This window comes from Microtus pennsylvanicus, chromosome 3 (assembly GCF_037038515.1).
Source record: "Microtus pennsylvanicus isolate mMicPen1 chromosome 3, mMicPen1.hap1, whole genome shotgun sequence".
Lineage (NCBI taxonomy): Eukaryota > Metazoa > Chordata > Mammalia > Rodentia > Cricetidae > Microtus > Microtus pennsylvanicus.
Genome location: NC_134581.1, coordinates 32,154,523 through 32,402,500, shown reverse-complemented (window position 1 = coordinate 32,402,500; position 247,978 = coordinate 32,154,523). Strand labels below are relative to the sequence as shown.

The window sequence follows — 247,978 nt, the reverse complement described above, 5'->3', positions numbered from 1 at the left end:
GCTGTCTCCTGATGCCTAGGCCTGTGACTTTTCTCTCAGTCCAGTTCCTTTCCGTAGGTACCACCTCCACCTGTCTTCGCCAGCCCCTGGAGCAATGCCGGGCGTCAGAGGTGGGGATGGGGAGCGTACAAAGACTTGAACGTCCTTCAGCACTCCGCCTGCCAGCTTTGGTCTCATTTTCTCACCTCCACCTGCCTGTGCTGCCCCCTACCGTGATACTTCTGAACTGCAGGAACCGAAAGTTTGAGTGTCCTCCAGAGCTCCGGCGAGGTTCTCACCATTTCCTGAGAAAAGTGGCCCTAAAGCAATGCCTCTCCACGGAAGCTCCTACATAGTTATGAATTCAGTTGAGTTATAGGGTCAGGAGAGAGAAATCTTACATCTTCATCCACTGGCAAATCTGTGTCCCCATGGCCCCTGGCTGACTTCCCCAGTCTTTGGAAGAAGGCGTAGACTAGACCCAGAGCCATCAGGGATGGCACATGACAACTTCTTCCTGAGCACTCGCTGTGTGCCAGAAGAATCTTCAGTGCTTTCTCTTTCAGATTCCAGAGCTAGTCTATGAAGCAGATTCTAGCACTTCCCATGTCATACATGGGTAAACCAAGGTACATGGATGTTTGCTCATGGTTACATAGACGCCTAGGGACAGAGATGACTGGACCGTCCTAAACTGCAGAACAACCAGGAGGCATGCCAGCATATTGCTGAACAGACTCTTGAAACATACATCACGTGAGGGTCTGGTACTTATCAAAAGAAATGTTTGTAGAGATCAAAGCCAAACAACCCCAACAGAGCTTTGAAAATTGTGCCTTTGGTGTAAAGAAAGCAAAGCTGCAGAGGGGGAAGTGGCCACAGCAGGGTGGTGGAAGTGGCCACGGCAGGGCGATGGCTGGCAGCCCGGTTCCCTGCCAGGCCAAGCCACAGCACTGATCCCAGGGGGTTCATCTGACGCCCACATCTGGGCCTCGGATAGTTTTGTTTTGTTTTTTTTTCTTCATTTTCTTCTGAAGCTTGGCTGGAGGCTTTAGAGTTAGGGAGGAGAAAGGAGCCATGACCCACAGCAATAGGGTGACGCCACCGTGGTTTGCCTAGGACTTTCTCAGTTTTAGCACTGAGTGTGTGAGATGCTGAGAAACCTCTCAGTGCCAGAAAAACTAGGTGACTGGGCACCCTGCACCAGAGGCTAGGAAGTTACCATCCTGCTAGGACTCTGCTGGACTGGTGGAGGCAGGTTGGAACATTCACTGCTTGCATGATCTAGTGCTCGTCTCTAGACCTTAATGTTGACATCGCCGAGACAAGGCCACTGGCTTCAGAGATCATACATTCCATGGTTTATGAGTCCATGTCTTGCTGACCTAATTAAGGGCAGTTTTGGTCCCCTGCCTATGTTGCTGCCTCCACAGGGGAAGTGCTGAAAATTCATTTGGGACAACTAGATCCCTGCAGAAGTGACCTCATAAAGACACCAACACACACACACACACACACACACACACACACACACACACATTTCTCAGCTCATGAAACGTGTCACTTGGGAGATCCATGTCAACAGCAGAAGGGCCCCTCCCCAGCCCCCACCCCAGAGAACCGAGAGCTGGTTGGCAGCTCCCTGTTGACTTGACATCTTAATCAGGAAAGGAAGAGCAGAGACAGAATGTGGAAAGGTCAGAAGACACAGCCACACACATTTCCGTTTTCATGAGGAACCTTGGATGCTGCTTCAGGCCCAACAGTGCTGTGGAGGGGGCTACGAACAAATCAGATTGGACTAACAGAAGCTTCTACTCAATGAAGGAAGGTGAGCCTGCCCCCGAGAGACAGAACCACTCAGTACCCGAGGGGAAAACAACTCCTAACCCCAGATGTGGGGGAAGTTCAGATGAACGACAGCTGGCCAGCACGGGCTGGAAACTCATTTTTCAGTCAGACCTCTGAGTGTTTCATTTACTGGTTTATTTTTGAGGCAGGGTTTCACGTTTCTCAGGCTGACCTTGAAGTTGCTATGAGTCAACGATGGGGCTCACAAGCGTCCACCATCACGCCCTTTTATGCAGTGCTGGGGTCAAAACCAGAGCTTCAAACATGCTAGGCAAACACTCTAGCCACTGAGCTATACCCACAGTCTCTCTCAGGGAGCAAGACATGCTTGGAGAGGCAGGAAAGAGGGAAGGGATTCTAAAATGTAGAGGCAGGGGATGGCCTGCAGGACAGAATAGGCAAGAGGTCGTGGAGGCACAAGACATGCCCATTCTAGCAGGATGTGGGTCTGGCACTCCAGGGAGATATAGCAGCATGAGTGGACATGTTTGGGGTACACGGCAGGAGAGGGCTGGCTAGGAAGACTGTAGTCACACAGAGGCATGGGAGAAGCGAAGTATTCTGGGCTTTGTCCTGCAAGGTCTCGGTTATCAAGCAGCCAAACAGGGTGTAATAGATTAAATAAAAATGCTGCGGATCCCCGAGGGGCTCAGAGGCAGAAATGCTGCACGTCCCCAAGCGGCGGTAGTGGGCAGCTGGTCCCGAGAGCAGCCAGTCCCAGGTAGGGATGGTGCAGTTCCCAAGCTGGCCTTGAATTCACAAGAGGTCGTCTGCCACTGCCTCCCGAATGCTGGCATTAAAAGCATACACCACCATGCCTCTGCCTTCCAAGTGCTGTGATTAAAGGTGCGTGCTCCCACTGCCTGGCATAAACTCTTATTTCTGATTTAAGAGCTGGCAGCTCCTAGACATATCAAATGTTCAGTTGGGAGGGAAGCCTTGATCTTAGGTCTTAAGGTAGGTCCTAACTCAGAGGATGGGTTGCAGAAAGATAAAGAAGTTTGGTTGGAACATGAATTTCATTGGCAGGTCTTTCAGTAGATTTTGGTCTAGCCCTCTTGAGTTTCCCGAAGGGACATGTGTTGAAAATGCACAGGAATGGAGGTTCTGTTTTCGTATAAGAAGCAAGCCTTTCCTACCACAGGAAGGACTGAAGTTAGCTGTCCTCAGATGCACTTGGGGAGCAGGGGTGATACCTACTGCTGAGGCACACATTGTGCAGATAGATGCGAACTTATGCTCCACATGTTCCATATCAGCTCCAAGGTCTCCAGGTTAAAAGGGATTGCTGAAGTCAGTCACTCTACGCCAGTGGTTCTCAGCCTTCCTCAATGGCTAATGTGGCCCTTCAATACAGTTCCTCGTGTTGTGGTGACCCCCAACTATAAAGTTATTTTTGTTGTTACTTCATAACTATAATGTTTGCTAGTATTACGAATCGTAATGTAAATAGCTGTTTTCCGATGGTGACCCTGTGAAAGAGTCCTTTGACCCCTAAAGGGGTCATGACCCATAGGTTGAGGACCACTGTTCTACATCCTGCCAGATGCATTAATTTAACCTTCAGCAATGCGTGTGACCAATCAGTCCCTGCTAGAATACATACTAGGACAGGAAACTTCCTTCCTCATGAGCCCCAGGTGTAGGAAATCCGGAAAGATCTTGCATAGTGCCATAGCTAGGGGCTGAAACCTGTTACTACCTGTCCCAGTTCCTGTTACCTGTGGCTTACTAAGCCACTGGTGCTCCACTCAGCCTGGAGACAAGATGACCAGTTCACCCCATTCTCCAAGCTGCAAGGCATCAAGACCTTTGATTGCCTTCATGGCTTCCTTTTCTGCAGCATTTAGCATGCTCAGGAATAGTGCTGATACTGTTTGGGATCAGCCATGCCTCAGGGATCTGGAGGAGATGAAAGGCAAACCGCCTTTAAAGATAACAGGGTCAAAATACAGTGTACAAAAAAATGTAATTTAAAAAAAGATTAAAAATTCTGAAATCGGGGATGGAGAGGTGGTTCAGAGGTTAAGCACACTGGCTGCTCTTCCAGAGGTCCTGAGTTCAATCCCCAGCAACCACATGATGGCTCATAACCATCTGTAATAAGATCTGGTACCTTCTTCCGGTATGGAGGCATACATGCAGGAGGAACATTGTATACATAATAAATAAATCTTAAAGAGCAAAGCAAACAAACAAGAAAAAACTCTGAAATCTTCAGCCATTCACAGGGCTTCTTGAGCCCATGGGTCCTCAACTCTAGTCTCTTAAATAGGACTCAGACCTCCCCTTTTGCAGCTCCTTTGCGAAATTAAAGGGAATAGAGTAGGAGGCAGGACTATGAAGGCAGTGAGTGAGCTCAGAGTTTCCAGAGGCTGTACCAGGAATTGATAGGGCCACACATGCAAGTTCCCTTGGTTATCTCATCCTCACTGCTCTCTGTAGGGGGTCAGGAAAGAAGGAATTCACCCTGCCTCACACAGAAGGCAGGAGGCAAAAACCCATTTTAAGTTATCTCCACCAACTAGCCATTCACATTTCTCCAAGAGACCCTAGAATACTGGTTCTGAAGTCACCCAACCCCAAATGGCCCGATCTGCTGAGCGCTCTGATAATAGCAAGCATCTGGTAGGTCTTATTGCATTTCTGGCTTAGGCCTAGTTGGAGAACAACGGTACTGGGACTCAGTTGTCAGAGTCAACTTACAGGTTTCAGGGATTCCCTGGACTCACACACAATTCTCTCTGGCCCTGGCAAAAGTCGGGCATAGCAGGCAGTAGCTCTAGGAAAACCAGGCAGAAGGAGACAAGAAAGAGGTGGGCCTGTACTGGCAAGTAGCTTCAGTCTCACGGCTTGCCATTTAGTTGGTGAACACCGGCTTCTGGTCTGCCCCAGACCCTTGGTTAAGCGGGTAGCAGAGCACAGGGCCAGCGGCCAGCACAGAGTGATTCTGAATGGATCAGGGCAGGGCGCTTGACTGCCAGCAAGGAGGTCTAACAGCAGCCCTGAGCAGGTTTCAAGCAGGGCCAGAGGCAGCAGGAAGGCAATTGTCATCGTTTGCAGGTGACAGTATCTTTTGGCCAACCATTTGGGAACACCATTGTGGGAGCATAACAGATACAAAGGCCCACTCCCCACTTTAGTCAATGGTGCTGTGCCCAGAATAAGCTAGCTGTGCTTGGCCTGGGTTTGGTGCACAAGTCACCATACAATAGCGAATCACGTTCACTGTGCCGGCACGCGTGTTGAGTACAACGATTCTAAGCAAAACCTTGTAAACGGATCTTCGGAAGGACCTGCTGAAGACTAGAAGGGCGGCATCAGTGTGAACTGCAGGCTGGTGGCTGCCAGGTTGAGTAGGAAATAATTGAGCGGCGAGTGGCATCGCTGCTACTGGACTGCACCAGCCCGTGGCCCACTAGCCGAACAATGCAGAGGGTCTTCTAGGTCCTAGCGGTCAGCATCAGAACTACTAGGGCCTGCTACTCCTTCTAGGCTCTCTGAACTGCAGGGACTCCAGGTGCAAAGACAGCTGACAAGAGGAAGTAGCCTCCCATCCCCCAATATCTTCTAGCCCGCAGCATGTTAGTATGATCCTAAGGTTGCCTTTGGCGGATATCATCGTCATTGGGATTCTGTTGCTGCCTGCTGGGGAGCGGTAACAAAATGAGTAGAGTCTGTATTACTTTGCCCCAGCTCATTTCAGGAGTTGGAAAGCGGCTCCCCTGCCCGCTGCGCACATAAGGACCACTCCAAGTGCCTTCAAGTGTGTCTCTGTCAGCTGATTCTTCGCTCCTTATGGTGCTGGGAACTGGGAAGCTTCTGCCGGTGAATTTGGGACCCTGAAAACCAGGCAGAGCAAACATTTGCGAGGCATGGCATGTTCAGCCTCGTTTAGATTGGCGTATTCCCAAGCAGCTGATCGGGAAGGGTCAAGGAATTCTGTCTCTGAAGGCAGAAACCCTTCCATCTTCATGACGGGTCTGAGAACCACAAAGATGGAGGGTAGCTGTTCAAGTTCAGGCTCAAGGGACTGGCAAGACCCTCTGCCTTCCAACTTTGCTTTCTTGTTCCTGCCTTTACCTCTGTTTCCCAGTCTAGATAGATACTCCTCTTCCTCTTCCCTAGCCATGGCACCTCCCACCATACTCTCCTTTTATTCCATTCTCCAAATATCTGTGAACAGGGGCAGTCTCGGAAGGAGACATCGGACAGTTCTAAGACTTCCTTCTAACTTCCACACCAGTCCCATTCCTGGCTTGATTCACACTGACTGGTCCTACTGACCCTCAAGTGAGCAGCTCAAGCATTTCCTATCCCCAGGAGATCTGTTGGAGCTCTCTACTGAGAGGGCCTTCCTCCAGTTTACCCGAGGACTGACTTTTCTACTTCAACTCTGTGATCAAAAGTCTCCCTTGACCTTTCAACTACGTCACCTAACCATGAGTGTGATGTAATTTCCATCCATTCATGCGCACACAGTATAGTTGGTAACCATAGCCCTCACTTCTAACTGTAGCCCCTGGTTGTGCTTCTGCCTTTCAGTATCTACTCCAAATGTGTGGAACTCATCAGGTCACGGTGTGTAGCAGATCATTCTTCCTCATCACTGTGTCATTTCCCTCTTCCTCGTTTCCTTCTTCTCAGAGTGCTTGGGAATCGAACCTAAAGCCTCACACATACTAGGCAAATGCTCCTCCGCGGAGCCACATCTCCAGCCCTCATCCTGTGGTTTTTGTTATGACGCTCATCACAGAATCTGTGCATGGATTGGTATGTTTATTCTGCCTGTCCCCACTGGAACGTTAGACCCACAAAAGCAGGCCCTGCGTTCATCTGGTGCTCAGCGAGGAAGTGGTGGTGAAGGCCCGCAGGCTGTTCTACACATGACATTTGACGGCATTGTGACGGAGACAGTCCTAGTTGGCTGTGGTTGCCAACTTGCCCACCCTAGAGTCACCTGGGAAGAGGGACTAGCAATTAAAGAAAAATAGCCTCCCTGAAATTGGCCCATGATCATGTCTCTGAGGCATTTTCGTAATTGCTAATTATTGATGTAGAAGGGTCCAGTTCTTTGTGGAAGGTACCATCCCTAGGTAGGTGGGCCTGGACTGTACAAGAAAAGTAGCTAAGCAAGGCAGGGGAAGTGAGCCAGGAAGCAGCATCCTCATGGGTCCTGGTTCCATCTACCTTAAGTTCCTGCCTTTGTTTCCCTCAATGACGAACTAATCTGTAGATCCAAATAAACCCTTTCTCCTTGGAGTTGCGTTTGGTCATGGTGTTTATCATGGTAACAGAAGCAAACTGGGTAGAAATTGGTACCAGGAAATGGGGTGTAATGTACATGTAGGTTGTTCTGAGGTTGGATTGTGTAAGTGTTTGGAGCTTGGGGGGGGGAGGGAAAGCTATTAATTGCTCAGGGTTTTAAGGGTTGTTCTGTGTGGACCTGGAAAAAAATGTTGAGAGACTGTGAAGTTTGAAAGTTCCTCAAAGAATCCACCAGGGCCATTTATGTCATATTTTGGATTAAGTACCCACGGAAGTGAAACCTTTGCTTCAATGGGATGATAGACACTGGTTAGCTGAGGCCGAAATATCAGCTGTAATTAATAAGAGACCAGCATCATTCATTCGTGTGAAATCTTCTGGGAAGTGTGCTTTCCCAGGATCAACACACAGAAGCTATGTTCCAATGTGTATGTGCGGTGGTGGTGGTGGGGTTGCGTATCAAAATGGCAGAAGAACATGGCAAATAATGTATGAGTACCATATGGTACTGGTTTTGAAGGCTGAACGGGTCATAGAATGAAGCTGGGGCTTGGCACTCTGAAACAGGGTCAGAGCCTCCTTGAGGAGTCCCAGGAGAGGCCATTGCTGAAGGTGCAGCTTCAGGTATAGAAGAGATTTCTAGGAGACTAGAACAACCACCAAGGAGAGTGGTGGGTGCAGTGTAGAGCCCTCTTGAGCCTAGGAGACAAGCTGTGTGTGCTGTGGCTAGCAGATCTGGACAGGTTAGGTTGCCCAAGCCCTTTGAAGCCCAGAAGTTCATGAGTGAGTCTTGGAAGCCAGACACTCATGTAGTTACACCAAGGGATTTTGGTTTTGCTTTTCTCTGTAATTGTGTCCTGATTTTCCCCTCTTGGAATAAGAAAGTATATAATTCGTTTTTTTCCCCTCCATTTTACAGTAGCCCACAGCTAAGAGACCTTGAATTATTTTTAAAAGATTTTTATTATTTTAAGTTATATGTAAGTATGCCTGCCTACACATGAATGTGGGTGCCCTTGAAGACCAGAGGAGACCTTGGATTCCCTTAGAGCTGGAGTTTAGATTGTTATAAGCCACCTGGCCTGGATGCTGGGAACTGAACTTGGATCCTCTGGAAGGGCAGCAACTACTCTTAACCACTGAGACATTTCTCTGGCCCTGAGACTTTGGACTTTTTACATCATTGAAAGTTCTTAAAGACTATGGAACTTTTAAAGTTGTGTTGCATTTTGCATTATTATATTAACAGGGAATTTGGGGAATAAGCAAGAAAGGAAAGGTTATGGTGTAAAGACATGTGTGTGTGTCAAAGTGGATAAAGGTGAAATGTCATAGTTAGCTTCAACTGCCAATTTGACACAATCTAGAGTCCCCTGGGAACAGGGAACCTCAGCTGAAGTATTACCACGATCTGATTGGTTTGTGGCTATGTCTGGGAAGCATTTTCTTAATTGCTAATTGATGGGGGCGGGGAGGGGGGCTAGTCTCCCACTAGGCAGGTGGTCCTGCACTGTGTAAGAGAAGTAGCTAAGGAAGCTACCGGACGAGTCAGTAAGCAACATCCCTTAGTTTTGGCTTCAATCTCCTGCCTTTAATTTCCTCGATTACTCTTTTTGGTGATCTCGAAGCCAAATAAATAAGCAAATAAATCCTCTCCTCCCTCAGGTTACTTTTGGTTGGGGTGCTTATGTCAGCAATGGAGGAGGAAACCAGGACAGAGATCAAGCTGGGCCAGCCGCATTCTTAGCCTCAGGACTTGACAGATCGTAGAGAGCTCAGCAGGCGGTACTGGGATGGAGGCCAACTGGAAGAGTTTGGGGCTGGGCAGTGAAGATGTGTCCTGCACCACTTGTGGGTGAATCCTGGCTGTGAAGACAGAGGCTCTGGCTGGGACCCAGGAAGGTAGACTCACTAGCTAGGGCACTGGACCTCACAAGGGCAGATGAGCCAAGGGATGTCATGGAGATAGTTGTTGGAGCCAAGGAAGGGGACAGCACTGAGGCTATCTAAAGTGCTGAGGGGCTTTAATGGAAGGCTGCCCCTCTCCCCAAGCAACGCATCCACAATACGCTAGGCTGCTCAGAATCACCATCTTTTCCAACACTCAGGGACACACAGTGAGCAGAGAATGTGATCCCCATGGACACGGGGAAACTGAGGCTCAGATAGTGTGCTTAGTGAGGATATAGCCCACTAGTACAACATTTCCTTAGTGTACTGAAAGGGCTTTGGGTTCAGGGGAGACAGAGACAGGCAGGGGCCAGGGAGGAGAGAGAACAAACAGGGATGTGCTAGTTCCCCTAGGGAGTCTGAATCTGACTACTGATCTCCCAAAGCTGAACAAGGGGATTCACCTAAGAGGAGGTGGCTAATGATGGAAAAGGGATGCAGGCTTTTTTGTTTTATTTTTATTATTATCGCGCATGTGTGAATGTGTGTGTGTGAGGGGCATGTAAGGACAACAGTCTATCACTAAGCCATATCCCCAGCACAACCATTTTGCTTTAAATCTTTGCTTTTATTATTACACACCATAGAGCATTCCCACAAATAGCTCTGTGTACATCACGCAGCCAGTGCTGGGCTTTCCCTTGGGGATAATCTCTCCACTGTGAGATTACAAATGACTGTGTCAAAGGGCAGTAAGTTCTTTTGGGTTCATTCTGCATACCCCCGCCCCCTGTCCCTACTCTCCATTCCCTGTCCCAGTCTGGGCCTGTTCCTTGCTTTGCTGACCTTGAATGATTACAGACATCATCAAGACAGCATTTCCCAGAAGCCCTGAAGAACTCAAGGGTTGAAAGGCAAAGGACAGTAGGCCAAGGCCATGGTGGAGAAGCTGGACTGGCTCAGGGGCTGTCTTCAGAGTGCACCCTGTCTTCCTGAAGAGCAGTGTTGTAAGCGTGTGTGTGTGTGTGTGTGTGTGTGTGTGTGTGTGTGTGTGATGCTTTTCAGCTGATATGTCTCAAAGACTCAGACTGTTATTTTCCTGTTTAACTTTTTAATTTTTTTTGAAGACAGGGTTTCTCTGTGTAGCTTTGGAGCCTGTCTTAGCACTTGCTCTGTAGACCAGGCTGGCCTTGAACTCGCAGAGATCTACCTGCCTCTGATTCCCAAGGGCTGGGATTAAAGTGTGTGCCACTACCACCTGCTTCTATTTAACTTTCCTTATATAAAATAATACAAAAAAGAGTTACATTGAAATCTTTTTTTTCTTTTAAAAATATGTCCATGTCTTTAAGTCACACACACATATACATTATACATATATACTATATATGTGTGTGTATATGTACATGGGAGAGATGGTTCAATGGGTAATACCATTTTTGCAGAGGACTTGGGCTCGGTTCTCAGCACCCACATGGTGACTCAAAACTACCCATAACTCTACTTCCAAGGGATCCAATGCCTTCTTCTGACCTCTGTGGGCACCAGGCCAAACACTCATGTACATCACATAACCAAAAATGTATTTAAATAATATACTATATAAATTCCATGTGGGTGCTTATACATGGGTACATGTTCATGTGTGTAGGTATTCATGGAGATCCGAGGTTGGCTAGCTGTAAGGATCTTCCTGTCTCCTACCCCTACCCCGGTGCTGCAATCATAGTCATATGCCAGCATGCCTGGCTTTTCGTGTTGGTGATGGAAATCTGAACCCCATGTTTGCACAGCAAATACTCTGCAGGTTGAGCCATCTCTCCAGTCCATATTTTTTTTTCATAATAATTTATTTAACTTTATTTTATGTGATTTGGTGTGAAGGTATCTGATCCCCAGAAACTGGAGTTACAGACAGTTGTTAGCTGTCATGTGGGTGCTGGGAATAAACCCGGGTCCTCTAGAAGAACAGCCAGTGCTCTTAACTGCTGAGCCATCTTTCCAGCCCCCCCTCCCCCTTTTTTTTCCGAGACAGTGTTTCTCCGTAGCTTTGGAGCCTGTCCTGGAACTAGCTCTTGTAGACCAGGCTGAACTCACAGAGATTCGCCTGCCTCTGCCTCCCAAGTGCTGGGATTAAAGGCGTGCACCACCAATGCCCAGTCCCAGTCCATATTTTTAAATCATGTGTGTGTGTGTGTGTGTGTGTGTGTGTGTGTGTGAGTGAGTGAGTGTGTGTGTGTACAGGAGCATGTGCATATGTGTGTGGAGGCCAGAGGACAACCTTAGGAGTCATCCTTAGGAATGCAATTCACTTCTTTTGAGAAAGGGTTTCTCATTGTCCTGGAACTCACCAATTAGGCTAGAATAGCTGGCCAGAAAGCCCTTAGGATCCCTCTCTGCCTCTTCAGTGATGGGATTAAAAGTGCTTGTAATCAAATGGGATGCTGGGGCTCTAGTTTAGGTCCTCATGTTTGTGAGGCAACCACATGATTGACTGAGTCATCTCCCCAGCCCCTTGGTGTTTTGAGATAGAGGTTCATGTAGTGGAGGCTGGTCCTGAAAATCTGATCCTGCTGTCCTGGGATTATAGGTGTGTGTGACTATACATAGCTCACTCTGCTTCTGTTAACCATGAATATGTATTATTTTATGTAATTCAAGTTAAATAGCAGCAGCAGCAGCAGCAGCAGCAGCAGCAGCAGCAGAAGAAGAAGAAGAAGAAGAAGAAGAAGAAGAAGAAGAAGAAGAAGAAGAAGAAGAAGAAGAAAACTTTTGCAAGCTAGATACAACAGAAAAACTCCCTGACTGTTTGGCTTTGCATTCTTTCATTTCTGGCAAGAATATACATTTCTCAAATGTTTCTGCACCATCTGTGTTTTCTCAAAGCTCTCTAGCCAAAGAATAGGGTAATGGCTGTGACCCTTTGACCTGCAGGTTGTGAGCTCTACCTTTAAGGTCCAGCCCTGCTGTTTATTAACAACTGACCAAATGACAATGCTTGTCTTTTTTCATTTATAGAGCAGAGGTAGTAACAGCCTCCCTCATAGAGGTAGACAATCCCCGTGAAGAATCAGTCTTTTCATAAGCACACAAGTGACCTTGAAGGACTGAAGAACACTTCGATTAGACCTGGAGTAGCTAGAATGCGTGGACACAGAGGAACTCCGGGGCTGACAGGTTAAATAGCAGGAGTATGCTGCCCTAGTCTTTCACCAGGACTGCTACCCACAGAGTGCTCCAGCAGGCAAAACCCTAGATATTGAGGTTGGTGTGGTAGTATGTTCCTTTAATCCCAGAACTTGGGAGGCAGAGGCAGGCAGATCTCTGTGAGTTCAAGACCACCCTGGTCTGAAAAGCAAGTTCCAGATCACCTATGGCTATATAGAGAGACCTGTCTAAAAACTAAACAAAATAAAACAAAATCCAAGATAACAGAGCTTCCCTGTAAGTCTCCCCAGACTGAATTCTAACTATAAATGATTGTTTTCAGCAAACCACTGTGATTATATAGTTCCAACACTAAATTATTTTAAATATTTTAATTTTTATTTTATGTGTACGAATGCTTGCCTGCTTGTATGTGTACTATATGCATTCAGTGCTCACATAGGCCAGAGGAGGGTGTCAGATTCCCTGGAACTGGAGTACAGAACAGTTGTAAGGGGCCATATGGGGTCTGGTTAACTGGAAGAGCTTCCAAGTGCTCTTAACTGCTGAGCCATCTCTCCACCCTCTCAACTTGGTCTTAATGGAAACAATAACTCTGCTTTTGTGATTTGGGCTTACTTACTTAATTGAGTTTCATAATTATGATAATAAGAACCATTGTAGAAGCCAGTTTGGGAACAAATCAGGGAACTCTTAGAAAGTCTGCAATTCTTTTGGTGGGAAAGGAATGTAGAGGGTTTAGATTCCACTGCTTAAAGTGTTCACCGATCAACCCCAGATTTGAGCAAACACAGATTCCTTGTTTTTTTAAACAGATTTTTATTCCGTAGATTTTGAGAGGACCTAAGAACCATCTTGTATTTACAAAGCTATTAGGTGATGTCCCAAGACCAAGACCAAATGACCACTCTTTCTATAGCCAGAGTGTCTCCTTCTAGGACTGGCAAGTCAGCACACTGTGGATACTGGACCAGATATTTTACCAGGAGTATGGTGAACGTATGGTGAATGGGGTTGCCAGGGCATCTCGAACTAAAAGCAGGAAACAGAGAGAGTGAACTCACACGGTGTGAAATCTCAAAGCCTGCCCCCAGACACACACTTGCTCCATCATGGTTGTACCCCCTAAGCCGCCCACACAGGGCCACATACTGGGGGCCAAACATTCAAATGCCTGGACTATGAAGGACATCTAATTAAACTATCACCACCCACCATGCTCAGCTAAGCAGACCTGGGTCTTGAACAAAACCACAACCTAAATTTTCCATGCATTCACTATTCTATGGAGTTCATTTGAGAAAATACTGCTCATGAATCCAGCTCAGGAAAGCAGCTAGGATAGGCCAGGTCTTTGGAGTCTTTTCTCTATGATAATAAGGTATTACCATTGGTCATTCTAATGGTTCCCACTTAACCCTTTGTGGACTTCTTTATAGACTTCAAGTAATCTCCATTTCTTTTGTTTTTTGAAATACCCCCGAGGAGCTCTGACTTCCTGTTCTAATCTGCACTGGTGGTCCCCTCAGCTGGAATCCTTGAACTTCCCTTGATTATTATAATAGAAACTAATTCTACCTTATGTTGTGTTGGACCATCCATTTCCTTTCCTTTTCCTTTCTTTTTCTTTTTCCTTTCTGGGTTTTTGAGACAGGATTTCTTTGTGTAGCCTTGGTTATCCTAGAACCCGTCTGGCCTCAAACTCTTGGAGATCCGCCTGCCTTTGCCTCTAGAGTTAAAGGCGTGCCCCACGGCCAGCTGGTTCATTCATTTAACTTTTTAAATCTTACTTCTTCGTTTTGGTAGAGTTCATGACCCCTTCGGTTTCTGGGAAGGGGTGCAGAGAAAACGAATGCTTTGAGATCTTTTGTGCCTTAAAATGACCTTATGCCACATTCCCACACTTGACTGAAGAATTAGGAGCCGGAAAACCACTGCTTCTCAAATTTGGAAGGCATTCTTTTTTTTTTTTTGTTGAGTTTACATTTGTGTCATGGATGGAGTGAACTCTAGGGCCATTCTAATTACACTTTCCTTCCCTTTCTGAAAACTCTGAGAAAAAAATTTCTCTAACAGTAAGAAAATCCATGAGCTTCTCCCTACAGATTTTACTGTTTATTTCATCTTTAAAATATTCTTCCTCGAGCTGGGTGGTGGTGGCGCAAGCCTTTAATCCCAGCACTCGGGAGGCAGAGGCTGGCTGATCTCTGGGAGTTTGAGGCCAGCCTGGTCTAGTTCCGGGACAGGCACCAAAGCTACAGAGAAACCCTGTCTCCAAAACAAAACAAAACAAAACAACAAAAAAATATTCTTCCTCATCCCAGATTATAAAAGCAACTCCATCTGAAATGTTCGGAACAGTAATTTCATAAGCAGTCTCATGCTATGTTTATTCATTTAAGCCCCAGTGCAGGCAGTACAAATGAGGATTTGTTAGATAGATGATAGAGCGAAATGACTTAGTGATTAAAAGAAAGAAAAAGAAAAATGGCCTATGCAATCCATTTATCCAGTCCTTTCTTACAAGCAATGACTGTGGCTTTCCAATGTCAAAACAAGCACTGTCATTATAAAAATTAATACAATACACAAGACAATTGTTTCAAGGTTCTTTTACCAATGATTTATCCGTAACACTAAATAGTACAATAGAAAAGCGTAAAATGCTTTCAAACCATTTCCAGACATGAGCCCGTGGAACATCCATTGCTGAAACAATGGCATAAAAATGAAGAAAAACATAGCTTAAAACAGAAAAGTCGTTAAGGCAATAACTATCCTGGGGGACTAGGGGCAGTCAAAGTCTCAAAGACAGTCATGTCTGTACTGGTGTAGGCTCTGCAGGCAGGGTGTGCAGTCTCCCATCTGACCTATGGTTTTTCTCTCAGACAGTGTTCTGAGATCCTACTGGGTGGCAGTCCACCAGATACAGCTCCCAGCTTCTGAGAGTTCATTGGCCAGAGGCGAGGACAATATTTGACTGCATGATAGCCATTACTAAAGATTCCTTTGAAAGCCAGCATGGCTCTTAGCGATTGACACCTACACCATCAATCAAGACATTGCTTGATTCCTAGCGAAGGACAAGTGATCCACCTCCCGCACACCTTGCTGTCCGACAAAGTGAAAGGCTTTAAAAGGCAAACCCTTCAAGAAATAGATCTCCAAATGGCAGATCAGTGGTGGAAGCCTGAAGGGTAGCGGTGTGGAGTGGTTGGGATCTGGACACTGGGATTAGGTCAGTCCACTCTTTGAGACCAACAAAGATGGACATGAGACAAAGGACCCAGCCTCTCCATGTGCCACTCCACCTCTAAGCCAAGGATAATAGTATCTACTTTATATTGAGAGGAATATTACTCGTAACGCTGCATGGAAGACACATGCAGGCACTTACTCATCATTCTTGGTGTCCAAGTGGCAACTGAAAGGCAGACCCCAGTCTCCAGCCTTTGTCCTCTCAGCTGACTGATGGCTTCAACATCTCAATGTGCACAGTAAGATAAGGCCCTGTCATTGGCATGGCCATTTACAGTAAAGCAGGCCATCCTTCTAGTCTGCAGTGGTAAGTGGGGCTGCTGCCCTAGCATCGGAAGGCTGCAGCCCTCTACAGGGTGGGAATAGATTGAGAACATATGTGTCTCCAGGACTTCCAGAACAATGGCTAATTAGGCCCAAGGTAGCAGCTCATATCCTGTCCCAGGCCAGTCATCCTAAGCAATTCTAAGGCCAACTCTTACACATGTTCCTCTCCTGTCAGGGGCTTTTTTTGGGATGTCTTTGTTCAGCAATTGGAACTGAACCAACATTTCCAATGATTTTGCAAATTTCCAACAACAACATGCTATCTTAAATTTATCAATACCTGTCTACCAAAGCTAGAAATGCATACAACCAGGGCTGAAGAAATGGCCCAGCAGTTAAGGGTATTGGCTGTGCCTGGAGGTTGTGGCCTTTAATCCCAGCATTCAGTAGGCAGAGGCAGGCAGATCTCTGTGAGATAGAGGCCAGCCTGGTCTATAAGAGCTAGTTTCAGGGTTTCAGGACAGGCCTCAAAGCTACAGAGAAACCCCGTCTCAAGTATATATATTGACTGCTATCTATAACTCCAGTTCCAGGGGATCAAATGTCCTATTCTGGCCTCTGTGGGCACTGTAAGCATGGTACAGAGACACACACGCAAGTAAAACACCCATACACATAAAACAAAAAGAAATTCAATAAGGAAAAAATGCATATGACCTATCTGACCATGACTGCATATGCCTGTAATTCCAGCATTCAGGAAGCAGAGACAGGAGTTCGAGGTCAGTGTTGGCTACATATAGAGTTCGTAGCTAGCCTGGTTTACATAAGATCCTGTCTCAAAACACACACACACACACGCACACGCACACACACTCAAGCACGCACACACACACTTCACATATTCTTACCAGCAATTCTAGATCAAGCACTTCACCATACACAAGCGCTCAGGTGAGTGTACAGTCACCACAACAGGTGGGAAGCAACCCAAGTACTCACCACTAGGAGGCAGGACTAGGGCATATACCCATATTGGCATGTCAATCATGCAACATTTATCTGCTTATTGAAAATCTCTCTTTAATACACACTATAAGTCAGCCATTGTTCTAGGTACTTAGCCATTATCGTTGTGAACAATGATAGTTTGTTATCATGGAGCTTAGTCTGGTAAGCATGAGGAAAGTTGCAAAACTGCTCAAATGTTGCAGCAGTCCTTAAGTAAGGAAACCAAACAATCTCTAAGTCACACACACACACACACACACACACACACACACACACACACCCTGCTAAGGATTGAACCTGGGCTCTCATGCATGCCAGATAAGCATTCTACTACTGAACGACAAGCCTCCCCAGACCAAAAACCTATATTATCAAAGACAAGCCAGGTGGTAGTTGTGCACGCCTTTAATCCCAGTACTTGGGAGGCAGAGGCAGGTGGATCTCTGTGAGTTTGAGGGCAACCTGGTCTACAGAGTGAGTTCCCAGACAGCCAGAGCTACACAGAGAAACCTTGTCTTGAAAAAATAAAAAAAAACAACCAACCAAACAAACAAACAAATGTCAGAGTGCGTATAGTGGCATACACCTTGAATCCTAGCACTCTGAGGAAGAGGCAGGAGGATCTCAGCTGAACTATGGAGTGAGACCCTATCACAGCAACAACGCCAGACAGACAGTGTGTATAAAATGTATCTTTGGACTTGAATAGAATTTTTTCTGGAAGGAGTAATGTGAAACTAAACTAATGATGCCCCTGGAAAAAGGCGGTGAAGGGTCACTTTAAGAAGAGAAGAATTGCTTTTTAGAATTAAGGATTTATTTTTTAAATTATGTTGATATATTTCTGGTCTCCAGACCTGTTGAGACCAACTATCGTATCACCCAGGAACTGGAGTTACAGAAACCAAGCTCAGGTCCTCTGGAAAAGTGGGAATTGCTCCTAACTGTGGGACCATCATCTCTGCAGCCCCAACAGTTTTTTTTCAGTATGTGTAAAGTTTGAAATTTCTTCTGTCTTATCTCAAGAGATTTCTTGTCTTATCACAAAATACAAAATGAAATGTAAAACTCTGCCAGTTGCCTCCAAACATTCTCTTTAACCTGGAGACCAGGATTTCTCAACCTTGATTCTTTAGACATTTGGAACTGGATCATTTTTGTTGCTGCTGACTGTCATTCAACAGCACCCCTGGCCTCTACCACTAGATGCCAGTAACGCCACTCCTTGGTTTTGGCAACCAAAAATGTCTTCCGACATTGTAAAGTTTCCATGGAGTCAAAAGCACCTCTAGCAAAGGACAGCTGCTTTAGAAGAGCTGGGGAGCCTGGGAGTGGGGATTACTGTCCTATTAGACAGGTAAGAAAATGAAGGCTCAAAGAGGCTACGTTGTTCTGTTTGTGTGTTTCGCTTTTTATTGTTATCTTTTTCAGGTATTATTTTATTCTCTTATTTATTTGTTTGCCTTTTCTTTTTGAGGGTGTGATGGTGGTGTGTGTGTGTGTTGCATGAATGTTTGTACACTCTTGCTTTTGCGTGCATATTTGGAGGCCCAGAGGTTGACGTTAGATGTCAGACTCTATTGCTCTCCCCCTTACGTTTTTGAGGCAGGGTCTCTTAGTGATGTAGAAGCTTGTCATTTTGGCTAGATGGACTGGCCAGTAAGTATCTGCCTAGCTTCGTCTCCCCCCATCCGGTACTAAGGCTAGGGAAAAACACCACCACATGACTTGATGTGTGTGTTAGGGATCCAAACTTAGGCCTCATGTTTGTGCAGCAAACAGTTTATTCTCTGAGTCATCTTGCCAGTCTTTTTTTTTTTTTTCCGAGCAGGGTCTCTTGTATCTCAAGTTAGCCTAGAACTTGCTGTGTAGCTAGCTATCCAAGGATGACCTTGAACTTCCAATTCTTCTGCTTCTGTCTCCCAAGTGCAGGCATTACAGACTGTATCAGTTACTTTTCTGCTGCTATGATAAAAACACCGTGACCTAAACAACTTATAGAAGGGAGAAATTATTTCGGCTATGATTCCAGAGGGATAAGAGTCCATCGTGGCAGGGAGGCATAGCAGCAACGGTGAGCAATGGCATGATGAGGAAGTGAAGAGAGAGTGAACTGGAACTGGGGTGAGGCTGTATACTCTCATATGTCCCCAGTGACGTGCTTTCTCCAAGCTACACCTCCTAAATCTACCAACACAGGGCCACCAACCGGAAAACAGGTGTTCAAATATCTGAGCCTATGGGGGACATTTCTCATTCAATCCGCCACATTCCACTCCTTGGCCCTGTGGTCTCATGGTTACATAATGCAAATGTACTTAGTTCAGCTACAAAGTTCTCATAGTCTTCAACATTTTTTTAAAACCCCGTTTAAAAGTACAAAGTCTTATTTGAGACTCAGAGCAATCTCTTAATTGTAACCCCTTGTAAAATCAAAAAGCAAATTACATACCTCTAACAAACAGTGGCAAAACTGTATATTACCCTTCCAAAAGGAAGGAATCAGGGCATAATGAGGAAATACTGACCAAAGCAAGACCAAAACTGAGCCTGGAACTCTCTCAATCATATAGCTCTATGTCCCTGTACCAGGGCTTAGATGGTTCTGCCCCTCCTGGCCTCTGAGACCCCTCATGAAGGGCTCTACCACACACTGTCTGGCCTCAGCAGGGTCTAAAACCACAGAGGAAGAATCCACAACCCCTTCACTCTTATGTCCTTTACGTTTCTAAAGACAGCACCATGTGAGCCAAGCCAAGCTCAGTTGCAAGCATAGGGTGAACTCTGACCCTTTTGGATCACGTTAACACCAGTTTTTTTTTTCTTCTTCTTATTCAGCTGTTTTCTAGAAGCAGAAAACACCCCAGACTTTTCAGAAGCTTAGCTGTGTGGGATCTTCCCCCTGAGGATACTTTCATTTGTTTTAGTGGAAAGCAGACCGCTCCTTAACGACACTAATCCTTTCAATAACCACAGCCTCTTCCAGCGTGTATCTTGGCTGTAACATTAAGCTTCCCAGTGTTCTTTTTCTTTCAAAACTGTACAATTATATTTCTTTCTGCCCCATTGCTCTTTTTCATTGCAAATCTGCATAAACATTATCATTTAAAAGAACACAACATAGACCCAACATTATATAGCCTTCAAATTTCCTCCAAAGAAATTAGTCCATTGCTTTTAAACTTAATCCCAGGCAAGTTCTCAAGACATTGGCAGAAGGCTTTCAGATTCTTTGCCACAAAAGCACAGGAATAGCTTCTGAATAGCCCTTTGAACTCTGCTTTTAGCATCCAACCACTTTTAAATCTGAGATTTCAAAGTCTTCCACATTTCTCCCAAAAGCAACATGGTCAGATTTTTCACGGCAATAGTCTTCTTTCTGGTAGTATCTTCCCATTTAGTTACTTTCCGCTGCTGTGAACACAACTTATAGTAGGAAGAGTTTAACTGGTCTTTGACTCCAGAGGGATCAAGTTCATCATGGCAGGGAAGCATAACAGCAAGTGGCAGACGTGACGCAGAAGCAGGAAGCTGAGCAATCACATGTTTAAGTGCAATGTCTGTCCCCAAGGACACAACCCTTCCAGGAAAGCCATAACTCATAAACATTCCCAAACAACGTCACCAAATGGGGTTGAACTCTCAAAATGCCTGAACGGGGGGATGAGCTCATTCAAACCACCGCACAAGCATGTGCCATCCCATTCAGTTTACTGATGCATAATTTTAAATACATAGTGCTCCACTGTAATTTTCTACCTTATAACAATCTAGCAATATACAAATTTCTGTACAGAAGCAGGATAAATAGGTTTCTTTTGCAACTTGATCAATCATTGATAATGCTTTAGCAATACCAAGCCGTTTTAAAGGCATTGGGCTAGCCAACACACCAATCATTTAAGAGAACAAACAAAACCACCCCCTTTAAGACTTGAAGCAGGGGTTGGGGAGATGGTTCAGCTGGTTAAACACTTGTCGCACAAGCCCAAAATCCCAAGATCTGTTCTCAGAACCCACAGTGAAGGAGAATACCAATCCACAGAAATCGTCCTCCGACTTGACTTTGACATGCTGCAGCAGCATGCGGTACCCACCTGCAGCAGGAAGCTGAGAGATCACATCCTCAACCGCAATCATGAACTGAAGGAGGGCAGGGGAAGACGGAGAGCGTGGGAGTATTAGCAAACGGGGAGTGGGGGGAGATTATGAACCCTTAGACTATGAACACTTAGTCCCCAGGGATGTGCTTCCTCCAGTAAGGCCACACTGCCTAACCTTCCCAAAACAGTGCTACCAACTGGGGACTAAGTGTTCAAATGCCCAAGCCTGTAGATACACAACATACACAGAATAACAACAAAAAATAAATTAAACTAGAAAGAATTAAAGGGAAATTTACTAAATAGATACATGGAGTCTGAACAATGCATCGAGCATGTTAGATGATCAAGTCTCTTGCTTTGTTCTGATATCCACTTTGCCCTCCAACACCTGGAGGTGTTGGCTCAGCTTGCTTTTCCGGTTGGATTATCACTCGTCATTAGGGCATGACTCAGACTTCTCATTCTTTTGCATTCCATTGTGCCCAGTGTAGTTCCCAAGGAGGTTTACAATGAAGGCACTCAGCAAGATATGGACTGAGAACAGTCTAGGAGCTGGGACACAGAGGGAAACAGGAGGGTACTATTGACATCCAAGGACTTTGAAAAGAAATACAAACTTTAGGGGGCTGGAGAGATGGTTCAATGGTTAAGACCACGGGCTGCTCTTTCAGAGGTATCAGGTTCAATTCCCAGTACCCACATGATGGCTCATAACCACCTATAACTCTAGTTCCAGGGGATCTGACTCTCTCTGGCGTCTGTGGGCACCAGGTACCCCATTAATGCGTAGACATACATGCAGACAAAACACCCAGACACATAAAATAAGAATGAAACAAACAAAGACAACAGACACAAACTTCAATGCGGCATTTCCTCCAATCCTCTAATATGTTATTGGCCTTGAAGGCTGTCCAAAGAAATAAGGGAGGCAGGTTATGTTGGCCAGGAAAGGCTCTGCTATGTCGGTGCAAGGATCACAAAGAACAAGTAGTAAAGTCAGCCTTAAGCGCTCAGTGGTGGGACTGGCAGGTCCCTACCAGGTGGTGGCAGGTTAGTGTGATTGGTGCCATGATAAGGTATCCTGGAGCCCTAAAAGGGGTTCTAAAAACTTTCAGGAAAAGATGACATAAAAGCTAGGCCCAAAGGTTTGACAAGTTGGTGCCCATCTTTTTCCTCTCATGCAGGTGGCTCTGTCTAGTCACTGTGATACGCAGATCGAATGGATATGTTGTCCTGACAGCTTTCCACGACCGACTCGTAGAAAATAACAGACCTCTGCTTTCACACGGTGTATTCTCTTCAATGTGCTTCTCAGGGGCGGATTCTATATTTCCCTATGTGCTTGTCGGTGTGGCCTTCTTCAGAGCCCTAGACGCCTCCATTTTTCACAGCTACATCCCCTGGTCCTGCAGTGAAACCTAGCGCTCACTAGCTGGCGTCAACAGCTTCCTAAGGAAAGGGCATGTCCAGGATGTAGTGGCTTACCAAAGTAGAGATCTCTAGCATTGACGCTTGTGTAGGGATCGACCATGAGGAGAACAAATATAAACGACCCCTCTGGAGAAGCTTGAGAAGAGGGCGGACAAGCAGGTAGGAGCTACAGGGGATACCTGTCCACAGAGGGGCACGTCAGTGTCTTTATCAGGAGCAGAGTGTTTTAGACTGAGAGGCGGGAGCTCTTGGAAACCACGGACAGAGGAGGATTTCTGGACTGAATCCCTTGGGGAAGAAGGAGGGAGAGGGTCACAGAGGCTCAGGGAAATCGCTGTCTTCCAACACTGCAAAGTGTCTACATGTCCTGAGGAAGAGAAAGCCATTGAATGGCAGTTATAGGCACCTTTGAACAGGGTGGGAGGTGTTCAGGAAGATGGAGTAGCCTTAGTTGTTTTGCCACTGAAGAACAAAACTGGCAGATGTCAGAGGTGGCAAGAGAGATGAAAGGTGGAGCCAGAAGAGGCCAGAGGGGAGGGAGAAGGAAGACGACAAGGGGCTAGAGGGGAAAACAAAACAAAAAACAGTGCAGAAGGTTAAAGAACAGCAGGATTCTCTTCTGCGGAGTTCAGCCCTAAAGGATGGCACTGCCTCTTGTGGTCCCAAGACCTGGAGGAACTGAAGCAGTCACTGAATATGACTGTGGATGGTACTACACAGGCCCCCTGGGGGTCAAGAGAGCTGCTGTGTGGAGAGATAGACGTGAGCTCTTAGGCATGTGAGAGACTGCAAATGAGCTGTGTGGACCCTTGTGTGCTGTGGTGGGCTACCCAAAGAGTGACCAAGGGAGAAGCAGAACCAAGGAGCTGCAGCTGCGCCGACCTTTGTGTACTGTGGTGGGCTACACAAAGTGGCCAAGGGAGAATAGGACCACACAAGTCCATCACTCTCAGGGAAGAACCAGGCACAGTGAAGGCAGTAAAGTAAAGGTATGTGTGTGTGTGTGTGTGTGTGTGTGTGTGTGTGTGTGTGTGTGTGTGTGGTGTGTTCTCCCGAGTCGCTCCTGGAAGTATATAGGCTAAGAGGGATGCAGGAGCCAGAGCCACGGTGGGGACCACCAAAGACAGAAGGCAGGCATTTGAGATGGTCTGGTTTTTGGGATATGAGGTAGGGCTGGCTGGCCTCCCGGCTCCTAGGGCCCCTTCTGAAAGTCTGGGGGTACTATCTTGGCCCACTAGAGTCTTCAGGCTATTGGCTGAACTCCGTGCTGATTCTAGGGGAACAGACATGGGAAAGCGTCTGGAGACAAGGCATCAGAGGACTCTAGACCTTGAGTGGGAAACTGTTGTCCGGTCTAGGAGGGCCTAGGAGGGCCTAGGCTTCTCTCTTGAGTCGACTTTGGACCCAAATCTAGAACCCCCAGGCCCTGCTTCCTCGCTGTGCAATCTTGATCCCTTGGGAGGTTTCCAGGTTCTCTTTTCAGAAGGCCTGCTTATCCTGGGAAGCACACCCAAGACCGTCTCCTGAAGCACAGATTAGTGACAAGGCAGAAACCTCAGTAACTCCAGATTCTCTCGGGGACCTCAGAGGGTACAAGCAGCCTGGGCTCGCTCCACCACCAGGGGACGCCTGCAGCCCTGTGGGAGGTCGGGAGCCTAAGTTGGTGGGCGCGGTCCCCAGCTCGGCCTTGCAAGAGGTGGCCCGCCCGCAGGGCTCAGAGGCCCGGCGGGGGCGGGGCGAGGTCGGCGGGGGCGGGGGTAGGAGCTTGACGGGCGGGGCGGGGGTGGGCGCCCTGCTCCCCCTCCCTCCTTCCTTTTCTTTCTTTCTTTCTCCACTTCTCGCTCTCTTTCTTTGCCTGGGCAGCTGGCCGAGGGGGCGGTCCTAGCAGTCTTTGTTGCCGGAGGAGCGAGTGCAGCTGCCCGCCGGCCAGAGTTGGGACCTGGACCTTGGAAGCTGCATGCGGCCGGGCATATCCTGAGTGGGACCCCGGCCCCGGCTGGGACGCAAACGCGACAGACGAAGGCGTGAGCTAGGGGTCGTCCGGCGGCCATCCAACTCTGGCCATGTACCGTGGTACGAGTCTCCTCTTGATCCTGTGCGCTCTGGTGTCCGACGTCCCGGGACCTGCATCAGGTGGGTGGCTGAGCCTCTGGGACCCGCCTGACCCTGTCACCCTCCCCACATCCCCAGCCGCTACTCTGTGCACCCTGCCACCCTGCGCGAGACGGGTTCCACCTGGGGTTAGGAACGGGCCAGGGTCGGGTAGACACGTGAGCGAAGCTGTACCCACCGGGGAGCCATCCCTCAGAACTCGACTCAGTTGTGTCCGGGACTTTCCCCTGGAGTGAGCTTGCACTCGTTGGACTCCCGCTGCCCAGCCGCGCATGCAGCGTTGCTGCGCGCACCTCTCCGTAGAGAGCGCTCATCTGACGGGACTGGACGGATCCTGAGGGACTTTGCTTCTCGCCCTCTCCTTTGGGTGACTCTTCTGGAAAGCAAGCTGGCCGGGACGCTGTCGGGGATCACGCCAGGTCGCAGGTTTACTGGGGTGCGCCGCTGCGCCTCCCAACTTGGAGGCGCAGGGGTCCTAGCCTCCGCCGCCCTTGCATTTCCTGCCTCCCCCTCCCCCAAGTGTTGAAGGCACTAGGAGGAGAATGGGGAGCCGGAGCTTCTTCCTCCGCCCTGGGTTAACTCTCCCAGCCCCGCCCGACCGGCCGGCCTCAGACGAGCCTCTGGCTAGCGTCCAGGTTCTTGTTTGGCGGCGACCTGCGTCGTAGCACGCTTCTGGAGAGTCCGGAGCTGCCCGCCTGGGAATATGAGAGTCAGGGATGTGGGAGACCCCAGGCTATTTATTTATTTATTTATTTATTTATTTATTTATTTATTTATTAAGAAAACTCCAAGTCGACTGGGGACTGGTCAGGTATTAGGAAATATATCTGCAGGTAAGGGATTCAAGGATATTGCCGGCAAGGATGGACTGGAAGGATGGAAGAACCCTGGGTGGGTTGGACCAATATGGAGCGCGCAGGAGTGACTTCGAGGAAAATCTGCCCAGGGCGGGATTAGGCTACTTGCCTTCCTAGTGAAGATACTGTAGCTGTGGTCACGAATGTCAGTAACATTTAAACCACTGAACAGAATGGCTGAGGAGAGCAGGCAGGGTGTGTAGGGTGCGTGTGTGTGTGTGTGTGTGTGTGTGTGTGTGTGTATAAAGACATTTAGTGAGCACCTACTAGGACCTAGCCTTACTCATTCTTCTTTTCCATCATCTCTTATTAAACCTGAAAGGAAGCCGACTCCTCGTCTATGAGAAAACAGGTTCAAAGACTAGTGTGATCTGCTGGTGAGCGCAGTGGAAAGAGAGAGCAGAAACAGGCCCTGTGCCTGGACCCTTGGGAAGTGTGTGTGGTCGGGGAGAGGTGCGCCTTTAAGGATTTTTATGAGTATGGAAATACTGAAAATCAGTTGCTTATTACTGGCAGTAAGTGCTGTATTGTCATTATTTTTATTACTCTGCTAGACAAACTCCATAGGATTCTGTGAGGCTTTGATGACTTGCTATTTGGACTTGTTGCCTGGGGTACCAGCAGGCCATCCACCCTCCCTTTACTAAACTGGGGACACCACCAAGGCAGAGTGTGCCTCTGGAATCCCTCTAGATAGGCAGTGTGGGACCCTCCTGTTTCCGCTCTCAGGATTTCTGACTCTGTCTGTGAACATTTTTGTCTTTTTTTTTCTTTCTAAATCTGAATTCTTGCCACTGAATGGTACCTCAAAGAGCATGTCCTAGGCTCACTTTTAGAAAAATGCGTACTATTATTTTTTTCTCATGGACCCCAGGGTTGCCAGGCTGTATTTCCCTCTGCATTGCTGTGTGAGCCCTATCTATATGAGCTGGCTGTGCTGCAGGTCATTTGGAGGGCTGGATCGTAATTTAGGTTCTTGATAGGGAGGTGAGGGTTAGCACAAGGTTGGCATTTCTCTGGCAGAGAGACTCTGAAGTGAGAGCTGTCACCTACCAGTGATATGAAGAGTTTTTAATCACAGGAGTGTGTGTGGTGTGGCAGGTGCTTAGTCCTAATGAGACAGACCTTCTGACCTGGCAGGACACTTGGCCACGAGCCACTGGCATCCTGCTGGCTGGTGCCAGCTGCTATTCCAAGGGAATTTCAGCTCTGATGCTCTGCTCCAGTGTAGGTCCAGGTCGGTGAGTGCATTTGAACCTGAATTATCGTTTATTGCCACTAGGTGCTGATGGTTTCAGCCACCAAAAGACCCTGGAAGCTACCAGGGTCTTCCGGTTGGCATTACTGAAAACTACTTATCTTTTCATTCACCATGCTTATCTTTTGATACTGTTTAAGGCTGGGGAGATGGCTCAGTTCATAAGATGCATGCTGAGCATGCTTGAGGACCCGAGGTTTTCGATAGCAGTCTCTGACGAAGATTTCTTTATCACAACCAATCCCAGTATATGCAAGGGGCATCTCCTTCCCATGCTTGGACGTTCTCTATACTGTGTCAGGGTAGGTGTGCCCATAGAATGGAGGTGGGACTGTGAATGCCTTGTGCCAACCTCTCTATTTTGAGGGTAGGGTAGTGCTTTTTGCATTTCCCTGGGTTTTTGTTTTTGTTTTCTTTTTGGTTTTCGAGACAGGGTTTCTCTGTGGTTTTGGAGCCTGTCCTGGAACTAGCTCTTGTAGACCAGGCTGGTCTCGAACTCACAGAGATCCGCCTGCCTCTGCCTCCCGAGTGCTGGGATTAAAGGCGTGTGCCACCACCGCCCGGCTTCCCTGGGTTTTGGATCACCAAATGATTCCAAACAGTTAGCCGAGGGCACTGTGGCTACACCAGGCATTGTGAACCCAGCATTTCATAAGAGAAATGCACAAACAAGGCTGGTGGAGAGATGTAGAGATATATTTGTTTATAAACAGTTTGTTCTCAGCCTGTTTATTGTTTTTCCCAGTTTGGTTAGAGATGAAGTTTTTTACTGAATGAAGGAAAATACACACACGATGCAAACCAGCAGCCTATCTATACTCAGCCTGAGTGTTGGGAACAATAGTCAGTCATGGGGACAGTGACAGATGGGGAACACGAGCCCTCTAAGACGGACTTGCTGCTTTCCTCCAGCCACTTTTGATAGGTAGGAATTTAGATCTGATATGTGTAGATGACAAGACTTCAAGGAAGGCTAGGATTGAAACGTTTGTGTAAGGATCATATAATTCTTTTTTTTTTTTTTTTTTTTTTTTTTTTTTTTTTTTGGTTTTTCGAGACAGGGTTGGATCATATAATTCTTAAACACTGGAAATTGACTTAACTCTTTTTTCAATATCTGTGCCGATAAATAGAAACAGGCCTGCAGTTTATGGTCAGGAGATAGTAGTCTCAAATACCTTTATTAGGATGCCAAGGTTGTAAGCATGCCAGCTCCTACAACGACCCAGCGAGAATCCCTGGGAAGGTATGAAGCCATAGCATATGCATCTTAGGACCCCAGAGCCCAAGACCTACAGAATAGCAGTCAGTGGGCTAGGTCCCAGGTGCCTATAGCTTTTCAAAGCTCTGTAGGTACTGCTGATGGTCAGTTAGCCAAGATCACTCTCAGTGGGAGATTTCTACACTTCCTTCAAAGTCCAGTTCCCTGAGGATCTTGCTAAAAAAAATGAAGCTTCCTCATCCTCTTTCTTGGAGATGCTGATTCAGTGTGTCTGGGATGGGGCCTGGGAATTTGTTTTTAAGAAAGTCTTGTCCAGGAAGTCTGGGAACTCTTTGCACTTGCTCCCCACCCCCTGAAGTTCATTGATTGGAAAGCCTTGCTCAGAGCTGCTACACAATCTTTCCCAGCTCACTTGTCCCATGACTCTGAGAAGCCACTTGCTGGCAGGGCAGGGTCTTGAGCAGAGGCACACCATTGGCATGTGAGGGGCACGCTGCGTGAGTTCTGGCAACAGATGGAGGGAGGATCTGGTTCTGTAACATGGCCACAGTCAAGCCTCTGAGTAGGCGTAGCCTTCCAACTTGGCAGGTGGCAGCAAAGAGAGCTCAGGATCTCTCTGCAGGATACTTGAACCAGAATATTTCTGTGGGCCTGTGAGGTCACTGCTGTGAACAGCCAGATATTTAAGGAGTAGCACCTGGACTGGATGAAACCTCGGTGAATCAGAGCAGTAAATTTTCTGGGTGTGCCTGGAGTCTAGGCCCTTCATAGAGGGGAGGGGCCGGAGGACAAGCGCAGAGGACCCAGAGGACCAAGGTAGGCAGGTTTGCACAAGAGAGTTTTTTGTTGTTGTTTTGAGAGTCTAAAATAACCCAGTCTGACCTCAAGCTCCCCGAGTACTTAGGGATGACCTTGGATTTCTGATCCTCGCCCCTCCCCTTCCTGAATGCTGGGATCTGTGTGCGCCACCAGGACAAGGTTTTGGCAAAGTTGGCGATTGCACTCAGGGCTTCCTACGTATGCTCCTCCTCAGTCTACCATCCAAGCCGTCTCCTCAGCCCACCGAGTTTTCTTCTGAAGTCTAGTTATTAACTTCTAGGAGACTTATCTAATCAAATTTCTCCATAGTGATGGCGGAGGAACAGGCAGATCACTGAGAGCATAGAGTGATGTTACTGAAGAGAAGCCATTTGGGAAATGGGGTCAAGTCTCAATTCTCTTGCTCTCAGTGTGCGGCTTTAGCCCACTTTTCTGCTCTGAGCTCTTGTTTGCTTCCTTACCTGAAAGTTCTTGGTATGTCAGGGCTAGAGTCTTCAGCCCAAGGGACCCCTAATCCCAGGAAGCTATGAACCTGGATTGGAAAATATTACACCTACAGATTTTATAACATCAAGTGATATTTGGCACTTTCTTTAATTATGAATATGGCCAACACATTTAACTTATGGAGTATGAGTATTTAATTAAGAACATTACCAGTGGATCTCAATATTAGCACATGTGTGTGGAGGCCTTGGGTGTCATCTTTAGGAATGCCATTCACCTCCACTGAGACACTGTTTATCATTTACTTTAGCTAGGTGGGCTGGCCAGCAAGACCCAGGGATCCTCCTGTTTCCACCTCTCCAGTGCTGGGATTACAAGTGTGCATCACCTGGCCTGGGTTTTTATGTGGGTTCTGGGGGTTGAACTCATGTTTGCAGGGCAGGCACTTTACTGACTGGGCTACCTTCCTCAGCTCCACAGTAGTTTAGTTGGGTGGTGGTGGCTTATGCCTTTAATCCCAGCACCTAGAAAGCAGAGACAAGGGGATCTCTGAGTTTGAGGCCATTTGGTCTGCAAAGTGAGTTCCAGGACAGTCAGGGCTGTTACATAGAGGAAGCCCTGTCTCAAAAGGCAAAACAAAACATCAACAAAAGATTTATTTTATTTTGCATGTATTAAGTGTATGTATGTGTATTACACGTGTGTAGGAGTTGAGGAGGCCAGAAAAGGGTGTTGGATCCCCTGGAACTGGAGTTACAGGTAGTTGTGAGCTACTATGTGGGCTCTGGGAACTGAACCCAGGTCCTCTGCAATAGCAGTATAGGCTCTTAACTGCAGAATCTTCTCTCCAGTCTCACAAATAGATTTCTTTTTTTTTTTTTTTTTTTTTTTGGTTTTTCTAGACAGGGTTTCTCTGTAGCTTTAGAGCCTGTCCTGGAACTAGCTCTTGTAGACCAGGCTGGCCTCAAACTCACAGAGATCCACCTGCCTCTGCCTCCTGAGTGCTGGGATTAAAGGCATGCACCACCACTGCCCGGCTCCACAAATCGGTTTCTTGTCTCACTGATGCAGATGCTTTGAAATAAGCCTTGATGCTCATTGCTGCTTCAAGTCACTATAGTTGCTAACACCATGGTTAGACCTTGCTTAATGAACCAATAAATGACCATGGAATTCTGTGCTCTACTTTCTAGGTTCTTTTGATAGCTGTGTCTCCCTCCCTACAGTAGACTTCCTTGGTCTTCCTTGTATCTTAGGCATTTACAAATGTTTTTCTGAGAAGGGATGCCTGAGAAACAAACAAACAAGCTAATAAGCAATATGAAGAATCTTTTTTCTCTCTGGGCAATGTAAGGGGACAGTGATAGAGAGAGAGATATTTTTAAACCCCGAGGGCTTGAGCTGAGTGAGGTCTTTTGACATGGACTCTTTTCAAGACAGAGAGTCAAGGGTGTTCCACTGAGACAGGAGTAGAAAGGCACCAGATAGCCCCATCTAGGTGGCCGTCCTCCCCATCCCAGGAGGCCAGCAGACACTCGTGTACCCCACAGGCAGCTGAAGACACATTTTCTAATCCATGAGGCTGGTAACAATCCTAACAATGTCTGCTGAGTCCAGTGGGTCAGACACTGCTGTGTGTAGGGTGGTTCAGTACGTTCAGCCCTCAGAAGAGTCCCTGTAAGTTCTATTGTTATTCTGTTCTACACATTCATTCAACAAATATTTCCTAAAAAACAATGAAGTTCCAAACACTTCTAGCCCTTAAAAAAAGATTCCTCAGCAAACAATATAAAGATGCATACTTTGCTAGAAGTGATGACATTGGAAGGAGAGAGAGAACAAAAGGACGGATAAAAAAATGTTAAGTGATGGGGTGTATCATTGCTGTGGGGAAAATAAAGCAGGGAAGGCAGACAGAGAAACCCAGTGAGTCATAATATTAAAATAAAATGGCCAAGAGAGGCCTCACAGAGAGACGTTTGAGCAAGGACTTGAAGGAGGCTGTCTTGTGTGAACCATGTTAGAAACAGACACAATGAAAGAGATGACATCAACTTTCTTGGCCGTAATCCACCGAGTGTTCCATATTTCCCTTGGTATTCATGGTCATCAGCAAACAGGTTTGCTCTATGTGGGGTGGACATGTACTTGTTAATGTATGTGTGTATGGTTGTCTGTGTATTTGTGCATGTGGAGGTCACAGGTAGATATTGTCTTTCTTCGGTTGCTTTCCACCCTAAAAGACTGAGTGAGATTTTCACTGAACTTAAAGCTCATTGATACACCTAGTCTGGCTGGTCAGTGACTTTCAGGGACCTGTCTTCATACCCCTTTCCTCAGAGTTGGGGTTACGGGTGTCTGCTACTGCACCCACCTTCATATGTGGGTTCTGGGGATCCAAACCGAAGTTGACACTTTTGTGCAGTGGTTTCCTTACCAACTTAGCCTTCTCTCCAGCCTGCAAGAAACAGGTTATTTTATTCTTGTTATTTCTTTAAAAATATGTAGGGGTGTGTGTGTGTGTGTGTGTGTGTGTGATGTATGTACATGACCAGAGGTCAGAGGACAACCTCGGGTGTCATCTTAAGGATTGCTGTCCACCTCCTTTGAGGTGGGGTCTCTTGTTGTTGGCGTGGACCTCATGATTAGGCTAGGTCAGGAAGCCTGTTTGCCTGTCTGCCTGCAGTTCTGGGATTACAAGGACATGCAACCACACTTGGTTTTTTTAAATCTTAGTTTTGGAAATTGAACTTGGGTCCTCTTGCTTGCACGGTAAACACTTTACCAATGGAGCCATTCCTCCCAGGCCCTATTCTCATCTCAACTACCATATTAACTCTCTGCTGGCACATTGTACTTCACACAAAAATGTATACATGTCATAGAATACCTTAAAGAGGCAGCCGCCTTTAAAGCAGGACCAGGTAAGTTTCATGAACGGCAAGACTACTAGCCACAGAGCTGTTCAGACCTCAGAGTTAGGAAATGCAGGTCAAGGTGGCAGCGGTTTTGAGTGTCAGTTTGAATGTGCCATATGTCCCTGATAGAAAACAAACAGACAACAAACAAACTTTTTGAACTGAAGCCCCAGGACAGGTGAAGATCCTTCATCATGGCAGTTTTCCTAGGCTCATGACCTACGTGGTGGTTGGTCAGTGTGCCTACTACATCTTAGTCTTAGGGCTCCTTTAAAGTTCCAGTGAGAAGGATCCACCTGATCTGACAAGCTCCCAGGTCTGCTGTTTCTGGCATCATTTTGGTATAGTCACGTGCTTCTTTCTTTATTGGCACAAATAAGTTAGTTATCAGCTAGTCCTCAAGCTGTGCTGGCAACAGCAATTGCTCACTTGTATAAACAGGAGGTAGAGTCAGTCTATCTTGACATTTGTACTCAAAATGGTGTGAGTCTTGGTGAAGACTGTTGGGCTAACGAAGACCAGGTTTGGCAGTTACTATTCTGACAACACAGTGTTGTAAGGAGGCTGCTTGTTCGTTTCCCGGATGCCCAGACTCCTGAAATAACCACACAGAAACTGTATTAATTAAATCACTGCCTGGCCAATTAGTTAAGCATGTTGCTATCTAGCTCTTACATCTAGAATTAACCCATCTCCATTATTTTATATTTTACCATGAGGCTCGTGGCCTACCAGCAAGGTTGCAGCATGTCTGTCTCTGGTGGTGGCTCCATGAGTTGTCCCTGACTCCGCCTTCCTTCCCCCAGCATTCAGTTTAGTTTTCCCTGCCTACCTAAGTTCTGCCCTGCTATAGGTCCAAAGCAGTTTCTTTATTCATTAATGGTAATCACAGCACACAGAGAGGACTTACACATCAATACAGTACTTCAGAGCAGAGGTGAAAAATGATGGTAGAAGGCAGAAGGAAGACTATTCAGACACAGAGAACAAACAAAATCCTGAGGTGGGGACACATCTGGCCTGCTGAGGGACATCAAGGGACTGGGCAGTTCAGTAGAGGGAAGCAAGGAGTGGTTGAAGAAGGTCTCCTTGATGAGGGCCTTGTGCGCCACAGCGGTAACGTTATATTTTGTTTTAAGTGAGACGGGAGTAGCCACGGTAACAAGAGCGGAGTGAGATCATGAGTCCTTCTGGTTGCTGTATTGAAAATGAGTTGACAGAGTGCTCCCGAGGTGTAAGCAGGGAGAGAGATGGATTACCACAGGAAGCTGGGCAGTAGTGGTGCATGCCTTTAATCCTAGCACTCGTGAGGCAGAGACAGTTAGATCTCTGTGAGTTCAAGGCCAGCTTCGTCTACAAACTGAGTTTCAGAACAACCAGGACTGTTACACAAAGAAACTCTGTCTCCAAAACAAAACAGAAAATAAAAAGTTACTGTAAGAATTCAGGTGGGGAAACTGAGGAACTGGGTGATGAAATAGCAAAGCTGGTAAAAAGCATGGAAAGGGGTTTGGTTTTGCTCTTCTGAGACAGGGTGCTGTTGTGTAGTGGGGACTGCCCTCCTATTTCCTATGTGGTCTCAGTCTCCTGAAACCCCTCAATGCTGGGACTACAAGCCTGCCTCATCAGGTTTAGCCGTGGTAGGGATTTAAGTCTAAGCATTTTGACCCCAGCTGCCATTTCTTAGCTGCCCCCTTCTCTAGTCTCTGGTGATCATCTAATATAGTGGTTCTCAGTCTGTGAGTTACAGCTCCTTTGGGGTTGAAGACAGGGGTTGCCTAAGACCGTTGAGAAACATAGATACTTACATTATGATTCATAACAGCAGCAAAATTACAGTTACGAAGTAGCAATGAAAATAATTTTGTGGTTGGGGGTCACCACCACATGAGGACCTGTATTCAAGGGTTGCAGCATTAGGAAGGCTGAGAACCACTGTTCTAGAACTTTGAGTCTGCTTCGGACCTGAATGTTGCTTTCTCTCTGCAGGTCTCATAACCGAGGGCCGGTCGGCTTTGGATATTGTGCACCCCGTACGAGTGGATGCTGGGGGCTCCTTTCTGTCCTATGAGCTCTGGCCACGGGTGCTGCGTAAGCGAGATGTGTCTGCCACCCAGGCCTCGTCTGCTTTCTATCAGCTGCAGTACCAAGGGCGGGAGCTGCTCTTCAACTTGACCACCAACCCTTATCTCCTGGCACCCGGCTTTGTGAGCGAGATCCGGCGTCGCAGCAGCCTAGGCCATATGCACATCAGAACCCGTGCCCCCACCTGCCACTTGCTTGGTGATGTGCAGGACCCTGAGCTGGAAGGTGGCTTTGCAGCCATCAGCGCCTGTGATGGCCTAGTGAGTTCTCTGGGATGCCTGTGGGGAAGGCCCGGGATTGGCGTGACATTGACTCTGCCTGGTGGCTTCGGTCAACATATCTTTCCTTTGCTAGCTTCTGTGTTCATGAAGGAGACAGAAATGACAGTGCAGACCTTCTTGTTCTGAAGGGCAGAAAGCTTGAAGTGAGTCAGATACCTGTTGGCCTTGGTTTTTGCCAAGGTTTGGACCCACTTCTTGAACTTCTGAAAATGTCCTGGGTAGGATAGAAGCTACCCAGAGACCCCCATATGGAAGACAGATTGCAGAGGTCAAGTAAACACTGGGTGCTTACTTCTTGGGGGGGGGGTCTGAAGACTCACTTAGGTACCCCTTGCCTTTACTTGGAGCCCAGACCAGAGGTCTCCTGCAATCCCTCTCTTCTCCCTTTGTCAGCCTCTAAGACAGTTTTGCCGCTGCTACAGCCCTAATTGCCTGTGAGATTCCACTACCAGGGGCTAAAGCAGCTTCCACTCCAGGCAGTGTTCATCTGCTTTTTGTAACTTCAAGCGCCCTAGTGTGTCTAGCAGGAGTGCAGGTGTGCACACACAGTCTTCCACGGCTTTCAAAGGGCTCTCGGGCAGAATGGCTCAGGTGAAAACTATGGGACCAGCAACAAGTGGCATGCACTATTGGGCTGCCTAGGCCTGAGAGCCCTCTCTGTGCAGTAATGTATTCTGCTTTAGGAGCCCATGCCTGCTTCTCAGGTGTAGTTCCTCTCATTGAGCCTGCATGGAGGCTGAGCAGAGATCACTTTCCCATTCTATAAATTAAGAAACAGGCTCTGAGAGGACCTTGTGCTGGTCACTAAATCCCAATCATTCAGGGAGGTTGATTCAAAACCCCATCTCTAGTCCCTAAAGCAGATGTACTTTCTAGTACTCTGTGTGACCCAAGGGGTCTAATTGGTGCTAGTGGGAACGTCTTAAGGAGGTGACACCTTCTCTCTTGGAGTCCCACGCTTGCTCCAGAGATGGTGGGCTGCCTGGATGCTTCCCGTAACCCTCTATTCTCTGAACTCTATGCCAGGCAGATGTACCCAAAGCGCTCTTGCCAGCTTTACTTCTCTGGCCAGCTATGAACCCATGAAGCAGGATATCTTGGTGGTCATGGCAACTGGGTGACTTGGGTATGACAGAGCTGCCTTTGGAGTGATTCATCGCCTCAGGGAGACTGAAGAGGTTGATGAGAAGCAATGGCCAGCTGGGAGGGGGCATGGTGGCTGGAGAAAACTGGCTGGCAAAGGAGATGCAAAGCATCCCGAGGGCCTGGCCACGGGCCACCCGACTCAGGAGGGCTGTCTGGGACTGTGTAAGACGTCATCTTGTCAGATTCTGATGCAGATCTCTTTCTCCCTTCTAATGGTGGTGAAGCAGAATCCTTGGAGATGTTTCAAGAGACTTTTAGTAAGGGCCAGAGCTTTGCTTTGAAGTCTTTGGCTGTGTAGAATGGCGAGGAAAGAATTAGCAATAGACCAGCAGGAGGGAGCCGCCCTGTGTGGCTGTGGTGGGTTCAGATTGGGGAGGTGGGGCCCAGCTGAGTAGGGCAGGCCTCTGGAGTCTGTGGAAAGGCAACCAGGTACCAGCCCTCCTGTGACCCTGGTGCGTCTTCCCCAGAGAGGTGTGTTCCAGCTCTCCAATGAGGACTACTTCATTGAGCCTCTGCCTGGAGTTCCAGCTCAGACTGGACATGCCCAGCCTCACGTGGTATACAAGCACCAAGTCCCTGAACAGCGGGGCCAGCAGGATCACTCAAGGGCTCCAGGCACCTGTGGAGTACAAGGTATGTACCTCCCTATGGAGCTGTGGCTAGGGATGATCTTCAGATACACGTCCTTTCTAGAAGCCTCTCTTAATACCCTCATGGCCAGATTCCTTGGGCTAGAGGCATGTAGCATTCAAACCGACATTCTATGAGCCTTGGATGTCTCATTGACTTGTGGTATGGGCTTGACAGGTCCCCTGGAGTGTCCTTCCTGTTGCTACTCACCTCCTCTTCCTCCGCTCTCTCTACATATTGCTTAGGGTGTTTCTGACTCCATCAATCATTCCTCCTCAGCTGGCTGGGCTGTCCATAGCCAATCCCAGCAGGGATACTGGTGAGGAGCCTCCTGCCCCTCTTTCCTGCTTCTACTCTAGACTAACTAACCTGTGTTATTAGGGCCTTCTAGCTCAGTACCTGGGGGATCTCACCCACTTCATCTCTGCCCATCAGTGTCCCCAGAGCTGGAGCATCGGCGAGAGCGTTGGGAACAGCGGCGGCAGAAGAGGAGGCAGCAGCGATCAATCAGCAAAGAGAAGTGGGTGGAGACCCTGGTGGTGGCGGATGCAAAGATGGTAGAATACCATGGGCAACCGCAAGTGGAGAGCTATGTGCTGACGATCATGAACATGGTGAGGTCGCTATAGTTGCTACAAGGGAGGGGGGTGGCAAAGGAGGGGGCATTGAATTGGGACACAGAAGTAGATATGGGTAGGAATGCTGACAAGCTGGCTTCTAGATATTGGATCAGGTTCCAAGCGTGAAGGAGGTTTCCAGGCTCCAAGACTAGAGAGAAGACTGGGCCACCGCAGCCCTGTGCCTGCCCAAGAGCACATGGTCTGGTTGGTTTACATGCTCTGCCCAGGACAAACCCGTTCCTGCTTTATGTCAGGATCTGTGCTAAGTGCTGGGGACAGACACACCTCACCAGAATAGCTCCACCCAAGACATATTCATGCCTTAGGGATGGGACTGTCTGCTTAGTTTTAGAGTGTCTTAGCTTAACTGGTGACCTTGGGCAGCTCTGTGAGCTGCGGAGGGTAGGAACACCTCGTAGGCTGGACAAACTGCTCTTGACTCCACCTGACAGTTGAGATGACAGAGACTTTGGGGTGCATGGGCTTAGCAAGTCAAAGTGAGGCGAGACAGGTAGGCAAGGCAGTCTAGGGTCTCCAAAGGGCCACCCGGTGGGCACTGTGGCTGATCTATCCACTCCTGTGGGGACCATAGAGTCAGAACCTCCTTCCTAGATCTCTCCTTGAGGGGCTACCAGGCTGATCCTTGTGGCTTCCCAGGAGAAAAGATCTCCATACAGCTCTGTCTGTCCCCAAGGCCAGGGTTTGCTTGCTGCCACCATAGAGGAAGTGCCTCTGAGGTCAGCTAGGATATATGGCTGTGAAGTCAGGGCTCAAAAGAAGGGGCTGCAGGCATGGCTGGTGTCCACCTGCTAACATCACAGTCCCACTGTGTGAATCCTCGTGAGCGAGTGTAGTTCTGAGGTAACCTTTCCTGATTTGGGTACCGTCATCAGCTCCTTGTTCTTTAGGGATCAAAGGCTTCTGAGGCCTTTTGCTTCAGGGGCCTCATTCAAGCCTCATTTGCTGAACCTGGTCTGCCCAGGGAGGTGGCCACTGATCTGTCACTGCTGGGTGGGGGCGGTGTGAGTGCAGGGGTGGAGAAGTTCAGGTGTATAGATGTGCAGGTGTGGAGACATGCAGGTGTGGAGTCGGGCAGGTGTGGAGACATGCAGGTGTGGAGTCGGGCAGGTGTGGAGATGTGCAGGTGTGGAGTCGGGCAGGTGTGGAGACGTGCAGGTGTGGAGATGTGCAGGTGTGGAGTTGGGCAGGTGTGGAGAAGGGCATGTGTGGAGTCGGGCAGGTGTGGAGACGTGCAGGTGTGGAGATGTGCAGGTGTGGAGTTGGGCAGGTGTGGAGAAGGGCATGTGTGGAGATGTGCAGGTATGGAGAAGGGCATGTGTGGAGACGGGCATGTGTGGAAATGTGCAGGTGTGGAGTCGGGCAGGTGTGGAGAAGGGCATGTGTGGAGACGTGCAGGTGTGGAGACGTGCAGGTGTGGAGATGTGCAGGTGTGGAGACGTGCAGGTGTGGAGATGTGCAGGTGTGGAGTCAGGCAGGTGTGGAGACGGGCATGTGTGGAGACGTTTAGGTGTGGAGACGTGCAGGTGTGGAGACGTTTAGGTGTGGAGATGTGCAGGTGTGGAGATGTGCAGGTGTGGGGATGAGCAGGTGTGGAGATGTGCAGGTATGGAGACGGGTAGGCACATATGTATATATAACTGCAGTAATGTGAGCTGTTGGTGTGCCCCTGAGAGCGATCTTGTGTGTGATCAGATGTGCATGCTTCCTGGGTGGCTGGGGTGGGTACTGGGTTCCATATCCTATCCTGGTTGTGGTCTGATTCCCCTCTCGCACCCTTTTGCATAGGTGGCTGGCCTGTTTCACGACCCCAGCATTGGGAACCCCATTCATATCACCATCGTGCGCCTCATCCTGCTGGAAGATGAGGAGGTGAGAAGTTATATAGTCCTAAGCTGTCCCCAGCAATGGTCTGAGCTCTCCTGCCCTACATGGAAGGACAAGCATAGGCCTCCTTGACCTTGATAGTAACCTGACACCTCTGGCCCTTGAGACACTTTTTCTCAGGTCACAGAGGCTGGGGACCCTCGTTGCTCTGCCCCTTAGATCTCTGACTCCTGTCTTGGTGTGGAGGCCAGTTGGGCTTGTCCCTCAGAGCTCAGTATGAGGCATGAGCCACCACTCTTTCTGTCTCCAGAAGGACTTAAAGATCACGCACCATGCAGACAACACTCTGAGGAGCTTCTGCAAATGGCAGAAGAGCATCAACACGAAGGGGGACGCTCACCCGCAGCACCATGATACTGCCATCCTGCTCACCAGGTACCTACCAAACCAGGAAGGGTGGAGGGCCTTAGGGTTGAGGAATCTCGTGTTATTGTCATAATCTATACAGAGACACCTTGTAGCCACCCAAACTCCCCATAGTAATGCCTTGCCCAGTGAAATTTAGATAACACAGGTAGGAAGTGGACAGATGTGTTCAGGACGCATCAGTTCTACATGCATGTGCGTGTGTGTGTGTGTGTGTGTGCATGTGTGTGAATGGTGTATGGTATGTGTGTATATGCTGCATGTATGTGATATATATGTGTGTGTGCGTTTGTGTGTGTGGAGTATGTGTGGTGTGTACGGTATGTGTAGAGTGCGTGTGTAGTGTTATTCTGTTGTGTAAGTTGGTGGCCAAGGGTCCATTTACAGAGCACTGGCTTTCAAAGTCACTCTTACGCTGCTTGCTTTCAATCGCAGTTCCCTCCCTCTCTCCTACATTCTGGGGCTCTATTTTATTTTATTTTTCCCAACTTTTAAAATTTATTTATTTGTGTGTGTATGCATGTTTGTGCACATGCATGCCACGGCACATGTATGTAGAATTCAGAGGGCAACTTGTAGCCGTTGTTTCTCACCTTCCATGATGTAGATTCCAGGGACCTAAGGCAGGACATCAGGGTGGCCACAAGTGCCCGTACGAGCTATCTCTTTGGCTCAGAGCCTGTGCTGTGTATTCCACCTGGAGTTACCGTTCCTCTACTGGGCTCCAGTAGCTGGAGTGGTACCAATGTAGTTAGTTCTAGATACACATCCTTTCCAGGTCCCAGTGTGTTGGAAAGGTTGTGTGTGAGCAAAGTACCTGCTTCTAACATGGCCATTGTGGGTCCAACGTCAGAGTGATGAGAAGTGACACCCTCTCTCCCCAGACCTGGGGTGGCCCGGGGTTGCCCCGCCCTCTTGGCAGTAGACTAAGCCAGCCTGTGATCAACTCTTTCTTTGCAGGAAGGATTTGTGTGCAGCCATGAACCACCCCTGTGAAACCCTGGGCCTGTCTCACGTGGCTGGCATGTGCCATCCTTATCTCAGCTGTAGTGTCAGTGAGGACACTGGCCTGCCCCTGGCCTTCACCGTGGCCCACGAGCTAGGACACAGGTAACTCAACTGTCCCCACTGCCAGTTAGGAGTGGCAACTTTACCTTTCTACTTTTGGGCACCAGCCAGGAAGGATCATGGGTCACAAAACCCTAGGGAACAATAGTGTCTGTGATGGCAGTCTTAACCACAAAGCCCCGGCACTGTCCCTGTTTTCCTCAACAAGACTGCCCTTCCGTAAGCAGGAGAGAGGCATGCTGGAGCATCACTGAGACCCAGCTGCAGTGTGTCATGGGAGAGGAGTGAGGATGGCTGGTCAGGGTACGGAGCCTTGGCCACCTCCGTTATTGCCCTTGGTGCTGGCATCTTTGATTCTTATCACTCTGCTTCCATGCCATGTCCTTTCTGGGCTTCCGTGTGTCCCCATAGACAGAGGGGGCTGGATGTAGTAATGTCACCTGTCTGTGACTCCCGTGTAGCGTGGCCTGGACCTTTTGCCGCCTGTGCTAGGGTTGGTTAGCTTGTGAATCAGCTTCATGGCAGGTTCCCAGAGAGCTCTATAAGTAAGAGGATCTGGGCTGCGTGACAGCCATGCCTGTGCTAGGGTTGGTTAGCTTGTGAATCGGCTTCATGGCAGGTTCCCAGAGAGCTCTATAAGTAAGAGGATCTGGGCTGCGTGACGGCCATGCCTGTGCTGGTGGCCCCAGTCCTTCTTTCTTGGCTGTGTTACGCTGGTTAGTTCCTTGGCCTCTCTGAGGCTCTCTGGGGTGATGAGGGCTAAGTGAGTTAGTAGTTGGCACAGTTCCTGGTTCCCAGCTGGTGCTCAGGAATGTTTTCTTGGTCCCTTCCTAGGGATGGTTTCTTGAGACCTTCCTGGGAGGTGGTAGCACAAATATCTTAACTCAAGTTCACAGCCGGAAGTCATCTTGGGGTCAGGGAGGATGCAGGGCCACAATAGACTCCCATCTGTATCTCCTGGATTGCCGTTTTTGGCTTGCTCTGGGAGCAAGGATGGGGTTCTGAGGGTCTCAGAAAGTCATTTCAGGCCCAGCCTGGTACACGTAGAGGGAAAACCCAGGGAACACACTGTTGTTCCCATGTTGTGCATCAGAGGGTGTGTGACTACCTCAAGGCCACACAGTCAGTGCATGGCAGAGCTAGCCCTGGGAATTGGGACTGTACCCCTTGCAGGCCTCCACGGGAAGGAGGCCTGGTGGCCTCCTGCTGCTCACCTGCCCCTGGGGCCTGTGCTCTCACGCAGTTTTGGCATTCAGCATGACGGCACCGGCAATGACTGTGAGTCCATTGGGAAACGGCCTTTCATCATGTCTCCACAGCTCCTGTATGACGGAGGCATCCCGCTCACCTGGTCCCGCTGCAGCCGCCAGTACATCACCAGGTTCCTCGAGTAAGTCCTTCCCTGGGCCTGGTGGCCGGGCCCTGTCTGTGCTGTCATTGTTCCATGGTGGGGATGCAAGGCCAGGTCGCGGTAAACGGGGGCCTCAAGGGTCCCCTTGGGCAGTGCACCTGTGTGTGCAGCTGTGCTGTGCCTTAGAGGATGAGCAGGAGGAGAATTGCTCCAGAGCAGGGAGGGGTAACCACTGCAGACAGGGAGGGCTGTTTCTCTATGGAGTCAGGAAGATGCTGGCAGCTGAGGCTGGCCAGTGGGGATACTGGAGGATGGGTGGCCAGCTTCACAGCTCAGTGAGAACAGGCAAAGAGGAGCAAATATAGAAGGCTTTTTTTTTCTTCAGTTTCTTACGTTGTTGAGCTATTTTGTATTCCTACTTAATATTCTAAATAAGAAAGAAGTTTAAATCTAAACTTTTTTATGCTTATTTGTTTACTGGGGTCAGAGGACAAGTTGTGGGCATGGGTTTTCTAGATTCATCTTGTATGTTCTGGGGTTCTAACGCAGGCTGTCAGACAAGTGTCTTTACCTGCTGAGCCATCTTACTGGCCCTAAATTCTTTCTTTCCCCCTTTCCTCTTCCTCCTCTTGTTTTTAAAGTTAAGGCTCCTCTCTTTCTCCCCCTCTTCTCTCTTTCGAGACAGGGTTTTCTCTGTGTAGCTCTGACTGTCCTGGAACCCAGGCTGGCCTCGAACTCACAGAGATCCGTCTGCTTCTGCCTCCTGAGTGCTGGAATTAAAGGTGTGTGCTACCACCACCTAGCTCACACTCTTTTTAAAAATTATCAGTGTGTATATTTGTGTGTGTGTATGCATGCACGTGCACGTGTGTGTGTGTGTGTGTATGTGTACGCGCATGCATGTACTATGGTGTGTAAACGCAGGTCAGAGGACAGCTGTGTGTAGTCAGTTCTCTCCTTGCACCTTTCCACGAGTTCTGGGTGTCCAGTTCAGGCTGGCAGGTCTGCATGGCAAGCCACTTAACCTGCTGAACCACCTCGCCGGGCCCCTGCCCAACTTCTCGGCACATATCCTACCATTCACTTTCATTGTGTACAGGCCAGGTATTGTGGTACTGCTCTTCAATCCCAGGGCCTCAAACATGGCCAGGCTTGTTCTTGGAAGCTTTGCTACATGTCCATCCCCTGGTGCCAGTTTTATTTTAAGGGCCAATGCCAGCTTTTAACACGCAGTGTGTCTACAGCTGCATGGCCTTTCTGAGTGATCTTCGCTTGGCAGTGGAAATAGTGAATGAAACTATCCCCACTGCTGAAACCGCTCGGTTGCTTTCTGAATTGTTTCCGCAACATGCGTATTCTTTCCCGATGGTCCACCGTCTGCTTATTGACAAGAAACAACCCCCAAAAAAGACGGCTCGCTGTGGGTCCTATCTTGTCTGTTTCTCTTGAGTCATCATTGTCTGCACAGTCATTGGCCGAGGCAGGGATGTAACCTGAGTGAGAAGGGACAGGGGAGCTCCTTAGTTGATTCTTTTTCCGGGACCAGTGCTTCTTCCTTCTTCAGAAGCAAGATTGGGTTTGACTGACAGTACAGCCCCTAGAGCTGTCCATGCCCCTCTCTCGGTTGTAGGCATGGCCCTCTTATCTGCATGGATTTGCTTTCCCTTTTAGTGGGCTTCCAGACACGCAGTGGGGTCTATCAGGATTCTGTGCTCACGAAGAAGTGTGAATGCTACGTACAAAGAGGGTGACAAAGAACACTGGACTCAGACACTGTGTATCTCTCACGCACATGCTCCTGTGTCTTTCCAGAACTTACTTACAGAGCTGAGGTTCAAAGACATGGAAAAATTTACGATGTCAACAGTAGAATGCTAAGTGGCCTATTCCTTTCTCTCGAGACAACTGCTTTCAACCCTAAATCATGCAGCTTCTTTCCCTAGCTCAAGGGTTCCCTAACATCTCCAAACAGTGCCCATGGGGGACAGTTCACATTCAAACCATAGCAAGAACATATTAAATGTTTTCATTATTATGGCTTTGTGCTTATCTTTTTTCTGAATCAAGTATTATAGCAAGATAAAATTTTATTTTCAAGATGAAATTTTTCAAATAAAAATTTTTAAGATTATTTTATGTATCTAAGGGTTTGTCTGCATGTGTATCTGTGTATCATGTGTGGCCTGCTGACTGTGGAGATCGGAAGGCATTGGAGCTGCTGGGGCTGCAGTTACAGATGGTTGTGAGGAACTGAACCCAGGCCCTCTGGAAGAGCAACCAGTGCTTTTAACCACAATGTCATCTCTCTAGCACCTAGCTAACACGTTTTTTAAATTTGCCTGGTTTTCTCTCATCTCTTGGCCTTCCACATCTAATGATGCCTCTTTCTAGAATGTGACTTTTTGGAAGCTTATTCCTGTCACTCTATCTATCTATCTATCTATCTATCTATCTATCTATCTATCTATCTATCTATCTATCTATCTATCTTCCAGATCTGTAACCTCTCCACCTGTCTTAGTTAGGGTTTCTAATACTGTGACAAAACACCATGACCAAAAAGCAAGTTGGGGAGGAAAGTGTTTATTTGGCTTCTACTTCCTCATTGCTGCCCATCACTGAAGGAAGTCAGGACAGGATCTCGGACAGGGCAGGAACCTGGAGGCAGGAGTTGATGCAGAAGCCATGGAGAAGTCCTGCTTACTGGCTTGCTTCCCCTGGCTTGCTCAGCCCACTTTCTTATGGAATCCAGGATCACCAGTCCACGGATGGCACCATCTACCATTGGCTGGGCTCTTCCCATTGGTCATTAATTGAAAAAATGCCTTACAACTGGATCTCATGGAGGCCTTTCCTCAACTGAGGCTCCTCCTTTCTGACGGTTCTAGCTCGTGCCAAGTTGATACACAAAACCAGCCAGTGCACCACCACCAGCTTCTCTGGAGACTGGATACTTTCCTAAGTTTTCCCTGAAGTTGTCATAGAGAGGCTTCCCGTTTCCTGAATCCCATGCTACTTTCTGAGGGATTATCTTTTGTTGTTGTTTTGATATGGCACACCATCAAGAATCTTTCCAAAGTGGGCACATTGAGGTAAACTGTCTGTCTGAACCTGTTTTTACTCTTCCTTAACACAAGTTTGGTAGTGTGATTTGGTACTCAGTCACCCTTGGAATGTAGAAGGCATTTTTCCCATTGTCTACCAGTTTCCAACATTGCTGTTGAGACGCCCCATATCATCCCTTTCCTGACAGCTTTGAATGTGACCTTTTAAATAGTCTGGAAGTTTTTAGGAATCTGTTTCTTCTTTTATGGCAACTTTAAAATTCATAACTATGTGCCTTGGTCTCCTTTTATTTTGGGGAAATTCATTGGGTTGTATTCATTTAGAAACTCATGTTTTTCAGTTACTGGAAATGTTCTTGTATTATTTATTTTTGATAATCTATTTTTTCTTTCTGGGACACTTTTAGTATTGAGTTGATCTTCCCTTAATTTTTAGGCCTTTTCTATCTTTTTTCTTTTCAGAGAGGTTTTGCTTTGTCTTTCATATATTTCTTCTGTCAAAGATTATGTTTGTTTGTTTAGAGATGAATGCCTCATGCAGCCCAAGCTAGCCTCGAACTTGCTATCGAGCCAAAGTTGACTTTGAACTTCTGCTCCTCCTGCCTTCATCCACTAAGTGCTGGTATTATACATGTGTGTCCCCACCCTTGGCCCTGGTAAAATGTTGACATTTTGTTTATTGTACTTTTTATTCCCTTAGCTTTAATCTCTAAATGCTTGGTTTTTTTTTAAATTTTTATTGAGCTCTATATTTTTCTCTGCTCCCCTCCCTGCATCTCTTCTCCTCTTCAACCCTCCCCCAAGGTCCACATGCTCCCAATTTACTCAGGAGAGCTTGTCTCTTTCTACTACCCATGTAGATTAGATCTATGTATGTCTCTCTTAGGGTCCTCATTGTTGTCTAGGTTCTCTGGGATTGTGGTATGTAGTCTGGCTTTCTTTGCTTAAGTTTAAAAACCACCTATGAGTGAGTACATGTGATAATTGTCTTTCTGTGTCTGAGTTACCACACTCAAAATAATGTTTTCTAGCTCCATCCATTTTCCTGCAAAATTCAAGATGTCATTATTTTTTTCTGCTGTGTAGTATTCCATTGTGTAAATGTACCACATTGTCCTTATCCATTCTTCGATTGAGGGGGCATTTAGGTTGTTTCCAGGTTCTGACTATGACAAACAAAGCTGCTATGAACATAGCTGAGCACATGTCCTTGTGGCACAATTGAGCATCTTTTGAATATATACCCAAAAGTGGTATTACTGGGTTTTGAGGAAGGTTGTTTCCTAATTTTCTGAGAAATTGTCACAATGACATCCAAAGGGGCTGTATCAGCTTGCATTCTCACCAGCAATACAGAAGGGTTCCCCTTACCCCACAACCTCTCCAGCATAAGTTGTCATCAGTGTTTTTGATCTTGGCCATTCTTACAGGTGTAAGATGCAATTTCAGAGTTGTTTTGATTTGCATTTCTCTGATGATAAGGATGTTGAACATTTCCTTAAGTGTCTTTCAGCCATTTTAGATTCCTCTGTTGAGAGTTCTCTGTTTAGATCTGTACTCCATTTTTTAAAATTGGATTATTTGTTCTATTGATGACCAATTTTTTGAATTCTTCGTATATTTTGGAGATCAGACCTCTGTCTGATGTGGGGTTAGTCAAGATCTTTTCCCAATCTGTAGGCTGTCGTTTTGTCTTGTTGACCCTGTCCTTTGCTTTACAGAAGCTTTTCAGTTTCAGGAGGTCCCATTTATTAATTGTTTCTCTCAGTGTCTGTGCTACTGGGGTTATATTTAGGAAGTGGTCTCCTGTGCCAATGCATTCAAGTGTATGTCCCACTTTCTCCTATAAGGGTCAGTGTGCTGGCTTTATGTTGAGGTCTTTGATCCATTTGGACTTGAGTTTTGTTCATGGTGATAGATATGGGTCTATTTTCATTCTACATGTTGATATCCAGTTATGCTAGCACCATTTGTTAAATATGCTTTCTTTTTTTCCATTTGATTTTTTTTTTTGCTTCTTTGTCAAAAATCAGGTGTTCGAAGATGTGTGGATTAATATCCGGGTCTCCAATTCAGTTCTATTGGTCCTCCTGTCTGTTCTTATGCTAATACCAGGCTATTTTCAGTACTGTAGCTCTGTAGCAGAGTTTGAAGTCAGGGATTGTGATGCCTCCAGAAGTTCTTTTATTGTCAGGATTGTTTTGGCTATTCTGAGTCTTTTGCTTTTCCATATGAAGTTGAGTACTGTTCTTTCGAGGTCTTTGCAGAATTTTGCTGGGATTTTGATGGGCATTGCATTGAATCTGTAGATTGTTTTTGGTAAGATTGCCATTTTTACTATGTTAATTCTCCCTCCCCAAGAGCATGGGAGATCTTTCCTCTTTCTGGTGTCTTCTTCAATTTCTTTCTTCAAAGATTTAAAGTTCTTGTCATACAAGTCTTCCACTTGTTTGGTTAGAGTTACTCCGAGATATTTTATGCTATTTGTGGCTATTGTGAAGAGCGATGTTTCTCTGATTTCTTTTCCAGCCCTTTTATCATTTGTGTACACGAGGGCTGCTGATTTTTTTTGAGTTAATCTTGTAATCTGCTACGTTACTGAAAGTGTTTGTGAGTTGTAGAAGTTCCTTGGTAGAATTTTTGGGATCACTTATGTAAACTATCATATCATTAACAAACAGTGTGAGTTTGACTTCTTCTTTTCCGATTTGTATTCCCTTGATCTCCTTTTGGTGTCTTATTGCTCCAGGTGGGATTTCAAGAACTACACTGAATAGATATGGAGAGAGTGGACAACCTTGTCTTGTCCCTGATTTCAGTGGAATCACTGGGAGTTTCTCTTCATTTAGTTTAATGTTGACTGTTGGCTTGCTGTATATTGCCTTAATTATGTTTAGGTATGTTCCTTGTATCCCTGCTTTCTCCATGACCTTTATCATAAAGTGATGTTGTATTTTGTCAAAAGCTTTTTCAGCATCTAATGAGATGATCATGTGGTTTTTATTTTTCAGTTTGTTTATTTGGTGGATTATGTTGACAGATTTTCGTATGTTGAACCATCCCTGCATCTCTGGGATGAAGCCGACTTGACCATTGTGGATGATGGTTCTGATGTATTCTTGGATTTGTAAATACTTGCTTTTTTTTTTAAGTTGTCCTACTTCATTAAGTGTGTTGTCTGCTCTTTCTGAGGTTCAGATTTACATGAATTTATAAAATCTTTTCTTCTTCTTCTTCTTCTTCTTCTTCTTCTTCTTCTTCTTCTTCTTCTTCTTCTTCTTCTTCTTCTTCTTCTTCTCTCCTCTTCCTCCTCCTCCTCTCCCTCTTCTACTTCTTTCTTCTCGTCTTCTTCTATTTTTTTAGAGACAGGGTTTTGTAGTCAGATTTTTCTTTGAGCCTCCAGGTCACAAATAATGACACAGAGACTTATTATTAATTATGAAAACTCGGTCTTAGCTTTTATAACTTAATTAACCTGCTTTTATTAATCTATATTTTACCATATGGCTTTTTATCTTTCTTTTATTCTGTATTTTCCAACTTCCTGCATCTCCATGGTATCTCCTGCCTGCCTCAATTCATCTCCTCTTCCCTTCTCTCCCTGGAAGTCGTGCTTATCTCTCCTGCCTAACTATTGACTGTTGAGCTTTTTGTTACACCAATCACAGCAATATACCTTCACATAGTGCACAAATATCTTACAACATTTTCCCCTTTTGCCTAAATAAAAAGGAAAGGTTTTCACTGTAATACGGTAAAATTATATACAATAAAAACAATTATCAAGTAACAATTACATTTACAATGTCCAGTTCATTTGAATTTGACAAATTCAGAGAAATTACTCTTATTCTGATGAGTCCAAAGTTTTATACCTAATTTACTTTCTATTATAGCTTTTATTACCAACTCAAAATTACCTTTTTAGACCTCAAAACATTTTCTTAGATAGACAATTTAAACTTTTATGTGTCTCAACTTTATATACTTTATACCTCTTTTGTGAGTTTCTTTTCTGAATTTGGCTACAAGGAAAACTGTAACTATAACTATCTCATCTTCAACTCTATCATAGAACTAAGAAAGATATAATGAGTAAACAGGAAGTACAGAGAAAACAACTTCCAAAACTATAGAAATGACAGAAGCAGCTGGCTGGCTGGACAGTCACATAAGGTTCCTCTGCAAGGCTGAGATATCCGTCTTCAGCCTATGGGCTTAGAATATCTGACAGACTTTTCTGTAAAGCAGGAATTTTGAAGACCTTGTTTTGGCAAAGTTAAACAACTGCCTTCTTTTGTGTACTACTTGTCCAATTTGGACAGCATACTGTCAGCAGTAGAGGCAAGGGCAGTTTCTTGCCTAGTGATTAACTTTGACACAATAAAAGCAACCTCCATACAGAGTTACTTTGATGCCCATCATCTTCTCTAAAGTAGATCGGTCCTGCTAGATTCAGATATGTCTTATAGTCATGAAAAACCTTATGTTATTAAAACATCTTAAATGCTATATTCTGTAGGTCTCTGAAGTGTTTGAAGACCACCTATCTATGTAAAATATATCTCTGATTGACCTTGAAAACATATCTAAAATGACTACAACTTTGATTATTATAGATGACTAACTACTAACCAGCTTTCAAGCCTAGAACTTTACATTACATTTTTAAATGAGCTGCACAGGTATAGTGCCTTAAACAAGAATAGAAACATATATGCAGTATTACAAAAATAGCCTTAAATTTGTATCAATATACAAAAATACATTAATAAGAATAGAAACATACATAGAGTATGTTCTAGCAAAAATAACCTTAAATTTGTATCAGTATGCAAAAATCCATACCAATGTCAAATATTTGAGATTAATAGTTGCTTTTTAGGTACAAATGGATTCAAAATCTATTCTTTTATCCTATCATTCCTATGTCATGTTTCCTGTGGAAACAAAGTTATGACCTCTCCCTCAATGGAACATGTTTTCTGGCTTCCATTTGAAGTTAAAATATTCTTAAAATATATAGGTTGGCTTAACTTAGCAGTTTCCATAATCTAATGTCTCTCAGCAGCTATTGTTTTTTATACATCAGCATTTAAAAAAATTCAAAGTCAACAAAACAACATACTGGATTCAGGTACCCTGTGTATTTCCCATCTTTACATGCCATATTTTTATATTACTTTACTCTCTCTTTAAAGACTTTATTATTTTTAAACTAGTTTTTCTATGACTGTCTATACCCATTTTCTGTTCTTTCTTCAGCATCTAATCACATTTTTAAACACATTGTGCCTTTTTTAGAGATTTTCTGCATCTGGACTTGGCTTTACTAAGCACCTGCAGCATTCTCTGACTTCATGAGACGCATCTTAAACTGCTATGTCAGCTGCTGCACAACTTAGCTTGGTGCATGGCACTGGTGCACAGGTGCATGTGCTGGCAGCTGACCCCAGCCCTCTTCGAGGCAGTGAGAGCGGAGCCTCATGCCTTTGGGCCTTGGCTTGGTGCAGGTCTATTTGCCCCAGCTCCATTAGGCTTCTACTTAGTCTCCTGCCACTGACTGAGTAGTGTGTTGCCCACTGCTCATAAACCCCATTCAAGTGCTCAGAGCAGGGCCTCTTAAAAGAGCCCTGCCTGTGTACACTGCCAGCACCCAGCCTAGTCAGAACTCCACCTCCCCCCGCTTTCTCAGGCCCTATGTGGATTTGTATGCTCCGAGTTGGGCACTAAATGTAGTCAGATTTTTCTTTAGGCTGTCAGCTCACAAATAACAACACAGAGACTTATTATTAATTATGAAAGCTTGATCATAGCTTAGGCTTGCCCCACTAGCTCTTAAAACTTAACCTGCTTTTATCAATCTACATTTTGCCATGTGGCTCTTTGCTTTTTCTTTTATTTTGTATATCTGACTTCCAGTGTCTCCATGGCGTCTCCTGTGCACCTCAATCCATCTCCTCTTCCTTTCTCTTCCTGGAAGTCCCGCCTATACCTCCTGCTTAGCTGTTGGCTGCTCCGCTTTTTATTACACACCAATCACAGCAATACACCTTCGTACAGTGTACATATATCTCACAACAGGGGGTCTCTGTGTAAACCTGGCTGTCTTAAAATTCATTCTATAGACTAGGCTGTTCTTGAATTCAGAGATCCTCCTGCCTCTGCTTCTCGAGTGCTAGGATTTAAAAAAGGTGCAAACCACCACTGCCTGGCCTGAAATCTTTACTTTGTTTTCTGTTTGTTTGTTTGTTTTAAAGATTGATTTTATTTATATTTTTGTGTCTCTATGTATGCACACAAGAGTTTAGTACCTGCAGAGGCCACGAGAGGCCACTGAATTTTTCTGGCACTAGAGTTAGAAGCTGCTGTGAGCCATGTGATATGGGTACTGGGAACTGAATTCTGATCCTCTGCAAGAGCAGTAAGTGCTCTTAACTGATAAGCCATCTCTGCAGGGCCTGGTTTATTCTTTCTAAACATATTTCTTTCATGTTAAAGCTTTTCTTAAAATGTGTTTGTATGTTTTCTATAGATAAGAAGAAACAGCTGTCTACTGGGAGATCTGTAGCCTTGGCTATAGCTTTCTGAGTCACTGATGAAGGGCTTATTGGGATTCAGCTTTTTTTTTTTTTTTGAGGGGGAGCAATTATCCTTAAATGCCAGAAACTGAGGTTATGTTTCTGAGTGACTTAAGACACCCAGAGAAGACTCTAGTCTCCTGGGAGCGTCTCACATCCGTCTGCTGGCATCCAAAAGGGCAGGACTTACTGGTGTCTCAGCCTTTACTGTGCAGAATATTAGTGGTCCTTTCTCCATAGGTTCCTTTGCTGTGAGCCTTTGCCTGTGACTGGGATTCCTAGACCAGGTCCTGCTGGGTCTCTTTTCTTCTGGGCAGGGTGATGCCAATCCCCTGGCTACACAGGGTTGGCATGGAAACCTTCCAATTTGCTCTGTACTCAGCTCTACTGGCCCCCAGACATCTGAGGGTCCCTGAGATCTAGAGTCCTGAATCGTCTAGGGATCTGTTTCTCCATTGTGTCTCCTTGCGGCTTTAGCTCTCAGCTTCTGCCGCTTTACCAAGTCAGCTACTGGTCGGCCATCTGCTTTGCAGCTTCCAGAAGTTCTCTTGCCATCGTTCATTTGTTGTCATCATGTCCTCTTACCCTCTGCCCGGGTGGAGTTATGCTTTGTTTACCCCTCAAATGTCAGTGTAGAAGGGCTTCAGCCGAGAGCTGAAGAGCTGTGCCTGCTTGCTCAGTGTGCTGTGGTTCTCTGGAAGTCCCTTCCCTATGGTGTTAGACTGCTGCATGCCTAGGGCGTCTGGGTTGCTGAGAGCATGGACACAGGTCTCTCCTGGAAGAGGGATTTGGATGAGGGGGTGACAACTGGAAACTGAAGAGTTCAGTTCAGTGGTTAAAACCTGGCCTCTGGCCCAGGCTCCTCGTGTTGGCAGATGAGTTCCATTAGCCCTTAAGCCTCCAAAAATGGGGATCATGATGGACAGGCTTAGTGTTTGCTGTAAGGATTAACTGAGAAAGCAAGAGGCACAGTTAGTACGGTGCCTACCACATAGTACACAGTCAGTATGTGGCCACGGTTGCTATTACTCTTTCTACAGTGGTTAACCAAGTGGTTGACCTGTGGATTTGAACCAGAGAAGCCGCCTGGGTTGGGGAGGAGGTGAACTTCCCAGAGAGGGCAGAGGAAATCAGAAGAGTGGGTACCCTGAAACACCCACGGGGCTTGTTCCCAGCTGCCCCACCCAGAGTGCCACCCAGCAGCCTGGCTCAGGGACAGATAACTGAACAGGCAAGTCTCTGTGTTCCTTTAGCGGCTGGAATGTATGAGAGCCTTGGCTGGGGGCCTGGGCTCAGGGTAGGAGGAGAGGCAGAGAGCCCGAGCCTGAGGTTTGCCTTGCAGATGGAACTGGCCTCCACCACCTGAGGGTGCTCAGGAGGGAGAGTCACCCTTCCCAGGTCAGGCCACACCTCTCTGCTCCATCTGTGAGCCAGCAGTCAAGGGGTGCAAAGCCCAGGATAAGGGGAAAGCAGAGGAACCCTCCACAGCAGGCAGAGTGGCTGCTCCATCTCCCACCACTAGCTCCTTGCTGGGGTGGGACAGGAGACAGTCTCTGCCCAAACAGGGTGGGGATCCTCTGAACGAGTGGGTGCTGGATGGGTGGAGCAGCAGTCTTTCCATAACTTGGGGACTCTCAGCATCATGTACAGACCACCCACTATCCCTATATGGCCACGCCCCTCAGCTCCCAGCGAATATGTTTCCTGAGCTGCTTTACTGAGACGTGGCTTCCCCTCGCTGGGCCCACAAGGACACGTGTAATAGAGCCCAGGGCCACATATAGAACCTGTCTGCAGACGCTCACCCTTACAAAGATGAAGGCATAATAACTCAAAGTGAGGAGGGGGTGGCAGCAGTCCTTGGTGAGTTGGGGGGGCGTGTAAGAAGGTGTAGAGGGACAGAGACATCTTTTGGAGGTAGGGACACACTCTCAGGGCTTTTAGAGCTGACACTGAAGTCGGGTAGGAGAGGAAGCTGAGCATAGGGAAAACCTGGCAAAGGAAGAACCTAGGAACCTGACGGGGTGAAGGATCAGGGGATGGTCTGCAGCAGGGAGGGATCAGGGGCATCTGCAGCTAATCCAAGATAGCTGACCTCAAGAACTCCAGGAGTCTCTCTGGGCTGATAAGTGCTTATGTATAGTGGAGAGGTTGCAGCATCCATGCGTCTCTCCCGTTCAAGCAAGGATTCACCCCGGCCCCGAGACAGTGTTTCATGGTGTAACAGCCCTGGCTGTCCTGGAACAAGCTCTTGTAGACCACACTGGCCTCGAACTCACAGAGACCTGCCTGCCTCTGCCTCCTGAGTGCTGGGATTAAAGGCGTGTGCCACCACCGCCTGGCTGTTCATGCCTGTTCTTGAAGTCAGGGTTTTGCAGAGTGGGGATCAGGCCTGGGGGGGTGTGGGGTTCTTCATCTCTTTTCCAACAACCTCCTGTACAGAGACCCTGTGACCAGAAACCAGGGCCAGAGAGGGAAATTGGCACACAGGCAGTCAGCTCTTCCCAATATCAAGGTGACAGTAAGACTTCCTACTGGAGTCACCCCAAGTCTACTCTGACCCTTTGTGGAGTGGCCCTGCCATAATTAGCACAAGAAAGAGCCCCTAGGGGATGGCTGATGGGTGTGGGGACCTTGGTATGTGTCCAGCTGTTTGAGGAGCTTGGCTGTGAGCCAGCCAGAGGAAGGAAAGGCTGCCCGTGGCTTTTCCTAAGCAGACACTGCTCTGGGATACCTTGGGGCCTCCTACACTTGAGGATGTGAAGGTCGAGAGAGGCTAGGTAGTAGTCCAAGGTCATATAATATCCACAAGAGGAAGGGAAGGCCAGCTGCTTCTGTGACTTTGCAAGCAGACACTGCGGTGGATGCTTCTACAGCTTTGGATTGGTCCCTTAGACATGAGGCTGTGACAGTTCAGAGAGGATTGGGGGTAAACTGAGGCAACATAACATCCTCAGCCAAATTGAGAGGTAGGCTGCTATATCTCTAGCTGTCTAGCATCAAGCCCATAGGTGCCCCACCCCCTAGCAAGTTGGCAAGTTGGCATAGTGTCACAAGGGACTAGTGTCTCTTCTTCCTCCCTCTGTTAGATTCTACTTTGTTTTTTTTTTCCTGGGACTTCTGCCTGCTCCAACCAGACTCATGTTCATCCTGGCTCCCTGGCCTGGTACCTTCTGTCCTCAAGTCAACCTGGCTTCGGGTTGTACTGATCTCCCACTGACTGGACCTGTGTCCCATGGATTCTGCCTCCTATTATTTCCAACTAAGTCCTTTCTGTCTCGTCACCTAGTTGCCTATATTTGTAGCTCAAATCTCCTTGGACTCTAGGCCCTGGACCCTCCTCCCATCCCTAAGGGACCAAAATGAGCCCTTGGGGGCTGGCAGCACATTCCTACTCTCCTGCTTCCAGACAACCTCATAGAACATTTGGTGGTTGTGTGGACTAGGGATGTCCCTGTTGCCTCCCTGCTCCCTGCCTGCTGCTGCTGCCGCCACCGCCGCTGCCGCTGCTGCATGGCCACCTTTCTAGGCACCACATCTGAAGGAGCGTGTGATGCACATGGGCTGTGCCTGTTCATATTGTCCCATTCTCTTGTCACTGCCCTGGAATGCTTGCTAGAGGAAGGCAGGAAGAAACAGGGAGTAAGGAGCAGGGGGCAGGCCCTCGGGTCAGGGTGGGAGGTGGCCGGGCAGCTGTTCCCCCAGAGGCCTTTTGTTTTATCAGCTGTGGTGTGATGGTTTCCAGAGCTTGGCCCAATCCAGCCTGGCCCCAGGCTCCCAGCAGGGGTAGAGGCCGCAGGAGCTAAGAGCATAGCCACTTGAGGGCTTGGTGGACCTGACCTTTGGAAGAAGGGTGCCAGAGTGTCTGTGGCGGGCCAGTGGCTTGTGCCAAGGCCTGCAATAGGGGTGGGGTATTTGTTAGCTGGCTGGAGCTCCAGGCAACTGAGAGAAGCCTACAGGACTGCCTTGCGAGGCTGGGGCCACATGATGGGCTGGCCAGGCGGAAGACTGTCGTTTTCCCGCTGTTTCCACAAGTCCCACCAGCTCTGCTCTTCCAACCAGGCCTCTCTCATGGGTCTCAGGCTGCCCTCGTGCCCTGAGGGACCTCACTTTACCCTTCCATCCCATTTTCTGCAGCCGTGGGTGGGGCCTGTGCTTGGATGACTCTCCAGCCAAAGACGTCATTGACTTCCCCTCGGTGCTGCCCGGTGTCCTGTATGATGTGAACCACCAGTGCCGCCTTCAGTATGGGGCTTACTCAGTCTTCTGTGAGGACATGGATGTGAGTAAGGGTGTGGGAGTCACAGGCGATGGCCCTCACCAGCCTGAGAGCGACAGGTTCTGAGAACCTCTGCCTGGCTTGGGCTGGACTCTCAACGGACATGGTGATAGCTAATGTGACCTTCGGCAGAACCTGGGGTGGGGTTGTCTCAGGCCCAGGTCTGGATTCTGTATCAACCCCCAGGGGACTTTGGACAAGACCCCTACCCCTCTGGATTTGACTTAGAAGAGAAAAAAAAATCTGCCCTTTAGAGTCCAACAGAGAGTCTTGTAAAGATATGACAGACGCTTCTACCTTGAGTGTTTGAGGAGGTGTAGCGGGGGCTGGAAGAAGGGGCCAGCTGGAGACCGAGCTCAGCTCCAACCCAGCCTGGAGGATAGCCCCTCCCAAGGGCCCCATGATATGATGTGGTTGAGGGGAGGGGCAAGAGGAGGAGCAGACAGTGGACCCTCGCACTTGCACACTCACTTGGTGTACTGCCCCTATGGAAAGTGTCCAGGGGGCTCTAGGGGGAAAATAGGGGCAGACTGGGTGGTCTCACTGGGGAGAGGATGAGGGTGATGCACATGTCTGTTTGCAGAACGTCTGCCACACACTGTGGTGCTCTGTGGGGACCACCTGTCACTCCAAGCTGGATGCAGCCGTGGATGGCACGAGATGTGGGAAGAACAAGGTAGGTGGGAAACCTCGACCCTGACTGAATGCGGGGTGGGGGAGGGCTGTCTGTTCTCTACCATGCCACACCGGACTTCCCTGGGGTTGACTTTAGCTTCTGCTCTTAGTATTCATTTTGCTTCAGCATGGTGTCTGGGCTGTGGGTGACCATAAAGGCTGTCTTGCACCTTCCATCCTCCCGCCTCTGCGACTGTCTTGCTTGCTTTGTTCTCACTCGGATGAGGATGACTGAGAGGTGTCGGGGTTGGGTTGCTCTGCCTCCATCTGTCTCAGTAGTGGTGTCTCAGTGGAGAGTGCGTCCCTGAGGGCTTCCAGCCTGAGGCGGTGGACGGTGGCTGGTCCGGCTGGAGTGCCTGGTCTGTCTGCTCGAGGAGCTGTGGCGTGGGTGTACGGAGTGCTGAACGACAGTGCACACAACCTGTGTGAGTGCGGGGCCCAGGCTGGGATAAAGGACCTGAGCGGAGCGGATTGTGGAGACTGCCTGTGTTCCAGCGTGCAGCTCTCAAAAGTATCCTTAGAAGGGCCGAGTCCAGTGTCTAAGTCACCACCGGCCACTTCCAGAGAGAGTTCTGGAAGCATTCCCCCAGAGCTGACACCGTTGCAGTCAGGGGAGTGCTCTCCAGAGCCTGGGGAGATGAACTAGAGACCTTGCAGCACAGGCAGGGACTGTGGGGAGGTCGGGGCAGAGGTGAATGCTTAGCAACGGGGTCCTGGAATGCTCAGGGTTCAGGCCCTCCACCCTCACACAAGGGCATCCTTTTCCATTGCTCCTCTAGGCCTCAGTGTGCTCGACTCTAATGGGATGCTAGCAGAGTCCTAGTTAACTTGCCATGGGATAAAGTCAGGCCACATGGGTGAGGCACTGAGTTCTCCCAGTGCTCTGGGAAATGCCCAGCACCAGCTTCTTCAGACCCCTGAGGAGACAGGCAGCAGTTGGGCAGCCCTGCTGGGGTGGCTGTGGCCTGGGGTGAGCGCCCTTAAGGGGGCTGTAGAGACTCCATGAAACAAGGGGTTGTCTGGCTCTTGGACAAACTTCTTTGCCTGTCTCCCAAGGAGGTAGAATTCACAGGCAATTCCATCTCAGGACTGGTGCTTCACCAGGCTGGGGGTCTGTACCCCTCTGCATGTCTCCTCCTCCAGCTCAGCCTGGCTGAGATGGGGTGCATGTGAGATGCCAAGCCAAGGCAGTGTCTCACCTGGGTGGGGCCTGGAGGCTTCCTTCGAGCTGGCTCAGGGTGCTGTCCCCACGACAGGCTGGCCCATTAGCTCACCACGTGTTCCAGCTCTCAGCATCCCCCTTAGAGGCAGTCCAACTCCATTCTAGAGATGAGGAAACTGAGGCCTGCAGGATGGCGAGCATTTGCCCATGATCATGCAGCAGGTCTGGCCGAACCTAGGCTTCTTGCTGCCACTCTTCCGTAGAGCCTTGGAAACAGGATGGAGGTGTATGGGTCAGAGAGTGGCTCGAGGGTAGGGCAGCATAGCGGAAGACAGCAGGGGACTCTGGGTGCGGAGGATACAGATGTTGCTTGGCATAGGGTACTGGTGGCATGCTCACACCCTGATGGCTCTCCTCGTAGGCCTAAGCACAGAGGCAAGTACTGTGTGGGGGAGAGGAAGCGGTTCCGACTCTGCAACCTGCCAGCCTGTCCTGCTGGCCGCCCCTCTTTCCGCCATACCCAGTGTAGCCAGTTTGATGCCATGCTCTACAAGGGCCAACTGCATACATGGGTGCCTGTGGTCAATGATGGTGAGTCCTGCTACCCATGTAGACACTGAGGCCAGGGATGGGGGACATGGGGCCCCGTGATATAGGCCCACGTATTGAGGTCCAGATATCACCCTCAGCCCTTGTCTGCTCCCTGCTATTGTTTGGGGTAGCTGTTCATTCCCAGCTCCTCGGTCTGCAACTCTGCAGATAGTTCTCAGTCCCGTCAGATGCCCTTGGCCTTACTACTCAAGCACATTATGGAGGATGAAGGGAATTTTCCTGATGGCCTCTGTAGTGCCTGCTCTTTTGCTTTTGCTCCACGAGTCCTCTGCTTGTCCCCTTAGAGAACCCCTGTGAGCTGCACTGCCGGCCCTCCAAACACTCCAGTACAGAGAAGCTGAGGGATGCCGTGGTGGATGGCACCCCTTGCTACCAAGGCCGGGTCAGTCGTGACATCTGCATCAACGGCATCTGCAAGGTGCGTAGGATAGCAAGAGACTCTCCTAGACTCACTGGCGGGCAAGGGATCCACCTCTAGGTCTTTCCTGGCTTCCTCCAGGCTGCAGGCCCCTGTCCACTGACTCTAAGACAAAGCCTCTGTGCCCCGCTGTCTCTGGCATTGGACATCCCACAGTTGGCTCTAGATTCTCAGCCACTACCATCGTATTACTTTGTCTCCACCAACTGCCTATTGCTCATCCCAGCCCTCCTGCCTATACAACCCCAGCCATGAAACCAGAGCTTGGACGAGTGTAGGCCCCCGCCTCCTCTCTGATAGGAAGGAGCTGACAAGGTGGTACTGGTGGTGTGCCAGGCTCTGGGCCTGCAGAAAGTGCTGTTTGGCAATAGCTCTTCTGGTTTCTAGTACTGGCTGCTCTTCTATGCCCAGGGCCCCAGCACCTTCCTTACCCTGCTTCTCACCTTTCAAGCTACTGTGTTAAAGGCATGGATTTAGAGGAGGCCTAGGAAAGAGGTGCTAATCCAGTGTCTTTGAAACTGAATCCTATTTCTGGAAAATTCCACCATGTGCTAGGAGCCATGCTTATCTGAAGCCTTCTATGAAAGCCTTTTGTGTCATGTGATGCTCTCAACACTCTTGTAAGGCATGGACTGATGTCCCTTCTTCATCAGGGGAAGAGTAGCTCATGTGTGACAGGGACACTGGCTATGATGAGACTGGACCCCAGTCAACGGCTCTTAACCTCCACCTAGGGCCTCCCTACTGAACCCTGGTGGATACCCAGAGGAGGCTGGCAGCCGGCACAAAGGGCCTCTCCTCTCTGTTACAGAACGTGGGCTGCGACTTTGAGATCGACTCTGGCGCTGTGGAGGACCACTGTGGTGTATGCCAGGGCAATGGCTCCACTTGCCACACCGTGAGCAGAACCTTCGAGGAGGCTGAGGGCCTGGGTACGGTTGGGACTGCTGGACTGCGGATGTGTGCCTGCCATCTTAGTCTCTGCCTAGACTAGACGTGACTGGTGGCGGTCTCCTTGTCTGGCCAGGATCCTCCCGGAAGTCAGTGAGACCCTGTCCCAAGTGAGACCTGTCCTAGTGGGTCCTTCTATTCTAAGGACTGGGTGATCTGTCATCTCTTCAGAGAGCTGCTGTCTTCTGACCCTTCAGAGACCTTCCCAGGGCTGTGCCTCAACTTTGGGGTCTTAGTTACATAGGGCTTTAGTACCAACCGTGTGCTCAACTGTGGGGGACACCTCGGGGAAGAGCTCACGGGGTGACAGAATCTTCGCTGTGATGAAAGCAGTAGGCTGTGTACTTCAGGGAGAGAAGGAAACACCCATAGGAGGTGGATGATGATGGATTCAGGAGGCTGGGTGAGGAGAACCCCAGCTAGAGCCTGTGGACTGTGAGGCTATGACGCTGGGCTCCACAGCTTGCATTTCTTTCCCTCAGTGCTTCATCTCCCCCTCTGTAAAATGGGAATGGCAACATTGCCTGCTACAGCATGGGGTAGTGCTGCGTAGACCCAAGCGTAGTGTTCCATAACTACAAAAGAGAAGTCAGGTTGACTGGAGAAAAGGAGAAGGGCCCAAGCATTTTGGCTTTCCATGATGGGAGAGATTATAGACAAGGCTGTGAAAAAGACTAGTTCAGTCTTCCAGGAGAGTGACGCTGGGCCATGGGTCAGCGGGGAAAGATCTGTGGACCCTTTCTGAGGCCTCGGTGACTCAGAGTAGATGTAATACCTGCCCTGTGTGGGGACTTAGAATCCCGAGCTGATGATAGGGTCTTTGGCTTCATCAGCATAGACAAAAGGAAGCAAGAAGGTGGCGGGGGTCGCGGGGGAGGTAACAACTGACTGCTTGTCCCGGAACCCAAACGCTGTCCAACCCTTGCCAACAGGGTACGTGGATATAGGGCTGATCCCAGCCGGAGCCCGAGAGATCCTCATTGAGGAGGTAGCTGAGGCTGCCAACTTCCTGGCCCTGCGGAGTGAGGACCCAGATAAGTACTTCCTCAATGGTGGCTGGACCATCCAATGGAATGGGGACTATCAGGTGGCGGGCACTACCTTCACCTATGCGCGCACAGGCAACTGGGAGAACCTCACGTCCCCTGGCCCCACCAGTGAGCCTGTTTGGATCCAGGTACCTGCCTCTCAAGGCCAGGATGGGAGGACTAAAACGGGGTGGTCCGCCAGGTAGGATATACGGGGAAACCTTAGGGCTGTCATAGGCTATGGTTCTGGGTTGGGCTCAGCTGATGGGGTCTCTGAACCTCTGTCTCAGTTTTCCCATCTCTAGAGTAGGTCTCCAATACAGCTCAGTTTACAGAGGTGGCTGGGGACGACCCTAGGTGCAGGTGCTGGGCAGATGAGGAAGGGCCCCTGGGCTCATAAACACCCCCCCAATTGATTGTTCCAGCTGCTGTTCCAAGAGAGCAATCCTGGGGTACACTACAAGTATACCATCCACAGGGACAGCCATGATGAAGTCCAGTTACCTGAGTTCTCTTGGCACTACGGGCCCTGGAGCAAGTGCACCGTCACTTGTGGCACAGGTGAGACTCACACCTGATGAACCCTTCAAGCTTATGTGTGATCACATGTAACACTCACCCCAGGGCTTTGAAGTGGGTCTTGTTATTTATTTCCAGTTTATAGAGCTGAAAGTCTTAAGCCAAGAAGCAGTGGTGTGGGCCACCTAGCCCCGCTGTCCCCTTTATTGCCTCCAAGTGTAGGGTGTCATGGAGGGAAGCCTGGGAGGGCACTGAGGTCAAGGAGGCCTGTCTTCACCCCGACAGAGGCAGCAGAACCCTGTTCTGTGAGGGTCTGGACAGAGAGGGTGTGTTTACGTCCTTTGGGATACCCTGGTGCCAGGCCCAGGCTGAATCGCCATGGCTTCCAGGTGTGCAGAGACAGAGCTTGTATTGCATGGAGAGGCAGGCGGGACTTGTGGATGAGGAACACTGCGAACATCTCAATCGGCCCGATGACCGCCAGAGGAAATGCAGTGAGGAGCCCTGTCCTGCCAGGTAAGCATGCTGTCCTCCACCAGACTTCTAATTCCTAGGCGTCCTGCTCTTTCCTCTGCATCGGGACCCTGGTACCGCTGGGGAAGAGAGCAAGTAGCTTGTGGCCTCTTCTCCCCAAGTCAGAGGCATCAATCCATGGACCTGGCTTGACCCTTGAGTGTCCTTGGGCAGCCAGTGCCAGCCTAGATGTTCTTGGTCACTCCTCTTTGTGTCACGGGTTATCTTGTCCAGGTCCCTGGGGGTGACGGTGGTGGTAGTGAAGAGGGCTCCGCTACTGGGTTTCAGGGGTGGAGCACCAACTTGGGGTTTGGCTCTTGGGGATTATTCTCCATTCAGCCCTGTCTGCACCCCGATGGCCTGAAGCCATGCTGTGGCCACCTTTGCTCATGATAGGGGCTAATATCACACTATCATCACTGTGTGCTCCTTGCCAGGTGGTGGGCAGGGGAGTGGCAGCTGTGTTCCAGATCCTGCGGACTTGGAGGTCTCTCTCGCCGGACCGTGCTCTGCATACGCAGTGTAGGGCTGGATGAGCAGCGAGCCCTGGAACCACTGGCCTGTGCGCATCTTCCTCGTCCCTTGGCAGAAACCCCATGCAACCATCATGTACCCTGTCCTTCCACCTGGGGTGTGGGCAACTGGTCTCAGGTAAGCGTACGGAGGAAAGGGAACCCTGGTCTGGTACCACCATTACCTCAGAAAACCTGTACAGAATCCTTTCTGCTTGTTACCTGGGGTGGGAGGGAGCCTGGAGCTTTCCCGGGACAACACCGTTTACAAAGCCGTGGGGACCAGGAATTCCCTGGCATGTTGACTATCATCTTGAACCTTAAAAGCATGGCCACAAAGGGCTGGCTGAGACCTCTGTCACTATGATACCATCAGTAGACAGGTTCTGCCACCATGCCCCGGGTTTTCCCAGAAGCCCCATCCTCTTTTGCAGTGCTCTGTGACCTGCGGAGCTGGCATTCGGCAGCGGAGTGTCCTCTGCATCAATGATACCTATGTTCCCTGCCATGAAGCTGAGCGACCGGTGACTGAGGTCACCTGTCTTCTGCCTCCCTGCCCACGCCCCATGTACATGACGGGCACAGATGGCTCCGGCAGTGGCTCCTCCAGCCCTGAGCTCTTCAATGAGGTTGACTTCATCCCACACCGGCCGGCCCCACGCCCTTCACCGGCATCCTCACCCAAGCCAGTGAGCATCAGCAATGCTATTGATGAGGAGGACCTGGAACTGGATCCGCCCGGGCCTGTGTTCGTGGATGACTTCTATTACGACTACAATTTTATTAACTTCCACGAAGACCTGTCTTATGGATCCTTTGAAGAACCCCATCCAGACCCAGTTGATGCAGAGGGTTGGACAGCATCATCCTACATCAGATCCACTGAACCCACCTCAGATGCTCCAGTGCCTACTGCAGGGACTCCTGGAGTTAAGGAAGAGGGGGTTCTGGGAGCTTGGTCCCCTAGCCCTTCACTCAGCCAGGCTAGCCATTCTCCACCTGTATTCTTAGAGCTGACCCCTGTGAACCCCTTGGCCAATTTCTTATCCGAGGAAGATATTCCCATGGAAGTCCCTGAAGTTGGGCTCCCCAGCTTGCCCTGGCCCCCTGCTTCAGCTGATGGCATGGTGACACCCGTTGCCCCTGGAAACCCTGATGAGTTACTAGTGAGAGAAGACAGGCAGGACCAGTCACCCACTCCGTGGTCTAATAGGAACAAGGTTTCCAAAGATGAGGATACCTTGGGCCATACATCACCAGCTCTGCCCCATAGTCCTACCTCCACACAGCCCTCTTCATCCTACATCAGCACCAATCAAGCATCTCCTGGTCCTGATACGGTGGAAGAGTGGACAGAAGGGCCTGTGGCCTGGGACCCCATGACAGAGGGTGACCTGAAGCCTGTGCATGGTGAGCAGTGGCCCACTGTGGAGGTGGCTCCTCCTCTTCTTCCTTCCCTGGCCACTGTACCAAGCATCTGGGACAGGGACAGTCCCATGGAGCCAGGGACTCCTACCTTTTCAGCCCCAGAACTGGGCTCACAGAACTCAAAAACTCTGGCATTGCCGGGAACTTCCCTTTGGACAGCACCAACTGATCTAAGTAGCCCAGGACCAGGCCAGCCACAGCCCCCTAACCCTGAAGGGACCCCGAGCTCTGTGCTGCTGCCTAGACCAGTTCAGGAGACTTACACTAACAGTAGCAAGGACCCTGAGGTCTGGCCTTTGCAGCCCAGCCCAGTGGAGGATGTGTTCCCTACAGATCCGCTGCCTGCCAAGAATGCCACTTGGCAAGTGGGCAACTGGAGCCAGGTGAGTTGTGTGGTACCAGGGATGGTGGGGAGTTTGAGCAGGACCCTGGGACTCAGTTTTAAGCAGAGAAAGACCTAGCCGTGTTCATCTCGCCTCCCTTGGAGAATAGTATATGGTTCCTGGGATGAACTCACTGACGGCCATGGTGGGCTGAGGTTCCACGAAGCAGAAAGAGTATTATTCCAACTGTCGTGTAGCCTTGAGGCTAGTCCGTCCCACTGAACCTCAGTTTCCCAACTGTGAAGTGGAAGCGGAGTGAGGGGCCCCATCTGCTTGAGTTTTGAGTCCTTAGCGGGTCATTCCTAGGCCACATGGAGGGCTTCAGAAACATCAGTAACTATGAATTCAGTGCAGCTGGGAGGAGTGTCCTTATACTAACCCGTCTGCACAGGAAATGGAGATCGGAAGGCCTCTTTCCATGGCTTTCAGACCCAGCACTGCCTAGGTTAGCTCCTCCAGAGGCTTCACCCTCCCTTGTTAGCGATCCCGTAATGTTCTGAGTTGTATGGAAAAAAGACGACCTGTGCCCCTTCTCTAGATTGTCATTGGAAGAGATCTTGTGGGGGAGATTTACTCATTTAGCTGCTTGAATTAGGGCCCAGAGTTCCCTGGTGAGGGAGAAGCCACAGAATGGCAGGATAGGTAGTGGGGCCTACAGGGCTCACCGGAGCAGGGCTAGGTCACTGCAGGTGACATTGGACTTTTGAATCTCCTTGGGTTGTGGGGCTGGCAGGGTGAGGGTCTGCTGGGCTTACAGACGTCCTCTGTGGCCCACAGTGTTCCACCACTTGTGGTCTGGGCGCCACCTGGAGGCTGGTGCGCTGCAGCTCTGGCCGCGATGAGGACTGCCTCCCTTCTAGCCGGCCCCAGCCAGCCCGCCATTGTCACCTGAGGCCCTGTGCTGCCTGGCGCACGGGTAACTGGAGTAAGGTGAGTGAGGAGGGAGCCTTGAGTCTCATGGCTTTCAGTCAGAGACCAGCAGGGCAGGGTGGGCGCCTGTCTGTCCTCATCTCTCTGGGAGCCCAGTTCATGCTGCCGTCCTTCATCTGCATCCCCACCACACGCCGGCCATTGGACTTCTTTTTCACCAGCTCACCCTAATTCCCTCTGTCCTGTCCCCTGGGGCTGTCACCTAGTGTCGCAGTCTTCTGGGGGCTCTTTGGCCCAGACTGGAAGGTCTAACCCTGCTGTACCATAAACTTCACTGGGTCATATTGCGTGCATGGGTTTAGAATGTGTCTACATGTGTGCTCCTTGGTCTGCAGTGCTCCCGCAACTGTGGCGGAGGCTCCTCCACAAGGGATGTCCAGTGTGTGGACACACGGGACCTCCGGCCACTGCGGCCCTTCCACTGCCAGCCTGGGCCTACGAAGCCACCCACCCGACAGCTCTGTGGGACCCAGCCCTGCCTCAGCTGGTACACCTCTTCCTGGAGAGAGGTGAGACCTGGGCCTGGGGGTAGGGACTAGGGACCCCCTCAGGCCTTGGCTCTACCTAATGCTTCCTTGTTCCTCCAGTGTTCCGAGGCCTGTGGTGGTGGTGAACAGCAGCGTCTGGTGACATGCCCAGAGCCAGGTCTCTGTGAGGAGTCGCTGAGACCCAACAGCACCAGGCCCTGCAACACCCACCCCTGCACACAGTGGGTGGTGGGGCCTTGGGGTCAGGTGAGCAGGATTCCTTGGCAGTTCGCCCCTGGTCCTTAGGCTTTGAAGGATGAGTGGTCGGGTGTGTGTTGTGTGCTGGTCTCTCTGGGGTCATTAAATATGCAGGAGTGACCAGATGAAGTCCTTGTACTGTGCCAGGGAAAATCAGATAGAGGGAAAAAGGCTGTGTGTGGAATCCTCTGAGGAGGAGACTTCAGACTGATACCTAAAGGAATGAGCGAAGATGAAGAGAGGGATGAAGACTAGCAAGTGCTGAGCCCTGAGGCAGGAATGAAGAGGGGTACTCAGCAGATGGCACAAAGACAAGGGCGGCAGGAGGGGAGCGGAGCGGCCTCCACAGGCCTGTTGGAAGCTGATTGGCTCAGGAACCTCAGTGATTCCTCCATCTACTGGTTGCTGAATGACTGGGCAGAGCTTTTTTTTCTTCACCTTTCAAATGGGGGCAGCATAGAGGAGGGATGGAAGATTAGGGGAAGAACACGGAGCCTGTGTGGTGTCAGCATAGATGAAACCTGAGGACAGTCTGACTCAGGGTGGGAACGCTGGCTGAGCCCCTCTGCCTCTCCCTCTGCTGCTCGTGGCTCGCAGCACATCTTCTGTGTCTTCCGGGCACTGTGGTCTCACCCCAGTGTCTGCCTTCTCTGTGCAAGGTGCGTTTTGCATTCCTTCTTACTCTCGTCTTGCCCTCGCTGCCAGGGCAGATGCCTCCCGTGACAGCGGGGTCAGAGATGGCTTCCTGGAGAGGGTGGTACTGTGCAGTGCTAGCCGGTCACTGACCGTGATGGCTGGTGCTGGGGACATTCTGTCCTCTCTCCTGTGCAGTGCTCGGCCCCCTGTGGTGGTGGTGTTCAGCGGCGCCTGGTCAAATGCGTGAACACTCAGACGGGTTTGGCAGAGGAAGACAATGACCAGTGTGGCCATGAGGCCTGGCCTGAGAGCTCACGGCCATGTGCCACTGAGGACTGTGAGCTGGTTGAGCCACCACGTGAGTGTCTCCCTACCCCTGGGGATGGTGGGGCAGGGGAAGAAGGGTGGCTGGGAATTAGAGAATCATCCAGATGTCAGTCCCAGAACAGCTGCTGTTCTATTTACAGTTCCCTCAAACCACATGGTCACCTTAACTGGGAGGCCACAGGGCACTAAGGTTCAAAACTGGGAATCAGCCAAGGGGAATCCCAGCCACTCAGGCATTCTGCAGGCAGCTTCTGTAGCCTTGGGGGAGCGGAAGGAGCCCCCTGCTCTCTCAGTTGTGACAAGCTTTTCCCCCTTGGGGTCTTAGTCCCCAGAGTGAGGCAAGGATGCCCTTGGGCTCTGGGCGCTGCCATTCCTAGGAGGATCACAGCCTGCAGTGAGCAGCAGGGCCACAGGAAGGACTCCTTCCCAGGGTCCTGCCGCCACTGCGCCTATGGGCTTCCTAGCCAGCTGCGCCACTGTGGAGCAAAGGCCTGAGCCAGAGGTGGCTCTGGAAATCACCTCCTTCCTGAGGCTCCAGATGTCCCCAGCCGTCCTGAACACAGAAAACAATGTGGCCCCTGAGTCATATCTGGGAACCCGTTCACCAGCCATGTAGTCTTGGGCTCTATTTTTCTATTTGGATTGTCATTTCCTCACACAGCCCTTATTCTAGTACAGTGGGGTCTGAGGATTAAGGGCTCAGTACGGCTAGTGCCCCTGCTTAGCACAGGCTAGACCACTTTACCCTCCTCCCGTTCAGCAGTCATTACTGTCCACCACTGCAAAGGCAGGGAAGTCTGAGGCCACCTCTGATAGTTGAGGGAACGCAGGAGCTTGGCACTTACCTACTGGGTTGCAGGACCTGTTACCAGGATAGTTTGTGGGTGTCAGCCCCAATCTGCCTCCCCCTGCTCTGCACAGCCTTCACTACCAGCAGCTGGCTCCTGGGGGTACTGGCTCAGGACCAGAGCGGCTGCTGCTGTACCATTCTGCCCTGAATCCCATTGCCTCAAGGTGCCGAGAAAATGCCAACCTGGGTTTCCCAAGACATTCCCGCTTGTCTTGCTCTCCTTGCTTCCCCGCATCTACCTGAACCAATGAGACACTTCTGCACGGCTAAGCTGAGTGCTGTACCACAGTGCTTGCCCTCAGGACTGATGGTGCCCCAGCGAAGGGAGCCCATCAGGGAAGACTCTTGGACCCCAAGCCCCTGGAGCTTCCAGGATGTTTTGATGACTTGTACAGTTGTGGGACAGGACATTTGGAAATCCTGGAAACTCTAGGGTGTGTGATCACCATGGCCAAGCCGCCGGCACGCCTAGTTAGTTATGTGGCCTTCCCTGTGGAGGTGGGGCGTGCCACCAAGAGGAAACCTTCACCCGGTGGTTAGGCCTGCCCGAGGTCACCCAGGGGAACTGCTGTGCAGGCGGACAGAGTTTGGAGTTGCTGCCAAAAAGATAGGGCAGAGGAGTCTTTTTGCTGCCTTGTGCCCTCTGCCACACCTGGAGATGCCGTAGCCTAGGGCTCCAGGTTGCCCGCCTGTTCCTCCTCCCCAGGGAGTCTGCGGAAGTAAGTGGGGTCTCAGGCAGCTGCTGCTTCAGCAGCAACCACAACAGAGCAGTAGCACTGGGAGGGAGGCCAACGGTCTGGAAGCAAGCCATTTCCCCAAATAGCTTTCCCAGGAGAGCCAGCCAGGCATTAGCCGCTGACAGTCAGGGCTTGGAGAGTCACCCTCTCCTGTGCTGTGTCACCAGGGGCCTGCACCCAGCCGCAGGTGCCTTTGTGGTCCTGGCCAGGCCCAGTTTTCTGAGCCATAACCCAGTGAAACGGGTGAGGATGAAGGGGGCCCACATGGGCCTGGGGGCGGGGCGGCATGGTGCAGTGGTGGCCGCAGAGGCACATGGGACTTAAGGTGGCAGGGATGTGGAGGGGATGCAGACTGACGCAAGTGTGGGAGGTAAAGTTGTGGGCTCGGTCCTGTCAGGTACCATGACTGAACAAGGATGGAAAGTGCTGGAAGGCTTGCAGCCCTGCTGGGTAGGCTCTTGGGCATCTCATGGCCTCCTGAGGTGGTCAAGGATGGGGTCTCAGAATCTTCCAGAAAGTTAAGTCAACGGTGTCAGTAGTTCAAGGGCAGATGAGTCAGGGACAACAGCTAAGGACTTGGGGTTCTGATTCTGGGGTCCTCCTTCAGAAACGGGGTCTCTTCCTGGCTCCGAAGTCTTCTTAAGAATACTGAGTGAGGTAAGGGGTCTTTCAATCCAATTACTGGATGATGAAGTGTGGTTCTCGGTGCCACGCCCACTGATTCTAACCATCCTACGGCATCTCTTCTTATCTCTTCCCGTTCCTAGGTTGTGAACGGGATCGCCTGTCTTTCAGTTTCTGTGAGACACTGCGCCTGCTGGGCCGCTGCCAGCTACCCACCATCCGCGCTCAATGCTGCCGTTCATGCCCCCCGCTCAGCCGTGGTGTCCCTTCCGGAGGTCACCAGCGGGTGGCTAGACGCTGAACAGAGGCCTGGCCTCCACCAATACACACACAAACTGACCCATGACACACAGACCTCAGTGCCCCACCACAGGCTGCGGTGGAGCCCTGCTCCTCGTGCCCTAATGGTGCTAACCCCATCCCTGTGCAATGGCAGGCTGGGGACCTCTCTTCCTCTCAGAAAAGGTATTTTTTTATTCTGTTTGCACATTTGTTACTGTTTTACATAAATGAGTATCTACCCTTTCAAAGCAGCTTGGCCTTGTCTTGGGTTTGGAGACTCTCCAATATGACCCCCTACCTACCTACCTATCAAATGGCTATGACCCTGTTCCTTGTTAAGGCCTGGAGAGACAGCAGCGTCTCTGTTCCTGTGGGGGCAGATCAGCATGGGCAGCACCGAGGCCACACACAGATGCCTGATGCAGACATGGAAGATCCTGAAGTGGGTAGAGATGGCTTCGAGGGAAGGCGTATCTACAGAGGGTTACACAGCGGGAATGGGAAGGTCTTTGCAGGGGGTTCAGGTTGGCAGCGGCCTAGGGAATCCTGTTCACTTTCCCACTCATTCCACACCCCTGCCCGCTACCTTCCATTAGGGGTGGAACCACAGGCCCTCATGCAACTGAGGCTGTCTTGTCTCCCACAGGGGCTCCCTGTGGCATGACAGTAGGCACATGTGATCTGCTACGTGGGAGCAGCTGGGCATGCAGGTACTTTGAAGGTTCTGTTTTATTCTTCCTTCTGGCTGTGAGTCATCCTTTGGATGTCTTGTGGAAGGTATTATGCCCCTCCTCCAAGTCTGAAGCCTGAGGTTCTAGAGGACGACACTGGTCACGGTTTATTCTCCAGAGTGAGGTGTATATGGAAACATAAAGGAATCTGATCACTGAGAATGTGGGTACACTGGAAGTCACTTCTTGAGACTGGGAAATGGGATCAGAGGATGGAGCCAGTCAGCACTGTGCCTGTCCCAGGATGTGCTCTACCTAGGAGTGGGGAGGGTGGATCAGGGGCTGTTGTTCTCAGGAGTAGAGGTTTTTGTCTAGCTCCAGGTTCCCTATTCTCACACCATCTCATCAAACATTAGCAGGTGATGTTCACAGTGGAAGGAAGTGACTAGGAGGTATAGGCACAGTATAGCTCCGGAGCACTTACCTCTTCTGAGCTCGAGGCAGGCCTATATGTGGCTTGGTCAAGTACAGACAGTTGATCAGGTTACTCAGAAAAGCAAGTCACTGGTTGCGTGTGTGCATCCAAACACTTCCATGCTCAGGGTGGAGAAGCATTGGGTTTGCTTCCTGTCTATGTCTGCAGCTGCCCTGTGGGCCCCAAAAGGCCCTGGAGACCCATGCTCTGAGTAATGGCTTCCTACAACTTTGCCCAATCCACTCCCCATGGCAGCTCCTCACTAAGATAGGAACAGAGCCGTTTCCTTGCTCCAGACCCACACACATCAGGGACTGGCACTGTGGCAGAGACCTAGAGTTCCTGACCCAGCTTTGGCCTTGCTGAATAAATCCATGTCTCCCTAAGAGTAGCAGTTTACCAGGTCCAGGCCTACACTGAGGAGCCCTGCCCCCACCTCCCGTGTGGAAAGACATTTGGTCCTAATCATTCTTGTTTTTCCAGAGATGGCTGGGGGAGTCCCCAGTGGCAGCTGGGCCTGAGCTGTCTGCCCAGACAGGAGGCAAACAAACGATGACTCAGGCTGGGCACGCACAGCTGGTACAGGAGGGTACCTGTCTCCCAAGGGGAGAGGTGGGGTGGCAAGGACTGTTCCAGACGCAGGCAGCATCTCACTTTATGGCTTTGACCTCTGCCCTCAGCCCTTGGTCACAGTTCAGCCATGACACTCAGGCCTACCAGTGCTGAGAAAGGCATCCTGTTCCTCCTATCCCAGTGGAACACAAGACTCAGCAGGCTGGCAGACTGGATGCCAACCCCGCAACGCACACCCCATGCTCCAAGACCATGCAGAGGCTTCCATCACAAATGACTACAGCTACCTTTCCAGGCAGGATGTAATACAAATTAGTTTATTTCTCCCTTTATGAGCCTAACATTTAACTCAAAGATGAGCATAAAAGCTGCTGTGATACAAAAGGACAGTCGCTTGATGGTGTGCCCTCAAGTCCTCCAGCTGCCCACAGAAGAACCTCAGGCACTGGGCTTGCATCCAGCCTCTATCTTCAAGGACTTCCCTGAACAGGCCCACCCAGAGGTGGGTGGATCAGGAAGACAGCACTGCACAGAGAGTGACAGATAACAAAACCCGACTGGGTGCCTAACTGCCTGTATCCACAGGGCACAGCTGACACCAGAGACTACCTGGGTGAGCAGAAGTGAGGAATGGACAGGGCTAAGGGGAGAAGGTGGAACAGGAGGGAACTGCAGTTTGGGATGTTCAGGTCGATATAAATACATACAAGGGAGCCGTGCACACAAAATAGAACTTGTTATATAAAAGTCTTACAGAATCTAGAAAAACCTTAATAAAATAGTCTATAAAAATATAAAATGTAGTGAAAATATAAAAGTATTAACAGTTGAACTATTGGTAAATCCCACCAGAGGGGGCTCTGAGGGCAGGGAGCTCCCTGCACCATGGCACGTGCATTTGGACCCATATGCTGGAGGCTATGCTTTGGGTTTCTCAGCCCAAAAGGTTCACCAGGAAGGAGCCACGTGTTGCATGCTGGGTAAAGGTTAAAATGAACGGCACCACGAGGCAGCTGCTGATGTTAGGGGTACCTGGCTGGTGGCTGGTTTAAGTCTGGAACCTCAGGGCACTGGAGGGTAAAGAGAGGTCTCAGTGATGAGGGAATGGGAGGTGATGACTCCAATCACTGGCTTTATGCCTCTGTGAGGAGCCTGTGTCATTCTGTCCCCAAACTGGAATGAAGGCAACCATGCCCTCTCAGCTCTGCAGGGAGGAGAGTCTGAGACCTTTTGAGACTTTACCTGGCCACTGAAACTGCTTGGAAAACTAATGCTGTCTCTCAGGGGATGGTAGAAGAGCATACTGGGGATTTTTTTCCCTTTTGCATTGCTGGGATGAAACCCAGGCCATGCCAGGTCACATATTCTACCACTAAGCCACGTCTCCAGAATCACCAGATACTTTTAAGATGCCTCTACTGGGCACACACTGCTAAAAGAGAATTTATGTCAAATACATATTTGGACTGACTGCTTTCAGTGGGGAACTGACATGGCAACTGAGATCAGGCATCTGGAGCTGAGCCACGGGGCTCCAACCCCACCCTACTGCACCTCCTTAGCAGCTGTCCCCAAGGCTGACAGCCATCATTTCATAGGGGGTGGGCTTTCTTCCAGCATTTGGTTTCAGGGAGGCCCCGAGAATAGCAGTGAGACCATTGTCCAATTCAGACAGCTCCCTGAAGAAGCCAGGCCTCAAACCACCATCCTAAAGTCACAATGATGACACTTCATACCTGAAATGAGACAAAGGCTATTGACTAAATATAGAGACCAGCTCCTTTTACACGGTAATAAAAAAAGCAACTTTTAGAGAAGCTGAGCACAGTCTAGATGCTGGAAAAGCGACTCAGCCATTCAAGTGCTAAAAAGTAGATAGCAAAAACAGGAAAACCAGTCATGGAAAAAGCACTTCTTACAACTGCCTTGCTCCAGTTCTCAGTCTCACTGTTTATACTAGCTAAGGATTGTTTCCTATTTGTTTTCCAGGTAGTGTAAGATAGTCCATTTAAGGCTGTTTCCCTTGTGTTCCAATAATACTGTGTTAGAAAATGCTTTCTCATGACAGCCACCCATCAGGGATGCTTAGGGTTGAGCAAAAATAACCTCCCTTGTTCAGACCCTTTCTAAGCTTCAAGAAGGAAGTGTTCCAAGTCCCCAGAATATGCTATGCCAGAGGCCACAGTGACCCCAGCTCCCTGCTGGGGACAAGGATGATCCAGGCAACATAAAGAGCTCATCACTCTTGTCCTCAGGCAAAGATGCTTCCGGGGCTAGGAGGCTGGCAGTCAGCCTCACTCCCCACCCAGTCGCTGGACATGATATCAGAGCCTTGGCCACTGCCATAAACAGGAGTCCGCAAGCCACAGCTCTGCCACATCTGAAAGTTTTTCCCATATTCCTTCACACAGAGGTGGGCCTACTACAAGGTTCATTTGGAACCCCAATCCAGTCACACTTAGAGAATGGCACCTCCAAGTCATCCACAGCTAGAAGAGATTTCCACAGCAGCTGCTGGAGGTGTGTCAATCCCCTGCAAGTCAGGATAGAGCAACGCTGGCAAAGCAGCTGGCGATGAGAACGGTGGGGCTAGCTGCAGGGTAGGGTGAGTGCTACAGGCTATGTATGAGAGCAAAGGCTAGTCCAGAAGGGGCTGTGGCTGGCAGTGTGAAGCCACCAGCAGAGGGCTCCCACGCCCTCTAGGAAGGCTGCTTCTGAATAAGAGTTGTGCTTGGTTTTTTAAGAGGTCCCTCTCCTTATGATGATCTTTTCCCCTGGAAGCAGCCACGCTGAAGCCCTGTAGGCATTTCTCCACAGTGCTGTCCAGGAATAAAAAGAAAGAGCACAGAGAGACGTGGAGCATAGTAAATTTTGCAGGGTGAAGCACTCACACAACTGGAAGATGCTGTAAACAGGCCCTTGGGAACAGTCAACTGGCGAGTCACCAGTCGGGCAGCAAGCATGGCGGTGATATATGTGACTGAATGCTGTGGTGTAGAAATGGCTGTAAAGCCATCAGACCTCTGCTCCCAAATGAGAGATGAGAAAGTGCAGCTTAGTTTTGGACATCTGCCCAGCAGATACCCAGAGGCCACAGACGTTACATTCTGGCAGCTGAATGAACAGAGACATGCCTGGAGTTCTCTTTGCTACTTTTGGTTATAAAGGCAAGAAGAGCAGCATCCTAGGGTGGAGGTCCATTCAAGTGTCTTCCTCTTCATCGCTAACCAGCTCGCCTTTGTCAGGGCTAGTGTCCCGCTCACGCAGGAAATCCTCTCGGATGGCCTCCAGCTCTGTCAGCTCCAGCCGGACCTTCTCCAAGTGGTAGGCTCGCCGGTTCCGAATCTGGCGCAGGGGGAAGGGGTTCAGATCCCCAAAGGAGATGCTGATTAGCTTCCTGGTGGGACAAAGGGCAGAGGCATCAGGAGAGCACTGACTGGAGACCAGGAAAGGGAGCAAGAGACATGTACCATGCAGAGAGTCCGACGGGGGAATGCCATCCTGGGAGCCCAGGCCTATCTTATGCAGAGAGGCAAGAAGGTGCAGTGGCTAAGGGGACGACCCTAAACTCAGAATTGTTTTTGGCCTGATTCTTCATCTGCACACTGGGAATAAGAGAGGTGTCAGCCCATATGGTTCCCACATGGAGGCACTAATACCTGGTGCTCACCTGGAGGCAGCAGGTATCAATGAGTATGACTCTTCAGGGCCAGTGTTAGGCAGGGCATATTAAGTGCTTAGGAAAATTGTCCTGACACCAATGGATTAGGAATGATAATGACATCAGACCCTGTCTACAGTGTGACACAGTTCAAAGAGGCACAGACAGTTTGTCAAGGAACCATCTAAAAACATGTCTTAAGTTTGTTACGTTAGCCACTGGTCAGTGTTTACTGAAGACAGAGCTAAGGACCATCTGGATGCCTGGCTTTGCTCTCCAGCACTCATGGGTCAGGCGCACTGCTTTGACTCTGCCAGACGTATGGCATGGCTTTGCTTCCTGACAGCAGGGGCTCATTCCCTTGTTGGCCATGGGCCCTATAAACTTGCAGCAATAGCATGTTGCCAGGACTTCCCCCGTTTCAAACCATTTGTTCTTCTATTCTTTAGCTGTGTGAGCTACAGTTAGCATAGGTATACAGAGGATATGCAAGGCACCAAGATTTTTCCTTTTTAAATTTAACCACCTTCTCTGGCAAGGGAGTGAAAAGGCTAGACTGGCCGGCTCTCTACACAGGCCAAGTTCCCCATGTGTTTTAGGACAGGCAATCACCAGAGGTTAAGGCAGACCTAACCATGCCCAGCTCTGTGATCTGGCTGGGGAGCATCACTGAGACTGGGAGCCAGGAGCCCACCACTGTCCTTCCTCTTAGGCAAACTACAGGTACCATAAACCAGAACATTCATTCTTTACTATAGAAAGCGGAAAAGGGGTTGCTAAATTATTAATTTACTCCTCTAGCTGGAAAGATCCAACTGTGGCAGGGCCCAGGCTGCAGTCCTAAGGAACTCAGATACTGCCCTTGAATGCTCAGCCTCTCATGGACTCCAAAAGTCCTGCCACAGACACCAACCAGTCCCATCTTGCATCATCCAAAGTCTCCTGAATGCACCTGGTGATCGAAGTCCCTGTCCCTCTTTGTAATACCTATCAACTCTGCAAAACGGCCTCTCCTCAGACCACCAACATGGGCAGCTCCTTAAAATACTGGACCTTCAGTGTGGAGGTGGAGTCAAGGCACCTGCGGTCTCAGCAGCCTTGCTGGGGGTGGGGAGGTGCAGGAGCAGGGGCCAGAGGCCACTGGAACTGAGGCACACATTGAGAGCTTAGTCCAGTGACCTTGCCTTTATACAGCAAAGGGAAACTGTTCAAGAGCCATTCACAAGGTGGCGCTGTAGGATCAGACAAGATGGGAGTGCCCAGTTCTATCTATGGTGACAGGAAGTAGAGGGGGATTCATGTCCAGGCAGTCCTGACATTCCCCTTAAGACTGTTGGGGTGAGGCAGAATCTGTCTCTGGAACCAAAATACTCTCAACAGTGTCAGCTGTCATGTGGGAATTCATTGATCATTCTTAATCTTGACCAACGTGAGATGAACAAAATCCTCATTCTGAACTTTTCACCCATCTTTCACAGCAAGCACTCTCAGACACCCTTCCCACTGGGCACAAATCGGGTTATTTTTAGTGTTAGTACTACGCCTGAAACTATCTTCTCCAAAGAGACATCCTAAAGACAGAGACGACCTCCCAGAGGCCTGGTGTGGCTTCTGCCAACCACCCCAGCTGCCAGAGCAAACACCAATTGTGGCCTAGGAAAATGGCAGCCCAAACAGGAAATAACTATGTGGCTTGAGGTGTGTGTGTGTGTGTGTGTGTGTGTGTGTGTGTGTGTGTAGGGAAATTATTCATGAATATTCCAGCTGTCCACACTAGAAACCTAGGGTCCTTCCAAGTTCAAATCCCGAGTGTCTTCAATCTGTCCCACTTTTCTCCACCTCTCAGGACTCCTTTTTCCAGACTACTGCCTCCTTTCCTGGTCCTTCCAATCACAGTCTACTCTCCTGGGGCCAGTCCTGCCCCGATGAGGGCCAGTCCTGCCTCGATCTTCTCCTGCCTTTAGTAACTTTCTAATATGTCTAGAATGAAGCTCAAAGTCCCAAGCATAGCCTACAAGAGCCAGGTTAGGCTGTAGCCATGAGCCCCAGCACCCTGGCACGAGCTGAGTGGCCCCTCCCACTGTCTCTAAGTACACTTGTTCCCACATCTGTGCTGGAAGCACAACTCTTGCTATTTCCCCCTAGCCTTGTTCTCTTCCAGCCTGGCTTCATCACTACACGGTCCAAGGGAGGATTCCTCCGCTGGGAGCTGTTTTTATCTACCATCCCATTCCTGGACAGATTCTGCCCTATCACAGAGACAGAAATGCTTTAGGCATGGAACCACTGCTTTTGGTTACTGGGATTTATTTACTGAATAAAGAACAAAGCCATATTCATCCCTATCTCCCCGACTGACACAGCCCTTCTCATTTCTCTGGAGAGCTCTGAGTCTGAGGACTCCTGACGACTCACCTGGCATCAAGGATGGTCCGAGTGAAGTAACGGAGATATTTGAATATGGACATGGAATCTTGCAGTTTCAGGATCTCCTCTTCCTTGTATTTAAAAAGTGCCAGGGCGAAACGGAAAATAACCTACGGGAAAGCCAGGGAAACTGTAACTGAAGACACACATGATAGGAGTCCAGGCATGAGACTGGGGGCAGGAGCTAGGGGCAGGAGCTAGGGGCAGGAGCTAGGGGCAGGAGCTAGGGGCAGGAGCTAGGGGCAGGAGCTAGGGGCAGGAGCTAGGGGCAGGAGCTAGGGGCAGGAGCTAGGGGCAGGAGCTAGGGGCAGGCTGGAGCAAGTATCCCAAGGGCCCTGCCCTCAGGCAGACACCTGAATTCAGGGGTGACTTCCAGGATTGGACAAAGCCCTTAGGTACAGAAAAACAAATACTTGTGGTTTCCAACAGTTCAGCCCAATTCAGAAACAAAACATTCCTAAGAGTGAGGAGCCCTCTGTGGAATCCTTGTGCCTTTGGCTAACCTTTGCATTCGGCAAAGAATACTAACCTAGGAGCCAGTTTTCCCTAAGATCAAAACCCAGGCTTTTTTGACTGAAAAAGTGAAGCTGCAACTCCAGAGGCAGGCACAGTCTTGGCTCAGGGGTCTGATTGACTCTTCAATGCAGTGAAATAATCAGTCGATTCCACTGATTTGTTTTTGGGGTACTCTGAGCCAGGCTGGGGAGAATTGAACTGGTGGTCTTACAAGTCTAGGCAGCTTTGGAACAAACTGCTTTTCCACATCTAAGAGTCCCGACTAGCCTACGCCAGCCTACACTGTATTGAACTTAGAAAGTGATATTTACAGGGTCAAATTGTTCATGATTCTCTTCAGATGCTCATTTATAGCCCAAGAGGAACAGTGTTGATGATCCTAGCTGAGAATTCTTCATATTAATGAAGAATCTATGCTGGACACTGACTCTCCATACGGGATAATACACACACCTATACCTTGGGAGTGTATAGCCCTGGCTATCCAGGAACTTGCTCTGTAGATCAGGTTAGCCTCTAACTCACAGAGACCCAGCTGCCTCTGCCTCCTGAGTGCTGGGATTAAAGGCGTGTGCCACCACCACTCAGTCCTCATAAGGCCCCTTTGAGGGGCAACCTGGTGCTACCCCAACACTACTGGTGGACTAACCTTGGATCCTGCAATTCTCGGCTAAATCTATAATGCACATGCCTTTGTGTGGAAAGATGAAAGTCACAGGAGAGCTGGGTGCATCTTGTTCTGAAGTTGCAAGAGATTGAAATCAATCAAAGCGGCCACCATCAGGGGCTGCTATGTACATTTCTGACTCCTGTACAAGGGAATGCCATCATGTTACAACATGATGTAGCAAGGTCCTGTATGTGCTGGTACAGAACTAGCTCCAAGAAACAGCATCCTTTAGACAGGCTTAAGAAACACGAACGAGAATATAAAAATTGAGAAGAAAACAACAGAAAATTGGGAAAGAGATTGCTTTCCTACTATATATCCTTAGTTATGTTTCGCTTTTATTTTTACTTAATCAAAATTATTTATTTATTTGGTGTGTGTTTATGTGTGTGGGCACATGCTTGTGTCTAGAGGTCGGAGGAAAACTTGTAGAAGGTGGCTCTCTCCTGCCACCACGTAATTCCAGGAATTACACTCAGGCTGTGAGGTTGTTGTGCTATCCCATCAGCCTTTTATCTATGTTTGGTGTATTGTGGAGTGATGTGTGGGGTGAGAGGAAGATGGAATGAACCCAGAGGCCTCATATGAGCAAAGCTAGTGCTGGAGCACTGAACTACCGAGCGTTTTGCTAGTTATTCTGAGACAGGATGTCCCTACGAGTGACTGTGCTCAGCTTCACACTGAGGTTTTTGATGGATGAGCAGTAACTGCTGTTTCCCAAGGCTTGCAGGAGCAATCACACTGGGATCTTTGGGGCTGTGGTAACTTCCTAAGTTCCAGGTGAACCAGCCATTAATAACATGGTCAAGCATATATAACTGGAGAGAGTACACTCACCTTTGGTCCCTCATAAAGGAAAGAGTCCCATATTTTAAAAAGGACATCGCTGACAACACTGTCCACAAATACCACCAGGAACCAGTTGAAGGTGATGAGGGTGTAGTCCACTTTGTACTGTTCAAAGTGGGTGTGCAACCGAGGCAGCTTCTCACTCATGAGGTCTCTGAACACGCGCTGATCTACCTGGAGAGGGAACAGAGGTGAGAAAGATCTGGGCTCTGCAAACCAGAACAGCTGCTCCACCTGAGAACAGATCGTGGAACCCATGGGGACATTCAACAACACAGCTGTTTCAGATGTTCACGGGAACGCACAGAGCCAGGCTGCTCTGTGGTCCGGGCAGCTGAGCACAAAAGCTGCAGGGCCCTACATGGCACTCTCCTCAGGGGATGGGGAGAAAGGAGCAGTCTGTAGCCTAAAAACAGCTCCCATACTCAACATCTCAGCTGAATACAGGCAGTCTTAGATGGGTGCATGAGAAAAGGTGAGTCACTGAACAAGAAATACACCGTGACTATCCACATCCATGCAATGAACATGCTTAACATGGCAGGGTGGGTAGAAAGAACATCAGCATCAAAATCAAAGGTATAGGGCTGGAGAGATGGCTCAGCGGTTAAGAGCATTGCGTGCTCTACCAAAGGTCCTGAGTTCAATTCCCAGCAACCACATGGTGGCTCACAACCATCTGTAATGAGGTCTGGTGCCCTCTTCTGGCCTTCAGGCATACACGCAGAAAGAATATTGTATACATAATAAATAAATAAATATTTTTAAAAAAAACAAAATCAAAGGTATAAACTGCTAAAATGAACATAATTTTCTGGAATAATATAAAAACAAAAGTGCACATAAAAAGCTGTAGAGCCCACCTCACCTTTCACCCATGTCTGCCTGCCCTGTCAAACCTCAATATTCTCAAAACCAGTTCAAAAGCTGCCAAACTATCCCACACTCCCACAAGTTGCCTAAGAGGTCAAGCTGGGGCTGATGTACATTCAGCAGGAAGCATTGCTCCCCTGCCCCAGGAGCACCATTCTTGACAGTCAGATCACACACTTTATCCTTCAACAATCAAACAATGACAAATTTGCCAGCACTTCTAGACCCTGGCATGGAAGAAGCTGGAAAGTAACAAGACTGATGGGCATCTGAGTATGAGACCAAGTGATGACACAGGATTTGTTCTGTCTGGGTGGGGGTCAGCAGAAGACGTCTGTAAGTGCAGGACAGCCATCCGACACTGAAGTGGGAGGAAAACGTGTACACATCTCTTCTTCCAACAGGATGGCAGACTGTGCCTACTTGAGGCTGTCCAGGGGTTGGCAGAAGGCTGGGCATCAAGCAGGCTGCCAGGAAATGCTTGCTGAGGCCTCTGTTTTAGCCTTCCTCCACTGAGCACTGGAGGACATGGGATAAGTATGTCATTCATCGGTGTCTGCAGTGCCTGGTGAGGTCCTGGCACACAACATGCAAGGACGGCAAGAAAGGGAAACCTGGCCAGCAGTTGGGTCACAGCAGCAGCAGGCAGCGGGCTCGGGGCTCTGGACTCTGGCCAGCACTGGCACTGATGGCACACTCACTTGAAGAGCAGCCTTACACATAATAGTTGGGGATGCTGTAGAGAAATGTGTTACAGACATCTGAGAGAAGAAAAGGCACCGATATCAGGGAAAACAGCATCTGAGGACACCCCACCCAGAGTGGTAGGGACAGCAATGCTTCATCTTTTCTATTTCAAACACTGGGGCACCCGAGGCTCTAAATTTGAGCTGACAGGACTGTTTTCAGGTGCTCTGATTACACAAGCACTAGCCGCTCATTTTTAAAACCCCACCTGACTGATACTACTGCCTCATCCCCTTGTCCATGTCCTAGTTCACAAACTCATGTTGAGGGAAACAGCTCACAGGTAATCAGCAGGTGAAGGGACTGCAAGGCGAACAGGCAAGCTTCTCTGGTGTCCATGACATCAGTGCATCTGGGACAGGGACCTGGACTTGCAGCTGTGGGAAGGTCGGAGCTCAGCTTCTCACCAACTTCCAGCGGCAATGTGGAAGGAGCGCATAAGCTTAGGCGTGGGGCTACAAGGACCAAGTCCAGCCCTCAGCTCAGTCCCACAGCAACTGCACCTTTTTTGTTTCTATTTATCCATTTATTTTTTTATTTTAAATATTCATTTTTTGGGGGTGTGTACATGTACATGGTATGGAAATGAGAACATGAAGGAATTTGTTCTCTCCTTTCACCATGTAGGTTCTAGAGATTAAACTTAGATCATCAAGCTTGGTGAAAATTTACACAGTGAGCCATCTTGTTGGCCCAAGGGAATTAACTGGCCTGCCTAGTTCAATGTCTTTGACTTTCCTTTTCTCCTGAGCCTAATGGGGGACAATAAGGTTGCTACATGGTATGACTTGACAGGGAAACTGCTAGTAATAAGGTCAGGCTCACTAAATACATATCTTTGGATGGTGCTGGACATCCTAAGATAACAGAGGTGTGGTCTGGATGGTACCACTGATTAGCTGGAGAATGAGGAGAATGAGCAGGCAGGCAAGAGTTAATCCAGCTGGGTAACAGCCATCGTGGGGTGGCGTGAACTGAAGCACCCCTACAACTGCCCTGGGAATGCAGGATGGCAGTGTAAAAGGGAGGGTGTATGCTGCGACTTCTAGATGCAGGGGTGTGTTCTTGAAGGAAAGCAAGGACGGGCTGTGTCAACAGGCATGCCAGGCTTGCGTGAACCTGGAGAGGCAGCTGTGGAGCAGCCATAGCTATGGTTGAGACAGGAAGAGCCGGAGAACAAGGTAGCCAGGAAACAGAGAAAACGGCCAGGACAGCAGAGAAATCGGGGCGCACTAGGGTAGTTCTGGTCCCCAGAGAAGTGCCCAAGGCAAGACCAGGTGGAGACAGATGATCTGGCCTCTTCCAGGCCATGTCACCCTCCTCTGGCCTCTGATGTCATCATCCAGGTGTGAAGGGAACGCGTACCAGATCCTCTGATGGAGGAGGTCACTGACAATCCTACTGCAGCTCTTTAAACTAGGGTATGCAGGGTAGGGCACCTTTAACAGTTAAGGCTCCTCCAGCTTCCTCAGCAGTCCTTTGCCCCCCACATCTCCTCCAGCCTGGTCCCTGCGTCCTGGAAGAACTGATTAAACATACCAGCATCTCTCCCGCCCCCATATCTTTGGTCTATGACAGACCGCCAGGGAGGGTGGTCTCTCTGAGGTGATCAGAGAGTGGAAGGAGCTGACCCATCCACTCAGATCGCCCCCACAGGGTTGACTTGGGTCAGACGACAACTGGAGTCCTAGAAGCCAGTGACCAAGGCATAGTATTTAGAAGTACCTGGGACCCCAACAGAGTCTTTGTGTAATAGTCTCGAGGCATGAAGACTTCCACGATGGTAACAAGACACCAGAAAGCATCTTCCTGTTCCAGGTAAAGGAGGGCCACTGCCACCAACCTATGGGCAGACAGGGACAAGGTCAGTGCAGGCTCCTGTTTCTGCCTTCACCAAGATGTCTGCCCAAGCCGTTTTCTCTAAGGGCCAGTGCGATTTCTACTTCTCTAATGAAGGATAAATGAGGATTTCTGTGTAAGTGATGGATCCTCCAAAACTTGAAGAGAAAAGCCACATTTCCTCTGATTCTGTCATTTGGATTTTGTTCAAAGTTGAAATTATTTCCCAATGAAATCGCCTCCCTGTGATCCATCAGCCTTGTGTAAAACATGCTTCACTTGGGCTGAAGAGATGGCTCAGCCATTGAAGGTCAGATCCACAAACAAAACATGTTTCAGTCTAATATTCTGCTAAAGCAGCTAATTCTTTGAGTTCACTGCTTAAAATGTTTTGATCAGTCCTTTTATTTTTAAAAAATAATGTGAATGTAACAGAGTATGAGGTAGACTAAGACTCTGATTTCACCCACTATCCAGCTCTCTGGAGGGAGGAAGGCATGGCACAGAATCCCTAAGAGGGGCCCTTGGAGCTGCAGGAGGTGTGCACATGGGGCAGGAAGGAGCTCCCACACACCAACTGAAGTGCCACTCATAATGGAAGCCTGGCTCCGCCCATTTGTCCACTGTCATAGTCAAGAGGCTGCTGATAAAACATGACTGATCCAAGTTTCTGAGCAGGCTAGAGCAGGGGGAATCACAAGCTGAGGGTCATGTCTGGGCAAGTCGGCAAGACCCTGTCTCAAAATTTCAAATAAAAGTGTGTATGAGGAGAGGGTGCTGGGGATGCAGTTCAGTGGCAGAGCACTGGCCTGGCATGCCTCAGGCCTGGGATCCAATCCCCACACCACAAAACAAGGGTGGGGGATAAGGCTATACCAGAAAGAGGCAGAAGTGAGGAAAGGTCCCTCTCCACTAAGCTGAAATCCAGTAACTTCTGTCCCAAACAAAGTCTAAATGTGTCACTCACAGGAAAAATGCCCTTGTTCAGAATTTGATCTTTTCTTTTTCTTTGATAAAACTGAAAGAAATCAGCAAATCTCAAATTAAAAAACAGGACCTGAGTGGGCGGCACTGGGATGGAGAGCGGGGAGGCGAGAGCTGGAGGACAGTTACAGAGAAAAGTTCCCACGCGCAAACACAGCCAGCCAGGCCCAGCTCCCGGGACTCCAGGAGCCATCTGCAAGTCCCAACAGAACTGTCAGGACAGCACTTAGCTGAGGCTGAGCACGGTTAGCACAAGTTGGGCACGAGCTAGGGTTCTCACACTGAAGTACTAGGTTCTCAGGAGCCAGGGGCACGTACCAAGAGTTCCAAGGAAAAAAATCTACCCCCACCCACCAATTAAGACTCAGAGCTTTAACAGGGCGGGGTGGGGGCTCGCCAGTGCTCCCAGTTCACTGAGGATCACAGAACTGGTTCCAGGAAAGCACTGCAAGTCTTCCGTGGGGCCCTGGCCTCAGGGGTTTCAGACTCAGTGTGGTGTGAGCTGTGGCTTTAAGTAAAACCAGGGCTGCTTTAGGCAGGTTTTAATTTTGAAATGGAGACTAAGAGAAGCTGAGGTGTCTCTAACCTCCCAAGGGCAGAGAGAAGTACCCTGTCCTGTTGACTGAAGTCATGGGTTCCTGGTAGCCACTGGGTTTCAGCTGGGGTTTGAGTGAGCGGTAGTCCAGCTTTACGCCTCCCCTCCCATAATACTCACATGCAGACTCAGACAGCTTACCAGGAGGTCAGGGGCAAAGAAGCCTCTGAGCCGCCAGACTAAACACCAGCATCCAAAACTCAAGCACATGCACTGCTTAGGGGAGAACTTCTCAAGCACACACAAAGATCTTCATTCTCATTCTTTTCTCCCTCCCATTTGAGGCAGGGTCTCACTATGTAGCCTTTACTGGCCTAGAGCTTAGTATATAGACCAGGCTAGCCTCAAACTCACAGGGATCTACTTCTGCCTCCCAAGTGCTGGCATTAAAGGAGTGTTACATGTGCAGTTTATCTTTCTGACGAGCTCGGAAGGGAACCCAAACTGCAGTGACAGCAGAGAGACGACACAGGGTAAGACGAGACACTTCGTAAGACGCTGTCCCAGCACCCAGGGCCTGGTGCTGAGGGGGAGTTTGGTGGGCAGCAGACCCTGGTACCCACAAAGCCTTGTCCTGGCCCAACATGCAGCTCAGGGTGACAGCCTGGATCACTACTAAAAGGTGAGAGGCCCTCTGTGTTCTGTGCTTATGGAAACGCGGAAAACAGCCAAGAACTGTAAGAGGTTCTACTCAATGGCTACAAAGCAAAACAAACAGAGATGAATGTGAGAGAGATCTGTGGGAGGAAACAGGGATGGAGGGGACGGGAGAGTACTGAATGACAGCAGTCAGGATGGACTACGTACACAAGTAAAATTGGTAAGAAAAAAATCTAATTGAAAAAAAAAAGGCAAGCAAGTTTACGCCCTGTAAGGGCTGAGTTCTAATTAGCAGAAAAAGCCATTCAGGATCCTGAACAAACAAATGACACAAGCTTCTACTCCATCAATTATCAAATAATGCATATTTTTATGATTAAAACTGAAGTGTGAAGAGAAAAGCAAAGAAGAAAAAAAAAATGAGACTCCAAGATGCTCATCACATGACTTCTGTGCTTACCAATCCTGGTGCTGGGACTGAACCAGGGTCTCACTTAGGCCAAGGACACACAATATCACTGAGCCACATCCCAGGCAGCTTTTTACTCCTTAGACTTTCCAAAGCAGAACCTGCCTGAGTTACTCTAGAACTGTGTTGTGGGATATCTGTACACTGTGTGAAGAAGATATATTGCTGTGCTTGGTGTAATACAAAACTGAGTGACCAATAGCTAGGCAGGAGAGAGAGGCAACACTTCCAGGGAGAGAAAGGAAGAGGAGGAGGAATCTAGGCACGTGGATTATACCAGAGAGATGTCAATGAGACTCCGAAGAAGCTGGACATACAGTACAGAACAGAGTAACGTGAGCCACATGGCAGAACATAGATTAATAGAAACAGGTTAATTTGAGTTATAAGAGTTAGTTGGAGACAAGCCTAAGCTAAAGGCTAAACTTTCATAATTAATATTAAGTCTCCGGGTCATTATCTGTGGGCTGGCAATTCAAAGACAGTCGTCAAGAAAGCCTGCTACAGAGCTGGAGGTACTGCAACATGAAAACCTGCTGTCATCTGGGATCCTTCCCCCACAGAATACAGGCTTTTCTTAGCTGGGAGGAGAGGGAGCTGCCAGGTAGTGCCTGGTGCCTGGAGGTTTTCTAAACCACAGGAGACAGTAGTCTGACACCCACCTGTTGAGGCCTTGGCAGTAGCCAATATCTGGATTTCGCCAGGAGAAGGCGAGCAGGACACTGCGCAGCTTCTGGATGCCCTCTGATGTGGGGCTGGAGTAATGTTTATTGTTGGGCAGAGTCCGCAGCAGGTCCAGCTCGATCTGCTTGGAGGCCGGATTCTGTTTCTCCAGTGCCTTCTGGAGCAAGCTCTGGAAGTAGCCGGGCTCCATGCTGTCCTTGAATTTCCTGGTGTGGCGGTCAACACACCACTTCCATACCTTGGAGCGGTGCTCGTGTGGAATGCCTGCTCGGATCAGGTTCTTCAGCTCCGGAGAACATACCATCTCCCTGTTCATTGTGCTTGCAAAATAGTTTTCCCACTTGACCCCAGTGGAAACTTCCTGATTTTCTGTGAGGTACAGAGTCTTCAGGTCCAATGCTCGGACCTTGGCGACCAACTTCTCTTCCTCGTCGTCATCAGGGACAGTCCTAAACCCGTAGATATCAAACTCGCTGTGGACAAATAACAAGAGGGACAGTAGAAACGTCATGGTCTTGGCAAACAGTGCACTGAAACAGGAGACATTTCAGTCCATCAAGCATACAAGCGTCTGGATAAGCAGGGCCAGGACAACGTACCTCTGCACAGAAAAGGTCTAATGAGATCAACTCTCCATTCATACAGGGAAAGAAATCACTGTCAGATGGGTTAAAACTCCCATAAAACCAGATAAAACCCATAAAAGCAGATAAAACTGGAAGGAAATACAAGCACTATTACCAAGCAAGACTGACCTAGGTGGGGCAGAGGGGTGTATACGGCCGATCTCAGTGTTCAGGGGGCTGGAGAGGGAGGATTCTAAGTTCAAGACAAGTCTGGGTGTAGCTAGAAAGACACCGTCTCAGATAAAGGACCAAAGAAAATGAAAAAAAGGAGGCCCAATTATGTGGCTATGTCAATGTACATGTCTCTGCCTTCATACACCCGGAACAACTTCATGCTTCAAAAGGTTTTGTTTTAATAAAAAAAGTAACTTGTGATGTTTGCCAGCCTAGACTCAAGTGCTCCTCCTGTCTCAGCTTTCCAAGTAGCTGGGATCACAGGTGTGTGCTACCATACCTACCCACAAGGCATCATTTTCAAAGGTGAAAAGACACGAAGAGGGTATACTTGTAAGATGTTGGGTACGAATATTAATTAAGGCTTTGGCGGACAGAATATGGCCCCACAGATGTCAACATCCTACTCCTGAAATCTGTGACAACGTTCAAGGAGAAGATGGTGGCAGATGGTCCTCATGTTACAGAATTAAGACAAGGACATTGTCTGCGTTACCAAGAGACCCAATAGCCACATGAACCCTTCAAAGAGAAAAAGGGAAAGCTGAAGAACAGATCAGAGGAAAAGAACAGAAGAGGCAGGAGGGACGGGTACCTTTGCAGGAACTGGGTCAGCCGCTGACCCTTTAAAGAAGGAAGGGGCCATGAGCCATGGGATGCAGGGCTCGCTTTCTATCTACCAGGAACCGTATCTACCAACATTTTTAATGATGGAAATGAACTGTTCCCCAGAAGATCCAAAAGGAGCCAGTCCTTGATTAAATTGTAATTTCAATCAGTAAGACCTTATGTTACCTTCTGACCCATGAACTTTATGACAGCAATGTTGCTGCTGGGTCTGTGATTAGTTGTGGCAGTATCGGAATCTAGTACAAAGCTTCTGACATAATGCTTAGGAACTTTGGAAATCAAATCTAGTGCAGTTGAAGGCGTGCACTTCTTCCACATTAGGAATCGCGTTCCTTTTCTCTGTTCTGGATATACTCTTGCTGGGCACACAGAACATAGACCATGGTGTCTGTAATTACGGAAACTAAAAGGGTCTTAAGTGCCCTTCATGAAGGGAAGCAATAATGCCTCTGTGGTCTGTTTATCTAGTGTAGTTCCTCAAAGCAGGGAAGGATGGAAAAAACTCCTAAATGCACACGGGAAGAACACAACACACCTTCAGAACAGTTCCCAGAGGTCACCAACAACTATGAACGACGCAACCACATGTGATGTGGAGGAAGCAGGCTTGAATGTGAGGTTCTGGCTGCCTGGCCTGGGGTTTCATCCATGTATCACAGGGTATCACTAGTATATGCTATACCACCTCCTAACTCAGTCACCTCATAAAGTGAGGCAAAGCCCACCTGCACTGAGCATTTAATACAATTCTGTATGTGAGCACTTAGCAGTTCCTGTGCACGGCACACTGGTACAGAAAAGTGTGTTGTAACAATGGTGCTGCTCATATTCTTAAAGTTTACTTCTGTCATTTGAATAGCAGTCAATGCTGGTAGGTTCTGTTAGCTTGGGGAGGGCCAGGCATGTCAAAGGGCTTCATCTCAGGCTGGAGGAAAGGCAGTGAGGAGACCACTGAGCAAGGCCCAGAGACAGTGCTGTGTCTGAGTGACAGAGGCAGAAGGGAGGGTACACCAGGTGAGTCTGCAGCTTCCTAGTCCCAACACTCTGAGACTTGTCAGAAAATATACTGTATATGAGCTTTTAATCCAAGATCCGTCATATACTTCTAAGTCCTATGACCCTCACCCCTGCAAAAACAGTGCAGTATTTTACATGTATGTGTCTTAGTGCATCTTAGGGTGGGTCCATGGTTTGTTTCAGATCCTATGTGGGTCTTAGGCCGCTCAGTCGTTGTAGAAACAGCCTCCCCATACAGGGAAAACAGCTTCCCTTCACTGGCCCTTTGCTTTCGGTTCCCCTCGGATGGGATGCATGTGTGTCAGGAAAAGGTTCCCACTCCTTAGGAAACTGGCCCCGGCAGAAGAAGGTATGTATCGGAGGTGTGGCCTCTTTGACATGGTTTTGGAAGAAACAGATGTGGACTGATTTCAGCTCCCCCACTTATCTCTGAGGGGGAATGATGATATATGTCTCACTGGCCTGACAGCAGCTGTCACAGGCATCAGATCAGACACAGTGTAAGTGCCCCGTGAGTGTCTACTGCTGTGGAGAGGGAACTTTAGAAAGCGGTGGACTTTCCGACAGAATCAAACACATTTACCTGACCAGATGAGGCTTAATGAACGCTTGCTCTGGCTGTTCTTGGCTCTCAACCTGCAGAGCATCCTCCAACAACTGGGCTATGACATCCCTGGTAGGCCCCTGTTCTTCTGAGCAAACTGGTGTCTTCATTTCTTGAAGCAGTATCAAGTACTTACTTTCTACCTGGCAGAGCTTGGCTTCCAGGCTAGAATACTGCAGAGAATAGAAGGTTAGGTAAGGTGTTACCCCCACCCAGAGAAAAACCCAGGAAAAGCAAGCTTTGGTAACTTAGCCAACAATGAGCTCAAGCCAGCATGCCCAGTAGATGAGGACGTGAGCCCGCTGCAGACCACAGCACAGGTGAAAGGCTAGTCATGCCACAGACCTTCTTAGGGCTGAAACAGCCTGCTACGCTGCCCTCTTCTTCCTAAGGGTTTTGACGCAGAGGGAGTGCCGACAAGCACGGGTACCAGTCTTCAACATGGTTAGAGTGAGCAACAAAACTTGTCGTGTGCCAATTACTGAGGTCAAGTCTAATCCTAGTTGGTTACGTGGGCCATGAATCCCCCTACCCCATGTATACCAACTTTGTTAGGACATCATGTCCAGGCAGGACTAGTTCCCATTTGCTACCTGATCAGAAAAATCAACTTCACCCTGGCAAATATTCAGGAATACAGTTTAGAAATATGCTCAGAAGGCTGTTGAAAAGATAGCACACACACACCACAGCTGTGGAGAAGTGTCAGGGGTTTGTACCTCACCAGCACACAGCTGGAAAGCCCTCTGCCGCCATAGTCATGGTTGACTCTCAAACCAACCCTGCTGGATCTATGGAGATGGTAATATTCTCACCATTCCTGCTTCACAGATGTGAAACTAAATCTCAACAGCATAAATGAAAAGCTAGACAATCTTAATTTGGGAGAACCCCAAATTGCACTTCATTTTCACCTTAGAAAATTCCTTAAAAATGTATGAAGATCACATGTGCACATGTGAGAGTATTTGTTATCCAAAACGAAAATGTACTGGACACACTTAACATATATTTTGACACCAGCAGCCATGTTTTTCCCAATGTGGTGGCTAGGTAGGTTCTAAAGCACATCCACTTAAATACAGTTTCTGGTGTAGGAGTTCATTCTGTTTGTGTTGATTTCATTGGATAATGAATAAAGAAACTGCTTTGGCCTAGTTGATAGGACAAAAACTTAGATAGGCAGAGTAGACAGAACTGAATGCTGGGAAGAAGGGCAGAGTGGCAGACGCCATGGATCTCCTGCCTGAGACAGATGCTGGTTAGAATCTTGTCGGTAAGCCACAGTCACGTGGTGATACACAGATTAACAGAAATGGGTTAAATTAAAATGTAAGAATTAGCCAATAAGAAGTTAGAGCTTATGGGCCAGCCAGTGTTTAAATGAATATAGTTTCTGTGTGATTATTTTGGGTGTAAGATAGCCAGGCAGCTGGGACAACAAGCAGTCCCCTCCTCCCGTTACAAGTTTTCTCTCTCTCACCAAGTGGTAAAATGTGTCTATCCTGACTTACCTTTGCCATCAGATCCCTCTCTCTCCTTTCTGCATTTCTTCGTAGAGCGGAGAGTTCCAAAATTTCCTTATTTAGAAATTTATTTTGGGTTTTGTACCCTTGCAGACTATCCTGTAGGGGGAAAAATATTTATCAGTTCGTGAGGATTGCATGTTGGTTAATTATCCTACCTAATTAGCATATCCGAGTCCTGCTAAGTGAGAGCAAGTTCTAAAAGAGAACTGAAGAAGTCTGAAGCTGTGTTCTGATGAATATTCCGGCCATTGCTGCAGCAGAAGGAGGTGGGAACTGCTGTTGCAATGAAGCAGATGAACAAAACATTTACTCAGCAGTAGAGATTTCAGGAGAAATAAGCAGGATGTATTTTCTAAATTCATTCATACTCATTAAGTTGGTGATGAGAAAAAAAAAAGCAAAATTTAACATTCCTTTCAACCAGAGAAATTGAACATATTCTTTGTAGGTTCTTGTTTTTACTCATATAGCTTCTATTTTAAAATGGCTATAAAAAATGCAGAAAAGCCCTTAATTAAAAACGGCATGTAATGATAAATGCTACAATCTACAAAGCATCAGGGACTCTGGAGAACATTGCAAAGTTTCAAAGCTGGGGAAGAGCTGAAGGAAAAGCACAACAGGGCAGAGGTGGAGCTCAGTGGTAAAGCTCTCCTTTCCAGCACAACCAACTCCACAAATTACAAGAACAAAACGGGCCCTCTAGTGGGTGCCCACCTATTCACTTCTGTGACATTTATTTTGTATTTGAGAGAACATAGCTAGTTGGAGACAAGGTTGTTTTGTAAAGACAGGGTCTCTCTACTATAGATCCTTGGCTGTCCTGGACGTATCTATGTATGAGTATGAAGTCAGAATTCTGGCCCTGCTTCTGCCTTCCATGGTCACAAGGTTTGTTTGCCCTGCTCCACTTGAAGTGCAGCTGTGGGTGGGCGGGGAAGAGCTCTCACGCAAAGTCTCTGGAAGTAAGGTTTACTGATTCCTTTAGATGTTCCTCATGGCAAACTAAGGAAGCTTCTAAATAAAGATGAATCAGCAGCATCTTGAAGACTGTGGTTTCAAAAGACTACTTATAAATTCCATCTTTTGCCACCACAGCCTCATCTGCCCCTGACCATTTCTAAACAGTCCTCCACACCCCGCCCCCCCAGTCTCTCGATAGACTGTTCTATGAGATGCAGAGGAACTGGAAAGGTGCCCCTGGTGCCCCTGATTTGCTGGCACTCATGGAACACGTGCTATGGGTCACAGAACTCTGGGCAAGGCACATGAGCTTCTTGATCTCACTTAGACCTCTCGAGCCCCAGGAGCCATTCTTGACATTATTTCCCAGACAGACCCAGGCCAGGGAGGCTATGCATTCGCTGAATGCTGTGCTGGGAAGTCAGTTTCTAAGCTCGGAGGGCCAGGCTGAGTGCTTGAGTCTCCTCACCTGCAACCCAACCCTTGCACAGTACTGACATTGCCCCAGCAACCCAAGTACGTAAGTGAAAATGTCAGGCCCCAAAGAAGGTTAATGTGTCCTTTTCTAGCTCAAATGATGACATTTTCTCCTCTCTCATGGCATCTTAAAAATACTGTATTTGGAAACAATGAATAAACACATCATTAAAGGCAGTTCAGTTAACAGGAGGTTGGTTGGAAAGAAGTTAAAGATACTGAACGGTGAGGAGAAAGACTAAATGACAGGTATTTGGTCTCTGCTGGCTGTGTAGTTTGTCTTTAGTATAAATTTGTGCTCCAGTCTCAGTAAATTCTCACTATTTACCATCAGAATACTTTTTTTTTTTTTGATTTTTCGAGACAGGGTTTCTCTGTGGTTTTGGAGCCTGTCCTGGAACTAGCTCTTGTAGACCAGGCTGGTCTCGAACTCACAGAGATCTGCCTGCCTCTGCCTCCCAAGTGCTGGGATTAAAGGCGTGCGCCACCACCGCCCGGCTACCATCAGAATACTTTGTTGAGAATGTTGATATAACAATAACATCTGGCAGTAAACACTCCGCAAGGTGTCCAGTCCAGATGTGGACCACTTCCTTCAGCCCTCGTAACACCCCAGGGGTAGCACTGTTTGACAGATGAGGCCTAGACCTGAGGTCACTGCCAGAGTCAGAGTTCACTGTGGAAGGATGACTGAGCTCTGAGCAAGCCGCCTACACTCTTCTGGGAGCGCTGCATCTCACTGTAGTACAGGCTCAGGCAGAGCCAAGGCCAGCAACATGAGGTCCTGACCTAGGCAGGCTGTCTCTGCCTGCTAAGAAGCTTCCCCACTAAGCCTCACCATGTAGACTCTGGAGCCACAGCTTTAAAGCTGTTGAGAAATGTTGAGGAAAAAGATCCTTATGACTCATCAAAAGTCACCCCAGCTACAAAAGGACACAGGAGAGACAGTCCATGTTGGATGAGGTAAGTTAAGAGTCTCAAAGGTTCGGTGGTTATAGCAGCTACGTGGCCCATTCTCACACCCTGGCTTAGCTCCCTGGGAAAACGTGTGCCATATACTTCTCTTCTGCCAAGAACAAAAAACACCGTCTGGAAAACCCACATTACAAATGCAGACACTAAGTGTATCACTACTGTGGGGATGTGTAGGAAGGAACAAAACATTTACGGTTGAGCATATAAACAAAACTGACTTCTACAGGCAACACTAAGACTGCTTGTAAAAAGAAAAATGAAACAGAAACAAAAAACAGCTAAGCACAGCAGCTCACACCTGGTAATTTCAGCACCCTGGACATGGAGACAAAAATAACTTGAGTTTGAGGCAAACCTGGGCTACAGTGAGTTCTGGGTCAGTCTGAGCTACAGTATCCAACCTTGTCTTATAAATATAAAAATAAAATAATAAAGGCTGTTTTATAGTTGATATAATAAGAAGTGTTTTGGTTCCTCATTAATAATCCTGTTGGGAGCTGTGGCCAGGGCTTAGCCAGTCAAGTGTCTGCTGCACATGCAGGAGGACCTATATTTGGGTTTCTGACACCACATAAAAGCCGGTGTGATGGTGCTTCTATAACCCTAGTGCAGTGAGCATGGAGAAAGGATTGCTGGGGCTTCCAGGCCAACTGGTTCAGACTTTGTCTCTAAAAAAGAAGGTGGGGAGGTATGGAGGGAGAATATCAACATGTAGCCTCTACATGTGAGCGCCCTGGGCATGTGGACCTGCAAATACATGTGCATCTGTGCACATACACACACCAAAAATAAACCATGTTGGTCTTTCGAGTATCCGAAGGGAGTTGTCACTAAAACAGACCACCCACACGCTGCCGCTGTCTCAGTGTTCCTAACTCGGAAGTCCCCAGCCTGCCCAGCACTTGCTCAGCTCACTGCTGGCCAATGGAAGGCGCTGGAAGCCATGCCACTCACACTCTAACTATCTCAACAGTAATACACCTGGCCCTTCAAGGAGAAACTCCATTTGAAACTCAAACACCCAGAGTCAGTTTTTTTTGCAAGAAGACAATGGCTGTGTGAAAACATGGGCTAGGAGTCACAGACCTACTGGGGGTCTGCTGGAGTCAGATCTATCTAATGCTCCTTGTCCCAGGGGATGTTTGTCTACCTAAAACTTCTCCAGCAGAGTCTCAGGAGTTGCTGACAGCAAAGATGTGCTGGTCTTCTCTACAGCCTTCCTCATAAGTGCCCAAACTGTTCAGCTCTCTGCTCTGGACCTGCAGGATTCTCAACAGGTATACGATACAGGCTGCTCTGCTTTCCAAAGGGGGAGTACTCCCCCTCCTTCAACTGCTGCTTATCACCCCAGTTCCCTTCTGTTCAGGAGCCACCCTCTCATCCTGGGCCATCTCAGAAGGCGGCACTGGGAAGACAGCTCTGTCCTCCCTTCCAAGAGCAGGACTTCTCATGTTAGGCACTGACCCTTGTCCGAGCAGGCTCCTTTTCCCACTTTCCCAGCTGGCCCTACTCTGACTACCGGGACAATATTCCTGCCCAGGCCTGTGGGAAGCTGTGCAAATTAAGTCTGTGTTTGCATTCATGTAACAGAAGAGGAAACTGACAACCTCCATATGTTCCAGGGTACACTGAAGTCTTGAGAGGGGAATAAATAAGAGGGGAGGGGTGTTTCAGCTACTCCTAAGTCAGGGACAGGAGGAGCTGAAAGGGTTCCAGGCAGGCAATAGCAGCAATGGCAACAGTGCTGGAAGGGCTTCCAAGGAGTTCTTTAAATTGACTGCAAAGCCTGTTTCTGTGCCCCACCCCCAGCTCTGCTCCCTTACCAGACTAGCTCACTAACAATAGTACCTCTAGGGATCAAAACTGATGGAGCTAACGAAGTTTGGGATCTCTGTCCAAAAAGCCAGCCCACACCCTGCCCTTACTTTTAGCCTGTCCAGCTCCAGCTGGTCTCTGCTGGCTGGGGTGGCCAAAGGAGAGCTGGGCCCCATGGTGGGCGAAGTCACGCTGCCCTCACACTCGCTGAGCTTGATGATGACCTCGTCCTTGGCCTGGATGGTCTCCATCAGCATCCCCAGGCGCTCGTTGAGCTCGCCCACCTTGCTCTTCAGCGTCCTCACTTCCTGCTGGAGACTCTCCTTCTCCAGGCCGTACCTCTCCAGCTGGCCGCTGAGGCCCAGGATCTGCTCGTCCTTTTGGTGGAGAAGCTCCAGAGTGTCCCTGGGGACCCCCTGGCTGATTTGGTGGCTCGTAAAATACTTGTCATATTGGGATGACCGGACTGTCTGCTGGAGCAGCCGAATAAGCTCCTAGGAACCAAGATGATGAGATGAAGGGTACGAGAATCAGGGAGAAAAACAGGAATCATAACCATGTTACATAAGTAACCACTGGAATTTGAGGAAATGAGGAAACAAACTTTGTTGGAAACATTTTAATACCAAACTTCCTCTTGAAAGATCTCAAAAATAGAGAGGAAAGAAATTTAGTCCACAAATACGGTCTGAAGAGAACAATAATAGGAAGCTGGAAATAATGGACGTGCTGGCTGTAATTAGCAATGGTTCCTGGCACATATTTATCAGTACTAAGGGATCTGTGAAGTACTGTCGGGTGGCACATGCCTGTAATTCCTGTGCTGGAGGAGGATCAATTGTTCCATAGCCTACACCGTGTGATGCTGTCTCAAAAATAAATAGACGTGTGTGTGTGGAGGGGGGGTAGCTAGAAAGATGACTTAGCAGTTAAGAGCATATGATGTTCTTGCAGAGGTTCTGAGCTTGGCTCCCAGAACCAACATTGGGAGGCTCACTGGATTTGACACCCTTTTTGGATCTCCAAGGGTGCCTGCATTCACATACCCACACACATAATTAAAAATAAGATAAAACAGGGTGTGTGTGGGGGGGAAATCCAGGCTCTAAGAATCACTGAACTGTCCAGCAATTAGGTAGAATGTCTGACCAGCTTAGAAAAGTTATACTGTCTGACAGGACGTGGAAACTTCAGACCTCTAGGCTGAGGAACTGGGTGTGGTGCAGACAGCAGCACCCTGCAACCTTCCTTTCCGTCCACATAGTCTAGGGTCTTGAATTAACGATGGGCACAGCTCAGGGCACAGGATGGAGGCTGCATCAGGGAAGGGCCCCTGGGGAGGGCAGGTGAAGGGACACAAAACTCAAGAGACAGTTACCTTCTGACTCGACAGGTCCTTCTTGAGCTGCTCCAGCTCCTCCTGTTGGCTTTGAATCTGCAGCTGCATCTCAGAGACGGGCTTAGCGAGGCTTCCACCACCCGGTGACGTTCCCTCGATCAGATGATCACCGCTGCTGTGGCGATTTTTGTATGACCCAATTATGTCTCTCAAGGGGCGCTTTCCTTTGTAAGGGTGCCGCCCCAACTCGAAGGGGAATCCCGAACTAGTGACTCCTATGTTAAAAAAAAAAAAAGTTTTTGAGCAAGTCAAACCTTCTTCTGGTATCCTTACAGACTGCCCTCTGAGGGGCTGTGGACTTATCAGCCTATGAAGAAAGCAGAGCAGCGGATGTCACTTTGTCCCACCTCATTCTAGAGGTAAAGCCAGCGGAGTTTCAGACCACTCTTTACAGAAGACTACTACATGGGCACTTTCCAGAAAGATGAGGTACACTAGGAAACTCTTGGCTTCTTACTTTTACTCATTTGTTTTTGGCTAAAACCAAAAACAAAAGAAATGTTTTTAAAAAGTATAGATACAAAAAAAATAAAAAAAAATAAAAAGTACAGATACATTTTTAAAGTGTGATTTTACATATTAAATGTTCCAAGTAAATGTTTTTATGAATGGCTTCAAATGCATCCTGAGGAATGCAAACAGGAGACACAAAAGCACCGCGGAGTTTCGATTATTTGAAGCTATGAGAGACAAAGGCATCTGCGCTGTTAGAAGCACACAGTGGCCCTGCAGTAGGTCAGGCAGAGACTGGGAGGGGCAACAGCATCAGGCACCTCGGTAGTACTGGATACCTGCTGTGCCTGGTTTCATGAAAAACAGAGGCGCATGCTTCTGACTTGGGGACTGTTCAGACTAGCATGTCTTCCCAAGTCTTCTTAGTGATGAAAACTGGGGTTTACCGGGAAGTCTTCCAGACAGCGGTACTCCAGCCCTTCTAGCTTTTCTGTTTCTTGACCACATGATGCCTTAGGCCCGAAATGATGGGTTCAATTGGTCATAGACTAAGATCTCTACAACTGTGAGCCAAAATAAACCTTTTCCTCTACATACTTGACCTCAGGCATTTGTTACAGTAGTGGGACTAAGACTAATTTAACCAGTTCTTCAGAATCTATGATACTATGTGTGTGTGTGTGTGTTTCTGAGACAGAGTCTTGCTACATGGCCCAGGCTGCCCTCAAATGTGCAATCCTCCTGCATCAGTCTCCCAGGTCTTAGAACTACAGGTATATGACATAATACCTGGCTTAATAAACACAAAGTTTCTTCAGTCAGCACTTCTGTGATGCACAGAAACATGACAGCTATTCTATCTCCTGGAAAAGGTTTGCAGCCACCGGGCTGGATGGACATTTATCCCTTGTAGCACTTTACAAACCTTTAGGAATTACTGCCCCCACCCCTGGCCATAACACTTCATGCTTCCAGGAACTCTGGCAGCCAAGTGTCTGTTATGTCCCCAGAGGTGACAAATGGCAGAACAGAGAGCAACAGAGCACAGGTGCATTCTCTACCTTTGCTCCCCTCAGGCATTTGCTTCTTCCTCTCCTCCTGTATCAGGGACTCCTCTAGGTCCTTAGGAGGTGGGTCTAAAAGTTCCCACTCTTCATTGGTGTAAAACACGGTTCTGCGACTCTCACTATGTCCTCTCCCAGGACGGAAAGATGACATTGAATTTCTATTTAAAAACAAGAAAAGACAAAACAAATACAACTGTATATAAGATTTCTAAAAATGAAGATTCGATAATACTGAATGTTTTTGAGAATATAGAAAACAAGAAAATACACATTGCTAGGAAGTACACACTGATCTAGTGTCATGGAAAGCAAGAGAGACTGGAAAAGAGTCTTTCTTTCTTTCTTTCTTTCTTTCTTTCTTTCTTTCTTTCTTTCTTTCTTTCTTTCTTTCTTTCTTTCTCAAAACAACAATAACAACAACAAAACCCCTTTACTTAAAAGTCACACATCAAAATTAACCAGATCCAAGTCTATCCATCTCATTGAATTTCTGTACAGTTAGATTAGCTATTCTCAAATCGTGGAGCTTCACACTGGATTTTATACTTTCACCAACAAATATATTTTTATGAGAACTGCCTTTTTAAAGATGGTAGCATTTCCTAAATGAAATTCCTGTGCACAAATACAGGGAGACACTAAAGCATCCACGGCTTTATGTTAGCCACTCCTTACACTTCAACACGGATATAAAAAAGTTCAAGGAGGAAAATGTGGTTATAAAAAGTGGTTATATATAGGAAACTTGAACCTTACCTCATACCACACATACAAATTAATACAAAATATATGATAGACAGGTTGTTGTGGCTCACTTTGGAGACTGAGACAGAAGGATCCTAAGTTCCAGGTCAGTCTGAGCTATATAGTGAGATTCTGTCTCAAAACAAAAACAAAAACACCCCACCCCCCAAACCCAATAAAAAAGTCCCCTAAAGGATCTAAATATAAAAAACTAAACACAAAACTTCTAGAAGAAAAGGAGAAAAGTACTTTTCACACATATTAACGTGTTTTTTCTTTTCTGTATGCATGTGCACATATATCTTTGTATGTATGCAAGGCCAAAGGTCAACTCCAGTTGTCTTTCTCAATCACTTTCCAGTTCATTTTTTGAGGCAGAGTTTCTCTCTGAACCTGAGGCTCCCAGCTCCCCAGTGCTGGGACTACAGGTAACATCTGGCTTTTACACGGGACTGGGGGTCCAAACTCAGGTCAAGTTTATTTCCTGACTAAGCCATCTCTGTAATCCCAAGTGGGACAGATTTTCTAAAGAGCACTCAGAAAGCACAATCTAAAAGATAAAAGGAGAAAAATCAAGTTTATTAAAACTTTTCCCCTTTGAAAAGTATTTGTCAATATATACCTGACAAAAGGCTCATATCCAGAACATTTAAGAACTCTTAAAGCTCAATAAGATGGATAAACAATTCAATTTAAAAATGATCAAGAGTCGAGAAAAGCAAATTGAAAAAGAGAAAAGAAAAATACAGGCAGTTTCCTAACTTGTAAAGTTAAACTTAAGATTTTCTTTAAAACTTAATGATGGTTCCAAAGCAATACACATGTGAACCACACTTTGCAGACGAATTTTCCTGGGCTAGTGATATGCAGTAAGACACTCTCGAGCCGGGAGTGGCTTCCAGTGAGCCGCACGAGCTTAAGGGTGCACAACAGGTACTCTACAGAATGCGTGCAGCTATGCCACAGTGTCTGCTGGGCCTTTTCAACTGTTAGACGTACTAGGACATAACCCTACCATGTAACCCATCCTTAGCCAAGGAGCCTCTGCCTAAGAATGGCTAGTAAGTGCTGAAAAAGAAAACACCAGTGGTTAAGGGCACTTGTTGCTCCTGTAGATGACCCTGATTTGGTTCCCAACACACACAGGGCAGCTCAACTCTTAGTTCCAGGGCATACAACCACTTTTGGCCTCCACAGGCACTAGGCATGCATATGGCACACAAACATACATGTAGGCAACACACACACACACACAATAATCTAAAAGATATTTTTTAAAAAGCATTTAAAAAAGTATATGATAAAAAAGTTATCATATACTAGTTTAAAAAAGGGTCACACCCACAACAGCTAAAGTTAAGAGCAACAGTAATTCCCAGTGTTCAGGAGGATGTGCGGCAACCGGGACTGGCCTTGTAGTGTTGGTGGGAGTGTGAACCACAGTCACTTTGAAGGGCGATGTCAAGTAAACGAATGTAACAGGCTATAATGGCCCGAAAGAGTTCACTTATTTTAAATTCTTTTTTTTTTTTTTTTTTTTGGTTTTTCGAGACAGGGTTTCTCTGTGGTTTTGGAGCCTGTCCTAGAACTAGCTCTTGTAGACCAGGCTGGTCTCGAACTCACAGAGATCCGCCTGCCTCTGCCTCCCGAGTGCTGGGATTAAAGGCGTGCGCCACCACTGCTGGCTTGTTTTAAATTCTTAAGAAGGACAGCTACAGGGAAAGAGAGCAGCTTGGAGGTTGCTTGCGGCCATGGTTAGGGGAGGGCTCATGAGGAAACACACTTTTTCCCTCCTACAACCGCCATCTGAGACAGGGTCTCATTGTACAGCCCCACCCGGCACAGAACTGGATAGATAGACCATGCTGGCTTCAAACTTACTGAGGTTTGCTTGCCTCTGCCCCCAACATGCTGGGATTGCGGGCATGTGCCCTGAAACGCAGCTATAAATTTTGAGGTGTGATTTTTAACATGTGCCAGCCTATACTCCTAAAATAAGTGAGACTACAGGTAAACCACACTGCAATATGGCTGCTCAACAAGGACAACCTGTTCACCACCGGTGTTGCCCCAGGTAGACTACAGGCGGGAAGCGGAAGCTGATTCCATCTCTAGTCTGAGCTACACGGATGACCCTCTTGCACAAAGAGCTATGTCTCAATACTTTAGTGTTGGTGCGTGTTGTGCAGTTGTGTTTCCCTGTGCACGCATGTGGAGGCCAGATGCCAGTATCAAGTATCTCTCCCTATTGCTCTCTACTTCTTTAATTTTGCTTTAGTTTGGGGCTAGAGAGCTAGCACGGTAGATAAGAACACTGGCTGTTTTTCCAGAGGACCTGGGTTCAATGCCCAGCAAGCACTCACATGGTAGCTCACAACTGCCCATAACTGCAGTTCCAGGAGATATAAATCCCTCTTCTGGTCTCCATGGGCACTGGGCATGCATGTGGCACACAGGCATACATGTACACAAAATATTCATCCTCATAATAAGCTATTTATTTCCGGGGCAGGCATGTGCACCACAGTACATGTGCAGAGGAGGACAGTTTTCCAGACCTCAGGAAAGAGGCTTGGTGGTGAACACTTTTCCTGGCTTGGCCCTCTCACCAGCCTTCCCACTTTATTTCTGACACAAGTCTCCTGAGCTGGACCTCACTATCTTATCTAGACTGGTTGGCCCCAAGCTTTCTGGAGCTCCTCCCCAGTACTGGGGTGACAGATGAGGACCCAATGAGTGGTTTTTACAGGGGACTGGGGATCCCAAATCAGGTCCTCATGCGTGAGCTGCAAGCATTTTTTCATTGAGCCACCGAGTCCCTTAATATTTGTGTTTTTAAAAGCATGATTTACCCCTTTTATTTGAATTTCACTAAAGTAATTTAAAAATTTAGAAGAACACAAAGAAATTATAAAGTACATGTAGGTTATCATACTGCTAGGAAAAGATGTGAAGGTATCACTTTATACACACACACAGCTTTACCCTAAAACCTGGTGACTACACCTGTCTAACACCTGAAGGACTGAGACCAGATGGAAGTACACAGGGTAAGCATGTTGCACGTTACTCAAGCTTAATCTCTCCTGGTGCCTGGCTCTGGACATGCTGGAGCTCTGTTAATCCCCAGGGGAACCTAATGATCACGCTGCTGTCATGGTCAACTCTGGCTTCACAACACTCCAGAACTGTACAGAAAATGATTTCAAAATAGTTGCTCTGGAAGAAAAGGAAGTCTCACAAATGCTTTCCCTACCCCTGCACAGCCCCTGCACCTGTGATCCTGCCCCAACATTCTGTGACATTCTCCAGGCCAGAACTCCTTGTTCCTACTCTCCTACATGTTTCAGGAGGTAAAAAATCTCCTTGCCATTTGCCACAGCTTCAAAATGTGCTCCTGTTCTTTCTTGAAGAATGGCGTGTGCAGCAGCGAGCTGAGGCGCAACTGGAGCCCTGTCTGCCGCTCTCGTTCTTCAAGCCAACCCCGAAAGGAGAAATGAGAGCAGAGAAGACCCAAACTCAGCCTGTGCAGGAAGAAAGGCAGTTTCAATAACTAACTTCATGTCCTCTGCTCCCCCCACCAGAGTTTGTTTCCAGGCTGTCGCAAACCCCTGCCGCTGAGGGATAGCTCTGGAGTGCTGCGACAACTGCCAAGGCTTGGGTAAAGGGGAAATGAGACTGGCTTCAAAGTGAAGTCTCTTTCAGCTCAAGTACTTTTAGCCACACTCTGGGTGAGTGCGTTCTTGGCAGAATCCAAATCTTTATTGTGCAACACACTGTGCCACACTTTCCCAAACAAATAAATATAATTTAAAGTTATTCAAATAACACAGTAACTATGTACTCAATACTCACTGTAATCTCGACGAGCAAGTGGGCTTTAGAAGTTGAGAGAAGGGTTTGGAATGGCCCATCAAATCTCTCCTGAGCCTACAGTTCACATGCTGCCTGCACACCACTTTTTCAGTGGTGAAAGGTGGGCTAAGGTAGAGGGTCTGGGTACTTAAAGAAGGCTGGGGGCAGAAAGGAAGCAGGCTACCCAAGGGGCAGTACTCAGCTCTTTTCCCTCAGACCGTTTTCAGAAAACAAAACAGGAGGTATCCTCTCACTGGAGATGACTCAGCATTTTTTCCTCTGAACTGATGAGCAGATACCCACAATTAGGAAACAGGTTAAACAAAGGGCACACCCACACCCCAGAAGAGCTACTGAGTGAGGCCATCCAGACCATACAGTGCTCAACCCCGGAATCCTGGATCTGTCACCCACGCTCCATCACTGCCAAGCCTCTCACTCTGCAGGGAAGAGCACTGGAGTAGTGGACCTCGTGACTGGGATGTCACAGAGGGGAAACGTCAGAACATGAAGGCACTGAAAGAGTGTGTACTGCAGGGTCTCTTTCAACAGGCAGAGAGAATTCCAGAGCGCTTCCACCTATGACTCTATTTCTAGTAGCTACTTCTAGAATGTGGATTGAGAAAGGCCTCTGTTTTAGCTCCAAGCCCCTCAGCAGGAACAGGCCTCTTTCTTTGTAAGCATGTATGCCTTTCACTGTCAAGTTAGAAACGCAGGACTGAGAAAGGACAGGCTGAATGCAGCTGGTGGGTGGCAACATGCAAGCCAGGCGGCTCTGGGCTCATCTAGGCCAGAGCTTGGGGTCCAAGGTCTGAGTATTTCAGAGAAGATTGAGGGCCCAGGCTGTGCTTCCTACCACTTGTCCCACCGACCCCTATCACAATACCCGTATTCCAATGGGAGATGGAGAAGTGCTGGGGAGGGGAGAGAAAGCAGGAACCAGTGGAAAATGCCAACGTGATGGATAAATAATGCCCACTGCCCACAAGGGCCACATCTGAATCTCAGGAAAGCAACTCTGTTGTGATTACAGGAAGGCTCTTGAGTTGGGGAGGTCATGCTGGGTAATCTGAGGCACCGAGAGCAGAAAGAGTTGACTCAGGCTACTGAGAACTTGACTCTTGGAACAAGTGGGTCCATCAGGCCCAGCAGAAGATACCAACTGTTCCTTCTTATATAGCCCCCAGCTCTAATTAAAATTAGGAAATTTGGGCTAACTGCTTGATGGCCTTGGATAAGGCAGGGACTGACATTCTCTGGGGTCTGTTTTCCTATACTGCGTCAGATACCATTCCAGCCATGGCTAAGGTCTTCGTGTCTGCAAAGCACAACCATGACTTCTCTAAAGCTGTAGCAGTCCTGTAATGAACGGGCCTCCGGAAGAGCACGGTTCCAATCAAGAGGGGAAGGACTGCTGGCGAGGAGGGCTAGCTAGGTGCAAACAATGCTATGTCCTAGGAAGCTTGTAGGAAAGACTGGGCATCGACAAGGCAGCATACACAGCCTGCCCTTCTTCAGCCCCATCCCCGTGCTTCTCCAAGAAGGCCTGGTTCTGCAAACACCCGTGAGGCAGCAACATGACTACAACCCTCACTTTCTTGGCAAAGACTGAGCTACGCCTTAAAACAAGGAAAACATAAGCAAGTACCACATAGCCACAGACATAAATGACTTCCCCAAATGCACCAGATATCTGGGCACTGGTTTGGGCTGGGGTGATCTTCTCTTTGAAATGGGGCTCTGAAAGAGATGAGTCACCAGGCAAAGCCGTAAATGGCAAAACCAGTGGATTCCTAGGAATCTGAGTCACATAGACAAGTGACATTGTCACCAGGCTTGAAGGGTCATGAGGAAAAGAGAAACAAAGGGCCCAGGACACAGCCAGCAGCAGAATCAGTAGAAGACTCAGCAGAGACAACCTTGAAAGGTAAGCACACCTTCCCAGCAGGCTCCGACTTCCCATGCATTGGGGGGGAAGGTGTTCTCCACCTGACATGAAGGGAAGGCCCACACTGTTTATGGCCTCAAAGACTGAGAGCAGTATCTGTAGCACTGTATCCTCTAGCCAGACCTGGCTGAGCACTACCAACCAGCCAGATTCTACGAGGCCGTGATTATTCATACAGAACACCTGGAATTTCTTACGTGGGTCAAGCTCCGTTACCTGATGGATGGGATAGGTCAAATGAGAAAGCCATTAAAGCAGGGAACTAAGTAAAGTAACTACACCTACAACAGAGGTGCCTATACAGGAGTGAGTAAGAGGATTCGCCTGCCAGGGCTACTGGCTGCAGTCTGCCCTGCCTGGATAATCCACACTTGTAAGATGTCACCCGACTTTTCCAATTCTGTTTCTCTGCTGCTGCTGCTCTTAATGGAATAAAGAATACACTTACAATGTAGGCCTAGATTACAGGCTTTTGCAAGTTTTTCTTCTTGATTCCTCAAAACCATGCCATCCACATTGTCTCAACAATATTTTAGTGGCATAATAACCTTTATCAATTTTCTTCCTAAGCATCTAACTTTCAATAGAAAAAAATATATTTTAAGAGATTATTAAGTGATTCAATCACACAATACAAGATTAGGTACAATGAACATCAGGGTAGTATGAAGAAAAATGTTCCTCAGATATTTAAATACTTGGCCCCTAGCTAGTGGAACTCTTTGGGAAGGATTAGGAGGTGATGTGGGAGTGTCATATATCAATCTGTTGATTTCATTGGCTAACAATAAAGAAACTGCTAGGCCCATTGGATAGGCCCACCCTTAGGTGGGTGGAGTAAACAGAACAGAACGCTGGGAGGAAGAGGAAGTGAGGTCAGACTCCACAGCTCTCCTCTCCGGAGCAGACGCCTTCAGAGAGACGCCATGCTACCTGCTCCAGGGAAGACGCACGCTATGAAGCTCCAACCCAGGATGGACTTAGGCTAGAATCTTCCCGGTAAGCGCACCTAGGGGCGCTACACAGATGATTAGAAATGGGCCAGAGCAGTGTTTAAAAGAATACAGTGTCCGTGTAATTATTTGGGGCATAAGCTAGCCGAGCCAGGCGGCCTGGTGGCGGGGACACAGCCCCGCCGCTCCATATTACTACAAATGACGCCCAGACGTGTGGCTAACTAAACCCACTTAAAAAACCTGAGAAGGCTTAAAAATAAGGGAGAGAGCATTTAACACAGATTTTTGCTGTTTGTTGGTGGCGTGCTGTAGAAAGATTTCCTGATTCAGCAACAGCAGCAGAAAAAAAGCTGCGTTATTTTAAAGTGTGGCTTCCTGGGGCTGTGCCGCCAGTGCAAACTCTGGCTTTATGTTTGTGTTCCCGCTTGGGATCGGAAGGAGAGTGCTCTGAGACCGTGCGATGACTCAGAGCTCCCCGCCTGCTCCTGGGAAGAAGGCAGAATCAGGCTTAGGCAGGCGGAAGAGCATGGCGGATTCCTGCTGCCATACAGAGACGTGTTTTCAGACTGCGTAGTGCTCTGTGTGTCAGATTTGGATGTTACTTGGATGAAAAGAATTTCTGTGCTGCACGCTCAGTCTCAGAATTAAAGTGCTGAGTGCCGCTCCTACCTGGTAGCCCCAAGAGGCTTCCTGACTCAGCTTCAGCTGCAAAACCCTGCAGCTCATTAAGAGGTCCTGCCACGAAACACTTAAACGGTGTTGACGAAAAGCTGAACGCATGCTTTTCGGTTTTCAGCCGTAGCAGGAAAAAAGCTGCGCTGTTTAAAAATGCCAGCTTTCTGGGCCATCCTGCCAGGGAAAACTCTGACTGTCTGAGGCAGGAGGGCCGGCTACCGAGAGAGGACTTGAGTGTTGTCTGTTGTAGCTTGCTGGCTGGCAGGGACCTTGAATGCCATAGAGGTGTGGCTATAAACATGGCTGCAGCCTGTATATCCGCCATGAGGCTGGAAAGCTAAGGAATGGACTGGATCTAGCTGGCAAAGCCACGCCTTTAGTCCTACTGATATTATTTGGTAAATTAAAGACTCACGTGGTCAGAAAAAGAGAGATATACAGTAAAGAGAGATTCAAAGACAGAGAAAACTTCTGAATGGTTTAAAGTGTGTTAAAAATATATGCAAGCTGAAAGTTGAAGTTCTTAATTAAAGCAAAAAACAAAAAAAGGAAGAGAGTTGTTGTGTGTACACACCTTTAATCCCAACACTTGGGAGGCAGAGGGAGATAGACCTCTGTGACTTCAAGGTGTGGTAGCACACGCCTTTAATCCCAGTGCCTAGAAGGCAGAGACGAACAGATCTCTGTGAGTTCAAGGTGTGGTAGCACATGCCTTTAATCCCAATGCCTGGGAGGCAGAGACAGGCGGATCTCTGAGAGTTCAAAGACAGCCTGGTCTACAGGGTTATTCCAGGTCAAAGATATGCGCTCAAAAAAAAAAAACAAAAACTTAATCTAGGAATGTCTCAGATTAGATTCTTAAGCGCCTAATGATTTAAAGCCGCAAATCAAAAGTGCTCCTGGATAGTAAAAAATTGCAGATTCACAATAGGACAGATTCAGACCACTAAATGAGTCACACTGTTGGATGAATATACGTTGGCTTGGGAGAGAGAAGAAAAAGAATATAGAGAATAAAGTTAATGGTTTAAAAAGAAAAAAGTAAAAGTAAAGTCTTTAAAGAGACAGAGTACAGATAGTTATAGATATAAATAAAAATAAGCCGCGTAAAGATGGAAAATTCACAGAGAGTCTGGATTATGTACATTGTGTTTTCTTTAAAATTTTTGACTGTGAAGGAGCTAAGTACAAAGAGACATTTTATTATATGGGCTGCCAAGTGGAACCAGAACAGATATCATGAGGGTATGATTTCAGAATTTGGGTCTAAGGATATGATGCTTTGGAAAGGAGTTTCTTATTTTGTTTTCACAGAGGATGAGACTCTATGGATTTCTTCTATTCCGATTTGGTATGATGGACCACGTCCTCCTGAAGGGTTGCTGTGAACATCTTCAGAAAATTGCCTTGCTCAACTGCCAACTGAGATAAACCTGGCACACAGGTTACACCCTAAAATCATTAACGACGCCCCCATTCAGCAGGAAGCAGTTTGGAGAGAAAAAACTGCGCCCATGTTCCCAAAATATTGTTTATAAATGTTCTTTTACATTTAAAGGGGGAAATGATATAGGTATGAATAATTTGCATTGATAGAGATTTAAGGTCAATTTTGTTATATGTATAAGTGTTTCTGATGTAACTTTTACTTGATAACTGTTTTGTTATATGTAATTTTGCTATGTTAAGGTTAAAGCCTTCCTTTTTTTTGTTTAAACAGAAAAAGGGGAAGTGATGTGGGAGTGTCATATATCAATCTGTTGATTTCATTGGCTAACAATAAAGAAACTGCTAGGCCCATTGGATAGGCCCACCCTTAGGTGGGTGGAGTAAACAGAACAGAACGCTGGGAGGAAGAGGAAGTGAGGTCAGACTCCACAGCTCTCCTCTCCGGAGCAGACGCCTTCAGAGAGACGCCATGCTACCTGCTCCAGGGAAGACGCACGCTATGAAGCTCCAACCCAGGATGGACTTAGGCTAGAATCTTCCCGGTAAGCGCACCTAGGGGCGCTACACAGATGATTAGAAATGGGCCAGAGCAGTGTTTAAAAGAATACAGTGTCCGTGTAATTATTTGGGGCATAAGCTAGCCGAGCCAGGCGGCCTGGTGGCGGGGACACAGCCCCGCCGCTCCATATTACTACAAGGAGGTATGGTCTTGTTGGAAGAGGTGTGTCACTAGGGGTGGGCTTTGAAGTTTCAAAAGCCCAGGTCATTCCCACTTAGTACCCCTGCTTCCTACTTGGAGACAGGGGTGCAAGCTCCTAGCTACTGCTTAGTGCCATGTGTGCCTGCCTGCTGGCCTGCTTCTGCTATGATGGGGACTCTGCAACTATGAGCCCCAAACCAAACATTTATAAGTTGCCTTGACCATGGTACTCTGTCACCACAACTGAACAGTAACTAAAACAGCATCAGCTATTAGACTCCGGCAAATCTGAACCTCAGTGTGGAAGCAGAGCATGGGCCCTCAGGTATTGTAGAAAAGTGTGGAATTTAAACTCTCAGCTCACCAGGTGATTCCAATGGAGGGCCCCAGCTGAACTAATGAACACAATGAAGCTACACACAAGTCATCTTCAAACCCTGACCACAATACGAGTTTGAATCCACTACAAAAATAGAACCTTTGAGCCATTCATTTTGGGGAAAAATAGCTTTACTATTTCTAAGGTCATTAAGTTTTCTCCAGGTTGGGGTTGTAGCTGAGAGGGCATGAGCTTGCTTAGCATGTCCCAATCCCTGGAACTATAAAGGTTCTCCATTCACCCAGGTCATTTTGTTTTAACCTCCTACAGCATGCCCACAAGCTAAAAGAAAAGAAAAAACACAAGCACTTGAGCTCTGTCTGAGCATCCTCTTCTGCAGAGAGCAGTCGTCACAAGACCCAACATGACGACATTCACTTTCCTTCAAACTGAGTCCCAGGCTCTGTTCCATGTTGCTTGTTCGTATTAACTTATCATCATCCAGTCCATCCCATGAGGTATACAAGCTTACTTACAAATGAGAAACACAGGCACAGAATGGTAAGCAACTTGCGTGAGACAGTCGATTATGAAGCGGCACAGCTGAGAATTCTCTCAAGGAGTCTGCCTCTTACAGCATGCAACGCTACAACAGCATAGCTGGCATTGCTCCTGTTGACACTAACTCCAAACTTGCTTTAAGAGTTGTCACATACAAAAGTGACATATATTCTCTTTTCTGGGCTCATGCACAGAACACAAACCTTCCTACTAACTCTCATTTCTAACTTAAGCCAGTCTCCTAAGAATCTGTGTCCACCAAACGTATTGCTGCCAACATACATGAACTGTCTCCATACAATACATACAACTCACTAATAAAAAGCCAATAGTATTTTAGACAGGCAAAGGATCTGTTATGTTGAACAGATCCAACACAGAAGGATGCACAAATGGCCCCATGGGAAAAGACGCTGCTGGTCATCATTGACATGCAAACCAATTCCACAGTAAGACACCAGTCGATTCACGCTAGTGGGATGGCGAGGGTCACACAGATGACACTGGGGCTGTGGAGAGTGCTTGCAGGCCTGCGGGGACCGTCTTGATTACGCTAATCAAGGTGGGAAGAGCCGCTTGGGTCCTGGACTACGTGTGAGGAGAAAGGGGGCTGAGCGCGACATGCATTCCTTCCTCCCTGCTCTTGCCTGGATTTGCCTCGCTGTTCCAGGTCCTTGCCACCTTAACTTTCGCACACCTGTAGAGCACACCCGGAACTGTAAGCCGGATAAATAAGTCACTTTGTCAGAGTGCCTTATCACAGTGACAGGAAACAAAACTAGGGCAATATACATGGACAGTATTTAGCCAGGAAAGAAAGTGAGATATTTAAACATTACTACCTTGATAAATCTTGACAACATTATGCTAAGTGCAGAAAGCCACATAAAGGGCTCATATTGTGCAATCCCACTTACATGAAAGGTTCAGAGCAAACAAATCCACACAGTCAGAAGCAGATTAGTGGTTGCCTGCGACTGAAGGTGGAGAGGGGCAAAGAAGGCAAGAGAGGCAGGAAAGGATTGCACAACTTCTGAGGGTGATGAAAACATTCTAAAACTGAGTCCGGCTCACCCATGCCTATAATCCCTGACCTGAGAAACTGAGACAGCAGGGCAGCTGCAAGTTCAAGACTAGCCTGGCTAAACAAACAAACAAACCAAACAGTAACAACAACAAAATGTTCTATAATTGATTATATAACTCTGGATGTATGAAAACCCACAAAATACTATATTGTAAATGGATAAATTATATATAATTTCAACAAGGCCTTCCTTTAATTGTTTTTATTGGGCTATATATTTTTCTCCACTCCCCCCTGCACCTTCTACTATGGTCCCCATATTCCAAATTTACTCAGGAGATCTCAACAAAGCCTTTCTTAAAAACAAACAAAAACACACGTCCATTCTTACTGGCCCATGCACCGACAGAGCACAGAACTCTGGGCCAGTCCTGAGATTTGGGAACAGGGTGAAGTGGGAGGGGCAAAAAACCCAGCCCTGCATCTAGAAGCCTTGTCAGCTCAGACCACCCCACTCCCCCCTTCAGCTAGTTTCAGTCTCTGTAAAATGTCAGCCATTTGATCTACCAGACATAGTCAAGCAATCAGATGAAACCACGTGATGACTCTTGGCATGGTACCAGAAACACAGCAGGCATACTGTTTAAGAAAATGACCTATGTGTGAAAGTGCTGCAAAGCACAAAGACCCTTCATACATGTAAAGTGGCTTTATGATGTCACATATAAACATATAACCCACATTATAACTCATTATCAAAGGAAACCCATCTTCAATAGCATATGCTACTTCCCAAAGACTCACTTGAGCTCATTACCCCACTGCTTCAGAGAGTAAAAGTTAATGGAATTCGGAAGCCCTGGGGCTGGCTGGCGAGCAGCTCGGTCTCCCACCAGCTCTCCAGGGGCAGCTTCCACCGCGAGCACAGTTCTGGCTTTTTCCGCAGAAGGATTTGGGTGCTGGGAAATTATATCTGAAAGAAAGGTAAACAATTGTCAGTTACCCCAAACTTTCCCAGGAAACCTGTCATCCCACATAAAACACTGATTTGCCATACTACATAAGAATATCAGCCATATGTTAACAGCACATTTTGATGCATGCTATATAAAATCATGGTCTGTGGGTGGCTTTTGTGCTGGTGTGCTATCTTCTAAAGTAGAGCCATGCTTCTCATAGTAAGGTGATGATGTGTTTCAAGGCTACCAAAATTAACTGTTGGTTCAGGGAGAGAGAAAAGGCACAATACCCCTCTAGTCTTATAGATCAGTAACGACATGACAGGATCCACTCACCTGTATTGATAAGGAACAATTTCCAGGATCAAACTGCTATTTGAAAATAGGAAAGCAAAGATCAGCTTTGTACACTCTATTTACTCTGTTTCTTCTAGGGAAACAGAGAGATTACAGATATGAACATGTTTTCCAAACCGCAAACTGTGACAGTGAAAAAGTAAGTTTTATCACAGAACAGGATCTCAGCAAACTCAAAGGCAAAAGCAACGACACCCAAACATGGTTCAAGTTCAAAACTTTTCTTTAAAATGTAAGCTTTGAGAATTGGAGAGTTGGCTCAGGGATAAAGAACACTGACTGCTCTTGTAGAGGGGATCTAAGTTCAGTTTCCTTGCACCTACGTGGCAGTTTACTAGTCTGTAATTCCAGTTTCAGGAGATGTGATGCCCTCTTCTGGCCTCTACAGGTACTGTGGTCATGTGGAATACTTACAAACATGCCACACCACACACACACACACACACACACACACACACACACACACACACACACACCACACACACCACACACACACCACACACACACCACACACACACACAGCCAAACACTCATACATACAAATAAAATAATTTAAAAAATGTAACTTCTGGAGATGTTGCAGCTTGAAATAATATGATGCTCAAGATTTATTTGGAAATAACAATATTTATAGCTTAAATAATATCTGCTTCAAGCAACATGTTAATTGTTTCAAAATTAGAAAAACAGGTAAGGGTAGGAAATAAAAATGTCATAAAGTAATAAAAATAGTAACTCAAGTCATCTAATAAACAGGAAGGTAACACTGTTACTTGTTTTACACCCTGATTAAAGAAATAATCCTAACAAGCCAAACATCTTGTATTCTTCCCAGTGGCAACATCTGAGAATAACGAATGTTTGTGAACAGAACTTCATGCTATTTCATTATAACCAACTCGGTCTACATGTCTTTTTAACAGTGTTCACAATATTACTATGAAAACACAGGTTGACTAGAACTGATAACTACTGACAGCCAAGAAGAAAATCAGTTTCTAATAGGACCAGCACTGCCCAGGGCTGCTTAGGACTGGTCTCCACAAAAAGCTGGCCAAGAAAACAGGGCCCAAGAATCCTGGGCAGCGACTGCCCCTGGAGACGGATGTCCTGGTTGGGAATGTCTTCTCAGAGGCTCTCACTTTGTAGGCAGCTCACTGACTTGACTGTTGTCAGTGTCAGTGGGAAAGGCTCCAGAATGCCCTGTAAAAGAGCCTCGAGGGTGACAGGAACAGGGGCTGCTGTTGGCAGAACAACACACAGCTTATATATATATACGCTGTCATGTCTTAAGCACCAAGTGCTGAGGGAATAGCACCCATGATACTGAGCTGCTACTCCAAAGGAAAACTCTTTAAGGAAGGTCAGCATGGCCAGCTCCCAGTCACCAGAGGATACATGGAGTTCTGGTGGCCAGACCCTTGCTCTGGGTCTTAGGGTTCCAGGAGATGCCTGGGGACTGATGGCGGGGGAGGAGGAAAAGCGCAGTGGCTGCTCTCTTCACTTAGATGTTGGGGTTCCCCTTAAGATTTCATTTGGAAAGGGGATCTAATAAGCAAAATAAAAAAGTTCAGGTACCACGAATTCAGGCCACTCTCTAGCTACTGTGTCACGACACTAAATGCCCGAGCCAGGCATAAAAGAGTCACCTGTTTTTGGCTAAAAAGCAAAGAAGACATTGGTCAGCACCCGACAGTCAAAATATAGCAGGCACTTACCACCTGTTAGTACTAGCGTTAGTCCACGGGCACACAGGGATGGAAGGTCTACTCTTTACTTCAGAAAAGTCAGAGCTGTTCTATAGACTTCCTGAAGGCAGGCCTCTCACAGACCCAACTTGAGTAAGAGCATGGTCGTTCTAAGCCTAACCAGGAAACAAGCAACCAGCTGTATCCACAGCTACGCTCAGCAGGTGCAGTTCTTTTTCCTGTGTGGGCTGGCAGCGAGGTCGTGAGGCCCCGCAGGAGCAAGCGCTATCACACTCTCGGATGTGGCAAGGTACCTATTACCATGAAAACCAAGGGCTTGCGGCAAACCCCTGCCTACTCAAGGACTTTAGAGGAGCTGGAGGGTGCAGGGGCAGAAAAGGTCTACAGGGAGACCATGGAAGGCCATGCTGCAGAAATGATTTCTAGTGGGGTCTTGTGTAGAAATGATACTTAAAAAGTCATCACTGTCTGAAAAAGAAGCGGCTTCCTGGCTGGGTATGCTTGCTTATTTATTTATTTGCTTATTAAATTTTACATGTTTGAGCATTTTGCCTACATATATATGTTTACCATGTACAGGCCTGATACCCATGGAGGTCAGAAAAGGGTGCCAGAACCCTTGGAACTGGAGTTATGAATGGTTGTGGATTGCCATGTGGGTGTTGAGAAAATAACTCAGCAAGTGATCTTAACTGTTGAGCCACCTCTCCAGCCCTGAGTATATTTTTACAGCGACTGCAGCTTCAATTTACTTTTGCTTGTTTTTTGTTTGGTTTTTAAAAACACTTCACCCAAAGTATAGCTGCTGGGTTCTCTTTAGTACGTGCCCTGACAGCTGCATTCAGGAAGCCTCTAGAAGGAGAGCATGGGACATGCCCTAACATTAGTATACAGGGAGCCTAGGGAGAAACAGGGGGCTGGGAGCTGCTCGGAGCATGGCGCATGTTCTTTGTCTGGCAACTGCAGTGGGAAGAGAAAATCTGCCTGGAGGGTGTCTTCCATTCTTTTTAGGCATTTAGTGATAAACCTTGGAGAGCTGGACTACAGTACACTTCCTCGGGCCCTATTCTATGGCAACCCCTAGATTTCATTCCCTGCAATGTCCCAGTTTCCTGCCACAGCTCTCCCACAAAAGTGCTGATGCTCACCTGACCAGCCTGTGAGTCTGTTCCCTCCCTTCCTGCTCTCACCTTGCGAGAAACTTCTGCAGACAGCAAAGTGCATGCATGTCCCAGGGAATCCTCACGGAGAAGATGGCCATTTTCCCCACACCAGTGTGGGGGTAGGGACAGGAACTGGCAACTCCACAGTAGGTGGGGGAGGACAGGATGTGCTGAATGAGGACTATGGGCTTGTGAGGCCAGCACTCCACCACGAAGCTACAATCCCAGTCCAGATTGGGGAGGAGTACGCGGTCAGGATCAGGGACACCTTCATGAAGCTGTAGTTCCCATAGAGACGCAAAAAGTCAGGGTTCTGAGAGCCCCTGGGGAGGACCAGCCTATGTGCCGAAGTTAAAGCTGACCCATCTGCTCATAATTCCCACCAACAACACAGCCTGAAGCCTGGGGCTCTGTCTGATTCACTAAAAGCAAATAACACCGAGCGGCAGAGGGGTGCAGGTAACATGACCGGCCGAATGGCTAACGACAGTAAGTTGCTGTGAGGCGAGAATGGCTTCCTGTGGGCTGAGGAAATGACGCAGGAGGTGACAGAGGTTTCCACAGTTCTCAATGGACTGACACTCATGCTTTCTCCTGACTTTCCTCTTCCTGCCATTTCCTGGTAAGTTCCCTATAGTGATATTTATGTTTTAATAAATAAAAGCTTGCCTGAATATCAGAAGGACAAAGCTAAGTCACAAGAGGTTAGGCAATGTGCCACACACCTTTAATCCCAGGATTTGGGAGACAGAGGCAGTTCAAGGCCACCCTGGGTTACACAAGAACAAGGCAGAAAGAGATCCAGGTGGTGGTGGCTCACATATTTAATCCCAGTACTAGGGAGTCAGGTGCCTTTAATCCCAGCACTAGGGGGGAATATATGATGGGAGGAGACAATGCTCAGGGCTCAGTCTGCAGTCGCCCAGCCTTGGTAGAAGTGAGACTTCTCTAGTGGCTTGGCTGTTTTGCTTTTCTGGTCTTCAGCTTGAACCCCAATATCTGTCTCTGGGTTTTTATTAATTGTGCTACAGTTCTCTGAATTAGTAGGGGTGCACCAGACTCAGCTTTCTTCTCTCCTCCCCATCCATCCCTGATCTTCAGCAGTCTCAGGCCCAGCTGCCCTTTATAGTAGTACAACACCTCTGTCTTCACTTGTACAGACTCAAACCCAGAGCCTGGTTCAGGACGCCTCCATGGGCCCAGACCCTGGCCAGCTGTGCACAGCCTCTTTTCAGACCCCTCTCCTGGGTTTCCAGAGGCCCCTCCACACAGAGCTGAATTTTCACTCCATATCTCCCCTACAGCCTGACTTCCAAAGAACCTGGCTCTGAGAACGTCTCATTTCCCAGAAGGAGTTGCTGAGATGTGCTGAATCACAGTGATACACGCCTCTCAGAAACAGCACTGCTATGACCATGGCTCATACGGGGAAACTGCAGGGTATTTTGTAGTATTTCACAAACAGGGTAATACAGACACACAACTGTGATCACTGCATAGGGCCATGGCATTAGAAGACAACATGTGACTATTGTGTGCTCCACCCACAGGCCTCCTTGCAGCCTAAAGGCCTGGTGCAGTGGTTCTCAACCTGTGAGTCACGATCCTGCATTCAGATATTTACATTACAGATCATAATAGAAGGAAACTAGTTATGAAGTACCAATGAACATGACTTTAGGGGGGTCGCCACAACACGCAGCATTAGGAAGGTTGAGAACCACTGGTCTAGAGGAACCCCTGCCCACACTCACACAGACCTGCAGAAGGTGTGACAGTTACAGGAGGTGATGTCTTCTGCAGAGGAGGAAATGTGGTCGCCTCAAGCTGTTTTCACAACACAATTTTCTTAAGAAATACCAACCATGTGGAGGCACTCAGCACATTGAAACCGCGAGTCAGAGATAAGAGTCACCTGGCCCTGAAGTAAGATGTGGGGCTGGGAAGGAGAGAGGGCAGAGCAGGGTGAGGAATACCTCCATTGCCTGACGCTCAGGAAGTCTCACCAAGAGCAGGGTCCTGATGCCTCTGCTCTTTCTCTTAAGGTCTGTGGAGAATGCAGTGAACGAGTGGACTGGACATCTCCTTAAATCTGGATGCAGTGCTGTGCATTCTCAAGCACTATGGAAACCTGCAGGCAGACTCTTGGTTCCTAACGACCATGAAGATCTCTACATGTAGACAGTTGATTTTATCTTTCCAAAGCAATAATTCGAAGCTAGGTCCTTATCCAACTTACTCTGGCAGACAATGGGTGGGGGTGGTGTCTAAGGCCCACCTCAGAAGCCAGGCTGTGAAGAGATGACAGAGAACACATAGAGGAAGAAGATCACCCCCCTTTCTAATACCTGACTGAAAAACTGAACAACCACACAAGAAACAAAAGTCTCTTTCGCCAAAGACAAGAAACACAGAAACAGAGGCAATTATGGGACAGAGCCAGTTCCCGACCAACTGTCCACGCTGCTTTCCGAGAGTCTGTGCGTCTTAGGATACACTCAGCTGAACTACTTGGCTCTCCTTATTTCCTTCTAACCATCTGATGTAGCCACGAGGAATGGCCACGTGAGAGTCACTGCTAATGAGAAGTGGAAGGTCTCTGTGAAAGCGTCCTCCTGTGATATGAGTGCCACCCCAGAGACAGTGAGCATGAGTCAGGAACTCAGTCCTATGCATGGGACAGTTAGACATGGCCGAGGAGTCAGCTCCAGCACCGAACTGTCCATAAGTGAGAAAAAGAAATAACGTTCTTGTTAATCCAGTTTCCTGTTAAATGCAGTGAAACATAATCCTCACCCATTTGAAGTCACATTACCAGGGGTACGTGTGTGAGCATGCCTGTGTGTGCAGGTACAGAATATCTCTACCCTCAGCCATGTGTTTTCCCTTCCAATCCCTGTGATGTGGAGAGTGGACAAATTTCATTTCCACGGCACAGTGTACACTCTTGCAGTCATGGGTAAGTGACCTGTTCAGAGCCTGATGACCAGAAAGCTTCCAGACAGGACCGCCTTCCAAGATAAATACTTAGCTCTGCGTGCGAAGTGTCAGTTCCGTCTATGTTTTCCCACAGTGGCTTTAGGTGCCTGGAGAATCATGATGGATGGACACTCAAGACCACAAAGTGTTCAGCTGGGGGAGGTGACTAGACAGCAAGAGGACAAGTTTTATGTTTCCTGGAAACCAGTGCTATGAAAAAGTCATCTAGTCAAGCTAGAGTTAGCAGAGTTAGCCACAGCTGATGACAGAAAATTAAAGGACATTGTCATATAACCACAAAATGTATCTTTTAACTAGTTTTTCCTTCTGATGATGAAACTAAAGGGCCTGGAATGCAGTTCTCTTTAAAATTTATGTGTATATGTCCATGTGCGTATATGCCATGTATGTACAGGTGCTCACAGGGACCAGAAATGGGCACTGGACCCTCTGGAACTGCGGTTACAAGCAGTTGTGAGCCGACCAACGTGGGTGCTGTTGTGAACCAAACTGAAGTCATCTGAAAGAGCAACAAGCATTCTCACCACCAAGCCATCCCTCCAGTCCCTGGTCTTCTTGGCTTTCTACTTGAGAATGTTTCACTTTCTGGATAGCTACGATTTTGAAAATGGCTCAGTGGTTCAAGGTTTCAATATTTGTTCTTCCTTATATTTCCTATCTAGAATTTAGAAGACATTTAAGGTTATTTCTATACAGATAATTTTCAAAACTCCACTGTGCTTTAGATTAAAAAAAAAACACCTCAATTTTTAAGGCCAACCAGCAAGCTCTCCCAGTCTGTTCCAGGTCTGGGTGGCCTCCGGGCGTGGCTTTGCTGGCTCCTGCAGCCCTACTGAACTGTGACAATGCGGAAGGACCCTTCTCTGGCTCTTTCCTCTCCCTTTCTGTCTCTTTACTGACGGAGTCCCTGGCCATCTGTCCTTAGAGAGGCCCCGATAAGCCCAATGCTGAGCTCAGCCCAGCAAGGGCCCAAGCTGCCCTGTACTTCTCCCATTTGAACTTCTCGCTTTTCTCTACACAAACACTCTAGCTTACAGAACACTTGAGGACGAGACTGGGGCCCACCTCAGGCACTTGCTGGATGAGCAAACAGCACGGCACAAACTCTAATTCCCATAGCTAGAGTACACAAACCAGAGGGGTACCAAATGAGACCTGGAGACGGCCACTCTGGCCCTTCAACCTCACCACTCGGGTTTGCAAGGAGCAGGACAGCCATGACAGGGAACTCAAGACTAGGTACAACCTCTTTGCCCTCCTTTCAGCTACACATCTAAGTCCTTGCTGGAGAGGAGTGATCTGTGTCCCCAGAGTGGAGGCAAGGGAGTCTGTTCAGTGCCAAAGGCATAAGCCACTAGCATGGAGGCTGCCCATGCCCCTACAGTTTCTTCCCAGTGTCCCGAGAGACCTTGAATATGATATAGAGCTTCTGTCTTGGAAAAGACATTAACAGTGACTTCCAAATACCTGTCTACAGGTTGAGAGCAGAGGCAGGAGGATTAGGAGTTCAAGGTCATTCTCAGCTACAGAGTGAGTTTGAAGCCAGCTTGGGCTACATGAGACCCTGTTTCAGAAAAAAAAAGAAACAAAACAAAAAGATAAAGATGCAGCTCAGTTGGCAGAATGCTTGCCCACCACACCCCAGGTCCCCATAAATAAACACAGTGGTACAAGCACATAGTTGAGGGGGGAGGATAGGAGTTCAAGGCTAGCCTAGATTACAGAGCCTGCCTCAAAACAATGAAAATAAAAATTAACTTATTAATCAAACCAAACTAAGCCTCAGGCAACAGGAAGTCCTTTCTAAACTAGAGAGGGGCATGCACTTGAGCATAAAGAATTCCCTTCTCCTCCCAGAAGAACCAGACAAAGACTCCCAGGAAATCATCCACAGATACAAACACAGGCAGTATCAGGTAGGGATCCTCTGACTCGTATGGACAGTTGTTGAAAAATGCCCAACCAGGAAAAGCACGGCAGGAAAATCCTAGTCTAACAGCTGCTGAGTGCCCAGAACTCAGATGCCACTGCCCTTGCTCTGCCTAGCAGAGGGTCCTATTTACTTTCCAGAGTGCAGACCACAGCTCTTCACAGAAATGCTAGAACAAACCCTGTACTGGTTTTAATTGTCATGTGCATTCCTTTGTAGTGTTAGTACAGGCCAGGCATGGTGTCATACACCTTTAACTCCAGAACCAGAGGCAGACGTAGGTGATCTCTTGATCTAAATAGTGAGTTCCAGGCTAACCAAGGCTACATAGTGAGACCTTATCTCAGTAAGAAAGCCTAACTAAGAATGCTACCGCAGAGCTGGCAAGATAGCTCAGTGGGTCAACATGCTTGTTGCTGAGGTTCATGACCTGATTTGGATCCATCTCCAAGAACCACATGGTAGAGAGAGAAGTGACACCTGAAAATTGTCCTCTGACCTCCACACGCTCACTGTAGTACATACAGGTGCATGCACACACGTATATACACACACACACATGTAAATATAATTTTTAAATTGTTAGTATAATGCCCTGGCCATTTTAGAGTTCACTTTAGAGCTCCAGGCTTGTTCTAACAAGCTAACAAAGGGAGCCACAAGAAACGGTCTCACATTATAGCCTTCAGAGGGGGAGAGGCAGGTTTGTAAGATGATCTACAAATAACTGTCCCATTCTTTCTAGAGGGCTCAATACAATCAACAATCACGAGAAGATCATGGGGCTTAAGTTTTGCTTTTCAAGTACAAAATTACACCCCCTCTAGGGTGCAAATGACCAGGACAAACTAGGACCTATGAAAATGCCATGAATCTGAAATAAAATCAAATCAGTGCTTGGCTTTCAAGGCCTTCCTAAGAAATACTAGAAAACAACCAGTGGAATGCGGTTACTTTCTTGGCACATTCGAAATGCAATGTGTCAGGAAGTTGGTCCAAGCATGAATACTTAGGTTAGTAGACTTCCGTCTTTAGTTATAGTAGACGTTAGGCTAGCCTTGGAGCCAGATCAGAAGGTATATGCTGTGGGTCATGATTTCAGTTATACACAGGTGTTGCCCCTCCACCATCTCTATAATATGCTTGGCACCCAGGCCAGCACTAGCTTGAAAATGGCTCTCTCACCTGGCATGGTAGACTGCAGTCCATTCATAAGGGATTATCATTATTTTCATTCTGAATACACTTCCACTCATGCTAATTTGAAATGCTGTGTCAAATGGCTACTCTGAAAGAACACATGGAGCCCCCCCTCACCCCGTCTTACCTGTGTTATCTCTGGCTACCAGGCCCTTAGGAAAATCTCCAGGAGTTGGGGAAGTCCTGCTGTCCCATTTCACCATGTCAAGGCTATTGCAATATTCCCATCTTTTCTGTTGAAGCTCCTGTAGCCAGTAAGTCATGAGCTCGCGATTAGGAGCCTAGAATGAGGGAAGGGAAACCTTGTTATAGCCACGAGTAACATAAAGACCTAAAAAGCATCTGTGTACTAACTGCACATATGGAAGAGAACAGCATTAAGAAGAGAGCAACTTGGTTGTCCAGGAGAACACTATGGTAAAGCCTTACTGCTGGAAAACTAACCACACACTTCAGATACAGAACACAGAGAAACAAACTGAACTGAGCGCAAGCATCCTTCCTGCTAATTAGCTTTTAGATTGCTAGGCTAGGCTGCTAGGGGAGAAAAGCCAACTGCAGTATTACAGATGTGAACCCCGAGAGGTACAACACCAACCACAATATGCGGACTGCTGCAAGGTTGGCAAGGTTATGATGGGAGGAACTGTAGAGGTTTGAAAGAAACCAAAGGAGTGGCATTATTAGGAGGTGTGGCTTTGTTGGAGTGGGTGTGGCCTTGTTGGAAGATGTAAGTTACAGTGGAGGCAGGCTTTGGGATCTCGTATATGCTCAAGCAACACTCAGTGTCTCAGACCACTTCCTGTTGCCTGTATGTAATTCTACAGCATCATGTCTGCCTGAATGCCACCATACTCCCAGCCACCATGTCACACCATGATGATAATGGACTAAACCTCTGAAATTATAAGCTGGTACCTCAATTAAATGCTTTCCTTTATAAGTGCTGCCATGGTCATGATGTGTCTTTACTGCAATAGAAACTCTAAGACAGTAACCAAACACTTTTTGTTAGGATTTGAGGCCTGCTCCATAAGAGGAAAGCCATGCCTAGTACTATAAACCTAGTCAAGAGCCTCTGGCAGAGGCAGGCACAGGCTCTAGAAAGGAACCTTCTACTATTGTTTTGCCTGAAGCCCTAAGTTTGAACCCACATAAAGTGGAAAGAGAGAAGCAATTTCCATAATTTGTTCTCTGACTTCCACATTGCACCACTGCACAGTGTGCTCTCACAAGCACCAAGAATTCACAGATGCACAACAGCACTTTAGATACACAGATACAGACAGACAGACAGACAGGCAGAGGAAGACCTCAGTCAGTCACAGACGAGCAGCTCTTGCTTCATGACTGATCTGAACAAACAGCAATTCTAATGAAAGATTTTAGCCTAATGGATAAGAAATCGTTTTTAAGTCTAAGTTTAGAGAATGATGAGATAAAACAGTTTCCTCCAACATTTTTGGGAAGGACGGGCCCTGTTCTTTTACTCTAAACCTATTTGCTAAAAATTCACCTCAAGAAACCCAATTTAAGTATAAGTATGGATGGTATACTTATGGATGGTGTGTTTGCCAAACAACAAGTCACATTAACTCTGCCACCATCCAGGAGTATAAAGAGAAAACTGCACACTGTAAACCAGATGTTACACTCATTAAGATGGGTGTTAGTCACTTACTCAGTTTTTGAAACAGGGCTCTCTATGTAGCTCAGGTTGGTGTTGAACTTACTATGACCACAGTACCTCAGTCTCCTAAATTCTGAAATTACAGGTATGCTCACTGTACTCAGTTTAGAATGCAATGTTTTATCTTGTAGTATGGTATACTGACAAAGGTATAATGCAACTACAACTTTCATAAACTGTGGTGGACACACACAGTTCCTTATGAAGTCACACGTACAGTCATGGGGTGACACTACCGCCTCACTTCTCATACACGCCCAGGAGGAGTAAGAACTATGGTCACACAAAAGCTTGTATGTGAACATTCATAGAGCTTTATTCACAGCTGCTAAAAACTGTCAGCAAGCCAAAATATACACCATCTGGTGGATGGACAAACAGACTGTGGCATATCCACACAACAAAAGGGACAAACTATTGAGTCAGAAAACATATGACTATCATAAGCATACTGCCAAGTGGAAGAAGCCACATCACAAAGGTAACATATGTCTCCAAACAATCAAAAAGGGCAAACTTACAAGGACATAAGCAAACCCCAAATGTGGGGTTTCTAGGCTTGAGGGTGAAATGGGAATTGACAAAAAGAGGCAAAACTAGAGAAACAGGGATGATGGAATTATCCCTATTATAACCATTATGGCAGTCATGATTCTATGCACTGATCCAAACCCATAGAACTGTATACCCAAAGAGTGGATTTCATTCTGTAACATAAGTACCTTAAAAAAAAAAAGAAAAAGAAAAGATCAATCAAGAGCTGAGGGGATGGATCAGTGGGTAAAAGTTCTTACTTCATTAACATGAGGACCTGAGTTCAAAACTCTAGAACCCATGTAAAAAGCCAGGAATAGTCATTTATAACTGCCTGTAACCCTAGCGGCATGACAGTAGGGACAGGAAACCAGGAGGGCTTGCTGGCTACTAGTCTAGTTCAGAAAGAGACCTGTCTTCTCAAGTGAATCGGTTGGAGTGCAATAGAGAAGGACAGTCAATGTCCTCCTCTGGTACATGTACAAGCATGTGACCCACATACACCATAGACGTGAATATACTACACATTACACATATATATGTGCACATACAATGAACCAAGGTACAAGGGACCCAAACTATGAGCCACTGCAAATAGACAATGTTGGTCACAAAGCTCCAGGCTGACCCCTTGCAAGAATAAAAATGCTATGCCACCACGGTGGGAACTTTGCTGGCATACAACATGGGGTGAAAACTTCGGACACAGGGAATGCATGCCTGAAAGCACATAACAGGTCTAGATGCCAAACTGCTGCTATCCAGACCAATCTGCGGCATTAAGACTCTAGTCTGGGCTCTTCCGTGCTAACATCTGCATACCTGGCCCAAGGTAAAGAAAACCGTGTATACAGATCTCTGAGATTTATGGAAAATGCTTTCAACTATCAGCCAATCACTCAATTTATCCACTCATTCAACAGCTTTTACTGAGTACCTGTTAGCTGTTGGGACCTGGCCCATTAGGAAGAAAACAAATCAATGTTTTCACTAGAGGTTGAGAGCTATGAAAAAGGGCCCAGGCAACAGCTCTGCAGAAGGACCCCTAGGCAAGCAGCAATGTAAAGTGAGGGGAAAGAAAGTCAAAGATTAGGACAAATCACGTGAGGGCTTGAGAGCTTCAGAATACATTGCCTTAAAGAGTTCTGACTAATACCATGACCAAAGGCAACGTGGGAGGAAAGAACTTTCAGCTTACATTTTCTGATCACAGCCCATCACTGAAGAAAGACAGGGCAGGAACCTAGAGGCAGGGATGAAGCAGAGGCCATGGAGGGGTACTGCTTACTACTGGCTTTCTCAGTCAGCTTTCTTAAAGAACTTGGGACCACCACACTAGGGGTGGGACTGTCCACAGAGGGCTGGAGCCTCTCACATTAATCGTCAATCAATAAAATGCACCACAAGCTTTCCCACTGGCCAGTCGAGCAGGGAATTGTCTTTCTAGTTTTATCAGGTTGATGCACACAGACTACTAGCTAGCCCAGCAGCAGCCTACTGCCTCTCTTCTCCAGTTCACCCAAACTCTAAGATGTCAGTTTCTGCAGCATTTACTGCAGTGTCAGAGAGCAGGAGACGTACTAGGTGACGGAACAAATGAACAACAAAGCCAGAGGTGCCCTAGAAACTTAGTCTCAAAGGGAATACTTACATCATCCTGAAGGACAAGGGAGAAGAAGGGACACCAGGCGGAGGGGCATCTGCAAAAGCCTACAGGCAGGGCAGCAGAGGTAGCAGACAGGAGAGGCACTTCAATAGGGGCCAGGCCAGGCCAACAACTCGCCACTCACTCATCCCTCACTCGTTCACTTCTCATTCATTCACAGAGTTCTTTGCTGTGGAATAATCCTTCTGTACACTGTGACTATATATTAATCTCACTGGTTAATAGAGAACTGTCTGGCCAGCAGCCAGGCAGGAAGTACAGATGGGACAACCAAACTAAGGATGCTGGGATGAAGAAGGGTGGCGTCAGAGAATGAGTAGTCAGAAAGATAAAGAGTAAGCAAGAAGGTCCAAATCAGGAGCAGAAGGAGAGAGAGCATGAGCAAGGAACTCAGGACCGCGAGGGCTGCACCCACACACTGAGACAATGGGGATGTTCTATCAGGAACTCACCAAGGCCAGCTGGCCTGGGTCTGAAAAAGCATGGGATAAAACCGGACTTGCTGAACATAGCGGACAATGAGGACTACTGAGAACTCAAGAACAATGGCAGTGGGTTTTTGATCCTACTGCACGTACTGGCTTTGTGGGAGCCTAGGCAGTTTGGATGCTCACCTTACTAGACCTGGATGGAGGTGGGTGGTCCTTGGACTTCCCACAGGGCAGAGAACCCTGATTGCTCTTCGGGCTGATGAGGGAGGGGGACTTGATTGGGGGAGGGGGAGGGAAATGGGAAGCGGTGGCAGGGAGGAGGCAGAAATCTTTAATAAATAAATTTAAAAAAAAAGAGTAAGCAAGACATGCTGGAGAAATAAAGACATGAGCCTTGGGGCAGGACATAGTTAATTTAAGTTGTAAGAGTTAGTTAGAAATAAGCCTGAGCTATTGGATGAGCATTTATAAGTAATATTGTGCCTCAGTGTGATTACTTGGTAGTGGCTAGTAGGAAAGAAACATGCACCAATACTTCCTAGAGAAGTGGAACATGGAACTTAGCAGAAGCAATGGCAACATTAGTCAACACATTGCTGGTGAAATTGGGGGTATGTGTGCTAGAGAATAATCTTGGGGAGGAGAAAGAAATCAATTCGTCAGACCAGAGCTGACACCAGTTGAAGCAGAGCCTAGGGTCTAAGTGGCAAGCTGGTTGCATGCTGGATGGTGAGAGCTGGGCCTCACCATGGGACAAAACCAAGAAAACACAAGCATCTTTATGGGAGACAGAAAGGAGCCACAGAGCAAGTCAGCTATTAGGAGACTAAACTGTGGCCAGAGTCAGAGCCTAAAGCCCCCTAGTCCTTTCCCCTCAGGAACTAGAAGGGAAGAGACTTGCCTAGGTCACACAGTGAGGCAAGCACAGTGTCAGCTCTAAGACCCCATGTCACTCCAACTGATAGGCATGACTTAGGGGTTGTGGTAGTTTGAACACAATTGGCTTCTATAAGGGAATGGAACTATTAGGAGGTATGGCTTTGTTAGCCGTAGTATATCCCTACAGAAGTGGGCTTTGAGGTCTCAGATATGCTTAAGTCATGCTCAGAGTCTGAGACCACTTCCTGTTGACTGCTTGTCAAGAAGTAAGAACCCTTCGCTTCTTCTACAGCACCATGTCTGCCTGCATGCTGTCTTGCTTCCTGCCATGATGTTAATGGACTAAACCACTGAACTGTAAGCCATCTATTAAATGCTTTCCTTTTAAAGAGTTGCCATGGTCATGGAGTCTCTTCACAGCAACAAAAACCCTAACTAAGACAGGATATATGGAGAGTGACCCAGTCCTCCTACTGCTCCCTGACTGCCCACCCCTCTATGACTACCCTGGCTCTGGAGAGGCCCAGGACAGAGAAGTACCTCAGGTCAGGGACAGGGCAGACACCGCCTGATGTCCCTCCTCCAGCCTGCACTCCTACTGTGACTGGATCTGGCCTTAGATGCACTAGCTGCTCAGCACACTTGGGATTACACCTGCTGATAGGGACTCTTCACTGACCTCTGTAGAATTCCCATGGGAAATCTGCTTTTCCTCAAGAAAACCTTTTCTTCAGTCTCTGAAGAGTAAATCTAACTAGGAACAATCAGAAACACACTGGTCATCGCTCACTGAAGTCCTGGGGCAAAAGACCTTTACATTCCTTTGTGCTTGGCTTATTATCAGGTCGCAGAAATCTGGCCAATCAAGCGTAAAAACTACCTTGAGGCAGTGATTATCAAGGGTTTGTTGACTTTTTAAAAGAAATGTAGAAATCAGGGCCAGGGAGATGGTTCAAGGGTAAAGGGTGTGCTGTGTAAGCAAGAGGAGAGGGTTTGGGTCTCCAGAACCCACGTAAAATCCATGTAAAGAGCGTGGCAGCTGCTGTAATCCCAGCACTCGGGAGGCAGAGAGACAGAATCCTTTGCCAGAGAAGGCTGGCTCGCCAGACTCTCTGGAACCTGTGAGTTCAGGGCTCAGTGAGACATTCTGCCTCAATAAACAAAACAGAGTGATCAAGGAAGACAACCAGAGTGGATGTGATGTGAGAGACAAGGCAGATGAGGACTGTGTAGGCCCAACTGTCACATGGGAGCCAACTAATGCCTAAGAGCTGTGATAGAAAATTCCCGTTCTGAGGACAGAGCTTGGCATTTAGTGGAGGAGGAACTGCTCCTGACAGCTGCCTACCAAGTGCTGTGTGATGCTCCAGCTGTGCCTAGGCCACTACAGCATCGAATCCTGGAGCCACTCACGCATGGATGAGTCAGGCCCTGGCCCTTTCTTCTCTTGTACCCCAAGGGCTGCTCTCTCTCCAACCTAGCTGGCTTCCAATGCAGTGCTCAAAATAATAGTACACCAAGTCATTTAACCCCAAGGTTGTTGGTTTCATCAGAAATTTCTTTTTTTAATTAAAAACAAAAAGGGAAGTTTCAAAAGAATTTACTGGCCATTTTACATGCTGGCAGTCCAAATATAATGTATGTTGTATGAAACAGAAACTTATTGATCCTTTTGCCTGTCTTAGACTTTTATATCTGTAACTGCAAACCTTTTCGGCAGACCTTTTAAGGGCCCGCCACAGCAGGAAACATTACTGGGGAGTTTGGTGGTGATTTAGCAGCAAAGCCAGAGAGCTGGGTTTCACCAACTAGCACAGTCTCCATTATGACTGCCTCACCTCAGTTGTTCACTCCCTGGGACTCCAGCCCTCCAGTCCAGAATGTTCATCTATCAAAACTCAGTACAGAGACTGGGGAGATGGCTCTTTGGGAAAGTACTTGCTTTTTAAGTATGACGGCCTGCATTTGATCCCCAGAAGCCACATTACAAAAGAGAGGAAGGAAAAGAAAAAGGGGGAAGCAGCAGCAGCAGCAACAGGGCAACAGGGCAGCATGTTTGTAATCCCAGTGCTGGGGAGGCAGAGCAAAGAGATCCCTGAGGCTTGCCAGTCTACCCTACTTCAGGCCAAGGAGAAACCTGGTGTCAAAAACCAACACACACACACACACACACACACACACACACACACACACACACACACACACACACACACCTACAAAACCAAACAAACAAGCAAACAGGCCGGGCAGTGGTGGTGTTGGTGCACACCTTTAATCCCAGCACTTGGGAGGCAGAGGCAGGCGGATCTCTGTGAGTTCAAGGCCAGCCTGGTCTACAAGAGCTAGTTCCAGGACAGGCTCCAAAACCACAGAGAAACCCTGTCTCGAAAAACCAAAAAAAAAAAAAAAAAAAACAAGCAAACAAAAAGAAAAGGTGGAAAGTACCCAAGAACAACAGCCAATATTGGCCTCTGTATGAATACACACACATACACCTCTGAAGATATGGTGCCAATGTCTGTTTCTCTGCCCCCCCATACATACATACTCACACTCATTCAGTACATTTAGAAACCATAATACTTCTCTGAGTCATGACCCCATTCCTAGGAATTGATCCTAAGCACAGCCAAACAGGAAAAGGGGACAATGGCATGTGCATTAGAGATTGACAAGGACCACACCCTAGCAGTCAGCAAGGGACACAGGTCTTAAGGAGACCCCTTGATTCCTGTTGCCAAGTCACTCGGAAGGCAAATATTTTCTTCAACGCAGCAAATAACGAGGCACATGTTCATCACAGCCAACATAAAATGCTCAGCTGGTTGGAGGTAAGACAAAAGACAGATTTTTTTTTGCATATTAATTCACTGTCTTCTCAGATTGTTGACTTTCTAAATAAAGCAGTTTTAAAAATTAAAAGAAAAAGAAAATCCAGCTATATAACTGAGACATCCTTCATTCTATGGTCAGAAAAAAAAAACAACAAAAAACTAGTCCAAATTCAAAGCATGACAAAGAGATTATAAAATTCATCTTAAGTTCAGTCTGAAACAATGGTCCTACCATAGTAAAGCATGTTATAAAGCCATAATAATTAAAGCAAGAGTATATACTACTAGCAAATCAAAATACATGATTAAGTATGTAAAAGAGTACCTAAGTAACATTTCAAATCAAGCCATTGGACAAAGAATTAACTATTGAATGACGGCAGTGATAATCAAACATCTGGAAAGAAATAAAATCACCATGAATTATGACCTACATGAGAAACCTGTCACAGTGAAGACTTACCTCAAATTTGATTTAAGATTGAATAAACTGAATACAAGTCGTTAGATGAACGATAGTGAACATGACAAATTAAGGAATGGCATAAATCCCACTGTTACAAGAAAATGTCTACATAACTAAGATCGTCCCATTCTGCCTCTTGAGGCAAGAGATACTAAGATTTCTACTGCATTTTTAAGGACATGAAGGAATGGTTGGGCTTACAGAGCCACGTAGCAGGGCAGAAATTCATGGGGAAGGGTTTGGCAGAAATCTTGGACAGCAAACAGTGAGGTCGGATCCTGGAGCAGGATCCTGCCCAGATGGGAACTGTGGTGCAGGGCCTAAGAAAAACAAGCCACTCCTTTAGGACTGAGCCCTGAAATGACAGCTAGAAGGACAGATTTCAAATGACAAGCCACTAGCTGCTTCTCCCCCGCAACAACTCTAGGGGGCCGGCTCCAGGCTGACAGTTACAGGGTTAAGTCTCCCCCCCCAGCAACATGGAAGAAATGTCCTCACATTTCTGTTTTCTTGGAACAGAAAGTCTTTCTAAAGCTACACTGTAAACAAGCAAAGAAAATGTCTATGTGACTAAAATACTAGAAATAAAATGAAAAGCAATGAGAAACCGTGAAGAAGCCTGAAGATCTTCCACGTCTGAGCCTGGGATCTAGATGTGGAGTCTAGGCTATCACAGCTCTGCGGGGAATCTGCAGGGCAGGACCTAGAAAAGACCTCGTTCTTCTGTATTTTTATAAAAGTACATTTTAATCCCCTCTCCTTGGGATAGGGTCTCACTGTGTAGCCCTAGCAGTCCCAAAACTCTCTACATAGGCCAGCCTGGACTCAAACTTAGAGATCCACTTACCTCCCAAGTGCTTAGCCTAAAAGGACATTTTAGACTTTAGTCTTTTTAAGATGTATTTTGTGTTGCATGTGTCTGGTGCCTGTAGAGGTCAGAAGAAGGAGTCAGATCCCCCGGAACTGGAGTCACATGGTTATGAGCTGCCATGTGTGTGCTGGGAACCAAACCCAGTTCTCTGTGAAAGCCACAAGTGCTCTTAGCCACCAAGCTATCTCTCTGTACCCAAATTTAGACTTTAATGCCAAGTAAGAACTACAACACACGCATAACTCCTGTGAAGAATTTGGAAAACAAAGAAAATAGAGTGAACATCACCACATCACTGGAAGTGATACCTCCCAAAACCTTGATGTACTTATTTCTCAATATTTTTCTACCCACAAATATATCATCATTTTTCTTCAAAAAACTGAAATGAAGTATAGGCTCTCCAGGCAGCCATATTTGCATGCTAGTATGTGACCCCTATCAAACAATTATTAGGCACTGAACTTTTGTCCACAAAGTCATTTCACCCTCACAATATTCTCCTCAAACAGAGCCATCTGCCTACACATGGCGCCTAAGCATCTGAGCTCACATCTCTGCTCTTCCACCTGATAGCCAGGTGAGGCAAGCACCTCATTTACCCAAGCCTTGGATGCGCCTTCGGGAAATGGACGTCACACCAGGATGCTGCTCCAGGCTGGTGGTCTAAGCTGACAGGTGCTATACTCAGTTTCTAAGGCGTTGTGCTTACCTAGCTCTCACGGCGGCCAGCTTCATGGTCAAGTCTGCATGCCCTACCCCTGAAGGAGGACTAGAGTATGCCCAAGACAAATGCCTTTCTCAGTACCTCAGCAGGAAACAGAAGTTCCTCTACGGCTTTTCCCGAATGCTGAAAGGCTGATGACCTCACATAACACTGCAGATGAATCTAAAACTCCACGAGGTGCTGGAGTCAGGGGCACACCAGAGGCCATGCATGCTCGTGCTCAGCAGTGTGCAGGGCCTCAATTCTGAGCACCAGTGTGGTCCCCTAAGACTATCACCCAGTCCATAATGCGCTGTCACTGGATGTTCACACCAATTCTACTCTAAGACTATCAACCAGTCCATAATGCGCTGTCACTGGATGTTCACACCAATTCTACTCTAAGGACAGTGTTCAGAAGTAAAAAGCAGCAGGGATGTCGTTAAGAGTGCTCGCTGTTCTTATAGAAGACATGAGTTCGATCCCAAGTGGCAGCACAAAGTCATTCATAACTCCAGCTCTAGGGAATCCAACATCCTCTTCTGACATCTGAGGGCACCAGGCATGTATGTGGTACACAGATATACAAGCAGGCAAAATACTCATACTCATAAAATAAAGTAAAGAAATGTTTAAAAATAAAACTGGAAGAAACGGGAAGCAGTAAGCAGTCATGAGGCCACATTTAAACAGACACAGAGAAGATACAGCAGCTTCCAGGCAGAGCAGGCCCACCAGGTCTGCTGTTCTTGGACTGATGCCCTGACCAAGCTCTCAAACTCATTCTATCCAGGCCTCTGCAGCAGGCCCTCTGACTGGACAGCTATCCCTAGTCTTTGCTCTCCAAATCCTCTTCTGACCCCTAGTCAATGAAGTTATACCCACCCCATGTCTAAAACCCTTAAATGTTTTCAAATGCCAAGTCATCTAGCTGAGTATAGGGCCCACAGTGCCACCCTCCACAGAACAACGACTTTCTTCTCACACAGAAGAACAAGGCCAGTTCTGCTGCTTTACACGCCTCCCCCTCAACTACCTCCAGAGTTATATAGTTATCCATTTATGAGGCCATTCATATTCCTGCAGAGCTCACAGTAACACAGGAGCCCACGGATAGGAGAACACACATCCAGACGGGTTAAGTTTGCATACCCCATAAGAAGCTGCATAAACCACATGGAAGGTTTTACCCACAGTTCTTAAAAGCTGTTCATCCATCCATCCATCCATCCATCCATCCATCCATCCATCCCTACCTACCTACCTACCTACCTATCATCTATCTATCTATCTATCTATCTATCTATCTATCTATCTATCTATCTATCTATCTATCTTCAGCTTTTTGAGATAGAGTTTCTCTGTGTAACGGCTCTGACTGTCCTGGAACTCGCCTTGTAGTAGATCAGGCTGACCTTGAAGTCAGAGGAATCTGCCTGCTTCTACCTCTGGAGTGCTGGGATTAAAGGGTGTGCCACCATCACCCAGCTCAATTCTTAAACTTAAGAAAGGATATACTTATTTCTAAGGAATATCTAAGGTACTTTGCCCATAAGCAATAAAAATTGTACGTAGTCTGATAATATAAAACAAAGTTCAGGTGGAGGGCAGACTACAACCCAAATCTAACAAACTTCAGTTTCCAATTTTCCTTTTGAGTGTTTCAAAATCATGCATGAGTCTAGAGACAATCTCAAAGGATTATACTTCATACTAATGGAAAAATGTGTGTTTTTCCTTTGGAAGATTTTTTGAAATCTTCTATTTGAGCCCAATTGAGTGGCCAAGGACCTCCTGCTCCCCAGAAGACAGGGTACAATTTCACAAACTCCATGCAACTAGGGAACATGGTAAACTCTCATTCACCGAGTCTTTAAATTGCTAATTAAAATGGGCATTTTCATATACCTTATAAAAATACCACCAGAACTCCAACCCAATTCCTTTCTGAGGTCTGGATGGTTCCTGTGCTTTTCACCTGGTGGGTGGCCAGTGTGCTGCCATCTCTCTCTAGCACTGGTGAGCGCTGCCATCTCTAGCACTGGTGAGCGCTGCCATCTCTCTCTAGCACTGGTGAGCGCTGCCATCTCTAGCACTGGTGAGCGCTGCCATCTCTAGCACTGGTGAGCACTGCCATCTCTAGCACTGGTGAGGGCTGCCTTCTCTCTCTAGCACTGGTGAGGGCTGCCATCTCTAGCACTGGTGAGCGCTGCCATCTCTATCTAGCACTGGTGAGCACTGCCATCTCTAGCACTTGAGCAGTTCACTTTTAAAAGCAAACACATGTGCTCGCTTGGGCAGCACATTTACTGAAACTGGACGGACACAGAGATTAGTATGGACCTGTGAAAGGATGACTAAGTCAATTTGTGCGGTATTCCATATTTTACAAAAAAAAAAATCCTGAGCGAAAAAGCCACTTCTTAATTCCACAACAGATGGCAGCCAGGTGTAGAGGCCAATACCGGTTATCCCAACATTCGGCCAAACTGCTGGGAGTCTGAGGCCAATGTGGACTACACAATGGGTTTCAGGCCAGCCTGGGCTGCAGTGGGGCCCTGCGTGAGAAGGAGAGGCCAAGTGCTGGTGATGGACTTTGAATAAGGCCCATGAAGATCAGAGAAGATCTAGAAAGTACAAAGGCATGGGAGCAGCAGACACGACTGGCCTGTGAGGGACTGACTGAACCGCAGTCTCTCAACCTAGACTGGCCACACAGACAAGGTTCATCAGGATGCAGGCAAGAAGGACAAGGCCACTCTCTGGGCCTGCTCTTCCTCTCAGGAAATGGCGAAGTCTGCTAAATGCTTTCTGTTTTAGAGAATGGGAACATTGGAGGCCTTCAAGTGACCAAAGAGCTACATTCCAATGGCTCTGCCACTGCGAAGTCAGCAAGGACAAATAAGAACTCTGGCCTCAGTCAGGAGCCTGCCAGACAGCTCTGCACCAATACTCCCTCCTCCTAGAGCATAGAAACCCAGAATGCAAAGTTAATTGAGGCTACAAACCACAGAGTGCGAACCTGAGAGTAAAGGGCTCGCACTCCACTGGTTTCCACCCACACAGTTGTTATTTCTGTTCTGCTGTCAGAGAGTAGGCGACTTAAGGTCCATCCCCGGAACTCACACAGTAGGAGAGTACCGACTCTCCAAAGCTTTCCTGTGACCTCTACGCATGCATCATGGCCACCATCAAACAGTACCAACAAGAACAGTCACTCATGACCCAGGGAGCAGAGGGGAGAGGAAAGGGCAGGGATGCCCACTGGAAATGTAGGCTCTTGAAGCCCACAGTGGCCCACTGAGATGGCAGCATCTCCAGAGCAGGAACCCTACCACTGCACTCCGACAGTACCCAGTCTTCTCCTACGCAGCCTCTTCCAGAACCACTGTTCTGAGGAAGCCACATTTCTTCAAAGGACAGGAAAAGTCTTGCTAGTTTGTTACCTCTGGAACAGCATCCACGTGAGGGCTGGGTGAATGATAAAGTTCCCTACTGAAGGGAACTCTATGGCCAAAGGCGGCCTTCCTTGGGTGAGTACTATACAATGAAGGCCCTGAGAGGAATGAGGATGGAGACACCACTGCTTCTGTTTCCTTCTGGAAATTTATAATCTATGCTGTCCATGTTCAAACTTCATGCAATTAAATGTCTTCAACTTCATGCCTTTAATCCTAGCACTTGGGAGGCAGATGGAGGCAGATCTCTGTGAGTTCGAGGACAGCCTGTTCTACAGAGCTAGTTCCAGGACAGCTAGGGCTGTCACACAGAGAAACCCTGTCTTGAAATCACACCCCCTCAAAAAATGTCTTCAAATTATGCACAACATAAAATAGTTACATGTACAATTGTGTGTCTATGTAAAACCATGATAGCATAGGATGCTTTTCAATAATGAACATGAACAGACACATGGAACACGTATTATCTAACAGCCTGACTATGTGTCTGGAGATGATTTTAGTTCTAAGCCTAATAGTGGGAATCAATTTCTTCAATGTGTTATATGCAGGGGAAGGTCAGGCTGATCTCTGGGGGCCTTTCTAGTTCTCACTTTGGGGTAATGGGCAGAACACCAACAACAAAAAATGACTTCCTCCAGATCACAGAACAATTAATTTAAACGACAGTGCCCTGATCACACTCCAGTAACAGGACGATCTCCCAGGGGCCAGAGGTGATAGTCGACTCCAGCTGGATACCCATCATGGCCTTGCCCTACAAGGCCAGCTGGGTAAGTGACTGCTGCAGTCACATTTAAAAAGTCAGCTCACCTCCCCTATAAGCAGTCTTCCTGAACACCAGAGAGCTGGAAAGGGAAATAAAACTGGGCTGGCTGCCTAGAAGTAATTCCTTTAATCCAAGATCAACACCCTGATAAGACTGGCCTGCTCTCCTCCAGCCAAGGAACACTCAGCCGCAGGGCTGGCTTGGGGCAGTCTGCTGGAAGAAAGGCTGCTCTTCCCAGTGGACTGGCCCAAGACAGCAGAGGAAGAAGCAGCCAACAGATCCACCTCCCCAAACCTCTTTCCCCTAGTTCCAATTCTCCACACAATCTCAGCAAAAGTTGACCAAAATGCAGGGTGAAAACCTATTAAAAAGTGCAGATTCTCGTTTTCCTGGGGACATTTCTACAAATTCTCTTTCTGGGAACAATCCTGCAGGCCCAAAAGGTACTAAGTCTTTGAGTAGCTCTGCAATTATACCAGAGCCGAATTCCCCTGGTTGCTCCTCTTCTTCAGGGATTTTTCTTGATGAAATGAGACACAGGCTGGGGGAATGGCTCAGCGTTAGGTAAGCGCTTGCTGTGCAAGCACAAGGATTCCAGTTTAGATCCTAGAACACGAGTAAAGCCAGCTGTGACATGTACGCCTGCAACCCTGGTGCTGGGAAACAGACTCGGGCAGATCCCAGGGATTCTCCTCATCTACCATGGAGAAACGCCAGAGCTCCATGCAAACATTTGGTATTTACCTCCCAGAACTGGCATACGCAGAAAACTAAGGCCTCTTTCCAATGTTCTTGCAATTCTTGGATCGTAATAGTTGCAAATTACTTTTAAAACTCTAACACTATATTTTCTTAAATCAACAGAAAGTTCTCACTGATATATTTGCATCAAGATGCGCAACACTGGGACTGAAGAGATGGCTCAGTGGTTAAGAGCACAGGCTGCTCTTCCAGAGGACTTGAGTTTAGTTCCCAGTACTCACATGACAGCTCACAATCAACTGAACCTCTATTCTAGGGGATCTGGTACTCTCTTCTGGCCTTAGCAGGCACACACGTGGTGCAAATACATAAATGCAGGCAAAATAGTCATACACATAAATATATTTAAAAATGGTGCACAATGCTTAGAACATGATAATGTATACAAGAACATTTGCTAAATAAATGTCCACTACAAACTTCCGTTTGCCATGGAAGTAAAAGCATATCACCTACCATCACACCCATACCCACTCTCTACAGGAGAAGCTGAGGGCTCGGTGCAGTCCTTTAGATAACAAACATAGCCTGGACATCATCTACAGAGTGCCTGGCACCCCTAAAAAGCATTAGAAACACAGTGACAACTACGCAGGAACCTCTTGTACTCCTGCAGGACTCAGTATAGGTGTTTCCAAAACTAGGAGAGGATCTGATATCATTAGGGGTAAACCATCTGAATCTCCAATCCACCCAGAGCTTCTTGTGCTTATAATTAGGTCACAAACACTGTGGTCTCCCCGGGGCCCTCTCAGCTTCTTGCCCTCTGATGGCCTCATACATACCAGTCCCAGGACACGAGCTAAACTGAGTACCTTTGGTAGAGGGGATTTACAGAAAACTGGCTAGATGGATTGCCATTTCCCAGCTCCCATTCCCATACTGTAGTGTAGGCTAAGAAAGCAAAGCAAACTCAGCAGAGTCCTAGCCTATGAGGATTTAGGGAAGATCCCACTCGGATGTCTCTGGATAGCAGAATCCCAAATTCTTAATCAAAATCTCTTTCCCTCTCCCAGTCTGGAAGTAATTTCTACAACAGCAGGGTCCTTTTCTCTCCTTTTTGGAGAAAGAGAGTTACCATTTACATTCTGCTGACTAGAGATAGGAAGGCCGCAACCAGTAGCTGATCATTAAATCCTTCAACCAAGAGACCTACCTGTCTTCCCCTCAGATCCTTGGCCAGGTGGGAAGTCAGTACTAAGTACACTTGGTGCTTGTCTTAGTTAATTTTCTATTTTATAATTACTGTAACAAAATGTCACGACTGAGGCAACTTAAAAAAGAAAGCATTTAATTTAGGGCTCAGGGTTCCAGAAGGCAGGAGAGTCCATGAGCATGAGGGAGGGAGCATGGTAGCAGACAGGCAGGCATGGCACTGGAGCAGTAACTGAGAGCTTACGTGCTGCGCTAACAATCATGATGCGGCGAGCTAACTGGGAACGGCACAGGCTTTTGAAATCCCAAAGCTCACTCCCAGTTACACACCTCCTCCAACAAGGCCACACATCCTCAACCTTTCCAAACAGTTCCACCAACTGGGGATCAAGCATTCAAATATATGAGCCTATGGGGGACACACTCATGCCAACTACCGCAGCGCCCCCTCTGTGTCTCAGAAAACAGTTATGTTGGAAGGGGAAATGAATTGATAGTGTACACAGAAGGAAAACAAGGACCCAGTTAGTGAAGGTGGCCTTCAGGAATGTCCCGGGAGGGGAAATTTGGAGGCCATGGTAGAACAGGTCCTTCAAAGCCATCGTAACAGGTAGCAACACTCCTAGCCATGCCAATACAAAGATACTCCAACTTTGCATTTATCTACTTAAAAAAATTACATTTTCTATATTAGCATATATTTATTGTATCATAAAAACAACGGGCTTTATTATGACATTTCATACATATAGAACATGAATTCCCATCATCCTACTCCTTTTTGTCCCCCTCCGCGATTCCCTTCCTCTTCCCAAGCAGTTCCTTTTCTACTTCCATGTTTCACATGCAGCTTTCTCTCAAGACACACACACACACACACACACACACACACACACACACACAATCTTTTCATTCTGGATTCCACAGGAAAGAGAACCATACACTTGGCATGGTATTCTCTATTAACCCATTTTCCTGCAAATGACATAATTTAGTTCTTCATGACTGAACAACCCCTGCTCCCCAGTCTGTGACACATTTTCTTTATGCATTCATGCACTTAACACTTTATTTTATAATAATGACAGTAATGCCCCAGGTCCTGTCCAAACACTTCCCAAAGTTAACTTATCTGACCTTCAGTGACAGTTTATGAAGTCACTATCTTGCTCAACAGCACACAGCAAGCAGGTGAGGCAGGAATTCACCCAGAGGAGGCCTGACTCCAGGGCCCAAGCTCTTAACAGATTCCTTATCCTAGGAGTATTCCCCAACAACAAAACAACTAAGTCCAAGCATCCTATGGCTGGCAGTGGTCAGGGAAACTCACTTATCCAGCAGGTGGAAGCTGCCTTTCCTCCAATTATCCTGGGGAATTAAAGAACAAACTGAACTGAACCTAGAACATAGGTTTCCTAATGCTTGATCTATTTTACTCTCCCCTTCTGCAACAAGGCTTGTTACAAAGTCGGACTATAGCAACTTTAAATCATCAGAAAAGGTCCCATCAGGCTACTGGCAACAGAAGAGGAACAGACAGGCTTTGGTAGGTAGTACTGTCATCTTCCTGGCTTGAGAGGTATTTGGGTGTTGACACAAGGCTACCTTATTATCCAGAAATACCCTTCTGGATAATACCCTGTATCCCCAGGCTCCACCATGTTTACAGATTGTGGCAGGAGGAGGAATCAAAAGAGAAGGCCATTTCACAGGCGCAAAGGGACTACTGCATATGGTGAGATTCAGCAAACGGCCCCCAAGGACTAGGATGTGCCTGGCTCCATCTCCAACTTCAGTTGCTTCTCAGGCACTCAAGAAATACTTTCGTCTTTGCTGTTGTTATGCCTGTGGGCATGGACTCATGTCTACCTTTTTGGAATAAAGAATTCCTTCAAGGGAAGCTCCATGCTGGAAATAGTACACCAATTCTGAAGGAACCAAGAATGTGCTTTCTCATGAGAATGGAATCTTCATACATCACACATCTCCCTGCTCCCAGTACTGTCCTGCCTTCCCCTCTCCACTCGGATCCATCAAGCAGGCTTTGAAGAATCGAATTCCCTTGTCATTAAGAGACAAACGGGGCTTAGTTGGTAGACGCTACCACTTGGAAGAGGGTGACACAGGAGCAGCCTGGGCTACATGAAACCCTGTCTCAAGTTAAAGAACGAGGGAGTAAGGTGAGTTAAAGTGGGATTGTTTTGAAATAATGTAGCGGGGGATGGTTAGTAAACTCTGCCAGTGAGGTCCAGGAAGAAGGCATCGTCTGCAAAACAGAGTGAGTTCTCAGCAGAGCACATCTGCTGATACCTTGGACTTGACTTCCCAGCCTCTAGAACCATGAGCAATCCATTTCCGGTATTTATAAGCTGTGCAGTCTATGGATATTGTTGCAGCTGTCCAAATGGATTAAGACAACCAGATGGTGTCCCCTTATTCAGTGACTTCTTCAGCTCTTAGACACAAAGACCAAAATCTTGCCATAAACCCAAGGACCACTGTACAGGTTCAAGTTAAGGAGACATGGCTGGGTCTTAGTATGGCCCTGTACTGGCCCTGTACTACGTGAGTCCTCCTACCCAAGGACCAGCTGCTGTTTATTTTTGCATTGCCTAAGAGCAACAAGCTTAACATTTTAAATGGTTGGGAAAAATCAGAAGAGAAGTCTTTTGTGACATAAGATTATTTGAAATTCAAATTTGGGAACCCACCTATACCTGGCAAATGATTCTTTTTGGACTACTACAGCAGGATACAGTAGTGACAGAGATGGCGTGGCCAGTGCAACCTCAAGTATTTATTATATGGCCCTTTCCATAAAAAGTGGCTCTGCTGGAACAGGGTTCTTAGAGTACAAACCACGAGCAAGCAGCACTCCACATACAGGATCGACAGCAAACTCTTACCTCTGGGGAAGGCTGAATCAAAACCTTCTTTTGGCTTCCTGATGCCTGTGAAATGAACTGATGGCAGCCACTTTCATGTAGTGGCAAAATGTTGTTTTTTTGTTGTTGTTTTTATAACATCTATACATTTTAGAGTTCTAGATAATCACTTCTAAAGGGCCAGAGGTCATACTAAAATCATGCTTCTGGTGATGACTTCCTATTCTTTCATTTAATGAAGGTCTGTTTGGGTTCCTTGTCTTAATGTAGGTACCAGAAAAAAAAAAAATCATACACTGGGGCTGCAGAGATGGCTCAGTGTGTGCTGTGCAATTCTCAGCACCCACATAAAAAAGTGGGTACGGATGTATGTCTGCAACCTATGTGTGCCCATGCACGCATGCTGGGGTAGGATGGGGTGGCACAGAAAGGCACATCCTACAAACTTACTGGCTAGCCTCAGTGAGCAGCCCTCTCTCAAGGGAACAGGCAGACTGCAACAAAGGAAGATGTTCAATGTCCTCTGCCTGCTGCTTGCATAATCACTCACACTCACGTGCATTCACACGTATACACCACACATAATCACTCACACGCATGTGCCATTCACACATATACACCACACATATCAAGGATGATGATGACGATGACAATGATGTCACAGACTGAGTGGCTTAAACAGAAACTTATTCTTCACAGTTCTGAATGCCAAGACATCCAAAATCAAGATGCTGGCCAATGTAGTTCCTGGCAAAAGCCCGTGAATCTGAGATCTGGCACTACCTGGTTCTAACACACAATGAGTTCTCACTAAATGCTTGAGGAAGGGAACGTTTATGCTATGACCTCTCTCTGGAATCTGTACTTATGGAGCTTATTCTCATTCATGCAGGTCCCACCTTCCAAATCCATGACACTCTTGAGTCAGGGCTTCAGCACAGAGACTTTGAGAGACAGTGACTATTCACTCAGTCTACAGCACACCTACTTTATGCCAGGTAGAGTTCTGAGAAGTCCTCAGAGAGCTAGACTGGGCACCGCATGGCAGAGACTCCCCAGGGCAAGGAGTGTGTGAGAGGCCGTGGGGCGGAAAGCAACTGTATCAGGAACCTGAGCAGGTATACTCGCCTTTAAGGAACTGACTGCCCGAGAAACCATAACAAATCTATGAAAAGCCAGGCTCCCACAACTTAAGATTTAAATAATGCTTCAAGACCCTACACAGAAGCCTTAGTGCAGAACAGCTTAGCAGAGCCACTCACCAAGGAAGGCTGGTTTACCACATCTATTCCGTGTTGTGCACACTATCATTATCCACACTGACAAATGTTTTGTCGTTAAGCTGAAAGCCGCTCGACACGAGGGAATGGGCCTTTCCCCACAAAATAGGGTTAAGAATAGGGATGCATGAAACGGCAGAGGCCAGACGACCCCATGGCCTCTTTCCTGGGACAGTAGTAACTAGTCAGGATGGGATACATACACAGCATGTTCATTCCGGCTCCTTCCTGACTCTTGATAGAAAGTCCTTGTCCTTCCTTTCTGCTGTCTGGCATTAATAAAGCTTTCCGAAGTCTCAGAAAAAAAAAAAAAAGAATAGGGATGCATAGTTGTTCAGTTACGTGTGATTTGGAAACCAACAGGCAACAGACATGTTCATGTGAGTACCACATGCCTCCAAGAGAGGGGGAGGGGAATTCATTTGCAGCCACTCTGATGATGTATCTTGCTCCAAGAACTGCGGAGCATGGGTCATTCAAACTTTACCCACATTCAGTCACATGCTTTCTTATCCCCAAGTACCAGCTCAATCCAGAAATAACTCCATGCCTCTGGTCCCAGGGAAGTTGGGAAAGAAGCCTCCAGCAGCACATCGTATACACTGCACAGGAAGCATCTCCCTCCTCCAGGCCTTTGCAGCCGTTTCCAAATGTCTACTCAACACAATGCACATCCATCCTAGTAAAACCAGGCAGGACAATGTTCCCGGACATAAAAGCACTGACCGAAAAGCAGCGAAGGGGAAAAGGCCCCTACACCTTACCTAATCCAAAACAAACAGTACCAGAGTCTGGAGAGAGAGATTTGCCAAAACAGATAACGCAACTGGGACACTCCCTGTTTCCAGAGACTCTGCTCTCAGACAGTCTGAGTCCAGCCGTGTGATCTCAGGCAAATCACAGCCCCTTCTTGGGCCTCTTTCCCCTCATCTGTAAAATAGGGCTCTGGACCAGATCCCTGACTTTAAGAACTGAGGAGTTTACCAAGAAATTCCAGTATCAGCTTTCATTAAGACTTAAGCAGTAAGGCATTCTGAAAACCCCGACAAAGCCACAGCTTCTCCCTAGAAGACTGAAAAGACACTTAAAATAAGAAACACATGATAATAAGCGAATCACTGATTCTCTCCTCTTTTTAACCCATTCCTTTTCAGAAGAAATGGCATCTACACAGTTATTCCTGAACTGAAACAGATATAAATCCTCTCCAGCTCTTTGGAAGCCAGGGTCTCCCCTGCGGGCAGCCCTTGAGAGGAAGCATCCACGCTCAAGGGAATCAGATCTCGTGAGAAGAAGATGACTGCTACTTTCCAGTCTCCCACTGCAACCACTTTATTCCAAAAGCTCAAAAGGGGTTACTGTGCTGTGTGTGTGTGTGTGTGTGTACATGTACATATACAAAACTGTCTAGCCCGAGGCCTGGAGAAATGGTTCAGTGGTTAAAAGCATTTGCTGCTCTTGCAAGAGGACCTGAGTTCAGTTCCCAGCAACTATGTGGTGCTTCCCAACTGTAACTCTGCCTCCAGGAGATCTGATTAATTTTTCAGGTCTCCATGGGCACAGCACACACATGACACACATAAATGTAGGCATAAAATAAAAATAAGTTAAAAAATCATGCGTGAATATTCATGAAGTCTGCGAAATTGTGAAAGAGAATCAGGTGGGTCAGTAACTCATGCAAAGGTGTATCCTTCCCCCACCTTTTTAAAAAATGCAAAACAAGAGAGTCGCAGGGACCAAAGAGATAGCTAATCACTTATGGGCACTTGCTCTTACAGAGGACCCTGGTTCGGTTCCCAGCACCCACATGGCAGTTCACACCCATAAGTAACTCCAGTTTTCACATATCCTCCTCAGGTCCCTGCAAGGAACCAGGCACATATCCATACACTCACACATGTAAAAAAAAAAAAAAAGGTTTAACTCTGAGCTGGGTGTTGTGGTACATACCCTTAATCTCAGCTTCCAAGAGGCACAGGCAGCTGAATCTCTGTGAGTTTAAGGCCAGTCAGGGCTACAAAAGGGTAAGCAGAACAATAGAACAAACCCTGATATAGCTATGACCTAGGCTAAGATGAAGAACACTGCAAAACAGAAGTAGATGCCCCAGGATATCCATCCCCTTCCACAATCCTCTTCCTATCAGTTATCTACCACCCTGAAGCCAGGGCTTGTCACTTCAACATAGCTTCCCAACCCCCCTGCGGGGCACAGCATAGATCCTCTCGGGACATAATACTTCTACAAACTTAATCGTCACATAAAAGGTATCAGTCTTGAAACTTTTTATTTCTTGCTCAGTTTTGTGTTTGCGACAGGCACACAGAGCGACACACACAACTCTAATTCCTCTGTATTCACTACCCAGAACATGCCACTATATGAATATAATGACTATATCACAGGGTTGATTAAAGATAGTGCCGCATGTTCTATATGTCCTCCAGGCAGGGCTTACAATGTACCGGCCTCTTTCCATGTTTTCTAGAGCCCCCACAGCCACTCAAGGAGCAAAGTAAAATTCACATGACATCAAAGCAGGAAGTAGAAAGAGAGGGATCAAATGTGTCCAACACACATGATGGATGACTCAGGCTGCAAGTTCAAATCCATCCAAGGTCTAAAGCCGTACTCCTAACATTAGACACTGGAACTGCACTTAGGCAGATACTGCCATTATTTAGATGTTTTCAAAGTGAAAGAGCTGGTGGGGAGAGGATTCTAAAGTTATCTGAGAAAATCTGAAACAGGAAGCTCAGTTTTCTTTCTTAACAAACAATTCCACCGGAAATTCACCAGTGTCCACATGTACACAGAGGACAAGCGCTGGCCTCTGACAAAAGTCCCTGTGGACACTCTGGAGTCAGTCCTAAGTTCACACAGACACTAAGTTACCTCAAGCTGAACTGCAGGCCTGCCTGGCTTCCTTCAGAGAAACATTTTATGCACCTTCCCAAGAGAGTGGAGAGAGGGGCCCAGGAGACCCTGGGGATCAGACCCTGCTGAGGAGACAAGAACCAGCTCCAGGGAGCAGCTCCAGCTGCTGCACGCTCTGCAGATCTCAGCAACAGTTGCCTGCTCACCAGGCCACTCAGCTCTCCACTTGGCCAGCTTCGAGAGAGCTGCTGCTTCAAGCCCAGCCCTGCTGCTCTGGAGAAAGCCCAGCTTGCAATACGGAAGAGAAGCCAGAAAGAGAGGGTGGAGACTCAGGGAATCAAGCGGGGAGCATGGGCTAGAAGGGGGGGGGGGGGCAGCTCTAGGCCGGGGCCCAAACCCTGGGTGCTCTCATCAGGGCAATCCCTAGGAAATGTTAAGGTCCTGGTCTCTAGAACTCTCAGCAACAGGGAACGCTGCCCCAGGACTGGTGACTATTATCAAGCCTCTAACGCTCAATCTCTGTGGGGAAGCCTAAGAAAGATCCCCCCATAAGCTGAAGTAACCCCTCCCACCTTTCCCTGCCAAAATAAGAAGCAAGAGGCATTGCCGGAGTGAGCAGGGCTGGGGCATCCCCGACCTCTCTGGAGGGGGCTGTGGTAAATTATCTCTGCGGGCCCTGCCATCACTTGCCTTTGGCTAGAGCACTAACATTTACAGAGCACTTTAGAGTGGAAATCACTTAATCCCAGAACCCCTATGAGACCGCTATTACCGCTGTTCCCACTTTACAGGGCAGGCAGCTAAAGCCCAAAGGGCATGACCAAGGTCACAGGCAGACCTGTAAAAGGCAGGGGTGAAGGGTGGAAGCCTACAACTGTGGGAGGGATACCACTGGACGGGGAGGGTGGGCACGGGAAGGAACCGAGGGCATAGAAGGAGATAAAGGGTCAAAGTGTCAAAGACCTGACTGAATAATCCCCCAAGCCTGCCCCAGCCTCAACGTTTAAGCACAGGTAAAGAGCAAAAGATAAGAATGAGGAAAGAATCAGAGTGGACAGAGGCGAAGGGAGGTTTGGGCAGGATAGGAGGAGGCCATTGGGGCAAGGAAGGAAGGAAGGTGGAGAGGGAAATCTGCAGGCGGAACACGAGTGGGCACCGGGGCGCGATTGTCCCACCTTGAGCACCGTGACTGCACCAGCGCTGTGCACCTGGAAGTGCGTGGGCGGCTCGGCTCCGGGCTCCGCAGCCTCATCCCGGCCCTGGTAGCTGAAGCAGGCGTCGGCGATGTCCAGGTGGCCTAGCGGCAGAGCGTCCTGCGGGCTCTTGAAGTAGTAGAGGTAGCAGCGACGCGAGTCAAACACGAACCAGCGGCTGCGGTAGCCGCGCAGCGGGCCCTTGCCCGAGAGCTTCTGCAGGTAGCCGCACAGCCGCGAGGGTTCCCGCCCCGCCACCGCCCCGGCCTCCGAGCCGGTTACCGGCACCGTTTCCTCGCCGCCACCACCACCGCCCTCCTCCGCGTGTGCCCCGGCCCCCGGCATGCCCCGCCGACGGCGCCCGCGCCCCGCGCCTCCGGGCCGCCGCCGCAGCGCCCACCTCCCCGCGCCGCGCCCTCCGCAGGGCCGCGGCGCGCTGAGCAGCCTGGGACTTGTAGTCCCGCCCCCGCCGCGCCCCCGCTGCGTGGGGAGGAGAAGAGGTTCCCTAGCGACCCGGGATTGCTCAACCCGAGTTTCGTCTCATCTTGGAGGCGCCAAGGTTCTCCCTATCCCGGGAAACAAAGTTCTGTTTCTTTATGCGAGCGTGGGTTCCGCTAGAGGGTTTTTCAAAACCTGTGGTGGGTCCACTTAACACTGCCCGGAATTCTAAATAAGCTTTAAATTTAAAATCTTTGCCCAGCCAGTAGTCATAGATGATAGTTAGAGAGCCTGTTGCCTGGTAGAGAGTGGGTGCTCGGTAAATATTTGTAGAGTTTGTGAATGGAAGCCAAAGTTTTTACTGCCTCTCCACATCCTGGTTTGTTCACTGAATAAAATATTTATGGAGGGCGTTTTGTGTAGGATTCAAATGCTGGCAGACTCAGCAGTGACAAGCCAATGACTTCCTGGCCTCATGTTATATTCTAATAAAGCAGAACAACAATGCACACATTTTAAAAAGCAGATACATAGAACAACTGCTTTGCTGTGTGAGTGTTGTTATGACCTGCAAATGATGATTGTTGCTTAAGATAATACCACTGTGCTGGTTAGTGTTTTGTTGACTTGACACAAGTTTCAATCCTTAGGGGAAAAGAAATATTAATTGAGAAAATGCTTCCATAGGACTGGCCCATAGACAAGTATGTGGGGCGTTTTCTTGGTTGATGATTGTGGGAGGTATGACCACTGTGACAACCCTGGGCAGGTGGTCCTGGACTGCACAAGAAAGCAGGCTGGGGAAACCAGGAAGAGCAAGTCACGAGAGGCAAACCGTGAGGAGCGTGGTCCTCCGTGGCCGCTGCTTCAGTTCCTGCTTCCAGATTCCTGCCCCAAGTTTCTGCTCTGACTTCCCTCCGTGGTGGATTATAATCTGTAAAGTGAAATAAGCCCTTTCCTTTCCAAGCCGCTTCTGGTCATGGTGCTTTATTAACTAAAATGTCACTTACCAGTGATGGGTGGGAATGCAGGATTGAGACAGTTTCTCACTGTGTGACCTTGGCTGGTATTCGCCTGGAGATCTTCCTGCCTCCACCTCCAAAGTGCAGGAATTACAGGAGTGTGCCACTCCACCCAACTTCCCAGTACTTCCTGTATTAAGTCATTTCAACCCTCATTAACAACCTCACAAGGTATTCATTTTATTTTATGTGCTTTGATGTTTTGCCTGCGTGCATGTTTTTGTGAGGGTGTCGGGCCACCTAGAATGGGAGTTACAGGCAGATGTGAGCCACTAAGTGGGTGCTGGGAATTGAACCTGGGTCCTCCAGAAGAGCAGTCAGTGCTTCTAACTGCAGAACCCTCTCTCCAGCTCCATGCCCACCACCACCTTCTCATATTTTACACACACGTGCCCTCTCTCTCTAGTATACACGCACATGTGCACACACACACACACACACACACACACACACACACACACACACACATCCTATTTAGAGCCTGGACCAGGCTATTAACCTCTTTTTGCCTCAGTCTTTTATTTACTGCCATTGCTATTATTGTTTTTACTGTGCCATTAGCCTTGCTTCTTCTTCAGTAAGCAGATTCTGAGAGGAAAATCTGTCAGACTGGCCTACATGTACAGTAGTCAAGAGACCTCGGCGCTTTGTGCCAGCTGGGCTTCCCTGGGGAGAAGGAGTGAGGGGAACCAAGTTCAGTTTGAGCCTCACTCTGTGTATATGAGAGCCTGTGACTAACTGGCTTGCGGAGAAGGCAGTCAGGATGGGGTGTGACTTTGAAATGCTATGGAAAAGAGAAGACCTGGGCAAAGCCGATCTGTTCAGCTGAGGTGTGAGAAACAGAAGGATACAGCCCACCTCAGCTCAGTCAGTGGGCTGCAAGAAAGTGGGGTCAGAGGACAGAGTCAAGTTTTGTAGATAGCACTGGGAAATAGATGTCTGGTAAAAATAAAGATGCCATCCTTCTTGGTCAGAGGGAGAGAGCCTCCGCCTTGGGAGAAAGTCTGGGCAGGCAGACTGGAGCAGGTAGATGGACAATACTGGACAAGAGATCGCTGGAGCAAGTAGATGGTACTGGACAAGGGATCCCAAGCTGATCCTGGCCTTACTCTGCTGCATCTGAGTTCCCTGAACACTCACATTGGATGAGAGGGGGACCCACTGCAGTGCTGCAGGGCCCTGCCTTCTTCCTTTGGAGACCACACCTTATGTCATAGTAAGCAAACTGAAATGCTCTCTTGTCCCACAGTAAATAACAACAGAATTTGTATATAAAAGTGTTCAAAGATTGGGGTCGGAGAGTTTGCTTAGAACAGCGGTTCTCTGTCGTGAACCATGTTTTTGGGGAGACTTCTGCTGTGATCCTAGCCGCGGTGGATTTGTATGTTCCAGGATAGGGGCATGAGGATCAGAAACAATTGGTAGGAGGAATAGAAATAAGAAAGGAACACAGAGGCAAAGGATAGCAACAGGAAGGTTGCTGAATTATGAGTTCTGAGTTCACCCATGTTTAATTTCCATACACTTTTATATTCCAATATAAAAGGGGGAAGAAGGCAAAAGACTGCTTCAACATGACACAAAAACAACCAGAACAGTTACTTGCCTTAATATTTGAGATATCAAGCCATTAACTTTTGAGAAAAGTATTTGCTGTCTGGAGCAGTGAACATACCCTAGACCTAACCTCCTGCAGGTATCCACTCCCTAAGTCAAACCTCCTATTTCAAAAGAAGGAGCAGAAGTATGCTTGAATCCTGTGACCTCTGGTCAGGGTGGAGTCAATCTGCGGGACGTCTTAAGGTCCTAAACAGCAAGTAACCACACCCTAGGCCAGGATATCTTGTTTTGTAGCCACACCTGTTGTTAACAACTTTGAAAGAGCAAAACTAAGCTCAAACTCTCTGGCTTTCAGACAAGGTGGAATAGGCTCACGTTTTTGGGTCCTGACAGCTCCCAACCTTCCTAATGCTAAGATCCTTTAAAATAGTTCTTCATGTTGTGGTGATCTCCAACCATAAAACATTTTGTTGCTACTTCATAACTGTAATTTTGCTACTGTTATGAATTGTAATGTAAATATTCTATATGCATGATATCTGATATGTGATGCATGTGAAAGGGTTTGTAGACCCCCCAAAGGGGTTTTGACCTATAGGTTGAGAACCACTGACTTACTGATTAAGAGTACTTGCTGCTATTACAGAAGTCCTGAGTTTGATTCCCAGCACCCACATGGCTCACAACCATCTGTAACTTCAGCTTCAGGGGATATGACCCCCCCTCCACACACACACACTCTGTAAGTATGCATGTACATGGTTCACTGTAATCGGAGGTTTTTCTCCCACCTGCCAGTTCCTGAATAACCACTCAGAAGCTTAATATTACTTATAAATGCTAGGCTGATGGCTCAGGCTTATTATTAGCTAGCTCTTACATTTACATTAACCTGTAATTTTTATCTCTGCTTTGCCACATGATTTGTGTTTGTGGGTTGCTGCCTCATCTTTTAAAAGTATTGCTTCCTTGGCACCTTGTTGGCATCTCTCAGATTCTGCCCTTCTTCTGTATCTCTGCTTGGATGTTCCACCTGACTCTATCCTGCCTTGCCATAGGCCAAAGTAGCTTTATTTATCAATCAATGAGAGCAACACATATTCACAGTGTACAGAAAGATCATTCCACAGCAGTTCTCATAGATACACCCAGGAAAACATTCATACACATAAATAAAAAAATTTAAGTCATATGATGCATCCATAATTGTGCTCTTGATATTATTTAATGATGAGTTGTTCATTTTAATTTCCTTTTTAATTTTTAAAAAGAGATTTGTTTATTTCATTTTATGTGTATGAGCGTTTTGCTTGCATGCATGTATATGTACCATATGTGTGCCTGGTGCCTGTGGAAGTCAGAAGAGGGTTGAATCTTCTGGAGATGGAGTTACAAATGGTTGTGAGCCACCATATGGGTGCTGGAACAGAATCCTAGTTTTCTGCAAGAGCATCAACTTCTATTAACCATTGATCTATCTTTCCAGTCCCTGGCTATAAGTTCCTGAGAATTAACAAATCTACATGGCAATTCTGGCCAATTGGAAAAAAAAAGTCTACAGGGTCTTTTCCAGGGTATGAGTATGTTTATGATTCCTAGCAAGTGGACATAATGTTATACTTTATAGATATTTAAGAAAATGCTTCTTAATTTTGATTTTGTTCTACTTTGTAGATTTCAAAGTCAATACATTCCTGTTTTATTTCTGTAGGGCAGAGCAGGTTCTATGAAGTCCAGGTTATCCTAGAATTTACACTTTTACCTCTGCATCTCAAGTGCTTTAATCATAGACACCTTACCAACACACAGAGCTGCAATTTTTCTTATACAACAGTTATTTCACTGGTTTCTCAAAAGCCAGCATACCTGAACACTGAACCTATAGTCTCTAAAGGATAAACCCCTGCCTGGCTCTGGCCAACCCCAAAATGTGGCTCTTTCTGGAGTCTGAAACCACAGGCCTGAGATTCCCCAGTGACAAAGTAAAGCACCATCTTGGTAGGGATCCATAGAAAGTCTGGTTCTCCCTGAGTCTTGGGAGGTGTCCAAGCCTTTGTAATCAACTCCAAATTCAAGTTGACCTCTACCTATTTGCTAAGGCTACTCTAGGATGTGGCTGATTTCATGATTTCTTGTCTCCTCTAGGATACTAGTTTTATTTCATCCCTGCACTGCCTTTTACCTTCAGTTTGGATACTTTTTTACAGTTTATGCAGAGTGCAACCAAACAAATGTAGCTTCAGCCTCTCATCTGTGCCATGTGAGCCTCTGCTCTGGCCAGCTTCTTGTAACCCAGTGACCAGGAGGAAGTGGCCGCCCAGAAGGAAGTAGCCACTGCTTACCGAAAAGAGGAAATTTGGGAAATGAACTTACTCACACAAGGCTAGTTCCTGGGCAAACCCCAGAGAACAAATATCCAGGGGTTCATCCCCAGTCAGTCTTTCCAGCAAAGGGACAGTGTGCCCAGAGTCCCTGGGCAAAGCCCAGAGAACAAACATCCAGGGGTTCATCCCCAGTCAGTCTTTCCAGCAAAGGCACAGCGTGCCCAAAGGCTCTAGGGAAGCCTCAAAGCACATACAGCCTTTGCACCTATCGGATTGCAGGGAGCCTGAGCTGGCCAAGATGTTCACCTGCAACGGAGAGGAGTTTTTAGTCATGTATACGTCTCCTGCACAGGACCCTAGTTTCATGTGTATAACAAGTCCTCTGAATAAGACCCCAGTTCCCATCTGTATAGCAAGTCCCCTGCATAGGACCCCAGTTCCCACCGATCTCCTAGAAATGGATGAGTGAATATTCTTCCAGGCCTTACTCTGCCTGCTCTGCAACCTAGCATTGGCAGGAGGCCTAGCTGGGGGTAGAGGATAGGTGGGTGTGGTCGCCCTTCTGCAACTCCCCAGTTCAGTTCAAGTCTTTGTGCTTAAGGTCTTTTTTTTTTTGATTTTCGAGTCAGGGTTTCTCTGTAGCTTTTGGTTCCTGTCCTGGAACTAGCTCTTGTAGACCAGGGTGGCCTCGAACTCACAGAGATCTGCCTGCCTCTGCCTCCCGAGTGCTGGGATTAAAGGCGTGCACCACCACTGCACGGCTGTGCTTAAGGTCTTATTGGTTTCCGGTGGCCTTGCTGCCCACTGGTTGGGACGACCCTGACTACTCTGTGGTAACATGCTGGCACCTTCCCTGTGTCCTGCTTGGGAGGAGGTCATCCTTACTTTCATCCCACCAGAGCCACAATTAAGGCCTATGTTCTTGAAGCAGAAAGAGACAGAGATGGCTTAGCTTGATAGCTGGGGCACAGTATGAGGAAACTGTCCTGGTGAGGAGGGGTCAGAAGTAGGGGAGGAGGCTGGGAGATCGGAAGGGTGGTAGGGTGTGAGGAAGAAGGCCATTTTGAGTGTAATGGCTCCTTGGCTGCAATAAGTGACTTCCTAAGCTTTCCACACTGTCTGCGTTGTTCTAAAGGAGCATCCTACAAGATGCCTATCGTCCAACTAGGAGGTTGGTAGAGAAACTGAGAAAGATGGGTGGAGGGCGGTGCCAAAATAAAAGAAGGCATCTCCTGGTGCTTTGGCTTCCTCATCTGAATGGACTGAGGAGAGTGAATTCAGTGGCCTTCTGGAGCTGTCCTAAAGTTACCTGAGTCAATGAATGCAAACATGGGCAGGTCCCTGACACCCAGTTAAAAGTCAACACAGTGGCTAAGATATTCCACAAATCTTTCCAGTCCCTGTTCTGTGCCTCTGGCTGGGGTGGGGCAGCTCCAGTGCTGGCTCTGGGCCTGTTCCCTGTTGTAAGACACCACAGCGTGTAGGAACTTCTGGGGGAGGGCTCCGAGCACTTCATTCTGCTCTCCAAAGGGTCTTGTTTTCCCTAGAAAACCAGTAGGCAAATCTCTATACCCGTGGTTCTCTTTCTGAAGGAGGAGGCATCGGATGACCCTACTTCCTACGGCTGGGGAACCAAGTTGTGGTAGGCAGAGGCCTGCAAGTCCTTGGAGCTGATGAGGATGGAAGTTGACCATTACCCCAACACCTAGTGAAGAAGATTTCTACAGGAGGTAGGAAGAGACATGCAATCTAGAGAGCAGGGAAGATGGACCCTGGAGTAGGGGGCAATAGCACTGCAGCAGCAGAAGCCCTAGGTTCTGTTCATTCATCACTTTGTCCCCAGGGTTTAGCACCATGTCCTTACTGTCTTCACCACATCCCTCCCTGTCCCCGCACCACTCAGCCAACCCTGATCTCCAATTCTCTAGGTTCAAACCCAGCGCATCGTGAATGCTCAGCGAGCGCTCAGCACTGAGTTTACTCTCAGACCCTTCCTTCCCTTCTCACACAAGATTAAGGAGTGGGCACCCTCTGTGTCCACGTGGGGAGGAGGGAACATTGAACCGAAAGCTTGAAGAGATCTGCTGTGCTGGTGGAGGAAGTACAGGCATCTCTGGGTTCAAAAAGAGTCCATGGAAGGACTTTAAGAGAATGTGCTTATGTAAGCAAAGTAACAGGACCAGACCCCAGTAGGCCAGAGTTGCTAAAAAGGAGCTCAGACAAGACCTTGAAGAAGCTGAATGCTGGAGTGGAGGGGGGAAATGTTTGTAAATTTGGCTTCTATTTTGCAATTCAACTAGTTGGAGGAAACATTAATTGCTTCATTACATTTTAAAAGTACTTCCAACTGGGTGTGGTAGTACCTGCTTTAATTCCAGCACTGGAGAGGGGTAGGCAGGCAGATCTCTGTAAGTTCAAGGCCAGCCTAGTCAATGTAGAGAGGTCTGCATTAACTAAACCTTAACTCAACACAACAACAAATAGATAGATGAAGGTACTTCAGAATCTTAAGTCAGGTTGGGGTGGGGTGGGGTCAAAGCAATGAGAGGTTGTTTGGTATAAGAACAGTGAGGGGGCTGGGGTGATTCTATGTCTTTAGTAGGCCATTTCTAGTACCGAGTCCCAGTTTACCTGTTTCATAATGAGAACTGGTGAACAGTGATATTAAATGTGTACCTGCTATAAAGACAGTGGAAAATCTCATGTGTTGATATTTCACACACTTGGCACATGATCAGAGCATAAAACTTCACAATACCAGCTGATAAGGTTGCTGGGCCAAGACGGCTGCAAGTCCAAGGGAAGCCTGGGCTACATAGTGAAACTTTCACCCCGGAAAACAAACAATTAAAAGCAATTAGAAATTTACTGGGGGGGCCTCTTTTTTCTCAGCAATGAAGTGAAGGGAAGAGTGTCCCAGCCAGAGTAAGAGGAGCAGCGACTCAGGGGCCCCCACTCTGTAATCTGCCAGATGTACCAGCCTACCTTCCTGGGCCCTTTGGCAGCTACCTGGCCTCCAAGAAGCTGTCAAACAGGTTTCTTCAAAGTCTGATCCTTGGCCCTTCTTTTCCTAATGAGTCCTAATCAGATCCTAAATGCCCATCCTTTCTTTAGCTGTGGTAAACAGATTGTTCTGTTAGAAGATCACGATTTCCTTCTTGCACGTGATCTAGCGAAGCTGGGGCTCCCTATAGAGACATTCATGTGGGTGCTTTGACGGAGGAATCAGGGAAGCTCTTTCTGAGGGAGGTTTCCCTTCTTCTAGGTGGTCAGGAGCCCACAGACCCAGAGCAGGCAGAATGATAGCTTCATGGGTCAGGTGGGGCTGATGGCGACCTTAAGATGACGAAGGTCCAAGGCTCTCTGGCTGTTGTAGTTCTCCTCTCACCGCACATCACTACAGTCATTCTTCAGTATCCCCAGGGCATCTTTGAGTATCAAAAAGCCTTGGATGCTCAATTCCACCATATGCAATACAAATATATATATAGTATACATGTCTATATATACATATACTATTTGCATATAGCCTACACATACCATCTCAGATCATATTCATTTATTTTAAATCATCTCTACTTACAATACTTTTGTTTTCGAGACAAGGTCTCATCTAGCTAAGGCTGGCCTTGAACTCCTGATCCTCCTGCCTCCACCTCTCATGTGCTGAGGCATGGGGTATGGTGGCAGAGACAGGCAGAAGTCTGGAGCTCAATGGCCATCTAGAATAGCCAAAACAGCGATCTTTAAATTCACTGAGAGACTCTGCCTCAAAAACTAAGGTAGATAGACCTGGATGGAGGTGGGTGGTCCTTGGACTTCCCACAGGTCAGGGAACCCTGATTGCTCTTCAGGCTGGGCTTGATCGGGGGGAGGGGGAGGGAAATGGGAGGCGGTGGTGGGGAGGAGGCAGAAATCTTTAATAAATAAATAAATAAAAACAAAAAAAAACTAAGGTAGACAGTGTTAAGAAAGACACCAAATATGGATCTTTGGCCTCTACAGGCACATACGGGGTTAAGCAAACTAGTACACACATCTGTACTCACACAAGTGTGCTTCTTTTCCCTGTTTGTTTTAAATTTTTTGAAAGGGTTATTTTTATGATTTTGCTTTTGGAATGACTTGGCTTTGAGGTAGCCATTGGATTTGTAATTGGCAAGGATTTCCTGGCTATCTTTCTCCATATTTAAGGATTCCTTAAAGGTAAGACATTCTTGCCTTTGAGCCATTTCACATGTGAGGAAGCTCTTTTTTTTTTTTTTTTTTTTTCGAGACAGGGTTTCTCCGTGGCTTTGGAGTCTGTCCTGGAACTAGCTCTGTAGACCAGGCTGGTCTTGAACTCACAGAGATCCGCCTGCCTCTGCTTCCCGAGTGCTGGGATTAAAGGCGTGCGCCACCACCGCCCGGCGAGGAAGCTCTTAGGACTACTGGATGAAGCTGATGCAACTGTTCTCTGTCCTGACATTGACATACATTTACTCACTGTGATTCTATCCTTTTTGTTCTTTGGGGTTTTAGAGACAGTGCTCTTTTTGCTTTGTTTTCCAAGGTTTTAGACTTTTATAGGGGTTCTCAGAAAAGCAATGTAAATTATGAAGTTCAAGAAGTTTCGGAGAAGAATATTAGTAAATGGTCTAGAGACTGTTGTGATATTTTAGCAAAGAATGTGACTGCTTTCTGTTCTTGTTTAAAACATCTACTGGAAGAAGTTTGAGTTAATGGCGTTGGTAGAGGAGATTTAAAGGCAGCCTTTCATTGACTCTGTTGTGTGGCTATTAGCAGATCTGTAACGGAAAAGGAGCACGCTGAGAAAGGAAAAATACAAAATTTACAGTTTTAGGAGCAAAGAAACTTCAGGAAGTGTAATGGAGCTAAGTCCATTGCTCAAGGAGATGATAGTTTTAAAGAAAAGCTTGAGGCTAAATGGAATAAAGGGAGTGGTGACCTTAGGGCATGACCCCGCCCAGTTAAGCTTCCAACACGGGGAAAGGAATTTAAAAAAACCACAACCAACAGAATGCTGCTGAGAATTTATTTGAATGGGGGGGGGGGGGATCAAGTTACAGCTTGGCAATAGATTTTTTTTTCTAATATAAACAAATCCTGGGTTATTTGGAATCCTAGGTTTTTAAAGTTATTGTTAGCCATTACTGTACCAGTGGAGCCAAGATTGCTCCAACTGTTCCTAACCCTACGCTTATTGTGAAGGGTATAAGGAGGGGAATTGCACATTTTTCCCTGAAAATGAAGACTGGAAGGGCCTGGGTCCGTGAGTACATGTGTTCTCTCTTTACTAGGCCATCATAAACATACATCAATGGGAACAGGGATACCTAGATACAGAATTTTGGGGAGGGATTCACCTGCCAATAGGTAAGCAAGGGTGCAATGTTGAACAAGGACAGTTAAAAGAAATCCCACACTAGCTCAGAATTGAGAACAATAAAGGGTTATTTATTTAGGGATAGACTCACAGATCACAATCCTTTGGAACAGGGAACATCAACAGAATCTCACAGCTGGAAAAGAGTCCAGACACACTTTACAATGGCATAAATAATATAAGAGGCCCGCCCAAGCGGGCAGGTAACTTAAAGGCTACTGGTGTCAGGAATTCCTACAGCACCTCCCCCTTTTGTTTGAATAAGAGAGTTCTAAGCCTAATACAAAATTACATCAATAAGAACAAATATATCAAGCAAGAAATGTGATAAATGTTTCAATAATTATTTTATCCTAATGAGTTTAAGTCTTGCATAATAAATAACTTGGCCAAGTCATGAGAGAAAAGTAACTACAACTATCTAGTCTTCAACCCCATCCAAGATCCAAGAAGGGAAATAATATTACTTGAGTATGCAGGAAGTGCAATCAAGCAACTTCTAAAAATGTACAACAAATGACAGAGACAACTGGCTACCTGGGCAATCACCCAAAGTCTCATTTTCAATGTTGGAGCAACCAACTTTGGCTAAGGCCTAGAGTAACTGACAGACCATTTTCAGAGACAAGAAATTTTTCAAAACTGTCTTATCCTGTCTTGGCAAGATTTGACAGTCTTTTTTCTTGTATCCTGCTTGTCCCATCTGGACATCATGCATTTTGTCATTGGTCGATGCATGGGCAGTTCCTTGCCCAAAGGCCAGTTTTGCCAAGAAGAAAACAAGCTCCAAGTGGAGTGTCTTCAGTACGCAACATTCTCTTGGGAATAGATTGGTGCTGCCAGGAGCAATCGCATCTCACTTCAATAGAGTCCTAAGTTATTTAAATACCACATTCTACAGTTCTTTGAAGTGGCTGAAGATTACCTATCTATGCAGAATATAATCTCTTTGTATCTAAAGAACCTGATTAGTCTACTATGACAAACGTAGATGACTATTGATCTATAATTCTTAATACCTACATAACTTAAAGACTAAGACTTCATATTAGAATATATACAATGAACAACTGTGTAGCAAATGAAGACAATAACCTCAAAATGTAAACAATGTATAAGTATCTTGATCAGAGGTAGAAATGTACATTGCAATATGATAAATATATCCTAAAATTCTATCAATATACAAAATGTTTTAAGCAGAGGTAGAACCATGCATGCATATAATATGACAAAATAACTTTGCCTAGGTATACAAGTATTATAAATGAAAATAGGAACATATTCAATATAATTTAAGTTTGTTTCGATATACAAGAATCTATACCAATGTAAATTGCCTATAAATAATAGCTCACAACTATTCACTCTATTACTTACTATTATTATTAGTGTGAGTAAGCTCACACTAATCTATTATCCCATCCAATTTCCCCCTTTTTTTTCCCAAAGAGATCCCTGAGCCTACATAATTTCCCCACAACCTTCAACCCTCAACCCTATATCAATTATAATCAACCTCTAAATGATGTCCCTAACCCTGAGAACAAACTTTGTTGGGAGAGGGGACATCGTCTTCTAGAATTACTTCCAGCTGTCATGAGGGTGATGTTCTTTCTATGTGATTCTGTGAAAGTAAAATGATGGTTAAGTTCCAAGATTACTGTTTGGTATAATTGCAAATAGTCTCTGAGTATTCGGTAAGGTTTTTCTGAAGTTCCTATTTGGAGTTCTAGCCAGAACATTGTAAGAAAGTGTACCATTTCAGCTTACCAAGTTGAAACCATCTTAAGCAGCTGGTACCCAAAACAGGTCTTTAGTAGCGTTATCAGCATCATGACGTCATATCAACCAGGTGGAGTTGTTGTGGAGCCCATCTTTTTCCTGGAAACTTCAAAGATTACTGCAGGAAAATTTATTGTTTATTGTAGAAAACTTACACATTATTTATATAGACATATACAGACATATATATTCAATGAAAGGTATGATAGAGACAAAAATAGCTATGAAGAAAAGTAAATTTTTTTCTAAATTCTTTCTTCTTTCTGTCCCATATCAGATGGCTCTTGACATGAGACAGAAACTTTGAATTTTTCTTTTAGCAACATGCTTGGATTTAGAGGACAGATCCATTGTCCAACTCCAAAGCCAGCTCTATATATTCATAAATATATATATTTAAATGTATATGTTTTGATCACCTGTCCTTACAAGTCATAGTCCTTTTTCTTGATGATCCTTATTGGATAGTTAATTTTCTTTCTGTCAGCATCCAAACATCCAGGGTCTCTTTGAATAGGAAGTGCAAAACAAAAGACCCTTCTATTGATTAAAATGACAGAGACTTACCACTACCTGGACGATTACCACAGGCTCTTCCTTGGCAATCTCGGTAATCTCCATGGAGGCAGAGTGATTTTAGTTTCCACTGGTCACACAGGATAGCATCAACTCTCTGACCACCACACAGGGCAGCATCAGCCTTCTGCTGCCAGACCCAAAAAGATCTGAGAGACTTTCTTTTTTTTCTTATTTATTTATTTATACTTAAAAATTTCCACCTCCTCTTCTCCTCTCATTTCCCTTCTCTTCTCTCCCTCCCCTCCCTTTCTCATCCGTGAGGAATTTGAGAGACTGGCCTACCTAGGCGAGATAAAGGAGGGCAGTCAATTCTCCAGTTTCCTGCTTGGCCACAATCTCGGTGGAGTTCTGGAGATTGGTGAGGCGTGGGGCAATGGTTTAGCATTACCACACTCCGGGTGGAGTCATCTTCTGTGAAGGAGACTGTAGGGCTACCACCAGAAGGTAGAATTTTTATCATATCTCATGACATCAAATATTTTTTAAGTTATATTTTTAATAAAAAGATCCAAATAGGGATGCTGGTCCCTGGGTGACTGTGACTGTCAGGTTGGCATCTAAACCTGCCCAGAGGCCAGAAGCCCTCAGCTAGGAGGTGACCTGGGATGATTTCTAAAGACAGCTTCTTTTCTGGAGTTTTCCTATTTGGTTCTGCTCTGGCAGCATTTCTGTCTTGGCCCCTTTAAACAGATGTCTTAAGCCTACATCTGGGTCCTGAGCTGGTGTATCCTATTAGTTTGTGTTTGTATCTGACTGTAGCACTCTATTTAAAGTAAAAACTAGAACTGGAAAAATTACTAGAAGAATCTTTGCAAATGTCAAATCACTGATGTTTGAAAACTCAATGAACTTTGAGAACATTCAAGGAAAAACATTTTGGTTTAACCCATGACATTATTCTGAGATAAAGTTGATATCCAGAAGACCAGTTACTTAGCCATTTTTATGAAAAGAGTAAAGAGTTATTGAACACAGTAAACAAAATCTTATTTATATTACCTTGGTTGAGGAACAAAAATTATTAATTTTTTAATCATCATAGCCTATTTAGTGTTATTTTCCATACACACACACACACACACACACACACACACACACACACACACACACACATATATATATATGCCTTGTTTTATGGTTTTTGTCCTCATCTGTTTTTCTTATTCTCAGGACAGGAATCACCACACAAAAATTCATCCCAATCCAAACTATCTTGGAGACCTGCTGTTATTTAAAAGCATTCATTTCTTTTAAAACAAGAAGTTGTACATAAGCAGGGCACAATAGCTGTTCATCTTTCAAAGGTACCAACTGCCTTACCTTTAGAATGTTTAACTGACAAACCTGTCTGTGTGAATAATAGCGTTTGACATCAGAAAAATTACAGGACTATTGGTATAGGAGCACCAAATGTTCAACATATTAAGGAATCGACCAGTCTTTGGAATTCTCCTGTATTTGTCATTAAAAAGAAAGCTGGAAAATGAAGAATGTTAACAGATTTGAAAGCCATCAATAAAGTAATTCAGCTGATGGGCTCTCTACAGCCTGGAATTCCCCTGCCTTCTCTATAACCTAAAGGATGGTCTATTACAGTGATTGATTTAAAAGACCGTTTCTTCGCTATACCTTTACAAGAAGAGGGTAGAGAAAAGTTTGTCTTCATGGTGCCTACCTATAGTAATTCATGATCTGTCAAAAGATATCAGTGGAAAGTTCTTCCACAAGGAATGTTAAACAGCGCCACCCTGTGCCAATTTTTTGTATAACAGCTATTGAAAATAATTCATAAACAGTTTTCTCAATCTATAATTTACCATTATATGGATGATATCTTACTAGATGATTCAAATATAGATACCTTAGAGAAAATTTTTGAAGAGGTAAAGAAAATTTTGCCTTGTTGGGGATTTCAAATTGTTCCTGAAAAAATATAGAAAGAAGAGTCTATTCATTACATAAGATATAGATTTACAAAAAGTTGAACCTCAAAAGGTACGAATCAGGAGAGATCAATTGCAGACTCTAAGTGACTTTCAAAAATTGCTGGGTGATATTAGCTGGCTGTGACCCACAATTGGATTTACAACTCAAGAACTAAGTAATTTATTTCAAACCTTACAAGATGATAAAGACTTAAATAGTCCAAGAAAATTATCAGTTGGAGCTGAGAGAGAATTAGATTTGGTAGAAAAGAAATTACAGGATGCACATGTGGATTATTTGGATCTAGAACTTGATCATATTCTAGTGCTTTATCTTCTATGCATTTCCCTACAGGGATTCTAAGGCAGAGAGAAGATAATATCTTAAAATTGATATTTTTTACTACACAAACAGAAAAAAATTAAAGAGCTATGTAGAAAATGTTTTTGAGTTGATTCTAAAAGGAAAATTGAGGCTTCATCAATTAGCAGAAATGAATCCAACAGAAACTATAGTACCTTTTACTAACGCTGAATTTTATTCTTTATGGGCAAAAAATGAACATTGGCAAAGAGCTTTCAGTAATCTTTTGGGAGTGATTAGCAACAAATATCCTATACGCAGGAGAATTCAGTTTATAAAGAGAACTAACTGGATTGTACAGGGAGAATCAATTTCTGGAGCCCCTACATTCTATACTGATGCAAACAAATCAGGAAAGACAGGTTATAAATCAGGACGTTTAAGTAAAGTGGCTCAAAGCCCTTATGATTGTCTTAAAAAATCAGAATTATTTGTTATTCTCATGATATTACTAGATTTTCTAGAACCTCTTAGTAGAGTTACTGACTCTCAGTATGCAGGAAGAGTTGTTTTACAAATTGACACTGTTGAATTTATTCCAGATGATTCAGAATTGACTTTATTATTTATTCAATTACAATAAATAATCAGAAATAGAAATCATCCCTTGTATATAACACATATCAGAACCCATACTGGTATACCAGTTCCTCTAGCCCAAGGTAAAGATGAAATTGATCAGCTATTGGTAGGAAATGTGCTAGAAGCCTCAGAGTTTCATAAGAAGCACCATGTTAATAACAAGGGTTTGAAAAAAGACTTTTCCATCACTTGGCAACAAGCCAAGGAAATTCCCTACTTGTTCTTTGTATAACCAAACTCCACTACCTTCAGGAAATAACACAAAAAATACTCAAAGAAATGAAATTTGACAAATGGATATGTTTAATTTTGCAGAGTTTAGAAAATTAAAATATGTACACCACAGTATAGATACATATTCAGGATTTCAGTAGGCAATTGCTTTGAGTTCTGAAAAGGCTGATTCTGTAATTTCATGTTTGTTAGAAGTTATGGTCATCATGGGGATACCTGTACAAATTAATACTGACAATGCTCCAGTGTAATGTCTCTAGTAAAATTAAACAGTTTTTTTGCATATTATAACATAAGCATATTACAAGTTTTTCACACAATCCTACATGGCAGGCAATTATAGAAAGATTAATTATATTAATGCTTCATTTTGTACAGGGTGAGAGATAGGGATCTAGTTTCATTGTTTTGTATATGGATATAATTTTCCAGCACCATCAGTTGAAGAGGGTCTTTTCTCTAATGCTTGTTTTTTTAGCATATTTATTAAAAAATCAGAAGACAAGGATGACTATTCTCTCCATACTTATTAAATATAATATCCAAAGTCTTTGGTAGAGCAATAAGAAGCTTATGGAGATCAAAGGAATATAAAGAGGAAAGGAAGAAGCTGAAGTATCCTTATTTGCACATGTTATGGTTTCATATGTAAAAGACTCTATGAAGACTCTACCAAGAAAGTTTTACAGCTGATATTTCAGCAAAGTAATAGGATACAAAATTAATACATAAACATCAGTAGCTGCCCTACATGCAAATGAAAAACATAGTGGAAAGGAATCAGAACTCTAGAATTGACAGAGACATCTCACTGCCTGGACAGTCACCCACAGTTCTTCTATAATGTTGGGGCATCCAATCTTCAGCCTACAGGCCCACAGTATCTGACAAACTTATCCATGAAGCAGGAAATTTGAAGATCTGTTCTGTCTTGTAATGGCAAAGTCCACCAATTGCTTTATTCTGTATCCTGCAGAATGTTTGGCAGACTCTTTCATGAAACAGGAACCCTGAAGGACTGTCTCATCTTCTATAGGCAACTTCAGCAGCCATTTCTCTGTGGGTCCTGCATGTCCAGTTCATACAGCATAACATCAAGCAGTCCAAGGACAAGCAATTTCTTGCCCAAATAGTTAGAAATCTTCATAAGGAGCCTTTTTGTGCCCATCTTCCTCTTGAAGTAGATTGGTGCTGCCAGGAGTAGAGGTGCCTCATTATCATGGAAAGTCTTAAGTTAATAACTTACACATTTTAAATGCAACTTCTGTAGGTTTTTGAAAGGTTTCAAGGTTATTTATCTAACTGAAATATATCTTTATATGTCTAGAAAACTTAACAAGCATGACTATAAGTTTGACTATTATGGATGATTATCTATTAACCTGTATTTCTTAATTATATATTACAGTTTTAATATAATGAGTGGCACAAACACAATACTATAATTAAAAGCAGAAATATACATATAACAAAATTAATCTAAAATTTGTATTAATAAACTAGGATCCATAACAATGCAAATCTCTATAGTATATTTCTCTTTAAATGTAAACAAATGTTTATAGATAATATTTGGGAATATGGACATTGTTCTCTCCAAACTGCTTCCTGGTTTTGGGTGGGTGAAGTAATTTTTGGGGGTGTTCATAGTGACCTTTTAGGGGATCTTGGTCCATCAAACCACAGTAGTCTGGAAGGAATCCATAAGTTTTCATCTTCTGTGGAAACCAAAAATGAACCTCTTTTCCAAAGCAAAATATCCTTAGACCCATATTTTGAAGTCAAGATATCTTTAGGATGTATATGTTAGTTTAGCTTAGCAGTCTGTACAATGAGCTGTTTCTCTGTACTTAGCTTCTTTACAGTCAAAATATTCAAAGAAAACACAATAAAATATATATATATATATACATATATATACATACATACATATTCCAGACTCTGTGTATTTTCCATAGCTTATTTTTCTTTACTTTTTTATTATTGATATTTATTGAACTCTAAATTTTTCTCTGCTCCCTTCCTTGCCTCTCCCCTCCCCCTTCATTCCTCCTCCAAGGTCCCCATGCTCCCAATTTACTCAGAGAGCTTGTCTTTTTCTACTTTTTACTTCCCAGGTAGATTAGATCTATGTAAGTCTCTCTTAGTATCTGCATTGTTGTCTAAGTTCTCTGGGATTGTGGTTTGTAGGCTGGCTTTCTTTGCTTCATGTTTAAAACCCAGCTATGAGTGAGTACATGTGATAATTGTCTTTTTGTGTCTGGGTTATCTCACTCAAAATGATGTTTTCTAGCTCCATCCATTTTCCTGCAAAATTCAAGATGTCATTTTTTTTTCTGCTGCATAGTATTCCATTGTGTAAATGTACCACATGTTCCTTATCCATTCTTTGGTCGAGGGGCATTTAGGTTGTTTCCAGGTTCTGGCTGTGACAAACAAATCTGCTATGAACAGACTTGAGCACATGTCTTTGTGGCACAATTAAGCCTCCTTTGGATATATACCCAAAGGTGTTATTACTGAGTCTTGAGGAAGGTTGTTTCCTAATTTTCTGAGAAATCATGACACTGACATCCAAAGGGGTTGTACCAGCTTGCATTCCCACCAGCAATGGAGAAGTGTTCCCAAGCATAAGTTGTCATCAGTGTTTTTTTTTTTAATATTCATCAGTGTTTTTGATCTTGGTCATTCTTACAGGTGTAAGATGGAATCTCAGAGTTGTTTTGATTTGCATTTCTCTGATGACTAAGAATCAATGAACATTTCTTTAAGAATAATGAACATTTTCTTAAGTGTCTTTCAGCCATTTTAGTTTCCTCTGTTGACAGTTCTCTGTTTAGGTCTTTACTCCATTTTTAAAAATAAGATTATGTGTTTTTTTTGGTGTCCAATTTTTTGAGTTCTTTATATATTTTGGAGATCAGACCTCTGCCTGATATGGAATTAGCGAAGATCTTTCTATTCTGTAGGCTGTCACTTTCTTTTGTTGATTGTGTACTTAGCTTCACAGAAGCTTTTCAGTTTCAGAAGGTCCCATTTATTGTTTCTCTCAGTGTCTGTGCTGCTGGGGTTCTATTTAGGAAGTGGTTCCCTGTGCCAATGTGTTCAAGTGTACTTCCCACTTTCTCTTCTGTAAGGTTCAGTGTGGCTGGCTTTATGTTGAGGTCTTTGGTTTGGATTTGAGTTTTGTGCATGATGATAGATATGGGTCTATTTTCATTTTTCTACATGTTGATATCCAGTTATGCCAGCACCACTTGTTAAATATGATTTCTTTTTTTCCATTTGATATTTTTTGCTTCTTTGTCAAAAATCAGGTGTTCAAAGATGTGTGAATTGATATCTGGGTCTTCTATTCGGTTCCATTTGATATCCTGTCTGTTCTTATGCCAATACCAGGCTGTTTTCAGTACTGTAGCTCTGTAGTAGAGTTTGAAGTCAGGGATTGTGATGCCTCCAGAAGTTCTTTTATTGTACAGGATTTTTTTTTCTCTCCTGGGTTTTTTGTTTTTCCATATGAAGTTGAGTACTGTTCTTCTGAGGACTTTGAAGAATTTTGCTTGGCATTGCATTGAATCTGTAGATTGCTTTTGGTAAGACTGCCATTTTTACTATGTTAATTCTGCCTACCCAAGAGCATGGGAGATCTTTCCACTTTCTGGTGTCTTCTTCAATTTCTTTCTTTAAAGATTTGACGTTCTTGTCATAATTTTATTTATTTTGTATATGTGCATCCATGCCATAAAATGTATGTGTAGGACAGAGGATGGCTCAGGGGATTTAGTCCTCTTCTTTCACTGTGTGATTTTGGGCATCAAAATCAAAACATGAAGCTTGGCAGCTGGCACCTTAACCTGTTGAGCCATCTTGTCTTCCCTCTAGGTGCTCCTAAGTATTTTTATTTCAATTTCATCATGAAAGTCAAATATTTGGGTATTTGATGATTCTATTTTTCTCAAGAAAATGACCTTCTTTTAGAGATTTATTTTATTGGTCTATATTTTATTTACCTTTATAGCTTTTAGTATGATTCCTTCAACTTCTACATAATTTTTTTTATCACTTTTTACCATCCATCCGTCATCTATCTATCTATCTATCTATCTATCTATCTATCTATCTATCTATCTATCTATCTATCTATCTATCTATCGTCTCTCACCTATCTTCTAACCACATACTATCTATATTTGCATATATATGTATATAAATATCTATAGTCTATCTTTTTAATTATAAAATCTTATTATGAAAGTCTGGATCTTTAACAGACTCTTAAGGCTTTTAATGAAAAAGATCCTAATTCACAGATCCTAATCCTTGCTCTGTAAATCCTTGTTTCTCTGACATTTTTATTCATTTGTTTATATAAATATGTTTTTCCTACCATTTGCAAGGTTTAATGTTCCATTTTGTGTTGGATGCACATGTTTGTTAGATTCCATGGTAGTTGTCAATGCGTAAAAGTATACAGTTTGTCTGAAAAGAATTGAGTCTTCACCTTTCAGCTTAAGAAAAAAAAATTAAAAACAGAGAAACACTAGAAGGGTCATCAGTGTCCACAGCCTGGTATAGAATTGTTACTTTTGGTCTGAGTTAGACAACTGACAAGAGGTAAAGGCATGAAAAAAATGTGTGAATAAAATAGGGAGACATTCTTAGTTTATTGGTCCAAATCCTGGAAGTCAACGAGGATGCTCATGCCACCCTCAGAAACCCCAATCCCATCAAGATAATCAATAAAGGAGCCAATGTAAAGGTGTTAATTGGCGGAGGTAACTTAACAAAATCTGTTTAAAATTTCCTGTGTAAGAATTGACACAAATTCAATGATCATTCCTTGTGGCTGCCTTTAATGATGTTTGATTAAAATATTAATTGGTTAAGTCACACTGGGTTTATTTCTTAAATAATAAAACCCCAAACAAACTAAGCCATTTTTAAATAGAAAAGCCATCTGTTTAATTATTTTATATCTCTTAGTAGAAGTTGATTTTTGCAGTGATTTAGATACTGCTTGTAGTAATGGAACTACTTCATATGTTATTGTTTTTTAAAACTATTTCTTTGTTCCTATTCATAGAAAATTCCAATACCATAATGTTTTAAAAGATATAACTAAAGATTTTAATCTTAAGCTGTAACTAGGTAGAAGAAACATTTCTGTTTTGTATTTTTATTGTTTTAGCAACATTTATGACAGAACCAATTTATTGTAAATGTAAAAATCACCAACACTTTTTAGATCCCCTCAACAACTGTTGTTATAGAATGGCTATTTCTTATCTATTTGAGACTTGTTTAAATTTTCCTAGTTCATAAATGAATTAAACTTATGATCCTTGAACTTTTCAGCTCTTTCTCTAGAAGACAATTTACATAAATTACAGAATTTAATGGTTTTGATTGTCTATGAATCACCAATTAGACTTTCAATATTTTCCAAGCAGTTATTTTTCTGAAAAAAAAAAAGGGTGGGGGTTGCCCAAGACAGTGGATCCTAAATGCAAACTCCCAAAGAGAACAGGCAATCTTATACTCCATATCTAGAGAAGATAGATATGAACTGAAAACTAGAAGCCAAACACTGAAAAACATTTCATTGACAAATGTCACAGTTTAAAAACATAGTACCCATATGCCTTTGTATTTCACTAATTGAGATTTGATGTCTATGTCCTGTCCCTCTTTGGAATTTGAGCTTTGATACTGCTTGCCCAATGGAGCATACAACAAATTGTCATTAATCCAGATTCTAGAAATTTAGAAAATCTTGTACTTCTGGTTCTGTGGCTTTGAGTATTCATCTTTGTAGCCCTGAGGTGCAACATAAGAAATCTACACACGTCTGCTGTGGAGAAGTAAGCACAGAGGGAGGGGTTGGTGTTCTGTATAGTGTTAAGGTGAACATAGGCTAAATCCTGAGTGATGGCTAGCATGACATCAAACACCATACCTATGAATAAAGGAGACCTTGAGCTGAGCCCAGCCTCCCACTTTCAGGCCGATGATACAAGTTCAAGAGAAAATATGCTTCACTATGATCTATTCTTTTTTTTAAAGATTTTATTTATATTATGTATAGAAAGTCTGCCTCCATGTATGCCTGCAGGCCAGAGGGCGCCAGATCTTATTATAGATGGTTGTGAGCCACCATGTGGTTGCTCAGAATTGAACTCAGGTCCTCTGGAAGAACAGTCAGTGCTCTTAACCACTGAGCCATCTCTCCAGCCCTATGATCTATTCTTGTCATATGCTTGAAACACAATTCAGTAAATCCAGTGAAATGGTCAGACATGTAGCAAGAATCTGATCTAACAGAGGAAGTGATGCACAAGAGCCCCAGAGAGGGAGAATGGTTGGAGCCTACACTGGACCTCTTTGACGCTTTGCTGAGAATAGCTTTGGGCTATAATGCATAGCCTTACTTTAGAACAGATGCTGTAGTTGATCTTCTTTTTCCTTAAATAAAGGTAGATTTTTAAACACAGTGATTAAACCCTGTGCGTCTACTTCCTGTCTTTTTAGACTTCACTAGGCTTAATAGTTATATCTATAAAATGATTATAACTTGACACAAAATTTATACAACTATATTTATTTTTGATGTGTGCATAAGGATATGACAGAAAAAAATAATTCTTCTAAAACTAGTGATATTTGAGAACATATGATTAACCTTAATTGGAGAAGTAGAGGGACACTTAGACAGTAAATAATTTTAATGGAAGCTATGTAAATCCTTTTTTTTCTTTTTTAATTTATTTATTTATTAAAGATTTCTTTTTTAAAATTATTTATTTATTAAAGATTTCTGTCTCTTCCCCGCCGCCGCCTCCCATTTCCTTCCCCCTCCCCCAATTAGGTACCCCCCCCCCATCAGCCCGAAGAGCAATCAGGGTTACCTGCCCTGTGGGAAGTCCAAGGAACCCCCACCTCCATCCAGGTCTAGTAAGTTGAGCATCCAAACTGCCTAGGCTCCCACAAAGCCAGTACGTGCAGTAGGATCAGAAACCCATTGCCATTGTTCTTGAGTTCTCAGTAGTCCTCATTGTCCGCTATATTCAGAGAGTCCTGTTTTATCCCAGGCTTTTTCAGCCCCAGGCCAGCTGGCCTTGGTGAGTTCCCAATAGAACATCCCCATTGTCTCAGTGTGTGGGTGCACCCCTTGCGGTCCTGAGTTCCTTGCTTGTGCTCTCTCTCCTTCTGCTCCTGATTTGGACCTTGAGATTTATGTCCGGTGCTCCAGCTATGTAAATCCTTAGAAGAAGAGATGAAATAGCTTGTCACCGTCTGTTGCTCATCACTTATACTATCTGTTCTTGAATTAGAATCGGCCTTCTTTGTAGAAAAACTTCCTTCAGAGTTTATGACAACTGAGCTGTTTTCCCAGCATGTACCTTTACATTTTTGTGCTGACTTGACATAGTCACAGGTAGGTACACACACATATATGTTAGCTATCCTTTTCACTAGTGTGACAAACCCCTGAGAAAATTCACCTAATGATGAAAATTTTATTTTGGTTTATGGTTTCAGATCACTGTCAGCTAGTTCCATTGTTTTGGGACTGAGGTTAGAAGAACACCGTGATGGAGATGGTGTGATGGGCAAGGCTGCTCACCTTAGGGGACGAGAGAGGGGACAGGGAAAGATGAAGACAAAGTGCCACCTTCAAAGGCATGCTCACAGTGACATATTTACTTTATCCAGTACCACCAATGGCCCATCACCTATGAATTCCTCAAAGGATTGATTCACTCATGAAATCAGTGCCCTTATGATACAATGATCTTTTGGTAATGTCACTTATTTGAGAGCAAGTGTTCAACAGTTAAACTTCTGGCTTATTCACAGCTAAACACTTCATATCAAACACGACATCATTAGTCTCTTTATTGGTTAACTTCCTGCATTTCATATGCCTTCCTAAGGAGACTTCTACTCTTTCTTATTCTTTTTTTTAAAAAAAGATTTATTTATTATGTATACAACATTCCTTCCATGTATGCTCGCATGCCAGAAGAGGGCACCAGATCTCATTAGAGATAGTGGTGAATCACCATGTGGTTGCTGGAAATTGAACTCAGGACCTTTGGAAGAGCAGTCAGTGTTTTTAACCTCTGAGCCATCTCTCCAGCCCCTCTTTCTTATTCTTGAAATCCATTGTGGCTATGATTAGGACCAAAAGTTGAAAAGGCTGTTGCTGTGGGAGCTCCTTCAGTTCCTTCAGCTCCTTCAGCCAATATCCTTTAAGAGACTGTGCCCAAGCGTGAAGATAAATACAGAAGAACAAATTGAAAAAACGAATGTACATTTAATATACTGCGTGGCCCTAGGGAAGAACCACAAGCTCACTGTAGGAATGCGTGTGCATGTGTGTGTTTATGTGTGTGTGTGAGAGAGAGAACCTAAAAATACATATTGCTGTAATATCAAACTTGCTCCATTGTTAGGAAATTTCCTACTAAAGTCTAACATTTTATACAAAGTCTTCTAGATGTGATCAATGAAACAGTGTAAAAGAATTAAAATATATGCTATTTCTCATGAGCATTACAGTTTGTTTTCTTTTTCTTTTCTTTTCTTTTCTTTTTTTTGGTTTTTCGAGACAGGGTTTCTCCGTGGCTTTGGTGCCTGTCCTGGAACTAGCTCTGTATACCAGGCTGGTCTCGAACTCACAGAGATCCGCCTGCCTCTGCCTCCTGAGTGCTGGGATTAAAGGCATGCGCCACCATCGCCCAGCTTACAGTTTGTTTTCTAAGTGTCTTAGTTTTTTTCTTTTTCTTTTCTACGAAGAGACATCATGACCCCAGTAAGTCTTATAAAGAAAACATTTAATTGGTGTGATTTTGCTTACAGTTTCAGAGGTTTGGTCCATTATCGTCATGATGGAGAGCCTGGTGGCATGCAGTCATATTTGATGCTGGAGCTAGGAGTCCTACATCTTGACCAGAAGACAGCAGGAAGTCAATTGAGACACTAGGTGATATTCTGAGCACAGGAAGCTTTGAAGCTTGGCTCCACAGTGTCACACAAGGCCATACCCACCCCAACAAAGCCACACTCCCTTATAGTGCCATTCCCATTGAGATTATGGGAGCCAATTATATTTGAACTGCCATGTTGTAGGATATTTGTATACTGTGTGAAGATGTGTTATTGTGATTAGCTTAATAAAAAGCTGAACAGTCAATAGGTAGGCAGAATAGGTTAGGTGGGACTTCTGGGCAGACTGAGAAAGACAGGGGATGAATCTAGGTGCGGGGCATTTGCTAGCAAGACATGAGAGAGTTGGATGTACACAATGGAGGAGAGGTAAAGAGCCAGGTGACAGAATGTAGATTAACATAAATGGATTAATTCAAGTTATAAAAGCTAGTTGGAAAAAAGCCTAAGTTAAGGCTAAGCTTTCATAATTAATAGTAAATCTTTGTGTCAGTATTTGGGTTGTCTAAAGAAAGTTCTACCAGAAAGACTAGCTACACTACCACACTGGATATCAGGATGAAATGTAATCTAAAGTGATACAAACTACTTGCAGATTGAGGACGGAAATAACACACTGTGTAACTTTCCAAGTTCCTGCTTAAGAGAATTTAAACATTATAAGATAGGAAGTCTTTGAGCTTGGGTTCTGAATAACTTCAGTAAGCCTTAGCTGCCAACTTACTCTTCTCTACTGTAGTCTGAGCAATAATACATTTTCATGTTAAGCTGTAGGCAGAGTTTTCCTGTCTCAGCTACTTGCTCCCAAATAACCAATAGCTGCTTCCCAAAAAACTGATGTGGAGACTTAATATAAATTATAAATGCTTGGCCAATAGCTCAGGCTCATTATTAACTGGCTCTTACAACTTAATCCATTTCTCTTAATCTGTGTGCTGCTCTGAGGCTCATGGTTTTTACCTCTATTCCATTTTATGTGCCCGACTCATTATCTGTCTAGCTGGTGACCCCTCTGTCCTTCCTCATTCTCAGTTTGTCTTTCCCACCTAACTTTACCCTGTTCAGCTATTGGCCAGTCAGCTTGTTTATTAAACCAAACATAGTGGCATATATTCACACAATGTACAGAAGGATTATTATTCAGCATTAAGCCATTGGTGGATGTCTGTTACTGCAGCAAACCTTATTTAAATAAGCTCATGGGCTCTTCCTGTCTTAAATGTGAGCTTCTGAGATATTCTACTGTGAATGTATTATATGAGCAATAACTGATTGATTGACTCATAAAAAAATCTTTTTTCAAAAAATTTACAAGTTTTCCTTTCTACTTATGAATTTGAAATATTCTTATATTTCAACCACCTTAATGTTCTTTAACAAGAAAATATTACCCCAAATTATTTTAAAGTTTATATGAACTATTTATCTACACACATTTCTCTCTATCTCTATATTTAAAGAATCATAATTTCTTGATTTTCTTTCAATGATGTGGCTATGATGCTTTCGATCATTGACCTATATCAGTGGTTGCACAATTACAAAAGGAACGCAAACAACGACAATTTTGAAATGCATTACAATGCCAAGGTTTATATGCTCTCATTAAGCATTAATTGGTAGTTGATGGCTATTGCTATTTTTATCACCATTAGTTCATAGCGGTATAATTAGTAATGCTAAGTACAGGAACCACATTAATAGCGTTACTAATTGTAAATCTGGAGATAGAAGCACAACATGACTGGTTAATTTCTAGGCAATATCTCATGATAATTAGCTAAAAGTATTTGTGTTGAACTAGAAAAGTAAATAATTTAAACTTTCCTACAGTTTTCCTCTGTGTGTGTATATGTGATCCTTTAATGTCTAGATTATGTTATACCATCTGATATTAACATGTTTTCTTTTACATTCCATATAGTGTATGGTAAGCAATGATTCATTTATTTCTTTCAGAAAAAAATGTGAACTCACTTTAAAATAAATTCTATTATTCTACTTCCAAACTTCTAAAAGAATCCATCTGAAATTATGTGCTTCCTTTACTATATCATAATTGGTTCTCAGTGTTTTATGAACAACCCCCTGAACATCTTTTAGAAGCCCACTGTCATTCTTAATTTCTTTAGCAGCAATCTGGCCAACTTAAGAAACCTTTTTGACTAACGTGTCATAATAATACAATTAAGGATAAAATAATCTTAAACTGCAATAAATAAAACATGTGAACATTCTGTATGTTACATTTATGTTTGACGTGCTAATTTCTTTTTGCAGCGGTATTATATGACTGTTAATAGTCTATAGGAAAAATAAAAACATGGAATGTTTGTTTTGTTGTCTCACATGTCTACTAAAGGACAGACTTTAAATTATAATTTGCTAAATTTTGCTTTCTTTGGTTTACAGAGGAATTTTGGTGAAGTACGTGTTAAGCATAAGAACAATAAAACAAAAAGAAGTCATATATAAAACTTTGCGTGGTGGTGTAAGAGCTTACAAAGCAGATTTAATTTTATATCTACTCTTCTACTCGTTTTCATTTAACCTGTGGAGCTCTTTAGAGACAATATTGAAATGGTACCACTTCAGGCAGGTATTTATGCTTGCTTCCGAGCTCCTAACGAATGAGTTTACATCTGAAAACACCAGTTTTCCTCTCTAGACTTGGTTTTCTTTATTCTTTTCATACCTGATTGTCACCATATATGTTTTCCTACCTTATTGGTAAGGAAATGGCCAGCTTAATGATTTTAGCTTGTTAAAACTAAGAAACTCAATATATTCTATGTCTTAGCAGTTTGGCAAAATCAGTAAAAATGAGCTAAACTTGTTTAGAATGTTAATAACTTTGCATTGTTTTTGTTTGGTGGTGCAACAGTTAAGAAAAAGAAAGACACGTGGTAACAATCCTGAAAGAGTTTATTTTCCTTATTGACATTCAAGGTTCTTATGAGTACCAGTTTTATCATTCTTCCTTGAGTGGCTAATTCTTAACAAGTGTCTTGTTTACCTGTCAAAATGTGCAGGGCTCTTCTCGCTGCAATTAATGATTGCACCGTCTCTTTCAGCAGGTAACGCCTCAGCTGATGGGCTTCTTCTATTGTCTTTAAAAGTTACATATATAAATTATAAGACACAAAAGCGTATGATGATTATTTTACACCAGATTAACCCACTAATATATGGTGTGCTTAAAGAACTGGCATGAACAAGCTGTTCGCTATATTGTGGGTAGTATTAGCTTATTCCAGTATTACTTTTTCAAAAACAGAATATGAAGGTGACTCTTGTTCAATCAAACAAGAAAAGACATTCAAAGACAAAATTAATCAAAAAAGATAAGATAATCAAAAGATTATATTGTTATTTTATCCTTTTTGTGATGGCTAACTAATGGTTTCTTTATTTCTATTAAGTACTCACTTTAAATGTGAAAACTGTAGTTGGCTACAACTAATTATCCCTGACCCAAGAAACACTGGCACTCAAAACGGTATAATGTTTAGAACTTTGACAGTCATAACAGTGTGAAGCAGATACGTGTGGGGCTGCCGAACTTTGCCCAGCCTGAGAACCCTGTATCCTGTTCCCTAGACCTTTTTGTTACCTGCCAGCAGATGTCCCTATAAGGCAATAGTATCTTGCAGTTAGAGTAGCTGGTTATGAAAATCAGAAGCTGAATCACTGAAATCACTCATCGTACTTCCATAGATTAATGGGGTTAAACCCACTAGGCACGTCACAAGGTTTCCAAAGGTTGCTAAAGTGCAGTTTACCGTAAAGTAGTTTACTTCTGAAAACCAAATAGAACGACATTCAGTTTGTTCTTAAATTTGTTTCCTACATCTATCAGCAATAAATCCCCTCTACAACAAAATAAAACTCTCAGTTTAGTGTGTGTGATCAGTTCTTTTTCTCATTTTTTTAGCTTCTTGAGAATTTCATACAATGCACTGTGATTATATCCACTCCTTTCCACAATTCCTGCCAGATCCACACCTATTGTCTATCCACCTAACTCTGTGTCCTCTTTTATCCCGTTTTCTTTTTTATTTACTCATCTTTTTATAGTATCAGAAATTAGACTCAGGACATATGCTTGCTAAGCAAGCACTCTACCACTGAGTCAAATTCCACCCCTAATCCCTGCCTAAAATCCATCAAGTAGAGTTTGTGCTATCCCTAAATTTTTGGATTTGTGGCCCTCAGTGGAATCCTACTAGGGTAATACACCTTTAAAGAAACAAAACAAAAACCAGCCAACCAAGCAAAACTTCCTCTTTTCCAGAAGTTGTCAATAGCCCATAGCCCCTGAGTCAGAGGTGAGACTGTGCCTTCTCTCTGTTGGAGCTATGCCTGGCCTGAGTCTACATAGTTTCTATGCATCCTGTCTCCATGACTATCAATTCATAATGAAATCAATTAATTCCGCTTTTGCTTGGCTCACAGGCTTTCCTGATATTTTGCATGAACTTCCTCTGATTTGCTCATCTTTCATTTTCTTTTTGTTTTTCCCTGATTTTTTCCTTTAGTGTCTCTGGAAGAACTGCAGGTGAAGACACAGAGGTTTCTAAGGAGTCAGGCTCCGGCCTATTCTGAGCTCAGTGTTTTCCTAGCATGAAGCCAGCCTGTGGCATCACCGGTGGCTTGTGTTCAACAGTCCATCTTTGGAAATAAAGATTGTAGCATTCCTCATCAAAGAACTGTTCAGTATTGTGCATCTCACCTGCTTTAATGACTGCGTAAGAACCAAAGCATGCTGCTCTTTAATTTATTTTAAGCAAATGCAAAGTGTTTCTCCTTAAAATAATCTGTATTCTCCTGGTAGGTTAAACAGGGTTTTGTTTCTTTTTAATTAAAATGGCAAAGCTTCCCACATTCTTATTTAATTTAATTCTCAGAATAGCCTGGTAAGTAGGAAGCTTCCAGTTCTGCAAGCGAGAAGATGCAGGTACAGTGAGGTAGATAGTAGATGATAAAGTCACACAGATAGCAAGTAAGGGGTCATGCTTACATCCTGGTATACTGATATCCAGGGGCCAATCTCAGATCCACTCTGGTGCTCATCTCCTGTATCAAAACATATTAGATAAAATTTCATAGCAGTGAAATAGAAATTGTTACATTGGCAGCATTTAGATTACATTCGACTTTACAGTGGTAAGCTGGTGTGTGTCACAGGTACCATGTGCACATTATTTAACTTAGAGTCGTAGTATTTAACATGTATTTCAGTAACAAATGTTCAAAACCCTTCCCTGTGTGTACATGACAGAGAGATGGGGGGTGGGAGGGAGGGAGGGAGGGAGGGAGGGCTTTTTGTTTTCTCTTTGGGCTGATACACTTGAATTTTAGCCTGAGAAATTTTCAATGTATAAAAGTCTGGTACCTTTGGTAGTATACTTCAAACATCAGCGCAGGCACATGGTGAGGGCAAAAGATGATTTTTTTCTATTTTTTTCTTTCTTTCTTTAAAATAAAAACTGTACTTTCCATTTAAAGTGTCAGAGTTTAGTTAGGAATACACTGTAGTGTTATAATAACAAAAATTTCCAATCCCAGCTCTCTATAAAACTACCTAAAGAAATGCCACTTTATTATGAAATAGTTGTTTTCATTATAATATATCCTCAGTGAAACTAGATGAAGCAAGACCATGCTAGCTTTCCCTAAAACCTCCTGTCTGTTACTATGAGAAGAACATCTGCTTAAAAGTACTTAGGGCTAGCTGAGCAGTGGTGGCACACGCCTTTAATCCCATCACTTGGGAGGCAGAGGCAGGGGGATCTCCGTGAGTTTGAGGCCAGCCTGGTCTACAAGAGCTAGTTCCAGGACAGGCTCCAAAGCTACAGAGAAACCCTGTCTCGAAAAACAACAACAACACAACACAACACAAAACAAAGCAATACTTAGGGCTGTGAAGGTTTCATTCATCAGGGCAGCTTACAGTTTATAAGTGCAATAATGTATTTGCTATCTTAGGAAAATATTTTGACAAAGGATCCTCAAACCCTGCATAATATATATATATATACATACACACGCACATATATGTTATATGTCATATAGAACACATATATGATATATACGATATATACATATATACATAAATTCCTCCAAACCTAAAATCTCTATTTAGAGATGGTTGTACATATTTTGGGGAAATTAGCTACTAACTGTTTCACAAGGCAGGAGAAAATGCGAATTTTCACTTCTTTCGTTGTATGTATTATATAAATTTTGCATTAATAAATGAGTAAATTAGGAGTATCTTGCCACAGAGATGGTTACAATTCCCTTGGTTGTTTGAAGATATAAAATGAAATCTGAGGCGATATCATAATTTAAAAAGTATGATCAATATTTTTAATGGCCAAGGTGTAAAGATGAGTTATATTTCCTAGATAACATGAAAATTTAAATTATAAAGGGTAAAGTTTCCAGAAAGAGATGCCACTGGAGAAGAAAATGTTTTATTTCTCCACCCATGGCTAAAATCTTGGTTGAGAACCCTATAATAAAATATACATTAACAAGGAAAAACAAAGATAAATGCATTAATGTAAATTTTATACAACACAGGAGCCCTCAAATTAAATACCAAAAGGGAGAAAAGATGTAATTTTTGTGTTTTAATTTGTTTTGAAATTATAATTATAACATTTCTCCCTTTCTGTTCCTCCCTCCAAACCCTTCTGTATACCCCTCCTTCATCTCTTTCAAATTCGTGGCCTCTTTTTTTTTTATAATTAAATTTATTTATTTATTTATTTATTTATTTATTTATTTATTTATTTATTTATTTATTTATGCCCCTCCCACCTTCTCCAACTCCAACCCCCATCCTTTCTTCAGAGAGGATAAGGCCTCTCCTGAGAAGTCATTTAAGTCTGTCCCATCACTTCTTTGAGGCAGGACCAAGCCCTCCCTCTGCCTCCCACCTCCTACCCCGATCCCGTGTCATGACCTCTTTTTTTAAAATTAACTTTGCTTAGGTTTCTGAACAAATGATGTGTTTTCTTATGTGGTAACAGACAAGAAACTCCTTGGAAGAGTCTCAGACTGTTCTCAATATTTCTCAGTGGCATTTATTATCGGGTGTAGGACAGGACACTTGTCACATGAAGACCTTAACAGAAAAAATTCAGAGAAGGCTCTCCCTAGGCCTTTAGGCCTGCTCCAGAGAGGAGGATGGGAGAAAGATGAGAGGATTTTTCTTGTCTCTAGGGTTTCCTCAGTTTCTAGAGTATGATATCTATATCTATATCTATATTTATATATACACACACATATATATATTGTGGGGGGAACATCTTCCCATATTATATCATCAGTATGTTTATGAATTGTATGCATAAGAAAGTTAATATTTGACAAAAGGGAGTTGTTTAACAAATGATGCCAATAAATTGCCATCTGTCTAGAAAAAAAAGGTCTTTGTCCTATACAAGTAACAAAGATGAACACAAACTCTTAAAGGGATCTTGATAAAATTATTTACAATATAGGAGAAAATTTTTTGTCAAGGCAGATGATACAGACGTGTATACAATAGACTTATTTCATGGAACTAAATCTTGGCCAGATATCTTTTGCAAGTTAGTAAATAACTAACATAATTTTGTTAGAAAAAAACATAGAAACTGCATTTTGTGGAACAAATTAATTTTATCCATAGTAATATAGACATGGATGTAACATATAATAAGAAAAGCAATTTGATAGAGAATGAACAATAACTAGGTCAGTGTGACCCCCAAAACTTGTTACGTGGCCTAAAATGCCTACTATCAAAGGCATAAACTCTGAATTAGCAATGGCATAGCACTTTTTTTGCTACCAACATGTTAATGATTAAAACAGCTGTTGAAGCCGGGAGTACAGAGGTGAGAGGGCCTTGGTGACCTGCAGTTGACAATGTGAACAGTTCCATACTTCTTGGATAGCAATATGAAATACAGCTTGACTTTAAGACCGTGTGCATTTCCTGTGATTCCTGATGGGCTCTTCCATAGAAATAGAAAATTCTTTCATAGAAATAAAAACACTAGCAAGGAAAACTGCATCTCCCACATGGATAATTGTTACTACATCAGAAAACGTGGTGCAAATAATATAAAACTGATACATCAGAGAATGCATCTTGGAGGTTTTTGCACCTGATGCTATTAAGTGAGAAAAGCAGGATGGAGAAATGCCAGCTCCACATGACGCGGTATTTGCAAAAGAAGGACACACCATCCTTTGCTGGTAAATGAACAGTAGTGTTCACGGTTCTTTGTGTTCCATCTTGCAATATGAAAAAGGGAAATATAGACAATACCCACTAAATTGCTAACAAGAAAGATGGTTCCCTAGGGAGAATATGAAAGAGAAGTATATAAAAAACTTTCGCCTCAAAAGCCAACAATATACTCTGAAAGCTGGGTCTGGTGGATTGCAAGTTCCAGGCCAGCATGGGTTAGATAAAAAGACTGGGGGAAAAAGATGAAGTATGTCCCTGTATGAACTAATCATTCTTCATCCTTGTCATTAGGAGGAAGAAAGCTAAGAACTCAGCCAGTTTTTTGCTTGTTTATTATGTCTTCATATGATAGCAAATGCCACATATTGCTTGTGGGGAGTTTGTTCTATTTTCTTGTATTTTCTGTTTTCTTCTACTCTTACAGATAGTTCCCCTTTTGTTGTTTTGCAAGACAGTATCTCAAGTATCCCAGGCTGACTTTCAAAATGTATAACAGGAGAAATAACTTGAACACAAGCCCCCTAAAAACAAATTATAGAGCAGAAATAACCTAGGCCCCGAGTTCAGATGTATTGCGGGGCAAAGCCCTTTTCAGTTATTATTTGAATGACTTTGGACAATATTTCTTGCCGTTAGCTTATTCATCTACAGAATGGGAAGAAACAAAACTGCTTGGGATGGACTGTTAGAGAGCTATTAAATTAAATTAATTTACTTCACTTTTTCTTGATTCTGTGTGGTTTTCATATTATGCATCTCGATCCCACTCATTTCAACCTTGCTTCACATTCACCCTCGGCCCTCCAGCCTCCTCCTCAAGATAAAACAAAATAAAACGTAAGAGGAAAGAGAGAAAAAGAAGAGAAAATCTCATCATGGAAGCTGAAGTGTGACTAGTGAGTCACACAGTATACCCTTTAGTCTATACATCTTACTTGTAAGTGTTCATTGCAATGAGTCAGCTCTCATGCCCTTAGGGCCAGCTCTACTGAGTTGCTGAGGGTGAGGTGCAGGGGCCTTTCTGTTGAGTGCTTTAGTTGGCGAGAAGGAGGGCCAGGTAGAGACCTATTTTATAATGTGTGCAGCCATCTTGTTTGGCACCAGGTGAGACTGATATATTGCTTCCATGCTCAGAATGCTCGGCAGAAGCTAGAGTTAGATCCATGGAGCACTGAATTTAATGGACATTTTTTTCGAAGTGGAATGCACCGTGGAGATTATGCATAATTAGTTGCCTTCATTCCCTGTAATACCAAGGTGCAATAAATAATCCTGGAGTTGTCTGCGTGGGATTCGGGTTTGCACAGTGGGATCTCGCCTTGCCTTGGCTGACTTGCAGGCTATTTGGAATTGTGTTTATGTATTATACGAACAAAGCATGCTTTTAGATACAATAACTTGTTCTCCGTAAAGGAAGAATTTATGAAGTCTTATGGTTTTCATTTCATGAAAAGTGGATGTAATTTTTTTTTTAGATTATTCAGCTAAGATTTTAGGTGGCTTTTCCCTAATAGAATTTTCCTGATATGTATTGGTTTCACTTCTTAGAAAATAGGTTTACTTATATACTAAATCCACCCAGGCAAGCTGGAGAACTGGCTATGTAAGAATCAGCAAATAATTGAGTATTGTTGGTATTTTTATATAGAAAATTCAACACTACAGAATTTTATATAGTCACTTTTGAAAGAGAACATTCATATTGGCTTAAACTATAAAAGGTAAAATTTGAGGACACTAAAAGCCTTATTCTGAAGTTTAACTTCTTTGAATTCTAGAAGCCTGTTAGAATTTTTACTTATGTAGCTCATCAGATTTTAACTTATTCTAATATATCAACATTTTAAACCACAATTTATTGACTAAACATCTTTTTTTACTCTCTGCTTTCCACTTATAAAAAATGGTAGCCACTTGTGATTACTTCAAAAGAATTTTACTAATAATCATCTAGTCTTTTAAATCAGTTCATACGACAGTCTTTTCTTTTTACACTACTGATTATAATTTCCCTCCTCAATTACCAATCTCATTTGAAAAAGTACATTCATATTTTCTTACTAACCTCCATTGTCTTAAAATCTTTAAGCAACCCTGTAAAGCAATACTTATTGGACCAAAGAACTGGATGGTGTGAAATAAAAAAAAAACAATAACGTTTTGTGTCAGAACTAACTCTGGCATATCATGAAGTTGGTCTTTATTTCTTTTTGTCATTTTAATACTGTTGGTAAAAAACAAACAAACAGACAAACAAACAAAAAAACCCCTTTACCTGCGATGGATAGCCCCATGTGTGTAAGGCAGAGTGATGAGCTGAGATCATGGCCAATTCAGCATTTGGTACTGCATATGCAGAGCCCTGGATTACACACACTCATTTCTGTTCATCAAGCACTTGAGAGGTTTTTCATTTTTTCTAAATCTCTTCCATGTTTTATTTTAAAAAACTGTGCTAAAACTCAACTTACAGAATCCAAGTTCATGATTATTCTATTTTTGCATCTTCATAAGTTTCTTTATAGGTTGTTTCCCCATTTACACAAGGGATTAATTTCTTGTCATTTAAAAATACAGCAAAAAGTTATAAATGCAAATTATCACCCATTTTCTACCTCCATTTTTATTAGATTACTTGCTTACTAAATGAGCAGAAAAAGATGATTGCAAAGAACAAGATGAGAGAGAAGTAGTTTCTGTTTGATTGGTTATTTCATTTTCATATCAGCAGCATATTCTTTATATCTCTTTTGGCTCATTTTTGCTTTGGGAAGGACTATGGTCCAAGGATGCTCTTCATGAGAAAGGCGCTCTCATAAGCTACTTCATCCCCAAAGGTTCTCACTCACAGTGGTGATTATGATAGTCTGAATGAGAGTGACTCCCATAGGTTCATATATTTGAACTGTTTGGGAAGGATTAAGAGGCATGGTCTTGTTGGAGGAGTTGTGTCATTGTGGTTGGCTTTAAGGTTTCAAAAGCCTATGCCATTCCTGGTTAGCGCCCTTTCTCCCTTTGCCTAGTGCTTCTGGGTCAGATTGATGCTCTCAGCTACTTCTTCAGCATCATGCCTGCCTGCCTGCTGTCATGCTCCCTACCATGATGGTCATGGACTCTGTCTCTGAAGTCAGCCCCCAATTAAATGCTTTCTACAGGTTGCCTTGGTCATGGTGTCTTTTCACAGCAATAGGACAGCAACTATGGCAGTGTAACATTGAGGATTATGTTTAAACATGAGCTTGGTAGCAAACAGATTTGGACTAGTGTAGAGTTTGTATAGGTATATCTTTTTCCTATCTGTCGTCCAAGGTGACATTTCAAAGGGTGATGATTTTTATGGTTCAGTATGCATCTCTAGATGAGGACACAAAACTGGATCAACATGTGGCAGTAATTAATGGTAAATATTTTTCTTGTTTTAAAGTACTAAGGTTATTTCTTGAGAGCGCTCACCATCACACTCTATCTTTTGTGATACAGGTTTTTCTTTTTTTGTTTTTGTTTTTTTATTTTGCTTTGTTTTGTTTTTTGAGACACGGTTTCTCTGTAGCTTTGGAGCCTGTCCTGGAACTAGTTCTTGTAGATCAGGCTGGCCTCAAAGTTACAGAGATCCACTTGCCTTTGCCTCATTAGTACTGGGATTAAAGGTGTGCTCCACCACCGGCCAGTGTAATGCAGGTTCTTAATTAACAGTAAGTATAACATTGAATTTTTCAAGTTGATAATTCAAATCTTGTATCTCATTCTGGCTCAGTTTACTGAGACTGTCTATTCCTTTCTTCCTAAATGGACTCTATTTCTAGTTAATCTGATCTCTTTGTTTCTCTATCTAATTCATTTAGATCCTCCCTTTCTCAACCTCTCTCTTCTCTCCCCCCCCTTTTTTAAATCTTGTTCTTTATTGTGTTTTTTGAGACTGATCCTAAGTCAATGATATCAGTATTTCTGCCTCAGCCTCCCTGGTGTCAATATTACAGAGTTACTTCTGATCCTGGGTTCCCAGCAGATTTTCCCTTCCCATTTAAATTATTTGTTTCCATGGGGGAAAACTTAATCTTAATTTTTAATCAAGTTTTATTTTTAATACTCTAAGGGCCACAAATTTTGAAGTAATGGCAACTTCTAGAATTAAGTGAACTCAAAGGAACTATTCATGCTACTTAATGTGTATCTCCAAGTGTCTGTCTCAGTATATCGTTATACCTGTCCCTGCCCCTCAGAAAGCAGTTATTATTCTGTTCTATAATAGGGTTTCAAAATTACCTCAATCTTTTATAACTCTTCACTAGGAAATGAAGTGCTCATTCTTTTATCTCAAAGTATCAGTAAATAATTCCTACACAAACGCTAATGCTAGCTAAAGACATGTAATTAGCATTATATATGTGATATATTTTAATATTTACAATTTTAATACTGTGTATTTAACTGGATTGCAGCTTTTTATAGTATGCTAAAGCACCCATACCTCTATCAACAATTTCTAAATTATACGTACAATGTTATTGCTTTAGGAACCAAGTCTATTTCCTTCAGAATTTTTCTCTAATTTTAGCCATCCAACACTTTTATACTTGTATTTGTAGATATTAACTTTTTCATGTTTTTTTTTGAAACAGGGCTTCTCCGTGTATCCTTGGCTGCCCCAGAACTTTCTCTGTAGATCAGCCTGGCCTCGAACTCACAGAGTTCCACCTGACTCTGCCTCCAAAATTCTGGGATTAAAGGTGTGTGCCATTACCATCTGACTGATATTAATATTTTTAATGTTTTCTATGTGCAAACACAATCTTAATCTTATAGTATTTGTGTTAAAGGTATCCAATTTATTTTCTTAACTGAAATAAAAGGGAAATTTTATAAGCAAGCTATACTGATAAAATGCATAATCTATGAAATAATTTGAAGACTATTGTTTCATAATCCCCTTACATTAAGTTATATCATTTTATATAGCTTAGTTTTAATTTATATGTATATTTGCATTAGGAAGAGAGACAGAGAGAAAATACACAGAGCTTCTATTTTTTGCTCCAGTTCTTTTGCTACTTTAAGTGTTTCTAATATTTCTTTATGATTATTAATTTCTATTGAAAAGTTTAGAGGTTTTCTTAAATATTGTTGTTGTCTCATTTGTAACTTTTGTTAAATTACTAAAACTGATTTACTTTAGAGTTCTCAAATATTTATTTGACAAACATGTATTGAACACCTAATAAATTTCAATCATAACTTCAAGTCACTGGAGCATAATGATGAATAAAATGTAGGCTTTGGCTTCAAAGTCTTCACAAGTTAATGAGCTCATTAGTGCCCAAATTAATTTAACCCTTTTCTCTGTCATGTGATTTCTGGGGTACTTCTCAAGTTTAGAAATTTCAATACTATCTTCATCTTCACTTATTTGGACAATTGGGTTAAAATAGAAACAGTAGTGATCATGAAGTTCAAAGTTAGAAGTTTGTATTCTGGCTTAATGACCCTCATAATCTGTCAACTTTTGTAAAATAATTAAACTCTGAGCAATTTTCACTATTAAAGTTGATGTGTCATTTATCTCATAGGCTATATAGATGATTAAATGCTAAAATCTATCGTTATAGTTACTTTTCCAGTGCTGTGCCACATTATGGCCAAGAGAACACATAATAAAGTGTTTCATTTGGGGCTCACAGTTCCAGAAGGTGAGAGTCATGACCATCATGCACAGAAGCAGACAGCCACAGCACTGGAGCTGTAACTGAGAGCTAATTTCATTTACAAGCATGAATGAAGCAGAGGGAGCTAGTTGGCAGTGATGCCCTCCTTTGCAGTCTCAAAGACTTCCCCCAGGGGTATGACTCCCCCAAGAAGTCCACCCTTAATCCTTCCCAAAATATTCCACCAACTGGGGACCAAACATTCAAATATATGAACCTATATAGGACATTCTTTTTATTTATTTATTTATTTTTTATTGAAAAAAAATTTCCGCTTCCTCCCAGCTTCCCATTTCCCTCCCCCTCCTCCCACTCCTCTTCCCCTCCCCTACTCCTCTCCCCCTCCCTTTCCAGTCCAAAGAGCAGTCAGGGTTCCCAGCCCTGTGGAAAGTCCAAGGTCCTCCCCCCTCTATTCAGGTCTAGGAAGGTGAGCATCCAAACTGGCTAGGCTCCCACAAAGCCAGAACATGAAGTAGGATCAAAACCCAGTGCCACTGTTCTTGGCTTCTCATCAGCCCTCATTGTCCACCATGTTCAGAGAGTCCGGTTTTATCCCATACCTTTTCAGTCCCAGTCCAGCTGGCCTTGGTGAACTCCCAATAGATCAGCCCCACTGTCTCAGTGGATGGGTGCACCCCTCACGGTCCTGACTTCCTTGCTCATGTTCTCTATGGAGAACATTCGTATTTCAAATTAAGTTTTTAACTAATCTTCAAGTAATTTATATATTGAAATCTGTAGAAGAAAGATCATATTGGGTTGCTTTTGTTGGCTGAGTTATCACTATTTTTATGATTATCAAGCTAATTACAAATGTATCATACTATTCTTTAGACTATGTAATAGGCTAAATTACATGTTAAGATCAGTATTTCTCAACCTTAGAAGCACGTTACAATCACATGACTAACATTAAAAGCCAGTAAACAGATTATATTTCATACTAATTTCATTGAGATCTCAATGGGATAGACTCAGCCATCAGTACTATATAAAACTCCCCAGATGATTCCAATTAATTTGAGAATAAATGTTTTGATTCATTATCTCATTATAACTTCATAGAAAGTACACAAGTTGAGATGTCTATTTTATGTTTTTCACAGAGGAATTTTTCACTCAACAAAGTGGGAGTCTTTTGTAAAAGCTAGACGACCAGGATGTGTGCTGCAAGGTTGTGTTTTCTACAGAAGAAAGGGAGTTGCTATCATGAAATCTTAAGTATATGGTTGTCTAAATAAGACTTGCACAAAGACAACTCTAGTTGCCATTCCAAGGTGGATGTAGGAAATCTCATAAGCTGCTACCTGTGATGAAGAACTACATGTAATTCATGGCTGCTATGAGAGGGAGAATCAGTTTCCTAGTCTCAAGTAGTCATCCTTAAACTCATAAAGGCACACATACACACACACAACATCACTCATCCACTCACACATACTCACACACACACAATCACACACTCTCATGCACACACTCACACACAAACATAGTCTCATGTACACACACTCACACACAGTCACATAGATATACTCTGTCTCTCTCTCACACACACACTCACAAACAGTGCATCAGGTCACAAATTTGAGAAAGAGTAGGGGCAGCAAGAAGAGTTTGAAGGGTAGAGGGAGAAGTGGAAATGATATAAGCATTTATAGTATTTATGAAATTCTCAAAAAGCATTCAATTAAACATAAAAAGAATTAATTGATAGTTTTTGTTTGTTGTGGACCTAAAAAAAATCTATAGATATACAGATTTATAAATCTGATGTCCCCAAATGGCTGTCTTTTATCTCTTTACAATTTAAAACTTAAATCCATTAATTGATATTGTTGGATCATTTTGTATTTGTTTAGGAAAGCTTGTCTGTCTTTAATACCAATTTAGATCAAGGCTAAAAAAATGTAACAGAGAAGTCAATATCTCACTTAAATTATAAAAACTCCACATAGAGCTAATATAAGATTCATCACTAAGAATTAACAAAATTGTTAGTATTCTAATATGGAGATCAATTTAGGACTAGAACCTAATCCCTGAGTTGAAAGCAATCAGATGTTCTTAAAGAGGTTGTTTTGCTTTTTATGGTAAACCAAGACAAGATCTCAAAAATTGTTTCATATTTTCTGCTGTTTGTGTTTCAGCCGTTTGACTACTCAGGAAATTGTCTTAACAAAGTCATGGTTCACTTCTGTGTTTATCTGTGTTGATGTCTCTTAAATATCACTTTGCAAACAATTATTTCAAATTGGTTTTAGTATATTTAATGCTCTATGAGCAACTGGACACATTATCTGCATATCTAAACTTAATATATTATGAAACATTTACAAAGATAAAAGCATATAACATTTGCTGATGCAGAAACCAAGCAAAATAAAACAAAACAAACATAGTTTTCATCTTAAAGGGAATAAGAGTCATTTTGAGTGACCATTGCACTAGAGCACTGATTTTGGTAACTCCAAATTCTGTGTCCCAATAGTTTTATAGTTTTGCAGAACACAGAAATTAATAAATCAAGGCTAGTCAAGTTCATTGGTGAGTGCATTAGAGAGGAACTTTGAGTGAGATGGGAGAAGCTTTTCTATTGCTCTCAAATGCTGATGGCATCGTTAGTTTTGGTTTGATGGAAGTGAGTCTGCTAAGTTAATAGATTCCAAAGGATTTTATCGATTAGTCCCAGTATTAGTCACAGAAGTGGGTGAGGAATAGCTGTTCTTGGGGCCAAAGTTAGCTCAAGAAAAGGTAATTAGCCTTTGAACTCACAGCACTCCATTTTCTCCACATAGTGCGTTTCTAGTCAGTCTCTGCAGATGCAACTTCTTTCCAGGTGTTATCCTCCACCGGTTAATAAATGCAAAATAACCAATAAGTGCTGCTAGTCAGCTCAGCTCTGTCTCAACAACAAGGTGTGGCCAAAGGAGAAACAATAACAGACTACAGTCAGTCTAAACCAGCATGAGCAATTGGTACAATGGGCCAGGAATGTGACCCTGCTTCCCTTTGGCCCTGACTGGGCTCAATAGCTGAATCAACCCCACTGAAGAAAGAAAGTGTTGGAAGAGGGGCCACCTGACTAACTTAGACCCAAAATAATCACACAGAAACTGTATTAATTAAATCACTGCTTGGCCCTTTAGCTCTAGCTTCTTATTGGCTAACTCATATTAATTTAACACATTTCTATTAATCTTTGTATCTCCACATGGCAGTGGCTTACTGGCAAAGTTTCAGCATGTCTGACTCTGGCAGTGGCTCCATGGCTTCTCTATGACTCTTCCCCTCTTCCTCCCAGCATTCAGCCTTGCTTTCCCTGCCTACCTAAGTTCTGCCTTGCTATAGGTTCAAAGCAGTTTCTTTATTCATTAATGGTAATCACAGAACACAGAGGGGACTCCCACATCACATAAGAAAGCTCTATGAAGATACCCTGGATCTGTGACAACTCACAGAGATCATGAATTATGGAGGAGCAACAAGAAAACTCTTCCCTTCCACACAGCTGTACCTAACTTTGCTTTCTTAGAGAACAGCCGATAGGTATGATGAAATCTTTTATGCTCCATTGGGTCTGGCTAACATTTTTCTTTAGTTCTGTTACCTACTGACTACTGAAACCGTCTGGCACCCATTTAAAATGGACAATCTGTGGGTGTTTGGAGATTTTCCAACGTGGTATAAAATAGATTCCATTACATGTATAGGATAATGATGACTCCTTAGTGTCTTACAGACTTAAAAAGGCATCTCAAAATTTCCATCCAGTTACTTGCTATTTAATACCTCAATAAATATGTGCTCAGTTTGATAAAATAACTATTTTTCCTACTGAGTGTATGAAATATATGATGTATGATCTCTTGTAATAACTAGCATTGTTCCCTAAATCTGTAAGAAGTTACAAAAAATTAATTGTCACTGTCACAGGCTTAATATATAAAACAAAAGACTCTAAATTTTGCTTTAGTAATAGCTTCTATATAGTCCCATGTAATGATGCTAATATTTATTGTTCTTTTGGATTTATTGAGCATTACTTAAACTATTCAAGCCTTCTAAAGACTGATATTGTTAGGGCTCAGTCAGTGACTATTTCCAGAAATGATAATCTTGGCTCAGTTCAAGCTAGACTATAGGAGGATTGCTAAAAACCTACAGTGAGCATTCCTCAGGAGCCTGGTGAAATGAGCTTTCTGACTGCCAGGAAGGGACAGATGGCTCTCCAGTAACATATACTTTTTGTTGCTTATCAAAACCCATGCTGATCTCCAGGTTCACTCAGTCCCTATTCACAAGTACTTATTATGCATCTCAGAGTCCCCACACTATCCTCTTCACCCTTCTCATCTCCCCCGTTTCTCCTCCACTATGCTAGCCCTTAGGCTGTTCTAGATCCCAACCCCACTATTCTCTATTATTCTCTTTCTTGTCCTCACTATTCTCTCTCCCACTTTCCTCGCCCCAGGCATGTCCAATCTGCTTCTTTTTCTCTCAGCACTGGACTCTTACAGATGCCGCTGGATGTTGTTTCTCTTACCTACAATAAAAATTCCCCTCCTAATCAAACAGCCATCTCAATGTTTTTCTTTTTACTCCTCCCTTGCATACAGACATGTATTAGGTATTTGTAAAACCGTACCCAATTACATAGTTTTCAAATTGGTTTTACACTTGCTGGTTGTGTTTTTGTAAAGCTTGACAGACATCTATTGTCTGTTACTTGATAGTTGGGTCTTGTAAACCCTTGTGACGAACTTCTTTTTAACCTTCTATAGAAGTAGAGTTTCTGACGAAATAACCAGAGCAACAGTTTTGAGATGTTATGACATTATCCACAGCATAAGCAGACAGGACTTCAGGAATGCCTCACCTAGGAGCTATTTCTTTCACAGCTCAGTTTTAATTGGCCCTAAGTATTTATTGGCATAATACCTTGGGTGTCACTTACTTCCCCAACATGAGATCAAGTCAGACCAATAGGATGACTCTTTTTCTGGCATCGTGCCACAATGGATAACACACCACGTGATGGTTAATCAGCACTGTCATATGAGAATACGATTCAGAGACAATAGAGGGTGTTGTCAGAAATAAAATACAGTTATGTTGAGTATGGTAGCATTTCTCTGCTATCACAGCACATGGGAAGCTGAAGTAGGAGGGTCATAAATGTGAGACCAGCCTAGGCTTCATGACATGACCTTGTCTTAAACTGAACAAGATGGAGTTTACTTGGTCCAGCCTTTCTGACAGTAACTAAAACTAAGAGGTTATGAAAATGGTTCTATAGAAACAAATTTCTCAATTTTGCTATCAGATGATTGGAACAATGGACTGTAAAGAAATAGAAATTTCCCTAGTAGTCTGATGCTGGGAGGACAGACAGAGGGGAAACTTGTTTTCCAGAAATATTTCACTGAGTTCTAGCAACTTGGTAGACAACTTTACAAGCTGAGACTAAAGCCCAGATGACAAAATGTCAGTGGTGGTTGGGACCAACCTTGGCTGAGTCTGCTTAGATGTGTGTGTTCTTGGACCTTTATGTAAAATTTAATCTTATTTCAGGACAGATGCACAAGAACAACTATATAGCAGAAGATACACTAGGACGAGTCAGTTACCAAGTATCTTTCTTCCTCTTCCAGTGTACACACACTGAATAATCCTTTCTATTTTTTCCATTATTTAAAACATGTTATGGAAAAGAAATGTGAATAAGTCATTGTGGATTTCATATTCTATGCATAGGAATTTAATATATATGGCTAGAGAATCATTAAAATCCTATTTAGGAAGATGCACTGTTTAGGGAGCACATTATGTAGGAAAATATAATTGAATTTCTAGTTGGTATATATATGTATATATATACACACATATATATATATATAAATGCTAAGATATGTGATTAAAGACTGGCATTGGATACGATATTATAAAGCAAATTAATGAATGAAATGCACTGTAGAAGAATATCTGGAGCTGAGAAATGCTTTTTTAAAAATACACAGTGCTCAAAGTATTAAAGTGAGAATTGATATCTTTATCACATAAAGTTAAAGAAGTTTTAGTTCGTCAAAGTACATCAAGAGTAAAGACATAGATTTGTAAAACAGAAAACCAGTAAGAAGCAATAAGTAAATAATAAGGCCTCTTCAAACATCCAAAATTTAAACATCAAAAATTTGTATTGAATTATATGAAGTAAGATATGTCAAATTGATGTAACTTATTGGGAAACAGTTTGATATTACTGTTACATTAATGAAAGGTAGACATTCATTAAATCATGATTAGTTGATTCTATGCCTCAGGTAAATAACCAAGAGAAATCTAGGACTTCTGTGGATATTTAAACAGAGGCATTTAAATTATCCACAGCAATACTACCTACTTGAAAAAAAGAGAAAAGCACGCCGGGTGGTGGTGGCACACACCTTTAATCCCAGCACTCAGAAGGCAGAGGCAGGTGATCTCTATGAGTTTGAGGCCAGCCTGGTCTACAGAGCAAGTTCTAGAACAGGTTCCAAAGCTACAGAGAAATCCTGTCTTGATAAACACCAACACCAACAAACAAAAAACGAAAAAAAAAGCACAATATAAGAGTGGAGTGTTCAAACAGTCACATCAATTAGTCTGACATATGGTCAAAATGAAGGATTTACATTTATTACATTTGTATCTTTGTTGAATATTAGTATCATAATAAAACATTAGATAAGAAAATGTATTACTTAAGAATTTGTGATACATAGCATCTTTATTAAAACAAAAACATTAAAAATAAAATTTTAAGTAACTATATGAAAAGTGTGTAATGTAAATGTGACAAAACATCTGTAATCCTACCAGAAATAGAAATGAAAGCAGGACAATGACTAGAAAGATTCTGGATGATTGCTCTCTGGATGAGGTGAATGGCAGTGGGTACTATAATATTTTGGTCATCTGTATGTAGGATTTTTTTTGAGGGTCTTGTTTTTCTAGTCATTTATTTTGTTATTTATGTTACTTTGTTATGGCTACATTAGTGTTGTTCCTCAGGCACTGTCCAGTTTCCTCTCCCAGGGTTTCTTATTGGACAGTGTGAAGTAGGTTAGGCTAGCTGCCCAGCAAGCCTTGGGGCTCCATCTGTTCTGGCTTCTCCATTGCTAGGAGAAGCCCATATGCATGAGGCACCATGCCTGGCTTTTCAACTTACTTTTTTGTGATAATGTTGTACAAGACTATCCTCAGACTTAAACAAACACCATCTTGGGGCATTCAGCTGTGCTAGATTACAAAAGACTATTCTCACCCGGCTTGTTGATGGTTTACATTCTCTTAGAGGAGTAGGAGGTGTCATGAAACCCTCACCTTAGCAGTCAGCCACTCTCTATCACCTATTGGGTAGAATTTTGGCCCAATTGCCCACTTCCTCAGAGAGGAGTCAGAGTGGATAGCCCAGGGAAGCTAGGGGAAAGGGGACTCCATCTTTGCTGCTATTGGAAAGTCATTATCCCTGCTGGGGAAGGACTTTCCAGTGAGGTTTATGCTCCAATAAGTAGCCCTTCATCTATGTTCTGTAAGTAAGCCTAATAAAACCATGATTGGTGATATTGTAATGTGGTTTGTCATTGGGAGAAAAAGGGGTAGATATTGCTTATTGCTCCCCCAGGGAAGGAATTTTAGCAATACTTGGCTAGTATACATAGTTGGTAAAATATTACACAACGAGGAGAAATTTAGGAAGGGCAATAACACTCCAGAAAGAACAATCCTCACGTGGGGAGTGAAGCAAACTAGTGAAGCAAAGTTTCATGAGGCATGGGAGTTTGCGAAGATTTGGACAAGATGGTCTGCTCCTTTAGTGTTTCTCTGGAAGTTGTGATAGGAAGATGGATAGTGAGCTATGTAAGTAGGACAAGACCACATGGGCAGGGGGCTTCTTTGGAGGAAAGCCTCTTCTTCTCGGTGGTATGGAGCAGCATGCCTTCTTCATTGTTCCATCACCTCAGGGTGTGTGATGATGTTCTGAGAACAGCCAAAGGTCGGAAACAGACATTATAAGCTCTGGGAGTTGCGCACCAGGGTTGAAGCAATCACTGAGCAGCTGCAGAGGTGGTTTGGTCATTGCTCTAAGTAGTAAGAAATCTATCCAAGGCTAAGGTGGCAAGGCTGCAAGAGTGAAGGAGACATTGATAAAGGAATAGGAGGCTGACATCCTCAGTAGCTAAACCTCCAGTTTAGTTTAGCAGGCAGATTAGATAAAAGGGAAGGAGAAATAGACATGTGTTTCTTAGAATGGCATTATTTTTATGTTTGGGTCCTCTAAGGAGGAAGGTTTAGACTGGTATAGGAGGTCCTTCTGTATTTGTGTTGCTTTCATTGGTTGAATAAAGAAACTGCCTTAGAATTTTGATAGGGAAGAGCTGAGGTAGGTGGGGAGGACAGAACTGAATTCTGAGAGGAAGAATCAAGGTCACAGAAAGAGAGAGCCTAGATGCCATGAATCTCCTGCCTGAGACAGACGTAGGCTAGAATCTTGCCAGTAGGCCACAGTCACGTGGTGATACACAGACTTAATAGAAATGGGTTAATCAAGATGTAAGAGTTAGCCAATAAGAGGCTAGAAATAATGGGCCAGGCAATAATTTAATTAATACAATTTTTGTGTGGTTATTTCAGGTATAAGCTAGCTGGGCAGGATGGAACAAAGGGGCCCTGTGCTCATACTACATTAGACCATAGTACAGTCTCACCAGGACCTCCCAAACCTAGAACCCATGAAAGGTATCAGGTAGTGATGAGGAAGGTAGTGACCTAGAAGCAACAAAAGATCCCCCTCAAATCTAACCTTTTGTACACAGAAAGGAAAGACCTATGAGTTGGCATGCTGGGGGGGGGGGGTCTTAGCAGTGGTCATGTGGGAGAGACCGTGGAGGTCAAATATCTTCAACCAGTGGAATTGCTGGAATTAGATAAAAGCTTTAATTGAACAATGAAATAATATCTCATAATCTGACTTGTGAGACCGTAGGATATGGGGCATATGGGATCAGACAATGCTTCCAAAGGAGAAACTGAGAAGTGCATCCACACATCCTCTCTTGAGGCACAAACTGCACAACCTGAGGTGGTACAAGGAAGTGGTACGAGGTGGTACAAGCCTGAAGGACATGCTCATAGGAGCCAATAGGAAATACTCCTTTATCACCAGTGGAGGTTCCCATGGATATCAGGGTCTGGAGGACAATAGCGGAGCGATAGGCACTACTGAGGGGATGAGGTGTGAGGAGAGCCATGTTTGATGCCCAGTTCACAGGATCTGATGGGACCGTGTTCACCCGGAGCTTAAGGGAGAACTGCATTCATCAAATGCTTGGTGTGCAGCTTCAGTTAGCGTCGCTGAGACCTTGGTGTGGCAGTATGTCCATGAAGTAGGAAAAAGATTTGTCTAGTCTAGATGACTAAGACACGGATGTAGAGAGTGTCTATATAGTGAGAGAGCAAACTAGACAAGACACGAGAAAAGCAAAGTGAAAAAAGAAATCTACCTGAGGGACTCACAGGCAAATGTGGAAAGATTTTGCATTGAGTTACTCAGGAGCAAATTGACAGAGAGCCACATTCTGTGCCAATGGACAGGCTTGAGAGTAGTTCACAGGAGGCGTGTATGACAAAGCAATGCAGGTGGAATAATAGCTTGTGTGATTGCTAGGACATTTGGAGACCGGGAAGCCATTGTTTACTTCTCTTCCTGGGAAAGAATTTTAGTAAAAGATGATTAGGCAATTCATATACCTATTTTGTAAAAATCAGACCTCAGCACTCCATTCCGCTTTATACAACTAACCTTTTCTGTTATTCTACCTCAAGTTAAAAAGGAGGACCCTTAGAGAGACATGCAAGGAGGGTCCCAGAAAGAGGATATAGTTAAGATCTCCTGAGTAAACTGGGAGGGGGTAGAAAGGAGGGGATCGGGGATGGAAACATGAGGGATGGAGATGCCCAAGTTGGGGGAGGGACAGAGAGGGAATGAAAGAGATATCTGGATAGAGGGGGCCATTATGGTGTTAGGGAGAAACCTAGTGCTAGGGAAACTCCAGCAATCCACAAGGATGACCCCAGCTAACACTCCTAGCAATAGTGGAGGGGTTGCCTGAATCTGTCTTCCCCTGTAATCAGATTGATAACTACCCTAACTCTCATCATAGAATCTACATCCAGTAACTGATGGAAGAAGCCAAGCCTTGGGCTGAGCTACTGGAGTTCAGTTGAAGAGAGGAAGAAGAGATCATATGAGCAAGTGGTGGTGGTGGTGTGTCAAGATTATGGTGGGGAAAACCACAGACAGCTGACCCGAACTAGTAGTAGCTCACTGACTCTGATTTATTTATTTGCTTGTTTGTTTGTTTATTTATTTATTGAGACGGGCTTTCTCTGTAGCTTTGGAGCTTATCTTGGAACTACCTCTTGTAGACCAGGCTGGCCTTGAACCAACAGAGATCCACCTGCCTCTGCCTCCTCAGTGCTGGGATAAAAGATGTGTGCCACCACCTCCCTCTGACTCTGAGCTGACACCTGGGGAACCTGCATGGGACCTAACTAGGCCCTCTGAATGTGGGTGACGATTTATGTGGCTTGATCTGGAGGGTGGAGAAGGGGCTGTCAGTGGGACCAGGAATTATCCTGGGTGTATGAACTGGCCATTTGGAGCTTACTGCCCAACCTGATTTGAGGGGAGGGTCCTGGTCCTGCCTCAACTTGGTATGCCAGACTTTGTTGACTTCCCAAGGGAGACCTTACCTCCCTGAGGAGTGCATGGGAGGGTGGGATGGAAAGGAGAGGAGGCAGGTAAGGAGAGGGAGGGAGAATTGGGGTTAAAATGTAAAATTAAAAAATTTAAATTAATAAAAAACCCAACAAGAACAAAAAATTAACTTACTGAAGATTTTTGTATTCTGTTATTTCAACTTGACTATCACATGGAAAACCTTCCTATCCTCCTTACCACCCACCTCTACCTGGATTACATTTCTCTCTCAATGTTCTCAAGTCTAAATGCTCCTAATATTTTTTTTTCTCATTAAGCTCCCGGAAGGCTAAAGTTTGTGCTTCCCTCATTTTTCTATCTATTTGATTTGACTCCATATCTATGTTTTCATCGTTTGCAAGTGGGTTTCTTCACTTAGGAGACAAGGAGAAGAAATATCCCACTATCTGAGTTTCGTAAATGTTGGAAGTTATGTTTATCCCATGATCTTTAAGTGCTATAAATTGCTTGTTTATGAAGCTGTTTGCCATCTCTCCGTAGAGACAAACATGTTATAGAAGTGGTTACTGTTTTGTCTTTTCATCACTGGAAAGGAACTTGTTTTACAGTAAGTCATAGTAAGTCCTTAAGGAAGCACTGCATTTGAAAAACATTATCATTATTTTAAATTATGTGTCTAAGTGTTATCTGTGCTTGGGTATGTGTATGAAAATGCACATGCCCTCAGAGGCCAGAGGCGTCAGATCCCCTGGAGCTCAAGTCAGAGGCAGCTGTGAGCCACCATGAGTGGAGGGTGCTGGTTGCTGAACTCAGGTCCTCTGAGCCACCTGTCTAGTCCCCCTCCTCCCTACCACAGGGGGAAAATTTGTTCCAAGGAGTTTATATATTGATCTAAGAATTACTGAGATACTTCCTCATTCTGTTGTCAATGTGTGATATTCTGCTTAATCTTTCTGGAAATGCCTTTTAGAATTTCTTTGCAATATTAACCAATTAAATATACTTTATTGACAAATCCACATATGGTCTTCACCCAAAACTACCAAAATAAGTCAGTAGTTTTAGAGTTTGTCTCCCTTTGTTCCAACAGATTATGAATGATGGTAGTGTAAGAAGCTTATACATTTTTAGCCTGCATGGCAGCACACACCTTTAATCTCAGCACTGCCAGAGGCAGATAGATCTCCATGCGTTTGAGTACAGACTGATGTATGTAGCAAGTACTAGGCCAGTCAGCACTTCATAGTGGATACTTTTTCTCCAAATGGACAGACAAATGACAATAAACCTAGGCAATCCATCATACTTAAAAAAGTCTTTGAACTTATTTCTTATTGTTCTTAGAGGACACACTTCTACAGTGCTGACACTATTTAGAAAGACACTGTCGTTATTGAAAATGAAAGAGGATTTAATCTGAGATGCAAAAGAGCAAAAATCTGGCATAGCCTCTCAATTGAGTTGACTTACTGATGTGATTGATCCTTAGTTTCCCCAGTCTATCAGACGGACACAATGGTAGCTTTGCTGTGTGATACTGTTAAGTGTACACTGTATTTGATATTTGAGTAGAGTATGAATCCAACAACTAACCGCCTTTATTACTAGGAACAGATGACCAATTGCCTAAATTCCTGTAATTTCTTTGTTTGTTATTGTGTGGGTTCAGGTTTAGAGCTGTAGCGGTTTCCTGTTTCATAGGGAGCCTTTGTGAGGACGAGCGATCAGTTAGGGGAAGTAGCCAGTGTAAGCTCATCCTTTCTGCTCATCCGACTAGCAGTTTGTAACTGTTCAGATGGCCAGCAGTGTATTCAGTGTCTACAAATGGCTGCCTGATCAGTAGAGAAAATGCTGGGGGTAGAAATATGCCCCTTAATACCTGGAACACTCGTGTTCAGGCTACTGAATGAGAGAACCTGCTCATTTTATTCAGAATTGAACCCAGCAAACCATACACACACAAAACAATTCTAGATTTAACCTCATTTTTAAAAATTATGTTTGTTTAGAGATAAATATCTTTATTTATGAGTCTAGAAGTGAAACTTCTGCTCTGTGGTAACTGTAATGTAACAGTAATGGGAAATGGGCTGGATATCGTTATGGCCTTCTCTGGCCCATGATGTGTTTGTCTCTTCGTGTAGATCTATTTCCTCAAGTCTTAGAATTTCCAATCCCAAACAACTCCTCAAGTATTATTTGTTTCCCATCTAATAACTTCAAATATGTAGGTGTTTTTTCTACTTCAACAACAAAAACATTTTTTTCTGATTCAGAATGAGATTTAGTTAAATGCCTGTTTAAGAATTGATGAGTAATTTAGCGGATTTAGGAGAACATTCTGTGTTATTATGTGCAAATTCATCCCATGCCTGGCTCCCTATGTCATTAACCTGGCAGTCATTTCATGCATGACTCCCCATCTTATTAAACTAGCAGTATGGAATATTTGATTTTACTAAACTGATATGAACAACTTTGTATGTTAATATAGGATACAATTTTAAGCTTCTTTGGAATAACTATCTTTGAAGGAGATTCTCGAAAATGATAACATTATTTCGACAGCTGTGCTCAGTTTTTAAAAGTATAATTTGGGAGGCTTCTTCTAACAGGAGGAAATGTGCCTGGATGACTCGATTATTGACCTATATAAAAACTAAAAGATGAACGCCACAAAAAAGAAGTGTTTAGTATTCTCTAGCAAGAATTCTTACAATACAGGTAAATAAATTTAGCAGAAGCATTTCCTTCTTGGCAGGATATGCATAACAGTGTGTAGCTGCTCGATAGTCTTCCAGCAGCTCCCCAGTGACCACGATGTCCTGAAGTCTGGTTCCCCCAACACTCTCTTCTCCAGCTTTGGTTGCCATAGCAGCATTCACTGTCCATTGAATTTACAGTGGAAAGATGATGAGGAAGGAGATGCATGTTTGCGAAGTTGGTGCAGTGCCAAATGTAGCAGGCATTATGAATTCAGGATGCTGGGGTCTTCTTTTAGTGTCCATTTCAGCTGGCACCTAATGTTGCTCACATAATCACAAACCACTCTGTCATAATTCACACCAGCTGGATAAAATGAGACAAAAGGAAATTTGGCAGCAACGGAGGGGATGGTAATTTAAAAAGGTTTTTAATTATGTTTTCTGTGTTTTTCAATCAACAATATTGTAAAGCCTTTAGTTTTTCTTCTAATAGGATTTCTGTATTGTTAGTTGGCTCGGTTGTTAAGGTATCAGCATGAAGTTTTCTACCAGAATTTTCAAACACTAAACATGATAACAAATCTATAAATCCAAAGAGAACGGAAAGAAAGCATTATAATGATCATCACTTTGGTTAGAAAGTTTGCATTTAAAGTATATAGGTAAATTGCCTTTACACTTACAAATGGTGTAGTTTTGATTTGAATAGTTAGTGATTACTAGATATTTCCCTCAAGAAATTCTTCCAGATTTGTGATATTTTGTTCATCATCTTTTCCCCCAATCCTGACTGTATATCAGAGTTCCCAAGGCAGCAGGGGGAGGGGGGAGCTGTTAATGGAGCAAGAAAACCAAGTAAATAATAACTCAGGAAACTTGGTGAACTGCAACGTGTCATAGGATCATGGAACCATGACTACGTAAGAGACACTGACTGGATAAGGAGGAGAGGAGCACTAGGAAGAAAGAAATGCTTTTCAAGAGAAAGGAGACCTACGGTGTGTTTGCTGAAAGCATTGCCATAATTTTTTTTCTGGGATAAACACATAGATGAAATAATCTGTTAATAATGTTAGTGGTGAGATGATTACAAATAGAGAAATTTATTGTGAAAATAACATTAATGTCTGACTGAATCTTAGTGAGAAATTTTATTTTATTATTTTATTTTATTTTTGAGACAGTGTCTCTATACAGAGTTCTTAACCTGGAGCTGACGATGTAGAGCAGAATGGCCTTAAACTCAGAAATCTTCCAGCCTCTGCCTCCCCAGTGTGGGGATTAAAGATGTGTATTACCACATCTGGCATATGTTTTTTTTTAAAGAAAATTTATGTTTTGTTAATTTCACAAAATGTATTTTGATCATGTTTTCTCCTTTACCAAACACTTTCCTTATCTGTCCCCACTTCCCACCCAACTTTATGTTTGTTCTGTCTCTTAAAAAATAAATAACAAACAAAGCCCTGTACTTTGACTTGTGTTTGTCAGCTATTTGTGAGCTCCAGAGTGTGGCTAACAAACCTATTGTCACCATATGGAAGAAAACTGATTTTTCCTCTCCCCAGGAACTATCATTTGCACACAGCATCCTGGCCAGGAGTGGTACCTGGTGACCCTCTTCCCTTCTGGAAAGTCATCCATCTGTTTTAGATTTTCCAGTTTGGTTGAATAAAGATTTTTAAAAATATGTCCTTATTATTCTCTTGGTTTCCTCAGTATCTACTAGGGCATCTTTTTTCATTCTCTATGAATCCCTTCTCTCTTCTTTTTGGTTAGCTTAGCTAGCGGTACCCAATCGTGTTAGTTTTTTCAAAAACCAAGTGTTTTGTTTTATTACTTATATTTCCTCCATTCATTTTATTTCATTATTTTAGCTCTGATTTTGATGATCTCTTCTCACCTACTTATTGGGTCATTGTTTGTTCTTGTTTTTTTCCCCTAAGTTTTCAGGTATATCAAGTTATTGATTTGAGATACTTCAAGTTTTTTATTACATATTCTTCATATATTTCAATCATATTCTTTACCTTTCTCCAACTCCTCCCAGATCCTCACTACTTTATTGCCTACTTACCTTCATATTCTTTCTATTTCTTAAAAGATAACAAAATGAAAATTAAATAAAAAAACCAATAAGACAAAAACAAAGTGTTTTCAAACAGTCTTAATGTGAGCAGTTGGTCAAAGTCTTAGGCCTGCTTTCATTGCCTGTAGATTTTGATATGTGTTTTCATTTTCAGTCAATTCTAGGAATTTAAAAATTTCCTTCTTGACTCAGTTATCATTCAGTAACATGCTACTTTCTTTTGTTCTTTCTGTAGTTTCTATTATGGTTGATATCCAGCCTTAATCCATTGTGGTCAGTTAGAATGGAGGATGCTATTTCAAATTTTCAGTATTTGTTGAGATGTTCTTTATGTCCTAACATAACCCTGGAGACGGTTCTATGGACTGCTGAAAGAATGTGTATTCTTTAGTCTTTAGACAATGTTAGGTCTATATGGTTTACTGTGTCATTTAACATCACAGTTTCTCTGTTAAGTTTTTATTTTCCCATAAAACCTATCTATTGATGAGAACAGGATATTGAAATCATCTACTATCACTGTATTTGGGCCAATCTGTGGTTTTATATTTAACACTGCTTCTTTTAGGAAATTGGGTAACCCTATGTTTAGGATCGTTATATGCATTAGATGGAGTTTCCCTTTAAATGAGCATTGATTCCATCTTTCTTTCTGACTGATTTTGTTTGAAGTCTGTCTTGTCAGATATAAAAAATAGTGACACCTGCTTGCTTCTTTGTTCCCTTCACTTGGAGCAACCTTTTCTGTTCTTTTGCCCCAAGGTATGCCTGTCTTTGGTGGGGAGGTGTGTTTCTTGAACGCAATAAAGAGATGGATCTTGTTTTCTATCCAATTTATTAGTCTGTTTCTTTTTATTGGGGCATTGGGACTACTAGTACTTTGAGTCATCGTTGAAAGATGAGTATTAATTCCTGTCATTTTTGTGTTTTCTCGTCTGAAAATCTTTTATCTGTTCTGATACTGTTTATTTGTTCTTGTGATCCCTTGAGTATGTTTATTCTTCTCTTGAGATTGTTCCTTTTAGTATCCCTTGTAGAGATGGCTTAGTAACCACAAATCCCTCTAATCTGTTTTTACCATAAAAAGTTTATATCCTTTCACCATAGTAATGCTCCACACTGTGGTTTGCTTACTTTTTTTGTCCTATTACTCTCTCAGAGTTAGTGGATTCTATACTCTCTTTTGTTCCAGCATGCAGAAATCAGCATAGACTGCAGTGCAAGGCCAGGAAGAAGGCACACATCAGAGTCTACTATGGCAGCCTACAAACTCATGAAACTATTGAATCACACATGGGCCAAAGAATAAATAAGGAAAGAAAATAAAGATTTCCTAGAATTCAACAAAAATGAAGGTACACCATACCCAAACCTATGGGACACTATGAAAGCAGTGCTAAGAGGAAAGTTCATAGCACTAAGTGGAGAAATCTCACACTAGTGATTTAACAACACGCCTGAAAGCTCTAGAACAAAAAGAAGCAGACTCACCCAGGTGGAGTAGATGGCAGGAAGTAATCAAATTGAGGGCTGAAATCAATAAAATAGGAACAAAGAAAACATTACAAAGAATTAATGAAACAAAGAGCTAGTTTTCTAAGAAAATCAATGAGATAGACAAACCCTTATCCAAACCAATCAAAAGGAAGATTAACAAAGTCAGAAATAAAAAGGGGGGACATAACAACAGACACTGAGGAAATTCAGAGAATCATTAGGCCATACTACAAAAACCTGTACTCCGCAAAATTGAAAAATGTAAAAGAAATGGACAATTTTCTAGATAAGTACCACATACCAAAATTAAATCAAGACCAGGTGAACAATTTAAATAGCCCTATACCCTGCAAAAAAATAGAAGAAATCATCAAAAACCTCCCAACCAAAAATATCCCAGGGCTGGTTGGTTTCAGGGCAGAATTCTACCAGAAATTCAAAGAAGACATAATAAAAAGAGTTTGGCAATATCCTAAACTCTTTTTATGACTCTAAGTTACCTTGATACCGAAACCACACAAAGACTCAACCAAGAAAAAGAATTACAGACCAATCTCACTCATGAACATGGATGCAAAAATACTCAATAAAATACTGGCAAACCAAATCCAAGAACACATAAAAAATTATCCATTATGATCAAGTAGGCTTCATCCAAGAGTTGGAGGTGTGGTTCAACATATGAAAATCTATCAATATAATCCACCATACAAATTAACAGAAAGAAAAAAAACATATGATAATCTCATTCAATGCTGAAAAAGCATTTGACAAAATTCAACACCTCTTCATGATAAAGGTCTTGAAGAGATCAGGGATACAAGCAATATTTCTAAACAAAATAAAAGTAATATACAGCAAGCCAACAGCCAATATCAATTTTTTTTAAATATTTATTTATTTATTATGTATACAATATTCTGTCTGTGTGTATGTCTGCAGGCGAGAACAGGGCGCCAGACCTCATTCCAGATGGTTGTGAGCCACCATGTGGTTGCTGGGAATTGAACTCAGGACCTTTGGAAGAGCAGGCAATGCTCTTAACCACTGAGCCATCTCTCCAGCCCCCCAATATCAAATTAAATGAAGAGAAATTCAAAGCAATTCCACTAAAATCAGGAACAAGACAAGGCTGTCCACTCTCTCCATACCTAGTCAGTACAGTTTTTTAAAATTTTTTTTAAATTTATTTATTTATTAAAGATTTCTGCCTCCTCCCCGCCACCGCTTTCCATTTCCTTCCCCCTCCCCCAATCAAGTCCCCCTCCCTCATCAGCTCAAAGAGCAATCAGGGTTCCCTGACCTGTGGGAAGTCCAAGGACCACCCACCTCCATCCAGGTCTAGTAAGGTGAGCATCCAAACTGCCTAGGCTTCCCCAAAGCCAGTACGTGCAATAGGATCAAAAACCCATTGCCATTGTTCTTGAGTTCTCAGTAGTCCTCATTGTCCGCTATGTTCAGCAAGTCCGGTTTTATCCCATGCTTTTTCAGACCCAGGCCAGCTGGCCTTGGTGAGTTCCCAATAGGACATCCCCACTGTCTCAGTGTGTGGGTGTACCCCTCTTAAAGTTCTGGCTATAGCAATAAGACAACAAAAGGAGATCAAGGAAGAAGTCAAACTTTCACTATTTGCAGGTGATATGATAGTATATATGTTCATAGCAGTATCATTTGTAATAGCCAGAACCTGGAAACAACCTAGATGCCCTTCAATGGAAGAATGGATGAAGAAAATGTGGAATATATACACATTAGAGTACTACGCTGCAGTAAAAGACAATGACTTCTCAAATTTTGCATGCAAATGGATGGAAATAGAAAACACTATACTGAGTGAGGTAACCCAGACCCAAAAAGATGAACATGGGATGTACTCACTCATAGTTGGTTTCTAGCCATAAATAGGGGTCACAGAGTCTACAATTGGTGAACCTAAAGAAGCTAAATAAGAAGGTGAACCCAAGGAAAAACATATAGTTGTTTCAGGTTTTAAATTAAGGTCCCTAATCTATTTCAAGTTGATTTTTGTCTAAGAAAGATATGACTTTTATATTATTTCTTTGAAGGTAGATATTCGTTTTTGCCAGCACTCTGTTGAATGGGTTCACCTTCTTATTTAGCTTCTTTAGGATATCATATTATAGATTCACTGACCTTTATTTGTGGCTAGAACCCAATTATAAGTGAGTACATCCCATGTTCATACTGCTATGAACATAGTTGAACAAATGCTTTTGTCATATGATAGGGCATCTCTTGGGTATATTCCCAAGAGTGGTATTGCTGGGTCCAGGGGTAGGTTGATCCCAAATTTCCTGAGAAACCGAAACACTGATTTCCAAAGTGGTTGCACAAGATTGCATTCCCACCATAATTCTTTGAGAGAATTTCAGGAGTTTTTTGCTGCAGTTTCACTAAAGAGTCTGTCTATTCCATTTTTCTTTTATCTCTGTTCTTTCCTTTGCACCATGAATTCCCAAGTTTGGTTTTTTGAGTACATCCCAAACTTTTTGAAATTATTGCTCACATTATTTTCCTTTTCCCCCTATAAATATCTGTTTGTATAACTCTCTCAACCTTGTCCTCCGTTCATGAAATTTGCTCATCTGCCTAGTCTTGTCTGTTAATGATGGTGTTTGTTGTGGTTTTTATTTGATTGACTATACCAGCAGTTCTAAACCACATTGGGCATTAAATGCCCCTTTCACAGAGTTCACATAATGAGATATCCTGAATATCATATATTTACATTACTATTCATAACAATGACAGAATTACAGTTATGAAGTATCAATGAAAATCATTTTATGGTTAGGTGGTCACCACCACATGAAGGACTGTATTAAAAGGTCATAGCATTGGGAAGATTGAGAACAACTGGACTATATCTTTGCTATCTAGTATTTATGTTGAACTCTTTTTTCAAGCTTATAATCTTCTTGCTGAATTTTACCTCTATATGTGTAACTTCTGGTTCCTGTTGCAGTTAAAGTTTATATTGCTGTGAGAAAACTGCATGACCAAAAGTAACTTGGAGGAGTAAAGTGCTTATATCAGCTTAAATATCCACCTCACAGTCCATCAATGAGGAAAGTAAGGGCAGGAACCCAAAATAGGGAGGAGACATGGAAGCGGGAGCTGATGTAGAGGCTGTGGAGGAGGCTTTTTGCAGGGCTTGCTCAGCAGGTTTTCTTATATACCCCAGGACCACCTACCCAGGGATGGCATTGCCTACAATGGCCAGGCCCATATAGATCATCAATCATGAAAATGCCCCACAAGCTTGCCTACAGGACATTCTTATGAGGGGCATTTTATCAATTAAGATTTGTTCTTCCCAGATGACCCTACTTCGTATCAAGTTGATATAAAAACTAGCCAGCACACTTCCAATGTACTGTTTCATTCACTTTTGAGACTGTCTTGTCAAGGTCTTAGCTAGATCTCCTTAATTCATACATTTATCTGTTTGAATTGTTCTGTTATCATTGATTCTTTCAAAAAGTAAGCCTGTATTCTTTCTCAGACACTTCATCTTTCTCTTTACCTTTGGGTTCCCATATAGAGAGATGGTCAGTTGGGATGGGTCAGACGGTGGCTGTGTGAACCTCATTGTGTTTCTTTGTTGTGCTTTGTGCATTGGTTTGAGTGGGATTCTCTTTCAGCTTTTGGTCCCCCTTTTTCCTAGTCTATTTGGGTGTTTTGTTTTCTGTGACTCTTAGAGTAATATCTGCCTAAAGTTCTGCTATGTGGAGTACTGAAACTTGCTACTGATTGTCAAATGGAGTCACTGACGTGATCTTGGGTTGATGAGGTGCAAACAGAACCTTGGATTGTTCTACAAACATAGCATCAATGGAACTGTGTAGTCAAAACCTTGGTTACCCCAAGCATCTAAGGCTTTAGGGATAGAATACCAATCTTCAGACTTACTGATGTTTGTATACTGCCCTCAGCTATGACTATATCCTTGTTATCATTCAATAATCTGTTGTCATTCTCCATAAATGTTTACATTTTTAGCAGTTTTCCCTATTACTGATTACTAGTTACATTTTATTGTAATTGTGTGTGTGTTTCTTTGTTTATCCCACTGACACTTTGCCAAGACAGAATCATCTTCACCACTCCATTTGACAATCAATACTAAGTTTCACCAGTTCACATAGCTGAATTTTATGCATATATCTATTTAAGAAGAATAAAAGATAACAAAATAAGAAGTCAAAACTGAAAGATAACCCCACTCCAACAGAACTGCAAAACACAACATAGAAACACACACACAAATGACACAACCATCCACAGATTGCATGATGTCATCTCTGGCCTCTTGGATACCTGCACTCACACTCTCTCACACACACATGCAAATGCACACACACCATAAAAAGAAACTGTCTTTAAAATAAAAATACTAGAAAGTTTCTAAGAATTCAGTCATTAGTATATAATATACCAAAATCAAGCCTATTTCCCCAAAGATATGTATATTTTCTGTATTGCTTTATTATTCTTTTTGTTAGCATTTGAGAAAGCCAGCAGCTTTTATATATGATTCTTTCAGTTTCTCTTCTTTATAAAATAAAGAGAAAATTTTAAATGGCACATTGTTCATAATTCAACTTATCAGATATCTGGAAGACAAAAATAAGAGGAGCAATTTTTCACAATTATGAAAGCATTTTGGATGAACAAAAGAAAAACTAGGTTTTCATGATGACTGTTCTTTTGTCTTTAATGAAATACACAGTGCCATCTGTCTCTGTTTTTGTGCCCATGGTTAGATGCCGGTCCTCCTGTCCAGAATAGGTAATTTGTGAGTCATAGCTGTGTTTCTGTGGAGTTTACCATTTACTTAGCAATTAGCCTTTTTTTCCTTTGTGATCTGACCTCAGGATAAAAAAACATTTTCAAATATGCATCGTTTCAAAGTCTCTGTTTTGACTGTGTTGTAGGATATCAGCTTCCAATACCCGAAGGCATTGGTTTCATTCCCTCTTTATCTCAGCTCTTCATTTCTAACATCATGTATAGTTATTGTTAAGATAAACCACTAACTACTCTCTGTCTCTAGGCTCTTGGGATCAATTTCAAATTCTCATAACTGACCCAAAGATTGTGATGAAAGTGAGGTCCCTCTCATGAATAGAGAGGGCCCACTTTAATGCCAGAGTTCTGAATGTGATCCTGGAACAGAGACGGATGAGGACTGCAAAATTTTGAAATGACAATTTTCATTCAGAAGTATCTAAGTCACATAATCTAATACTGATTTTAAAAAACGAGAATTACATCCTCTAAATAATAGAAATTTTGTAGCCTATAATTTCATGACATATTAAAGATTTTTCTAGAAGATAATGATTGGAAAGATGAAAAAGTACCGATTTTATCTAGAAAGCTGTCTATGGTGGTACACATCTTCAATCTCAGCTCTGGGGAAGGGAGGCAGAAGCATTGAGTTCAACCTCACATTTCATTGCATAATAATAGGCTAGCGTGGGCTATAGGAAACTGATTCAAAAACTAACAAAACCTGTAACATGAAGGGGCCTGCTTGTTGGGGTTTCTGTCCCACCCGGTACCCCACAGCTGGCAAGCCCCAAAGAAAATCACACAAAGAGTTTACATTACTTATAAACTGATTGGCCCATTAGCTCAGGCTTCTTATTTGCTCTTGTAGCTTATATTAACCCATTATTCTTATCTATGTTAGTCACATGGCTCGGTACCTTTTTCAGCTGGGTAGATTACATGCTGCTTCTTCGGTGGTCTGGGCAGGAGAGTAGAAATGGGCTTCCTCCTTCCTAGAATTCTCCTGTTCTCATTGCTCCGCCTCTACTTTCTGTCTGGTTGACCCACCTATACTTCCTGCCTGGCCAATCTGCATTTATTTAAAACATGATTGACAGAATACAGACAATTCTCCGTCACCAAAAACCTTACCTAAACAATTCAAGAGAAATAGCTTTCAGGTTGCCTGTAGGTCAGAGTAGAGCACGTGTCATGGGTTCAAGCCCAACATGACCAAAATTGTGTGTGTGTATGTGTGTGGTATGTGTCTGTGTGTGTTGTGTGTCTGTGTGCATTTGTGTGTCTGTCTGTCTATGTGTATGGTGTGTGTGTCTGTATGTAGGTGACAGAACAAATCAGAGAGATAGAGAGGCAAAGACAGAGACAGAGAAAGAGAGGCACAGACAGACACAAAATGAAATCTTCTAAAATAAATGAACTGAATTTTGAAGAGCAGGTTTAAAATCTATTTCCTTCATAGTCAATGGGCAGATATAATGGTAAAATAAAAATTTTCATTTGTAATAATTTTCTAAAAGTTCAGAAAATTTGAATTATTTCATAAATGTAATATATGCATAACTATGTGTATAATATCTTTATTGAGAAAGAATGGAACAATTTAAAAATAATTTGGCAGCATGCACACAGTATGTTTATTAAAAGATTGATATATACTGTTATTCTAATTATCTACACATTGAATTTACAAATATGAATATGATCTAAAGAAGCAATAGTAATTTATTTTAGTAATTTCCATTTAAATATTCTTACTTTAAAAAGTTTGTATATAAAACATATTTTATAATATGAATAAAATTTTGAAGGCAATTTTTTGAGATTTTCCTGAAATATATATATATATATATAAAGTTATTTTGTGAGTAAGTTCCAGGACAGACAAGCCTACACAGAAAAACCTCTGTTTTGAATTCCCACCCCTCAAAAAAAATAACTTTGTATTTGGGTCTTCAAACAATGATTAATCAATATGCATTTACTTATGATTTAGAATATCATTTATTAATACCTAATCACCATGGGATTCACATATTTTCTGAGGTTGTAGCCATGCATTCTAACAGTCTCTCTTGTATGCTCTTTTGTGTGGCTGTTAGCATCCTAGAATAACTCTTTCATAAAGTTTTAGTTTCCTGGAAAATTGTGACATATTACTGCTGATAAATTTTCACACTTGTTTCTTCTCCATGTGTGGAAGGCTTATTCTCTGCCTGCTGGTGCTGTCTCAGGAAGCTGTGGATATCTTAAGAGGTAGGACTATCAGAAGTAGGTCAATACTTATGAAAATTACAGTCTGGACTCTGATTTTCATTACTATCTGCATTCTGATCTGCCGTGATGTGAATTGTCTTCATTGCTTTGTCCCATTGCCATTAAGCTGCTGTACCTCTGCTATTACAACTCACTGAGGCCCTTTAAAGCCATCATCCAAATAAATTTTGCATCTTTAAAGTAAGTTGTTTCTGTCAATTACTCTAATTACATCTTAAAGTAATTAATATAATCTATCATCTATCTATCTATCATCTATCTATCTATCTATCTATCTATCTATCTATCTATCTATCTATCTATCTATCTATCATCTGTCTATTATCTATCTATCTATCTATCTATCAATCCATCTATCATCTATCTATCTATCTATCTATCTATCTATCTATCTATCTATCTATCTATCTATCAATCATCTATCATCTCTGCTTGTATATGCATAAGGACAGATATAAATTGAAAATTTATATGTTGTTACATATAATAGTGAATAGGGAATGTAATATGCCTTTGAGGTAGGTATATACCATGCATAGGGCGTTAAAATATGTCTCTCTAAAAGATATGTTGAAATTCTAATCACCAATACTTGAGAGAGTGAGCTCACTTAGTAATAGGGTCTTCACAGATAGAAGAAAGCTAAAATGAACTCATTACATATATACATTACAACTAGAAAATAATTATAACAAAAGAGAGAGATTCATAATCCCATTTGAGCAGATATGCAGAGATTGTCATGCTGAGGTAATAAGCTATGCTATGACATTATTGCCTATGAAATGTCAATAAGAGGCAAGAAAGTTTTTCCTAAAAGTCCCTGAGAGAACAGTCAAGATACCTTGACTTCTAACTTCCATTCTTTAGGATAATGATGCATGTTTCTTTAAAAGATCATGTACTTTTTTATTACAAAATCTTTTGAAAACTAACAAACATACATATCTCTCAAATATCTAGAAAGAATGCTAATGGATCCAGTTAACTTGAAGCCTGATGTGGTTGTCTAAATAGGAATGGCTTTGCCATAGACTTGTGTTTTTGAATGCTTGGCCTATAGGTAGTGGTACTATAAGGAGATGTGGCCTTGTTGGAGTAGGTGTGGCTTTATTGGAGGAAGTGTGTCACTATGGATATGGATTTTTAGGTCCCATATGCTCAAACTACTCCCAATGATTTGGGACACTGCAGCTTCCAGAACTGTAAAAATTACAGCTCTATTTATGAATTACTGTGTGGTAGTCCGTTATAACAATGCACCAATGAAGAAAACCATGAAGCAATAAAGAAGGCTTTTCTGTAGAAAGTAATAAAGGACCCCACAAAATTACATGTTGTTACTGCTAAATTTCAAAGTCACTTTCATGCATAAAAGTGTGTGTAGTATGAATAATAAAAACCCAGAGACAGAAATTGGGCTTTAACTTGAAGGTCAGAAAAACAAAGTAGTGAGCCATTGGCTGTCACTTCTACCTCAGTCTGAAATGGCAATTCTGCCTCCAGGAATCACAGAATGAGATTATGTCTGTGAGCTGTCTCCTTCCATTTTATATTCCTCTCCAGGGCTGGAATTAAAGGTATGTACTACTGGGATTAAAGACATGTACTGCCTGGTCTGTTAGGCTGATCAGTGTGACTGTTTTACTCTCTGATCTTTAGGCAAGCTTTATTTATTAAAATAAAAAATCACTACAGGTGTTCTTTTCTTTGGAATGAGGTAATATTAATTGGGGGAATGGTCATTTGAAAGGGTGCAGTTGACATATGATTGCTGATTTATGCCTGGTGCAAAACAGTTTACAGCTTTTAAAAAATGTTTTCACATTTTATTGTATTGAGTTCTTAAAATAATTCTGTAAAGCCATAAGTGTGGTAATTCTCATTTTATTATGGGAATTGACGTCTCCAAAGACCATGTGGCTTAGAAAGATCTAGCTAGTGGGTAGCAGGTCTTCTTCATTTATAGGCCTTCTGGTTTTGACTACAGGGTTCTAAACTTTTACATGCTTGCCCTGGTTTATTACAATAAGCCTAAATGGAAGCCATTCATTAAAAATGTCATTGGCAGACCTAACCATGACATCCAGGAAAAAGCATTGCCCGCTTATTAAAAACATCTTTGGTAGATCTAACCATGACATTCAGAAAAGAGCATTGTTCACTTGTTATAAATGTCATTGGTAGACATAACCATGACATTCAGGAGAGAACTGAAGCATTTACTTCAGAATTTAAATTTACTTTAGAATTCAAGAGAAAAATAATGCATGTAGAGATGTCTAGTAAAGGTAAAATAGTAGAAGCTTTATTTAATAGGGAAAAAAGTGTTTCTGAAACATTCTTAAACAAATTAGTGGAAATATGTTCAAAATTCATTAAATTTGTCTCAAGAGCTGTGGCATATATTGCAATCTCAGCATCTCAATCATAATGTGATTTCAATAACCTTAACCTTATCAAGAGATAAGGTGAGAGAAATGGTTTCTCTATATCGAGATTTGATGTGGGATTCCCCCCTATATGCTGTGAATATCATTGGTTAATAAAGAAACTGGCATGGCCTGATAGGGTAGAGTAGAGCTAGGCAGGGAAAACTAAACTGAGTGCTGGGAGAAAGAGGGGTGGAGTCAGGAGAAGCCATGGAACGGCTGCCAGAGACAGACATGCTGAAACTTTGCAGGTAAGCCACAGCCATGTGGTGATACACTGATTAATACAAATGAGCTAAATTAAGATGTAAGAGTTAGCCAATAAGAAGCTAGAGCTAATGGGCCAAGCAGTGATTTAATTAATACAGTTTCTGTGTGATTATTTTGGGGCTGAGCAGCCAGGAACAAACAAGCAGCCTTCTTACTACAGAGATTGAAGTTTTGGTTGACAGGTCAAATATAACTGTTTGTTACACCAGACCCCTACATATGGGATGAATGCCTGGAAACTTTACAAGAGAAGTCATCTAAAGTTGTGGTACAACCAGAAATGAGTGTCCCAGTGACAATCTAAGTAACAAAGACAATTAATTGCACTGGATCCATGAGCACTATGCAGGTAATTTGAATAATTCCACCCTAACCTGTGAGTTTGACATCAGATTACCTGGTAGCTTCATTTAATGTGAGAACATGGATGGTTAAGGCATAGACTGGCCTATTGCAACTGTGAAAAGTAATCTTCCAGAGAGAGAGAGTATGCGTGTTCCATAGTTGGAACACACTTAGAATTGGCTTCAACATTAAGAGGGTGGGCCTAGTTTTCTTGGATTCAGTGAGGTGCTTCAGTGTTGAATTGAGACATGGTCATGATGTCCTATATCTGGGCAGTGTTTTCCTTATCAAGAAGAAAATCAAGCCAGCGGTGGTGGCACAAGCATTTAATCCCAGCACTCAGGAGGCAGAGGCAGGTGGATCTCTCTGAGTTCAAGACCAGCCTGATCTACAAGAGCTAGTTCCAGGACAGGCTCCAAAGCTACAGAGAAACCTTGTCTCGAAAAACCAAAAAAAGAAGAAAATCAATACTGAGAAATAGTTGTCTATATCACACCAATATTACATTTAATACTTGAGAAGTGCAGTCTCTTGACCTGTGAAATGTACCTGTGATTTTAATTTTTTTACTGAATTTTTTCTGTTGATTATTTAAAAGATATACAGGAAGTTACAGTAAACCAACTTTTTAATGTTTAGGCAAATTGAAGACCTATTCTTCAGGCATCAGCTGAACTTGAGGGGAGCCTCTGGCTCCTTTGTTTTTCTTTTACCAGTTGTTCCATCTATGCTTTTTTATTTATTTAATTTAGACCATTACTTTACTAGGAAGAATGAAGAAAACTTTTCCTCTGTATTGATCCTCCTCTTTGTAAACTAGTCACTGATTACAGCTCATGTAGATGAATCTCCATGGCCTCACTGAACAAGAGGACAGGCTCATTAGGGCTCTAAGGCATTTTGAGATATATCCCACAGTCTAATAGGACCAAGTTGACCTTAAAGGGCAAGTGTCAAAATATTATCACTTTTAATTGCTTTGTCCACATTAATTTAGATCTCCAAATATGCTTATTACACATTCAGAAGGACAGTTACATGGGTCTGGTACTTTTAAATACTGTGTAAGATTTGGACAAAGCTTGGGCAGAAATCAAATACTTTTAAATAAACCTTAATTGGCATACATTTCTATTCTTTTAATTCAGTGCTTGCATTAACAAAAGCAGACTAACAACTTAAGATAACTCCATTAGTTTAAATGGAAGTTTGATATTAATGAATTGGAATTATGACCTTGGAAATCTTAACAACATAATTTATTTGAACCTCAGTAATTTGTTTAGGCTTTTAAGCTTCCTTTCCTATTTTGGAAGAAACAAACATCATCTTAATCCTGATACACAGACCCTTTACTAAAGATATATCCGTCTTTCATGATAGCCACAAATAGCATAAAGTATCTTGGGGTAACACTAACCAAGGAAGTGAAAGATCTATTTGACAAGAACTTTAAGGCTTTGAAGAAAGAAATTGAAGAGGACACCAGAAAATGGAAGGAACTCCCTTGCTGTTGGATTGGGAGGATCAACATAGTAAAAATGGCAATTCTACCAAAAGCAATCTATAGATTCAATGCAATCCCCATCAAAATCCCAACAAGATTCTTCACACACATTGAGAGAACAATAATCAACTTTATATAGAAAAACAAAAAGAACCCAGGATAGCAAAAACAATCCTATACAATTGATGGAGGAAGGTCATTGGTTAAGTAATAAAAAAACTGCTTGGCCTCATAGGTTAAAACATAGGTGGGAGGAGTAAACAGAACAGAATGCTGGGAGGAAGAGGAAGTGAGCTCAGAGAGACGCCATGCTCCCCTCTCCCGGGCAGATGCGATAGTTCTGCTCTCTGAGGCACACGCGATGAAGCTCCAACCCAGGATGGACGTAGGCTAGAATCTTTCCCGGTAAGACTGATGCTACACAGATTATTAGAGATGGGTTGATCGGGATATGAGAATTAGCCTGTAAGGGCTAGAGTTAATGGGCCAAGCAGTGTTTAAAAGAATACAGTGTCAGTGTAATTATTTCGAGGCATAAGCTAACCAGGCGGCCGGGGTGCCGGGGATGCAGCCCTGCAGCTCCTATTACAACATACAATAAAAGTACTTCTGGAGGCATTACCATCCCTGACTTCTTGAAAAATCAGGTTGTGCGTCATGCAAATGGAAATGAAAACTTAATAAGGACAAGTACCCACTTCCTATTTTTTTAAAAGGGCTGTTTTCTTGAAGCTCTGAAGACCTAATTTTCTTTCTTCAGTTCTTTAAGAAGCAGGCCATCTTAGGGACAATTGTGAAAGCATGGGTTCCCACTTTTAGGAAAAACAAGTGAGAGAATTTGGTAGAGTGTCCATTATCTTCCTACTTCTAAGCCCATTATCAAGAAAGGCTTTTTTGGCCACAGGAGAGGGAGGTCTCTCAGCATGGCCTCAAGTGATCTAACCCTCTGGTACTTGGTCTCACTACTCTCAGGTGACAAAAAGGGCCCATGCTAACCTATGACCCACAACAGTGGTCTTAATAGTTTTGCTTATACCCCAGATATCTCTGATTCCTTAAACAGAACTGAACACACTAATGGAGGCTCACCTATCAACCGTGTGATCTAGAAGCTCTGTGTGCAGCTCCAGTTTCCTGGAGGACAATAAACACTATTAAATGTCCCTGGGATTGGTCCCTCGGATGGGGGTACCTTATGCTTATGGAAGCGCATGATCCCAGACTCTGTTACTTTCTCTTTTGACCTAGGTATCTCTTATGCCTCCATTCCTATAGGTATATTAACTCCCTTCTAACCTCTTTTAAGGGACAGATCAAAGTAAGGAGAGCCTGACGCTTGAGAGACAGACCTTCTTCTCTTCTTTGGGAATAATCTTCATGGTGGCTTAGAGTTCTATAATTTGAGGTGATGTAGATTAAAGTGACCTCCCATATCATGCAGAGGGGAGTGGGGGACCCAGCACATTTCAAGTAGTATCCTGAACAAGAAATTAGCTAATAATAGAGTACCACATCTCTTGGGAAGACATACATTCTGAGAGGACTCTACTGATCTATAGGGATAGGGAGGTCATGCCATGTCACAAGTGAAAGAGAAATGGGAGAGATTCTTCTGCACTAGTGTTTCATGATCTCATCCTGCTCTTTCAGGGCTGCAGAAGAAATGGGAAGGATGGCAGGTACAGGCAGTTTAAAAAAGCTCAATATTTGTCTCTAGGCTGAGAGTAACTTTCTTTTTCTTTTTTAAATTGTTTTTATTGAGCTATATATTTTTCTCCACTCCCCTTCCTTTTTCTCTCCTCACCTTATACTCTCTTCCATGGTCCCTATGCTCCCAATTTACTCAGGAGATCTTGTCTTTTTCTATGTCCCATGTAGTTTAGATCCATGTCTGTCTCTCTTAGGGTCCTCATTGATGTCTAGGTTATCTGGGATTGTGAATTGTAGATTGTTTTTTCTTTGCTTTATGTCCAGGCCACTTATGAGTGAGTACATACGATATTTGTCTTTCTGGGTCTGGGTTACTGAGAGTATCTTTCTACATGTCCCTAAAGTACGTGGCCCAAAGCTACTGGGAGCAATATGGACTATCATTCATTTGATAAATTCCTCCTGATCAATTATTATGACTTGAGACCTGGCATGGTGTCAACAATGTGCCTTCTCCATCCACCAGCCTTTAGTCTTTGATCAAAATGGAATGGAGACTTCACTCCTTCCAGACCTCAAGTCAGGACTGACCCTAAACAGTATGACGTTATTCAGCAACATGAGCTTGGCCTTAGGATAATAACGTGAGTTTTAGTTTCAAAGTCTTTGGTATGGGTGTCTAATTCTATCAATATCAGTAACGAAAATTTCTCACATTCTAAATCCCTTGTTGTGATGGTGTCACATTAAAGAAAAATCGCCTTTTGGGGTTTTTTTAGACCAAGTGCAGTCAGACCCGACTACTTCTCACTGTGCCTTCCACCTGCCCTCTAGCAAGGGCTGTGCTCTTTATCCATCGAACAGCACCTAGAACAAGGAAAGGAATGAGGAATCTATTTTTTTTGACAGGTGGTGGAAGCAAAAAGTGGAAGTTGATTGATTGGGCTTAGTAAAGAGCTGGTTGGGAATGGAAGGGGAAAGAAGGATTCTGAGGTGTAAAAGGCTCCCCATGCCTGTGGATAGCTCACTACCAAGATTACTAAATTTCCCATGTCTTTTTTCTGTCACTGACTATCTATGAGCTCAGGAAAGAGTCGTTCCTCACACTGGGCATCAAACATGTGGTGCTACCTGAAGCAAAACTTCCTCGTGGGTCACTAAATCTGACAGTAAGCCAACTCTGATCTAACCAACTCTGTAAAACATGGTACAGGAAAGAATAGGAATGCTTGCATGGTTTTAACTAGTTTTATAAGATAAGAAGTGATTTTACTGACCCCTGCTGACCCAGGGCAGCACACACAACTGCAAACTGATGTGGGGTTCAACCTGAAGATCTGAAAAGTAAAACATCCAGTCACAGGCTCTTACTTTGACCTCAGTCCAAAAATGGTGATCTTGCCTCCAGAAATCTCAGAAGGAGACTGTCTCAGAGCTGTCTTGTCCTGTTTTCTAATCCTCTCTAGGTCTGGGATTATAGGTGTGCGCTACTACTGCCTGGTTTCTATAGCAAACTAGTGTGGTTACCGGGATTAAAGGTTTGTGTTATTTCTGCTTGGTCTGTAAGACTGACCAGTGGAACTGTCTTACTCTCTGATCTTCAGGTAAGTTTTATTTATTAAAATACAAATGAAATGCCACTATAAGCAATTCATTATTTCAAGGTTGTTTTCAGCCAATGACTTATCTAACCACTACATCACACACATATCACAAAAGAGAGAGGAAATAGAAGATTAAAGCTATACATTCAATTTATCTCATAAAGGAGGGTTATGTGAGGAGCACAAGGCAGAGTAAGAATATTTACACTGTTTTCTTTAAAATCAAGGTAAATTTAAACAGGGCGAGTACATGGTGCAAAAGAAGATTGAATACACAGTTTTAAATGGTGTATCATAACCATATTATTAATTCAATTTCAAAGCAACACAAAAGTTCAGTTTCTGAAAGCAAGAGGTATTTCCACAGAAATATTGTTTCACCTTGTTAATGGTCCTTTTCATTTTCAATTAGTGTGTGATGTGAAAACTGGGGAGGAAGATACAAGACTTCACTTGCTAATGAGAAAAGATTATGATTACAAGGATAAAAGTATGACATTTAATCTCATCCCTGGAGCCAACTGTCAGTGATTAACTCCACAAGTCATCAATCCGAGCCTCAAGGACTGAGTACAAGTAGGATATTTTAGTGAGAACTGTCTGAAAGAGTTCATTTGTCCTCCCTCCAGACACAATCATTAGTGTTAGAAGACAGGTGTCTAGGAAGACTTCCACTTGCTATCTTTACAAAGAGAAGAGAAAAAAAAAACAAACAAAAATGAGAGGGTCTATGGGATATGTTTGACTAATGACTCAATAAGATGCAACCCATTCTTGGCACTGGAAGTTTTACTTGACAACATAAGATATCTAATTGAGGCATTGTCTCCCCCATTATATGTTGTTTCTATTTGAATTCCTTCCATATATGTATATGTTTTATGAAGTTTCTAGAGTAGTAGGCTTCCATTAGTCTTTTCAAAGGCTTTTAGTGGTGGTTGTCCCACCCCATAGACCCTCCTTTACTCTGCCCTTCCATGCCCATCCATATAATTCTCCTGGTCTAGTTTCTCCATTATCTCTGTAACACTATAAACATTATTTTTTTCATCTTGTTTTGTTACCATACCTTTGCTTGCTTTGACGTTAAGCTTTTTTCTTTTTTACATTTAATCATTTATTTTCGGGGATGAAAAGGGCATGCCATTGGGTATGTGCTAGAAGAAATCTTGCTGGAAATTGTTTATTTTCTACCATGTTGGCATCAGTGAACAAATTCAGGTCATCAGGGTTGGCTAAACATTCCCTTACTCACTAAGACTTCTCTAAGTTTCATGTAGTTTTTGAGCAAAGGATCTCTGTAACTGTTATATCATTATTATTTTAAATGTCTAGTTTTTAGTATTTCATACATGAGTTAAAGATTTACAATTTATCAGTCTTCCCTTTTCCCTTTTTATTCTTCTTATAGTCCTTAGTCTGTCTCAAATTTCTGATTCACCCTTTAATTATTGCCAAAAACTGTAGTTTTTGAAATTGTTTTATTGAGCTATACATTTTTCTCTGCTCCTCTTTTTTTCCTCCCCTCAAAACTGTAGTTTTAAATCATTAATATTTAAAAAATTTATATGTATGGGTATTTTGCCTGCAAATATGTCTGTGTACCACTTGTTTTTCTGGTACCTACAGAGGCCAGAGGAAGGCATCAGAGTCCTTGGAATCACGTTTACAGACAACTGTGAGTCATCAGATAGGCTCTGGGATTCAAATCCTGGTTCTCCAGAAGAGCAGCTAATGTTCTTAACTGCTGAGCTGTCTTTATGGCCCCTCACACAAAGATTTAAAATCCTATGTGGTTAATTTTAACTACACAAGTGCTTAAAAATTCTTCTTAATTTTTTATTGCTAAAATTGATTAAGTTTGTTTTATTCTTGACTATTACTTTCCCCCAGTCTTCTAATCATAGAGTATAAAGAAATAATCCAACATTTAAATTTTCCAGAACAAAATCCATCATCCTTATCAGCTAAGGCGTTTAGCTTTAAGCGTCAGACTCTACTCTGGTCAATCTAAACGGAAAAGGCTTATTAAATGATGCTATTTTAAAGAGTCTTCAAATGGGTAAAAAGATAACTCATTGAGAAAGTATTTCCAAGACACAATGCACATGCCAACACTAGGAATCCAATGAAGCAGCCGACAGAAAAGCAAGTCCAGAAATATTATATTTCTGAGATCAAAACTGCCAAACAATATATGTATTTTATGTTTTAGGATTTCAACTTGGCTGAGCATGTTGGTACCAATAATACCAATGAAAAGAGTCTTACATGGGTTTGTCTGATTGGATGAGTGAGTTCATACTCCTGAGTGATAGATATAAAAGAACTAGAAAATGTGGGTTCTGCTTCTGGTTTGTGTGTGAGTTTCTTACTCTGAAAATTACAAATATGCGTAAAAACTATTCAAAGCCTTATTTATAGTCACAAAATAATTAATATATAAAAATGCTATAGAATAAAATGTGAAGTTACAATAAACACTAATTATCTATTTAAATAAAAATAAATATATGATAATCAAAGGCTAATCAAAATAGAAACTTGAAGGCAAGTTGTAAGAAACATAGCAAGCTATCACTACTCTATAAAACATACTTTATTATTAAGAAAAATTATATTTATATTTTAAGTAAACTTTTGTAGTATAATATTCTCTCATATTTATTGTAAAAATTGTTTCTCATCCCAACACTTCCCAGGAAGGTGAATTTATTAGAGGAAAGTCCACATATAAATTATTGTAATAGAAAAATCAGGATGACATGGTGAATAGCTACCAAGATATTTATTAGAAATAGTAATGATGTCATATGGATATAGGTCACATGATAAATTCAGACTCAGTCTTTAGTTTTGTATTCATGTGGAAGGCATTTTAAGTCCTATTTAGTATTTACTTTGAATACATATTTCATAAGCAAGTACATAGTAGAAAAGTAATATGATGAACTTGAATGTCTTCATTATCATTACCTTAGAAATTGGAAGCTAAAGAAGGATCACTTTTGAGGATTTCTGTAAATTGAATGAAACAAAATCCTCTCATCCATGGGAGAGCTATGCCATAGTGATGGTTTCAGCTAATAATGTGGGCAGCAATGGGAGCATTTGTACACAAGGAACAATGAGGGCTAAGACTGCATAGGACACACTGGCCTTCTAATGGATGCCTTTTATATAGCTAATGGCAGCAACTCTGTGAGAGAAAGAACAACAAACAAAGCAGTGAAGAGGAGAACATGCAGGTACTTATGTTTCTAAAAGCATCACTTAATAAATTATAAGAAGACTTAAAAGGAAGTCAAGTGACTGAAGAGGGAAGCTTGGGTTTATTCCCCAGATAGCCCTAAAAGGGCTGGAAGACAAGGAAGCTGGATATAGATTATGAATGAAATATTTACAAAACAAACCCCAGAGGCAATAATAATTGAATATTTTATGGTTTGACTTATTCAACTTTTATGATTTAATTTTGTTCTTTATTGAGTTTAATTATCTTATCCCTAGGGTCACATGCTTTGAAAACTTAGAAAAAAAAAGTTATTTTGATTACTAGGCAGGATTTCCCAGCTCTCTTTAAACTGAAATAAGTATTTTATTGAACTTTTTTCCATTGGGTTTCCGTTCATTATTTTAAAGATGTCTCTTGTTCCACAAAACATATCCCTAATACTTTAGCAAAGACAGGACCTTCTAAAATAAATATTTCAAAAATCTCTGAACCACATGGCTACCCTTTTCTTATCAAACATGGGTAACATCTTCAATATCAACGCATAGAAAATACAATTATTATTTTGAATATTTTATAATTTAAAGGCCTTTGCCACCATCCACCTGGCTACCAATCTTAAAATTTATATGGAAACACAAAAATCTCAGAATTGTTAAAATAATCTTAGACAATAAAATAACTGCTGGAAATACCACTCTTCCTGATTTTAAATTATGCTACAGAGCTATAGTGATTAGAATGTATGATGCTGGCATAAAAATAGCTGTTGGTCAATAGAACAGAGTAGGGATCAGGATATAATCACACTAACCTATAGACACCTGACTTTTAAAAAAATATTTATTTTATGTATTTGGGTGCTCTACCTGCATATAAACCTTTTATGTTAGAAGAGGGCATCAGATCCCACTATACATGCATGGTTGTGAGTCACCATGTAATGGCTGGGAATTAAATTCAGGACCTCTGGAAGAACAGCAGCTAGTGTTCTTAGTCACTGAGCCATCTCTCTAGCCCCCAGACACCTGACTTTTTTTTAAGTTGTTTTTTATTGAGCTATATATTTTTTCTCCAGTCCCCTCTCTATCTTTCCCCTACCCTTCAACCCTCTCCCAAGGTTCCCATGTTTCCAGTTTGCTCAGGAGATCTTGCTGTTTTCTTCTTCCCATATAGATTAAATCCATGGATGTCTCTCTTAGGGTTCTCTTTGTTCAAACACCTGACTTTTGACAAAGACTTAACATAACACTTGATAGCCTGGATCTGATAGAGGAGGAAGTAGAGAATATGTGCGAACTCATTGGCATAGGAAAAGACTTTCTGAACAGACTGCTGAGAGCACAGACAGACAGTTGTCAAGTGAGACCACATGAAACTTAAAAGCTTCTGTGTACAGCAAATGATACCATCACTCCAGTGAAGAGGCAGTGGATAGAATGGGGGAAAAAGCGTACCTTTGACAGAGGATTGATATCTATAGTATAAACCAATTAAAAGTGGGGCATGCCACTAAACAGGGAGCTCTCAAACGACGAAACACAAATGGCTGAGAAACATGTAAACATGTTTAATATCTTTTGTCATTAGGGAAATGCGAATTAAAGCTACTCTGAGTCAAAATGGCCAAGATCAGAAAAAAACAAAAACATAAACAAATGACAACAAATGCTGGTAAGGGATGTGGAGACAGGGGGATGCTCATTCTCTACTGGTGAGAGTGCAAATTGGTGCAGCTACTGTGGAAATCTGTGTGGAGGTTCCCCCCCCCCAAAACTAAAAATAGATATACCAAAAGCTTCAGCTATACAATTCTCAGTCATATATCCAAAGTACTGTTTATCTTCTATAGAGATACCTGCTCTTTCATGATCATTGCTGCTTACTTCATAATAGCCAGGAGTGGAAACAGCTTTTCTTTTGACTATCAGCTGATGAGTGGATAATGAAAATGTGGTACATTTATACAGTAGAATATTATTGTTAAGAAAAATAAAAATTCCAGGTATATGGAAGGGACTCAACAGTCACGCTGCATGAGCTAACCCATACCGAGAAACACAAACATTGCACAAGCTCTATCATATCTGGATGTTAGTTTCTAAGCTTTAGATACCTGTGCTTCAACTGGAATACTCCAAGAGTTTAGGTAACTAGTAAGAAATCATGGGATGAGGGGGCCTTCCAAGGAAGGGGAAATATAATATAGTGTTGTTATAAAGGAGGAAAAAAATGTGCAACAGTAATTGTTAAATGGGGGTGGGGATGAAATGTCAGGACAATGGAAAGAATATGGAGAGGGATAAATAACATAAAGGTAGAATATGGGGAAAGATAACTAACATTAAGGGTCTTATGAAAAACCTTATGGAAACCTATGACTATAGAACAGCAGTTCTCAACCTGTGGGTCACGACCCCTTTGGGGGTTGCATATCAGATACTTTGCATATCAGATTACATTTTATTACATTACAGTTCATAACAGTAGCAAAATTACAGTTACGAAGTAGTATTGAAATAATTTTATGGTTGGGAATCACCACAGCATGAGGAACTGTATTGAAGGGTCAAGGGAGGTTGAACCACTGCTGTGGACGATTCCTAAAATATATTCATACACATACATAAAAAGAGCTCACAAGGAGTTTTCTTATAGTGGGGTTACAATACCCCAATTAGACACAATGCCCTATCAAATAAGAAGTCCCACTAGTAGGAATGGGTTACCAGTCTTTGAGTTGTTGGCCTATGGAATTCCATGCTTTTCAAACATTACAGAGTATTGGCCATGATATTGATTATCCTTTGGAACAAGATGGTAAGAACTTGTTGCTGAAGACACCAGATCCTTTAGCAATAGAACATGGAGAGATAAAGCTGGTACCGGAGAATTACCCCCACTAGCTAGCTTTCATAGTGATGCAGGGGTTATGCAAGATGCCAGAGCAGAAAAGTAATCACCAGTCTCACCCAGGCACCCTGAGAGCAACTTTAACAGTCTTCCTGGCAAGGTCTGTGCACTGGTGCCACAGTGGCATGAATGTTATGGGAATTATGAACCATGCTTTGATTGGGTTTAAGGCCTCCTCCACAAGATGGAACCTATACAGGCACTGTCAACAAGGCCAAGAACCCAAGGTTAGACAGGCCATGGGCACTAGGAAAGCCTATTACTATGACTCTGCAACAGGCACATACCATTAAAAACTCACATACCATTAAAATAACTCTGAATGACTTACTGCTATGCCCATAGATCAGTGCATCTCTCATTCCTTATCAGAGAAGTTTCTTGCAGTAGAGGGAGATTAACATAGAGACTCACAACTGGTCAGCATACAGAGAATGAGAGACTTGAGGTGCTTAGCCTTAAATGGAAAATATATCACACTCTTCCCTGAAAAGCTCAGGCGTCTATACAGAAGAGGGAGAAGAAAAATGGAAAGAGCCAGAGGCAGAGGGTGACTTCAAGGAAATGGTATTTTTCAGACAACAGAGTAGATGTCCTTGTGAACTTACTGGGGTTGTGACAACCCCCACAAGTTCAAGCCAGACAAAATCCTAGCATCGAGGAGGGATTGGCATTTCATTGCAGCGGGGAGAGGGAAAGTCAGTTTTCTTTAATGGAGCAATATGTAATATACAGTCTTCTCACCTAGGTACAGAAGGCCAACACAAATTGGATTGGATGGGAGGAGACAAAGAGAGGGAGAAGAGGGAAAGAGAAGAAGGAGGAGGGAGATGGAGAGTAGAGGGAGATGGAGGGGGAAAGAAGAAAGGAGGGAAGGTTGGAGTGGGAGGAGGAGGAGAGAGCAAGCAACATGAAAGTTATGAATAGGAAGAGATGAGAACCTGGGAGGCGTTGATGCATGTAAATGTGGAGGCTGGAATTGTCAACTTCTGGTGTAATTCTTTGGGAGCCATCTACCTTGTTTTTGAAACAGGGTCTCTCAGAGGGACTTGGGCTAACATGTGGCAACATGCTTGCCTGGAGATAAAGCTCGGTTATTCACGCTTGCATATGACAAGCTACCAACTGGACCTATCTTGCAGTCCTATCTTTCCTCAGTTACTAATAAATATATTATGATGCGTTAGCTTCTCACAACTGTCTGCTTGCTATACTTTATTTGTGCAGAATGTTTCCCAATAGATGCTTGTCCTTACTTACGCTCCATCCACAACTATCCTTTTGTTAAAAGGAAAAAAGAAGAAATTAGGGCTGGAGGGAGGCCTCAGTGGGTAAAGCATCCACCACACAAGCTTGAGGATCAAGATTGAGAGCCCCAGAACCCACGTAAAAATGGGCAGACATGGTGGCTGCCTGCAATCACATCGCTTTGGAGGCACAGACAGGGGACGTCTGGAGAAAATAGGACAGCTATACTAGCCAAAAGAATGGTCTCTGGATTTCACAAAAGACAATACCTCTAAAGAGTGGAGAGAGATTGGGGAAAACACCTAAGTCAGACCCCCATACAGGCATGCACCGCCCCACCCCATACTCTTACACATAGTAAAATGCATATATATACATCAACACATACAAAAACAATATTAATTAATCTACTAGTTAATACTTGGACAAAGGCAATTCCCTGGAAAGAGGTGTTTAAAGCCTTGACACTGTTATAAATGTTATACCAAGGGGTTTATATTTTATAGTCATGCAATACACACGTGCGTAAATACAGGGAGCGCTTGGATGAGAAATACACAAGTACTTTACACAAGCGTTTCTATTTTGTCTTTTGACTCTCCTAACACATCCTCTCCTGTAACTTACTTATTGAACTCTGAAAATATACTACTGCAAATAAAACATTACAGTTGTCTTGGAGTCTCGGTTCCTTTTTTTCTTAAAAGCCAGCCAGCCTCTGTCTGCAGAAACAGCTCCATGGCCTTGTACTATAACTCTGTTGAAAAATCGCACTGGCCTGCCAAATATCCTAATGACTTTTCTCTCAGCAGTTGGTAATGGTGAAACGTTATTCTAGTAACCATAATGTGTCTCATAAAACAATTGCATACAATATGTACTGTACTTCTATTTTAGTGAGCTCCTCTGCCGGAGTCGCGTCCTAGTAACCGTTTAGCATTTCCTAGCGAACTGCTTACCAGTCCTTCAAGTGTAATATTGCAGGAAGAGTGAAGAAATGTGTGATTAAAACATTCACCGTAAGTGGACCGTTTAGCACCACCCGGCACTGCAAAATAAACCAGCCTTCACATATGTAGGTGCTCATCATATAAATGACAGTTCTATGTGGTCATTTAATTTTATGATCTCAATTCTCGCATATATTGCTCACATAAATACAGTGTTCTCCTGCAGGGAGGTCTGCTGGGTGTTATAAAAATCAGTGAGACCTCAATAGGTTCAGAGGGACATCTTTTATAATTATTGCTATAAAATTTCTTGACAATGTGTTTTGTTGTCCAGTGGCAAAAAGAAAATGATTTTCCAAAAGAATAGGTTTCAACAGTGAGGCTAACGGAATCTGGGAACTTGTTCCTGCATTCAGCCGTACTTGAGTTCCTTTTTTTAGTCTCACCTTTTGGAGGCCTTGTTGCTCTTCAAAATAAGTTTTTAAAATGACTCTTCAGTTAGAGGCCAGCCATGTTTGCACACTTTTCTGGTTTCATGAGGCAATGTGGGCTATCTAGATAGAAGTACTAATTTCTTGTTAACCACAGTTAAGATCTTCTTGCAGGAAATTTAAAAAGTATTAGTTCTTTTGCACAATATATTTTGGTCATATCCACCCTTCTTTGCAAAACGTTACAGATCTGCCCCCATTTCTCACATACCAACTTCGTCCTTACAGAAATCAAGGCCAATTTGTTCTCCCCAAATAGTGGACATGTGACTCTCCACTGGAGAATGCTTGACTTACCAAGCTGCACTAACAGAGAAAATTGACTTTCTGTCTTTCAGATGACAGCAACTGTTTATAGCTCCACAGCTAAGGGTGGGATTTCGGGTCCAAGTCCCCTCTCCGTGCTGGGATTTGGTATGACTTGGGCTTGCATAGGTCTTGGGTATACCATCACAGTGCTTCCTCAAATTCACCCACCACTTTTGGCTCTTATTCTTTCCACCCCATCTTCCACGATGAAGATAAGAAAAGAGGAGGGAGAAGAGTTTCATAATATCTGAATTAGAAATGGTTTGAGGAAAACTCCTACTGATTTTGAAAAATTATACCATTAACACTATTGTTTGAAGATTATTGTTAATTTTCTGACTTCTGAGTTGCATATTTGTAGATTTTTAAATACCATGTATCAGGGTATTTGATGATCTCTTAGTTTCTGGTTTTTTGTCTAAGATAAATTGTGATTGGTACTGTTGCCTTGTGTGACAAATGCTTAATGGAACACTATTGGATTTGGGCACTTGTTCCTTGATTTCTTTCTGTATAACTACTATAATAAATATTCCTATTTAAAAGTACAAAAATTTACTGTTTATTGTGAGAAGTTTTTTTATTCAATGAACTGTTGAATATACATTTAAAATGGAAGAGAAGCTGGGAATTCACCATTGTGGAGAGAATATCAGTGCAGTACGGCACAGATGGAAACAGAATGCCCTTGTCCGTACGTCAGCTGTATGATGCCCTGAAGGAGTCATTTGTCCGTCGCTTCTACTGTGTTTGGCTGGCGCAACAGTAGAGTAGAATGGGATGGTGATGTAACTCTCTCCCAGCCTTACATCTGAGTCCTGGGCAAGACTCCACCTCCATTTGCAGAGATGGGTATGCAGCACGATCTTAAACCACACAGGAAATTGCATTTTGTGCATCATCATAATTGGTTTACAAAAGGACATAACCATAGTCCAAGTACCTCACAGAGTATTTCAGCAACTTTGTAGGAAACAATGCATGAAAATAATAATGCCAATGTGCAAGATTAATCTTGAAGTTGATTTTTTTTTTGGAATTATGAAGCGAGTTTCCTTCTTTGCCCTGATTTCACCACTTGGTGGGGCTTGAGACTGAAACTTTTATATGTAAGGGAACAATAAAAAAGATAAATAGGGAGATGACCATTTGAATCATTTATTTAAGAGTCATTTAAAACCAAAGCTACCTCCAGAAGATGTTAGTCAAAGCAAATTAAGTTACCTAAAATTTGGCATGGAGAGAGCCTGGAATAATCTATATATTCTTAACTTTTTGTTTCTTATGGTCAGCAGCCATCATTTCTTTTTCCGTAAGATAGCTCAAGTTTAGTTTTTGCTAGTTACAACCAACATGCTATCAGTGAGTCCTTCATGGCTAAAACAGTTTTCAGCATGGTAACTGCTGCTTCTCCTGTGTGTATATAGGCCACAAGTTCACTTGCATTCCATCGCTATATTGAGTGTCTTCATGTGATAAGTACCATGGATGCAGCAATGAAAAGACATGGGTTTATCTTCATAAGGTAGCGTCTAATGGCAGAAATAGTCAAGGAAGCAGATAAAACAACATCATGCGACAACATAACACGTTTTTAAAGATACATATGAGAGACTGAGTCCCATAGCAGATAAGGGAGGACTGAAAAAGCAAGATAGAGAGATGCTTGGGAAAAGAGAAGGAAAGGGGGATGAAGTCCAGAAATAAGTGAACGCAACTATAGTCACCTGATTTTTCTTTTACAAAGACATAAAATACATACATTGGAGAAATGATAGCCTCTTAAATAAATGGTGCTGAGCAAATGGTATGCATATGTAGAAGGAGGAAAATTAATCATATCTTTTCCTATACAAAACTCAATTCAAACTGAAATAAAAACTTTGAGGCTCTAGAGGGAAAACAGGGGAAGTTCTTCAAGATACAAACACAGGCACAGTCTTTGTAAAAATGTCTCCAGTGATACAGGACATAAAGCCAGGACCTGAACAACGGGATTAAATGAAACTGGAAAGCTTCTGCACAGCCAAGGAAGTTGCTGAAGGAGTCCCCGTGCGGATTTCTAAACTCCCTACATCAGTATGCACCCCGCCAGTGAGAAAGGTCTCTCTCTCCCCACATCCTCACCTGCATTTGCTGTCTTTTCCTTTCGTGCTGACAGTCATTCTTTCTGGGATGAGGTAGAATCTCAAAGTACTTTTAATTTTCATTTCTCTGATAGCTAATGATGTTGAAAAATTTAAAAAGTGTCTATTAGGCACTCACACTTCTTTTTTATTATTTTGTTTTTATTCTTTGATAGTATTATACATGTATATAGGAAAACATGCACCCAACCCCACTTATGACTCCATATGTTTTTTCCTGATAACTCTCTAAGTCCATTACAATCAGGTAGACTTCATCCCAGAGATGCAGGGCTGGTTCAACATAGGAAAATTTATCAATGTAATCCATCATATAAATAAACTGAAAGAAAAAACATATGATCATTTCATTAGATGTTGAAAAAGCATTTGACAAAATTCAACACCAGTTTATGATAAAGGTCTTGGAGAGGTTAAGGATACAAGGATCATATCTAAATATAATAAAACAATATACAGCAAACCAACAGCTAATATCAAATTAAATGGAGAGAAACTCAAAGCCACGGGCGGTGGTGGCGCACGCCTTTAATCCCAGCACTCGGGAGGCAGAGGCAGGCGGATCTCTGTGAGTTCGAGACCAGCCTGGTCTACAAGAGCTAGTTCCAGGACAGGCTCCAAAACCACAGAGAAACCCTGTCTCAAAAAACCAAAAAAAAAAAAAAAAAAAAAAAAAAAAAAAGAAACTCAAAGCCATTCCACTAACACCAGGAAGAAGACAAGGCTGTCCACTCTCACCATATCTCTTCAACATAGTGCTTGAAGTTCTAGCAATAGCAATAAGACAACATAAGGATATCAAGGGGATTTAAATCGGAAAAGAAAAAAAATCAAACTTTCATTATTTGCAGATGATATGATAGTGTACACCAGTGACCCCAAAAACTCTACCAAAGAACTCCTACAGCTGATAAACACCTTCAGTGATGTGGTAGGATACAAGATCAACTCAAAAAAAAAATCAGTAGCCCTCCTATACACAAAGGATAGAGAAGCAGAGAGGGAAATCAGAGAAACTTCATCTTTCATGATAGCCACAAATAGCATAAAGTATCTTGGGGTAACACTAACCAAGGACATGAAAGAACTATTTGATAAGAACTTTAAGGCTTTGAAGAAAGAAATTGAAGAGGAAACCAGAAAATGGAAGGATCTCCCATGCTCTTGGATGGGTAGGATCAACATAGTAAAAATGGCAATTCTATCAAAGGCAATCTATAAATTTAATGCAATCCCCATCAAAATCCCAACAAAATTCTTCGCAGACCTTGAGAGAACAATAATCAACTTTACATGGAAAAACAAAAAACCCAGGATAGCCAAAACAATCCTATACAATAAAGGGACTTCCGGAGGCTTTACCATTCCTGAATTCAAACTCTATTACAGAGCTACAGGATTGAAAACAGCTTGGTATTGACATAAAAACAGAGATGTCGACCAATGGAATTGAATTGAAGACCTGGATATTAACCAACCAACCTATGAACACCTGATTTTCGATAAAGGAGCTAAAAGTATACGATGGAAGAAAGAAAGCATCTTCAACAAATGTGCTGATATAACTGGATGTCAACCTGTAGAAGAATGAAAGTAGATCCATATCTATTACCATGCATAAAACTCAAGTCCAGATGGATTAAAGACCTCAATATAAACCCAACCACACTGAACCTGATAGAAGAGAAAGTGGGAAGTAGACTGCAATACATGGGCACAGGAGACCACTTCCTACGTATAACCCCAGTATCACAGACAATAAGATCAACAATCAACAAATGGGACCTCCTGAAACTGAGAAGCTTCTGTAAAGCAAAGGACACTGTCATTAAGACAAAAAGGTATCCTACTGCATGGGAGAAGATCTTCACCAACCCCACATCAGACATAGGTCTGATTTCCAAAATATATAAAGAACTCAAAAAACTGGACATGAAAATTCTAATTAACCCAAGTAAAAATTGGGGTACTGAACTGAACAGAGAATTCTCAACAGAAGAAGTTCAAATGGCCAAAAGACACTTAAAGTCATGCTCAACCTCTTTCTGTTTTCTATTTCCATCCATTTGCCTGCAAAATTCAAGATGTCATTGTTTTTTTACCACTGAGTAGTACTCTAATGTGAATCTATTCTACACTTTCTTTATCCATTCTTCCATTGAGGGGCATCTAGGTTGTTTCCAGGTTCTGGCTATTACAAATAATGCTGCTATGAACACTATCTTGAGTGACATAACCCAGACCCAAAAAGATGAATATGGTATGTACTCACTCATTAGTGGACTCTAGCCATAAACAAATGACATTAAGCCTATAGTTCACAAGCCTAAATAAGCTAAATATCAAGGTTAACCCAAAGGAAAACATGTATAGATCCTCCTGGAAATTGGAAGCAAACAAGATCACCTGGCAAAAGGTGGAAGCATGGGGGTGGGGGTGGGGAAAGGGGGAAAGAGAAGGAGAAGGGAAAGACCAGGGAGAGCCTGGGGGAGTGGGAGGGTGGAGATGGAGGAAGGGCAGATATAGTTGCTTTTATTATATCCCAAATGTTTTGGTATGCTGTATTTTCATTGAATCCAAAGATTTTTTTTTAAAATTTCCTTCTTGATCTCATCAGTATTTCATTTATTGTTCTAATGTGGGTTGTTTAATGTTCATTAGTTGTTGTCTTTTCTGTTTATTTTTGCTTTTTACTTTATTCTATGCTGGTCAGATAGGATACATGCAATTATCTCAACTCTCTTAAATTTTCAATATTTTATTTGTGTACCAATATGAGGTATATTTTTGAAAAGATTTTCAAAGGGCTGCTGAAAAGAATGTGTATCCTGCAGTGTTGGAATGTAATATTCTGTAAATATCTGTTAGGTCTATTTAGACTAGGATGTAATTTCACTTTTTTGTTACTTGTATATTTTTTACTTTGGATGACTTGTCCATGGTGAAAGTGAGATACTGAAGTTTATTACTAGGTTAGGAATAATCAATGACATAGTATCTAATAGTGTTTGCTTTATAAAATTGGGTCAACCAAGCTTGGTGCATGTATGTTTAGAACTTTAATATCGTTCTTGTGGAGTATTCCTTTGACCAATATGAACTGACCTTCTTTATAGATTCCTACTACTTTTAACATGAACTTTATTTTGACAGATATTAAAATAATGGTGTCTGATTATTTACTGTTCCTACTTGTTTGGGATCTTTTTTTCTATCCCTGAAGATAAGTTGTCTTTTTCCAACAAAGACATTTATCTTGCTTTCTAATCTAACTGCCTAGCCTGTGTCTTTCAACTGGAGAACTGTAGTCATTAACACTCAGAGTTATTAATGACAGATATGTATTGTAGTATGAATTATCCAGTACTGGATAAAACTGTTGATATCCTTTCTTACCCCAATACTACCTTCTATCACCTTAACACCTTAACAACTAACCAGAAAGAGGATCTAGTTAGTTCAAGGCTGATTTCATTGTGTCCTATAACCAAATGTGTGTGTTTAGGTCATAGGCTTTTGCTGTCTAACTGTGGTGGGCCTGTATTGTTCTGGTTGGCTCTGAGGCCTCTATGAACAATAACTCAAAGGAAAGTAACCTGTGTCTGGTCCTGAGATTTTCATTTAATAATTTTTATCTTCTGGGAGAAGCATTGTTCATCAATGTGGGATACTTTTGTTCAAACTCTCTTTTTCAAAAAATAATATTTTTAATAAGCTTCTAAACTTGTGATGTTTCATAAGTCTTCTTCATGCTTAGCTTTGGTCAAGACACTCTCTACCCTTCCTTTGCTGAGCCTCCTTTATCCCTATTCTTGCTTGAATCTGTAATTTTTGTGATTATTTCTACTTTGCATAATAGATTTCACAGTACCATTTATCTCCAACCCAGCCCTTAGAAAGGAAATAAGATTGAAATATAGATATAACTTGCATATAGAGGGTTCATAAACAAGGGAATGTGATCCTTACATTAAAACAAATATAAGCCAATAAGGCCAGAAGTTGATATGGCGGCATAACTGACTTTGATTCATTTAACAAGAACAAACATAGATTAACTAAGAAAAAAAGACTACAGTTAAAAAGATTATTACAATAAAGAGACTCAGATAATGGGGTTGAAGGTGATTATAGTGATATTTCATTTGTATTTTAATAAATAAAGCATGCCTGAAGATCAGAGAGTAAAATAGTCCCATTGGTCAGCCTTATAGACCAGACAGTGGTGACTTACACTTTTATTCCCAGTAGCCAAACTAGTTTGCCATAGAAACAGGGTGGTAGTGGTGCATGCCTTTAATTCCTAGAGAGGACCGTAAGACAGGAGGAAACAGTTCTTAGACACAGTCTCATTCTGAGATTCCTGGTGACAGGATTGCCATTTCAGACTGTGAGGTAGAGGTAAGAGCCAGTGACTGGCTGTTTTGCTTTTCTGACATTCAGGCTGAATCCCAATATCTGTCTTTGGGAGTTTATTACTTGCACTACAGGTGATTATTAGAATTAGAAGAGTACTCCAATTATGACATTGCAAGTATCACAAGGATCAGCGCAAAAGAGTTTTTTTTTTGTCCAAAGATAGAAGTGAACAAGGTTATAAATCATCAACTGTGAAGAAAACAGATGAATGGACAGAAGGTGCATATATCAAGATTTGACTAGAGAAATCTTTATGAGGTCAGACATCCCCTGGGAGAGGGTTTGAATACTGACTGATAGTGACGATGGGACAAAAATCATAAACAACAACAGAAATTTGAGTAAATGAACTTAGTAAACATTTCATTCAGATTAGTCAGTGGGTACAAAGTGTTTAGGCTGTGACTAGTGAGTCACAGAATAAGAATTTGGAGTCTGTGTGGCAATTTTCAAATGTAATCAAGAGAGGCTGCTGTGGGTTTGATTGGAATTATTTGGGAAGTTCTGGTTCTCCACAAAAAGTTATGTCCCAGACTATGAAAAGAATGGAGCGTTTCTTCATCTTTTTATTTCATAGAATTACAGTCCTTGTGTAGATTAATTGGTCAAGTTTCAGAAAGAAGACTGTAGCTATACTTTGCAGAAGAAGTTGAGGGAGAGTGAGATGAAATACAAAAAATATATTGTGATTCAAGTGTAATACTCCTGGACCAATTAGAGACAATAGTAATTTGAATGTAACAGCCCTGGACAGGGCAGAGATAATAGTGATTCAAGTGTAACACCTCTAGACTCACTAGAGACAATTGTCATAAAGAAAGAATTGAAGGGCTGGAGAGATGGCTCAGTGATTAAGAGCATTGCCTGCTCTTCCAAAGGTCCTGAGTTCAATTCCCGGAAACCACATGATGGCTCACAACCATCTGTAATGAGGTCTGGTGCTCTCTTCTGGCCTGAAGACATACACACAGACAGAATATTGTATATATAATAAATAAATAGAAACCTTGTCTCAAAACACCAACCAAACAAAAAAATTTAAAAAAAGAAAGAATTGAAAATATTTTCAGAATATAAAAAAGAGATGAAAATTAAAAAAACAAATAAAAATACATTAACAAGTTCTTGAAGGTCTTAGTGTTTGATTGTATCTGAGAGTTGAGCACAACACATTTTGAAGTCAAAATTCTATTAAGAAGTTAATTCTGTTAATTATAACTACAATTTCCCTATAAACACTTCGGTGGTCTCTTTAGTTTCCATCACGCATGAGAATCTTTGAGTCTTGCTTCACAAAGCCCTTTTCATCCTTAAGGGACTTCATTTCCTTCTAGGATGACTCCTTTCCTTGATGTCCTGTACTTTTGTTTGGTCTGATTTTTTTTCTTTGGTTTTTAAGACAACAATCTTTTGTGTCTCATTTCTTTCTCTTATTACATTAATGACATACTGTTACTTGTAATCCACGTAGAGTCATTACTGAGTTGTATTCCATTGTTTAAATACATTGGAATTAATTTATTCCACCATTTGGAGACATTTGGTTCGGTTTCAGTTTCAGTTGAATGAGTAACGCTATTATAAACATCCTTGTAAGTATGTCTTCTACTGTACTAATTGAATTTGAAGAGCAATGCTCCATGGAGTTACTTTATGTTTTACAGGTGTGGGTTACCATTTTTGATTTTGCTTTTTCGGAGATTATTACATGGTCTGGACTGGAATCATAATCTCAACAGTTATATGAGTTTAGTCCTTTTGGTTACTCATTGTTTATCTGCCTATCTTTATGAATGTTGACTTTTGTTTTACATTAGCTTCACAGGTAGATCTTATCTTTACATTTTGTTTCTGAGAAGGGGTCTGCACACCATTCAGCTGAGAGTCCAGAAATTTGATTGGTATGATTGTGGCCTTATAATCATGAGGACCTAAGTTTGGACCCCAGAACCCATGTTAAAGGAGGAAATAGATGAAGAAACAGGCATAATGGTGCATACTTGTAATCCCAGCCCTGCAAAATTGGGAACAGGTGGATTCTTGGGACTCACTAATTAGCAAGCCTAAATATTTGATGAGTTATAGGTCAGAGAAACCTTGTCTCAATAAACAAAAATAAAATAAAACAAAATCCAGGGGACTACACCTAAGGACATGGTATATAAGGTGAACCCTTGGCCCCCACGCGTGTGTACCTGCACACAAGTAAACATTTATATTTATCACACACACACACACACACACACACACACACACACACACACACACACACACTCACTCATGAGTGTGGGTCAGGGGTTCCTTACGAAAGGCAGGGACAACTCAAAAGCTGCTGTATCACCAGAAAACGTATCTTGCATAATGACTTCCAACAACCTGCATCCCTGGAACTCTCTACACAATTTGTAGGCACTCAACTATAGGACTCTCCCTGATTCCCCCCACAACCCTCCCCAACAAAGTCAAGACCTAAACAGAACTTAAAGTTCCTGGAGGCCAGTTACTTGGGGGCTGCAGAGGAAAAGCCCCTGATCCAAACTCCAGACACACAGTGGTTTCAAAAAGAAGTAACATATCCTGAAACTTACAGCTTATCTAAGGAAAACAGCTAACTTCCTCATTCTGCCCCTAACAGAATCCTGTGCCTTTTTCCTGTCCTTATCTACAAACCCTTAGCTTTGAAGCATTCAGTCTAAATCTAGTTATTGTGTTTCTGGGTCCTGTGCCCTGATCACAGCATAGCTGGACCTGGAGGCACCATCTCTCTGGCATTAAGTAAAGCCTGCTCTATCTGTCGAGGTCTTCCAAATTCTCATCTTTTCTTTTTTCCTACAAACTTAATTCATACATATTCTATAGCGATAGCCTAAGTATCTCTTTCTGCAGTTTGCCTTCTCAGAGTCTTCACCATCAGAAACCATTTACTTTTTCTTTTTTCCACTGCTGGGTCAGGGACCTTAAGAACCTTTTATGTCCCTGTTCGTCCCAATTCTTTTTTTTTTTTTTTTTTTTTTTTGCTTTAAACAGGGAGTTCTTTTTTTTTAAATTTTTTTATTGATAAAAGGAGGATAAAGAAAAGAAAAAAAAAACAAATTTCCACCTCCTCCCACCAGCCTCCCATTTCCCTCCCCCTCCTCCCACTCTTCTCCCCCTCCTCCCACTCTTCTCCCCCTCCTCCCACCCCTCTCCCCTTCCCCCCACTCCTCTCCCCCTCCCTTTCCAGTCCAAAGAGCTGTCAGGGTTCCCTGCCCTGTGGTACGTCCTAGGTCCTCCCCCCTCCATCCATATCTAGGAAGGTGAACATCCAGACTGGCTAGGCTCCCACCAAGCCAGCACATTGCATAGGATCAAAACCGCGTGCCATTGTCCTTGGCGTCTCATCAGCCCTCATTGTTCGCCATGTTCCGAGAGTCCAGTTTTATCCCATGCTTTTTCTGGTAACAGTCCAGCTGGCCTTGGTGAGCTCCCAGTAGATCATCTCCACTGTCTCAGTGGGTGGGTGCACTCCTCGTGGTCCCGACATCTTTGCTCATGTTCTCACTCCTTCTGCTCCTCATTGGGACCTTGGGAGCTCAGTCCAGTGCTCCAGTATGGGTCTCTGTCTCTATCTCCATCCATCGCCAGATGCAAGTTCTAGGATGATATGCAATATATTCGTCAGTATTGCTCTAGGGTAGGGTCATTTCAGGTTCCCTATCCTCAGCTGCCCAGGGAACTAACTGGGGACCTCAGCTTGGGCACCTGGGAGCCCCTCTAGGGTCAAGTCTCCTGCCCACCCTAAAGTGGGTCCCTTAACTAAGAATTGTGGTTCCGTGCTCCCCTATCCAACCTTCCTTTATCCCGATCGGAGCTCGGGGGCTTCTTCGTCCCAATTCTTGACTTTTTGTTTACCTCCTGTGACAGGAGCAAGTGCTTCAGTTTGGAGGGAATGTTGTGGGAGCGCGCGTGCGCGCGCGCGCGCGCACACACACACACACACACACACACACGCACGCACACAACTTACCTGCGTAAAAGACTTTTCTTGGAGCTGGAAAGATCATTCAGTGGTTGAGAATATATCATGCTCTTGCAGAATTCAATTTTCAGAACTCATATCAGGCTGCTTACAACAGTCTGCAAATCCAGGGAATCCAATACCTTGTTTTGACCCAGTGGGCACTGTGTTTATGTGTATAAACTCGTATTCTCCCACACACATGTACACACATAATTGAATAATAATATAAATAATATAAATTTCATAAAAATCTTTTCTGTAAAAATAACTTGCCTCATTATAAAGTTATTACTGACAACCTCTTACTAATTATTTTATTTGCTTAATTTCATTTCATATATTTTTTTATTTCTTTTATTGAAAATAGATTCTCACACAATATATCTTGATTATAGGTTACCTCCCTCTACTCCTCCTAGTTCCTCCCTACCTCCCTTCCAGATCCACTCCCTTTCTCTCATTGGAAAAGAGCAGGTTTCTAAGAGATGACTATTAAATATGAAAAAATAAAGTGAAGTCGGACACGACAAGCACACAGGAGGTCAAGAGTCCCAAGAACAGGTTTGATGGGGGAGTGTCATATATCAATCTGTTGATTTCCTTGGTTAAGCAATAAAGAAACTGCTAGGCCCATTGGATAGGCCCACCCTTAGGTGGGTGGAGTAAACAGAACAGAATGCCGGGAGGAAGAGGAAGTGAGGTCAGACTCCACAGCTCCGCTCTCCGGAGCAGACACAGGAGAGACGCCATGCTGCCTGCTCCAGGGAAGACGCACACCATGCCCCAGCTCCGACCCAGGATGGACTTAGGCTAGAATCTTCCCGGTAAGCGCACCTAGGGGCGCTACATAGATTATTAGAAATGGGCCAGAGCAGTGTTTAAAAGAATACAGTGTCCGTGTAATTATTTGGGGCATAAGCTAGCTGAGCCGGGCAAGCGGCTGGGGTTTTGGGGACACAGCCCCGCCGCCGCCCATATTACTACACAGGTTCAGTAGTCAGAGACACACCTGTTCTCACAGTCTGGAATCCCATAAAAGTATTAAGCCTATTATTCTTAGGTTTGTTTCTCTAATGGTGTTCCAGATTTCCTGGCTGTTTTATATCAGGAGATTTTTAGTGGAGACATGTTGCTCTGGCTGTTGTTGATTGTATGTTCTCACTGAGGTCTTGGCATCTGGGTTTGGTGTAATTACAGGTCTGGGTACTGATTTCTGGATTTGTCTTTGTTAGGTCGATGTTTTGGTCTTTGGTTTCTGTTTTCTCCCTGGAGTTTTGGAGAGCTGGATGGCTGTGTGCTGCTTGTTTTCCTGGCCTACTCAGCTGGTGTGATCACAGTGAACGCCTGATGGTGTTGGAGGCTGGGATACTGGGATATGAGCTCAGAGATGGAAGGCTGGGGTAGCAGGTCTTTGTGATCCTTTGAGGATGGGCTCAGAGAGGAAAGAGAGACCACTGCAGGCTTACTGATGCAGAACTGGACATGAAACTGGGGGTGTTGTATCTCAGGAGCAGTAGGGGAGGTGTGGGTCTGTCTTCAACCTTCTTGTTGCCCTAGGAGGAATGGTCCTTGGGTTAACACAACATGTATTTTGGGGTCTGAGGCAAAGCAACAAGTTGGGGAAGAAAGTTAGAAGGGGAAGGTCTGTGGGATCTGCAGGAGATGGGACCTGGAAGAGATTGGGAGAGAAGGCAGCCTTGGGTGTTCTGCTATAGAACTGGGGATGAGGCTAGGGATTGAATCTGGGGGACAGATAGAAGAGACGGTCTCCAGGCAGCCTTCCTGGTTTTCTGTCAGGCACCTATGTGTTAGCAGAGAGTTTCTGTTGGAGTTGGAAACTGAGCTACAACGACAATTGGGTGATGGAGGTTAGCAGGGGATGGACTGTGGGATTCACAGGAGATGTGGGCAGGGGAGGAAGAAGGCCACAGTTGGTGTTCTTTTTCTGAGTCATGGACAAGATTGGGGAATTGGATTTTAGGGGAGGAGGGCTTGGTGAAGATCTTCAGTTGGCTCGCCTGTTTCCCTGGTCTGTTCAGCTGGTGTGATCTCAACGAACACTGGCTGGTGTTGGAGGCTGGGACAGTGAAATGAGTTGGGGGAAGGAACTTTGGGGGAGAAGATCTTTGTGCTCCATTGGCAATGGGGTCAAAGAGGAAAGGGAGACCATAACAGGTTTCCTGCTACAGAGCAGGCAATGAGCTTATATATTTTTATTATTTAATTTAATTTTGTTAAACTCTTACACCATTGGTTTTACTTTAGGGCGGTGTAAAGCATAACATGATGACAATAGAAATCTGGATTTTTTTCCCCCAAACTGCGTGTGACAGACTGAATTGCTCCCTTTCTATGTATGTGGTGACAATCTAGCCCTCAGTGTGACTGTTAATGGAAAGTGGGTTCATAAACATGGACTCTTTAATCAATTTGGTTTAATTCCTTGTGAAAAGGGAAAGACTGGGAATGTGTCCACACAGGAAAACATTATATGAGGACACAGGAAGAAGATGGCCATTTGCAAGCCAAAGGGAGGCCTCAAAAGAAGGGCCCAGCTTAGCATAACACCGTGGCAAGAGCCGTGACTATGAATGCCGAGTACAGGAACTAAAGCTGCAAGGTAACTTTGTCATTTTTGTTTTTTTTTTGTGCTGGGAATTGGATCATATACTTTCTAGACAAGTGCATTACCACAGGGCTACAGGGCTACACTCTAGCACAACTTTGTTATCTATAAGAGCTCAAGATTTTAGAAAGACCTCCCATGTGTGGTGCCCCCTCAGAAACCTAGGAATGAGGGGGCAAATAAGAGAAAGTTTTTGAACTAGACACCAACAGTGTCAGATTCTCACTATTTTTATATCTAAGAAGTAGTTAACACCAAAATATGGTTTATAATACATCTCAAAAACATTACATCAGCCGGGCGGTGGTGGTGCACGCCTTTAATCCCAGCACTTGGGAGGTAGAGGCAGGCGGATCTCTGTGAGTTCGAGACCAGCCTGGTCTACAAGAGCTAGTTCCAGGACAGGCTCCAAAACCACAGAGAAACCGCATCTTGAAAAACCAAACCAAACCAAACCAAACAAAACATTACATCAGTAATCATGCCAATAACTTCTGCCTCATCAACCATTTTCCAAATCATGATTTCCCTTGTTTGACAAAGGAATAAAATGCAAATCAACTGCTTAACTAAATATGTATATCTTTCTGTAAAAGAACTCTCATGTTGTGAACACAATATGGTATTAGATTGCTTCATTAAAAACTACACTAAAATATAGGTATCTCTTTTAGCAACTCTGAGTATTGGGAAGAAACTGGTATAAATAATTTTAGGATTTTCAGCTGATTTATTTATATTTAAGAACAATATTAACAGAAATTATTTTTCTTTGTTTCAGAAAAATAAACATTTCTGCTCTATATCTTTATGTTAATTTCTTTCTTTATGGTGCTGAAGATTGACTGTAGGCTTCAAGTGTGCTAGCCAGTTGCTCTACCACTGAGATGCACCACAAACCTGGGAACTGTTTTTTGTGTATGTTGATAGACTTGTGCTGCATCCACGAGAGGGTCTTTATGATTACCTTCCCCCAGAAACAGACCTTGAGGCAAAATTTGAGAGGAAGTGATTTGTTTGGGAACTCACGCAGAAAATGCTGGTTGCTGGGTAGGAAAGTATGTCAACATTGCAAACTATGACAGTGCTCATAGTTTTAGAAGGTTAGTCCATTCTCATCATGGTAGGGAGTGCGGTGGCAGGTAGGGAGGCTTAGCACTCAGAGAAGTAGCTGAAAACTCACATCTGACACAGGTAGGTGACAGAGAGATGATTCTTGTTTTCCATTTAATCTCTAGTCTTTGTCTTTTGGCTGAAGAATCAAGACCATTAATATTCATAGATTTTATTAAAAGGTGTGTATTAACCCTCAATCTTTGCAAAAATATATATACATATATATTTATATATATAATATATATTATATATATTAGGGCTTTGCCATTTTCTGTTCCTCACTTACTCATTTACTTTTTAATATCATTTATTGCTCCCTGTTCTTTCATGGATGTGCTTATCATTTTCTTCAGTTACAGGATTCTTTTGTTTATTTATTTTTGTACAGTGTTGGATTATGGGTTATAAAATAGCTGTAAATTTAATACATCTCCAGAGACATCATCAGTATATGAAGTATTCTCTATGTGGATGAAAGGAATGGATTTTTACCTGTTGTATCTTAAGGGAGACATTAAAATTATGTATAAGCCGTAGTGGCCTCCATACCTGTCATTGTGTCTAGTTTTGATTACACTGAATGGGCACTTGGGTGTCACAGACCAAGTTAAACAGCCAAGTTATTTTGTCTTCTTGTTCTTAAGTGTTTTTTTTTTATTATTGGTTTCTGAGCTGTTAAGATCTGAGGACTTAGTAACCACCAGAGGCTGTTTTATTTCTCTATCTGAGATCCCCTGGTCTTTTGCATCCTATTAAGGTTAGTGTTAGGCCTTTTACAATCATATCAAGCTATTTTCCACTGCTCAGAGGTTTATGTGTATCAGTAAAGGGGTTAATCACCAGACATAACCCTAAGGACATTTTCCCTTACCACTGGGCATCACTGCTACCATTCCCAGATGCACCATGCGATTTAGTTAGTTTCTGCAGGTGACAACTTCTCTTTATCACATGGAAAATCTTTCCTCTATGTTTCTCTTTCTGAGTTCTACCTAGCTGTCTATAGTTCAGGTACAAGGTACTAGAGTACCAGGTATTAAGTACCAGGATACATCAGAGAAACTTTCCTTTTATGGTGTGGGAGGTCCTTCTGTCTATGTGTTGTTTTTATTGGTTAATGAATAAAGAAACTGCTTTGGCAGTGTGGCGGTTTCTCAGGAAATTCGGGATCAACCTACCCCTGGACCCAGCAATATCACTCTTGGGAATATACCCAAGAGAGGCCTTATCATACAACAAAAGTATATGCTCTACTATGTTCATAGCAGCATTGTTTGTAATAGCCAGAACCTTCAATGGAAGAATGGATGAAGAAAGTATGGAATATATATATATTAGAGTACTACTCAGCAGTATAAAACAAGGACTTCTTGAATTTTGCATGCAAATGGATGGAAATAGAAAACACTATCCTGTGTGAGGTAAGCCAGACCCAAAAAGAGGAACATGGGATGTACTCACTCATATTTGGTTTCTAGCCATAAATAAAGGACATTGAGTCTATAATTCGTGATCCTAGAGAAGCTAAATAAGAAGGAGAACCCAAAGAAAAACATAAAGGCATCCTCCTGAATATTAACCTTCATCAGGCGATGAAAGGAGACAGAGACAGAGACCCACATTGGAGCACCGGACTGAAATCTCAAGGTTCAAATCAGGAGCAGAAGGAGAGAGAGCATGAGCAAGGAACTCAGGACCGCGAGGGGTGCACCCACACACTGAGACAATGGGGATGTTCTATCGGGAACTCACCAAGGCCAGCTGGCCTGGGTCTGGAAAAGCCTGGGATAAAACCGGACTCGCTGGATATAGCGGACAATGAGGACTACTGAGAACTCAAGAACAATGGCAATGGGTTTTTGATTCTACTGCTCGTACTGGCTTTGTGGGAGCCTAGGCAGTTTGGATGCTCACCTTACTAGACCTGGATGGAGGTGGGAGGTCCTTGGACTTCCCACAGGGCAGGGAACCCTGATTGCTCTTCGGGCTGATGAGGGAGGGGGACGTGATTGGAGGGGAGGGAAATGGGAGGCGGCGGCGGGGAAGAGATAGAAATCTTTAATAAATAAATAAATTTAAAAAAAAAGAGTGAAAAACTGCTTAGAACTTGAGCGACTGGGGACAAGTTATACTGTCGCAAGTCCGGAGCCTCATTATAATCTATCTGGCGCTGTCTTTAGGCTTTTCTAGCCCCCCAGTGTCCTTGAATGGCCAGTTTCCTGGTGAATGTCAGGTGAGACCTTTGGAATGTGTTAGCTTCTTAACAGGGCACCAGCTTCCACCAGTCCAGAAGCTAAGAAAGTACACAGATTATATAAGGGCCAGAAAAGAGATTTTTCCACCTGACATTTCCACTGATGTACTGGAAAGACTTAATTTATGTAAGATGTTCTATGTTGATAGTGTAAAACTTCAGCTCACTAATTCAGTTTGCTTTTGAGGTGAGAGCAGTGTCTTATATCAACAGTATATTCCTCCCTCTCCATCTTTTTTTAACGTTTTTATTTATTAACTTCTTGTTTGACAGCAGCTCCCTGAGCTGGAACTCGTGGAGTGGGCTACACTGGGCTAGCCAAGGAGCCCAGTGGTTTGCCTGTTTCTGCCTTCCCAGCTCTGGGATTACCTATGTGGGTCGCTGGGCTCTCTGTATTTTGTGGACGATGGAGGTTCCAATTCAGGTCCTCACACACTTTGGAGAAAGAAGCCGGGCACTGTACCAACTAAGTCACCTCCCAGCCATATTCTGCCTTTTAAAAGTTCTTGTATTTATAGCAGAAACAACTTAGCAAATAATAAAATAAAATAAAATTCCTTAAAAAAAAAGAAACTGCTTTGGACCTATGGCAGGGCAGAACTTAGGTAGGCGGGCAGGACTGAATGCTGGGAGGAAAAAGGCAGAGAGAGAGAGATGCCATGGAGCCACCACCACCGGAGATAGATGTGCTGAAACTTTGAAGGTAGGCCACAACCTCATGGTGATATACAAATTAATAAAAATGGGTTAAATTAAGATGTAAGAGTTAGCCAATAAGAAGCTAGAACTAATGGATTAAGCAGTGATTTAATTAATACAGTCTCTGTGTGGTTATTTTGTTGCTGGGCAGCTGGGACGAACAAGCGGCCTCCTTCCCACTACACTTTTAGCATTCTTGATATCCTCCATACTCTGAACCCTACTCATCCCTGTTATGTACAAAACCTAATGTTCAAGTGTGCACGCATCAAGATTCTGCAGGCCCAAAGGAAGGGAGGTCAAGACTGAGCATGCTGCCTCTTAACCTGAAGTGACTAATAGCCTTCTTCTTCTTCTTCTTCTTCTTCTTCTTCTTCTTCTTCTTCTTCTTCTTCTTCTTCTTCTTCTTCTTCTTCTTCTTCTTCTTCTTCTTCTTCTTCTTCTTCTTCTTTTTGTCCATTAAAGAGCTAGATCTGTTGGAAGACTGTAGTGATTTAGCCTTACAGGAAGGAAAAGGAATGAGGGAAGATGACAAGGACAGAGTCCCTGCTTCAGTTCTCCATGTGTGCCAGCACAGTCTGCCTGTGCCTGTGTCTGCTTCTGAATGAGATTTTGACATGATCAGTCTTGCTGAAGCCCTTTTAATTTATTAAATAGTTAAATTAATGAAAAATAATTGCAAAGTAAAAAATACATTTTTTTCATTTTGAAATTTCCAAGTTTATGGTGTTTTTAATGTATCACTATTATCCAAGTATATAATTGATAATATATTTTGGAGGAAAACTATTTCCATTTTAATCCCTTTAATGACATATTTCTCTTGCTTTTTATACTGAGCCATGACAATTATGAGTGAGAACTTGATAGAACTTACAAAGGAAGAAAGGAAAGCATGAAATAAGGATAAGGTAATACACACACACACACACACACACACACACACACACACACACACAGATAGACAGAGACACAGAGAGAGACAGAGAAAGAGAGAGAGAGACAGAGAGACAAAAAGGCAGAGAAAGAGAGAGGGAGAAACACACACAGAGAGACATAGAGAGGCATACACAGGGTGTTTACCACATAAATACACAGTATAATTGTCAAACTACTTACTAAAAATGTTTGTGACACACGTATGGGACAAAATTGATTACATCATCAGCTAATTAATGCTAATAATAGTGGTTTCCATGTTGGAATCTTGAGTTATATGGTTAAATATTGAATATGCTTTGTGTTCCTGTCTACTTGTATTCAACTGTGTGTGCTTTGATTTTAATGACCTTTATCTGACACTTTTATGATATTACTTAACACTTTGGAAATTGGAGACAAATACGTTTCCTAAGAAGTAACTGAAACAAAAAGTCCACAAACCATAGAAAGCATGTCTCATGTTCTCCATTGTAATCAGGGCTATTAAAGAAAGCCTTATGTATGCAAGAACGCAGTTGAGAGAAAAGTAACACTCAATGGCTTTGTCTCCTTGTCAGAATCAATTGTAACAAGTCAAATGTAATCAATTATATTTGGACATTTTGTAAAAGTAATGCTTTTCCCTAGTACTAATAATAAGTGTACCTCAGGAGCAGGACTTCCAGTCGGGGAACATTGGGAGCGAGTTAAACTAGCAGAAGGAGTACTGTTGTGAGGTGCCATGCAGGTAAATGGGCAGTGTGGGTGTTAATGCTGGGAACAAGAATAGAAGAAAGGGCAGGAAATGAGCTGTGAGGAACGCTCATTAAGTGTTCTTTAAAATGTCAGCATGCTGGAACTTGTTCTTCCAACTCTGTAGGTTCAAGACAGAGTTTATTCTCTATTTTTATGATTAGAAATTAATAAGGCAAACATTATGAAGCAAAGTTCTCTTTATTGATGATTCTTAATTTATGTTACGCTTCTATTAAGTAGAGGAATCTTACTACCATGTATTTCAGTTCTAACACATTTAAAAATAATTTTATGTTACTTATATGCTCATTTATTTGTGTGCACATGTATATGTGTGGGTGTGTTTTCTGTGTATGTGTACGATAGGTTCTTGATATATTGTTCTGGCTGTCCTAGAATTCACTGTGTAGACCAGGATAGCTTCAAACTTGTTGGCAATCCATTTGCTTTTAGCTACGTAACAGCATGACCAACTTTTGTACATGTGTGACATTTTAGAAATTTGTTCCAGGTTTTTGGTAACATCGTACAATTAAGATATATACTTAGCCATATTCTTGTTTCTTCTGTACAATTGACTTCTGTATTCTCTCTGAAACTCCAAAGTAGAATCTGTCCATTTTATTGTACTATTTAAAGGAAAACTTGCTTCATTATTTTAACTTGGAAAGGTTAGGTAAGTGCAAATTAAAGAACAATGAACAGAATAGCAGGAAGAGAGAGCTTTTTTATATGCATATGGCAATGTACAAAAGAAGTGACTCCCAGAATAGAGATTGGTATTTATAACCTAACGTAACGGGAAACTGGGGAAAGTGCTCCTATGGAAAGAATAAATGCATTTAACGGGAGAAGACAAAGATGCTCCTAGGGAAACAAATAGAAGTTATGACAGCTCATTGTAATATTTTCTTAATGTAATTTTTCATGCTAATGGTAATTTAGTGCACTAAACTCAATTGCATCCAACTTAAAAAAGTATATTCTTGTACTACTGGAATTAAAGACAAAGGTTAACTCCAAGCCAATATTTTAGGTGATTTCAACATACTACTTTGTCCAATAAACAAAAAATGAACAGAGAAACCTCAGAATTAAATAATATTTCATATAAAATGGATGTAACAGATATCTATGGAATATTTCACTCAAGCACCAAAGAATATTCAGCCTATTCAGCAACCCGTGGAAACTTCTCTGAAATAGATCCTGAACTGGAACAAAAAACAAACAGTAACAAATTCAGAAAAAATGAAATGATTCTGTGTATCATATCCAATCATTATGCAATAAAACTTAAAACCAACTGCAAATGAATCTCTAGCAAACATATATATAAACTAATCGAGGTTAAACAACTCATTACTGAATGACGAATGGGCCAAAGAAGAAATTGGGAAGAAAGTAAAAAAAATTCTGGAATTAAATGAAGATGAAAACACAACAAAGCAAAACTTCTGGGACACAGTAAAAGTTGTTCTAAGAGAAAAATTTGTATCTCTAAGTGGCTATACTAAAGAATCAGAAAGAACTTAATAGTGTAAATCAAGAAATTAGAAAAACAAGGCCAAAACAAACTCAAATCCATTAGATGGCAAGAAAAAAAATCTATGAAATAGAAACAAAGAAAACAATATAAAGAATCAAGGAAAGTAAGAACTGTTTCTTTTAGAAGATAAAAAGATTGGCAGACCCTTGGCTCAACCAACCAAAACAAAGAAAAACATGGCCCAGATGAGCAGAATCCCCCCCCCAAACCAAAAGGAAAAAAATTCAGACTATTATAAGGGAATACTTTAAAAACCTATACTCCATTAAGTTGGAAATCTATAAGAAATGCATGAATTTCTTCATTCACCCAAATGATCAATCAAGAAGAGATCAATAACTCAAGCAAATTCATAACAAAGGAGTATACTGAAACAGTAATAAAAAAAACTTACTAGAGAAAACCCAGGCCAGATAGATTTATAGTAGAATCCTTCCAGACTTTCAAAGAAGATCTACAGCAATACTTCTTAAATTTTTTTTTTATAAAATCCCTCCAAACAGAAAGAAAACCACAATGGTATACAATGCAGAAATCAATGGACTTGGGTTACATCTACAACAGGAGTTACAGCTGCAACGAAACTCCTTCACATAAGGTTTAGGGAGCATCAGGGAATGGGGGTGGAAAGTGTGTAAGAGTCACAGAGTCTGCTCTGTGAATGTGTCTTCTAGAAAGGGCTTTCTAAACCCAACAATACCAGTAGACTCACTGATACAGAATCGGGGAAGTCTCAGTGGGTGCCAACCCTTAGACAAAGAGCTACAGGCAACTAATGACTGCAGAGGAGGGACAAAAAATAACATTCAATTACCTCGTCCTTTTGAAAGAATCAGTTGTAATGAGCCAAATGTAATCATTGTGTTGGGACATTTTGTAAAGGTAATTCTTGTTAGTATTAATAATAAGTGTACCAAAGGATCGGGACTTCCAGCCAGGGGAACAGTGAGAGTGAGCTAAATTAGCAGAAGGAAGCTCTCGCAAGGATGATTATCTAACTGGTTATCTAATTCAAAGCGGTCAGCCCTGAAATCATATGCCCTTAAACAGCAAGAATGAACTCAGAAGGTTGTTTTTACAGATTTGTGCATTTAAATGCACATACACACACATATATAAACAATAATAAAAGAAAAAGAGGTCATCGATTTGAGGAGTGAGATGGCAAGAGATGGAGGGAGGGACATGGGAGAGGTCAGAAGGGGGAAAGTGAAGGGAGAAGTGATATAATTACGTTTAAGTAAAATATATTAAAATAGAAACTTGGACTCCGTTGTATCCATTGAATCTCAGATAACGTCAGTTTAAAACCATCATCAATACTGAGACTCTATTGTGTCCCCACAGTACTGCCACAGTTGTGGAGGCCATTCAGAATGAACTGTCACCACCCCATGGCCAACTTTCAACCACACCTCCCACTTCTGTAGTAACTCTAGGAAGGTAAACACCAGCTCTGCCATGCCTTAGGATTTAAACTGCCATATGGAAAGGCGGAGGCACCTCTACTATGTTGAAGTCTATTAGAATAAAGTTGCATCCTGTTTGTTCAAAGGCTAGAATCTGAGTTCTACCACTGACCCTATGCAGAGATACAACATTTTAAGTTACACAAAGCATGACATACTGCTCTCCACTCCCCTCAAGAGTAGACATCAGGGCTTATCAATCACCTTGCTAGGAGATCATCCCCAGGAAAGTTGGTTCACTTGAAGCCATGCTAGTGAGAGGAGAGGACTCATTAACCCTCTAATAAGACTTATTCTTGCAGAAAGCCCTCCTTCATGCAGATAGTTTTAGAGGTTCTATCAAGTAGCACTCTGGAGCCTACCCATTCTTGAGTTATGCAGAAAAGTCCAACATTTTCGCTTTTCTTCTTTTAAAAAAAATCTTTTATTCTTCCAGGTACTGGCCAAAAACCTAAACTCTGAATTTTCTCATTCTTTCCCCGAGACCCATCTCTTTGTGCCTGCTTGTTGATCTTTAATTTTGAGCCAGCCTGTTTCTTGGCCCAACTCAAAAAGGCACAGTGTCTCTCTTCTCCACCTTGTGGTAGCTGCCAAAATCTATAGCCAGCCTGCCCAGTGTTTGTCTCCCAAACCTAAAAAAAGTTGCTCTTCAGCGTCCTTGTGAATTTATTTCTAACTCTTTTATTCATGAGACCAGGGGCCAAAATGATGAGACTGGGTTTATCTGGTAACAGTACCAAGGGCCCCGAAAGAGAACAAACATTAAAGTGTGATTTGTTTACAGCAATAGAGTCTTAGCATAAAGGTTTCATTAAACAATCAAGTCTAATGTTAAATATATACCTTTAATAGGACTTCCTTTTAAAATATATTCTAAATAAATAAATTTCAATAAAATTTTATTTCATTCATATAATAGTCATAGGTACTGTGGTGGTTTGAATAAAAATGGTCCCCATAGACTCATGAATAATGGCACTACTAGGAGGTGTGGCCTTGTCGGAGTAGGTGTGGCCTTGTTGGAGTAGGCGTGGCTTTGTTGGTGGAGGTGCTTTGAGGTTTCAGAGGCTCCAGCAAGGTCTATGTCCCACTGTCTCTTCCTACTGCCTCTGGATCCAGATGTTGAGCTCAGCTACCTCTCCATCATCATGTCAGCTTGCATGCCGTCACGCTTCCTGCCATGATGATAATGGACTAAAACTCTGAATTGTAAGCCAGTCCCAATTAAATATTTTTCTTATAAGAGTTGCCATGATCATGGTGTCTCTTCATAGTAATAAAACCCTAAGACAGGTACCATAAAATCACGTGATCGCCTTTAAAAATATGCTTAATGTAAAACTGTTAAGTGAAAGTTTTTATTATGAGTAGGCTACATGTAAAATACTTGATATATATGTTTGCTAAAGGTATTGTTTCCTTTTACACTGGAGATGAATTACAGTTATATCATCTCAACAGTGACATTCCAAATATTAGTCTCAAAGCTGTCTGCCTTTATAACTATGTATGTATGCATACACTATTTATATGTGCTTATTTTTCATATTATTTACTTGGTATCAAATTGACTTATAAGTAAGTTCTCCTATAAAATAAAATAGTTAAAATTAGCCCATCTTCCTTTAGACTCATATTAAAACTAAAATTTTAAGGAAAAGATTTCCAGCTTTAACTGCCCCAACAGGCTAAGTAAGCTTGACAAAATGTCCTGAATGTCAGTGAAAGGAACAAAATAATTGCAATTGCAAAGTACAAAAAGAGGATATTTAGCCAATGCAATCACTTTGGTAAAAGAAATAGACATGACTAGTGGCCCTAGTTCTTCCTTTGGGGAAATCAACATGAGTTTTCAAATTTAAATTTGAAGTATTTCTTAAAAGAAAATGTATTCA

General features: G+C 43.8%; 2 protein-coding genes and 1 non-coding gene across 5 annotated transcripts; 2 read left to right on the top strand and 1 right to left on the bottom strand.

Moving 5' to 3' along the window:
- Nucleotides 1-24,079: 24,079 nt before the first annotated feature.
- Adamts7 (ADAM metallopeptidase with thrombospondin type 1 motif 7) lies at nucleotides 24,080-69,530 on the top strand. Of its 2 annotated transcripts, XM_075965013.1 has the most exons (24): nucleotides 24,080-24,365; nucleotides 33,855-34,210; nucleotides 35,845-36,010; nucleotides 36,443-36,621; nucleotides 38,434-38,517; nucleotides 38,783-38,907; nucleotides 39,859-40,008; nucleotides 41,210-41,356; nucleotides 55,101-55,245; nucleotides 55,826-55,918; nucleotides 56,197-56,342; nucleotides 57,501-57,670; nucleotides 57,976-58,109; nucleotides 58,921-59,041; nucleotides 59,993-60,237; nucleotides 60,514-60,649; nucleotides 60,997-61,123; nucleotides 61,558-61,771; nucleotides 62,067-63,443; nucleotides 64,221-64,373; nucleotides 64,709-64,882; nucleotides 64,961-65,107; nucleotides 65,930-66,092; nucleotides 68,416-69,530. In XM_075965013.1, the coding sequence occupies exons 1-24, from the start codon at nucleotides 24,296-24,298 to the stop codon at nucleotides 68,571-68,573; spliced, it is 4,980 nt and encodes a 1,659-aa protein (XP_075821128.1). In that variant the 5' UTR covers nucleotides 24,080-24,295; the 3' UTR covers nucleotides 68,574-69,530. The 2 variants fall into 2 exon arrangements, with proteins under 2 accessions (XP_075821128.1, XP_075821129.1); XM_075965014.1 differs by lacking the exons at nucleotides 24,080-24,365; nucleotides 33,855-34,210; nucleotides 35,845-36,010; ... (4 more) ...; nucleotides 41,210-41,356; nucleotides 56,197-56,342 and having other exon boundaries at nucleotides 55,124-55,245.
- Nucleotides 69,531-70,574: 1,044 nt separating this feature from the next.
- Nucleotides 70,575-144,297, bottom strand: Tbc1d2b (TBC1 domain family member 2B). Of its 2 annotated transcripts, none has more exons than XM_075965011.1 (13): nucleotides 143,913-144,297; nucleotides 119,596-119,749; nucleotides 109,955-110,123; nucleotides 96,911-97,074; nucleotides 95,376-95,611; nucleotides 94,108-94,491; nucleotides 89,753-89,863; nucleotides 88,218-88,411; nucleotides 85,166-85,660; nucleotides 81,742-81,859; nucleotides 78,385-78,570; nucleotides 76,350-76,471; nucleotides 70,575-73,670 (listed from the first exon to the last, which is right to left on the bottom strand). In XM_075965011.1, exons 1-13 carry the CDS (start codon nucleotides 144,273-144,275, stop codon nucleotides 73,475-73,477), a joined length of 2,892 nt encoding a protein of 963 aa, XP_075821126.1. In that variant the 5' UTR covers nucleotides 144,276-144,297; the 3' UTR covers nucleotides 70,575-73,474. The 2 variants fall into 2 exon arrangements, with proteins under 2 accessions (XP_075821126.1, XP_075821127.1); XM_075965012.1 differs by lacking the exon at nucleotides 143,913-144,297 and adding an exon at nucleotides 142,756-142,973.
- LOC142847415 (U6 spliceosomal RNA) lies at nucleotides 131,831-131,934 on the top strand. The gene has a single exon (XR_012910174.1). It is a non-coding gene; the product is annotated as a U6 spliceosomal RNA (small nuclear RNA).
- Nucleotides 144,298-247,978: the final 103,681 nt, after the last annotated feature.

Coding starts and splice junctions, on each gene's coding strand:
- Adamts7 (XM_075965013.1), top strand. CDS start 24,296: ATGTACCGTGGTACGAGTCTCCTCTTGATCCTGTGCGCTCTGGTGTCC. Junction 59,042..59,992: donor CGAGGAGGCTGAGGGCCTGG/GTACGGTTGGGA, acceptor CCTTGCCAACAG/GGTACGTGGATATAGGGCTG. Junction 64,374..64,708: donor GCACGGGTAACTGGAGTAAG/GTGAGTGAGGAG, acceptor CTTGGTCTGCAG/TGCTCCCGCAACTGTGGCGG.
- Tbc1d2b (XM_075965011.1), bottom strand. CDS start 144,275: ATGCCGGGGGCCGGGGCACACGCGGAGGAGGGCGGTGGTGGTGGCGGC. Junction 97,075..109,954: donor CAGTGGGGTAATGAGCTCAA/GTGAGTCTTTGG, acceptor GTTTTTAAATAG/AAATTCAATGTCATCTTTCC. Junction 94,492..95,375: donor AGGACCTGTCGAGTCAGAAG/GTAACTGTCTCT, acceptor CTTGGTTCCTAG/GAGCTTATTCGGCTGCTCCA.